The 222620-nt window shown below is 38.3% G+C and overlaps 1 protein-coding gene and 4 pseudogenes across 8 annotated transcripts; 3 read left to right on the top strand and 2 right to left on the bottom strand.

Moving 5' to 3' along the window:
• The first annotated feature begins 8821 nt into the window (after positions 1-8821).
• LOC101413753 (calcium release-activated calcium channel protein 1 pseudogene) lies at positions 8822-16353 on the top strand (annotated as a pseudogene).
• Positions 16354-41774: 25421 nt separating this feature from the next.
• On the bottom strand, positions 41775-186850 carry RIC1 (RIC1 homolog, RAB6A GEF complex partner 1). Of its 8 annotated transcripts, none has more exons than XM_004457386.5 (26): positions 186385-186850; positions 169420-169527; positions 127251-127330; positions 117191-117298; positions 98806-98948; positions 98408-98544; positions 93368-93459; positions 85898-85986; positions 78111-78255; positions 77449-77497; positions 75674-75826; positions 73164-73367; positions 68167-68205; positions 67284-67394; positions 66316-66405; positions 65570-65730; positions 64227-64365; positions 59707-59823; positions 58531-59259; positions 56895-57053; positions 56670-56806; positions 54347-54633; positions 53310-53501; positions 45406-45583; positions 45032-45220; positions 41775-44168 (listed from the first exon to the last, which is right to left on the bottom strand). In XM_004457386.5, the coding sequence occupies exons 1-26, from the start codon at positions 186526-186528 to the stop codon at positions 43880-43882; spliced, it is 4269 nt and encodes a 1422-aa protein (XP_004457443.1). In that variant the 5' UTR covers positions 186529-186850; the 3' UTR covers positions 41775-43879. The 8 variants fall into 8 exon arrangements, with proteins under 8 accessions (XP_004457443.1, XP_004457444.1, XP_004457446.1 ...); XM_004457387.4 differs by having other exon boundaries at positions 98408-98541; positions 186385-186837; XM_004457389.4 differs by having other exon boundaries at positions 53310-53498; positions 186385-186832.
• LOC139439441 (mitogen-activated protein kinase 6 pseudogene) lies at positions 120680-123529 on the top strand (annotated as a pseudogene).
• LOC111763883 (nuclear speckle splicing regulatory protein 1-like) lies at positions 134860-136886 on the top strand (annotated as a pseudogene).
• On the bottom strand, positions 180564-181418 carry LOC101430777 (omega-amidase NIT2 pseudogene; annotated as a pseudogene).
• Positions 186851-222620: the final 35770 nt, after the last annotated feature.

Here is a 222620-nt window from a genome sequence, read left to right as displayed (position 1 = left end):
GGCAATTAGGCAAGAAAAAGAAAAGATATCCAGATTGGAAGGGAAGAATTAAAATGATCTCTAGTAGCAGATGATGTGCCCTTCCTTGTATATAGAAAAATCGTAAGAAATCAGCAAAGAACTATTGTAGCTAATATTGAATTTGGCAGTGTTGCAGGATACAATATCAGTATGCAAAAGCCAATTTTATTTTTATGTATAAGCAATGATTTATTTGAAAATGAAATTAAAATTCCATTTATAATAACATCAAAAAGAATAAAATTCTTAGGAATAAATTCAGTAAAGAAGTGGAAGACTTGTTTGCTGAAAACTATAAACTGTTGAAAAAGTAAAGACCTAAATTAACGCAAAGATATCTGTGTCTGTGAGTTGGATGACCAAATGTTGTTAAGGTGGTAATATTCCTCTTATTGATATACAAATTCAAGGTAATCCCTACCAAAATCTCAGCTGCTTCCCCTCCTTCCCACCCCACATGTGCTAAAATTCACATGTGAGTGCGAGGGACCCAGAATAGCCAAAACAATCTTGAAAAACAAAATTACAGGACTTTCACTTTTCAAAACTTACTACAAAGCAATAGTAATCAAGACCATGTCATACTGGCATAATGTAGACATAAAGAAATAGAATATAACAGAGAGTCCAGAAATAAAACCCATACATCTATAATGAATTGATTTTTGACAGGTGTGTCAAGACAATTCAATGGGTAAAAGAATAGTCTTTTCAACGAATGGTGATGGGACAACCGGATCTACATGCAAAAGAGTGCAGTTGGACACCTACCTCACACCATATACAAAAATTAGGGAAGCAGATTTGGCCCAATGGATAGGGCGTCCGCCTACCACATGGGAGGTCCAAGGTTCAAACCCAGGCCTCCTGACCCGTGTGATGAACTGTCCCATGTGCAGTGCTGATGCACACAAGGAGTGCCATGCCACGCAGAGGTGTCCCCTGCATAGGGCTGCCCCACGTGTAAGGAGTGTGCCCCATAGAGAGCTGCCTAGCACAAAAAAAGCTCAGCCTGCCCAGGAGTGGCGCTTCACAAATGGAGAGCTGACACAGCAAGATGACGCAACAAAAAGACAGATTCTGAATGCCGCTGACAAGAATACAAGCGGGTACAGAAGAACACACAGTGAATGGACACAGAGAACAGACAACTGGGGGGAGGCGCAGGGAAGGGGAGAGAAAAAAAAGGGGAAATTAACTCTAAATGGATCGAAGACCTGAATGTAAGAGCTAAAACTAATACTCTTAGGAGAAAATATAGCTGTAAATCTTCATGACCTTGGATTTAGCAATAGTTTCTTACTTATGATAACCAATAGCTGCATGTTCTTCTTTGTCCGCTTCTGTTGTCAGTGGCATGGGAATCTGTCTCTCTTTTTTTTTTAAAGATTTATTTATTTATTTACCCCCACCCCCACCCCACTCCGGTTGTCTGTTCTCTGTGTCTATTTGCTGCGTCTTCTCAGGAATCTGTTTCTTTCTGTTGCGTTATCTTGTTGTGTCAGCTCTCCGTGTGTGCGGTGCCATTCTTGGGCAGGCTGCACTTTCTTTTGTGCTGGGCGGCTCTCCTTGTGGGGCGCACTCCTTGCACATGGGGCTCCCCTACGTGGGGACACCCCTGCGTGGCACGGCACTCCTTGCATGCATCAGCACTGCCCATGGGCCAGCTGCACACGGGTCAAGGAGGCCATGGATTTGAACCGCTGACCTCCCATGTGGTAGATGGACGCCCTAACCACTGGGTCAAGTCCACTTCCCTCATCAAAATTAAAAACTTTTGTGCTTCAAGAGACACTGTCAGGAACATGAAAGGACAAGCCTACAGTAAGAAAATGTTTGCAGATCATGTATCTGATAAGGGTCTAGTATCAAGAATATATAATGAACTCTTTCTTACAACTCAACATTAAAAAGACAGTACAGTTGAGAAATGGGCTAAGAATCTGAATAGACAATTCTCCAGAGAAAATATGCAAATAACCATTAAGCATATAAAATGATGCATGGTAATGTTAGCCATTGGGGAAAACAAGAAACAGAAACAGCGCTGTACAACCACTTGGGTGACTACAATCAAGAAGACAATATCAAGTGTTAATGAGGATGTGAAGAAATTGGAAGTTTCATACATTGCTGGTGTGGCTGTAAAAATGGTGCAGCTCTTTATTACATGGTTTAGCATTTCCTCACAAAATCAGAATTACCAGATGATCCCACAGTTCCACTCCTAGAAAGAATTGAAAATGAATGTGCACAGCAGCGTTATTCATAATAGTCCAAAAGTGGAAACATCCTACATATCTATCAACTGATAAGTGGATAGACAAAATGTGGTATAGCTATATTCAGGCATAAAAAGAAATACTGATATGTGCTACAATACGGATGACCCTTAAAACATTGTGCTAAGTTGAAGAAGCCTGACATAAAATGTCATATATATTGCATAATTGCAATTTACATGAAATGTCCTGAATAGGCAAACCATAGAGACAAAGATTAGTGGTTGCCAGTGGCTGGGGTGCAGAGGGGAGGAGAAAAAGGGGAAATGGGGAGTGACTGGTAATGACTACATGGTTTCTTTCTGGAAGGTGAAAACGTTCTGGAATTTGGCAGATGGCTGCACAACCTTGTGATTATATAAGCCATTGAAATGTGTACGGTTTAAAAGTATATTTTGTGGTATATGAATTGTATTGCTTAATATATTCTTATTTGGAACAGGCTTTCTATTTTTGCCTAACTTCAAGAAGAGCATTAAAAGGAAAAAGTATTTGAAGCAACTGTGATAGTTGTCTAATGATCATGAGCTAGGGAAACACCACTGGTTTGTCTGGGATGCTCAGGCCCACCACTCTCTAGGATTTGTCCCACGCCCCCCTCCCATTCCATCAACATATCTGTAGTGTAAGTACCTAAATTTTGGAAATATGACCCTGCCTGCTGGCCACAGTTGCTTATACTGGGGTTGGGCACAGACATAAGCTGGCTCAATCAAATCGTTTGCTAGGAATTCTGGAATTGGAGCCAGGGAAAAGAGCCAGTCTCTGTTCTAATAGTAAAACCTGGGAGCTGTTGATAGCCAGGATTTCCACTTTGTGGAACCAAGACACAGAGGAAGCCAATCTGCAGAGAGGAAAGAGAAGAATTAAGCATAGCACAAATGCCCAGTTGTTGGAATTCCTGATCCCAGCCATTCCTGAAACCCGTAATCCTTACCCTTGGTTCTATGAAATATCCTCGGGTTAGACACGTTTTTTTGTGTGTAAATTTGAATTGGTTTCTGCCAAATACAATTAAAAGAGCCTTAAATAATACATTCAGTTTAAAAAATTGGCATAAGCTAGCCACTGAATCTTAGGTGTAAGAGCAGCAGACCTAACTAGACACTGTCCCATCATAAGCAGATTTTTGTACAATCTTAACTGTGTTCAAGAGAAAGAAGCTTGCCTAGTGGGTATTGGAGGCCCTGATGGGTACCAGATCCTTCAGAATAGTGTTTCTCAACTGAGGGCAATTTTGCCTCCACCGCCCCGCCAGGGGACATTTGGCAATTTTTAGAGACATTTCTAATGATCATAACCGGGGCTGGGTGCTGTTGGCATCTAGTGGGTAGTGGCCAGGGGTGCTGCTTCAACATCCTGCAATACCCAGGACAGCCCTCCACAACAGAAAATTGTCTGATCCAAAGTGTCAATAGTACCAACATTAAGAAACCCAGCTTTAGAGACAAGTGTAAAAATGTTTGGGGGAGACTTAAGAACCCAAAGCAAAAATTGAGTTAGAGAAAACAAAACCAATGCTTTTTTTTTTACATTAAAAAAAATTTTTATTGAAGTGTAGCATTCATACATAAACTTACATAAACAATAAGTGTATAGTAATAGTTGTGAACTTACAAAACAAACATATCATACAGGACTCTCATCTCACCCTACCACCAATACCTTGTATTGTTGGTAAACATTTTTTAACTAATGATTAAAGAACATCGTCAAAATATTACTACTAACCAAAGTATTTTTCCCCAACCCACTCTATTATCTTTATATCATTTATATATGAACATACTTAATAAGTACATAGTAAAAAGTTGTGAACTTACAAAGCAAACATGCATAACATCATTCAGGGGACCCATATATCAGCCCTCCACCAACACCTTGCATTGTCGTGAGACATTTGTTACAAATTATGAAAGAATATTGTCAAAATCTTACTACTAACTATAGTCCATATCTTACATTTGGTGTATTTTTCTCCCAACCCACCCTATTATTATTTTTTAAATATATTTTTATGACAGAAGTTGTAAACTTACAATCATGCACATGTGCAGAATTCCCAAACACCACCTCTGTATCAACACACGGGTGCTTTTTTTCAGAGATTTCTTGCCTTTTTTAGGGGTTATCTCCAGAGACCTTCAAAAATCCTCAGATTGCAACAAAATGGATACATTTGTATATACCTCTAGGTTCTGAATGGTATTTCTATTATTAATGAGTATGTTTTCATATTCTAAGATTACATACCATTTCAGCAGGACTGTATGCAGTGTGTAGGTTGTAAAAAAGGCACTGAGTCAAGGGAGTGAGCTAAGGGCTGATCCTTAGCCTAGGCTACTCTTGCTCTGGTGCAGGGCTCCATCTGCCTAGATAGGTTGCCTTTTTCTGATTCTCACAAAGGGACTGTGTAGGATAGCATTTCTGCTTTTACTTGAGATGATGGGCAATATTTGCACTTACTGGCACAATCGCTGAACTGTCCCAACCTGCCCTGTTTTTCTCAATATAGAATATATAATGCCTTACTACATAGATGAGAGCCAACATTGAGTTAAAATGTTCCATTATTTATCCCAAGTGACTGTTTTTCTGGCTAATAATTACCTTTCTGCTTTCATCTCCCACACTAGTTGAACACTTGTTTAATGTTGCTTTATTCACTAGTAAATGGATGTTTTTATCCCTGTGTTGATGTGGATTTCCTTCTGTATGGTGAATGAGTAGATAAATAGGCTGCTCTGAAATGTCAGTGCTGGAAAGTGCTAAACCTGCTCACTAATCCAAATGTTTTCTGAACAACAGCCTCATGGGAGTCCATTTGTGCTCAATTACTGATCACATTACATGTCAGTATCCTTTGGAGGGTTCTCAATAATTTTGGAAACCAAGATAGTTAAATTTACAAATGCTGGAATAATAAAACCTATACTCATAGGGCACTCTTTAAAGTTTATTACTATTTCCATTCATATTATCTTGTGCTTAAGGAGCAGTTCTGTGTAGTGCTTCAGCAGAGCAGCAGATAGCATCCTTATTTTCATAGGCTAGCAAATGGGCTCAAAGAGGCCCAAGTCCAGCTGGTTGTTGGTAGAAACCTAAGTTTCTACCAAGGTGCCTATGCCAAATCTAGTTCTTTCATCACACCATCCTACATCATTATTAAATATAAAATATTTTAGTACTACTTCCATTTGAGATTTCTCTGTAATGCAGCATTAAAGTTTTTTTGCAGTAACATGTATGCAACTCATAATTTCCCATTCACTCACTTTCGAGTGTACTATTCAGTGATATTACATTCACAATATTGTGCTCCTTTCACCAACATCCATTACCCAAACCCTTTATCACCTCTAACAGAAGCTCTGTACCCATTAAACAATAATTTCTCTTTCCTCTTACGCCCCTGTCCCTGGTAACCTGTAGTCTACAATGTGTCTCTGAATTTGCTGATTGTAGGTATTTCATATAAGTAAAATCATACAGTGTTAGTCCTTTTGTGTTTGGTCTGTTTCTTTCAACATAATGTCTTCATGGTTCATCCATGTTGTAGCATGCATCAGAACTTCATTCCTTTTTATGGCTGCGTAATATCCCACTGTGTATATATTCCACTTTTCATTTATCCATTCATCTGTTGATGGACACTTGAGTTGCTTCTATCTTTTGGATTTTGTGAATAATGCTGCTGTGAACATTGATGTGTAGATATCTGAGTCCCTGCTTCTTAGTTTGGGTATATGCCAAGAAGTGAGATTGTTGGGTCATATGGTAATTCTTTGTTCAACTTTTTAAGGAATTGCCAAAATGATTCCCATAGTGGCTGCATCATTTTACAATTCCACTAATAGTGTGTAAGGGTTCCAATTTCTCTGGATCCTTGCCAACATTTAAAAAAAACAATCCTCGTAGGTGTGAAGTGATAATCCACTGTGGTTTGATATGCATTTTTCTGATTGCCAGTGATGCTGAACAACTTTTCATATGCTTATTTGGCCATTTATCTTCAGAGGGATGTCCTTTGCCCAGTTTTAAATTGGGTTATTTGTATATTGTTGAGTTGCAGCAGTTGTTTATATATTCTATTTTTTTAGAGATTTATTTTTCCTCCCTCCCGCCCCCCATCGTCTGCTCTCTTGTGTCCATTCACTGTGTGTTCTTCTGTGTCCACTTGCATTCGTGGCGGAACTGGGAATCTTTGTCTGTCTTTGTTGTGTCATCTTGCTGCATCAGCTCTCCGTGTGTGCAGCACCACTCCTGGGCAGCTGCACTTTTTTTGCGAGTGGCAGCTCTCCTTGCAAGGTGCACTCCTTGCACATGGGGCTCCTCTATGCTGGAGGCACCCCTGTGTGACATGGCACTCCTTGCGTGCAGCAGCACTGCACATGGGCCAGCTCACCACACAGGCCAGGAGGCCTGGGTTTGAACCCTGGACCTCTTACATGGTAGGCGGACATTCTATCATTTGAGCTACATCTGCTTCCTTATATATTCTAGATATTAAACCCTGTGATGGTTCGAAGCAGTTTGTACCCCAGAAAAGTACGTTGTTAAAGTTAATCCATTCCTGTGGGTGTGGACCCATTGTATGTAGGATCTTCAGATGTGACACATCTCATTCAGTGTGAGTCTTCTTACCGGAGTCCTTCATAAAAATGAAATTCAGACAAAGACAAAGCTACAGAAGCAAGAAGCTGAAAGCCGCAAAACCTGGAGAAGGGAAGAGATCATCAGACACCACTTTGTGTGTTGCTGTGTGACAGAGGAGTCCAGGATCGCAGGCAGCTGGTCTTTGAGAACAAAGCATCATCATTTTAATTCCTTGATTTGGACTTTTTCATGGCTGCAAAATTGTGAGTTTATAAGCTAATAAATTGCCATAGTTAAAGCCAACCCATTTTATGGTATCTCCTTTCAGCAGCTCAGCAAAAACAGATTTTGGTACCAGAAGAGTCTGTGCTTCCATTGCAAATACCGAAAATGTGGAAATGGCTATGGAATTGGGTAATGAATAAAGGGGAAGAACTGTGAGGTGCTTGATAGAAAAGGCCTATATTGCTTTGGAGAGACTGTTGGCAGAAATATGGATGCTAATGTTATTTCTGATGAGGCCTTAGAAATGATGAGTGTGTCCTAAGAAAGGCTATCCTTATTTTAAAGTGGCAAAGATCTTAGCAAAATGAGTCCTGATGTCAGACAGAAGGCAGAATTTGCAGTTGACAAGCTTGGATATTTAGCTAAAGAGAGTTCCAAACTAAATGTGGGAAGTGCTGCCTGGTTTCTCCTTGCTTGCAACTTATAGTAAAATGTGAAAAGGAAATGTGAAAGGAAAGATATAAAGTGAGAACCTCTAAGTACCAAGAAACCAGAAATTGATGGTTTGGAAAATTCTGAGCTTCCGGAAAATGAGACCACAGAAAATAGTGCTCTATGTGAGAGTTTAAATGAGCATAGAACTAGTCAGCCATTTCAGTACAATTCAGGATTGGAAATACAGTTATCCAGGAAGGATTTCTGATGGTTGTACTACATATAAAACTGACAGCTTTTTTGCATAATTTGTATGACTAGAACGACTGCTGATAAGGAAAGGAAATCAAGAAAATGATAGGGGGAAGCAGACTTGGCCCAGTGATTAGGACGTCCATCTACCAAATGGGAGGTCTGCCTTCAAACCCTGGGCCTCCTTGACCCGTGTGGAGCTGGCCCATGTGCAGTGCTGATGTGCGCAAGGAGTGCCCTGCCACGTCCCCCGTGTAGGGGAGCCCCATGCTCAAGGAGTGCTCCCTGTAAGGAGAGCCACCCAGCGTGAAAGAAAGTGCAGCCTGCCCAGGAATGGCGCCGCACACACGGAGAGCTGACACAACAAGATGACGCAACAAAAAGAGACACAGATTCCCGTGCCACTGACAACAACAGAAGCAGACAAAGAAGAACATGCAGCAAATAGACACAGAACAGACAACTGGGGTGGGGGTGGGGGGAAGGGGAGAGAAATTAAATAAATCTTTTAAAAAAATGATAGATGAATGCAAAGAATATCAAGAGAGATGGAAGTTATGAAAAGGAACTAAAGAACTGAAGACCACAGTAGCAGAGATTTGTGTATACTACTGAAGTTAACTTGGTGTCAAAGCAAATAAATAAATCTTAAAAAAAAAAGAACCACTGCTAACCAGGAATAAAAGGGACAGAGAGGAGAAAAACTGAAGGAAAAATCACTTTATGGCAGAATCGTGGAAGCTGAGGTCTGAACCGAAGAGAGTGGGCCCAAGCCTGTGTGTGGACAGGGTGAGTCTGCCCTGGCTCTTGGAGAAGGTGCATGTTCCACCTTGTTGTTCAGGAAGAGTGTTGACTCACCAGTGCCCTGAAAGGGTGGAGCCTCTTCTCTGGGGCATGCAGAGCATCATGCTGACAGCCCTATGATTGGAGAAGGTGGAGCCTGGGACCCAGTGCTTGCAGAGTGTCTGGCCACCACCCCAGGGCTCGGAGAGAGCAGAAACTGTGCTTCGATGTCGAGGGAGAGCCTGGCCGCCATCCTGATGCTTGGAGAGGTGGAGCCTTCACCCCAGTGTTTGGGAGAGCATGGCCACTGGGCAAGCACTTGGAAGGGCTGCTACTTGATCTAGCCTGAAGGACAAAACTGTTCCATAGACTGACACAATTTGAAATCTAATGAAATATGTCCTGCTGGGTTTTGGATTTGTTTGGGACCTGTGAACCTTGTTTTCCATACAGTTTATCCCTATGGTGATGGGACTGTTTATCCTATACCTATCCCTCCATTGTAAATCGGAAGCAGATAACTTGTTGTTTAGGTTTCATAGGCCCACAGAAGGTGGGGAATTATATATGACCCAGGACAGACCATACTTATATCCAATTTCTCTTAATATATTTGCCATTTTATTTATTTTTTTTATATCATTGCTACAGGTTACTCAGTTAACCCAAGATAACTACAATAAAAATGAATCTGGTTTAGTCAGTGGTTACACTACTCCCCCCGCCCCCCTTACTTTTGTTCATTCTTCAACCTTGAAGGATTTGGGACAATGCCTGCTCTGCTTCAGACCGAGAAGAGATGTAGGTATTATGGGGCAGAGGAATGGAATTTTCTTGCTTGCCCTTGAAGATACTATTTGCTTTTGGGATTGGGCTAGTCCAGCATCATCGTTTTGCTAGTGTCCAGGGCAGGCCTGAAGAACTGGAGAGTACAAGTTGGCCACATACCCCGGGGTTTCAGGGCACAATTGGCATAGGAACAATCCAAAGGCTTTAAGTTTCTAAGAAATAAACATAATGAGTAAATTGAAAATTATAAGTTCAAATAAAAGGAGTAGAAAATCCATGATTAGGGGAATTATAAATACATATAACTATATTATATTGGGGAAATAGGTTTTCAGATAGAGCCTGCCAAGGGGTTGTTGACTTCATGGGCCGTGTGTCTTGCCTTTGGTGTTAGGACATCCTCAGGGCCCTCAGGAGCTCTTTTGTTTGGGGCTTTGTTTAGTGTGGCAGTTTGTGAAGTTCTGGCTGAGACCTGCTTATGTGTAACCTCTAGAGTGACCTCCTGACTCACTTGGAAATCTTTCAGCCATAAAAATTCTGTTTTATTTAATATTTCCCCCTTTTGATCAAGGACTTTCTCCAAATGCATCACTGATTAACAACTGATCATATTCTCCGGTGCCAGGGAGGCTCATCTCTGGAAGTTGTATTCCACATCGATGGGGGTAGGGGTGGGGGAGGTAGTGAGTCGATTTGCAGAGTTTGTCTTAGAGAAAGGCCACAACTGAGCATCAAGGAGTTTTTCAGTTGATAACTCTTAGGCATTAATTATATTTAGGCTTAGTTTCTTTATTACAGGAAAAAGGTTCATAGGTGCAAGCGTTAAGATCAAGGGCTTTAGCCTCTTACCCTGTTTTCTTTTATTAGACAAGAGTTATATATTCCTGAGCTTTTTGGCTATCTTATCTGAGAAAGAGCAGCGCTTCCCCAGAAGTGGAAGTTTAATATTTTGTTAGCTACTGTGAGGGCCTCTTCTGTCCAGAAAACATCCCTATGGCAAACAAGGACACATTTATATCCCATAGAATATTGTATGTATGTAACGTTCAAGATGGTCAAAAGGTGCTGTCTGTCGAGACACCTCTCCATGTCCCACCTTTACCTTCTCTCCAGGGCTATGTTAGTTGACAGGTGGAATATAATTATATACTTGCCTTGCTTCTCATATAAAGTTCTTTAATTTTTTTTCTGAAGATGAAGCTTTGAATTGCAACTGGCTGCATATACTTTCAGAGAAGCCTCAGTGCAGTAAACCTGACAAGGAAATTTGGTTGTTTCTTTGACATAAAACATTTTTCTATGAATAAAATATTACAATATTTCCATATTGTTAAGTTGACACTTAACATTGGTGTGGTAACTTTGTTACCACTGATGCGAGAATGTTAAAATGTAATGTTAACTAGTTCATATTTTGCTTTAGGTGTATTTTTTCTCCATATACCACCCTATTGTTAGCACCTTGTATTAGTGACCTACTTATGTTATAGATCCTGAAAGAACATTTTTATGTTTGTATTATTAACCACAATCCTTGTCCAACACAGAGTTCCCAGTGTTTTATAAACACATGTTTTATCTTCTAGCTTTTCTTCAAGTGACATGTGACCCAAAACTTCCCCTTTCAATCACGTTCACGTACATACTTCAGAACTATTAAGTACACTCACAATACTGTGCTACCATCATATCTGCCCATTTACAAACCATTGCAATAAAATTTATAAAATCTGGACAAATTAAACATCAGCTCCCTGGTCCCTATGCCCATTCTATCTCCTAGTAACCTACCTTCTAGATTCTACCTCTATGAGTTTGCTTATTATAATTAGGTCATGTTAGTGAAATCATACAATATTTGTCCTTTTGTGTCTGGCTTATTTCACTCAACATAAGATTCTCAAGGTTCATCCATGTTATGGCATACATCAGTACTTCACTCTTTCTTGCAACTGAATAATGTTCAGTCATACATATAATACCACATTTTGTTTACCCATTCATCTGTTGATGGGCACTTGGATTTCCATCTTTTAGCAGTTCTGAATTATGCCGCTGTTAACACTGATGTGTATATATCTGTTTGTGTCCCTGCTTTCTGGATATATCCCTAGTAGCAGGATTGTCAGATCATATGGCAGTTTCCTGAGGACCCAGCAAACTGTCTTCCACAGAAGCTGCACCATTCCACATTCCCACCGGCAGTGAATGGGTGTTCCTATTTTTCACATCCCCTCCAACACTTGTAGTTTTCTGTGTTTTTAAAAGTGGCCTGTTCAGTAGGTATGAAATGATATCTCATTGTGGTTTTGATTTGCATTTCCCTTATAGCTAGTGAGGTTGAACATCTTTTCATGTGCTTTTTAGCCATTTGTATTTCCTCTTTGGAAAAATGTCTATTCAAATCTTTTGCCCATTTTTAAATTGAGTTGTTTGTATCTTATTGCTGAGTTACAGAATTTCTTTACATATGCTGAATATTAGACCCTCATTGGATATATGGTTTTCAAATATTTTCTCCCATTGAGTAGGCTGTTGTTTTTTTCACTTTCTTGACAAACTCTTTTTGAAAATTTTTTTGTTTTTAGAGAAGTTGTAAATTTACAGAAAAATTGCATAGAAAGTACCTACCCACCCACCTGCAAACACAGTTTCCCATATTATTAATATCATATATTAGTTTGGTACATTTGTTACAACTGATAAACCAATATTGAAGCATTACTACTAACCAAAGTCTATAGTTGACATTATGGTTAACATTTTGTGTACCGTTTTATAGGCTTTGACAAACGTATAATGTCAGGTGTACACCATTACAGAATCATACAGAACAGTGTCATTGCCCAAAGAATGCCCTGTGTTCCACTGATTCGTCCCTCCCCCATCCCTCTGAACCCCTGGCAACCTACTTTATATCAGTGTTGCAAGTTACTGCATTAACCACAAGATAAAAAAAAACTACAATAACAATAGATCTGCTTTGGTCCATGGTTACGCTCCCCCCTTATGTTTGTTGAGTCCTCAATTTTGAGCATTTTGGGATTGCGATACCTATTCTGCTTTAGACTGAGAGAGGACTTAGATCTTATGGGGCAGAGGGAAGGAACAGTTTCGCTTGCAACCGTAGATATTCCTTGTTTTTTGGGGATGGGACTTGTCCATCATTATCGTTTTGTTAGTTATCCAGGGAATGCCTGAAGGGCTGGAGAGTAGGAGCTGGCCAGAGCTCTGCTGGGTTTCGGACTCAACTGGCATGTGAACAATCTGAAGATTTAAGTCTATGAGAAATACACTTATCAGGTAAATTGAAAATTATAGATTCAAATAAAGGGAGTAGAAGAATCATGATAAGGGGAATTATAAATGAGTATAACTGTTATATTAAGGAAATAGATTTTCATATATTCCCATAGGATCTACCAAGGGGATGTTGATTTCATGAAACTGTGTGCCTTGCCTATGGTGTCTGGACATCCTTAGATCCCTCTGTAGCACTTTTGTTTGAGGCTTTGTTTACTCTGGCAATTTATGAAATCTTATCTATGACCTGCATAAGTGTAACCTCCAGAATAAAATGCCGATTCACTTTAAATCTCTTAGCTATAAAAACTTGTTTTATTTACTATTTCTACCATTTTATCACAGTCTTTTTCCAAGTACTTCACTGATGAATGCTTGGTAATAATCCTTCAGTGCTAGGGAAACTCATCCTCAGAAGTCATGTCCCACATTTGGGGCAAGGTAGTGAGTTCATTTGCAGAGTTTGGCTTAGAGAGAGGCCACATTTGAGAAACAAGGAGATTTTCAGGAGGAATTTCTTAGGCATTAATTCTAATGTTGTTTAGTTTCATTTTTACAGGAATAAGGTTCATAAGGCAACTGTTAAGATTGAGGGCTGGGCATATTGGCCTGTTTCCTTTTATTAGGCACAGTTTATGTATTCCAGAGATTTTTGTCATCTTTGAGAAAGTAGCAGGACTTCCACAGGATTGAAGTTGAATGTTTTGTTAGCTACTGTGTGGGTCTCTATTGAGAAAACATACCCATGACAACAAGAATACATTTATATGCCACAGAAGTGTGTTTTAGGTACATTTTTCTCCATGTACCACCCTACTATCAGTACCCTATATTAGTGATGTAATTTGTTTATAGATCCTGAAAGAACATTCTTATATATTTGTATTATTAACTACCACAGATTTCACTTTATTACACGGTTTCCCATTTTATGCTCCAGCTTTCCTTCTAGCAACTTGGATGACCTAAAACTTTCCCTTTCAATCACGTTCACACACTTCTGTGCTGTTAATTACTCTCACTTTGCTTGGCCATCACCTCAATTGATTTCAAACCATTACGATCAATCTAATTATAAATTCTGTTCAAATTAAGCATCAGTTCGCCATTCTCTGTCCCTGTTCTATCTCCTGATAACCTATCTTCCAGACTCTTACCTCCATGATCTGCTCACTGTACTTCGTTTAAATTAGTGATGTAATGCAACATTAGTCCTTTTATATCTGGGTTATTTCACTCAGTGTAAGGTTTTCAAGGTTAATCCATGTTGTTGCATGCATCAGTACTTCATTCTTTCTAACAGCTGAATAATATTCCATCATTTGTATTACCACTTTTTGTTTATCTTTTCATCTATTAATGGGCACTTGGGTGTCTCCAACTTTTAGCAGTTCTGAATTATGCTGCTGTTAACATTGGTGTGCATATATCTGTTTGTGTCCCTGCTTTTAGTTCTTCTTGATATATACCTAGTAGCAGGATTGCTGGATCATGTGGCATTTCTATATTTAACTTCTTGAGGAACTGGCAAACTGTCGTCTACGTCCAATTTCTCTACATCGTCTCCAACACTTGTAGTTTTCTGTTTGTTTTTTTAAGTAGAGACTAGTCCAGTAGGTGAGAGATTATATCTCACTGTGGTTTTGATTTGCATTTCCCTAATAACTAGTGATGTTGAGTATCATTTCATTTGGTTTTTTTTTTTTTTTTAGCCATTTGTATTTCTTCTTAAGAAAAGTGTCTGACCAAGCTTTTTGCCCATCTTTTAATTGTGTTTTTTGTCTATTATTAAGTTGTAGGATTTCTTTATATATGCTGGATATTAGAGCCTTTTTGGAGATGTGGTTTCCAAATAATTTCTCCCATTGAGTAGGCTGCCTTTTCACTTTCTTTACAAACTCTTTTGAAACATGAAAGTTTTAAAATTTGAGGTCCCATTTATCTATTTTTTCTTTCATACTTGCTCTTTGAGTGTAAAGTTCATGAAACCATTGCCTACCACAGATCTTGTAGATGCTTCCCTGTATTCTCTTCTGGTGTTTCATGGTCCTGGCTCTTGTATTTAGGTCTTTGAGCCATCTTGAGTTAGTTTTTGTATAGGGTATGAGATAGGTATCCTCTTTCATTCTTTTGGATATGGATATACAGTTCTCCCAGCACCATTTTTGGGAGAATTGTTTTGTCCCATTTGAGTGGACTTGGTGGCTTTGTCAGATATCAGGTGGCCAGAAAATGTGTGGTCTATTTCTAAACTCTCTTCGGTTCCCTTGGTGGATATGTCTATCCTTGTAATAATACCATGCTGTTTTGACCACTGTAGTTTTGTAATGTGCTTTAAAGTCAGGTAGTGTGAGTCCTCCAACATCATTCTTCTTTTATTTTTTTTTAAACAAATCAGTTTTATTGATACATATCAATAAAGCATACAGTTCATCCAAAGTGTCCAACCAGGGCCCTGGCGGGGGGCTGCCGCGTCTCCGGCCGCGCCTCTGCAGCGCGCTCCACGCATCCGGAGCCCGCCCCGCCCCCGCGGCGGCAGCCCCCGCTCGCCCTCAGCGGGGCAGCAGCTCCAGGGGCCGCAGCTCCAGCGGGAGCGCCGGGGCCTCGCCACCCGCGCCCGCCCTCCCCCGACGGGATGGGCCCGAGTTACTCCGCGGTGCTGCGCCTCAGCGAGCGCTCGATGCAGGCGCTGTCCTGGCGCGAGCTCTCCTGGGGCCGCGCCAAGCTGGAAGCCTCGGGCCGGACCTCGGCTCCGCGCCGGCCTCGCGGTGGCAGCGATGGTGGAGGTGCCGCTGGGTGCTGAGCTCCACGGCCCGCCGCGGCGCTCCTCGGTGCTGGCGCCGCGCACCAGTTCGCGCGCATGATCAGCACCCGCGTCCTGCCCAGCAGCGAGGCGGAGAGCAGCGTGCACGGCCTCACCTCGGTCAAGGCGTCGCCCCACGAGCGCAGGCACCGCCACGTCGAGCTGGCCTGGGCTTGCTCCTCCGCCATCGGCTCGCTGCTCTTCCTGGCCGAGGTCGTGCTGCTCTGCTGGGTCGAGGTCCTGCCCCTCAAGAGCGGCCGCGCCAGCCGCGACCCGCCAGCAAGCCCCCCGCTCGCAGCGCAGCCGCCAGCGCAGCAGCAGCGACCTCACCCGGCCCGGCGGCCGCCGCGCTCCGCCACCGCCGCGGTCCCCTTGGCCCGGTCTCATCGTCTTCGCCGACCACTGCTCCCGCTCGCCGGTCAGCCGCAGGACGGACCGACGGTTCCAGGAGCTCAGTGAGCTGGCTGAGTTTGCCCGCTTGCAGGACCAGCTGGACCACAGAGGGGACCCCCCCACACACACACCTGGCAGCCACTAGCCTAAGCGTCCCCAGCTAGGGGCGTTTCAGAGCTTTGGCCTTGACCTCTTCCCCATGACCTTGTCCTGCCCCAGCCTCAAGGACAGCCTGTGCAGGGGCCTGGGCTATCCTCAGGGAGAGAGCAGAGGGAAGAGAGGGGGTTGTTTGGCTGTGGTTGTTTTTAAGAGAAATTGCTGCACTTTGAAATTTTCCTCTAAGACAGTAAGCACTTCCTGTCCTTCCAGACCCAGGTTCACCTCCTATTAGGAGGGAGTGGGGGCCAGAGCAGGGACAAAGGCTTCCTTTGTGCCTCCTCCTTGTGCAGTGCCATCTGCGCACTTCCTGACCTTTCTGTCTCGAGCTCCCTCCCTGTTCAGCGCTGAGTGTGCTGTGCGTGCGTGCGTGCGTGCGTGCGTGTGTGTGTGTGTGTGTGTGAACACAAATATAAGGGACAGCCCTCCCGTGTCTGTGTTTGTTGGGTCTGGGCTCCTTTGTCTTTTTCTTCCCTGGTCCCCGAAGTTTTTTAAAAACTGTTTCCAACATTTTATTTTGAGTAATTTCAAACCTACAGAAAAGTTGCAAGAATATTAAGTGAAATATATATATATATATTCTTTCCTTGAAAAAAAGTGTACAATCAGTGCTTTTGCTATAATCACATAGTTGTATGTTCATCACTTCAATCATTATTAGAGCGTTTTCATGATTTCAATAATAAACAAAATGCAGACTAACAAGAAAATTCCTCACCTCTCAATCTTTCTGTGCTCCCCCACTATACATAGCTGCTGTAGATTTCCACCTATTCTAGCCAAAGTCTATAATCAATGACATTTAGTATAATCATAATGTTGTACGTTGACCATCTAAAAAATTTTAGAACAATTTCATTACTTCAAAAAGAAAGACTACACCCCTTAAGCATTCCTTCTTCAGACCTACATAACCACTAATCTCCTTTCATCTTTATAAATTGATTTATATTTACATTTTATATAAATGGGATCCCACAATATGTAGTACTCTGGTCTGCTTTAATTTTTTTTTTTTTTGGTCTAATAACATTTTGTACTATTAGCTTAAATTTATTCAGCTTCAAAGAAAAATGGTCTTCTATGTGTGCAGTTCTACCCGTGTTCATATTTTATGTAATATATATTTCATATGATATATTTAGTTCATAATAGGGCAATCGTACAGTATTTGTCCTTTCATGTCTGGCATGCTTCACATAATGTCCTTCAGGTTCATCCATGTTGTCATATGTTTCACGACTTCATTTCTTCTTACAGCTGCATAATATACCATCATGTATATATGCCATAATTTGTTTATCATTCATCAGTTGATGGACACCTGGGTTGTTTCCAACTTTTGGTTATTGTGAATAACACTGCTGTGAACATTGGTGTGCAGATATCTGTTTGTGTCACTGCTCTCTACCTATCAATGGTATTTCTGGGTCCCATGGCAAGTCTATACTCAACTTCCTTAAGAACTGCCAAACAGGGAAACGGACTTGGCCCAGTGGTTAGGGCGTCCGTCTACCACATGGGAGGTCTGCGGTTCAAACCCCGGGCCTCCCTGACCCGTGTGGAGCTGGCCCATGCACAGCGCTGATGCGTGCAAGGAGTGCCACGCCATGCACGGGTGTCCCCCGCATAGGGGAGCCCCACGCGCAAGGAGTGCACCCGTAAGAAGAGCCGCCCAGCGCCAAAGAAAGTGCAGCCTGCCCAGGAATGGCGCCGCCCACACTTCCTGTGCCTCTGACGACAGAGGCGGACAAAGAAACAAGACGCAGCAAATAGACACAGAGAACAGACAACTGGGGGAGGGGGGGAATTAAATAAATAAATACATCTTTAAAAAAAAAAGGCTGCCAAACAGCCCTCCACAGTGGCTGTATCATTCTACATTCCCACAAACAGTGAATAAGCATTCCTATCTCTCCACATCCTCTCCAACATTTACAATTTTCTGACTTTTTATTAGTGGCCAGTCTAATAGGTGTGAAATGATACCTCATTGTAGTTTTGATTTGTATTTCCCTAATTGCTAGTGATATTGAAATTATTTTCATGTGTTTGTTCACCATGTGTATTTCTTCTTTGGACAGTAGTCTTTTCAAGTCTTTTGCCTATTTTTTAATCAGGTAGTTTGACTTTTTATTGTTGAGTTGTATGATCTTCTTATGTATCATGGATATTAAACCTTTATCAGATAAATTTTGCCAAATATTCTCTCCTGTTGAGTCACCTGCCTTTTCATTCTTTTGATAAAGTCCTTTGAGGTGCAATAGTGTTGAATTTGAGGAGGTTCCATTTATTTTTTGCTTTTGTTGCTCGTGCTTTGGGCATAAAGTTTAAGTAACTACTGCCTACCACAAGATATTGAAGATATTTTCCTGCATTTTCTTCTAGGAGTTTTAAGGTGGTTGTTTTTATATTTAAGTTCTTGATCCATTTTGAGTTAATTTTTGTATAAGGTATGAGATAGGCATCTTCTTTCTTTCTTTTGGATATGGATATCAGTTCTCCCAACACCATTTGTTGAATAGACTGTTCTGGCTCAGCTGGGTGGGCTTAACAGCCTTGTCAAAAATCGCTTGACTGTAGATATGAGGGTCAATTTCTTAGTTTTCTGTTTGATTCCATTGGTCAAACTGTCTGTCCTTATGCCAGTACTATGCTGTTTTTACCACTATAGCTAAGTCATATGCTTTAAAGTTAGGAAGTGAGAGTTTTCCAAATATGGTCTTCTTTTTTAAGACATTTTTGGCTATTTGGAGCTCCTTACTCTTCCAAATAAATTTCATTACTGGCTTTTTGATTTCTACAAAAAAAGGCTATTGGGATTGCATTGAATCTGTAAAGCAGTTTGGGTAGAATCGACATCTTACTGATATTTAGTCTTCGAGAACATGGAATGTCCTTCCATTTATTTAAGTCTTCTTTAGTTTCCTTTAGCAATGTTTTATAGTTTTATTAATACAGTTCCTTTAGGTCCTTGGTTAAGTTTTTTCCTAAATATTTGATTGTTTTAGTTGCTATTATAAATGGAATTTTTAAAATGATTTCTTCCTCAGATTACAAATCAAAAATATTGATTTTTGCACATCAACCTTATATCCTGCCATTTTGCTGAATTCATTTATTCTAGTAGCTTTGTCGTGGATTTTTCAGGATTTTCTAGATATAGGATCATGTCCTCTGCAAATAGTGAAAGTTTTACTTCTTCCTTTCTAATTTGGATGTCTTTCTTTTTCTAGCCTAACTGCTCTAGCAAGGACTTCTAAAACAGTGTTGAATAAGAGTTGGATAAGGGAAGTGGATTTGGCTCAAGTGATTGGGCTTCAGTCTACCATATGGGAGGATCCAGTTTCAATCTCTGGGGCCTCCTGGTAAAGGTGTGCCTGTGCGGCAAATGCGGCCCACACAGTGAGCCACGCAGCAATATGATGACACAACAAAAGAGACACAAAGGGAAGAGTCAAGTCAAGACACAGCAGAAACCAGGAACTGAGATGGCGCAAGTGATAGGGAACCTCTCTTCACATCAGCGGTCCCCAGGATTGAATCCTGGTGAATCCTAGAGGAGAAAACAAGATGAGAAGACAAAGAGAGAAATAGACAAAGAAGATCACACAGCTAATGGACACAGACAACAAAAACAGCAGGGTCAGGGGGAAGGGAGAGAGAAAAAGAGAGTTGATTAAGAATGGTGACAGTGGGAATCCTTTTCTTGTTCTGGATCTTAGAGAGAAAGCTTTTAGCCTTTCACCATTGAGTATGGTAGCTGTGGGTTTTTCATATATGCCCTTAATTATGTTAAGAAAGTTTCCTTCTATACTTTTCTGGGGGGAGGAGGGGGCTGGAGGTACTGGGGAATGAACCCAGGACCTCATACATGGGGAGCATATGCTCAACCACTTGAGCTACATACACTCCCCCCTATCTTTTTAAATTTTTTTTTTAATCAACAAGGGATGCGGAATGCCTTTTCTTTTTTTAAGATTTTCATTTATTTATTTAACTCCCCTCCCCCCCCCGGTTGTCTGTTCTCTGTGTCTATTTGCTGCGTCTTGTTTCTTTGTCCGCTTCTGTTGTTGTCAGCATCACGGGAAGTGTGGGCAGCGCCATTCCTGGGCAGGCTGCACTTTCTTTCGCGCTGGGCGGCTCTCCTTATGGGGTGCACTCCTTGCACGTGGGGCTCCCCTACGCGGGGGACACCCCTGCATGGGGGGGGGCACTCCTTGCGCGCATCAGCACTGTGCATGGGCCAGCTCCACACGGGTCAAGGAGGCCCGGGGTTTGAACCGCGGACCTCCCATGTGGTAAACGGACGCCCTAACCACTGGGCCAAGTCTGTTTCCCCGGAATGCCTTTTCTACATTGATAGAGGTAATCATTTAGTTTTTCTATCTGATGTGTAGTGTATTACATTACTTGATTTTCTTATGTTGAACCTCTCTTGCATACCTGAGATAAAACGCACTTTATCATAGTGTATAATTCCTTTATCGAGAGGTTGGATTTGATTTGCTAGTATTTTGTTGAGGATTTTTGCATCTAAGTTCGTTAGAAATATTGATGTGTAATTTTCTTTTCTTGTGTCATCTTTATGTGGCTTTGGTACAAGGGTGATAGTGGCTTCATAGAATGAGTTAGGTAATGTTCTTTCCTCTCTTTTTTGGGGGGAAGAGTTTGAGTAGGATTGTTGTTGTTTTTTTTCAAAATACTTGGTAGAATTCACCTTTGAAGCCAGTTGATCCTGGGCTTTTCTTTCTTGGGAGATTTTTAATGACTGATTCAATCTAATTACTTGTTATTCGTCTGTTGAGGTTTTCTAGTTCTTCTAGAAATAGTGTAGGTTTTATGTTTCTGGAAATTCTTCCATTTCATCTAACTTGTCCCTCTTGCTGGCATACTATTTTTAATAGTATTATCTTTTTTTTTTTTTTTAAGATTTATTTTTTATTTAGTTCTCTCCCCTTTCCCTCCCCCCCCATTGTCTGCTCTCTGTGTCCATTCGCTGTGTGTTCTTCTTTGTCCATTTGTATTCCTGTCAGTGGCACCAGGAATCTGTGTCTCTTTTTGTTGCGCCATCTTGCTGTGTTGGCTCTCCAGGTGTATGGCACCATTCCTGGGTTGGCTGTACTTTTTTCACATGGGGCGGCTCTCCTTGCAAGGTGCACTCTTTGCATGTGAGGCTCCCCTATATGGGGGACACCCCTTCTCCTTGTGTGCATCAGCACTGTGTGTGGGCCAGCTCAACACACAGGTCAGGAGGCCCTGAGTTTGAACCCTGGACCTCCTATGTGGTAGGCAGACACTCTATCAGTTGAGCCAAATCTGCTTCCCTATAGTATCCTTTTATGATCCTCTTTATTTCTGTGGTGTTAGTGGTGATGTCCCCTCTCACATTTCTGATTTTATTTATTTGCATTTTATCTCTTTTTTTCTTTGTCAATTTTATTAATCTCAAAGAACCAGCTTTTGGTTTTATTAGTTCTCTTTTTTTTTTCCCCTAAATTCCCAGTTTCATTTAATTTTGCTCTAATCTTTGTTATTTCTTTCCTTCTGCTTGCTTTGGGATTAGTTTGCTGTTATTTTTCTAGTTCCTTCAGATGTACAGTTAGGTCTTTGATTTTAGCTCTTTCTTCCTTTTTAATATAGGTATTTATGGCTATAAAATTCTCTTTCAGCACTACCTTTGCTGAATCACATAAGTTTTGATATGTTGCATTCTCATTTTCTTTCTCCATGAGATATATACTGGTTTTTCTTGTAATTTCTTCTTTGGTCCTTGATTTTTTTTTTTTTTAGATTTTATTTTCCTGACCAAAAGGCCTTATCTGACTTTTGGCAAACCTTCAGTACATTCTAAAACAGTTTCTTCTGTGTCCTAGTAGTCCTTAAGGTTTTGCACATGTCAAATATCAAACACTAACTTTGATATTTTCCCTGCTTTTCCAAGATTATGGAACTTTTCCGATGTTACCAAGCACCTGGGGGATATGCCAGGCTCCTTGGCAGGGCAGGGCAGAGGGGAGTTGGAATAGACAAGCCAGCCCTTAGAGCAGAGAGCAGGTGAGGTATTTACTAGGAACAGGAGGTCGAGATAAGTTTTGGGGTCCTTTAGAGTCTGGAAGGGTGCCATGCAGCCAGGGGGATTGGGGAAATTTCCTGGAAAGTTTGAGCAGCAGATGCAAGTAGAGGAGAGTTTAGCATCAGAAATACAAGGAGAGAGGGAGTCGGTATGCCAACATCAGAGACAGGGACTTGATGAGTTCATTTAGATACAAGGAGGTAAGTTTGACAAGGAAGTGAGAGGGAGGAGTGGAAGATGAGACGGTAGTAATGCTTTGGGACCTTAGCTTAGTGGACCTTGAAGGTCAAAACTTTCTTGCAAATTCACTTTGTAACATGTAAACTTGCCCTCTTACATGTGGCCAGTGAGGATGTCTAGGGAATTGAGTCAGGTTTTCATTCTAATATTTTTCTTTTAAAATTGGGTTTTCTAGAAACTACTGTCATCTTGCCCTTTGGGAGAGTTTTGAGGATTGGCCACTATTGGCCAGAGAATGTTAGAAAATTCTCAGATGAACAGCTTTTTGGTGATGGGGTCACAGAGCAGAGAGAGTTGTCTCTCACCTGAAAGAGAACTTCTCTGAGGGGTTTGCTACCAGCCTTGTATTGGAGGTTGCTTTTGAGGGTGAATCCTCAAGTCAAAATGAGCTGGACAGCAGTTGTGATGGGCTGGGTGACTGCTCCTGGTGGGATTCTATAGGGCCACTGATTTTTAAAGAGTGTGTTGTTTTCCTTTCATTTATTTGTGATTTTTCCAGTTCCTCACCAATTATGGACTTTCAGCCTCATTCCATTGTGGTCAGAGAAAGTACTTTGTATAATTTCAGTTTTTCTAACTTTATTGTGACTAGTTCTGACCTAACATGTGATCTATCCTGGAGAATGATCCATGAGTGCTTGAGAAGACTGTATATCCTTTTGTTTTGGGATACATTGTTCTGTATATGTTTGTTAGGTCTAGCTCCTTTATACTGTTATTCAAGATCTCTGTTTCTTTATTGATCCTGTGTATAGATGTTCTGTCTATTACTGACAATGATGTATTGAAGTTCCTAACTATTATTGTAGAGACATCTGTATCTACCCTCAGTTTTGCCGATGTTTGCCTCATGTATTTTGGGGCACCCTGGTTAGGTGCATAAATATTTATGATCATTCTTTCTTCTTGGTTGATTGTCCTTTTTATTAATATATAGAACTTCTTTTTCTCTTATAATAGTTTTTCATTTAAAGTCTATTTTGTATTATATTATTAATAGTATAGTTACCCCAGCTCTTTTTTATTTTGCATGAAAAATTGTTTTCCAACCTTCCACTTGGAACCTACATTTACCTTGGGTCTTTTGTAGACAGCTTATAGATATATCATATTTTTTTAATCCACTCTACCAATCTCTGTCTCTTAACCAGGGAGTTACAATCATTAACATTGAATGCTATTACTATAAAAGCAGTACTTGTACTTCAATCATTTTATCTGTAGGCTTATAAATGTCACATCTTATTTTTGTTTCTCCTTTTACCCTTTTAGTTACCCTTACAAATAATCTTCCTTTCTACACTCTTCTCCAGACCTCTCTCTCCTGTCTTTTCCTTTCAACCTGCAGAGCTCCCTTTAGTATTTCTTGAAGGTCAGGACTCTTGTTGTTGAATTCTTTCCATTTCTTTTAATCTGTGAATATTTTAATCTCTTCCTCATTTTTTGCTGGATACAGAATTCTTGGCTTGCAGTTTTTCTCTTTCAGCACCTTAACTATGTCATATCACTGCCTTCTCACCTTCATGGTTTAGATGTGAAATCAGCACATAATCTTATCGAGCATTCATTATATATGATGCATGTCTTTTTTCTTGCTGCTTTCAGGATTCTATCTTTGGCATTCGACTGTCTGATTAGAGTGTGTTCTGAAGTAGATCCATTAGGATTTATTCTATTTGGAATGCACTGCACTTCCTTGACATGTACATCCATGTCCCTTGAAAGAGTTGGAAAATTTTCAGCCATTTATTTCTTCAAACATTCCTTCTTCCTCTTTTCCCTTCTCTTCTCCAACTGGTACCTACTGTGTACATTTGTGTGTTTTGTGTTGTCATTCAAGTCTCTGAGTCCCTGTTCAATTTTTTCCGTATTTTTCTCTATCTACTCTTATACCTGTGTGATTTTGAATGTCCTGTCTTCTAATTTGCTAATTCTTTACTCTGCCTTTTCAATTTTTGCTGTTGTGTGATTCTAGGGATTTTAATTTCCTCTTTTACGCATTTTATTACAAGATTTGTTACTTTTTATGTATGCTTTCAATTTCTTTTATATGACCATACAATGTCTTTTTTTAAAAAAAGATTTATTTATTTATTTCTCTCCCCCCTCCCCCACCCCAGTTGTCTGTTCGCTGTGTCTATTTGCTGCGTCTTGTTTCTTTGTCCGCTTCTTTTGTTGTCAGTGGCACGGGAATCTGTGTCTCTTTTCTTGTTGCGTCATCTTGTTGTGTCAGCTCTCCGTGTGGGTGTTGCCATTGTTAGGCAGGCTGCACTTTCTTTTGTGCTGGTCAGCTCTCTTCATGGGGCGCACTCCTTGCACGTGGGACTACCCTACGCGGGGGCCACCCGTGCATGGCAGGGCACTCCTTGCGCACATCAGCACTGCGCATGGGCCAGCTCCACACGGGTCAAGGAGGCCTGGGGTTTGAACCGCGGACCTCCCACGTGGTAGACGGATGCCCTAACCACTGGGTCAAGTCTGTTTCCCACCATACAATGTCTTTTTAATATCCTTTCTCTCTTCCTTTATCTCCTTGAATTTGATTTAGGAGATTTATGTGAACATCTTTGATTAATTGTTCCAAATTTTGCATCTCTTCCAACTTTTAAGTTTGTTTATTTGAGTGGGCCATATCTTCCTGTTTATTACTATGGCTTGAATTTTTTGCTGATATCTGGGCATCTGTTTATCTTAATGTGTTTAGTCTGTTGATTAGTTTCTTTCTGTTGCCTAGGGTTTTACTTTTGTTTGGCTTTGTATTAAGGTTCTACTTTGACACTTGGTTCTACTTACTCTAAATCTGAAAAAAATAATAGGAAAAAAGAGAAAAGAAGAAAAAAGGAAAAGAAACAAAAGACAACAGGAAGGGGGGAAAAGAAGAGAAAAGAAATAAAATAAAATAAAATAAAATAAAATAAAATAAAATAAATAAAATAAAATAAAATAAAATAAAATAAAATAAAATAAAATAAAATAGGCCTCCCCCTCAAGCCACTAGTATATGGCGAGGCTCATCCTTGCGAGCCACCCATGATCGCCTGTTGGCCTGTGGCTCCACCACTCTCAGGGTACCTGGAAGAGGAGAGAAAAAAAGATAAAAAAGAAGGAAATAAAATTGCCTCCTTCTCATGCTTTGGGCATCTGGTTAGGCCCTTCCTCACCAGCTGCCAGTGCCAATTGCTCTGTGGCCCCACCTCTTCCCCAGTACCCATCTGGACTCCCCCTCACCACATAGTTGTTCCAATTACCCCACTGCTTCCCCCAGGGTCTGGCTCAGCACCCCCTCACCAGCCACCTACAGTGATTGTGCTGCGGCCCACCATTCCCCTGGTGCCTGGTTAGGCCTACCTTGCCCTGGCCAACTTCTCTGATGACCCTGTGGTCCTGCAGCTTTCCTTATGCCCAGCAAGCCTGTCTCTCTTCCTGCCACTTCTGGAGGAGAAATTCAGCCTGATGTTCCCTAGTCTACCATCGTGGATCTCAGCATTTAATCTTATTGTGCATCCCTTGTATGTGATGGATTGCTTTTTTCTTGCTGCTTTCAGGATTTTCTTTTTATCTTTGGAATCCAACATTCTAATTAGCAAGTGTCTTGGAGTAGTTCTATTAGGATTTATTCTCTTTGGAGTATACTGTGCTTCCTGGCCATGCATAACAATGTCCCTCATAAGAGTTGCAAAAATTTTGGCCATTATTTCCTCAAACACTTCTTCCACCCCTTCTCCCTTCTCTCTCCTCTCTATGTGAGACACCCATAATGATGCCTGTGTTTATATGCTTGGGCTTCCATTCAATTCCCTAAGACACTGCTCAATATTTTTCCATTATTTCTCTATTTGTTTTTCTCTCTACAATTTCTGATGTCCTGCCTTTTAATTTGCTAATCCTTTCTTCTGCCTTTTCAAATCTGCTGTTTTTGATTCTAGTATATTTTTTAATCTATCAATATACCTTTCATACCTTTCATTAAGTATATTTTTCTTTGTATGTTTTCAAATTCTTTTTTTAAAAAGATTTATTTATTAATTTCTCTCCCCTCACTCCCCCCCCCCCCCCAGTTGTCTGCTCTCTGTGTCCATTCTCTGTGTGTTCTTCTGTAATCACTTCTATCCTTATCAGTGGCACCAGGAATCTGTGTTTCTTTTTGTTGCATCTTCTTGTTGTGTCAGCTCTCCGTGTGTGTGGCGCCATTCTTGGGCAGGCTGCACTTTCTTTTGCTCTGGGCGGCTCTCCTTACGGGGCGCACTCCTTGTGCGTGGGGCTCCCCTACACAGGGGGGACAACCCTGAGAGTCACGGTACTCCTTTCGCCCATCAGCACTGTGCATGGGCCAGTTCCACATGGGTCAAGGAGGCTTGGGGTTTGAACCGCGGACCTCCCATGTGGTAGGTGGACACCCTATCCATTGGGCCAAGTCCACTTCCTATGTTTTCAAATTCTTTATGCTCATCCATTGTCTTCTTAGTATCCTTTATCTCTTCCTTCATCTCCTTGAATTGATTTAGGAGATTTGTGTGGACATCTTTGATTAGTTGTTCAAAATTCTGTCTCCTCTGACTTGTAAAATTTGTTCCGTTGCCTGGGCCATATCTTCCTGTTTCTTAGTATAGCTTGTAATTTTTTTGCTGATGTTTAGGCATCTGATTATTTTGATGAGTTTACTCTGGTGGCCAGATTCTCTCTCACTTAGATTTTTATTGTTAATTGACTTTGTGTTAAGGTTCTTCTTTGGCACTTGGTTCAGCTTATTCTAAATCTTTAGAATTGCCTGTGTTTAACCAAAACTGGACCAGGGACCCATGAAGGGGATGCAGATCAGTTCCAAAGAGCTCTGGGAAGAGGGTCAGGAAAGACTCCAGAAAGCCTTTTTTTCCCCCGGCTTTGGCCCCCTGACAGTGTGCTTTCCTGCCTCGTGGGAGAGGCTCTTCAGCCAGCTGTTTACTCATCCTTTGGGAAGGTAGTATTTGTTTTACTTTCCCATTAACAGGCTCCACCTCTATTGAGGGGGTGTTAAAAACAATGGCAGGGAGGAGCCTTGACCTGGCTGACTGGAACTGCAATTCAGCCAAGATCTAGTGATCCAGACTCTCTGATCAGGAGCCTTACTCTGCCCTCAGCCTTGCCCTCCCCTGTTCCCAGGGAGGAAAGCTTCTCCACCCCTCTCCATCTGTAGTTGCCAGCCAGACTCATTCTGTGCTGAGGCATCTTGTCTCGAGGGTGGGGGATGTGCACCTGGCACTACTGTGGAGCAATTGACTCTCAGGTCCTGTGCAGCGGTCTCTCTTGATCTCCCAGTCCTGCTCCTTCCTGTACCATGGTCCCCTGGCCTCCGGAGTTCACACACCACCGACTTGCTTCCTCTTGCCCCTTCATGCACACAGCGAGGCCTTCCTCACAAGCCACCTGCCACCCATAACTGATTTTGATGTGATTTTTTAAACTAAACATTGTTTTTGAAATAATTTAAGTCTTTTGGGATATTGTGATAGAATGAATATAGTTTGTATATAGAAAGAACATGTCTTTTTGGGGTCCAAAGGGTGGAATGTGGTGGTTTGAAACTAATATATCCCAGAAAAACATGTTCTTAAATCTAATTTAATTAGATTTAATGGGTGTGAACCCATTGTTTAAGCCAACCTATTTCATGTTATTTGCTAGAGCGGCCTAGGAAACTAAAATGTGGTGTATTACTTTGATTGGTTTTCTTTTATTGAACCACCTTTGCATTCCTGGGATAAAACCCATTTCTTATAGTGTATAATCCTTTTAATATGCTGTTGGATTTGGTTTGGTAGTGTTTTGTTGAGGATTTTTGCATCTATATTCATAAGGGAAATCGGTCTGGAGTTTTCTTAGGGTATGTGTATCTGGCTTTGGTAATAGGGTAAGGATGACCTCATAAAATGAGTTAGAAAGAGTCCTATCTTCAATTTTCTGGAAGGGTTTGAGGACTGGTTTTAATTTTTCTTTGAATGTTTAGTAGAAGTCCCCAGTGAAGCCATTTGACTCTGGATTTTTTTTTTTTTTTAAGCCCTGCCCTGGCCCCTGCCACTTTTGTTACTTCCTCTTCACTCCTCTGTGCCTAGACCTCAGCACTCCAGCAGTGCTTGCCTTTCTATTTACTTGCATGGCTCTTTTATTTTGCAGAGCCTTTGAATCAGTTGCTCCTTCTGATTAGAGTCCTATTTTCTTTTTTATTGACCCTGAACTTTTCTTTGTTAGGAGTTTTTTTTGTGTTTTTTTCCCTTCTTTTTTTTTTTATATTGAAATTTTTTAAAATTTTATTTTGTACTTTTAATGATTGAAAATACAAACAATTGAAACTAAAAAGAAGACACATTTGAATAAAAACATACATTTCTCAAATATTCTGGATACCTATAAAAAATAAAAATTATTTTTTTTAATCATACAATATGTTACAAAATATATTTGGTTTATAGTAATGCACTCATAAAATATTTGTCCTTTTGTGTCTGGCTTGCTTCACTCAACATAATGTCCTCCCGGTTCATCCATGTTGTCATATGCTTTACAAATTAATTTCTTCTTACAGCTGCATAATATTCCATCATGTGACTAGACCAGTTTGTTTATCCATTCAACTGTTGATGGACACCTGGGTTGTTTCCACCTTTCAGCAATTGTGAATAATGTTGCTATGAACATCGGTGTGTAGATGTCTGTTTGTGTCACTGCTCCCAGTTCTTCTGGGTATATACCCAGTAGTGGTATTGCAGGGTCACATGGCAACTCTGTATTCAACTTTAGGAACAGTCCTCTACAGTGGCTGTTTCCATTTTGCATATCCACCAACAGTGAATAAGTGTTCCTGTGTCTCCAGATCCTCTCCAACACTTGTAGTTCTCTGTCTTTTTAATAGTGGCCATTCTGATAAGTGTGAAATGATAATCTCATTGTAGTTTTGATTTGCATTTCCCTAATCATTAGTGATATTGAACATTTTTTCATGTGTTTGTTCACCATTTGTATTTGTTCTTTGGACAAATGTCTGTTCAAGTCTTTTGCCATTTTAAAAATCAGGTCGTTTGTCTTTTTATTGCTGAGTTGTAGCATCTCTTTATATATCATGGCTATTAAACTCTTATCAGACGTGTGATTTCCAAATATTTTCCCCCATTGTGTTGACTGCCTTTTTGCCCTCTTGACAAAGTCCTGTGAGGTGCAATACTGTTTAATTTTGAGGAGGTCCCATAAATCTTTTTTGTTGCATGTGCTTTGGGTGTAAGGTCCAAGAAACCACCACCTACTACAAAGGTCTTGAAGATGTTTCCCTACATTTTTTTTCTAGTAGTTTTAAGGTTCTGGCTTTTATATTTAGGTCCTTGATCTATTTTGAGTTAATCCTTGTATAGGGAGTGAGATAGGGATTGTCTTTCAATCTTTTGGTTATAGGTATCCAGTTGTCCCAGCACCATTTGTTGAAGAGACTGTTTTGTCCCATTAACATGGTTTTGGTAGGTTTGTCAAAAATCAGTTGAGGGAAGTGGATGTGGCTCAACAGATAGAGCATCCGCCTACCATATAGTAGGTCCAGGGGTTCGATATCCAGGGCCTCCTGGCTTGTGTGGTGAGCTGGCCCACACTCAGTGCTGATGTGCGCAAGGAGTGCCAGCACATGAGAGGTGCCCCCATGTAAGGGTGCCCCCCGCACAAGGAGTGGCCCCTGTGCAAGGAGAGCCACCCTGTGTGAAACTCTAGCCTGCCCAGGAGTGGTGCCACACACATGGAGAGCTGATGCAGCAAGATGATGCAACAAAAAAAGACACAGATCCCCAGTGACACCTGATGAAAATACAAGCAGGCACAGAAGAACACACAACGAAGGGACACAGAGAGCAGACGGGGGGAGGGAGAGAAAGGGGGGGAGAGAAAGAAATAAAAATAAATAAATCTTAAAAAAAACACAACCAGTTGACTGTATAGGTGAGGGTTTATTTCTGGGTTTTCTAGTTCTATTCCACTGATTGATGTGTCTGTCCTTATGCCAGTACCATGCTGTTTTGACCACTTAGCTTTGTAATATATTTCAAGGTCAGGCAGTGAAATTCTTCCCATGTTGCTCTTCTTTTTTAGAATGCTTTTGGCTATTCAGGTGCATTTCCCCTTCCAAATGAATTTGGTAATTGTGTTTTCTAATTCTTTAAAGTAAGCTGTTGAGATATTGATTAGTATTACATTGAATCTATAAATTTGTTTGGGTAAGATTGACAGCTTCATGATATTTATTCTTCTAATCCATGAACATGGAATGTCTTTTAAAATTTCTTTTAGCATTGTTTTGTAGTTTTCTACTTATAGGTCCTGTACTTCTTTGGTTAAATTAATTCCTAGGTATTTGAGTCTTTTGTTGCTATTGTAAATGGAATTTTCCCCATGATTTCCTCCTCAGATTGTTCAGCACTAGTGTACAAAAACATTACTGATTTTTGCGTGTTGATCTTGTATCCTGCCACTTTGCTAAACTCACTTATTAGTTCAAGTAGCTTTGTTGTGGATACTTCAGGATTTTCTAAGTACGGGATCATGTCATCTGCAAACATTGAGAGTTTTACTTCCTCTTTTCCTATTTGGATGCCTTTAATTTATTTTTCTTGTCTAATTGCCCTAGCTAGAACTTCTAGTAAAATATTGAATAACGATGTGACAGTGGGCATCCTTGTCTGGTTCCCGATCTTAGGGGGAAAGCTTTCAGTCTTTCTCCATGGAGTATGATGTTGGCTGTGGGTTTTTCATATATGCCTTTTATCATGTTGAGGAATTTTTATTCTATTCCTGTCTTTTGAAGTGTTTTTTCAATAAAGGAAACTGGATTTTGTCGAATGCCTTTTCTGTGTTGATTGAGATTATCATGTGTTTTCCTTTTGTTAAAGTGGTGTATTACATTATTTGATTTTCTTATGTTGAACCATCCTTGCCTACAAGGAATAAACCCCACTTAGTTGTGATGCATAAGACTTTTGATATGTTGTTGCATTCAATTTGCAATTATTTTCTTGAGAATTTCTGTATCTATGTTCATTAGAGAGATTGGTCTCTAATTTTCTTTTCTTGTAGTATCTATCTCTCTTTGGCATTAGGGTGATGTTGGATTCCTAATATGTGTTTGGTCATTTCCCTCCTCTTCATTTTTTTGGAAGATTTTAAACAGGATCGGTGTGAATTCTTTTCAAAATGCTTGGCAGAATTCACCTGTGAAGCCATCTGGTCTGCACTTTTCTTTGCTGGGAGATTTTTTTTTTTTTTTAAAGATTTATTTTTTTATTTTTATTTAATTTCCCCCCCTCCCCTGGTTGTCTGTTCTTGGTGTCTATTTGTTGCGTCTTGTTTCTTTGTCCGCTTCTGTTGTCGTCAGCGGCACGGGAAGTGTGGGCGGCGCCATTCCTGGGCAGGCTGCTCTTTCTTTTCACGCTGGGCGGCTTTCCTCATGGGCGCACTCCTTGCGCGTGGGGCTCCCCCACGCGGAGGACACCCTTGCGTGGCACGGCACTCCTTGCGCGCATCAGCGCTGCGCATGGCCAGCTTGCTGGGAGATTTTTGATGACATATTCCATCTCCTTAAATGTGATTGGTTAAGTTCCTTTTTAAAATTTTTAAAAATTAAATTGCCTTTTTTTTTTTTAAAGATACATAGATCACAAAAATATGTAACATTAAAAAGTATAAGAGGTTCCCACATACCCCATACCCCACCCACCCCCACTCCTCCCACATCCACAGCCTCTTTCATCATTGCGGCACATTCATTGCATCTGGTGAATATGTTTTGGAGCACTGCTGCACCACATGGATTATAGTTTACATTGTAGTTTACTTTATACTCTCCCCCAGTACATTATGGCAGGATATATAATGTCAGCATCTGCCCCTGAAATATCATTTACGACAACTCCAAGTCCCGAAAATGCTCCCACATCTCATCTCTTCTTCCTTCTCCCTGCCCTCAGCAGCTTCCATGGCCACTTTTTCCAGATCAGTGCTACAGTGTCTTCCATTACTAGTCACAGTAGTTCTATAGTACAATACCAGTAAGTTCCCTCTAATCCATATTTTATTCCTCCATCCTGTGGACCCTGGGTTGGTGATGTCCACTCCACCTCTGTATTGAGAGGGGGCTTAGATCCCACGTATTTGATGGATTGGTTAAGTTTCTGTATTTCCTGTAGCACCAGTGTAGGTTTTTTGTGCATATGTAGGAATTTGGCCATTTCATCTAAGTTGTCCAGTTTGCTGGCATACAGTTTTTCATAATATCCTCTTGATTCTTTTTATTTTTGTGGGGTCAGTTGTAACTTCCCCCCTTTTATTTCTGATTGTATTTATTTGCATTTTCTCCCTTTTTTCCCTTGTCAGTCTATTTAGGGGTTTGTCAATTTTCTTGATCTTCTCAAAGAACAAGCTTTTGGTTTTGTTGATTTTCTCTATGTTTTTTTTGTTGTTGTTGTTCTCAATTTCATTTATTTCTGCTCTATATTATTTCTTTCCTTCTGCTTGCTTTGGGATTGGTTTACTATTCTTTTCTTGGTTTCTCTGATTGTTCAAGTAAATCTTTGAGTTTAACTCTTTCTTCTTTTTTAATATAGGCATTTAGGGCTATAAACTTCCCTCTCAAGACTGCCTTCACTGTATCCCATAAGTTTTGATAGGTTGTGTTCTCGTTTTCATTTGTCTCAATATATTTACTGATTTCACTTGCTATTTCTTCTTTGACCCATTGATTATTTAGGAGTGTGTCGTTCAGCCTCTACATGTGCAAACTTACTTTTTTCCTATGATTGATTTCCACTTTCATTCCATTGTGATCTGAGAAGGTGCTTGTATAATTTCAATCTTTTTATATTTATTGAGAACTGCATTGTGCCCTAACATGTAGTCTGTCCTGGAGAAAGATCTTGGGCAGTTGAGAAGAATGTATAACCAGCTGCGTTTTGATACAGTGTTCTCTATATATCTGTTAGGTCTAATTCGTTTATCATATTGTTCAAGTTCTCTATTTCCTTGTTGATCTTCTGTTTAGTTCTCTCTAATGATGTGAGTGGGATGTTGAAGTCTCCAACAATTATTATAGAGATGTCTATTTCTCCCTTCAGTTTTTTCAAATTAAAGTTAATAGATCACAAGGAATATTACATTAAAAAACATAAAAAAACAAAAAACCTAAGAGGTTCCCATATAACCCACTCCCTACCCTCCACCACATCATTTTTGTAAATTGTATTTTTTTGAAGATATATACATCACCAAAAAAAAGTTACACTAAAAAATATGAGGTTCCTGTATACCCTCCACCCCCCCCACCCCACTCCTCCCACACCAACAACCTCCCTCATCATTGCGGCATACTCATCGCACTCAGTGAACACATATTGGGGCACTGCTGCACTGCACAGATAATAGTTTACCCTGTAGTTCACAATCTTCCCCAGTACATTCAGTGGGTTATGGCAGGTCTCCCTTCAGTTTTGCCAGAGTTTACCTCATATATTTTAGGGTACCCTGGTTAGATGCATAGATAGTTATATTTTCCTGGTGGGTTGTCACTTTTATTAATATATAATGGCCTTCTGTATCTCATTACTTTTTTGCATTTAAAGTCTGTTTTGTCTGATTTTAGTATAGTTACCCCTGCTCTTTTCTGGTTACTATTCATGTGCAGCATCTTTTTCCAACCTTTCACTTTCAGCTGGTTTGTATCTATGTGTCTAAGGGGAGTTTCTTGTAAGCAGTATATGGATGGCTCATGTTTTTTTATCCATTCTGTCACCCTATATCTTTTGACTGGGGAGTTAATCCATTCACATTCAATGATATTACTGTAAATACACTATTTACTCCCTTCATTTTATTCTTTGGTTTTCATATATCATATTTTATTTTTGCCTGTCTTTTTACTCTTTTGGTTATCCTTTCTGCTATTCTTTCTTCTATACTCTCCTCCAAGTCTGTCTCTCCTGTTTTTTTCTTTCATATTTTTTCTTTAATATTCCTGCAAAGATAGATTCTTTTTAATAAAATCTTTAGTTTCTGTTTGTTGGTGAATATTTTATACTCACCTTCATATCTGAAGGACAATTTTGCTGGATAAAGAATTCTTGGCTGGGAGATTTTTCTCTTTCAGTATTCTAATTGTATCATACCACTGTCTTCTTGCTTCCATGGTTTCTGAAGAGAAGTCTGTGCTAAGTCTTACCGGATGTTCCTTGTACATGATGGTTTGCTTCTCCCTTGCTGCTCTGAGAATTTTCTCTTTGACATTTGACATTCTGAGCAGTGTTTTTCTTGGAGTAGGTCTGTTTGGATTTATTCTGATTGTAGAACGGTGTTCTCCTTGACATGTAAATTCATTTCTTTCATGAGAGTTGCAAAATTTTCATCTATGATTTCCTCAAATACTCTCTTTTCCCTTTTATCTCTTTCTGGAATTCCCATGACATGTATCTTTTTGAGTTTTGTCTTGTCATTCAACTCTCTGAGTCCCTGATCAATTTTTCCATTCTTTTCTCTCTTTAATTTTAGCTGTTCTGTCTTCGGTATCACTTATTCTTTTTTTCTATCATTTTGAGTCTACTGTTGTATGTCTCAAATGTGTTTTTTTTTAAAGATTTATTTATTTCTCTCCCCTCCCCCCCCCACCCCAGTTGTCTGTTCTCTGTGTCTTTTTGTGGTGTCTTCTTTGTCCACTTCTGTTGTCGTCAGTGGCACGGGAATCTTGTTTCTTTTTGTTGTGTCATCTTGTTGTGTCAGCTCTCTGTGTGCAGCACCATTCCTGGGCAGGCTGCACTTCCTTTCCCGCTGGGCGGCTCTCCTTATGGGGCGCACTCCTTGTGCGTGGGGCTCCCTTATGTGGGGGACACCCCTGCATGGCACGGCACTCCTTGCGTGCATCAGCACTGCACATGGGCCAGCTCCACACGGGTCAAGGAGGCCCGGGGTTTGAACCGCGGACCTCCCATGTGGTAGACGGCCGCTCTAACCACTGGGCCAGGTCTGCCACCCTCAAATGTGTTTTTGATCTCACCTATTGTGTCTTTCATTCCCATGAGCTCTGTTACTTTTCTGGTCAGGATTTTAAATTCTTCATGCTTGCTCAGTGTCTTCTTGATGTCATTTATCTCTTTGACCATATTGTCTTTCAGCTCACTAATTTGACTTTTGAAATTTGTGTACATCTTGCTGATTAGTTCCCTCAAATTCTGCATTTCTTCTGGGGCTTTGATATATTTCTTTTCTGGCGCTATGTCTTCTATTTTCTTGGTATAGCTCATAATTTTTTGATGATATCTAGGCATCTGATTAGGATGTAGTTTATTCAGATACTCAACTTCTTTCTCTTTTGTAGGGATTTAGTGGCAGGAGGCTGTGTGTTACCACTGCTTTTTGATTTTTGGCTCTACCTGGATTATTAGGATTGTTCTGCTGGTTGCTCAAAACTGGGCACTGGACCCAGTAATTCATTGTAAAGTCACTTTCAAGAGCCTTGGGGTGGGAGGCTATAGAGGCCAGAGAAAGCCTCTCCTACTTTTTTATTTACTTGCATGCAGTTCCTTGGTCTGCCAGCAGGTGGTGCTCTTTGACATCTCTCAGTTCAGTGCCTGGTTAGAGTGTATTTGTTGAAACGCAGACTGGAGCAATGTGACAGAGCTTCCTGTCTGAAGGTCATGAGCCTTGTAATTCAAACTTTGACACAGTTTCCAGCCTTCTCTGTCAGCCTCCTCCCTTTTCCAGGGTTGTAAATATTTCCACTGCCCTCTGAGTCCTCAAGAATCAGTCCTTGTTAGTAGAAAATAATATTTGGAGGGTTTGTATATCTTTAGTCCCTTGCTGGCTCCATGGCAAACAATGGTGCAGCCCCACCCAGCCTGGAAGGGCTCCTGGGACACAGCAGACCAAATTTGCAAGTCGAAAGCTGAGTCAGCCCTAGGCTGTGTTCCTCTCTCTCCCCTTTCCTGGGGCATCCTCAACAATTAGTGCCAGCTAGAACAGAGGGCATTTGCGAGGGTGGGATTTCTCTAGTCCTTGGGATTGTCTCCAGTCCTTCCCTGGCCTCCAGGGCAAACCATGGAGGGGTCCCTGGCCTGCAAGGGCTTGTGGGACACAGCAGACCAAATTTGTGAATCAGAAGCTGAGTAAGCCTTAGGCTGGGTTCCTCTCTCTCCCTTTCCCTGGAGCCTCCTTTGTCTGTAGTTGCAGGCTCCCGGGCCCAAGAATTCTAAAGTGTCTTTACTGTGCGGGATGGTGCTTGCAGTAGCAGCTGCTGGTTTCAACTCACAGTTCTGTTGTGATTTCTTTCCTTTGTCCTTCTCTCCTCTGGGCAGTGCCTAGCTTTTGCCTGGTATGCTAAACCCTAGAAGATATTTTTCTAGGCTGTTTCAGCCTGTCCTCTAGCTATGTTTTCTCAGTTTTTTTTTTTTTTAAGAGAAGTACAGAAAAATCATGCAGACAATACAGTTCCCATACACCTCTCCTCATGCACATGGTTTTCCCTATTAATACTTTGCATTAGTGTGGTACCTTTGTTTAGCTGATGAAACAATCTTAAATTATACTATTCAGTATAGTCCATGAATTGATTACATTAGGGTTCATTGTGTTATACAGTCCTTTTTTCGTTTTTATTCTAGTAACATACATACAACCTAAAATTTCCCCTTTTAACCACATTTAGATATTTAATTCATTGATGTTAACTCATAATATTGTTAATATTAATTCATAATATTGTGCTACTACTATCATAATCATCATCCATTGCCAAAACTCTCCTATCACTGCAGACAGACACTTTGTACCTATTAAGGATAACTCTCCTTCCCTAACCCTACCCTGGCCCCCTGGTAACCTGTATTCTGGTTTCTGACTTTATAGATATGCTTATTCTAATTATATCAGTCTTTGATTCATTTTGAGTTAATATTTGTATATAATGTGAGGTAGAGTCCCCCTTCTTTCTTTTGCATACATATCCTGTTTTTCCTGCACCATTTATTGAAGAGACTATACTTTCCTCATTGAGCAGACTTGGCATCCTTATTAAAAATCTTTTGGGCATAGATGTGAGTGAAGATTTATTTCCAAACTCTAAATTTGATTCCATTTATATGTCTATTCTTGTCCTAGTTTTGATTATTGTAGCTTTGAAAAGTTTTAAAATTGGAAAGTGAACCTTCCAATTTCATTGTTTTTCTAAATGTTTTTGGCTATTGGGGCCTGTTACCCCTTCCATTGAATTTGATGATTGGCTTTTCCATTTCTGATTAAGACTGTTGGGATGGCATGGAATCTGCTGATTGCTTTGGGTAGAATTAACATCTTAATATTAAAAGTCTTCCAATCCATGAACACAAAATGCCCTTCTATTTATTTAGGTCTTCTTTGAATTCTTTTAGCAATGTGTTGTAGTTTTCTGTGTACAAGTTGGTTAGATTTATTCCAAGATACTCGATTCCTTTTGAGCTATTGTAAATGGAATTTTTTCTTAATTTCATATTTCTATACATTACTAATATATAGAAATATTGCCGACTTTTGCATGTTGATTTTATACCCTGCCCCTCTGTTGGATTTATTAGCTCTAATAATTTTGTTTGGGTTTTTCCAGGATTTTCTGTATGTAGGATTATGTCACTTACAAATAGTGAAAGTTTTATTTCTTCCTTTCCAATTTGTTTTTTTTCTTTCTTTGCTATGGCAAGAATTTCCAGTATAATGTTGAGTAACAGTGGTAACACTTGGCATCCTTGATATTCCTGATTCTAGAGGGGAAAAAACTTTCACCTTGAATATGTTGTTTGCTGGGAGTTTTTCATAAATACCCTTTGAGACACTTTGAGTTTGGTGAATTCCAAAAAGAAACTGTTTCTGAACTAATCCATTGCTGTGGATGTGAGACCCTTTGGTTGCATTAGATTCTGTGACAAAGAGATTGTTTTTTAATTAATCCATTGCTGTGGATGTGAGATTCTTTGGTTGCATTAGGTTCTGTGATGGGACCTTGATTGGATCACCAGATTAGATGGCTTTTGATTGGATTACATCATTGAGGAGTGACTCAGGTTGAGTCTCTGCCCTCTTGCTGAGCTTTACATAAATACAGACAGAGAGAGAGGGGAGGCCGCCATATTGACCCTATCATTGGAGAGAGAGGACTGCAGGTAACAGAGAAGCTCCCAAGAGGCGGAGAACCAGCAGAGCAGAGGCATGGAAAAAGGTTCATGAGGGGGAAATGGACTTGGCCCAGTGGTTAGGGCGTCCGTTTACCACATGGGAGGTCTGCAGTTCAAACCCCGGGCCTCCCTGACCCGTGTGGAGCTGGCCCATGCGCAGTGCTGATGCGCGCAAGGAGTGCCGCACCATGCAGGAGTGTCCCCCGCGTAGGGGAGCCCCACGCGCAAGGAGTGCGCCCCGTAAGAAGAGCCACCCAGCGCGAAAGAAAGTGCAGCCTGCCCAGGAATGGCGCCACCCACACTTCCCCTGCCGTGGACAAAGAAACAAGGCGGACAAAGAAACAAGGCGGACAAAGAAACAAGGCAGACAAAGAAACAAGACGCAGCAAATAGACACAGAGAACAGACAACCAGGGGAGGGGGGAATTAAATAAATAAATCTTAAAAAAAAAAAGGCTCATGAGGGGCTGGGCCCATGGAGCAGCTCAAGGCAGAGGCCTGATCACCATGTGGCAGAACCCCAGGACCACTAGTAGCTGACTTCAGTGAGAAAGCTTCTCTGCTGATGCCTTGATTTGGACATTTTAAGGCCTTGGAACTGTAAGCTTTTCAATTCTCCATTATAAAAGCCAACCCATTTCTGGCATTGTGCATTGGCAGCCCTTTATCATACCAAAGTTTCCCTCTATTCCTAGTTTTCTAAGTGGTTTTATTAAGAAGAGGTGCTGTATTTTGTTAAATGCCTTTTCTGCATCAATTCAGATGATCATGTGGCTTTTTTCATTCCTTCTATTAATGTGTAGTACATAAATGGTTTTCTTATGTTGAATTGCTCTTGCATACCTGGGATAAATCCCATTTGGCTATGGTGTATAATCAATCCTTTTATTATCCTATTGGGTTCTTTTTGTTAGTATTTTGTTGAGGATTTTTGCATCTATACTCAAAGGAGATAATGGTCTGTAGTTTTCTTACCTTTAGGTATCTTTATCTGGTTTTAGTATTAAGGTTGGCCTCATAAAATTAGTTGGGTGTTCCCTCTTCTTCGGTATTTGGAATAGTTTGAATAGGATTGGTGTTAATTCTTGGAATATTTGAAGTTCACCAGTGAAACCATTTTGTCTTGGATTTTTCTTTGTTTGGGGGGGGAGTTGATTATTGATTTAATCTCTTTATTGACCTGTTGAGACCTATTTCTTGAGTCCGTTTGGTTACTTGTTCTAGGAATTTGTCAATTTGTTGGCATTTTATAATCCTTTTACTTCTTACAAGATGAGCAGTAATGTCCCCACTTTCATTTTGATTGTCTTTTGTCAGCCTAGCTAAATATCTGTCAATTTTATTGATCTTTTCAACAAAGCTAGTTTTGGTTTCATTGGTTTTTGCCTTTCTATTCTCTATTTCTGCTCTAATTTTGATTATAATTTTCTGCTTAACATTAAATTTAGTTTGCTCTTCCTTTTCTCTCTTTCCTGTAGATGTAAAAAGTTACATTGATTTGAGATAGTTCTTTTTAAATATAGGCATTTATAGCTATAGATTTCCCTCTGAGCACTGTACCTTTGCTATATCCTGTAAGTTCTGGAATTTTGTGCTTTTGTTTTCACTTGTCTCAGGATATTTCCTAATTTCTCTTGTGGTTTCTTTTTGAGCCCTTGGCTATTTAAGAGTGGGTGCTTAATTTCCACTGAGCACTGGGTCAACTCTGTGATGATACCCTATACCCCACTCCCACCTGCACTGCTTCTCTGCCCTGGCACATTCTGGCTTAGGAGACACGCATCCTGAGTATCTTCCAGAGAGAGCCAGTTGGGGCTGATGTACAAAGATACCCAGTGTTTGTGTTTAGGGGCACCAATAGGCCTCAGGGATGTTGCTTCCCTGAGGTGTGTGCTGCCAAGCCACAGCTGTAGGTCGCACAAACTGAGGGGAGGGGAGTGGCATGGACGAGTAAACTTTTCCAGTGGCTCTTCTAATATTTTAAATTCTTTTCCCCCCTCCAATTCTGCATTCACTGAGTGGTTCTCTAGCATTGTCTTCCTGAGTTTTGGGAAAGTTGATTCTGATGGATTCTGCTAGTTTTTCTGTTTCTAAGAGGGGCTATGCACCAGGGGTGCCTTACTCCACCATCTTGCTGACGTCACCTTTTACTGCGGGTTTGGAAAAGGGGAAGCCCAGACCCTGTTGATGCATGGAAGGCCTATCTTGACTAAAGATAATGTCCTTAATCCTTGTAATTTCCTGGATCACAGTTACTCTCCCTATCCCTGGTGATTTAAGAATCTTTTAGTGCTAAAAAATGTTTTTCTCATTTCCATGGCTACCTCTACTTATATAGTTAAGAAAAGTAAAATATGATGAGAACCCAGGATATAACTAAGTTAACCAGCTATTAGTATTACTGAATATTGTTTTACAAGTTCAGTACATGAAATAAGTATAAATGGGAAAGGAAGAAGCAAAACTACCATTTTCAGATGATAGTTAATACATACTACTCAAAGGAATCAGCTGAAATAGTAAGAGTTCATTAAGGAGACTGGATGGCAGATAAATGTAGAAGCCTACTGTTAATCACCCTATTTCCTCCAACAACCAAAATTACCTTTCAGCAATCCTCTCTTCTTCCTCACTCCAAACCCAAGTGTCCCTGTAATTTGGCTGGGATTTCAGGTTGTGATAATTGATTTGCTCTACTTTTTCAGCTTCATTTGATTGGTTGAGGATGGGCATGTGGCCCATTTGCACGTTATACTTTGTATTTTGGGGAAGTGGTAAACCTGGAGCTCCTGCTGCCTTCTTGCCTCTATGTTTGTTGCACAAAGAAGAACTCAAAATCACTTGTCTAGTCTCTTATAGACAAACTTTTGTTTGCTTGGTGGAGAGATATTGTATATGTAATTTTATGTCATTTTTATTATATTATGAACATTTTCCATGTCAATACTCTGAATATTTTTAAGTTATCTGTTATAATCTTCCATTGTCAGGCATTTGGGATGCTGCTAACTCTTGATCCTATTCTAGATAATTGAGACAAAAATATTTTAAATCTGTCAAGATTTTCAGTTCTTAAGGAAAGTTCTACAAAGTGGAACAGTAAAATGAAAATTTTTTTTGTGGCTTTTGATACACCTACTTTACTATTAACTATGCAATGAATATAAAACTTTTATTGTGTATATGCACATATATATTCACACACCCCAAGTTGAAAAAAAAAACACATGACAAAAGTAGCAGCAACTTTAATTAAAAGCAAAGGTTGAAACTAACCCTAAATGTCTTCTTTTGGTATCAGCAAATAATTTAAATGTATTTAGTAAACTTCAAATAATTAAACCAAGTCTTTAAATCCATTGGTTAAAATTATGGCTTAAACAGTTGATATGTGAACCAAACAACAAGGCAAAATTAAAAATTGAATTTTAAGTTAAAGTATACAATAAATTAATTACCAGAGAGGTATTTTCTGTAAACTTTCCAAATGTTTCTTCTTTGGGCTGCCTTCTCTTAATTGAAAAACAAACTAGAAGAAGAAAAGATTCATTCATGGGCTCATCCATTGGTAATATAATTAACTTCTTGGTGTTCTGCTTTCAAGAATGAGAGATGAACCCAGCAGCATAGTATTTTATTTAGAATATTTGAAAAGATCACAACTGTTTCCAATGGTAAATCATTTTTATTTATTCACACCAAGCACAAAGATAATTCTAGTTCTTCTCCCTAATAGACTAGGACAGGAGAGAAGAAATTTCAGTTTAGTTTCTTGCTGGGCTACTTGTCCTTATTTGGGAAATATTATTTTCCATCTTAAAATTTAGAGAAAGGTAAATCTGAAACAAAGACTTAAAAGTAGCACCAGGAGGACCAGGTATCAGTAACACATATTCCACCCATTCAGGAATTCTGCGAAATTATTTTACTTGTAATGGAGAAAAGTAAAATGATAGCAAATTACCAATTTCAAAAGAAACCTGGCTAGTAAAATGAAATCTAAACATTCACTTTGAAAAGCAAGGACAGGACCAAATTTTGTTTCTAAACTGCAACTGCACTATGAGAAAGAGGCTGTTATACATAGTGGTATGAATTTGGTCCACATCAAATACATTGTTATAAAAATAAGTTTGTTTTTGTAAAAAAAAAACAAAAAACCCACTGCATTCCTTTGTTCAAATTGCACAGTACAAACTATCTAAATTAATACTGTTATAAGGTAATTAGAATTACAGTAGATATATATGTTTAGTCAGAAGCAATTGAGTATGCAGTTATGTTTCCATAATGTATGAAAATTAAGTCATATATCTAGAAATACATAAAATATTTTAAGTTACAATGAATGCATTGTTTACATTTTTAGTAGCCATGATAATACAGGATTCAGCAGTCTATTTACATAAAAGTCCATTTTATTCAATTTACAAAAGCAATAAATAAAAACTTCATTAACCTGCACAAACACGTTTCATTTCATGATCAGTGTGACCATTTCTGTTACTTTATGACCAAGCCAATAAACCTGTCCTTCTTTATAAAGACTATTCAGAAAGAGCCAAGCCCTGCCTTTATTCCAACAGTATATATGATAGCCATGCAGAATCCAGCATAAAATCTTACAAATTATAACATAAGCCCTAAAAATACGAACAGTGCCATTGAATATATTTACACAAGTACTCACATATACATACAGTTCTTTGATACAAAATAGTAGTATCTAACATAACAGCATAATTGTTAAGAACCCCTCAGACCTCTGCCTACACTGATGTAGCAGTAATCAAGTTTCCCCAAACCGGCACATTAACTCACAGGCCTCCATCATATTGGCACAATGTCATAATGTGTAGGGGAGGCATCTATTCAGTGGGGCCAATCACGGAGCAAACAGGGAGCTCAAGTACCTGATGAGCAGAACAAGCACCTTCGCATTTATTTTTAAAAAAGCAGACTGGACACACTCTAAATCAGCAATTGTGTGAGAAGCTGAAGTACTGAAAAAGGAAGCTCATCTGGGACAAAATGATCCCTATGATTTAAGAGCTACTAACCTTTAAGAATAAAACCAGAATATTCCCATGTACATCTGTACAATAGCCTTTATTACTTTATACTGCAATTTTAAAAAATATTTTTAATAAAAGATTTGATATCACATTTTTATCAAGTCAAATTTCTTGGAGCAGAAAGAGTTAAAATCTAGTAATAGTTATGAGTCTTTGAGCTGAGTCCTTTCCCCCTTTTAAATCATCCAACTAGGTCACAGTGTACTCAGCTGAATACCGCTTCTAAAATTAATACTGCCTGTGGTGATGGTACTCTGCTGTTGTTAGGACACAGAACAATCGTAAGTCCCATCTGGAAAAGATTCCTCCTCCTCTGCTCCGGCTGCGTCCTCCTCTTTCCAGCTGACTGCACTGCTACCTCCGATCTCACCCTGGGGGATGCATCCGTGGCCTGAGGAACCCCTGCCCTCCTCTGCCCGGGGGCTAGTCTGTTCAGGAGTCTTACCCACAGTTACAGGCTGGAAGGCTTCAGGCTGGACCTGTTGTTCTGTTATTTCACTGAGCTTCTGCAATTGTGGTTTAATGATGTTTAAAAATGGCTTATATCCAGGGCTAAGTAGAGGAAAAAAGAAATTAGCTCTCATCTATCATAGTTCAAAAGGCTCCAAAACAAAGAGGTAAATACTTGATATGGGGGAAGGAGAGAGGGAGGAAAAGCTTCTTGGGTGCCCTGGCCAGGACAGAGTAGAACTGAGCATAGGCATAGGTCTTAAATTTCTGAGCACTAGGAACAAAGACTTTTTTTTTTTTTTAAAGGAAGTACTGGGGATTGAACCTGGGACCTCATACATCAAAGCAGATGCTCAACCACTGAGCTATACCCACTTCACTAAGACAATTTTTATATTTGACCAGTTTCAAAATTAAAAATCATCTTCAAGGACCAACAGGACTTTAAGGTTGAGGAAAGGACCATCAGAGAGCATCTAACCAAGGAAAACTAGAACAAGTAAGTGAAGAAACTAGCCCCAAATCAAAGTTAATTGGTGAAGATGGGGCTGGTATCCAAAGGTCTTAACCCCCACTATTTTTTATTTGTACTTGCTAGTAACTATCATGAAATGTTAAGTTCACATAGTTCTTGAATGTTTAGGTTATTACTTTCAAATCCTCAAAACTACAAATCTCAAGTTCCTGTCTAATCCAAGATCTTTCGTACGGCATCAATCTGAGGTCAGTGGCATGTTCACATGGAAACCATAAACTGACCAACACTGTAAGTTTACTGACATTATTATCGAACTAAATGTTGGGCATAGAATGGTTGCTCAAGGAAATAGCCTTAAAAAGTGAAAACATTTTATTTCTACCAATCTAAACTCCAAAGTAAATGAACCACAACTAAGCCTTAAAGTGAAAGGACAGGATTCTCCAAAGGACAGTCAAGATATCAAGCCTAAAGGAACAATACTTACCAATCTGTACAGGCCCATCTGTCCACAGCATGTAGCCCTGTCTTTATGTTCTGTAACATCTCTCCATCTACTTCTGTAGATTGTATAATAACCAAAATCTGGTTTATTACTGAGGATTCTCTAAGAATCAGTCCTATGACAATGCACCAGTCCAGACATCCTGCCTCCATGAAGATATGTAGCAAATATCTATATAAAACCAGAAACAAAATGATCTGTACTAAGATATATGTAAGTAAATAAGCAATACTTACATAAAAAACAGAAAATACATGAAGGGCAATGTTTACCAGGAAAGTAGCCTCTGTACCCTGTATGCCCAAATACCCTGAGAATAAGCATTCTGTGCTGTCAACAATAGCTGAGAAACTCACCGAAGCTGGACCTGGGATTTGTGAGGCCCTTTACTCGCCAACTCCATGGAGATGTGCTCTAGCTCTGACTGGGTTAAACTGAGTGTGGAGAAATTTTCATCCACCATTGTCCAGTCCCCATCCACCATGGAACTACTTTCAGTCAAGTCTGTGGCTGAACCAATACTGCATTCATCACCTGATAAGGAATTGCCAAAAGTTATAAACTAGCTCCAAGAGGAAAATATTTTCCTTTATTTTTAAATATTAGCTTTTTCTTGGATGATTTTCCTTCAGGACTATAAAGCCAAATATTATATACACTGCCAAAAACCCATGTTATATGAACAGTAGTATTTTTTTAAAATGAGGGAGATAACCAACATTATATGCCACCTGATGGAAAAACACAAGGTTAAGTAGTCTTGCTCATCTACCAAAAAAATCTAACCTAGAATGTAGTCAGGTCTTTAGATTCAACTACTAATTTATAGGAAACACAGAGGATCCTGTTAAACTAAACCAAAGAAAACTAAGATGATGTGGCAGGAGTAGGATTGGGGACAGATGACTATCCCTTAGCAAGAGAATTAAAAACTCCGGCAATCACAATGGGTGCACCTTATTTGGATCCTAATTCAAACAAATCATTACATTTATGAAAAAACTGGATATTTGAATACTTATAGTGGGTATTTTATAGGATTAAAGAATTAAAGTTAAATTTTTGGAAGGTACTGACTATAATAATTTTTTATAATTATTTTTTAAAAAGGGAGTACTTATCTTTTAGATATACATTTTGAAGTATTTATTGATGAACTATCTCAGATTTGTTTCTAAATAAAGTGTGGGGGGGAGTAGATGGAATAATTTTTGCCCATGAGTTGGTAATTACTGAAGCTAGATGATAAGTACATGGGGAGAGAAGTTCACTATACTATTATGTCTTTTTAGAAGTTTTAAAAAATATTAATGGCAACTGTTTGCCTCCCCACACAGCAGCATCTCAGGTAAGGAGTGATGACAGATGGATAAACAAACATTTGGCAAACTGTGGAATCATAACAATACCTATTTCTTATAATTACATAGTCCTATGCCTACATAAATCACATCAAAACTTCTTCAGTTTGTAATGTATTTACTACTACAGAGCACAGGCTCTGTAAAGGGCCAGAGAATAAATATTTTAGGTTTTGCAGGCCCAGGACAAAAACCAAGGAACTTACAGAACAAGAGAAAAAGCAAATTTCCATTAATTTTTATTGATTAAAATTTTTAAAAGTTAAAATAGTGTATAACTTTTTTTATAATACAGGTATACTTATGAGACGAATGGCACTCATAATATGGAGATAATTTGATTACCTGGGGTCAAAGTTAGTGTTCCCTTATCATCAAAATCTTAAAAAAAAAAAAAATCAATTGCAAGGTTCATCTATTAAGGCTGATCTGTAACAAGACTTTACCTATTTCATCTTTGAAAATGTCCTGTTTTTTTAGATACTGCTAAACACCAGTCCTCAAGGAATATAATTTTAAATACTCATACTCTTCTCTTAGGAGACATTTATAGAATTCTATTAAATTCTTTCTCTTGATACTTTGTGTTTTAGCATACTATTACTTGCAGATTAATCACTTCCAGTCAGCTTTTCTAAGATATGAATGGAAAGGCACAAACTGCCAGATTTTTAAGAAAGACTATAACTTAAAGAATAGAAAAAAGAAACTCAGAAGAAACAGTCTGGGCAGGGAGGAGAAGGTAACATCTGGGGGACCATAATAGTAGCTTCAGAGAGTTAAGAGACAAAGATATTTTCATGGAATATAGGATTCTACAAGTAAAAACATTTAGAGAAAAAAAAATTCTTGAAAACCAAGATGAGAACACATCAATCCAGCAGACGTGAATGGAAATTAAAGTTAAAATAATCACCCAGAAAGTAAGGAAAAATGTAAAAATGTGTGTGTATGAAAGAAATGTCATGAAATACAGAAGTTTCATCAGGGAAGTATAATATCCAAATAATCAGAGCTCTAACAAGAGAAGAGAAAAACTGGAACTATTTTTTAAAAATTTCTAGAATGGCTTAGCACAATGAATACCCACATACCACTGTGTAATTTCTGAAAACACAAGATTAAGAGGGCCTCCTAAAAGGCTCCAGAAAGAAAAAAGATCACATAAAAACAATCAGGGAAAACAGAATTGTACCAGACTTTTAAATAGCAATGCTTGTAAAAATTTACTTCCCATATACTCTTTCTCTGGAAGGTACTAAAATGTGAGAATAAACCAAGAAAAAAGAAGATGTAAGATTCAAGGACTGTGGATCCCACATAGGAAAACCTGGGTTGCAGGCCTAGAAAGCAACCAATCCTGATTGAAATGGAACAAGGACAAGCACAATGAAAAAAGTGGAACTGACTGATTACTGCATGTATTTTAGTGTATTGGGAAGAGAGTCAGGGGTTGAATCAGTGACAGGTATTAAAAACTCAAGCCAAAACAAAGACAAACCTGAGGCAGTCCAAGGAAAAAGAAAAAGTTGTTCAAGAAAAAATGTGGGGAGCGAATACAGATCAAGTGATTCAGCACCTGCTTCCCACGCAGGTGTACTGGGTTCAATCCCCAATACCTCCTAGAAATAAATAAATAAAAATAAAAATTAAGAAAATTTTTAAATAGGAAGAAAGTACAATCATAGTAAGCCCAGGCTCAGCTGTGAGTATATCTATACTTATAAACACTGAATACTGATTCAGCATAAAATTCTTTTGACTTATTAGAAGGACGGAGGAGGGAATCTATGTTGTGACAGGTGATATAAGGGAGCTAAACTTTCATCTTCAACAGCATAAACTGACAGATGATATTTAAAATTAAGAAAGAAAAACAACTTATGGAATGCCAGTGTGAGGAGCCCCTGTGGACCTATTCCCCAAGATGATTAAAATTTAAAAAAATTTAAACCTCTGGAAATTGCCCTAGGCATATAGCAAATGAAAAAAAATTATTTAAGAAAATCTATTAAATCTTGGAAAGAACAATGAATTTGCGACACTTGAGTGATAACCTGCTCCTTCCTCTCACCTCTAGCTCAGGTGGCAGAAACTCTACTCAGATTGTGTGTGGCCAAGAAGATAGAGCTCCCTGCTCCACAGCTCCCCGTCAAGGGATCTCACTGGGAGGGGCAGGCTGCCAGCATTTTTCATCCCTTCCTAGTACTAGGTATAGAAGATAAACTCCAGGTGAGTGTGGCCGAGAGCTTGGGGTCTCCCTTCCACCCAGTCTCCACTGGTAGGGCAGAGGCTCTACTCCAAGCATGATAGGTACTGGGGTCCTGATCACCCTCACCCCAACTCGCTTGTAAGGAAGAGGTTCCATGTCTAGAGAAGTAAGCTAAGAAGACCAGAGGCTTCTGTCTCCTCCTAGCATTCACAGCAGTGACTCAGAGATTTTGCCCAAGGGGAGAGTCGGTCCAGAGAACAGAGAGCTCTGGAAGTAATACCCAAAGAAAGAAGTTCAAGCCTAAGGGTACTCTTGAAAACAATGGAAATTTCGGTGGTAAGCAATTAAGAGGAGGCTGTTAGCTTTAAGAGAACAACACACTAAACCAAGGGCCAGTTAGTCTACCAGAGAAAACCAGGGAAGAGACAGCTATTAAGAGCCCTCTCCAGTCAGAACATCTACCATTCAGATTGTTAAAGGTTGAAGATAAAGAAAGGACTTTGGCGGCAGACTTGGCCCAGTGGTTAGGGCATCCGTCTATCACATGGGAGGTCCATGGTTCAAACCCAGTTTGTTTGTTTGTTTGTTTGTTTATTTATTTCTGTCCCCTTCCCCCCCACCCTGGTTGTCTGTTCTCTGTGTCTATTTGCTACGTCTTCTTTGTCCCCTTCTGTTGTTGTCAGTGGCATGGGAATCTGTGTTTCTTTTTGTTGCGTCATCTTGTGTCAGCTCTCTGTGTGAGCGGCGCCATTCCTGGGCAGGCTGCACTTTCTTTCGTGCTGGGCGGCTCTCCTTACGGGGTACACTCTGCACGTGGGGCTCCTCTACGTGGGGGACACCCCTGTGTGGCAGGGCACTCCTTGCACGCATCAGCACTGCGCATGGGCCAGCTCCACATGGGTCAAGGAGGCCCGGGGTTTGAACTGCAGACCTCCCATGTGGTAGACGGATGCCCTAACCACTGGGCCAAGTCCGCTTCCTAGCCCTGGGCCTCCTTGACCCGTGTGCAGCTGGCCCATGCGCAGCGCTGATGATGCGCAAGGAGTGCCATGCCACGCAGGGATGTCCTCTGCGTAGGGGAGCCCGACACACAAGGAGTGCGCCCCATAAGGAGAACTGCCCAGCGCAAAAGAAAGTGCAGCCTGCCCAGGAATGGCGCCGCACACACGGAGAGATGACGCAGCAAGATGACGCAACAAAAAGAAACACAGATTCCCGTGCCGCTGACAACAACAGAAGCGAACAAAGAAGATGCAGCAAATAGACACAGAGAACAGACAACTGGGGTGGGGGGGAGAAAGGGAGAGAAATAAATAAATTAGAAAAAAAAAAAAGGACTCTGAGAGCAGCAAGAGAAAAGCAATGATTACTTATAAGGGAGCCTCAATAAAGCTAAATGTTGATCTCTCATCAGAAACCATGGAGTCAAGAAGGCAGTGGTACAGTGTATTTAAGGTATAAAGAGAAAAACTACCAGCCAAGAATGCTTTATCCAGCAAAACTATCCTTCAGAAATGAAGGTGAGTTTTAAGTCCTTACAGAAAAACATGTTACCAAGAGATCAAATCTATAGGAGATATTAAGTGTGTGTTACAGTCTGAAAGGAAATGACAAAGGCAAGTGCCCTGGAGAAGAGTACAGAAATGAAGAACATAAGGAAGAGAAACTGAAAAGGTTAAAAGACAGATGACAATAGTTATGACAGCAGAAAGCCAAGGGATAAAATGGACGAAGTAATGCCTTTATTAGTAATACTGAAAGTTAAAGGATCGAACTCCCCAATTAAAAGACACCAGCTGACAGAATGGATAAAAAAATATGAGCCATCTATTTGTTGTATATGAGAGACTCAACATAGATGGAAGGACACAATCAGGCAGAAAGTGAAAGTTTGGAAAAAAGATGTTCCACGTTAATAGCAAAAAAAAAAAAAAAAAAAGACAGGTATTAGATACTGACATGGGATAAAACATTGAAAATGCAAAACTGTTACAAGTAATGAAGAATGTTACTACAGATTTTAAAAAGGTAAAATTCACCTAGAAGAAATCACAATAATAAGTACTTATGCACCTAACATAGGTGCCCCAAAATACATGAGAGACACTGGCAAAACAGAAGGAAGAAATAGATAGCTCTACATTAATATGGTTGGAGACTTCAACACTCCATTCTCAGCATTAGACAGACCATCTGGACAGAGGATAAATAAGGAAACAGAGCTCAAATAATATGATAAATGAACTAGACCTGAAAGACATTTATAGAACATTATGCCCCCAAACTACAGGATATACATTCTTCTCAAGTGTGCATGGATTTTTCTCCAGGATAGACCATATGATGGGTCATAAGTCAGATCTCAAAAAATCTAAAAACAATGAAATTAAACAAAACACTTTTTCTCTGATCATACTGGAATAAAATTGGAAATTAACAATAGGTAGAAAAAAGGCAAATTCGCAAATATATAAATAATACACTCAATTAGTGGGTCAAATCAACTCTATATAGTTAACATACTTGCTTTTTCTTCTCTGAGCTTTGTTAAAAGACATAAATGTATACAAAGTAATAATTATAACAATGTATTCTTGGGTTTGTGACATATACAGATATGTATAACATTAATAGCACAAAAGGGGGGAAGAGGGAATAGAGGGATATAGAAGTAACATTTTCATATTTCACTGGAATTAATAAATCTTAAATTGATTAAAGTGTATATGGTAAACCCTAGAATAACTGCTAAGAAATTAACTTGAAAAATATATAATTAAAGCAGCCAGTAATTCCTCCATCTTATTTGGAAATATAAAGGTAAACAGATATCAGCTGCAAGAGTTGAAAAGCGATTTACACCTCTGTAGGTGAGAATTATGAGTTGAGGGAGGAAAGTGGTGCAACAGGGACTGCTCTTTTTGTTATAAACTGTGTAAAATTACTTGACTTTTAAATTATGTACTGTATATTTGATAAAAATTAAAATTACTATTGATAGATCAAGGGCTTCTATAGTTACTCAAACTGTATAACAATCTCTGTGGCTTTTTTTAAAAACAATAACCCAGAAGAATACAAATAGAATTATACACTGGAGTATTTATTATTGCTAGGATTCCACAAAAAAAATTTATCAGTTTCTCAGCTAAGTAGGGAATTTCTAGGTTGTAACATTTTGACTTGGTGATTCTTCTAGGACTGATGATGATGTCACTAGCCTGGGGGAGGGGTGAAGGTAATGTGAAGTAGTACAGCACAGTGGCTTTGGTGTCACAGATCTGGTTCAAATTTTGTCTTTGCCCCATAACAGCTGTTATTTAACCTCAGTCTCAGTTTCCTCAACTCTAAGATGGGGATAAAGATATCTTCACGGCAAATTTTTTGAAAGAATTAAAAGAGATCTGGTGCATTATAAATATGCCACAGAGGAAGCAGATGTGGCTCAAGCAGTTGAGAACCCACCTCCCATAGGGGAGGTCTCAGTTTAGGTTTCTGGTGCCTCCTGAAAAAAACAAAAACAAACAACAAGCAAAACAAATGAAAAAAATCAACTCAGGGAAGCTGATGTGACTCAGTGGTTGAATGCTACCTTCCCACATACAAGGTCCCGGGTTCAACTCCTAGTCCCAAGTATCTCAAAAAAAAAAAAAAAAAAAAAAAAAAAAAAAAAAGAGCCATAAAGTGGTCTCCATCATCACTATTACCATTATGTATTCTACCTTGAAGAAATCCTTTTCTTCCCTTAGATGTCAGCAAAATTATTCTGTAAAGGGACCGACAGTAAATATTTTAGGCTTTGAGGGCCATACAATGCCTGTTGCAGCTACTCACCTCTGCTGCTTAAATGGGAAAGCAAGCAAAGACTATATATAAACAAAGGGGTACAGCTGTGTTATATATAAAAACAGTCTGTGGGCTGGATTTGGCCACTGGCCATTGTTTGCAAACCCAAATTTGCAGATTTTGCTTTCCTACGCTTCAAGTCCTTAATTTGGACCTCCTGATTGGACCCACTTTGTTGCTGGGAGTCTGAGGCTCCAAGGACACTGATCCTGAGGGTCTCAGTAACCAAACTTTACCAAGTTCCAGGATGACTGTGGGGACTGCTTCCTGATTCCTCTAGCCACTTTTAGGGCTTTGCCGGAACTAGCAGCTACATCTCAATGGGAGTGCAACAGTGCGGTGCTGCCTCTACTCCTGCCACATTCCTTTTCTCTCTGCCACATTCAATCCCAGCCACATGATTTTGGAGAGAATAAGTTTCAACATGCTAATTCAGCATGACTGCTGATCTCTAGCTAAATCAAGGACAAATACTTTCTTATTTGCTTATGAATATTTTCCTTTCCCACTATTGGGATATATGAAATAAAATATCTTTTCCACAGAAAACACCAGAGGAAGCAAGTAGTTAATTAGAAAGGAGGCTCTTTTACTGGAGATTTATCATAGAGTCATGCCTATTTAAAATACATAAGGGAAAAAAAATACATAAGGCAAAGTATAGTCAAGGCCAATTTGCCCTTGTTCTAGGAACTGTTTAGTCTCTACCAGATATTAAAAGCTAATCCTCAAGGACACATCTTGAAAGACAAGAGTGAAGCCCTTCTCTCTGAAGTGCTACTGCACATATGCTTTCTTCCAAAGGAAATGAAGAAGAGCCAGGACTTAAAATGATATTTACCTTTATTAAACAAAGGTGACAGGAAGGCATCTTGTGTTTGTGGTCCATGGGATGAGGCTGAGTCTATCTCATGATGGGTGGAGCCAATGTTGCCGAGCCAGCTCTGACTTTGTTGGACATTAGAGATGCCAGCATCCATATCAAGGTTTAAAAAAGGGTCAGCTGATTGAGACTTTAATAGTTGCTCTCCTACTGCATAGTGGGTTTAAAACAAATAAACAAAAATGGGGAGAGAAATTCAAGATATGCATATTACCATTTCCAAGAGTTCTTTCAGCCTTTCTCTGCAAAATACTGATTGTTTTATGATTTCATCCACCCATAAACTAGAGATGTGACATTTTAACAAACCAGACTGATCACATAATGCTATCTAATAGTCATATACATCATCTTATATCATACTAGAACTAGGCACAACCTTCCTCAATCTTTTAAGTATTTGTCTTGGTTTTTCAGACATGAAGTTTCCAAATACAACAATAAAAGGTTTACATTTAAAATTTCATAAATAGTATTAACTACAGCAGTCTTCTGAAAAAGAACTGAACTAAAAAACTTTATCCTTTAATTTTTTTTTTTCACTGAAATATGCAGTTTCACTCTGTCCTCTGACAGTTTAGAAGATGGCCCAAGCTCACAAAGTTGCATTATTACCATTTTCCTGGAATGATTCCTTTTAGGTAGATCACAATTTAGCTTATTATGAGATCCATGACTGACTACTTTCAAAATCCTTCCGACAATAAGGTAAATATGGTAGCTTTTATATTCAGCCACTTCTCAATTTGTTAATAATCTGTGATAAGAGTGGTTGGACTTATAGACTAGATTTCAAAATCTCAAGACTTAGGGACATAGGTTCTACTTTATTTACATCCTTGGTCAAATGGAGAAGTTCCAACTGATGTATAAAAAGCTGGCTTTTTATCTGATCCTGAGTTTGGAATGCAGATTTCATGACTATCAACTAACAACAAATAGCTGGAATAAAATATACAATTCTTCTTGTACAAATGACAGTAGTTCTACATTACCTGTTCGGTATTTTCCATTCTTAAAAGGAGAATTGAAAGAAGAGGCTGGGATGATGGGAAGTGGCCACAGGAAATCTTTGTGGAGTCTCTTCAGGGCTATCACAAAGTTGTCCACCCGGGCGGCTCGTGTACGTTCCTTGCAGAGCCAACTAATCAGTTCAAAGCCCAGCTGGGCTGCAAAGCAGCCAAGGTCCTTTAGTCGTACTTCCTCTAATAGGCGCCGAGCATGTCTCCAGAGCATCATGTCAATATACATGTTCTCAGCACAGTCACTGTCTTTGCTCCATCTATAAGTGAGAACACAAGAATGCTGTGGAACAATCTTTACTGGAGGACTTCACATACTTTCATGCAGTAGCATTGATAAAGCTGACAAGAAGGTTAGAGATCCAAGATCAAACTGCTGAACAATACCTGGAACAGAGTAGGCTCTCAAAACTATATGTAGAACAAATACATGGGCTAGGAAAAATCAAAAGACAAAAAAAGCCAAATCTAGGGAGATGGCAGTGATTGCTGAAGGAAATAAAAGCGATAAATAAAAGTACTTAAAAAGATCAATGAAAAGAGAAAGATTAGATCAAAGAAACTAAGGACACAGAACCAAAGTGAAATGAAATGAGCTACACAGATGCATGAAACTAAAACTGATTTTTAAAAATTAGTGACTTGACCAATAAAAATCATCCCTTATTCAGATGAGCTGATATGGTGTAATCAGCACACTATGTGCTTTCAGATGAGAGGGAATGCAGTGCAGTGGTAGACTTATTAGTTTCTGGAGCGGGACTGCCTGGATTCAGATCCTGGCTCTGCTACTCATTAGCTGTGGGACCACATGCAAGTTTATTTTTATGGGCCTCTGCTTCTTCACCTGTAAAGTGTGGTTAATAACAGTATCCACCTTCACAGAGTTGTTGCATAGATAAATGATCTAATACATGGAAACGCTGAGAATGGTAGCTAGCACAAAATGAGCACTTAGTAATTATTAGCCAATTCACTTGTTTGCCTGGCAAGTGTTTATAGACCACCGGGGTTGCATTTTACATGATTGTGTGTAGATGTAGTATGTTGGTATGTTAGAGGTCAATGGTCAGTGATAAAGTAGTAAAACATCACAATAAAAAGTACTGAAGAAGACCTTATTATGTGCCAGGGAATACAGTAAGAGTATGAACAGAATATAAAGAAAGGATTAGGAAAGAGAAAAATAAGAGCCAACAATATGTAACAACACGGGCAAAAATAAAATGACCTCACAAAGCAGAGAAAATTCTAACAAATTTATAATATTCTGTTTTAGTTCATGGTCACCCATCTGTGGGTAAGGTACGCTTTAGTCTCCAGGGTATGCTTTTTCTTGGCTCTCCTATGGTCATTAAACTTCTCCAAACAAGAGTCACAGGAGAATCAAATGCATGAATGCTAAATTTTTAGTTTTTGTTGAGAGGTACTGTTGAAAGAAAGGTATATCTATTGCTGACTGAAGAAAGATTCTGCATTATCTGTACATTTATTAATATTTCTCTTTCTATTCCAATCCTGTTATTTTTAATTTTTAAATTTTGTTTTTTTAATATATTTTTTATTTTTAAAAGATAATCAGATTACATAAAATGTTACATAAAAAAATACAAGGGATTCCCACATGCCCCACTCCCCACACCTCCCACCCTTCCCCACATTAACCTCTCTCATTAGTGTGGCACATTCATTACAACTGATGAACACATCTTGGAGCATTGCCACTAATCACGGCTTTATAGCTTACATTGCAGTTTACACTCTCTCCCACTCAATTCCGTAGGTTATGGCTATATATATATAATGATCCATATCTATCTTTGCAATGTCACTCAGAACAATTCCAAGTCTTGAAATTGCCCCCATATTATACCTCTCTGTCCCTTTCCCCGACTTCAGCACCTCTAGTGGCCACTGATTCCACATCAATGATATAATTTCTTTCATGCTAGAACCACAATAAGTCTACAGCAGAACACCAGTTAAGTCCACTCGAGTTCATATTTTATTCCCCAATCCTGAGCCAGTCCTCTCTTATTAGAAGTAAAGTTTGCTGCACTGAGAACAGGTAAGACTTGCCCTAGTACCAAGGGTCAAAAACTGTACAAAGAGTTTTAGCAATGAGTTTTGGGGGAAGAAAAAAATCAAGCTCCTCTGGAGTCTCTATGCCTTTTGGAGATGGAAAAAGGAATTACAATTGGATCAAACAGTTGTTCCCATAAACCTAGTTTTACAGATGCCTTGAAATGCAGTGTCATAGAACATCTGAATAGCAGTAATATTCTTTATTCTTTACCTTTTCCCAGAAGGACCAGATGGCATACTTAGTGTCTTCTGTAAGCTAAATTTACTAGCAGGAACATTCTCAGCTGACTGGGATAAACTGATGCTCCGATTCCTGAAGAACTCAAATCCACCACTTGAACTGGGTTCCTATGATTATAAACAACGTACAGTATGGTTAGACAAGGATACCATGTAGGTGTATGGTCTAGAGAAGCTACATAATTTTGCAACTAACCTGAGCTGTAGGTGTGGATGGAGGCGTTTCAGATTCTCCAGAGCCAATGGCTTTAAGAAATCTAATCATGTGTCGACATAGGTCCCATTTGCCTTGTTCTAGTGCTGTGCTGAACAGAAGGGTGGCATGTTGCCTACTTACTGCTGGGACTTCCATGTTCTATAAAAACAACCAAGGAAAACAGAACTCCTTCTACACTTTGCATGATTTGAGAAGAAATGAGCACTTCTTTATCTCCACAGTTCCCTAAATCCAGGGAAGGAACCAGCAGCTACAACACTATAAGAATTAGTTTAACACTAAGATTAAAAAGAGCTTTAAAAAGTACCATGCAAGGGAAAGTGAGTACTCTGGGCTATAATAAAAGTTTATTGAATTCCTGCCAACTCAAGCACCTTACCTACTTTATTTCATGTCATTCTCCCAGTGCCTGCAAAATAGGCTTATCATCCCTATTTTACAGGTGAGGACACTGAGGTTAACTTGTTGAAGATCAACAGAAAAGCAAGAATATAAATCTAGGTCTGCCCAACTCCAATGTTCTGTCTCCTAGGGAAGACAGTTTTCTGAGGACATGACCAAAAAATCTGCTTTGGGCAATGGGAAGTAGAAATACCATACATTCAGCATCCTCAATAATTTTGTCACAAATCCAATCTTACAACCTACCTTGGCCTTCAAGGAAGGTGTCAAATAGATAAGTTTTAGCTGTACATCTAACAAGTCACAGCAACTCAGGAAATCTCCCAGAGAAAAAGTTTCCAATCCCATTGCTAAGAAAGTCACTGAAGTCTAGAGAGGAACCTAAAATACAACAGCTGCATTTTATTATGTTTTTATAATTTCTGTGGCTTTTTCTTTAGGCCTGCCAAAGTATTACAGAATCACAGGGCCATCTCATCTAGCCTCATGCTTGAATATCTTCTCTGGTTTCAATCAGTTGCCATGAAGCAAATAAGCTGATAGGAAATATACTTCATGTAGAGTTTCAAACTATATGGTTAATCAGGACTATGGTTAGCTTCTTATATCAAAGAAAATAACAATAATTCAAAAGAACCTTCATGTGTAACCTATCAAATCCATATCAGACTGACAGGAACAACAAATGATCAAGCCCTTTTTCCCAACATAATGAAACAAATTTTCATGAGTCTCACAGAACCCATTATTTTGAGGAAAATCATATACCAATGATGGTCATTACTGCTGCAGGCCTGAACTGTCTCAGATGGCTATGGGAAACCTAATGTAAGGAAAGCACTGTGTTATGACCCATTTTCTATTCCAAGCCCTGTCAGTAATTCTTCGCAGTAAGAAAACAAACCTGCTAGTGTGGGGATCTCAGATAAATTCATTATTATGGAAAACAACAGTCTACTCCCACTCTAAACTTATCAATTTATTTTAGTTCTACTGAGGGAGAGACAGGATTAAAAACCCCAACTTTACTTTGTGACATTCAGAGAAATCTGCCATTATTTGACAAAACTGAGTTCTTCAACACATAAACTGAAGACTTGACTATATTAGTTCCTTAAACACCATCACAGTATCAACACACTGTTAAGCTCATTAATTCCGCTCTAAGTTAAGCTCATTAATTCCTGTCCCTTTACAAGAAGAAAATTGTTACCTGTAAGATAATAAGGTAAGAGGCAGCTGTGTCCAAATCCTGAGCCATCAAACATTCTTCAAATAAGTCCTTAGGGTTTCCAACGGCTGCAAAAAGATAATTCCACAGGGCGTATTCAGTCTTTCTGGCACAGTGGACAACTGTCTGCAGGAAGAGGGGGAACTCCGTGATAAATTTTGCCACAGTGGGAAGGAGAGGGTCGGGAATGGGCTCCCGTGAGGTAGCTTCTTCTTCCAGAACTTCATGGAGCATGAGCTCCAACACATGAGGGAAGTAAGGTAACGCAGCACAGGACTGGGCTAAGAGCAAGGCTTGCTCCCCAAGGTTCCTGACCAGAAGCTGGCGTAGAAGGTGGTGGAGGTAGATCTGAGAGGTTCTCTCCACAACACAGAAAGGGAAAAGCACTTCCAGCTGTTCCCTACCACTGTTCCGAGTATACAAAGAATCATAGAGTAAAGTGTCATTGACAGCACCAAGGACTAATGCGTCTTCAAACAGAACAGCCAGGGGGTAAATGTTGATGTGGAAAGGCAGCATGATCCGCTGGGACAAGAAGGAATGGGGTTTGCGGTGATCCCTAGGGAAGAGAGGGAGCCAAACTTTCATCCCTGCACCACCACAGCTCAGCCAGAGGGCCTCCAGGAGGTGACGTTTTTGTTTATTTGCTCGACAGGTAGTCCAGACATTTTCCACAGACTGGGCTAGTACAACAGGAGGACAGAACGGCAGCTGGAGAAGAGGAGACAACAATTAAGGTCTTTTTCCTAATTAGTTTCTAGGTACTAAGTCTTTCAAAATGATAGTGCAACAACTCCTTGGGGAAAGTTGGGGGATCTCTTTAGAATTAGAGGTAATTAAAGTACCCTGCCTTTCAAAGCATTTGCATTTAAATCTTAAAATAAAACAAAAACAAAGCCAGTTTCACAAGTTCATCCTTATTTTCCCATTAGAATTGGCAAATACTTATGCAGTTATATCCAGAGTAGGGAACATTTTATTACAATATCAGGCCCTAATCACCCTTCATACAGTCTCATATCCAGAGGCTTAAGACTAATTTTATATACTTTCTCATCTCCAAATCACACACAAAAACTCTCTCCTCTTAATTACATTTATTTCTTCATCCTAATCGCATATCATCTTAAGGTTCTAAATGATCTGCACTTCACTCACAAGTTTCCTTTGGTTAGAATTACTGTCCTTCTCCCGGATTTGAGGGCCTGATCTGTCCCTCTGCATCATGATGAGCTGTCCTGCAAGATTTAGCATAATACTCTCTGCATCACGAGCCTGAAAGAGAAATAAATTTGATTCATCCTAATTTTTAGATAAGTTTTCATCATCACTCCCCTCTCTGCCCCCAATCCATAAAATATACAGGTTAAATAACCAACAGTTTTGAGGGTGTTCTATGTACAGGCATTCCGTTAGGCTCTGTGGGAATAAAAATGAGCTTTCTGACTAGAGTGGAACAAAGCTTAGCACATAATGCAATTGCTGAACAATAAAAATGAATATAACATTGAGGGCAGTATTGAATTATATGGGAAAAATCAAGAAGACTTCAGAAGTTCATAAAATGAGAGATCCCTGAAGGGTGCATAGCTAAGGAAGGTTTATAGGATGAAATAGGACTTGGAGGATGAGGAAGACGTACATGAGTGGAAGGGAAAAGGGTTGGTGCTATAGTAATTGAAGAATGCAATGTAAATGAAGACATGGAGACCAGACAGACCAATTCTATTGAGTAGATGAGAACAATCCAATTAGACTAGGGAAATTATGAAAACAAAGCTGGATGGTATCAAGACCTTGAAGCAGAGCTTCGAAAACTAAGAAAAAGACCAACAAGAAATAAGTCACGTCATTTTTACCGGACCTGTGGTTGGCGTTTGGGTTGGTGTATACTCAGGAGACCTGAATCTCTGAACTATCCATGTGATGGCCAGGCCCTGGGCCTCAGCAGACTTGTAGCTCCTACCCTCTGGTTTCCTGGACTTACCCTGGCCTGCTGATAGGGAGGGGAAGATGGTCAACCACCATACCAGGGAGCCAAGGGTGCCTACAGCTGCAAGTAGGAGAACTGCATCCATCATCCATGTGGAATCTAAACTCTCTCTTGATGTAGAGGTGGACTGGACATAGCCATCCCAGGTCCACAAGATGGAGGAATAGAGTATGGATTAGAATGGACTTACTGGTGTTCTGCTGGGGAACTATTGTGATTAGTAAGGGAAGAAATTGTAGTAGTGATGTAGAGAGGGTGGCCACGGTGGCTGCTGATGGTCGGGAGAGGGAAGAAGAGATATGGTGTGGGGGCATTTTCAGGACAGGATTTGGAGTTGTCCTAGGTGGTGCTGCAGGGATGGATGCTGGACGTTGTGTGTCCTGTTGTGGCCCACTGGGTGGACTGGGGGAGAGTGTGGACTACAATGTGTACCACTGCCAAGTGCTGCAGCAGTTCTCCAGAATGTATTCACCAGGTGCAGTGGATGTGCCACAATGATAGAAGAGTTTGTTGATGGGGGAGGGGTAGCGTGGGTGGGATGGGAGGTATTTTTTGAATGTAACATTTAAAAGAAAATAAAGAAAAAAAAATAATAAAGGGGAAAAAAAGAAATAAGCCAGTACTTAAGCTTCCTGAATCAGGGAGTTATTAAATAACCTGAGTTACTTAGTATGGATTACTGGGGAGAAGCAGACTTTATGAGTGTTGTAATTCTTCAGGAATAAAGGAAACAGTCTGCCTTTTTGTTACGCAAATTTTCAATCAAACCCCAAAGTAAAGAGTCTAGAATAATTTCCCATTGATCCCTATCACCTAGTTAAACAATTAATTAAAACAATTAAATTTCCACCTGTAAAGAGGAAGAGCATTTTGATAAAAAACAAAAAAACAGAAAAAAAAAAAACTACAATAAAACTTATTGAAATCCTAGATATGAAGGAAAGAAAAAGACTGCTGAATCGAAGTTATATTTCAAAGTATAGAATCTGGGTGAGATGCTAGGGAAAATGAGATTATCACTGTTAGAAGTTAGGAGGAGAAAATAGTTTTGGGAAGGGGAAATGGAGGAGTTTTTTCTTTTTTTCTTTCATGTATTAAATTTGAAAGAATCTTAAGGCTTTCAAGCAAAAATACTGAGAGATGACTCAATCAGAGATAAAAATGCCAGGATCATAAACATAAACGTGAGATTGGTAAACTCAGGAAACATGAGTTTTCTGAGGCAAAGAATACAAGGAGAAATGAGTAGAGGTCCACAGTTGGAGCTTTCAAAGGCTAGACAAGAAATAGGAAAGCACAATGCCACACAAACCAAAGGAGAAAAGAATTTCAGAAAGAAAAGAATTAGTATTTAGAAGAGGTAGGATTGTGTCCCAGCTTTAACACCTGCTTGGCTGGATGTATTTGATTACACTGCAAGTATTATTTAGGATTCAGTCAAGAAAACAGAAGTCACTCTATATATTCCAGTTGAAAAATACTCAGTTGTACAAAATGCTCTTCCTTAGAGCTTTCAGACTTTACAAGGGATTGGGTATAATAAAATGGCAAAAGAGTACAGAATGTTCACAGAATCTGTCATTCATATTTGCTTTAGACCAGGAGTTCGTCACCTTTTTTGTTCCCTGGACCCCTCTGCCAGTCAGTGAAAACCATGGGCCCCTTACTAAGCCCACACTATACTGTATATTATTTAATAACTATATCACACTCGTACCAACACATCCCCACAATAATAATGTTATTTTAAATTTTAATTCAAGCTCATGAACCCTTTCATGGACCCCTTGTTAGGAACCACTGCTTTAGACCATATCCAGATAGGTAATAAGCTTGATATGAACTGTTGTTAATTTAGAGAAGTAGAAATTAACAAAAAATCACAAAACCTCCAAGGAGGTACTTGTCACAAAGTCCAAGAACTTTACTTAGAAAGAAGTCATTAATTCCCCACTTAGCACTAATGATATGACTGAAAATTTGCAATTCTGCCCATAACACATTAGAAACAGCAAAAAACTAGGAGATATGAGAAGGAAGAATGGAACTTGAAAAAAGAGCTAAGAATTTGAATAACAGTAAAATGTAAGTAGGAAGCAAAGGAAAGAGAAAAATTGAAATACAAATCCAAGAATCAAAACAGTATGGCTGTTTGGGGATTGGCATAGGGATAACCTCCTTAAACCCTTCAAAAGACCTTAAGGGCATTTACTGCAATTCTCACATTCCTTCCACATTTATTAGCTAGAATTCTTCTGTAAAGAGAACCTTCCTTTATCAACAAGGATTATCTGGATACCATGAAATGTAATTTGTGGAGGAAATGGGAAGTATATTTTAGAGGATAAAACAACAAATTACAAGTTTATCAAGACAAGGGAAACCAAAAGATTAAGGGGTACAGAATAAATGTCATAAGAAAGATAGCTGACACAGATGGGAATATTTAGTGTATAGAAGAGAAGACACTAGGACTCATAGAAGGAAGTAAAGGGAATGCTGATGAATGACAAGCTGTCTGCAAATATATTAGGAGTCATTATGTAGAAGAGGGAGTAGGTTTATTATTTATTGTTCCAAAAAGCAGAGGACTGGGATAGACTGTTACAAATTAGATTTTAGATCCATATAAATAATAGGCTTGTGACAAGTACAACTGCAGTGGAAAAGGTTCTCTTATAATATACTGAATTCCCTATAAATGAACAGTCTAGTGCACTGTTTTTCTAACTATTTTATGGAACACTGAGGTTCAATTCAAGTGCATCAATAGGATGTAAAAAAGATAGACTGGCAGGTAAGACTGCTTTTTACTAATAAAATCTATTCAGGCTTTTCCTTTGAAAATGGGTTCATGTTGATAAAGTTTGGAAACCACTGGTGTAAGGAAAAGAGTCCTGAAGTAGAACTTATGTGACCTGGGTGGCACCACCATACACCTCATCACTTAAAACAGAAACCAAAAGGTTTTGCTTTCTCCTCATAATCATGTAATCACCAAGTTCTTTATATTCTACACTCATGTGACATTTTTCCATCTCCTTTTCACTACCCAAGTTCAGGCCACCAACACTGTTCACCTTGATCACTACAACAGCCTCCCAGCTAATCACCCTATGTCCAGTTTTGTCCCACTTCAGTTCATTTTCCCTTTATAGGACTTTATAAAACTGCAATCAATTGAGACCCAGTTTAAAACGCCACTCTGAAAATAAAGTCTGAAATTTTCAATATAGTCTACAAGACTCATTTACTCTCTCATACTCCACGTTCTAGCCACTCTAAAATTCTTTCAATTCCCCCAGTGTATCAGGTTTACCTTATCTATGGACCTTTGCTCTATTGTTACTTCTGCCTCTACTAACTCTTCAGGTTTCAATTTAAATGGTACAGCAATTTAAATGATGCAGACGTTCTTCTCTCATTGTCAAAACTATCCAGGTTTTTTTCAATATACTCTCACAATAACCTGTACTACTTTTTGGTACACACATCACAATCATAATAAATTATATGTAATTATTTGTTGAATGTCTGAGCAGAAATTTTGTGTTTTGACACTCCAGCATTTTCATACAACATACATACTAGACACTTAATAAACAAATAAATAGTTCCTGATATCTACTTAAAACACTAAAAACTGAGATGAAAACTCCAAAGAGCTCCAATAATGGAAAGGTACCTGCTGTGGTATTTTTAAGGTGATTCCATTCTCTGTACTCACTGATGTCAGAGTGACCGATACTACCAAGAAAGGATGAGGAATGTAGCGTGACATGGAGACCTCCTGAAGAACTTGAATAGTGGCAGTAAGAAATGGACTGCAAAAAACAAAGGAAACCCACATACTTCAACAATAATGCTAACAAGGTTTTTAAAAAATCTTTTCCACTTGTAATAATGTTACAAAGTTCATGTTTATGGAGGACCCAAATGTCTTCCACCTATTGCCCTCTCTTTCCCAAATATCCTTCAACAGTGATTGAGGGAAACTCTCACAGATAACACCCTTCTGGCTATTAAAAAAAAAATTAATGGCTGTTACAAAAAAAAACCACAACTCGGTAAAATAAAATTCAAGAGGTATAGTCTAAATACTACAAGCCAACTTAATGCCAAGAAGAATATAAGGCGGGGGACTTGGCCCAGTGGTTAGGGCATCTGTCTACCACATGGGAAGTCTGTGGTTCAAACCCTGGGCCTCCTTGACCCGTGTGGAGCTGGCCATGTGCAGTGCTGATGCGCCTAAGGAGTGCCATGCCACGCAGGGGTGTCCCCCACATAGGGGAGCCCCACGCGCAAGGAGTGCGCCCCGTAAGGAGAACCGCCCAGTGCAAAAGAAAGCGCAGCCTGCCTAAGAATGGCGCCACCCAGACGGAGAGCTGACACAACAAGATGACGCAACAAAAAGAAAAGATTCCCATGCCGCTGACAACAACAGAAGCAGACAAAGAAGACGACGCAGCAAATAGACACAGAGAACAGACAACCAGGGTGGGGTGGGGGGGGAAGGGGAGAGAAATAAATAAATAAATCTTTAAAAAAAAAAAAGAATAATATAAGCAACAATGTAGCGCCAACAGGACTGCAGGATTTTTCTACTCCAGACAACAACCATCTATCTCAGTGAAAAGTATAAAGTGTGTTGATGGTATGCTTCCTAAGGATTTAAAGCTGTGAACTCTTTAATATTACCCCAAGTCTTTGGAACAATATGATATTAACCACTTATTTTCAACATTGTAGGAAAAAAATTAGTATCTAAGGATTTATCCCATCCCTAATTAGGTTTTTTTCAAATGAATCCAGGAAGATTAGCTGAAGAGATTAGGTATGCTATTACTATTTTTTTGCAGCTAAAATATGACTACTACTATATAAATATCACTAATTAAAGCTCCTTTTGTTTTTAACTACTGGGAAAAAGGAAGCTGATTATAAACTAGAACAGATTAAAAAAAACCCAAAAACTACAGAGACACATGATAAAGAGCAAAAAAGTGATTTGTCATGTGCTATACTTACCCATCAGATCTTCTTTCAATACTGTATAAGCATATTGAACAGTCTGCTCTAAATACTATTACCATGTCCCGGAAGACACTAAGTAGTAATGTTTCAGCTTGTGCTTTGGTGATGTGAGCAAAGGCATTGTCCAGATTTGATGTTCGCAAGTATACTCTGAGCTAATGGAAACAGAAAGAAAATTATAGAAATAAAATGACTACCATGGATGATCAAATATATGAGACATGCTATTTTTTAATCTTTTTTCAATAAGAGGAGTTGACCTTCCTGAGCTTATGCTACGAATAACCAAAAGATGAAGTGACCAAAACTGTGAATTTGGGAATTGTACTATTATGAGATATTCCTTTTAAATCTGCATATTTAGACACAATGAACGAGGCCAGCAGTTTTTCAAATTATAAACATAAAAATCAGTAAATTAATAAATCTACGTCTAAAGATAGCTATTCTTATTAACTTTTCTGCTTTAAATATGTTTTTCTAGTTTCAAACTTTATAGTAAATGTCTAATAGCTAAAATCCTTAGAAAAACTTATCTTAGAAGTCCTGAGTATCACTTTAAAAAATTAAAAACCAGGAATAATCTGAAATAAAATCCTATTAGCTACAAATAGCCACATTTTTTATTAAAAAAGTAAAATGTTTTGTTCAATTTCCAGATTATTTTCATTTAAAACAAAACATGCTTAATATCTTTAAAATACAAAAATTTGTTATTTCTGAGAAAAAAATGTGTTTACCTCTTCTTGATGGTCATTTATATTATAACATGCAAGGACAATAAAATCATTCCACCAGGCTAAGCCTCCCGTCACAATCATATTTTGTTCCTTAAAAGACAAAAAACAAAACAAAAAAGACCCACATATTTACCTTTAATTATGTTGCCAGAAATTACAAAGAAAGTAATACATTTACAAAGTATTCCCAGGCAGACAATGAAGGCTCACATTATTGTCCCTCTACTCTCTATCCTCCCTACAATTAAATACATATTATTTTAGAGCCTTTATTGATAATAACTCATCTTATTTTAAAAACTAAAATTTTCTATAAGGCAGAAAATACATCTTTGAAAGAACTGAGTACCACACAGCATCATTTTCCCTCCATTCAACTGACCGAGGTTTAAATTTTGGCTTTATCGTTTATCAGCTGGGTGTCTTTGAATCCTACTTTCTCTTTTATAAAATGATGAGTAACACTGCTCTCCCTGGACTGTTACAAGGATTTGTGGGATAACATACATGAAAGCAACTTAAAGTGTCTGGTAGACACTAGGCACCTATTAAACGTTATTTCCTTCTCTTTTCCTTCTATTTGATTCTTCGAAAATCCCACTGCATATATATGTAAACTAATCAAATACAGATATTGCACACACATGCAGGGAATGACCTCAAATTTTGTGGAGATTTATTCTGATCACATCTGATGAACTCAACTTGAAATGTAAGGAGTAAATTCTGAAGTTAAAGAATTATAGGTTTAACCTTAACAAGAATTTAAAACATATAATTTCAGTACAAGATCCTTTATCAAGTATCAAGTACTTTATCAGAATCAACTCAGGACATAATTCAATATCACTTTTTTATATTTGGTTTTATTTATTTTTTAAAAGTAAAACATGAGTTAATTTAATAGCTTTTCATATTGTAGTCCTCTATACTTGGAAAAATTGGTTTTCAATTTCAAAAAGACTAACCTGGGTAATGTTTCCAAAAAGTTTCCATTTTTTGGTGAGTAAAGAGTAATGTGCAAAACCAAACTTGCCAACCACAGCAATATTTTGTCCGAGTTTATCAATAGCTGAAAACTGTTAAAAAAAAACACAAAAACCTCTTACTTTGCAAACCTACATACTTTATAAGGTATAAAAAGCTTAGTAATGTGTCAAGCAAACACAATTAGTAAATGTTTGCTAAGTGACTTACATATAAAATGCCAAATTTTAAAATGTTTATTTATATATATATTTGATAAAATTATAGCTGTTAATACACTAGTGAACAGCGGATCAAGTATTAAAATTTTAGTCTTATCAAACACACCTACTGGGGAAGTGGACTTAGCCCAATGGATAGGATAGGGCATCCGCCCACCACATGGGAAGTCCATGGTTCAAACCCCGGGCCTCCCTGACCCGTGTGCAGCTGGCCCATGCACAGTGCTGATGTGCACAAGGAGTGCTGTGCCACACAGGGATGTCCCCTGTGTAGGGGAGCCCCACGCGCAAGGAGTGTGCCCTGTAAGGACAGCCACCCAGCGCAAAAGAAAGTGCAGCCTGCCCAAGAATGGCGCTGCACACATGGAGAGCTGACACAAGACGATGCAACAAAAAGAAACACAGATTCCCAGTGCTGCTGATAAGGACAGAAGAAGTCACAAAAGAACACACAGTGAATGGACACAGAGAGCAGACAACTGGGGGGGAGGGAGGAAGGGGAGAGAAATCAATCAATCAATCAATCAATCTTAAAAAAAAAAAACAAAAAACAAAACCTACTGAAGGGTTCAATTTCCAGAATTCCTATGACAGCAAACCTTATCCAAGGAAGTTAACACCAACAACAGAAGAAATAACTTACCCGTATAGGCCAATTGCTTTCTAGATAGGTGCTTGAAATCTATAGAAAATAACACATCAGTCTGGTAAGACTACAGAAATGTAAACTTAAAGCATTTAAATAATTAATTTATTATAAGATTCATTTTCCTTCACAATGTTTAAAGTGCCCCCAAGTAATGGGTATTACCAGCAGAGTACTTGGCATTTACCATTTATATGCCATCCAGTATTTCTCATCCCTGTCTTAACCACTTTATTATAAGTTTCTAGACATCAGTTTTCCTCCTCCTTTCTCAAAATTCTTGCTCATTTGTTTTAAATAACAAACATTCAATAAACACAGACTGACAAGACAGTTTTAGACAAGCGCTCACAAGGGCAACCAAAACTTGTGTTGATGAACACAGTATAGGTTTGCTCTGGTGAACCATTCCCAACCACTTTATCTAATGAAATTAGAGCCTCAGCAAGAGTTCTTTTAGTTTTTTTAACAAAAATTTTTATTATTTTTACATTTTTCTGCCTACAAATTGCAATACATGCATATAAAATATAAACAATATAAAAATGCACAAACTACAAAATAAAATGATCTTTTTTTATTATTGCTCAGGGAAAAACACTGGTTAGCATTATTTTTATCTCTACAAACAAAAGTCCATATACATGTACAAGTCCATTTACATGTGCAAGCTATTTTTCAATTGGGTGGCCAACTTATTTATCTGTAAGAACTCTTACTACAGATATTAACTCTTGGTCTATAACGTAAGTAGTAATATTTTCCATATTGTCTGTCTTCTATTTTTACATATGGTATCTTTGTATTACTCTAACAAGAATCCTCTGTGAGATAATGTAGATGAAGTAAATACCAGCTTTATTGAAACTGTGACCTCTTTACTAGCATAATTTTCATGACTGTGGTGGAAGTGAGGCAAGAATTAACTGAACAACAAAACAAAAGGAAAGTCTCTATTCCTGGAATAAGAGAAGATTCAATTTATTCAAATTTATTTTCATTTTACGCAAAGAAAAACAGTTATGTATATTATTAACAAAAGAAAGCAAATTAAAAAGTCAAAAGTGCAATGCAATCTAGTGAGTCTTTGTGTAATGTGAAAATAAAACTTTAAAAGCGATATGCTGAAAACATCTGTATTAACCTTGATAAAATGTATTCATAAAACAATTTTTTAGACTTCATTTATTATCTATGAACTCAACTTAAAATCAAAGTAAGTTAATGGCGTTTAGTATATTAGAAAGCTTTTATTCCTAGTGGTGGTTTGTGGAAGCCTATCTATACAGTTAAAGCTAACAATATCTCTGATACATGCTTGAACGCTTAACTTGAATCTCAAGATATGATGTAACACTCAGACCCATTAATAAAATGCACCAGGACAGGTCAAATTAGTTCAGAATAATGATAAACTTGTGTTAATGACGGAGAGGTGAAATAAAATTCAAAAACAGTTTCCAGGAGAAATTCTGTTTTTGGATAAAATGAAATAAAATAGTCACTTGAAGAAGGATATACCTGCATATAATGGAGCAGCAACATATGACACTCAAAAAAAAAAAAAATTCCCCTCTTCCCCAATCTTTGGTGTTTTGAAAGTATCTATGGAACACACATGGGTGGGTAAAGTGGGAGATGGAATCTCATGGCAAAAGTAGATTCCAACATGAAGAGTTTCTAATCATGGGAACCAAATTGAATCTTATCATATGATCATACTCTGATGAGTATCTACAGAAGAAAAACAATTTATTCTTTAATCTGCACAAGTATATGATGTGCCACAAATGGCAAATGGTTTATTTTTAAAATTCAAAGTTTAAAACAAAGCCTTAATTCCCATCCAGTTTTGTGTATGAAGACGTTATGAGATCTAGACTAAAATAAAAACTATTTTTCCTGTAGATCATCTTTACTGACCTTTATTGGACTCTAAGCTTTATCCCTAACAATGAGAACAGGATATAGTAGAAGTGAGGAAAGAGCCAACTAATAAATAATGAAAAACTCAGGTCATGACTACATAATTCAGGACACAAGTCATGCCATACCACTGGGAAACTGAGTGTTAGGTTATGCAACCTCTACCCTTCTTATGTTAGGATTTTTTCTCTCTTTTAAAGAGTCTGAATCTACCTTTAAAAATTTTTTTTGTTAAAGTCATTCCACTAAAACCCTGTATCTTGCCTAGATTACCTGTCTGTAGCTAGTAAGACTATGAGAGCTATCTTTCTAGCAGATATGACCTGTGCCAAACATCACACCTGTTAACATGTGATATCACCTGTAGGAAAGAGAACAGATCATCTCTAAATGAAATAGCTTTTTCAGGGGGTGGGGGGGACCTCCTATTTTTTAAAAATAAAAATAGCTTTTCAAACCCCCACTGGAAAAGCCTCTAATATAGTGCCTGACACATTATAGGTGCCCATTACTCATACTTGGTAAAGCTGATTTTTTCCATATAGAGACTGGTAACTACAAAACCAACATCTTCAGAACACTGGATAATATTGACTATGTATTTTTAAGAAATAAATGTTCACATCATATAAAATACTCAGTGTTCAAATAAATGGCTGTCCAAAATGGAACGCAGTCAGAAAACCAGAACGGTTTTTTTTTTTGCTTTTAAAATTTCACATTATTTGTGTTCTATTAAGAGATCACTCTCAAATTAAAAAAAAAAAAGTACCCAGAAAAGTCATATTAAAAAAACAAGTGTGCAAAGCACTTTCTTTAGCACCAGCTCTTAACAATCTTATGACAAGTATGTATATGGGTTATTTTAGTAAAATGAAGAAACAACAAAGAATCTTATATATTTGGACAGTATGGAGTGTAAGGAAGAAGACAAATAACCAAACAAAATCTCGTACTCTAAATGAGAAACAGGTAAGAGCAGCAGAATTAGTCAGAACTCATCTAATGAACTCTAAGCTGTGCAAGAAATATAAATTACAAACAAACAAAGTCACTTTGATGGAGGAAGAGTGCATTCATCCCAGACAAGAGGATATGTTGAAGAGGGAACTAAACCAGGCACCGAGGTTTCTTCAGGGAGTCATTATAAATGGTTAAAAGCCTGGAAGATAAATCTTTTAGCATTATATGGACACTCTAAACCACCACAACAAAACACCACCACAGCACTGTATTGAATTATGTGGCTGACATGCCATCAAAGGTATAGGACAACTTCTCAAGTAAAACCATACCCAAATAGGCAAATTCTAGGTCAGTAGTAAATTATATGATTCAACATTTGGTACCTAGGTTTAAAAATAGGTTAGATCTTTACTTTTTAGATTATAATATATTTATATTGTGGTAAGGACAGGTCTGCCACTACTCTGCTGTGAGACCTCACACAAGTCACACAACTTCCCTGTATCTCAGTTTCCTCATGTATAAAATCCAATTGGTCTAGATGATCTCTAAGGTCCTTCCAGCTCTAAAAATTCTATGAATCTATTATAATTTAATTACTTTGGGGAGTACAACTCTGGCATTATTTTTACTAGTTTGAAGGAGACTGAAAAAATTAGATAAAGATAGAGCTAACCAAGATCATTTTTCTAAACATCATTAGCTATCTAAACAATGACAGAGGAATACTGCTAGTACCTAATTTGTCTACAGCCCTAAAATCAGTGTTATATGCTTCTTACTTGGGACATTTCATAGATGGCTAAGAATCACAGAATCACTGAATTTTTGAGCTGGAAGGAAATTCAATTTTTGTTATTGCCTGATGGATTTTTGGGTTCCAGACCTACCTTCTTTGATCCTCTGCTCTACTTGGCTCTCTGGTAACACAGACCTGGCTAGGCAGAACTGGCATTGATGCTAGGTCAGTGTAGAATGAATAGTTCAAAGTATGGGGAAATGAAAATAGCAGAGAAATGGCTATAGGAGAGAAGGGAGCAGTGGAAAATTTTAGTCAAGGAAGCAGCTGATGCAGTTTTATTCAATAACTCTTACTATTTATAAAATGGTATGCACATTGTCTGATTTTATGAGTTTATTAATGTACGTTAAATACACTTTCTTTTAGTGTATACCACATCAACTTAGGAGATATTCCTCCTTCAGTCTTTCCTATAATGACCACTTTCCTGTCTCCTATTACCTCCCCTCAAAGTTAGCTGAAAACAGAATGGGAACTGACACCAACTAGTATAGCAAAAGTATACAGAGTAGAAGTAAGGCAAAGAAACTGGAAATAGAAGCTGAGTAAAAGAAACTAAATCAAGATTAAGTTCCGATGTACCTAAGACATTTTGATATCAAAAGAAAAAGAAAACACACCACTCAGGACTTTGAAACTGTGTATGCAAGTTTTTTTCAAGAAACTTCCATTTATTCATTTCCCCAGTTTTATTTTGTACCAAAATTCAGAATAATTTTCATGTTAAATGCCAATTTATCAGAATTTCTAAAACTAATTTTTCATTATATTTGAAAAATTAGTAAATTATTTGAAACAAGGCTAAGTAGTAATACAATTGTTAACGATAAAATTCTACATTTGGTCACAAGTCTTCACTTTAGGTCCAAAGTCAGGGGATTAACCTCACTGTGGCCCCATTAGGACTACAAATTGCTACCAACAGGATATTAGTCGATACTGTCACTTTCCATTAAATTATCACATCTTTGCCTATATATATAAATCCACATAGCTAAATTTATATAAAAAGAGACTGAAAGTACAATAAACAGTTCTGTTTAATGAAAGGGCAGCATAAAATTTCCAATTCTTGACACTGTACACTACTAATGGACTTAAAGCAGGTGGGCATATACTCTACATTAAGTGGGAAGAAAAGAAGTAGAAGACATAAAAGGACAAGAACACATAAAAGCAGAGAGACACAACAGTCCAAAAGGTAAAAAAGATTGTTGGTTTTCTGAAGCAATACCTAAAATATTTTAAAATCTGCTCCACGATTGACTAAACCAGTAATAATCAGAAATTGAAGACTTACCTGTACAACATGCCAATGCCGATGTCCAAGTAGAGTGCTTAAACCCTGAGACTCTAAACCCCCATTTGCAAATGGGCTTTTTTCCCGAATGGGCTTATGTTTGGAATGTGCTGAAAAACTCCTGGGATTCTGGGCTTGTGAGGCCTCTCCACAGTTCAAGTACAAACGATCCTCCCCCTGAAGTAACACCTGCTCTTGATTACTCTAGGTGAGGGCAAGGGGAAGCAGAGGGACAAAGAAGGAAAGCAAACAACTCAATATTAGGTAGGAAGAAATAAAATACATCTATATACTTTTTTTTACAGGAAATGTATCATATATCTCAACTTCAATTTTTTTCACAGAGGACAAAGACTACACACAATCTCATGTACTGTTTTATTAGAAGAGAACAGACAATATTTTTAATGATTACTTCCCCAGTATAAATGAATCTTTGTTAAAGTTTTATCACATAGATGCCAAAACTATGCCCGGGTTTACAAATGCTATAATAGCACCTTTCATTACTATGTGAAATATCATTCTGATAAGGCAATGCTATGAAAGATTTTTTATATGACAATCTTTATTGTTTATAGTTTAAAAAATACTTTCACATAAAATACCTCATGAAAGGTGGTAAGAAAAGTGTGTGTGTGTGTATGTTTGCCCACATACCAATGTGGTGAAAAGAAGGGATGGATTAAAGATGGGTATAACTGGATGATGGGGCAGGCTGCTAAACGATGGAAAAGGAGGAAGAGTAGCCTTAAGCTTAAGAGTAGGCTGAAGCCTGTAGACCTGGTTCAGAACAATTCAACAATCATTTGGTAAATGCTTTTTTAAAGCCAAGGACTATGAAAGATTGTGAGGATATTTAGACAAATAAAATAGTTTCTGGTCTTGTAATTGAGTCCCACTTTTCAATTAGAAAGCTGGCATTCTCAAGGGTGGATAGTACTCTTCAGTAATTATTCAAATGAGAGAGATTTGCATCCCACCCCTCACCTTTCCATTGTAGTCCAAATGTTGTCTCGATATTAAAAAAAAAAAAAAAAGATTAAGAGAATACCCAAAGGATGATACAAAATTATATGGAAATCATATATTTGAAAAAGGACTATGTACACTTGGTAAACTTTGATTGATTGTACACTTTGGATGGGTTTATGCTTTATTAATATTGATCTGTTAAAAAAAAACCTCAACGGTACCCATTAATTATTATTTGGGATGGGGAGGGAATCAAGGAATACTCTATTGTTTTTTCTGGGCATCACATTCAGATTTGAGATCTGAGATCTAGGCCATTTGCACAGTCTTTCTCAATGTGTTGTAATTTTGGCTGCACCAAATATTTTAAACTCCACTGGTGGGAAATATTAAGATATGCAGTTCTAACGTGTAAAAAAGAATATATATATATATATATATCTGTAACATTAACTATATATATATTTAAAAAATGCATTTTTTAAGGTTGAATTCTTTTTTTAAATTTTTTAAAGATTTATTTTTTATTTATTTCTCTCCCCTTCCCCCCGCCCCTGCATGTTGTCCACTCCTGTGTCCATTCATTGTGCATTCTTCCATGTCCGCCTGCATTTCCTGTCAGTGGCACCAGGAATCTATGTCTCTTTTTTGTTGGGTCATCTTGCTTCATCAGGCCTCCACGTGTGCAGCACCACTCCTGGGCAGGCTGTGTCCTTTTCACGTGGGGCAGCTTTTCCTGAGGGGCACACTGCTTGCACATGGGGCTCCCCCACATGGGGGACACCCCTGCGTGGCATGGCAATCCCCATGCACATTGATACTAGTTGTGGGCCAGCTCACCACATGGGCCAGGAGGCCCTGGGTTTGAACCCTGGACCTCCTATGTGGCAGGCGGATGCTCCATCAGTTAAGCCAAACCCACCTCCCCAGCACATATTATTACAGATTGATAAATGTTAGGAGTCTATGTTATAATTTGGGGCAGTATTTCCCAAAGCAGGTTCCTGAAAATATTTTCTTCAGTGTGTTTCTTAAAATTTCACAGTTAAATAAGCTTGGAAAACACAGCTTTTAATACACAAACTCTTGGATTTTCATAATACACACTGGCATATGAAAGACTCTGGAGCTCTACAACAAATCTCTAGAGTTTTGTTAATCCCTATCTTTCATACTTAGAACCAAGAGAACTCCAACCCTACCCCATCCCCTATAATTACTATTGACATTCTTATTAGTGCCTTGTGGGAACACTTTGGGAAATGTTATTCAGGTAAAGACTAAGTTATTCAAGCTATTCAAGTAAATCTGTAAATGTTACTTTCCTTCCAATTGCTGTGATCCTATTTTAAAACACCATAGATACAAAACCTACTCGGAAATAAAATTTGTGTAAATTTAAGATAAAAAACAAATAAACACAAAAAAAGATAATATGCCAATATTAAGTATATCAATATATCTATGTCACAAAGAGGAGTATGAAATTTCTAAAATGAAAACTAAAAAAAAATCAGAGTTTTAAATATACTTACCATACAAGGGTTTACAGTGAGTACACTCTTGATAAATTGAAAGAGCAGAATACCAGGCTGTTTAACTATACTCCTGAGTTCAGACTCAATTTCAGTATTTTGAGAACCAAATCCGCTGATTACCCATAGGTGATAGCCTTCTGCACCCCAGCTCTTGGGGTAGAGTGGAGGGAAGAAGAGAAAATAACAAAGTAATAAAAAATTTGTTGTCCTTTCCTAGCTTCAAATATTCAAATTCTGAAATAACCAACAGCAGCATTATTAATGACTTCTGTAGTTTGGGGAAACCATGACAAACTTAAAAGCAGAAAAGAATCACCTTTCTACCACACTCACACAGAACTCCAGAGGAAACCATAGTCCATAGTCACTGCTCTCTTCCCTAGAATAGTGAAAATGCTACACACTAACCTTAGTTCAAATTTAAGGATTTCAAACCTAGAAACATCCACTGCTCTTTCTAACCTTCATAAATTAAATTTAACTGCCTCTTACACACAAAGAAATTCCACACAAAGGAAAACCCAGGTTACCTACCTGAAGCTAAACCAAAAAGCATCTAAAACATGTAGTTTACTATAGAACAAAGAACACTGGATTGGAAGCTGTGAGACTCGGGTTCCTATTCTTGCTTGGCTATCATTTTGTTGTATTACATTGGTCAAATAGTTTGGTTTCTCAAGGCATAAATTTCCTCCTCTGTATAATGAGAAGGTTCAAATAAATTTCTCAAAGTTTTAATACTCTGTGACTAGATTATTCTATGACGCTTATTTTCAAGATTAGTGATTCACAACCTGAGAGCCAAAAGAGTGATGGGAGTGGGGGGGGGGGGGAGGGGGAGGCGGGGCATGTGTATCTGTGAATTGTTGCAAAATTTCAAAAGCTTAAAACAAATTTTATGTTTACCCATGATAAAGTTGCATAAAGTTAACTAAAATGCTTCTATACTTAACTTGTGGCTGAAATATGAACTTAGTGAGGCTGATAACTCTGGCTAAATCACCTGCCATTCAGAAGCATCAACTGGTGTTTGGTCAAAAACTTATTTAAAGCATGGGGTGGGGAGAGACATCAAATGGGGCTGGTGGTAGTGAGAGGCTGGGAGCACCTATTCAAGGCAACCATGGTGGTTTTAATTCTTAGAAAAATCCACATTCAGAAAATGCCCCCCCCACCCCCAAGCATAAAGAAATATGCCACTAATTTAAGAATGGTACAAAGAGGGGTTAAATTCAGAAATGTTTTTATGTAGACTGGGTTACCTAGTCATTTTCTACAAAGCTCTGGAAAATAGGTAATAATTTTAAAATATTGTTATAACAGTGACTTATTTTTTTAAACATACATCTATAGAAAGCTTTAAAAATACGCTCCAATATACATATGTGTGTCCTCTGGAAAACTACCCACTGTGCATTTTACTTTATGTTCAAAGAAAGGAGGCTATGAGAAGTAAGTGCTAGTAAAATCACACAAGAAATAGAGGTATGCTTTGGAAAAAGTAAGGCTTGATATGAGCAGTCATTATCTTCACAAAGATGAGAAGGGCATGCTGGGCATACCAAAGCAAAATAAAAACCAAATACTGAAAGTATGAAGCCTCCTGATTAAAAAAAAACCAAAAAACTACTTATATCAAAGTGAGAACTTTATAAGAAAGAATCTGGACAGTCTGAAAAATAGATTTGTGATATTATGAGAACAACATGAGAAAAAAGGAAGAAGAAATCCAAATTTCTCACACAATACCAATTTTTATAGAAACTGCTTACCATAGAATTGATCTTAAGGGGCTCTTTTTTCATACCATCAGACCTATAACTGAAACAGAGTAGAAACTTAATTTAAAATAACCTTCTAATTACACATATTGCACACATTTGGCTTTTTCCTTGTCATTCAAATTCATTGCTCCTTTAAAACAGAAATACATAATCATGCATAAAATATAAGACTGCTGGCTAATTCACCTAAATATATCACTAAGCTACATTCTTCTAGGTCCTATGTGGCTTCTTACAGGTTATGCAGCTTGAGAAGGTGTGTTCATTCTGTTTGGAATGAACATCAGGGTAATAGATGAAGGGAGCAGAATTATCAACCCACTCCTACCCACTAATGAGGCACTGTAACTCTCCATTTCCTACTGGTTATTTAAATACATGGCTTATCTTTTAGTAAATAAGCTACTTGAAGGCAAAACTGTCTGATTCAGCCTTCAATCTAACACGCTGTCATATACATAATAGGAGTTCAATATTATACGCATTTTTGGAGAATCAATACATTCTGAACAAATTAATTCTAAATCTTAGAAATTGTTTTGGGATGAGAATCGAGTAAGGCAAAAAGTGTAGTTGATACAAGGTGTGTGTATGTTTTGACTGGGGGATAATGTAGTTATTTTATCCAAAACTTGTTGTAAATCACTCACGCAAAATCTCCTCCAAGTGTACAAATCAGCTGGGCTCCAAATACACTCCATAAAGAAAGGCCTCCATATTCCCAAGTCACTATTACAACGCTATTGTCAGGAGACCATTTGATCAATTTAACAGCTCCTGTTTTGTTCCAAATGTCTGTTAAGGAATAGTGAGGAATTAAAAATAAATGACTGTTCAGAAATGCATAGTATTTTTTACTCTGTATCTTCAGGTCTAAATGAGAAGTGAGGTATGACTCCAAATAATCAGATGAAACCTGCTCATTTAAGGATATTAAAAATCAATAAGTTAGTCTTTACCTGATCTAAGCAGAACACAAATTCAGTACCCAAGTGATTTATAAAAAGTTAAAGCTACTTCTTTGGCTTTGGCCAGGTCAGTTTCTGTATAGGAGGGTAATAACTACCTCAAATGATCCAATACTTAATGTGAAAGTACTCTGCAAAGTATAAGGTATTTAATGTTTCACCACTATCTTCATTCTGATTGGCAATATCAAAGGGATCCAAGTTAAAATAAATATAATCCAGTTTGAATACTACAGGTAGGTCTTCTTTCAATCATAAATAATTACTAAAGGAGAAAATTTCATTGTGCATTAAAATCCAAGTTGCTTTAATGAAGAGTCAGATTACACATGCCAGCATCTCACATCAAACAAATGTAAAGATTCATAGTACCACATTCTTTAAAATTAATTTTTTTCCATTTGCAGCTGTTAATAAAATTTTGCTATGAGTGTATTTGCTATAAAGGGATGTATATACCAATTAGCCTATAGAAAATAGGCTTGGTTAAAAGAATAAGATTTTTTCCCTCTGTCTATGTCTGAATCCTCATGTTAGAATTTCCCACCATAATTCATGTATATGAATATCCATGTTATCTATGTGGATAAAAAGATAAACAGGAACATAAGAAACATGTTAGTATAATTTACTCTTACCCAGAAGAGGAATTTAAGACGAAAACAAGAAGAAACATACAAAATCAAATTAAGATTTAAAAAATTAGAGCAATTCTGTAAGTTAAAAAAATGAGGTTTAGATGTATATTGTTATGAAAAGATGTTAAGTCATTGAAAAAACTAGGTTATAAACAGTATTCCTAGTGTACTCATAAAAATAAATATACATATGTACAGAATTTATCAATTGTCTAGGCATGTATTAAAATTTTAGTTACAGGGATATGCACTAAAATGTAAATGGTAGTTATCTTTAAGAGGCAGGATTATGGGGAATTTATCTAGCTGGTAATTACAAATGTACATTAGATTACATAATCTGAATATTGAGAAAAACATGTTAAAATATAATTCAAAGACTTTATTACAGAGTTGATATTCCAAGAAAGAAAAGGGAACTCTTCAGGAGCCAAGAGAGAACTGAAAGCTAGACTAGTTAGTGCTTGAGCTAAGGTGGTCCTGGGGAGGAGGGGGATTGGAAATTCAGGGATAGAAAGGTGGGATGAGAGCCAAGATTGGTTGGTTAGGGACTTGGAGCTTCACATGTCCATATCAAGACCGCTCCCCACCCTCCCACCCCCTCCCAAAAAAATAAAAATAAGAGAGAAAGAGAGAGGCCTGAGGCCAGGATAATTCCAGGAATTGGAATGGAGGCTACATCAGGACTCTTGCAGGGCTGCAACCTTAATCTACTAAACAAGTCAGGAAAAAAAAGTTTGTCTCTGTTCATGATGTAAAAGGAATATACAAATCTCTCAAAATCTTAAGCGCATTTATAGACTGAAGTTATAAAACTCAAGAAGTCATAATTCTTCCATAGCCAAGACCTCAAGAGTGAAAGTCAAATGGCAAAAGAGAAAATTAACATTCAAAAACTTGAGGAAAGAGCAAATCTGAAAGACTCAATACAGTACTGTCAAAAAGAACCGATCAACAGAACTTTCTGTGATGATGTACATATTCTATATTTGCTAATAGAAACAAAGCCCTCTGTTCTTGTTGGGTTTGTTTTTTTAAAAATTTATTTATTTCTCTCCCCCTGTCCCCCAAACCCCCCAGTTGTCTGCTCTCTGTTGTCCATTCACTGTGTGTTCTGTGTCTGCTTGTATTCTTGTCAACGGCACCAGAACCTTGTCTCTTTATGTTGCATCATTTTGCTGCGTCAGCTCTCCGTGTGTGTGGCGCCACTCCTGAGCAGGCTGCACTTTTTTCGTGCTGGGTGACTCTCCTTATGGGGTGCACTCCTTGTGCGTGGGACTCCCCTACGTGGGGAACACCCCTGCGTGGCAGGGCACTCCTTGTGCGCATTAGCACCGTGCATGGGCCAGCTCACCACACAGGTCAGGAGGCCCTGGGTTTGAACCCTGGACCTCCCATGTGGTAGGCGGATGCTCTATCCATTGAGCCAAATCTGCTTCCATCTTGTGGGTTTTAGCAAAAACTATGCTTAGAGAAAAATACATGCATGCATTTAAGGCTATACAGTAAGAATGATAAAAATTTAAGAGCAAATTTCTATTTCTGGTAATATAGCAAATCAAACATCTTGAACAACTCTGCAGACTAAAACAAGTAAAATGTTGAATAGAACATCTCAAAACAACCCCAAACAGGGAAGGTAAGCGAGTGTACAAAGTGTTTTTGCGGGAAGCAGACTTGGCCCAGTGGTTAGAGCCTCCGTCTACCACATGGGAGGTCTGTGGTTCAAACCCCGGGCCTCCTTGACCCATGTGCAGCTGGCCCACGCGTGGTGCTGATGCACGCAAGGAGTGCCCTGCCACGCAGGGGTGTCCCCTGCATAGGGGAGCCCCACGCGCAAGGAGTGCGCCCCGTAAGGAGAGCCGCCCGGTGTGAAAGAAAGTGCAGCCTGCCCAGGAATGGCACCACACACATGGAGAGCTGACACAGCAAGAAGACGCAACAAAAAGAAACGCAGATTCCCGTGCTGCTGACAACAACAGAAGCGGACAAAGAAGAACACGCAGCAAATGGACAGAGAGAACGGACAACCTGGGGGGGGGGGAGGGGAGCGAGAAGGGGAGAGAAATAAATAAAATAAATCTTTAAAAACAAAAAAAAAAAAACAAAATGCTTTTGCCCTGAACTTTTCTGCCAAAACCTGGAGACCAATTGTCTCTTTAAAGACCCACAGTATGTAACAGGAAATAAAGCTTAGTGATTGCCCAAGACTGGGAATCGAATAGGAGATATCCATGTAAGACTGGGACTACAGAGGGCATCATCCATGGTATAAGGAAAATGGGAAATAAATCCTGCCATGTAGAACAGAAAGAAATAGCAAGGAACAATTTCATGTTTTATCTGTGGTACTGGATGGAGAACAAAGCTCCCCGGAGAATCCATAACCAAATGTCAGCCTTCCCACTGATTTGTACAACTTACGTAGTTCAAAATATCTCAAACAAAGAATATAATGCAAAGGAGTTCCAAATTAATGTAGCACCCCCAGGTGACCAGCAGAAATAAACAAAAATTCTTTCTGAAAGAACACAAGTTCAATACAGGTCTCAAAGCAGTCACACAAATAAAGTTTCATGGAAAATAATCATCCTGCAGCCAAAAATACCCAAATGTGGGAGCAGATGTGGTTCAAGTTTTGGCCTCAGTATCTCCTAAAAACAAAAAACAAACAACAAGCAAACAAAAAGACCAACTCAGAGGAGCCGATGTGGCTCGGTGGTTGAGCACCAGCTTCCCACATATGAAGTCTGGGGTTCAATCCCTGGCTGTAGCACCTTAAAAAAAACAAACAAAAATGCATTAACAAATGAGTAAGAACCCAAAGAATTAAGAGATAGCAGAAAGAGACTCAAAAAGACTTCAGATATTGGGTGAACAGACACAGGATATAAAATATATAAAATTATAAACTATATCTAAATAAATGAAGACTAAAAATATGAACAAGGAAAACAGATTAGAAAAATAGCTGTAAGCCTTCTAGAACTAATAAAATAATTGAAATAAAAACCTTAATGGACATCTTAAGCAGACATAACTGAAGAGAACAGTGAACTGGAAGACAGATTTGAAGAAATCTTCTAGAATGCTGTCTAGAGAAACAAAGAAATGAAAAAAATTTAAAGCCAGATTAAGAAAAATGGAAGATCAATGTAACATCTATGTAATCTAAAGCTTCTTTAGAAATATAGAAAAAAGAAAAGAAAAAGGAAGAAAGTACAGCATATATTCAAATCAGTGTTCCAGTAAAAGAGATTAGGAAAGAGGCAATATTCAGTGATACTATTCCAGAACTGTTAAGAGATACGTACCCACAGATTCTACAAGTCGAGTGTCAAGCAGATTAAAAAATAAGTGAGCTCCGCCTTTTATATCAGATTGAAACTGCAGAACATCAAAGCCAAAGAGGTCTTAAAAGCAGCTAAAGAGAAAAGAGCACTCTCCTGAAAAGAGAATTCAACTTCACTGATGAATTCCCAATAGCAACAAGGGAAACCCAATGACAGGGGGATAATTTCTTCAATGTATATAAAGAAAAGAATTGTCAATACAATATATCCAGAACTATATATCCAGTTAAAATAAAATTAAATCACAAGGGCAAAAGAAAAAGAATAGAAAAATTCTTACCACAAGAATGTCACAGAAGGGAATTCCAAAGGATATATTTCAGGAAGAAAATGATCTCAGGTGGAAGGTTTGAGTTGTTAAAAGAAATGTTGGGCAAAAATACTGGTATATATGTGCATAACCTCTAAATCGACATTAACAGTTAAAAACATTAAGAGTACCATGTAATTTGTATTTCTATGTCTGAAATATTCACTATTAAAAATGAAAGTAAAGTTCCAAACAATTGTCTGAACTATGACTTTTGTATACTTTAGTAATTTATATTACATTTCACAAATTAGTTAAGCCAATAAAAAAAACACAAAACTATCTTTGTCATTGAAAATGTATTATTTTAACAAACATCATGTCAAATTCTATTTCAGTAAGTCCAACAGGGATATTAATATTCTAATGTTGAACTGACACATTCTGGTAAGAGAAAACTCAGCCTCCTCCAAAAAGCTAAAACCCATATAATTTTTATTATTCAGTTAGATTTTGGTGCGTGTTCTCAATTTTTTTCTAACCTCAAACATCAGAGAAATTTGTATAGTCTTATGGCAATTATTCTCAATAATGGGAGCATATCTAAATGTTGGGAATGGGGGAAGTTTGAAAAAGACTCCCAGTTACGAATACAGATATATGGAAGAGTATATTACTAAACTCATGAGACATATAGCAACAAGATTCAACTGATTGTTAAATGTAATCCTGGCAAGGTAATTGGCCTTGGCTTATGGAAAAAATTAATCTCATTCATCACATTTCTATCATGTGCTTCTCACTAAACTGCACTAGCTTGTTGTAAGGAGATGGCTAAGAAACAGTCCGACATGTAAGACTTACAGTTTAGGAGGGGGGAAAAATATGGATGCTAAAAAGTTTGATAAAGCATTATTGATGCTAAGAAAGATCTATGTGCAGGTATCATGGGGACACAAAGAAAGAATGATATTCTACCTAATTCATAAAAGGCATAATTTGAGTTGTATCTTGAGAGATGAATACATACCCTCCAAAAACAGGACACTCCAGTTAGAGAGAACAGTAGGAGAGTCACAGGTATCAAGCAGCACAGATGCCATCAAGGATGTGCAGGAGTTTGGTAAAGCTAAAGTAAAGCTAAGCCAGCCGCTGTGTGCCAAGGAATTCTACCGTACTACAGGGAATTCACAGAGATGCTGTAAGACAGTTCAAGTTTTCAAAGGAAACAGAGTGATAAAAAGCATCTGCTGAATACCATGTAAATGACTAGCTCCAGGTAGTATACAGTTTCAACATTAGGTTGCACTCCATTCCTTTTAATGTTATCTTTTTGAAGCTGGGGTTTCAGCAGTACTGATAAAAAGCAAGTGCCATATGAAAATGAATGTGGAACAGGAAAGATGGGTAGTGGTGCCCAATATGACTCTAAGGGTTTGAGAAATTGTGTAATGCCCAATAGGTGTATATATCACATTACTGAGAATCTGGTTAAGAATGAAATAAAATTATATATTTTTTCTATTTATGTGTATTTTTAAAAAACTGCTACTATGTTGCTAAGTCATAGATCATATTAAACTGTTTGGACCTAACTACTAAATAAATGGAACTTTTGGCATCTCTTGTGGCATAGGGATACTGTGAAATCTATAGTTACTAAGGTGCAGTGAACCAAGAAATAATGCCAGAAAGATATGGTAGAAGGCTTTATATGCCACATGTGTAGCAGAAACAGCTGGCTGAGTCCAAATATTTTTCATATCCTCCTCCCTTGCCCTCTTCTACTATAATGGCTTGGAAAAGGTAACACTTTCTAAGTTTTTTTTTTTTTTTAAGTCTAAAGTGACACAGTTATGACCAATTACATGTAAGTGGAAGATAGCTAGAAATGGTGAGAGGTGGGCCTGCTTGTGGGAAAGCTTTTGATTTCACTTTCAAAGGAAGCGATATGTCCTGCTTCCTCCTTCTTGACTTAAATGCAAAAGTAATGGTTGGAGCTCAGGAGCTACCTCATGACAATGAATGAAAGGCCAGATAAGTGTCAGTGGAAGATTATTTTTGGATTTTTTGCTATTTGAGAAAATTTAAGCCATGGTATGTTGGGTTTTCTGTTACTTTCAGTCAAAAGCATTTTCAATGACACAAATAGTTTAGATTTAATCTACTGGATAGGAAGATTCACTAAAGGACTCAGAAGTAGATTTCTGTTTTGTTTAGTGCTGAATATCGAACAGTTAGAATAGCATATAGTAGGTACTCAATAAGTATTTGTCAAGTGAATAAATTAAATTGGAAGGGTTAAAATAACATACACAATGAAACCAAACAAGGAATATAATAGGGGCTAAAACTGAGGTAGCACGAGTATGGAGAGGACTACATAAAGGTGTTAGAAGTTGAATTGTATTCCCCAAAATGTGTTAAAGCCCTAATCCCCAGGACCTCAGAATGTGCCCTTATTTGGAAAGAGCATAATTACAGGTGAAATTAGGCAAGTTAAAACGAGGTCATACTGGAGCACTGGGTCCTTAACCCAATGTGACTGGTGCTCTTGTAAGAAAAAAAGAAACAAAGACAGACACTGGGGAGGAACACTATGTAATAACTGAGGCAAAGACTGAAGTCCAAGAATTGCCAGCAAACCACCAGAAGCTAGGAAGAGGCAAGGAAGGATTATCCCCAAGAGATTTTGGATTTCTAGTCTTCCAAACTGAGACAATAAATTTCTGTTTTAAGTCATTACCTTGAGGTTCTTTATTATAGCAGCCCTAGGAAACTAAGACAGAGGGATAAAAGAAGTGTCAGAAGACACTCTCTAGTGAGGGCTATGGTGTGGACCATAGGCCATGGGGTGCAGTGATGCCCAGAGATGTACTTACTAGATGCAATGGATGTGTCATGATGATGGGGGAGAGTGTTACTGTGGGGGGAGTGGTGGGGTGGGGGCGGTGAGGGTGAATGGGGACCTCATATTTTTTGAATGTAATATTTTTTAAAAAAATGAATAAATTGAGTAGAATTTGAAAACACACACACACACACACAAAACAAGACTCTAGTTATGAAGAAATCCTTTGGTCATATAGAATACTGTTATAACAATGTATGTTCTAACAATATTTGATCTATAGTGTATATAATTTAATTTAAAATCAGTATTCACTATGCATAGCATTACCAATATAATAAAAATGTTAAAAACAACAACAAAAGAAAAGGACTCACCAGGATATTGTTTTGCTGTTAGTTCTAATTTATGAGACAGCAGCATGGCTCCAGTGGTGTTATCTATTGTATAAACCTGCACAGAACCACTGTGAAAACAAGCAAATTTTAAGGAAATTTATTTCATGAAAAAAGACAAATACAAATATAAAAGCATTATCATCACACTTCTCTGCTGGTAGAAGTGTTAACTGGAACAAAATGTTCCTCTATTACAATGTGTTAAAAATATAGTGATACATGGAAAAAGTACAACTATTGTAACTTATAGATTACAGTTAATAGTAATATTTTAATATTTTTGTAGCAAAGGCAAAGAAGGTACAATATTAACACTAAAGGTAAAAAAAAGGAATATGGGATTTTGTTTTATGAGATGTGAATATTATCATTTTTTTCATTTTCTTCATTAACAAGGAGACCTTGGTTATGTCAGTTAACCAATCTGTGCTCATTTATTTTTATTTCTGAACACTGGAGAAACAACTGAGTTTGTTTTTAGGATTAAATAAGATATTGCTCCTAAACAGGATTTTTTTAAAAGTAATGCTTCCATAATTTACTATGTGATTTTTTTTTCAAATTAAAATGGGAAAAAAAAAAGCTTTCACAGGGCTCAAATTTTATATAGGGCCAGAATCTAAATCCTAAATTCTCCATAATTACTTCTAAGATACATTTCAAAATCGAACTACAATGACTATAAAAAATAATATATTTGCTTATGGAGCCATTCTCAGCGCAAAACTTCAGCACACATTAAGTATGTGAAAATGAGGCATCTAATTTCAATTTCAATTACATCACTTATGCAATATTATAATGAAAATGAGAATCAAATATTGTTCTTAAAATGTTTTTTAACCCAAGGCTGCCTTTGTACACATTAGGATGGCATTGGCTTATGAATGCCAGAGTGATCTGGCACTTATTTGTGCTCTTCTGTGGTAGGAGAAGTTATTTGGTTTCCCCACAGAGCTTTGATCCATTTTTCATCTAGGTCCTATTTTTCTCAAGGTTTAGGACTGCGACTAAATAGAACTCCTGGAAAACAGTTCTTGAAGGTATCCCACAACTCACTGATTGCTCTCTGTATTTGTTTTAATACTTTTTTGTTTCTTTTTGGATAATTTCTTATGTGTTCTTTAAGTTTACCAACCTTTTCTTCTGCAATGCCTAATTCATCATTAATATCATTCGGTATATTTTTGTCCCAGACCTTGTAATTTTCATCTCTAGAAATTTGATTTCAGATCTTATCTCTTCCATGTCACATTTTAATACTCAGGAGGGTCCCTCTGCAGCTCTCTGGAGTTCTCTGTATCACTTTCTTCTTCTCTGGTACATTGCCCTTCTACCTCTAGCTACCTTGATCTCCCCTGGCTCAGCTCCATGTACTCAATTCAGGGAGTCTGCTAGGTTCTTTCTGCCCTACCCTGCACTGTGCCCTGGAAAATCAAAGTACCGAAAACTGGGCAACTGAAGGGTTCAATTTCTCATCTTTCAGAGATCACTGCCCTCTGTTATCTAATGTCTCATGTCTTAAAAATAGACAACATGATATTATTGCTACATGATGCCATAGGAAGTACACATCATCACCCTTGGCAAAAATATTTAATCAGAATCTAATCAAATCTTTAAGTAGAGAGAAAAGAGTTAGGTTGTTCAAGATTGATCCCCTGCAAATTGGCGTCCCAGAGAGAAAGCTGGCTTCTTAGAGAACTCCAAGATAAGATAGCTACAGCCTGTTGTGCAGGCAATCAATCCTGGTCAGTACTAGCAGACTGAGCAGACTCTAACCCCAATCCCTGATCATGCCAGAGGAAAGGCTGGTGGTCTCCTAACTGATCACAGTTGAGGTGACTGAAAATGTTGAAGGCCAAGATGCTACCTTCCTAATCCTGAGTGAGCTAGTACTCCCCAAGTCATGAAGCATATAAGCCCACAGCCTAGGGCTGGAGCACCTCTCTCAGACGCTAATATATGGCCTTGTTAGACTTCTGGGCATCAGCAGTAGTCTAGTAATGGGTAATGTGGCACTGCACACCTGCTTCTGTCTCTATGAGTTTCTTCCATTAAATGCTGCTTTAAGCCTGATATGTGAGTTATTTAGTCATTTGCTCTTATTTGCTCAACAAAAACCAGCACCAGTTTACAGCCATTATAGGGGTTAGGGAAACTAGTTAAATGCCAGAATGAGGAAACAATGAATCTCAATAAACAGAATTTAGAATATTTTATGAACTGACCTGGACTCTTCAAAAAAAGTCAGTATCATGCAAATAATAATAAAGGGGGAAGCAGACTTGGCCCAATGGATAGGGCGTCCGCCTACCACATGGGAGGTCCGCAGTTCAAACCCCAGGCCTCCCTGACCCGTGTGGAGCTGGCCCATGTGCATTGCTGATGCGCCCCATAAGGAGAGCCACCTAGTGCGAAAGAAAAGTGCAGCCTGCCCAGGAATGGCATCGCAAACACAGAGAGCTGACACAGCAAGATGATGCAACAAAAAGAAACACAGATTCCTGGTGCCACTCATAAGGATAGAAGCGGTCACAAAAGAACACACAGCAAATGGACACAGAGAGCAGACAACTGGGGGGCGGGTGGGGGGAGGGGAGAGAAATAAAAATAAATCTTTAAAAAAAAAAGAAGAAAGGTATAGGGATGATTATAGATAAAAGGTGATTACATAGAAAAAATAACCAAATATAAATCATGAATCTTGAATGGATTGTGGTTGGAATAAATGAGCTATACAAGAAATTTTAGTAACAAAGGGGAAATTTGATTAATAAAATCTCTCATATTAGATCATATGAGAGATTTATTGCTATAATAGAGATATAGGACTTATGTTAAGAAAAGTTCCCTTTTTTTGTGGGGGAAATGTAATCTTAAATATTTAGGAGGGAAGAATTTTAGCAGCTAGCCTCCAAGACAGACCCAAAATTAACGGTCTCCTGGTATTCACACCCTTGGTTATCTTGTTTGCTTCTCTCTAATATATTTGCTCTGGAAGAAGCTAGTACTGTGTTATATGATGCTCTGACAACCAATAATCATATGACTAAGCTTGGAAATGGATTCTTTAGTCCCAGTCAAGCATGGAGATGACTGCAGCCCCTTGGACATCCTGAATGCAACCTCATAAGAGACCCTGAGCTAGAACCACACAGCTAAGCAGCTCTCAATTCCTGAACCTCAGAAACTGAGATAATGTTTGTTGTTTTAAGCTGCTAGGATTTCGGATAATTTTTAGGCAGCAACTGGTAACTTATGAAAGGATGATGTCTGTAACTTACTTTGAAATACCTCAATAATATACACAAACATGTATACATGTGTGCATATAAAGGCAAATATATCTATAGATGGAGCAAATATGGTAAAATGTTTATAACTTGAACCTAGGTAGTGAATATATGGGATTCATCAAACTTCTTGTATTTTTTTATTAGCTAAAATTTTTCATTTAAAAAGTTAAAAAAAAAAACATTAATAGACTTCTTTTTGATAATACTGAGGACTAGTTACTTGGACCATCCTACAGAAAAAAAAAACAACAAACTAGAAACTGGATAAAATTTAATAGCAATTTTATAAAAACATCAATGAGTTGGCAAGATAGTTATCTCCCTGAAATCTAAGTGAAGCAGCAACCAGGAGAGGTAAGTGAAGCACTAAATCTGCTTATGCACCAAGTACATTTGCTGAACAAGGCAAACCTGACTTAGGTTATTCATAGTCTGAGAGAGCCTGGGAGTGGAAAACAGGTTGACATTATCCAAATAAGCATAAAGGTACACATTCTCTACGACACATACCTTAATCATTCCTCACAATAGTTTAAAACCAAGAGGAAAAAAATGCAAATATCCATCGACAACAAAGCAAAAAAAAATATGGCATATTCATACCGTAGAACACTATTTAAAAATTAAAAGAAATGAATACTTTACAGGTACTGGCAAACAACTTGAATCTCACAATGTTGATGAAAAGAAGCAAATCGCAAAACAGAATAATTCTACTCATATAGTTCAAATTCAGATAAAACTAAACTGCATTTAACAGAAGTGCATACATGAGTGGTAAAACTCTAAAGAATTAAAGTAAGTAAATGATTATCACAACAGACAGAACATGGGTATCACTGGGGGAGATATGGATGGGCAGGGAGTTGTGATTAGGAAGTGACATGGGGTAGGTCTGGTAGATTAGCAATATTCTATTTCTTGACCCAGCTGTGAACAGATGGATATTTGTATTATAATTATTTTGGTTTGTTTTTTTTAAAAAGATTTATTTTTATTAATTTCTCTCCCTTTCCCTCCCCACTGTCTGTTTTCTGTGTCCATTCACTGTGTGTTCTTCTGTGTCCACTTGCATTATCAGGCGGCACTGGAAAACTGTGTCTCTTTTTTGTTACATCATCTTGCTGTGTCAATTCTCCATGTGTGTGGCGCCACTCCTGGGTGGGCTGTGCTTTTTTAAGGCGGGGTAGCTCTCCTTGCTGGGGCACACTCCTTGTGCATGGTGCACCCCTACATGGCACGGCACTCCTTGCACACAGCAGCACTGCGTGTGCTGCGGACCCTCCATAAGGACCTTATGGACCCTCCATAAGGTACGCAGATGCTCTATCAGTTGAGCCACATCCACTTTCCTACAATTATTTGTAAAGCTGTGAATATTTGTATTATGCACTTTTCTGTGTGTTTTATTTCACAAAAATTTAAAAAGGATATTATAAACTTTATGTCCAAAAATTGAAAACTTATATGAAACAGATACACCGAGGAAAATACCTTGCCAATAGTGACTTAGAAAGAGAGGAAACTAAATCCTCTTGTACCCATTTTAAAAACTGAGTTGAATCAGTCAAAAAATCCCCATAAAGAAAATCTCAGGCCCTGATAGTTTCACTAGATAATTCTACGTATTCAAAGATAAATAGAGAAGGAAGAGAGGAACCTTCCTCAACTTGGTATTAAAATCTAATATCTTAGTATTAAAATCTAACAGGGAGAATAAGAAAAAGGAAAACTATAGCCAAAATGCACTCATGAACAGCAATTTTTAAAATTCTAAAAAAAAAAAGTTGAACAAACCAAATCCATGAATATAAAAGTAAATATAATGTTTCCTTCCTTTCTTGTGCTCTGTTAAATTTATTTGTAATTCTACATTTAACACCTTGGTGAGTAGCAGTGTATTAAGAATACGTGGAAGGAAGCAGATTTGGCTCAACAGATAGAGCGTCCATCGACCATATAGGAGGTCCAGGGTTCAAACCCAGGGCCTCCTGACCCATGTGCCGAGCTGGTCCACACGCAGTGCTGATGCACGCAAGGAGTGCCGTGCCATGCAGGGGTGTCCCCGCACAGGGGAGCCCCAGGGGCAAGGAGTGTGCCCCTTAAGGAGAGCTGCTCCGTGCAAAAAAAGCGCAGCCTACCCAGGAGTGGTACTGCACACATGGAGAGCTGATGCAGCAAGATGCAACAAAAACAGACAGATTCCCAGTGCCACTGACAAGAATGCAGGCAGACACAGAAGACACATAGCAAATGGACAGAGAGAGCAGACAACTGGGGTGGGGGCGGGGGGAGGAAGGGGAGAGAAATAAATAAAAAATAAATCTTAAAAAAAAAAAAATCAGTGCAAGTCAAGAATGAGGATTCCCCACTTTACAAAGAGATTACTGAGCGTAATAAAGATGGTGACCTATAACGTGTATTACTTCTACTAATTAAAAAAGAAACAACTTTGATTCTTAACTTAGGTGAAGATGATGTTGAAACTCAGCATTAAGAATTAACAAACTAACCACCTTGATGAATGTTAGCCTCTGAAGTAGCTAAAGGCAAATATCTGTAACTTTATAACTCACTGAAACTTGTTTCTCTGCTGTTAATACAACCCTTTATAACTGCATAATCTTTTTTTTTAAAGATTTTATTTATTTCTCCCCCCACACCACCATTCACCCCATTTTCTGCTCTCTGTATCCATTCACTGTGTGTTCTTCTGTGTCTGCTTTTATTCTCAGTAGGCAGCTCTGGGAACCAATCCTGGGACCTTCCGGAATGGGAGAGGAGTGATTACTCTCTTGCACCACCTCAGCTCCCTGTTCTGCTACATCTTCTTATTTTCTCTCCTCTGTGTCTCTTGCTGCCTCAATCTTGCTGCTCCAGCTCTCTGCATTGACCAGCAATCCTGTGCGGGGTGGCTTCGCAGCACGAGATGGCATTCCTATGCGGGGCGGCACTCCTGCATGAGGCCACATTCCTGCGTGGGCCAGCACTCGGCGTGGGCCAGTTCACCACACGGGCCAGCTTGCCCTCATCAGGAGGCCCTGGGTATCAAATCCTGGACCTCCTATATGGTAGATAGGAGCCCAACTGGTTGAGCCACATTCATTCCCCTAACTACATAATCTTAACCATGTAACTAAACAGTCAGGAGTTAACTCATTACTGGACCTGTGTGTATACCCTTTCTTACTGTACAAAGCCCCAGGAGGATTTTATCAATTCTCAATAGCCCTTGTTATTTCATGTTAATTAAGTGATTTACAATCAACTATCTAAGCCTCCTTACTTATGAGGATTGAACTATTTATACAATATGGACTGAACTACTTACAGCTTTATGTATTACCCTAGTCAGATTTTGCCAGTTCCTAATGGATGTTGTTTGACCAATTTATGACCTAGATTGTGATGCTTACCCCATCCAGCTTTTATAAATCCACTAGAGCAGCCTCTGGGACCTGAACTTATATACTTTCAATTAAACAAAACAATCAATATTGTCCAACATTCCAAAAATAAAATAATACATATTATAAATATATAAAAATAATAATATTTGAATATTGAAATATTTGAAATTTCTTCTATTCAGGGAAAAGACCTGAGATTTTTCTCCTGCTCTGCTTCATGCGACTGCAATTAAAACACTTCCTCTCTCTGAAATCCTGGTATCTCAGGATTGGTTTCTGAGTGACTCAGGCAGATTACCCATGTCTGTCTGGCAATGACTGAACCGGAGACAATATAAGATGTATGTTCTATAGACTATTAAATCTAATTTTGGGGGTGTGATAGATTTTTAAATTTAGGCTAAAATAGAAGCTGAAAAAAGTGATACATCTCTGTCCGTTGTTTTCTAATGTATCCCAAGAATTTAGGGCATGGTAAGCACTCAAATATTTGTTGAATAATTTGCATTCACTTTTACTTCTAAAACCTACATAGCATGAATTAAGACAAGAAATTAAGTTTATTTGTGAGCTTTAAATTTGTTCTTTAACTAAAGTACATTTCAGAATTCAAATGCAATGTCAACACTGATATTTTTAAAAGAAAAAAAAATCTTACAGATCCTTAAAAATGAGAGAGAAGCAAAAAACACTATTTTTGACAAAATCTCTTTAAAAACACCAAAGTCCATATCAATTACCTCATGCAACCAAATGCCATTAGTCGATACTTGTTATTTACTGCTACACAAGTTCCATCAACAACATCTTGTGGCCAAACTCCATGAAGCTGCTATAATAAAGAAAAATAGTTAAGGCTGAAATGTGTTCCCCAAACTGTACTATAATCAATAATTCCCCTTCAATAAACATAGTTTCATAAGGCTTTATTTGGTTTTGTCTTGATCAGAAAAGACCCCATTATTACTACCATCTGAATTTTCTCCCTTAAAAATAAAGGTTTTCATTAATTGGTTCAATAAATATTCCCACATGAGTTCAGCTCAGTGCTAGTTAATATATCTATAAGATACTGAAAACTGGATAGTCAATATCCAAACTTAAATTAAATGAAGATGATTTTCCTGTTAGAATGTAAATCTTTTAATAGTAGAGCTGCATCTACCTTGCTCACTATTATTTTCATCACCTAGGACAGTATTTAACTTATCAATCACAGTGGAGAATAGTAAATTTTATTTGGTCCAGCTTTTAGAAACAATTCATGATTTGTCATTGCTTACTAACCTCTAATCTTCCTTTGGTTTACAGTATAAGGGTTAACACTGTGGTCTCTGGTAGCCTGACTTAAAATCTCAGGTCTACCAGTCACCTGATTCAAATGATTATTTGATCTTTTAATCTCTTACCTGTAAATTGGTTACCTCTTAGGCAGTTTTGGTTTGAAGATTAAATGAGAATATACATGGTAAAACCATTTAGTACAAAGCCTAAGCATAAACTGAATGTATATTAAGCATTCAACAAATGAATGGCATTATTAGTAAGCTTATATGCTACTTAATTCTGTATCTAGTCAGCTTAGTTATCTGTACTTATTTGTCAAATCAATGACATCTTAGATTATAAATTCTAAGGAAAAGGTTATGATTGTTACTTTGGTAAATAAAATAACTAGCATACTATAATATAGCACCTTATTTTTGGATGATCCCAATACTAAACATTAAAAGACCCAATATAGTTACATCTTTATCTGAATGATATAGTACTACAGATTTCATTTAATTCCCAAATGAGCGCTATAAGCACTATCTAAATATGGAGTATGTGCTTCTGTTTTAGTAGTAATTTCAGTTATTTTTCAATTTTAAAAAATAAACATTATTTTCTATAACAGAAAATAGTGAAAATAGCATCGAGCAGTACTTCTTAGATCACTGCTTAGATTAAAATTCATTCACTGATTCCTGTAACAAATATTTCCCAGGTACCTAGTATTCACCAGGTAATGCTCTAAGTGCTGAGAATATGGCATGGATCCATAGACACCAAAATCCCTATCTGTATCCCTGTCTTACATTTGGGTTAGGAGAGACAGACAAGTTAAAAATATTAATCCATATGTTGGAGGTGGGCAAATGTTAGAAAGCAAAGAAAAAAAAAGATAATAGGAGGAATAGGAGGTATGAGGGAAAGGTATAATAATAAAAGGTCTTTCTATCAAGGTACCTTTTAAGCAAAGTCCCAAAGGAGACAGAGCAAATGCAAAGGTCCTATGCTATGGCAGCAGCATTCCTGGCAAATTCAAAAACAGCAAAGAGTTCTGGACAGATGAAGTGGATTATAGGAGGAAAAGTAGTAACTGAGGTAAGAAATAATATAGTAGGCCAGATTTTTAGGTCTTTGAAGGCCATTGTAAGGATTTTTTACTCTAAATTGTACAGAGAGTTATTGGAGTGTCAAAAAAATATTTTTTAACCTTTTCTAATAAAAATACACTAAAAAAGTGTAGGTAAAACAAAATTTGTATCTCAATATCATGAAGTGAATACTTGTGAACTATCACCCAGGCCAAGAATTATAAGTACTCAAAAGCCACTCCAGATCACTTTATCCTCCCTCCTACCACAAAAATAACCAATATTCAGACTTGTAATAGTTTACTTAAACATGCATCCATTTAGACTAATTTAAAATCACCTGTGCTTTTTTCCCCTTTAATTTCCTCAAATGAATCAGAGCTTGTATTCTTTTGTGTTGGACTGCTTTCACTCAGTTTGTCTAGTTTGTTCACATTCACTGTAGCCTCAAACACTGGGCTTAACCTCACAGGACCTCTGGTATCTCCTACAGCCTGATAATTTTTCACTATCTTCTTAGCTTTTTCAAAGCCTTCAAATAGGTTTTAAAAATATTTTCTCTCGCTTTTCTACTTCACCTAATTATCTATTCCTACTGAAAGGTTTTGATCAAAGAAGAGGCACACTCTTATACTTTGATACATCTGTTAAATGTATTAAACAATGTCAAAGAGGAGAACTCTGGCAAAGCACTTAAATAATGCTATCTATATGTAGCAGTTGGATATTATTGATGAATTCCAAAAAGAAATATTGGATTATGTTTGTAAACTGATCTTTTCCTCTGGGCATATTAGATTATATTGGATTCAGTAGGGCATCAGTAGGGCACTGAGTTCCCAGTCCTTGGTGGGTGGGGACTCACAGATAAAAGACATGGCAAAGGACAGACTTGGAGGGCTTTTGGTGTTCGAGTTTTGATGTTGGAGTTTGATGCTGAAGCCTTAAGCTGGAGCCCCAGAAAGTAAGCTCATAGAGGAAAGAGAAGACAGGAACCCTGAACCCAGAGAGAAGCAAGACCTAGAAGAGAGGAACCCAGGAAGCCTGAACCCTCGCAGACATCAGGAGCCATCTTGCTCCAACACGTGGAAATAGACTTTGGTGAGAGAAGTAACTTATGCTTTATGGCCCAGTATCTGTAAGCTCCTACCCCAAATAAATATCCTTTATAAAAACCAACCGATTTCTGGTATTTTGCATCAGCACCTCTTTGGCTGACTAATACACTAGTATAACAGTATAGTGCGTATATACCATTTAGTATATTCCCCAATTACCAGTAATTCATATGTGTTGTTTTCTTGTCATTTATATTTGTAACGTATTAAGTAATGCCATCTGGCTTTTCATTGTTTTTTAAATTCTTATCTTACTGGAAAAATTTCTTTAACCAAATACTAATAAATGCTGAGAATTTTTTAATACCAATTCAAAAGTACACAAAAAAGAATCACTTTTTAAGCTCTAATATTTTTGTTTTCAGTTAAAACATTTACATCCCAAAGATAAAAAATTACTTTTACATAAACACCTTTTAGGAAAAATGAGATTTGGAAAGACTTATTTTAATTCTTATGTACATAATGACATAAGTTATCAAAAATGTATTATTTAGTACCTTACTACTTAAATACATTTATTAATGGAAAATATTTACTAGTAATACTAAAGCAGGAAAAAAATGTCCTTAAAAACTTAAAAAATCTTTTCTAGTTAAAGAGAGCAGACTGAATAGGAATATTTAGCTTCTGTGACTACTAAAACCAAACCTCACTAATAGAGAAGATTTTTTATTAAAAGGCATAACCCGGCAAGGACAAGGAATGGGAGAATAAGCAGCATCACAAGCTAGAAAGTGTATGGATGAATAGAATTCTAAACTGTAAAGAAAGCTGAGAAACAACAATTTACATTGTAGGGTACCCAGACTCCGGAATTCAGATGTCGCTAAAAGCCTGGACTAAAAGTAATAAGAATTGTTCAAAGGCTGTTTTAGCAGTTGGGTCTTCCCAGAGAACTTAACCAATGCTGCATAGCCAAGAAATACCCTATCTCTTCTCCAGCACTAAACTAACTGGAGAGTTTTCCTTTGGAAGCAAAACAAAACAGAGTTTTGTTAACAACAACAGAAAAGAATAGTCTCTGGACTACACCCAAAACAGGGATACTAAATTAAAGTTTATATCTGAAATTTGGGTCTTCTTGCCTAGTTCTAACTCAAATCCCAGAATACTGGGGCAGCCAGGTATATATATTTTCTGAAAAGGAGATCACAGGACTCTTTTCCAAGGAACAGAAAAAGACCAAGAGAAAAGATAAAGACATGGGGTCCCCCCAAGAAAATAACTCAGTGAGCTCACCTTATGGAAAAGATCATAGAAAACTCATCCCCGCCCACAAAGCTTTCAATGAATTCAAATATTTATTTTGTATTTGTCACAGCAGCTAAATCCATATATTAATTATCAAAACATCCCACAGAAATGAAAGGGTAAAAGGAACGCTTAGGATTATGATGAAGAGCCCCAAAATACAGCTATGTTAAAGGTATACAGTGAGAACCACTCCCAGTTTAGAGCAGGCAGAGGCTTCAAGAGAAATTTTTAAAAAGGATAAAACAGAACACCTAATGTGTCTGAAAGAACTGAGAGAATATTTAGATGACCGGTAGACAGTCTGGAGTTGAATTAGTGATAAATATATAAAAACTAAGCATATATAAAGAGCAAGAGAATTATTAATCTGTGGGAAATCTGTGCAGAAAGGAAAAATAATCTTAACAGGTTACATGATTTGCTATTATTGGGGTTCATATAGCAATAATCATACAAAAAATGAATGTTAATTTAATAAAAATCATAAAAACTATATTGGGAAGAAGGAAGGAGGTATGGTAAAGGCAGGAAAGAGGGGAGGTAAATGGTCATTTTCCACAGTGAGAAGTCAACAAACATAGCATGAAAACTAAAAACTAAATGAAATACTCAAAGATTTAGAGGTAAATATAAAAATAGCTAGTAAAAGAGTCAAAAGTAGTTGTCTGAAAGAATAGGAACTTGGGAATGAGAAAAGCAGCAACTATCATTTTTCTTTAACATATTTCATAGAATTGTCTTTTTATACTATGTATATATATAGTTTTGAGCCTGCTTGGTAAAATACAGAATTTGAAAACTAAAATCGTGCAGCACCATCAGTATTATGTTCAAGTAATGTATATTATTTTTAACAACCAAAACAAAATTTTACTTGATTTTTATAAATTTATTTTATGATATTATAATTTTTACTATCTATCTAAAAAATTAACAACCCTTAAAATCATAAATGAATTTTAAAAATGGGAGTAGAGATGAAATAACAAAGGGCAAATTAAATGCAAAATAAAGAAAACAAAACATTCAAAGTAAGTCATACCTCTGCAGTAAATCTACTTGATACTGGTGTAATAAATCCAACTCTGCCATCATTAAACACAACAGCAAACCCATCAAGTGTGGCACAGTATTCCATGTCTCTGATATGCACATCTGCAAAGCCCAAGAAAGAACCTGCTGATGAAAAAATAAACACATGAAATATGAATACTCAGAGCAAGTAATTTTCTCATATTTTCACTTGAAAAGATAGCTAAAAGGGCAAAAACAACACCTTAACAGCACCAAACAAACTATCAAACGAACATAAGTATATTATTCCTCCTTTGCAAAATTAAGTCCAAGGAAGAAAATCAATATTCATCCATAGAAAATATCTAACTAGACTCTCTCAAATATTAAACATCTGATTCTACCCCATGCAGAAAGTATAACTACCTCTAGATGACTGTAGATCTACTGAAAAGGGTACAGTGCAAAGATTAATGGCTTTCCTTCCATTTGTCATTCCTTCCCAGTGAATAAGATGAAGAAGTCCATCAGAAGTAGCAACAAGAAGATCTTCCAGAACAGACTTCAAACTGTGGGGGAAGAAAGCAATTTAGAGTCAATTAACTCCTAAGAGAGCATAGTGGGAAAGCAATAAGAATGAATGCAATTCCCTTGGGGAATACTCATGCAAGCCAATCATGAAACCATTTACAAAACATTTCCATTTATCTGGAATTTAGCTATTTAAATAAAGTAGCAACTTTATCCATATACAATTCAAATAGAAGAATAAATTCTGTAAGAAATGAAGGACTATGGATAGCCATAGTTTTAAGTTTGATGAATTGGGTTAAAAACCAGAAATATGAAACTGCAAATTAGAAGATGGAAGGATAACTGATAACTGACAAGAACTAAAAACAGGATGACCTGGCAGCATGGAAAACAGAGGTAACAATCCTCTAGCACTATCCAACAAAACGTTCAACAATGATGGAAATATTCTGGATGTGTACTATCCAATATGTTAGTCACTACCCATTTTTTATTTACTTTTAATTTAAACAGCCTCATGTTACTAGTGGCAAACACATTAGAGAACATAGCTCTATACCAATTGATTTAAAGGATACCATTGAGTTTTAATTGTTCATTCAATGAAGACTTACTGTGCCCATGCTCTATGACAGATGCTGTGTTCTGTGTTGGAGAGTCAAAGGTGAATAAAATAAAGTCCCTCCTTCCAGAAGATCTGCCAGGCAAGTCTTAAAGAGAGTTATGTAGTGTGATCTCAATACTCATCTCTATTTGCAAAGATATTTAACATTTACTTCCCCACGAATGGGGAAATAAATGCCTGATTTCTCACCTCCATATGGGGACTTAATGCCAAATATATAACTAGGACCAAAGCGTTTGTGGGGGAAAGGAAGGGAGAATGGATAGGGGAGAGCAAAGAGGAACCCATAAATGAGACTGCAAAGGTACTGGCAGACAGGGGAAAAGAGAACCAGGGAAGCAGCAGAAACTAGTATGAAGAAAGACAAGAAAATAAGACATACTTATGGAAAAAAATAGTAAATAGTATCAAATGCTATAAAGAATTCAAATACAGGAAAGAATGAAATGTATATAATCTGTACTTAAATAATACCAAATTTTCCTTCATTCATAAGAAGGAAAGAGTGTATTTTAAAAATATTTCATCCATAAAGGCAAAAAATGCTTCTTAATGCTTTAATTCATAAACTAAACCTTCAGTTCTTAGGAAAGCCGATTTTAATGACTCATTTCCCGAGGGTTTCATATGATCAAGAATTTACTGGGAAGCGAATTTGGCCCAACAGATAGGGCATCCACCTACCACATGGGAGGTCCAAGGTTCAAACCCAGGGCCTCCTGACCCATGTGATGAGCTGGCCCACAGGCAGTGCTGATGCGCACAAGGAGTGCTGTGCCAAGCAGGGGTGTCCCCCGCACAGGGGAGCCCCATGCACAAGAAGTGCATCCCTTAAGGAGAGCCGCCCAATGCAAAAAAAGTGCAGCCTGCCCAGGGATGGTGCTGCACACAAGGAGAGTTGACACAGCAATATGACACAACAAAATGAGACACAGATTCCGGGTGCTGCTGACAAGAATACAAAGTGGACACAGAAGAACACATAGCAAATGGACAGAGAGAGCAGACACTGGGGCAGGGAAGGAGAGAGAAATAAATAAATCTTAAAAGAAAAAAAAGAATTTACTATATTTTCTCTCTAACTATAAAAGCACTGAATGGATTAGAACAAGATGCTCCTTTACTTAGCTTCATCTCTTGAAATTCACCGCACTTGGGTCAATTAAAATTCTCAGTTTACAGAAAGTTTTTAGAATATTCACTTGTAAGATTTTATATATTCTTTCATTTGAACTTATGTTTTAGTGATCAAATTTTTAAGTGGTGAGTCTACTAAACCACATGTCTAGAAAGGCAATTTAGTGGGGGGTAGTCATGGATTTACCAGTGATTTTCATTCAGCAGCATCGGCCTAGGCTTTTCAAACTACATTCCCTCTCCACCCCAGGGGAAATCAAAACATGAGAGCTAAGAAAGTTAGGAATGTGAGACACTGAATGGTGGAAGGCAGAGTAATGGTTGAGAACCACTGCCAGGTGTTAAAGAAGTATTATTAAAGTAAAAGTCAACTGATACACTCACTTCTTTTCCCTCTGAAAGATTCCACATAATATTTTGCTCAAAAAAAAAAAAAAAAGAGTAAGACCTCTAAGTCAGTCTTCACAACTCTCAGTATGTAGTTTATGGTTAGAGGAATCCTCTTCCATCTCGGCAGCCCATTTGCTAAAACAATTTGGTTCCTATGATACCACTCCAACATTCAAAACCAAAGCAGGGGATTTTAAAGTTTGAACGATGATTAAAGTAATTTGGAATATTTAAAAAGCATTTTCATAATAAGAGTGAAAATTTGTTTCATTATTTCCCAGGGGATAAGAAGAAAAGGTTAAATTAAAATGCCACAAACTCTAACTCTAAGGATGGGGGCGACCTAGACTTCCATCCAACACCTGAGTACTACATGCTTAGTAAGTATGAGACCTGTTACTAGGTACTAGAGAATTCAAAACAGTGCTTACCCTTGAGAGCTCACAGTCTAGTTGCAAAGGATGATCTAACCAGGAAAAGTGATAACAGCTTTAAGAGAAGAAGAGTCCGAAGGAATGGAAAAAAAATTTCACACAAAAGGTGACACCTGGCATCTAAGATGAATCTTGAAGGGAGAGTGGGAAAATTCCAGGTGAACAAGAGGGAGGGCATTTCAGGAGAAATAAAAGTCTTTACAAAGGCAAGAGATCATTACAGAACATTGAGAGAGACTGGCTGAAGCTCCATGGCTGGAGGATAGAAGGTCAAAAAGGAGAAGGGGCAAGGAAGAAGAGGACTAAAAATGTCCACTGAAATAAAACAGGTAAGAGTTCTACATTCTAGTGATAAAGCAGTAAGCAATTTGACAAGTAGGGGAGCAAAGTGAACAACTTTTTCTTTTAAGGAAGTATTTCTGGCAAAAGTATGGAAAAATAAGGGGTTTGGTAGGATGAGAGGCAGTTAGAAAACTATGCAGTAGGGCAGGCAAGAAGTAAGAAAGCCTGAACTGAAGCAATGGTTGTTTTCACTAGCGGAAATGAGATGAATTTGAGAAAGGGGGAGAAAAGCTTAAAAATGGTTCATCAATTAAATGTGGAAACTGAAAGAGAAGGGAGAATAGATATGACTCCATGGTTTCTAGGTTGGGCTACTGGGCAGGGTGTAACATCAAAAAGCAAGATACTGAACACAGAAAGAGCAGGTTTGGGAGATAATTTTAGGCAAGCTTCAGATACCTATAGGATATCGAAGTATGCTCTAACAGATTTTATCAGTAGAGCAGCTGTATAAAATCTCTGCCATATCCTTGGCTGATAATTCAATTGCACATAATTGGGGTGAGAAACTCAAGAAGCACAGCTGGAAAGCTGAAAGAGCTGAGATTTCAGCCTCTGCCCATTACCAGAGGGGACAGATTTTGGAGAATGAGTCTCACTAAGTTAGAGAGCACTGAAAAACACCTCCAGCTTTCCACTTATTCCCCAGAAGGACCCACACCTTCAGAGTAAAGACTATGTACCAGAACTAATACAGGGGGTAAACGATTTGGTGGGTTGGGGAAAAAATTACACCAAATACAAGATACAGGCTATAGTTGGTAGAAATATTTTGATGATGCACTTTCATAGTTTGTAACAAATGTTCACAATAATGCAAGGTGTTGGTGTGGAGTGCTCTATGGGAGCTCTTTATGCTAATATGCAGATCTGTTTTATAAGTTCATAACATTTACTATATACTTACTGTTTATGAATGTTTGTGTACGAATGGTGTACTTCAAATGAACTCATCCCTCACAAAGACATAGCAACTAAAGAATTAATTCTTGCCATGGCAGGGGGATGTCAGGACCCTGTATCAGTACCAATACTACAATCTTTTCATGTTGTGTACTGGTTTGTAAATATTATGAAGATTACCCCTGTTTAAAAGTATACACAAAAATACATCTAAATATGTCCTCAAAGAATCTTTTGAAATATGAAATATATGGGTTTTATAAGAGCTATATGGTAAACCAGAGGTGGTGGGTTTTTAAAAAATTAGGTTCTTGTCTGAGTTCTAAAGTATTTAATATGGTTAGAAATAGATCTGCTGGATATATCATATCCTACATGCGATAAATACATGGAAGTAGAATAGGGTTTGATTAATCAAGTATTTGTAATAGGGAATTTACAACTCAAACTATAAAGCCTAAAAAATGTAAATACTTTTAATATTTTATTAATATTAAACACTATATACTACATAGTGACTTCCTAAATGCCTGGGAAGAAGAAAGATATGAAATAAAGTATAGCATCTGAAGTTAGAAACAGGACATCCAAGAGTTTTAATTATTAATTACATTAGTACATTTACCTTCAAAACATCCTCTATCCTCTATTAATAACAAACCTTGGATACTTAACATAATCATATTCTTTCTTCAACCAAAAATTAAATGATGATAGTAATCTTGCTCCTATAAGTAACAGCATAATGATTAGTCCTAACTTTATCTGACTTATATTCTAGGTGGTAGGAGGGAAAAATCATTGTTTATCAAGCCTAAGTTTCATTTTTTTTCTCTAAAAATTCAAAATTGTATAGGAAATCTATCAAATTTTCAGCAAGAATATGTTTAAAGCACTAATAATAATGCTCTGAAATGTAAATTTTTAATTGCGCTTTTAAGAGAAAACTTAGAGAATTCCAAACACCTAAATTTAAAGACTAACTCTTGAGAAACAGATGTGGCCCAAGTAATTGGGTTCCCGTCTACCTTACAGGAGGTCCAGGATTTGATTCCCGGGGCCTCCTGGTCAAAGGCATACTGGCCCACATGGTGAGCTGGCCTGAGCAGAGTGCTAATCCACACGGGAGAGCTGGCCCACACAGGAGAGCTGGTACAGAAGATGACGCAACAAAAAGAGACACAGGGAAGCGGCTGTGGCTCAATCAGCTGGGCTCCCATCTACCATATGGGAGGCCCTGGGTTTGCACCCCAGGGCCTCCTTGTGAAGGCAGGCTCACCCACACACTGCAGAGAGCCACCAGCCCACAAGCACTGTGGAGAGCCGACTCAGCAAGGTGACACAACCAAAAATGGATACAAGCAAAAACAAAGAAGAGCACACAGCAAATGGACAGAGAGAGCAGACAATAAGCAAGCCACAAGGGGCAGGGGAATAAATAAAAATAAAAGAACGCACAGCAAATGGACACAGAGAGCAGAAAGCAAGCAAAAAGAAAAAGAAAAAAAAAGCCACAAGGGAGGGGGGGGATAAGAAAAAAGAGAGACACAGAGGAGAGATAATAAGAGACCCAGCAAACCAGGAAGCTGAGGTGGTGTAAAAGACTGAGCTCCTCTCTCCTACTCCAGAAGGTACCAGGATCGGTTCCTGATGCTGCCTAAAAAGAAGACAAGCAGACACAGAAGAACACAGAGAGCAGACAGCAAGTGCAAAACAACATGGGGGGTGGGGAATAAATAAAAATAAATAAATCTTAAAAAAAAAAAACAAAACTCTTGACAGGTTGAACGTGTGCAGGATGGCAAAAATATTTTCAAAGCCTCGTTTTTTTCTATCTCATATCTATACACCATATACAGTTCCTATACCAGGGGGGAGTAAAAAGTCATACTTGAACAGTTCCTCAGTGCCTGCTACCAATAGAAAGTTAAAATTCCTTATGCCTCATGTAACATTCTTCAAAGGGATCTCTAAGCAGAAGTAACATCTGAGATGATGACACACTACCAAAAACCTGAACTTAATCTTTTGTAAAATCATACTTGGGGAAACAACAAAAGTGGCAGTCTTTTGTTAAAACTGTGAATCAGAAGGTTTTTTTTTAAAGGTATACATCCATATACTTCAATAATTCATATATTTCTATTCATATAATTCAATATTTACAAAGAGTACTCAATAAACAATCTTTCTCTCCCACACCTGTCCCCATTCAGTTCTCAATCCTGTTTCTTATGTATTCTTCCAAATTAACATACATGCTAACACCATCATCTATCTCCCTTTTAAAAACAAACAACAGCATTATTATACACAGAGCAGTACACCTTGCTTTCTTCACCCAATGACATACATTGACAGTCTTTCAGTTTTTCTGTTAAGTCCACATTATTTTTACAGCTACATATTATTTCCACTGTGCCAATGTAAGAAACTTTAATGAGCACCCTACTAACAGACATTTGGTTGTTTTCAAACTTTTGCTATTACAGTGTTACTAATACAATACAAAACCTTGTTAAGTGTGTCATTTCCAACATGTATGAATGTATTTGTAGGATAAATTTTTAGAAGTAGAAATGCTGGAACAAATGCCACAATCTTATTTTCGATAGATATTTCTTCATCAATTTCCACAGATGTACCATTCTACACTTCTACCACCAATTTCAAATTTTCCATTTCCCTATCCTTTCACTAAGACACTTATCTAACAAGGTATATGTGTAAAAGTCATTTATTTCATTTTCTAATGGAAATCTATCATGTAATATACTAACTGGTATATAAGAAATTAAGCAAATTGCTTATATTGTTTACTTTTTTTTACTGGGTTGCTGTCTTATTAAAGGAACTCTTTATGTATTATGGAAATTAGCCTTTTGCAATATCCACTTTAAGCACATTTATTTTCTCAGTTTGTATTGTCTTTTGATCTTAAGGTGCTTTTTTCTGCAAGGCAGAGTTTATTTTTTAAAGTTCTATATAACCTAGTTTATTCATGTTTCCATAGATTTCTTTACAGATATTTTGGCAGGAAGCCTTTGATGACTACTGACAAAATGACTTTGGAATTAGAATACTTATCTTACTAATATTTGTTATCAATTTCTCATAGCAACTCTGGGCATTGGAGACAGGAGCTGCTGGCCATCATAATTTCATGATTGTTTACAACTGGGCACAATAATAGCACGTGGTTCTTAGGGCACAACCTTTATTGGTACTGTGACAGTAAGAAGCTGGGTGGAACCGAGAAGATCTCAACCTTAGAGCTAAGCCATTCCTGTATAAGTGGGACCTTTCATTAAACTACTTCAGATAAGGGCCTTTGATTAGATTTAGGGACCCAGGGTGGGTCTTAATCCTCTTAATGAGGTCCTTTACAAAGAGGAAAAAAAAAAAGCAGACAGAGAAAAAGCTGCAGAGGCCAAGAGAAAGAACCCAGGAGCTCAGAGAAGAACTCCTGAGAGAGAAAAGCTACAGAACTAACAACAAGGTCTAGAAAAGAGAGGAGAGATGAGCTGACACCACCATTGTGCCCTACCATGTGCCTGATCACCCACAGCTGCAGCTCAGTGAGAAAGTAAGCAAGCCTGCAGGAAAAAGCTAAGACCTGCAAGAGTCACCACCATGCACCATTAAGCCTTGATATGTGGCAGAAGTCCAGACTGCCAGCAGCTGAGCTTCAGTGAGACAGCATCTCTGATGATGCCTTGATTTGGACATTTTCACAGCCTCAGAGCTGTAAGCTTTAACCTAATAAATTTTACTGTAAAAACCAACCCATTTCTGGTACATATACTTCCCCAAAACTGAGTTCCTTTGTTGCTAAAGCAAATACCATGCAATGAGTTGGATCAAACAATAAGAATTTATTAGCTCAGTTTGAGACTATGAAAAGTCCAGATCAAGGCATCATCAAGGCAATGCTTTCTTCCTGAAGACGTGTTCTGGGGCTGGCTGTTGGTGATCCTTGGTCCTGCGTTCCCTTGTGGTCTCTCCTGTTCTTTCCCTTCTTTTCCTGCTTCCACTGACTTTCATCTTCTGGCTGCTCCCTCTGTGCCTTTGGTGTCTGACTTTCACTCTGCTTATTACAGGTTCCAGTGATCCGGATTAAAGCTCAACACAAAATTCATTCAGGCCACACCTTAATAACTGAAGTAATATTTTGAAGAGATCTTAATTACAATGGGTAACACAGCCAAAGGAATGGATTAAGTTTAAGAACATGTTTTTCTGGGGTACCTAGCTCCAAACCACCACATTCAACTTGTGGAATTTTACTGTTATCTTTTTGAGGAACATGGACTATACCAAATGATATCATCGTTGTTTTTTTGTCAAGGTGAGCTTTCTTTCATTTTTTTTTTTTTTAAGATGGAGACAAAGCAGTGTATAACCCATATAATTCTGACTTTTCTGCATCCTTAATAAAAGCCTGAGGCACTTAAAAAGTGCCTGATTCATTTCCCACAGAGCAAGGAACTTATCTCTTATCCCCCACAAATTTGAAAATCTAGTTCCCCTGTTTAAAATCCTATAATGGCTTCTTACTGCATTCGGAATAAAAATATAAAAACTGATATGACCCAAGTCATTTCTACGATGTTATCCACATTTTTCAGCTCTTTGAATATAAGTTCTTTCTCATCCTAAGTCATCAGAAGGAATGTTGTTTCCTCCATTCTTCAGTGAATTCCTACTCAACAGGAAAAACTCTATAATCTATATCAACAGACATTTCCTCAGAAGGGTCTTCCACAATTCATTTTTAGGTTTCAATATTGAGTGTGAAGTGCCTGTAACACATTTCAAGAAGATATCGCACAAGCAGCAAGCCATGTATGTGCCTACAAAGTATAGGAAGGTGGTATTTCCATATAAGGACATACCGAACTAGCTTTCTCTTCAATGGTTGTACAATATTCTAAACTACCATATTTCAATTTATTGATGAGGCCCCTACTGATGGATGCAATGGTTGCTTCTGTCCACCCACCCCCACTCCAATACAAATCAAACTATCATGAATATGCTGGCATTCTTTTGAATACATATTTGCAAGTAAATTCCTAACTACTATGGGATTCTGGGTCCAAGTGGAAGTACTTTTTTTCCCCAGGGCCTTGGCACTTGAGCCACATCTGTTCCCAGAAATACAGTTTAAATTGTTATAGTATGTTTCAAAACCCTTCAGCAGAAAGCCCACCAGAGTTCAGGGGCCGATTTCTTCACACTCTTGCCAAAACACTTTAATATTTATCAATAAGAAATGTAAAAAACGTTATTCCAATGTTCTGATTTGCTTTTAATAATAAGTTAATAATCTTTCCATGTTTATTGGGCTTTCTTTCTTTTCCTATAAAGTGCATTTTCGTATTATTTGTCCATTTTAAAACTGGGTTGTTCAACTTTTTCTTAATGGTTAGTAAAAGCACTTGGTAAATTAAGACCTCTATCATATAATTTTCTCCAAGTATTTGCTTTTCTCTGGGTTCAAGGTTCCTTTCTTCCTGCAGCTGGCTTCTCTTTCCTCTGTGAGCTTATTTCCCGGGGCTCCAGCTTAAGTTTTCAGCATCACACTCCAACATCAAAACTCCAACATCAGAAACCCTCGGACAATGTTCTTTGCCATGCCTTTTATCTGTGAGTCCCCACCCCTAATTATAACTCAACCATGCCCAGGTATGGATCAGATTAGAAACATAATCCAATATTTCTTTCTGGAATTCATCAATAATATTAAACTGCTAAAGCCAGTTTCAGCTCAATACTCACCTGTCAGGAATTCTGCTGTAGACATTTATCTTAGGAACACTATAATAATTGTATTGTTATTTTGGTTTAATTATTTGGTTCAGATTACATTAAGTTTTCAGAATAATTTAGGGAGACCTGGCATCTTAATAATATTGGGTTTCCCCTTTCAAGAAAAAGATGTTTTAAAAATTTAGTGCAATTTGATTTTTATAACAAAGCTGCAAAAACAGAATGCTGCCAAAACAGTATAAGGAATTCCTTCGTACCTTTCATCCCCATTTTGCAAACATATTATCACAGTGCAATTATCAAAATCAGGAAATTAAGAGTGATACAACAGTATTATTTAATGTATATAATTTATTTATGTTTTGAGAAGTGTCCTGCATACGTCCTTTTTTTGCTCCAGAAGCACACATTGCATTTAGTTGCCATGTCTCCCTAGTCTCTCTTAATTTAGAATGGTTCTTCAGTCTTTGTCTTTCATGACCTAGACACTTGTAATGGGTACTGGCTAATTCTTTTTATTTTGTTGTTGTTTTTTTAAAGATTTATTTTTATTTATTTCTCTGCCCTCCTCTCCCCCAGTTGTCTGCTCTCTGTGTCCATTCGCTGTATATTCTTCTGTGACTGCTTCTATCCTTTTCAGTGGCACTGGGAATCTGTGTTTCTTTTTGTTGCGTCATCTTGTGTCAGCTCTCCATATGTGCGGCACCATTCCTGGGCAGGCTGCACTTTCTTTTGCGCTGCGTGGCTCTCTTTATGGGGCGCACTCCTTGTGCGTGGGGCTCTCCTACGCGGGAGACACCCCTGTGTGGCAGGGCACTCCTTGAGCGCATCAGCACTGCGCGTGGGCCAGCTCCACGTGGGTCAAGGAGGCCCAGTGTTTGAACTGTGGACCTCCCACATGGTGGCGGATGCCCTATCCACTGGGCCAAGTCCACGTCCCCTGGCTAATTCTTTTGTACATTGTCCCTCAATTCAAGAGTGTTATCTCTGAGTTTACTTAATTTTTAATTAATATTTAGGTGGTTCCAGTAGTAGCCTATATGTTTCTCATTAAGTTTATACTTGGGTATTTTATCTTCCAAAATTTTTTCTAAATGCTTATTATTTATGCAAGAAAAGATGGTTTTCGTCTATTTCCCCCACACACACACCCCCGAGATAGCTCCCTCATCTGTCTGCTCGTTGTTTCTGTTTGTTTTTTGCTTTAGGAGGCACCAGGAATCGAACCTGGGAACTCCCATGTGTGAGGTGGGAGCTGAACTGCTTGAGCCACATCTGCTTCCTGCTCATTTGGGTTTTGCTCATTATTTTTTTCTCACTATCTGCTCCTTGCTTGCTTGTTATTTCTTTGTCTCTTTAACCAAGCGCCAGGACCTCCTATGTGGGAGGCAGGCAGGCAACTGCTTGAGCCACATCTACTCCCCTATAATCCATTCATTTTGAAGGTAGCTTTGCTGGACATAGAATTATCATTTATCAGGTATTATTCCCTTCAGCACTTTAAATATGCCATTTCACTGCTTAATAGCCTCTGTTGTTCCTGACGAGAAGTCAGCCATTAATCATATTGTTGTCTCCTAGTGCACGATGAGTCATTTTTCTCTTGTGTTCAAGGTTTTCTCTTTGTCTTTCAGCTCTTTGACTATTATGAGTTTAGGTGTGGCTCTCTTTGTGTTTAATCTACAAAGTCTTTGTTGAACTTCTTGGATGGGTGGATAAATGGTTTTTCACCGTATCTGGGAAGTAATCAGCCATTATATCTTCAAATATTTTTTCTGAACATTTCTTTTTCCTCTCTTCCTGAAATTCCAATTACACATACGGAGGTATATTTAACACTGTCTCACAAGTCACCAAGGCTCTGTTCCTTTTTCTCCCATCTTTTCCTGTTTTTCTACTGGATTATATCTATTGATTTATCTTTAAGTTAACTGCTGTTTTAGCTATCTAACAAATTTTTTGTTTTTGTTATTGTATATTCTAATTCAAGAATTTCCATTTGGTTCTTTTCTATAATTCCTATTTCCCTATTAAGGTTCCCTATTTATAAAATCATTTAATTCTTTGAAAATATTTTATTAGGGAAACGGATTTGGCCCAGTGGTTAGGGCGTCCGTCTACCACATGGGAGGTCCGCGGTTCAAGCCCCGGGCCTCCCTGACCCGTGTGGAGCTGGCCCATGAGCAGTGCTGATGCGCGCAAGGAGTGCCGCGCCACGCAGGGGTGTCCCCCCACGTAGGGGAGCCCTACGCGCAAGGAGTGCACCCCATAAGGAGAGCCGCCCAGCGTGAAGGAGAGTGCAGCCTGCCCAGGAATGGCACCGCCCACACTTCCCATGCCACTGATGACAACAGAAGTGGACAAAGAAACAAGACGCAGCAAATAGACACAGAGAACAGACAACCAGGGGAGGGAGGGAATTAAATAAATAAATCTTTTAAAAAAAAAAAAAAGGAAAATATTTTATTAGATGCTTTGAGATCTTTACTAAAATCCAATATGAGGGCTCCTTTAAAAGCAGTTTCTTTTTTTAAAAGATTTATTTATTTCTCCCCCCTCCCCACCCCGGTTGTCTGTTCTCTGTGTCTCTTTTGCTGCATCTTGTTTCTTTGTCCGCTTCTGTTGTCAGCAGCACAGGAATCTGTGTCTCTTTTTGTTGCGTCATCTTCTTGTTGTTGTGTCAGCTCTCCATGTGTGCGGTGCCATTCTTAGGCAGGCTGCACTTTTGCGCTGGGCAGCTCTCCTTACAGGGCGCACTCCTTGCAAGTGGAACTCCCCTATGCGGGGTCACCCCTGCGTGGCACGGCACTCCTTGTGCGTATCAGGACTGCACATGGGCCAGCTCCACATGGGTCAAGGAGGCCTGGGGTTTGAACCGTGGACCTCCCATGTGGTAGACGGATGCCCTAACCACTGGGCCAAGTCCGCCGCCCTAAAAGCAGTTTCTATTGGCTGATTTTTTAAGTTATCGTTTCTTTTTCAATATTGTTTTAGTTTTTGGCTGTTTCTTTTTGTTTGTTGTTGTTGCTGTTGTTTTTTAGGTAGCAGGGGCCAGAGATTGAACCCAGGACCTTGTTTTTTTGTGTGTTTTTTTAAAGCGTGCCTCTGAGGTTTGCTTTTTTTTTTTAACATTTATTTATTTATTTATTCATTCATTCATTCATTCTCCACCCCCACCCCAGTTGTCTGTTCTCTGTGTCCATTTGCTGCGTCTTCTTTGTCTGTTTCTATTGTTGTCAGTGGCATGGGAATCTGTTTCTTTTTTGCTGTTGTTGCGTCATCTTGTTGTGTCAGCTCTCCATGTGTGTGGCACCATTCCTGGGCAGGCTGCACTTTCTTTTGTGCTGGGCGGCTCTCCTTATGGGGCGCACTCCTTGTGCGTGGGGCTTCCCTATGCGGGGACACCCCTGTGTGGCATGGCACTCCATGCGCGCATCAGCACTGCACATGGGCCAGCGCCACACAGGTCAAGGAGGCCTGGGGTTTGAACCACGGACCTCCCATGTGGTAGATGGACGCCCCAACCACCGGGCCAAGTCCGCTGCCCGAACCCAGGACCTTGTATGTGAGAAGCCAGCACTCAACCACTGAGCCACAGTGGCTCTTTCCCTGAGTTGGCTTTTTCATTTGTTTTCCTTGTTGTTTTTTTCTTCAGGAGGAACCGGAACCAAACTCAGGACCTCCCATGTGGGAGATGGGTGTTCAATTGCCTGAACCACATCTGCTCTGTTGGCTGCTTTGTAACTGAGTATAGATCACACTTTTCTGTTTCTGTCGCATATCTCATAACTGGACATTTTAGATTACATATGATAGCAACCTCTGAATTCTGTTTTATTTTTCTGAAGGTTATTTTGTTCTTCAGTAACTTGCCTGGTTATAAACTTCACAAACTGTCTCTCTCATACTGTATACCTGGGTATTTAGGGCTCTCTGTCTTATTTTTTTTTTAGCCTGGTTTTTAGGAATTGCCCATGTCTGCCTAGCTTAGTAGGTCTCCAGGATCTTGGCTGAGGTTGTGATCAAACACCTTCAGCCCTTACAGACTTCTATCCTCTGCCAACTGATCTTTGTGTTGGGAAACACACTCAAAGTTGTAGCCAGTTCTCAAGTTTAATTTGGTTTTTACTTTTTGGCAATCTCTTTTAGGTGGTCCCTAAGAGGACTTCAGGGCAGTTTCCCAGTCATCAGCCAGTGTCTTAGTTTGCCAAAGAGCTGCCTATGCAAAGTACCAGAAATGGGGTGGCTTTTATAATGGGAATTTTATTTACAGTGTAAGCTACAGTTCAAGGCTGTGAAATATCCAAGTTAAGGCACCATCAGAGATACTTTCTCACCTAAGTCAGCTGTCAATTCTGTCATCCTGCCAAGTGGTGACAAGCATATGACAGGGCTCATCTCCTCAGCCTTGAGTTGCTCCTTGGGTCCAGCCCCTACGAGGTCTCTTTCTGTGCCTCTGTTGAGTCCAGAGTCTGAGACTTCACTCAGCCTTTCTGCAGCTGTAGGTGAACCTGGGGTCCTCTCTCTCACATGGTTGGGTCAAAACGACAGAACTTCCTTTTCCTGTGTGTCTCTCTGTGCCACCACTTACACATGACCCAGAAAGAGGGCGGAGACTGAACCTGAATCACACCTCACTAACATAGTCCAATCAAAAGGCAAAGGGAGGGAAGTGGATATGGCTCAACTGACAAAGTGTCTGCCTACTATATAGGAGGTCCAGGGTTCAGTACCCAGGGCCTTCTGGCCCATGTGGTGAGCTGGCTCACACACAGTGCTGCCGTGCACAAGAGTACCAAGCCATGAAGGGGTGTCCCCTGAGAAGGGGTGCCCCACAAGGAGAACCGTCTGCATGAAAAAAGTGCAGTCTGCCCAGGAGTGGTCCTGCACACATGGAGAGCTGACAAGCAAGATGACACAACAAAAAGAGACACAGATTCCTGGTGCCACCTGACAAGAACGCAAGTGGATGCAGAAGAACACACAGCAAATGGACAGAGAGCAGACAGTGGGGGCATGGGGGATAAATAAATAAATCTTTCAAAAAAAAAAGGGCAATGGGATTGGATTAGTTCAAGAACAAACCTTTTCTTTTTGGGATTCATAAAAGAATTTCAAAGTCACACCCAGGTATAGCTGTAAGGAGCTTATCTCAGCCCTTCTACAGCTTTCTCATCTCCAGGATCTCTCTAGTAATTTTCTGTCTAATCAGTTGCCTGCCCCAACTAGGACCAAAAACTTAACCTAGCAAAACTGCAGTTTTTTCCCCTATCTGTTCCCCACCAAGTTTGCAACTTTTAGCTGTTAAAGCTGAGGATTTTTACTTCCTGCTCTAAATTGAGTCTGTTCTCTTTGGCAACAGAACTATTGGTTCTTGTATCGCATGGTGGTAAAACTAGTTCTTGCCAATGCAGTGGGGACAGAGGTGGGGAAGGTAGCAAGAAAGCCACAGACCCCTGCTATCCTTTCCTGAAGCTCCAGCAGATTTAAAAAAATAAACACTTTTCAGTTTGTTATCTGTATTTGATTGATTTCCCTGAAATGGCCAATTTGTGTATTCTCTCCCTAGTTTTATTCTTACTAATTGTGGAGAAGATCATCAACCTCTTCACACCAAGAGGTCCCTTTACAAGAAGAAGTCCCTCTATATCTATCCATTTTATAATTTATTGCCTAATTCAATTCTCTTAAAGTCTCCATTTCAAACAAACCTTTTTAGATATTTGTTGAGAGAAAAAAGAGACAAGCAATGTTTTACTATTAGATTTTTTTTTAAAGTTCTGAAGTTCACATTAAAAAGCCAATAGTAGATGCTGTTTGCCCAAAATGATCCACTCTTTCCCTCTTTATGTACATCCAAGGGGTTAATCAAACCCCTTGCTGCTGGAGGAGGTGGCTGGAATAATATAATTAAGATCATTAAGTCAACTGCAATAGTCTGTCCTGAGGAATATTTCAGAAGCACTCATGAAACACACATGCCACAATTCAAGTGGGGTAGGAAACCTTTTTGACAGCTTGAGGAAAGGGCACTTATGTATGGACTGTATGCAACAGCTGGAGCCATTTTTATTTCATGAGGAAACCTAGCCTGAGGACAAATCCAAAAGTAAAGAGTAGGTCACTGAGTACATTTATACAATTTACGTAATTTACAAAGATGCCATGTTAAGTGAGCTATTTCGAGCTGAAATCTAGTCCCTGTCCTTTTCCCCTGACCTGGCCAAACCAGCTTCTCCCTTTAATAAAAAAAAAGGGGGAGGCGGTGGAAGGTAGAGGTTTAATACGCAAAGGCTCCATCTGCTCTATAAACCATGAATCCACAGGACTGAACTACAGTGGCTTTTTGTAATAACACAGAGCCACTTGATAGACTAGGCACAGTCTTGTCTATAGACACACAGATATGGAGCTGGAACCATGATTATACCAAGACTGAAAACCTCTAACATTATTACATGATTCAGTAAATTCTCTACATTATTTTTCTTTTATTGTGAAATAAAGATATAGGAAAGTATATAAATATATATACAACTTAACTAGTAATTATGAAGTAAAATCTTGTTTTATTTAACTTTGTTCCCTGTCTTGAAAGGAAAACTTTCAACTTTTAACTACTGGCTATGATGTCTGCTGGATATTTTTTCTTCTCATTTCCTATTTACTAATTTTCTCAGTATTTTCCTACTTTTCTTATCAATGTATTTGAAAGATTTTTTTTCTAATCTTAATGACAATTTGCTTATTAAAAAAAAACTTTAGTTGTGGTAACACACATATATAGGACATAAAATTTGCCATTTAAACTCTTTTTAAGTATGTAATCAGAGGCATTAATTACTTTTATAAAGTGCTTCTATTACTGAAATTTTTTCATCAACCAAAACAGAAACTTACCCATTAAGCAATAAGTCCTCATTCTTCCTCTCCTCAGCCCCTGGTCACCTCTAATCTACTTTCTGTCTCTCTGAATTTGCTTATTCTTGGTATTTTATGTAAGTGGAATCATACAATATTTGTTCTTTTGTGTCTTGCTTATTTCACTTAGCACAGTTCATGATTCATCCATATTGTAGTAGATATCAGAACTTCATTTCTTATTATGGCTGAGCAGTATTCCACTGAATGTATACACCACACTTTGTTTACCATTCTTCTTTCGATAGACATTTGGGTTTTCCTGCCTTTTGGCTACTCTGAATAATGCTGTTATGAACACTGGTGTACAAGTATCTGTTTGAAGCCATTATTTCAATTCTTTGGAGCATACACATAAGAGGAGAATTGCTGGTCACATAGTAATTTTATGTTTAACTTTCTGAGGTACTGCTAAACTGTTTTCCATAGCAACTGCACCACTTTACATTTCTATAAGCAATTCATGAGAGTTCCTATTTCTCCACATCATCAACAATGCCTGCTTTTCCACACTTTTAATAGTCAACCTAGAGGATGTGAAGTGGTATCTCATTGTAGTGTTGATTTACATTTCCTTAATGGCTAATGATAGAGTATCTTTTCATGTGCTTATTGGCCACCCCAAACAACTGAAAGTATCTACAACTGCAAGCAAGACAGTTCTATCAATCTGCCCCTTGGGATCCAAGCCCACTTTCACTACAAAGCAGAGTGGGCATCACCATGCCCAAATCCTCAAGCTTGAGAACTGAACAAACATAAGGGGAAAACACAACTATAAACCAAAGAAAACTTACTATTATTCTAGTAATGGAAGAATTTGTAACACTGATATAAAGACAGTGGTCACCAGAGGTTCTGAGAAGAGGGAGAGGGAAGAATAGGTACACAGGCCCTTTTAGGGACATGGATATTATTCTGCATGATATTGCAATGATGGATACAAGCCATTATACATTTTGTCCAAAACTATAAAAATGTGCAGTGTAGAGGGTAAACTACAGATCATGGTTAGTAGTGATGCTTCAATATGTGTTCATCAATTATAACAAATGTACAACACTAATGAAATATAGGGAATTTCCCCTATATTTTCAATGAATTATTTATGTAATCTAAAGCTTCTTTCAAAAAAATTAAAATTAAATAAATAGCAGGAGTAAATAAAAGAAAAAGAAAATATTAAACGTAATGGATCTGACTTATGATCAGATTGAGAAAAAAAGGAAGAGTTAGAGGTGACTCCATATGGCTTTGGCAGCTAGAGGGAATAAGGAGGTAATCACACAAATATGGTAAAAATAAGGAGCAGTGAGATCCAGAATTTTTGACTGAGAAATGCTGTTTTAAGCTAAATAATGCCTGGCAGCATTCCAAACCAAACAATTCCAGACCTTATTAAAAAAAAAAAAGACATATTTCTAAGTAAAATTACAGTAGGTATGCACAATTTATGGGCTTTATTACAATAATTTAAGTATAATGATGTATCATCAATAACATTTCAAACGTATTATAAGAGTTAATCAATCATTCCTAGGGCTATAAAAGATATTATCTTCAAATGAAAGAAATGAAATCAACTTTCCTGATAGTCAACATATATATAGTGAATGTGTGCTGGAGCTGGAAGGGAAAACATAGTAAGATAATACTGGTAAAGCCACCCTATGACCATTCTATTAATCACTATGATTAACCAATACATTGCACACTGCCATAAAAAATGCTAAATTTAACCAAAGTACTGTACCTCATGATAGGTGCTTGCAAATCCAATATTTTCCTCATCTCTAAATGTAATGCTGGAGCACACTGTTCATCCTTAAAATGGGGTGTCCCCTTCACTTGTGGACTTCCTCTAAAAGAAATAGCAAATACATAGGATTAAAGTGAAAGATCCTGAATTCTCCTCCATTCTATGACTAATATATACTGAATCAAATAAGGTAAGTTTAATCAGACTTGCAAATCAGGTGTTCATCTTTCAGATTCTCAAATGCAAAAGAGGCTTCGAAACATAAATATATTAAAACAGACATACGTATTTATCAATTGAAAGCAAATCAGTTTGACCAATGTGACATGGATGGTGGGGAGGATGATCAGAAAATCTTAGAAATAGACCACTTAAGATAAAAATGAACTCTAAAAAGAACCAGCAGTTCTGTTTTAAAATTACTGATGCCTTTTTTCTAAGTTGGGTAAGTATGGAAAATGTGTATCATTACATATAGTTTATGTCTCAAGGTATCCAAATTCTCACTTAATCTTACCTTCCCCCAGATTTCAACCTTGATTCTTACTTCTTAGATATGTCAGAATTAAAGTCAGATTCAGGAATGCAGTTAGGTGTTTCAGTTTTCACTTGGCAATAAAAAAGCAAAACGGCTAAATTTTAAATATCCCTGGCATTAAATGGCTGTATTAGAGTAGCTGGGTTAAAATGCCAACATAATTAAGCTACCAACCCTCTAAGGACTATAAAGCTGTTTGGACTTTTTTTTTTTTTAATCTCAGTTGTATTTTTATATTCCCCAGTATACTGTGAAAACACTCTTTTCTGATATATATCCAAATAAATTTGAGATTACAGTTATCTCAAAGTACACAGAGATAACCAATATGCTTCTATAAATGAAACATTGATAAAAGAACACTTACTATATCATTATTTAAATACTGCAACATAATAAAATTCTCTTTTTCCAGCTTTAACTACTTTTTCCTATCAAAGTCAATATACATTTGACAGTTGGGTTATATGCTCATATAAAAAGACACATTTGTCAAAGTGAACATAACATAAAATAGCAATATAGTATCTGGATATAATTAAAATTCAAGAGGCTAAGTTGGCCAAATGGGAGCGAATAAGCTTACTTCCTTATGAAATAAACTAAACAAAAATTAAAAATAGTCAACGGTGCTAAAGATTAGTAACATGAATCATCCTTTCCTATCCTTTTAGCATACAAGTGTACACTAAGGGTATATGTGAATTAGAATACCACCAATCAAAACTGCAAACTATTATGATTAGGGGTATGTAATTCAATAAAAGGCCCTGAGGTAAAAAGATGAAGATAGATGAATAGAAGACATTTGTCCATCAAGTGATCTATACAACTTATTGAAGAGATAGAGTAGATTATTTAAAAGTCTCACTGAGCTCAGATATTGAAGGACAGATATTGGCCTTAAAGTGATGTTTTATCTCATTATTTACTAACATCATAATTAAATATATTAGAATGCAAGCTGGGGAGTGAATGCAGCTCAGGTGGTTGACTGCCTGCTTCCCAAGTACAAGGTCCCAGATTCGATCCCCAGTTCCACCTAAAAAAAACCAAAAGAACCACTCTAACTGAGAAGCGGATGTAGCTCAGTGGTCGAGTGCCTGCTTCCCATGTATGAGAACCCTGGTACCTCCTAAAAAAAATGAGAAGTCATTGTATTAGTACCTTAAGGTTAAATGTTAGAAAGAAATGATTGTTACAAAATGTACATAAGAGATTGTATTTTGTGTTTCTACTACTTTGTTTCATTATATTCATAATTAGGACAAAGTAGGAGAATCAACTAGTTTAAGAACATTTAATGTACCCCATAAACTGATTCAAAGATTTTTATTAATTCTTCTGCCAAACAAAACAGTGATTTCCATTTACAATTATATTTTAAGATAACAATGTCAAATGAAAAAAACAGTTGCAGTCCTGAACTATGAAACATTTCAATTTAACACACTGATTGAAAAACCTAGAACATCACTGTAAAGATGTTAATCACTGTTAGACTTCAGCAATGAATGTATGCAGTTTTACTATGACTTCTCCTAAATGCTTTGCAGCACCTAACACACTGCTGGTACACAGTCTTAAAGTGAGAGTTATTCCCATTACAGGGATCTCAACAATAAGTTGTATTTTGTGGATCATAGCTCCCAAGTATTTCAATTTTACTATGCAGATTTTAACATAATTACCTTTTCTATTCCACTCTCTCAGATTGCTCTCATCCATACATAGTATACAATCAAATGTGGCCAAGCCTTCTTTGGTAACCTGCTGGGCAATGTGACTCTTAGGAATATCATGCTTCTTCATGCAATTTTGCCCTCTATAATAAAGAGGGTTTCCCATCTCATATGTAGATGTGTAACTCCAATTATCTGAAATATTTTGATCAGTTACAAGTTTTTTGAAAACTGTTCAGCAATGGATGATCCACAATGTTACAAAGACACACCAAACAGCACTGAGTTGGGCACCTGGTTTGCCATCTTCTCGGGCACAAAGACACCTTTCTGCATTCTTTATCTCTACATGGTATAGGATCAGACTATTATTGTTCTTCAATGTCTATGTTTGAATTTAATAGCCATCTGCCTCTTCTATTACTAACAGCTATCACTTACTCTTGGCAACAATGTGTCTGCCCATATAATTTCAGATAAAACCATTAGGAAAAAAGTATAAACTTTAGACATATCAATGAAAGGCAAAAGATTCTGACTTCAACCAACCAATTCCTGATGAAACAGCTTTAAGTTAAAATAGAAGAAACTGAACACTGTCTAAATATTTGATGTTTAGAAATTATGGTTGAAAGGCACTGCTCCAATGTCTTTTAGACTCTAGTTTGTTACTGAGGAATTTCATTTATGATCTGTTTTTCCCTCTCTGAACGTTCCTAGGATCTTTTCATCCCTAGTGGGTTCCAAAATTTTAATTTTTAAAACCAAAGCAAGCTCTAAATAATCTTTCAGATTCTTTACCTTGAAAACACACACACAGCCACATATTAACAAAAAGAGAAACAGCTGTATATGTGAGGAGAATGCTCATAGAAGCCTGCTGTGTGCATATTTATTCACATTTTGTTAAATGTAAGCCATTTAGTGCAAGTACTTCTGAGTGCACAGTATGTCATTTCATTCCGTTTGAGTTTCTTGAGTATTTTCTTTGAATGTCTGCAGAGCTGCTGACCCTTTCTTGAACTATGAGTACTGCAATCTTTTTAAATTCCCAATCTGAGTAGAGCATTTTGAGCTTTAAATCTAAGGAGAACTCAGTGGCGTGGCTGGCATATGCAATGAACATTAAAAAACCATCTTGCTGAGGAAGCAAAATTATTTTTCGTCTCCCTTTTTGAAAGATCTTTTCGTCTGATGCCAGTTTTCTTCCTTGTTTACACATTCAACAATTCAAAAGAAAGAGGCAATAGTAAGGGTTTCAAAATGGCAGAGAAATTTGAAATTCTCATGAATATTCATGGTTTTGATCTGGGCACTGGGTATATGGACTTTCAAAATTATCAGAAGACTTGACCAGGATAACACTATAAAAGTATTAGAAATTCTTGGTTCCAGTGGAAGCCAGTTAACAGATGACGTGGGCTCTCTTACTGAACTCAACAGTGTTTACATCATTCAAGAATACATGGAGAGGGAAGCGGCTGTGGCCCAATCAGTTGGGCTCCCGTCTACCATATGGGAGGCCCTGGGTTCACGTCCCAGGGCCTCCCTGTGAAGGCAAGCTGGCCTGTTCACCGTGGAGAGCTGACGGCCCGTGTGCTGCAGTGGGCTGGCACAGCAAGATGATGCAACGAAGGGAGATAAGCAGAAAAAGCATAGCAAGAAGAGATAGAGGGTGTGTCATAAATAAATAAATTTTTAAAAAAGATTTATTTATTTATTTCTCTCCCCCCCACCTCCGATTGTCTGCTCTCTGTGTCTATGTGCTGCGTCTTCTCTGTACGCTTCTGTTGTTGTCAGCGGCACGGGAATCTGTTTCTTTTTGTTGCGTCATCTTGTGTCAGCTCTCCATGTGTGCAGCACCATTCCTGGGCAGGCTGCACTTTCTTTTGTGCTGGGCAGCTCTCCTTACGGGGTGCATTCCTTGTGTGTGGGACTCCCCTACACGGGGGACACCCCTGCATGGCATGGCGCTCCTTGCGTGCATCAGCACTGCGCACGGGCCAGCTCCACACAGGTCAAGGAGGCCCGGGGTTTGAACCGCGGACCTCCCATGTGGTAGACGGACGCCCTAACCACTGGGCCAAGTTCATAATAAATTATTAAAAATAAATAAATAATTTTTTAAAAAAAGAATACATGGAGACAGACTTGGCCATAATAAATTATTAAAAAAAAAAAAAAAGAATACACGGAGACAGACTTGGCCAATGTGCTGGAGCAGGACCCTTTACTGGAGAAGCTTGCCAGACTTTTCATTTATCAGCTGCTAGGTGTGCTCAAGTATATTGACTCTGCAAACGTAATGCACAGAGATCTCAAACTAGCTAAGCTTTTCATTAATTCTGAAGAACTGATGCCGAAGATAGGTAACTTTGGTCTTGCACAGATCATGGATCCCCATTATTCCTATACTTCCTATAATTCTGAAGAATTGGTTCCTAATAGTACAGAGCTCCACGTCTTTTACTTTCCCCTAGTAATTATAGTAAAGCCACTAACAGGTGAGCTGCAGGCTGCATCTTTGTTAAAATATTGACTGGTAAAACCCTTATTGCAGGTGTCCATGAACTTGAACAGATTAGCTGATTTTAGAATCTATTTCCACTGTACATGAGGAAAATCATCAGGAGCTTCTCAGCATAATTGCAGATTACATTAGAAATGACATGCCTGAGCCACACAAACCTTTAACTCAGCTGTTTCCAGGAATTAGTTGAGAAACACTGGATTTCCTGGAATAGATTTTGACATTTAGCGCTATGGATCAGTTGACAGCAGAAAAAGCACTCTCCCATCCTTTACATGGGCATATATTCTTTTCCAATGAAGGAGCCAATTTCAAGCCATCCTTTTCAAATTGAAGATGAAGTTGATGATATTTTGTTTATAGGTCAAACTCACAGTCACAATTATAGCTGGGAAAGGTATCATGATTGTCAGTTGTCAGAGCATGATTGGCCTATATAGAACAACTTTGATATTGAGGAAGTTCAGCTTGACCCAAGAGCTCTGTCTGATGTCACTGATGAAGAAATACAAGTTGATCCTTGAAAATATATGGATGGAAATCGTGAAAAGTATCTGGAGGATACCGCTTTTGATACCAATTACTCCACTGAACCTTGTTGGTGGTACCAAGATCATCATATTTAGATAACTAAGTTTGGAGAGAGAGTGAAGTTAATTAATCATCATTATGAACGCAGGCTTATTATAGATCTCTTCATTGAAAAAGAACAAAGGAGCGGATATAGCTCAAGTGGCTGAGTGTCTGCTTCCCATGTACAAGGTCCTGGGTTCAATCCCTGGTATCTCAAAAAAAAAAAAAAACAAAGCAAAGAAAAATCTGACGAGAAAGGCAAGTCAAAATGTGAAAGGAATGGATTTGGTTAAAGCCTAGATAGCTCTAGAGGAAGCATCACATTAACTGGCTGAAAAAGGGAAAAGAATCAGGGATTTGACTTTGATTCCTTTATTTCAGGAATTATTCAACTTAGTTCACAGCATGAGCCTACTGATGCTGTTCATAAATTAAATTACTTGAATAGCTCAGTGTCCCAACTAGAATTGAAAAGCTTGATAACAAAGTCAGTAAGCTGAGAAAAGAAGAAAAAGGTATGACAAATGTGGCTCAATTAGAAGCCAAGTACCAGTCTTCTTGGGATAGCCAATTTGTGAGTGGTGAGGAAGACTGTTTTTTCATGTCTGTTTTGTTGTAAGGAAGGATGAACAAAACTGAAAAGGAAAACGTAACACCAGTTACTTGGACAGGTTCTTTAGCAAGAAAGAAGATGCTGAAATGCTAAAACCTGAGCCAGTAAGAATAGGAAGCTTGGGGAGATAGGAAATGAGGAAGGATTTCTGAACAACAATGGGGAGTTCTTTAACAAGCAGCTTGAATCCAGAGGCATAAAAAGTTTCAGAGTCACCAGCTGAGTCAATAAAGGCCGCATTAACACCTTCTGCTATGAAATCTTCCCCTCAAATCCCTCATAAAACATAAGTAACATTCTGAAACATGTGAACATTCAGCAGACATTTCTGTTTGTATTCTTCATGAAACATGTTTTGTCTTTTTTAATACTAGTGTTTAAGTCATTTTTTACTTGAATCAGATGTTGTCATTTTAGTAAGGATTTCATTAGTTCTTGGTTTTTAAAATCCAGACTTATTTTCTACATGTGAATATTTTTTATTTTAACCAGCAAGTTGTTTGCACACAAAAATTTAAAAGATAGAATGAAATAATGCAATGCAGGTGGAGACAAAAGAAACGTACGAAAACAAGCAAAAACGTAATTTGTTTTACATGAAACAAAAATCTTGCCTTGAAATTTACAGTGACTGTACTTAATTGCATGAAAATATCTATTATTTTTCCTAAAACATTTTTCATTTATAAGTATTTTCATGTTTTTCACTGTACACATAGCTTAAAACACATGATACCAGCAGCAACTGAAAATGAATGCCCAACTTGGTACACGTTATCTACCTCAAAACCAAAGTTTATGGCAAAATATATACCACCATAGTGCTTCACAATATGCACTTCTATTTTGCCAGCGTTTATTATAGCAAACTATTCTTAAGACAGTCTGTAAAGATTCTGATATGTATTTTTTTTTAAGGTACTGGGGGCTAGGGATTGGACCCAGGATCTCCTATGTGGGAAGATGGTCCTCAGCCACTGAGCCACATTGGCTTCCCTGAGTTGGTTTTCTCGTTTGTTTTGCTTGTTGTTTGCTTCCTTTGTTTTTTCAGGAAGCACTGGGAACCAAACCTGGGTACCCAAACCTGGGACCTCCCATGTGGGAGCAGGCACCCAACAGTTTAAGCCACATCCACTCCCCTACAATCTTTATTGTGAAGTGTTAACACATTGCATCTTATTTATTTTAGAAAATCATTATATTTCCTGTATTTAATTATAGAAAGGTAACTTTATTTTTGAAATTTATTAGCATATATACTTTTTCCATTTGGCACTATGGTTTGTTGCCTACCTAGATGAATATATAATGAGCTTCCCACATACTTAATTTATTTAAGTGCTCGTTTTAAGTAAAGCACCCACTGTGTATAGGAATTTGTATTTTGGAGGAGCTTGATCTATCTACAAAAAAAATATTAGGAATTACTTTATTATAAAATGATCCTAGAAGCCTTAGTTGTATTTATTTGAAGAAAAGAAAAACTGTAATGTTAGACTTATGTGCATGAAAGTAATTACGGTACATCATTATTATAGTTTAAAAATTGTACATAAGACATATTTTGTTTTTACTTAATCTATTCCCTGTTCCAAGGCAAGCATGAATAAAATTAGGTTAAATGTTAAAAAACAAAAAAACAAAATTTGTGACTCAAAGGATTTTATCATGAAAATAAAATGATTAAGTATACAATGGGAGAAAATATTTTGAAACCACATATCTGTAAAGGGCTTACTAGTCAGAAGATATAATAGCCATTAGCGAAATGCAAATCTAAACTAAAATAAGATACCATTTCACATTCACTAGAGTGGCTGCTAATAAAAAATGGAAAATTACAAATGTTAGTACGGATATGGAGAAACAGGAACACACATTCATTGCTGGAGGTAACAGAAAATGGTGCAGCTGCTGTGGAAGACAGTTTAGTGGTTCCTCAGAAAGTTAAATATAGAATTACCAGATGACCCAACAATCCCACTTTTTGGTATATATTCAAAAGAATTGAAAGCAAGGACGCGAAACACATATTTGCACACTGATATTCACAGAGGCATTATTCACAACTGCAAATAGATGGAAGCAACCCAAATGTTCATCAACCAATGAAAGGATAAACAAATTGTGGTATAAACACACAATAGATTATTCAGCTGTGAAAAGAAATGAAGTTCTGATATGTGCAACAACATGGATGAACCGTAAAGACATCATCTTGAGTGAAATAAGTGAGAAACAAAAGGGCAAACATTGTTTGATCTCACTGATATGAAAGAATTAGAATAAGCAGACTCAAAGAGCCAGAATACAGAATTACGTTACCAGGGAATGGGATGGGAATAGGGAATAAGAAGTTATGGCTTAAATACAAATACCGAGTTTGTATGCAGGACAATGGAAAAATTTGGTAATGGATGGTGTTAATGGTAGCACAATACTGTAAATGTAATTAACAGCACTAAATTATGTATTTGAATGTGGTTAAAAGGGGAAATATTAGGTTATATATATGGCAAAATAATATATATTTTATTCTATGTACTAAAATAAAACTTTTTAAAAAATCCATTGAATGGTACAACACAGTGAACCCTAAGTTAAACCAAGGACTATAGTTAATAGTACAGTTATAAAAATGTGCTCTCATCAATTCTTAAAAATGTAGCACACCAATGAAAGGTGTTAATAATAGGGTGACATATAGGAATCCTATTTTATGCATGATTGTTCTGTAACCCACAAGTTAAAAAGATTCCCCAAGTTTTTTGCTGACTACTAGGTTAGGATGAAACCCCAAAGGAAGAAACCCCATGAGGCCAGACAATGAACTACCAGTGTTTTAAACTGAACATGTCCCACAGCAAATGCAGGGATTCCAAGTTATGACCAACCAAAATGTAGAGACCTCATTAAAGACCCAATATATACAGGAGAGATCTCAGAATGTCCACACCTTAGCAGTAGGGTTAAAGCTAGCTTATAGGAAAAACTGAATCCACCCTAAAAAAACATATAATCAAGGCTCAAAAGGATCAATGAGATCTCCAAGAAACTTAACTGCCACTGAAAACAAATTTTTACACTCTTTAAAGGAGGAGAACAAAATCTATATACTCAATAATGTAATAAATGTCTAACATCCAGTCTAAAATTAGAGACATCTGATATGACCCATAAGTTCTTACTCCTATACACTTATTTACTCAAGAGACATAAACCCAACTGGAGTGTGAAATAGGACTGGAATCTAAAAAAAGCAGACAAGGTTCAAATTTTTACTTTTTACTTTGTATATATATGTCATTTTTTTTTCTTAAGCATGTATTCATGTATTGCCAGTGTAAAAATTTTTAATTGCTATGAGAGCATACATGAGGAATCAGCTGCTTCTTGGGTATAAGGAGGGAAAGGAGAGTTGAGATTTTATGTAAAGAAGTAATATAAATTACAAAGAACACAAAAAAGTCTCCAATATATGAATAGGCAAAAGAGCAGAAGATACTAGAAGAGAAATCTCATAAGAGAAAATACAATAACTAATAAACACAAGAAAAAGTGTTCAGATTCACTATTAATGCAAACAAAAGAGAATAGTAAATACGAGAATATTTTTTTAAACCTGCACATTTTAATATATGAAAATAACTGTGTGTTTTTAATTGCTCAGTGCTAATGGAGGTATGCCAAAACTTGAATTTCTTCATACTTACTAAGTATGTGTAAAGGCATTGATTACAGCCTGCTAATAATAGATAGAATGCATCTAAATGTGTAATAATAGGAAAATGACTAACAAGTTACCTATAGTACCAAAATGATTCATTAAATGCCTGATAAACATTTATAAACTTGAGAAGATGATAATGACAAGAACCAAGTTACAAAAAATTATGTTTAATATAACCACAACTATGTAAAACGCAATTAAAAATCATCAAATGAAAAAAAACTACAGTACAAATATTTATAGAAATTGCTTCCGAGTGGTAGAACTTTTCCCCTTTCAACTCTTGAGTGCTCCAAAATCTTTGATGTGCATATATTATATTTAATATCATAAAAATTAAGATATTTGAAAAATCTAACATTAAAAAAGTGAAAAACAACAAACTTACTTGGGATACACTGGTTCATAAAGGTACTTGTCACCTCTTGTAGATGTAATGTGAAAAAACAGCATGTAGCCATTTGCCGTCTGAAAGAGATAAATTGAATTAACCATGAATTAAAGAGTGTAGCTGTATCTATACCCCTCAATTTAAATTTTATATATTCTTACTTCAAAAAAAAAGTCACTCTTAAGAACATTTCTTAAAGAACCATGGTCTAGACATACAAATAAAAATGATCTTTGCATTAAAAATAACCCAGCATGACATGAGGGGTTTTATAGATTCAAAAATAATTCATAAGTATTCTGAAATAGTTGTCTTTTTCAGTAACTCATCAGTAATTATTTTGCAAAATTATTAAAACAGCCTTTTTGAACTTTGCCAAAACATGACAAATTATTCCAAAATTTTTAAAGCAACAATGCCACTCAATAGTAGCAGTATGATAAAATACTTGACTCTACTCAAAGTTCATATAGTATCGCTTCAAAGTATATTTCATATTTGACTTAATCAAGCAGCCTAATTTACTAAAGAATATACACAGAGACTCAGAAGAAAAAGAGCAAACTTATTTCCAATATTTGAACATCAGCTAGTTTACTAAGATAAAAAAATGTTTTAAAAATATAAATTGCAATAAAAAACAAACAGGGCCATTCTGTGGTCAAGGAACACAACTACGACTTGTGAAATTAAAACAACCATTTTACATTTAGATAAATATAAAAAATATTTTATCTATTTCTAGCCAAACATATTCAGACAGAGTGAAGTGGCAAATGTTTTGCTCAAACTACTTTAATAATGATACCGAATTCCTATCATTTTAGAGCAGGTGGGCATCTACCCAAAGTACCAAAGCAAACTGAAAAAATTATGCAACATTTCAGATTTCTTTCCAGTGCCGTTTCCTGTTTTTCACTTAAGGAATGTCAGAGGAAGTACTCACTTAACTTCTTCAGCAAGGCCAGTTTTATTTTGTTTTTAACTAAAAAGTTTACTAATGTATAATATATTTAAATACTCTATTTCAGTATATTGGGATACGAAAGAAAAAGTGGTAAGATTCTTCAGATAAAAATCTTTCTAATTCCTCTTGTTATATGGAGAACAAGGAATAAAAAAGAAAATCAAACTATAGCAAAGTTACACAGACATCATCTCCATATGGATAAGTGGCTCTTTAAAATTGTTAAACTCTACTGTTAACTTCATATGGGCTCGAGGAGAAAATAATATGGTCTATTTCTTAGATGAATAACATTAACATACAAAAGCTTGTCACTAAGACCAAAAACTCAACACTTCATCAAATGCTAATTATATATTAAGAATTTTAACTGCTACATTTCCAAATCTCAATGAAGTTTATGACTAACATGTTCCGAACAGTCCTGCCTTTGAATAACTTTGAGTTTTCGTAGTAAAAAGTCTTTCTGTCTCTTTCTTTTGTATATAGTTTAGAATCAGATACGTAAGAATAAAAAACATAAAAGAAGGAAATCACTACTTAAATATAGGATGGAAGAGACCTGTCTATACTTAGAATGAAAAGAACTAGAAACAAGAATGTAAAAGGACATCAATAATGTGACCAAAATTCATTGAGGTAAAAATATTAAAGTCCAATATATGATTTTTTTATTAGTGAATCTAATAATGAAAGATTTGAAAATGATGCACACTGCCTTAGCTAATACCATGTTTTTGTTTTTGTTTTTTAAAAAAAGGACTTCCAGAAAGTTGATAGACTATAAAGATACGGGACTCTCTTCTCTCCCAGAAAAACTTACAGGGGACAGGCTGATACAGCCTGGAAAAAAATCTTCTAGGGTTTAGAACCCCAGCCAAAGGATGGACACCTCCCAGAAGAAAAAGAGACAAAGGAAAAGAATCGCAACTGCAAAACTGTGAGTTAAAAGCCTGAGCTGGGAAATGTATGTGGCTCAAGTAACTGGGCTCCCATCTACCATATGGGAGGCCCCAGGTTCAATTCCTTGCGCTTCCTGGTGAAAGCAAGCTGGCCCGCACCATGGATAGCTGATGGCCTGTGGCACGGAGAGGAGGCACAGCAAGAGGACGCAACAAAAGGAAGATGAATAGAGGGCAGACAGTGGGTTCAAAAACAAGGGGAAAGGGGGGGAGTGGGGGGGGAAATGGCAGGAATAACTGTAAAAAAACCCTATAACAACAACTAATGTGTGGGGAAAATAAAAAAGCCTCAGCTGGTACTGCAGGCACCATCCCCCACATTAAAGTCACTTCTGAATTCTCAGGCCTCTGGGCCTGCTACAACAAAGAAAGCTTCAGGTATCCACCCTTAGGCGGATCCCTACAGCCTAAGGCTAACTCAGCTTTTGACCCACAAATTTGATCTGCTGTGTCCCATGAACCCTTCCACGCCAGGTGGGGACACAAGATGGTTTGCCTTGGAAGACATACTACTCAAAATGTCAAATGAAAAAGATAAAAAGAATATTCTCAGAGCAGCAAGGGAGAAGCAAACCACCACACACAAGGGATGCCGGTTAAGACTTAGTGTGGGTTTCTTATCAGAAACCATGGAGGAAAGAAGACAGTGACAGTGGTATGATACAATTAGGATGCTTAAAGAGAAAAACTGCCAGCCAAGAATTCTTTATCCAGCAAAATGATCCTTCACTTTACAAACAGAAACAGTTTATAAAAAACAAACCACCTTTTCAGAAAGGAAATATTAAAGGAAGCCTTGGAGCATGAAAGAAAGACAGGAGAGGCTTGGAGGAGAATATAGAAGGAGAAAGGAAAACCAAAAGAGTAAAATAACAGGAAAACATGATATGACATATGAAAACCAAAGAATAGTGGAAGTATATAATGCATTGACAGTAATATAATTGAATGCGAATGGATTAAGCTCCCCAAGCAAAAGATATAAGGTGACAGACCAGACAAAAAACATGAATCATCCATATGCTACTAATATCAGACAAAATATAGACTCTAAATGCAAAACAATTACAAGAGATACAGAAGGCCATTCTATATTAATAAAACAGACAATACACCAGGAAGATGTAACAGTCATAAATTTCTGTGCACCTAACCAGGGTGCCACAAAACACACGAGGCAAACTCTGGTAAAACTGAATGGAGAAATAGACATCTCTATCATAATCATTGGAGACTTCGACATACCACTATCATTAGATAGAACAACTAGACAGAATGATGAACAAGGAAAGAGAGAATTTGAACAATATGATAAAAGAGTTAGATCTAATAGACATATACAGTGCACTGCATCCAAACTCTGTGGGTTATACATTCTTCTCAAGCGCCCATGGATCTTTCTCTAGGATAGACCTCATGTCAGGGCACAATGCAGTTCTCAATAAATATAAAAAAGACTGAAATTATACAAAACACCTTCTCATACCATAATGGAATGAAACTAGAAATCAATAATACACAGGAAAGAGGTAAATTAGCAAATGTATGGACGCTAAACAACACACTCCTAAATAATGAGTGGGTCAAAGAAGAAATCTCAAATGAAATCAGGAAATATACTGTGACAAATGAAAACAAGAACACAGCTCTTCAAAACTTATGAGACATAGTGAAGGCAGTCTTGAGAGGGTAATTTACAGCCCTAAACGCCTATATATAAAAATAAGAAAGTACTAAACTCAAAAGATTTAAGTGAACTGGAGAAACTAGAAAATGAAAAGCAAACCAATGCCAAAGAGCAAGGAGAAGGAAAGAAGAAAAGAAATAATAAAGATTAAAGCAGAAATAAATGAAATTGAGAACAACAACAAAATAGAGAAAATCAACAAAAGCAAAAGCTGGTTGTTTTGAGATCAATAAAATTGACCAAGCCCTAACTAGACTAACAAAGATAAAAAGACAGAAGATGAAGAGAAATACAATAAAAAATGAAAAGGGGGAAGTTATGACTGACCTCACAGAAATAAAAATAAGAGGATATTATGAAAAACTGTATGTCAACAAACTAGACACACTAGATGAATGTAAAAATTCTTAGAAAGCACATACAACCTACAATGATACTACAAGAAATACAAGAACTTAACAAACGAATCACATTTAAAGAGACTGAATCAGTCATAAAAAATCTCCCAAAAAACAAAGTTCCAGGACCAGATGGCTTCACAGGTAAATTCTACCAAGTATTTCAAGAAATAGTACCAATCCTGTTTAAACTCTTCCAAAAAACTGAAAAGGAGGGAAAATTACTGAACACATTTTATGATGCCAATATCACCCTAATACCAAAACCAGATAAAGACACCTCAAGAAAACTACACATCAATCTCTCTGAGCATAGATGCAAAAATGTTCAACAAATATTTAATACCTGCAAATAGAATCCAGAAGCACATCAAAATACTTATACATCACAACCAAGTGGAATGTATTCAAGTATGAAAGGCTGGTTCAACATAAGAAAAGCAATCGATGTAATACACCACATATTAACAAAATGAAGGAAATAACTATAAGATCATCTCAATCGATGCAGAAAGGGCATTCGACAAAATTCAGCATCCTTTCTTTATAAAAACACTATGAAAGATAGGAATAGAAGAAAAATTCCTCATTACCATAAGGGTATATATGAAAAACCCAGAGCCAACACTGTAGTCAATAGGGAAAGGCTGGGATCAAGACTGTCACCATTGCTATTTGTAATTGTACTAGAAGTTCTAGTTTGAGGAATTAGACAAAAAATAAGTAACGGCATTCAAATAGGAAAAGAGGAGGTAAAACTCTCACTATTTGTGGATGGCATGCTCATTTAGACAATTTTGAAGTGTTTACTGCAAAGCTACTTGAGCCTATAAATGAGTTCAGCAAAGTATCAGAATATAAGATTAACAAGGAAAATCACTAATGTTTCTGTACACTAGTATTGAAAAATCTGAGAAGGAAATTAGGGAATATTTCCATTTACTATCCCAACAAAACACTCAAATACCTAGGAATCAATTTAACCAAAGTACCTATATTCAGAAAACTACAAAACAATGCTAAAAGAAATCAATGAAGACCTAAACAAATAGAAAGACATTCTGTGTTCATGGACTGGAAGACTGAATATCGTGAAGATGTCAGTCTTATCCAAACTGATTTATAGATTCAATACAATACCAATCAATATTCCAACAGCCTACTTTACAGAAATAGAAAAGGCAATTACCAAATTCATTTGGAAGGGAAAGTGCATCCGAATAGCCAAAAGCATTAAAAAAAATAAGAGAGACATGGGAGGAATTTTGCTGCCTGACCTTGAACATATTATAAAGCTTCAGTGGTCAAAACAGCATGGTACTGGCATAAAGATAGACACATTGATCAGTGAAATAGAATTGAGAGTTCAAAAGTGGACCCTCACCTCTATTGTCAATTGGTTTTCAACAAACCTACCAAGTCCAATTTAATGGGACAAAACAGTCCCTTCAACAAATGGTGCCAGGAGAACTGGATATCTATAACCAAAAGAATCAAAGACGACCCCTATCACACTCCCTATACAAGAATCAACTCAAAATGGATCAAAGACCTAAATATAAAAGCCAGGACCATAAAACTACTAGAAGAAAATGTAGGGAAACATCTTAAAGACATTGTGGTAGGTGACAGTTTCTTGGATCTTACACCCAAAGCACGCACAACAAAAGAAAAAGCAGACAAATGGGACCTTCTCAAAATTAAACACTTTTGCACCTCACAGGACTGTGTCAAAAGGGTGAAAAGGCAGTCAACACAATCAGAGAAAATATCTGGAAATCACATGTTTAATAGCCATGATATAAAGAGATGCTAGAACTCAACAATAAAAAGACAAACAATCTAATTAAACAATGGCAAAAGACTTGAAGACATTCGTTCAAAGAAGAAACACAAATGGCAAAAAAAAAAAAACCTGAAAAAATCTTCAACATCACTAATGATTAAAGAATTGCAAATCAAAACTGCAATGAGATATCATTTCATACCTATCAGAATGGCCACTATTAAAAAGACAGAGAACTTCAAATGTTGGAGAGGAATGTGGAGAGATAGAACACGTACTCACTGCTGGTGGGAATGCAGAGTGTGTACAGTCACTGTGGAGGAATGTTTGGCAATTCCTGAAGAAGTTGAATGTAGACTTGCCACGTGACTCTGCAATACCACTGCTGGGTATATACCCAGAAGAACTGAGGGCAGTGACAAGAATGGATATCTACACACTGATGTTCATAGCAGCGTTATTCTGGATTGTCAAAAGCTGTAAACAACTCAGGTGTCCATCAGCCTATGAATGATAAACTATGGTGTATTCACACAACGGAATATTATGCAGCTGAAAGAAGAAATGAATTTGTGAGGCATATGACAACAAGGATGAACCTGGAGGACATTATGTTGAATGAAGTCAGTCAGACACAAAAGTACAAATACTGAATGACTGCATTACTAGGAACTAAATATATTGTGTAATATATTTTGATTACATTTCTATAAAACATAAATATAAATCAATTTATAAAGATGAAATTTGAGCAGTCATTATGTAGAGAGGGCTAGGGAAGGCATGAAACGGGTGGGGAGTTTTTCTTTTTGGAGTAATGAAATAATTGTAAATTTTTTGTGATGATGAATGAACAATACTGTGATTATACGAAAAGCCATTGATTATACACTTTAGACAGATTGTATGGTATGTGAACATTTCTCAATAAAACTGTTTAATAATTATGCAATAGCCAGAAATAGCAGCTATGTATAGCAGAAACAAAGAAATTGAGAGGTGAATTTTGTCTATTTTTTGTTTATTATTACTGAAATAATGAAAATGTTCTGATAATGACTGAAGTGACGAATGCGTAAATACCATTGATTGTACACTTTGGATGAGTTGAATGCTCTATTAATACATTTCAGTAAAACTGACTGGTTAAAAAAATTTTTTAAATATAAACTCTACCACTGTCACGTGTAGGCAGTTTTAGACATATATAAATGCATGGGTGTGGCTGTGTTCCAAAAAAACTTTATTCATAAAGACATCTATAGAAAACAATTTCCAAAGAATTTTTAAATTATTTAAAAAAAGAGTTTGTGAGGAAGAACAACATTGTGAATGTGACTGAATCCATGAATGTATGCTTGGGGGTGGCTGAGATGAGAAAGTTTATGTTATATATATGATTCCACCATTTTCAAAAAAAAAGAGCAACTAAAGAGACAACAGAAAATTAAATGGAACACATGATCCTGGATGGGAAATAATAATGGAGAAAAGGCTCAAAAGGATATCACTGAAACACAAGAAAAAATTGGAAAAAAGACATATAGAGTACATCAATGCTAAATTTTTTGAACTTTACAACTGTAATCATGGTGCTTACAAAGTGAATTGTTCTTTTAAGGAAGTATACATGGAAATATTGTGTGCTCAAGGAACATTTGAACTCTGAAATGTTTAGAAAGTACTAAGTAGATAGGTAAACAGGTAGGTAGACAGGGAGATAGTCAGACAGACTGATTGGCATCAACGTCAGCTGGCATCGGCCACATTCCAAATTCAGCGGTGATGGCCACGATTCTGGGCAGGCAGTATAGGCTTACTTTGATAAAGAAAACACAGCAGTTGCACCCTGTTTTGAAAAAACCATCAGTGTTTGGGAATGATTCTGATGATGATGATAAGTGTTGGTCAAAGGAGAAATGTTTTACCAGTCTGATCCTTCTTTACCTCTGTGAGTAAAAGCCTTCAGAGGGAAGCTGCTAAGATGCAAGTGATGAAACAGACCAAAAAGGCCCTTTCAGAAAATACCATCATATATGAATATGATAGTACTTATGATGAAATATAGAAAAAAAAGGAGAAAAATTATCCCAAATTACACTCGGGAAAAGACCAAAAGCCCAAATATATTCACAACTTACTAAAAGTAGTTGATATCAGAAAAAAGGATCAGGGAAAAAGAATAGAAAAGAAAATTCAGAGGGTATGATAAATGGAAAAGGGAGAATTTGATGATAGAACCATTTATGACATCTGCTTATAAGAAAATACTGCAAGAAAGAGCTGAAGAGGAGGAAAAAGAAAAGAGGGCTGCTGTACTTTTCAAAGCATGTTTGGATATAACCAAACAGAAAGACCTCAATGGATATTACTAAATCAAGTAGCTGGTAAAGAGGAAGACCCTACATGCAGCTTTCACGAAGCAAGGTGTGGAATAAAGGAGGAGAAATCAAGAGATTACTTGATGAAGTACTTTCAGAGAACAGAATACCACATGAGAAATGCATTCTCCAGATTGGCACCAAGATAGAGGAAAACCCAGACATAGACAGTGATTTTTTTATTTTTTATTTACCCGCCCGCCCCCCGCCTTGCAGCTTGCTTGCTGTCTGCTGTGTCCATTCGCTGTGCATTCTTCTGTGTTTGTATTTATTTTTATATATTTCCTCCTTGCCCCCTTGCAGCTTGTTTGTTGTTTGGTCTCTGTGTCCATTTGCTGGTGCACTCTTCTGTGTTTTTGCTTGTCTCCCTTTTTGTTGTGTCACCTTACTGAGTCAGCTCTCTGAGGCGCTTGCGGGCCAGACAGCACTTCACAGCGTGCAGGCAAGCCTGCCTTCACAAGGAGGCCCCAGGACGTGAACCCAGGGAATCCCATATGGTAGACAAGAGACCAACTGATTGAGCCACAGCCGCTTCCCCAGACAGTGATTTTGATGCTAAGAGTAGCAAGGATGATGAAATGGAGAATAAGAAAGTGAACTGCAAAAAGGAACCTCCCAGAATGACCCCAAGCATCACAGGAATCAAACTCACTCACAGTCACCTAGTGAAGAAAGAGGACAGAGTGCCAAACACCACACAAAAAGTTCCAAGTTAAGAGGACATGAGAAGAGGGAAGATCAGCACCAAAAGAGACAATCCAGGGACCAGGAAAGGTATTACACTAACCATGTTTACCGAAAAGAAAAGGAGAGTTTCCAGAGGCACAACAAGGTCAATCACAGCGATTCTCATTCAAAAATTCATGAGCAAGAAGAGACCAAAGAGAAAGAGAAAGAAATGAGAGTGGAAAAGGGAGAAAGATGGAGAAACATTCCCCTGGAGAACAAGAAAGAGACAGACAATAAAACCATGACCGACACAGAGAGAAAGGAGGAAAGAAGGAAGAGAAAAGCAAAACAAAGCAAAGAAAGAGCATATGAAAGTTAGGAAGGAAAGATACAAGAACAATGATAAATACAAAGATAGGGAAAAATGAAAATAAATATTCAATCTTCAGAAAGAAATCAAGACAGAAAGGAAAGCAGCCAGGTTCTAGAGCAAAGGATAAGTAGTTTGACCAGGAAAAACCCAACAAATTGAGAAACATGGAAAAGGATGATGGAAGAAACCAAGAGAAACCCCCTGGTTCAGAAACATCATTGAGAATAAAACACAGAATCACAGAGAAAAGGTTAGAAAAGTTCAAAGAACAAGACCATTTACCTGAAGCAGTAAGCAAGTTTGTAAAGTGGAACAATGAAGAAACTGTGGTGTCTGCTAGAGACAGGTACTTGGCCAGGTAAATGGCATGGGTTAATGCAAAGACTTATATTGAGAAAGCAGATGATTGATGGCTGCACCAAAAGAAAGATCTATGGAAGCACAGAAATTTATTACTTTTGGAATATGCTATATAAAAGAAAAAAGGAGTCTTTTAAAAATGGTTTGGAGGTATTTTTAAAATGTGTTCAGAATTGATTTTTTGGTTTCGTCAAAATCACAAAACAGTCCTTTTACCTTGAATCTTTGAATTTATATCATCTTACTTACTTATAGTACCACATTGTTGGTTGTATTCAATTAACTGTAAGAGGGTACTAAATGCTGGTAGGTACTTAATGAGGACCACTGGCTTTACCACACCATTAAAAAATTATTTAAACAAGTACCCTAATAATGCTTATTTTGATTCAGGGACTATTCTGTTTTACCTATACTAAATTTCAGGTTATAATATGTGAAATTAGAACCATGAAGTTGAGAGATGATATGGTTGTACTTTATACTCTGAAATTTGTACTACAAGTACAAAATGTGCATCATACATCTTGTCTAAACAACTTTTTAGCCCACAGCTTACTTATTAGGCTTAAGTGAAAAGAGTCATCTGCTTGTTAAAAAAAGAAAAAAGAAGCAACTAAACAGACAGTGGAGAATTAAATGGAACATGTGATCCTGGATGGGAGCTAATAATGGAGGAGAAAAGGCTCAGAAGATATTAGTGAGACATTAGAAAAACCTGAAACAAAGACATATAGACTATAAGCTTTATATCAATGTTAAATTCAAAGTAGTTAAATTGGATATTTGGTGGAAGAGATTTCCAAGCTAAGTGAGGAAGATGCAGCCTGGCTGTTCCTTGCAGCATATAATAAAATGTGAGAGGAGAGGGATAAGCTGAGAACTAAACTCTTAGGCACAAAGAAACCAGAAATTCATGATTTGGAAAATTCTGAGCCTGTCCAGATAGTGAGCTCTGAGAGTAGGGCCAGAAACATCTACGAGGGACCTCCCTGAGCTTTTGGGAAGTAAGTCCTCAGGACTGAACATGGATCCAGTTAGCCATTTCAGTTGAAGTAAGGTCTGGAGGTGCAGTTAACAAGGAAGGATGTGTTGAAAGTTCTGTGTCTGATGGTATGGATTCCTGTGAACTGCATGCAAAGGTGACAGGGTTTTGTGAAATTTGTATGAGTAGAACCACTGCCAATCTGGACTGAAATGGAAGAGAAGGGATGAAATGAAGGAAGAATGACTTCAAGGGCAGAGCCATGGAAGCAAGGTTTGGACTAAAGAGATCTCCTTGGGTCAAGAATGCAGATCCACTCAACTATATGGAAAGGACAGTTTACCCTGCATTTGGAGGAGGCAGGCCTTGAGACCTGTTGTTCAGGGGGAATACTGCTAGTCCAGTGCTTGGAGAGGGTGGGGACTGTGCCCCAGCATTAGTGGAGAGCGGGGCTGCCATACCAATGCTTGAGGAGGACTGAAACTGTGTCTTGGCATTCGCAGAGATAGTGATTGCCATCCTGATGCTTGGAGGGGATAGGGCCTTCACATAGTGCTCAAGGACAGCATGCCACTGTACAAATGCTCCATCAGGCCTGGAGGACAAAATACCAATCCACGGATGACTGCCAGAAACTGAGACTTAATGGAATTTGCACTGTTGGGTTATGGAATTGTTTGGTACCTGTAACCCCTCTGTCTTCCTTCTAATTCCTCCCTTCTGGAATGGGAATGTTTATCCTATATCTGTCCCTCCATTGTATAATGAACAAATAACTTGATTTTTAGGTTTCAGAGGTCCATAGACAGAGTGGAATTGTGCCAGGACAAACCACAACCATAACAGATTAGACTTTTGACTTAGTATACTGAAATGACTTAAGGCTTTTAGGATGTTATGATGGAATAAATGTATTTTGCATGTGGGAAGAACCTGTCCTTTTTGGGGTCAGGAGGACAGACTGTGGTGGTTTGGAGCTATGCATTTCAGAAAAGTATGTTCTTAAACTTAATCCATTCCTGTAAGGATGAACCCTTGAAAATGAGGTTACCTCAGTTTAAGGTATGCTCAACTGAATCAGGATGGGTCTTAATCTTATTATTGAAGACTTTAATAGGGAAAGACCCAGAATGAGAGAAAGCCACAGGGAGCAGCCAGGAGCTGAAAGTCAATGGAACTGAGAAATAAGAGGTTGCCATGGTCACTGCCATATGACAGAAAAAGCCAAGGACCAAGGATCACCAGGAGCCATCCTGAGAATGCCAGTCTTCTGGGAGAATGCATTTCCATTTCCATTCATTCATTCATTCATTCATTCATTCATTCATTCATTTATTCTTTAAAAAATATTACATTCAAAAAATATGAAGTCCCATTCAACCCCACCGCCCCACCCCCTACTCCCCCCACAGCAACACTCTCTCCCATCACCATGACACTTCCATTGCATTTGGTAAGTACATCTCTGGGCATTGCTGCACCTCATGGTCAATGGTCCACATCATAGCCCACACTCTCCCACGTTCCATCCAGTGGGCCCTGGGGGGATCTACAATGTCCCGTAATTGTCTGTGAAGCCCCACCCAGGACAACTCCAAGTCCCGAAAACGCCTCCACTTCTCATCTCTTCCTCCCATTCCCCGCACCCAGCAGCCACCATGGCCACCCTTCCCACACCAATGCCACATTTTCTCTGTGGACATTGGATTGGTTGTGTCCATTGCACATCTATGTCAAGAGGGGGCTTAGATTCCACATGGATACTGGATGCAATCCTCCTGCTTTCAGTTGTAGGCACTCTAGGCTCCATGGTGTGGTGGTTGACATTCTTCAACTCCATGTTAGCTGAGTGGGGTAAGTCCAATAAATCAGAGTTTAGGTGTTGAAGTCTGTTGAGGTTCAGGGCGTAGCTATCATATTGTTAGTCCAGAGATTCAAATCCCCTAGATATATCTTAAACCCCAGCACCAACTACAGTTCCAATAAAGTAGCATGAAAGTCTTGCGAAAAGAGATCCCATCTGAGTCCAGTTCCATCATGCAGAAACACCAGCTCCAAAGAAGGGTCAACTGACATGGCAGTGAACCCCATCTGCCATGACCATAGAACCCGTGGGTCTCTTTAGCCCTCAAAAGGACCAATACCTGGGGTTGTATCTACTTTATCTGTCTCTGAGACTCTGCTCAGGTGTGCATAAGGGCACTCCTTCTGACAACCTCCAGACTCTTTTTTAGAGACTCATAGCCATATAAACTCATTTCTCCTTTCCATTTCCTCCTTACATTAGGTCAAACAGCATTTTAAAGTCCTGTTATTATATGTAGACAGGGATATTCTCGCATTTCCTTGATAACACCTTATTTTGGACTTCTAGATTCAATATCAAACTAACCAAACCCATTGCATGTTGTCTGTTTTAGGAGCCAGGAAACTACAACATTGCATTAGGTCATTTGAAGTTGTCCCACAATTCACTGGTGGTCTTCTTTATTTTGCTCTATTTTACATACTTCATTATGGATAACTTTTATTTCTAAACTTTCATGATCACTAATCTTTTGCAATGCCTGATCTGCTATTAATCCCATCTCTGGTGCTTTTTGCTTTTTTTTCATCTCAGATATTTTTGTTTTCACCGCTAGAGCTTGATTTGGGTCTTTTCAATATATCCCCTTTTTGAAAATAAGGAATACAGTTATACCTGGCTTAATGCTGTTTCGTGCTAATTACAATATCTATTTCAGTTGTGGATTTTTGTTTTTAAAGATTTGTTTTTATTTATTAACGCCCCCCACCACCACTACCGCTTGCTTGCTGTCTGCTCTGTGTCCATTTGCTGCATGTTCCTCTATGTCTGCTTGTCTCCCTCTGTTGCATCATCCTGCTGCACCAGCTCTCTATGGGCATGGGCCGTGAGCTCTCTGCGGGCATGCGCCAGCTTGCCCTCACAAAGAGGTCTGGGAAGCAAACCCAGGGCCTCTCATAAGGTAGACGAGAACCCAATCGGTTGAGCCACATCCACTTCCCTGTGGATCATTTTTGTTTATGCTTATTGTACTGTTCATTCTCTTCTCTTTATACTCTCTTCTCTCTGACACTTTGTCATAAGAATTCTACCTGCCTTGTTTTTCCCTAGAGTCAGCACTGTCCACTCAGGCAGTTTCCCTCAGCTCTCCCTCTCTGTGCTGTAGCCTGGAAGGTCTCTTATTGTTTACAGTAAATGACATTTTACAGTATATATGTTGTCATGCGTGAATCATAAAAATTCTCAAAATAGGGTTCATTTTGGGTAAAACTTTCCAAATGCTAAAACAAAGCAAAATACAAAGAAGCAACAATAATGACAACTACCAATAACTTCTCCAGATTTAAACTCTTTTTTCTTTCCTTTAAATTTATTTTGAAATCATTTCAGAATTACAGGACATTTGCAAAAATACAGAACCCAAACAGAGAATTCCAATAACACAGTCATCATTTCCTTCTTTAAAAAATATATATATATATATATATATATATATATATATATATACACACACACATACATACACACACACACACACATTTTAAAGACATTTAGATTACATAAATGTTACATAAAAATATAGGGGATTCCCATATGCCCCAGTCCCTATGCCTCCCACATTAACAACATCTTTCATTAGCGTGGGACATTTGTTACAATTGATGAAATCACTTTGGAGCGTTGCCACTAAGCACGGATTATAGTTTACATTGTAGTTTACACTCTCTCCCGCACAATTTTGTAGGTTTTGACAAGATACGTAATGGCCTGTGTCTGCCAATGTAATGTCATTCAGGACATTCCCAAGTTCCAAAAATGCCCCATATTTTAACTGTTTTTCCCTCTCCTTGCCCTCAGAACCTCCACATCAATAACACAATTTCTTTCATTGCTAGAATCACAGTAAGTCTATAGTAGAATACCAGTAGTCTACTTTAGTCCAGTTCATTCCACAATCCTGAGAATTCTAGGATGGTGATGCCCACTCCACCTCCAATTGAGAGGTCCCGGGACTTCGATCCCATAGGGCAGATGGATGGCACTCTCTTGCTTGCAGCTGTAGACTCTTTCAGTTCCTTAGGATGGTCACTGTCCATCATCATCTCCTTGTTATTTGTCCTAGGTGAATCCAATGAACTGGAGAGTAGGTGTTGCAACTCCGTTGAGATTCAGGGGCCAGATGGCACATGGACAGCCCAAAGATTTTAGTTATTTTGAAGGTACACCTATCAATCCTAGTATAAATTATACGTTCGAATAGAAGGGTCAGAAGAGCCATGTTTAGGGAAACCACAACTGAGTCCAACTCTGTCACCTGGGGAGCATAAATTCCAAAGTAGGGCCCACTAGCAACGCATCCAACTCCTGAGCTATCTACCCTGACTATAGTGTCTGGATGTTTCCAGAGCCCTCATGACTCCACTATTTACTTTGGCAGTCAGTGAGATCCTGCTGAGATATGTATAAGTGTAACCTCTAGAATGACCTCCAGACTCACTTTGAAGTCTCTTAGCCATATAAACTCATTTGTCTTTAACTTTTCCCCCTTTTGGTCAAAATCTTTTTCCAGTCGCACTGCTACTGCTACTTGGTGCATGGTAGTAATCCCTTGGTGCCCAGGAAGCTCATCCCTGGGAGTCATGTCCCACACTGGGGGAAAAGTAATGTATTTATATGCTGAGTTGAGCTTAGAGAGGGGCCACATTTGAGCAATAAGGAGGCTCTCAGGAGTTAACTCTTAGGCACCCTATAATATCAGGCTAAGTTTCAATTTCAAGAGTAAAGGTTCCTAAGTACAGTCATCAATATTAAGAGCCCATCAATGGACCATCCTCCTTCACTAGTCATTGCCCCTATACTAAGAGGATTCTTGCTGTTCCATTAAAGAATGTGGCAAAGCGGAAGCGGATGTGGCTCAAGTGACTGAGCTCCCGCCTACCACTTGAGAGGTCCCAGGTTCAGTTCCCGGTGCCTCCTGGAGAAGACGAGCAAGAGAGCAAGCTGGTGGTGGGCCTGCATGGCGAGCAGATGCAACAAGAGACAAAAAGAGGAAACACAATGAAACAGACAACAAAGCAGGGAGTGGAGGTGGGTCAAGTGATTGGGCGGCTCTCTACCACACGAGAGGTCCCAGGTTCGGTTCCTAGAGCCTCCTAAAGAGAAGATAAGCAGACATGGAGAGCACACAGCAAATGGACACAGAGGGCAGATAGTAAGTGCAAACAATGAGGGGAGAGGAATAAATAAATCTTAAAAAAAAAAAAAAGAATGTGGCAGAGCTCCCAGGATGCGAATTATTCTTTCAGTTATTGTGTGAATCTCTACCTACCACGACTATGCCCCATGAACAAGTGAACACAATCATTTCCTTCTAAGGTCTCGTCAGAAGTAACTTTAGCATCCATATTTCTACCAATGTTCTATTTATGACACATTATGGATTCTCTAAGATGATACAAACTTTCCCTATAGCTGTCACTCATTTTTGAGCCCTCTCAATTCTTCCATCCTGTACCCATTACCCAATTCCAAAGCTGTTTCCACATTTTTAGGTATCTGCAATAGCAGCACTCCACCAGTCATACCAAAAACTATTTTAATTTTCTGGCTACTAAAGCAAATACCATGCAATGGGTTGGTTGGCTTAAACAACTGCAGTTTATTGGTTTATGCTTAAAGCTAGGAGAAACACAAAATCAAAGTGTCTGTTTTAGTTTCCCAAATGGCTGCTGATGCAAAGTACCAGAAATGTGTTGACTTTTATAATGGAGATTTCGTAAAAGCTTATAGTTCCAAGGCTATGAAATGTTCAATGTAAGGCATCAGCAGGTATGCTTTCTCACCAAAGTCAACTGCCACATGGTGAAGCAAGATGACCACCGATCTCTGTCAAGGTCTCTGCCTTCCCCTCCAGAATTTCTAGTTCCCTGGAGCTCAGCTTAGGGTAACCAGGCATAGGACTTGTCTCTTTCCATCTTTCTGAGTTCAGCTGCAAGCTAACAGGCATATGGCTCATCTCTCCCTGGGCCTCAGCTCTTTGAACCTCTCAGGACTTCTCTCCTTACAACTCAGGTGTGGGCAAAACTGCAGTCTTTTTTCTCACATGGCAGGATCGAATATGGCAGATTCCTTTCCTGTGTCGGTCTCTGCCTCTCTCTGTGTCTCTGTTTATACCAGACCCAGTAAGAGGGTGGAGACCAAAGCTGGCTCACACCTTAATGACATACTCCAATCAAAAGCGTCTCATATCCACTATTCTAGATTAGTTTAAAAACATAATCTTTTTCTTTGTGGGATTCATAAAATAACTTCAACTTGTCACAGTCATTAAGGTGGTGCTTTCTCCCAGGAGACTGTGGCATTCTGGGGCTGGCACCTGGCAATCCTTGGTCCTTTGCTTTTTTGACACATAGCAGCCCCGCTTGGCTTCTTGTTTCCATTGACTTTCAGCTTCTGGCTGCTCCCTGTGGCTTTGTCTCTCTCTCTCTCTGGGGCACTCCGTTTAAAGCCTTTAGCAATAGAATTAAGACTCATCCTGATTCAACTGAGTAACAGCTCATCAAAAAGTCCTATTTACAATGGATTCACACCCACAGGAATAAGTTTAAGAATATGTTTTACTAGGGTACACAGCCCTAAGCCACCATATGTACATATTTTTTTTTAAAGATTTTATTTATTTATTTATTTCCCTCCCCGCCACCAGCCCAGGTTTCTGCTCTCTGTGTCCATTCACTGTGTGTTCTTCTGTGTCTGCATATATTCTTGTCAGCGGCACTGGGAATCTGTGTCTCTTTTTGTTGCTTCTTCTTGCTGCGTCAGCTCTGTGTGTGTGTGGCCCCACTCTTGGGCAGGCTGCACTTTTTCATGAGGGGTGGCTCTCCTTACTGGGCACACTCCTTGTGCATGGGGCTCCCCTATGCAGGGGACTCCCCTGTATGGCCCGGCACTCCTTGCACACATCAGCAATGTGCATGGGCCAGCTTCACCACACGAGTCAGAGGGCCCTGGGTGAACCCTGGACCTCCCATGTGGTAGGTGGATGCTCTATCCATTGAGCCAAATCCACTTCCCCACATGTACATATTAACAGAGTCCCTGAAGAAGAGGACTACAACTAAAAAAAAAAAAATTTGAATTAAAAGCCGATCCTAAAATTCATATGGAATCCCAAGGGACTCCAAAGAACCAAAGCAATACTGAAAAGGAAGAACAAAGTTGGGGATTCACACTTCCTGACATCAAAACTTACTACAAAGCTCCAGTAATCAAAACAGTGTGGCACTGACATAAGAGACAAACTGATCACTGGAATAAAATTGAAATACCCACTTATGTATGGCCAAAAAATTTAGAACAAAGGTGCCAAGACCATGCAATGGGACAGAATAATCACTTCCAAAAAATGGTGCTGAGAGAAGTGAATAACTACATGTGAAAGAATGACATTGGACGCTTACCTCAAAAAACCACAGGAAACAAAAAAAAAACCAGGCAATTTGGATATCAAACTTAAAAACTTTTGTGCACCTAAGGACATTATCTAAAAAGAGAAAAAGCAACCTACAGAATGGGAGAAAATACTTGAAAATCATATAACTGACAAAGTCTCATATCCAGAATATATAATGAATTTAACAACAGAGAGACAAACATTACTTAAAAATGGACAAAGGACTTATATAACATTTCTCTAAAGATGATATACAAATGTCCAATGAAATTGTGCTCATCATTAGTCATTAGGGAAATGCAAATCAAATCTACAATGAGCCACTTCACACCCACTTGGATAGCTACAATTAAAAAAAGCAAGGGTGGAATAAGTGTCAGTGAGGATATGTAGAAATAGAAACCCTCATACATTGCTGGTAGGACTCATACGACGATTCAGCCGCTGTGGAAAACAGTTTGGCGGTTCCTCAAAACAGTAAACACAATAATTACATGACCCAGCAATTCCACTTTTAAGTATGTACCCAAAAGAATGGAAAATTGGAACTCAAACAGATACATGTACACATATGTACAGAGCAGCAATAGTCACAACAGCCAAAAGTAAAAACAGCCCAATTTCTATCAACAGATAAATGTGTAAAGAAATTGTGGCATAAACATAAAATGGATTATTTTTCAGCCAAAAAAGGAATAAAGTACTGATACATGCTATGATTAAATGAACCTCAGCAACATTATGCTGGGTGAAAAAAGTCAGATACAAAAAGTTGGCATATTGTGTGATTCCATTCACATGAAATATCCAGAATAGGTAAATGCACAGACACAGAACACAAATTAGTGGTTGCCAAGGGTTAGGGTAGTTAAGAGTGACTTCTTAGTAGGTCAGCGATTTCCTTTTGGGATATGAAAATGTTTTGGAACTAGATAGGTCATTGCACAACACTGTGAATGTACTAAATGTCACTGAATTTTTCACTTTACAATGGTTAAAATTTTATATCATGTGAATTTTATTTCAATAAAATAAAGCAATTTTATTTTTAAAATCCAACAAGTAGATACCATTCTAAGGAAAAAAAGAAAATGTATCTTAGGATGATTTTTTACTTTCTCTATAGAGAAACAAATCACTCATTATATCTAGAGGCAAGAACTTTCTATGGAAAAATACTAGCTGATTTATAAAGTAGGTATTACTCATTATTCCAAGATTTTGCTTAAAATTACTCTAAGCATAAGTGAGAATTAGTTTAAATAAATTATATCACTATTAATATCATCTTTTCTTATTAAGATTTATTTTTTTAATTTATTTCTCTCCTCCTCCCCACCCCCCCCAGAGTTGTCTGCTCTCTGTATCCACTCGCTGTACTTCTTCTGTGACTGTTTCTATCCTTATCAGCAGCACCGGGAATCTGTGTTTCTTTTTGTTGCATCATCTTGCTGTGTCAGCTGTCCATGTGTGCGGCGCCATTCTTGGGCAGGCTGCACTTTCTTTCACGCTGGGCATCTCTCCTCACGGGGCGCACTCTTTGGGCATGGGGCTCCCCTATGCAGGGATACCCCTGCGTGGCAGGGCACTCCTTGCAAGCTTCAGCACTGCCCATGGGCCAGCTCCACACGGGTCAAGGAGGCCCGGGGTTTGAACCACGGACCTCCCATGTGGTAGGCGGATGCCCTATCCATTGGGCCAAGTCCGCTTTCCTTAATATCATCTTAATCGCCAATATTTATGGAGCACCTTACTATGTGCCATGGGACTATGTTCAGAGCATTAAATCCTTTGCCTCATTCAAATTCTATTACAATCCTGAAGTACAACTGAAAAAACTGATACTTAAAAGAGATTTGCAACTTGACCAAGATCACCTGGCTATTAAGTAGTAGAGTCAGGATTAATAGTGGTGATACCACACTTATTTATTTAACACCAAAGCCAACATTCTCTACCTTTGCAAACATCATGATGCTATATATATCTGTGACCAATTCTATACCAATACTGTCAGAATTAATTTCATTTTCACTATGTATGTGCATGTGCTACAAACCTGGCACCAAAGTTTACACTGAGGATGTGATAATTTCTGAGTCACGTTATTGTAAGCAGACTTAAAAGCAACTTTTAAAAATGTATCTCAATTTTAAGATCTTTATTATACAGTCAAAAATACATGCCATACTGTAGACTATTTTCACTCTGATTAAATTATCAGTTCTCAAAAATATTATGTTGAAGGAAATAATCTTTGGGTATCTTCCAAACTATAAGAGCTCAATACAGACCATACCACTAGTCATTAATGTTTACAAAGACCTTGTACTATAGAAAGAGATGGGATCAGCAGGATCCCTTGATCCTCTATCTCCAAGAGAGAGGAACAGTTTCTCTTCAATACATATCCTTAGATTCCTTCATTTCGATATGCAGACATTAATTTTATCCTCAGTTTGACGTGAAACCTATAGTTCTGCTATTTGGCATTACAGAATAGTTACACTCTAGGTCCTGACTAAGTATTTTAATACCAAGCTAGGATATGGAAAAGAGTATTTATAGAAAATAGTGTGAAAACTATGCAGTATGTCCATTACTAAGGTACTCTAAAAAACCCTACTCCTGGACTACTTCAATCTAAGAGAGTTATTACATTGACCCTTAATTACATTATATTGGACTTATTGCATTGGCCCATATGAAAATACGTTTGCTGTATTTTTCTGTGGAATGCTTGCCATCTCCAAGACTGTCTCCAAGAACGCCTACCACCTGGCATTCTTGTCTTTGTGTAGTTCTTCCCACAACAGAGCTGACTTCTATAACAAGATACTGTGGAAATGATGGTGTATGACTTTTGGGGATAGGTCAAAAAATAAATTAAAGCTTCTGTCTTGCTCTCTTGATCTCTCTGTTTGGGAAAAGCCAGCTGCCATGTCCTATAAACAACCAGTCCTACAAAGCAGCCCATGTGATGTGGAACTAAGGTCTCCTGTCAATAGCTAGTAAGGAACTAAGGCCTCCTGTCAATAGTTAACTAGGAGGTAAAACCTCTACCAACAGCCATGAGAATTAGCCATCTTCAAAGATTCTACAGACCTGGCCAGTCCTTCAGATGACTACAGCCCAAGTCAACATCTGGACTGAAACCTCATGAAAGACTATGAGCCAAAACCACCCAGCTAAGCTGCCCTAAATTCCTGACCAGAAGAAACTGTGAGATAATAAATGTTTGTCATTTTAAGCCATTAAGTTTTAGAAAAATATCTTGTCCAACAATAGACAGCATGTCATTATGCCTGACATTGAGCAAGCATTAAATCTTTGATGAACATAAATGACTAAATAAATGAAAGATGGTTGTAGACTTTTCATTACTACAATTCACAATGCATGTTTCTTTTTTGTCCTACTATAAAAAAATAGTTTTGCTTTTATTCATACAGACAGTAAGCCAAAAACCAAGTTTGTGAACAGCATTGTCAAGTACACAGGATTCTGGAGTATACATTTTTATAGTACTTAATTTCCTAGCTCCATTTAAATCCCTAACCCAGTGGTTTCCTTCTGCCTCATGTCTAAAAGAAAAGTGCTGTGCTACATTTTATAAATCCTTGTAAGATACTTAAATCCTTCTAAGAATTAGGTAGAAAATAAAATATACAAACAAAAAGGAAACTTAAAAAATCCTTTAAACAATTAACTTTAAAGATAAAATGATGACTCAAAAACAGATGGACAAACATCTATTTTTATTTGTGAAAAGGAACTAGGAATCCAAAATTCTCATCTGTATTTGCCAAAAGTATGCACTAAAATAAACCAAGCTGGTATGTTAATGCAATTATTTCTCAAGGCTTGTATTTATAGTAACACAATATAAAGAACAGCTAATACTTTAGGTTATAAAATCATTCATTAAATTTAGATTGATTTTTAAAAGGAATTTTGGGTATGTACTGAAGTGATTTAACAACTACAATATTTATTTTATGTCAAATTACGTGAGTATTCAAAGATTAATGAGAAAATAGCCCTGTCTTTAAGGGAGTTCACAGTTAAAGAAGTTCAAGAATCCAGTTTTCTCAAAGTAAATATATTACTTTTGTAAAAATAACCTACGTTTTATCATACATTTGAATTTATGTTACCTCAGCAACTACTATTTGGGCACTTTTTTCACAATTATTGGAAAATCAATATATGCTCATGTATTCTACATATATTGTATTCTACACAATTTTCAAGTAGAAAAATTGGGAAGTAAAGAAAAACAAAGGAAATAAGTCTCTTAATATTATCACTAAATAACCACTATTAACATTTTGATAGATTCCTTTCTCATCTTTTACTCTGTATTCAGATTCGATTACTCAGCAATATTTACTAAGTTTATTATGTGTCAGAAATTTATCTAGATGCCTGCAGTAGAGCATTGAAAAAAGAGAAACAAAAGAATCCTTGCTGTCACAGAACTTACTTTTGAGAAACAAAAGGCAAATAAACAATATAATTTCAAATAATGAAAAGAGTTATGAAAAAAATAAAGCATGGTGAAATGGTAAAGTGTGATTGGGTGGGAAGAATATTTTAGATTTTTTAGAAAGGGTGGTAAGTGTGAGACTCTATGCAGATGATATTTGAGCACAGACCCAAATTTGAGAAGGCAGCCATGCCAAGATGTGGGAAAAGATCGGGTGAAGCAGAAGAAACAAAGCACAAAGATTCTGAAGTAGGAATAAAATTGGCATACTAAAAAGGATGTAAGGTACAGGGGGAGAGAGAGTTATATAGAGAAAATGGACTGTAGGAGCACAAGAAGAAAAGCAGGGAGACTATTGAAGTAATTCACGTAATGGGTGAGGTAGCCTGAATTAGATTGGTAGCTGCAAATGCAGAGAAAAATGGTCAGATTTGGGATATATTTTGTAGGTACAGCCAAGAGACCTTGATGATGGACTGGAATGGGTGGGAGAGAAACAGGTTGAGAGAAAAGGAATTAAGCTTACTCCCACATATAGAAACATTTTATGTAAGTATTTAATTCAAATAATATACACTGTTTTGTATCCTAACATGTTCTTCAATGGTGAACATTCTTCTGCTATTAAAAGTTGTTCAAATATATAATAGGTATTAGATACCCACTGAAGTGTTAGACATCCTAACAACACAATAAATTTAGATCTGTTTAGTTTTTTCTTAACAGTGGCATAACATTGTAAAATTTATCTATTTACCTATTAATAATCAATTGGGTGCTGCAATCAAAATCCTTACACATATTCCTATACTTACACTGGTGCTAATATTTGTCAGATAAGACCCTAGAAATGAGACAGTGCTTAAAATGCATTTTAATGCTCCTTGTGTCTGGATATCTATTAAATGGCTAGCACTGAGGAAAACTTCAGGGATGATTATGGACTGGTATGATTTCTACAGAAGTGCTATTCTACTTCTGATAATCAGAGTAAATACTTTCTCACTCTCAAACACTATAGACCAATTCCTAAAGTGGTGAAAGATTTTCTTTCTTCACACCCCATTAAAAAACAGTGCCAGTGAGATTTCCTTTTAAGGTACAAGTCGATATGAAAGTGGCTGTGGTTCTGTCAACAATACAAAAATAGAATTTTGGATATTACTGACATGTCAGAGCACACAATAGAGAATACTTGAGGGTGGGAGGTCAGTGAGATAATTACAGGGCAGTGGCAGCTTTGGCTTTGACTTAATAATTTGTAGAAAGAGCCATGCAGGTACATATACTCTTGCCTCCACATTCTATCAATTACTTTTTCTAAAAGCAAATTTGAAAGTATGTCCTAGATTTAGCTTTATATGTCTCACAATAGGTGGCAGAATTAACCAACCATGCTAATACTGAAAGACAGTATAAAGGAACTATTAAGACTTGTAACCCTAGAACCAGGTTTCTGAGGTTAGAACTCCATTATTAGCCATGTGATCTTAGGCACATAATAGCCATGTAATCCTGAGCAGGTTACTTAGTCTCTCTGTACCTTAATGTGCTCAACTATTTATTGGGGACAACAAAAGTACCTACTTTAGAGAGTTGTTATGAAAAATAAATTTATTTTAATACATATAAAGCACTTAAAATAATGCCTGGTACATAGGAGACATGCAAAATAATTTACTACTATAATTATAACCCTGAAACTTCAAGCAAATAGTTAATTTATGTCCAATATATTTTATCCAAGAGTCTAAAAAAAATGTACAATACATTTAAGGAAAAGAACCACAGAAATCAGAGCGCTTAAAAGCCTATTAAGGAGAGTGGATGTAGCTTAGTGGTTGAGTTCCTGGTACAAAGGCCTGGGTCTTTGATTCAATCCCTGGTAGCTCCTTAAAAATTTAAAAATTACACACCAAACAAAAGCCCATTAAACTCTGAGTACTAGAAAGTTCACTTATCCAACACCCATTTCATTACAATATACAACTCGTTATTATTATTATTTTGTCATACCACTGCCTTCTGATCTCTTTAAGTTTCTGATGAAAAACTGGCACTTAACCTTACTGAGGATCCATGTACATGATGATGTTTTTCTCTCACTGTTTTTAGGATTCTTTGTCTCTGTCATTCAACAATTTGATTCAGTATTAGGTTACTCCAGAGAAAAAGAGCCAACAGGACATCTATACACACACATACACACATACTCACACAAAGAGATCTGTTAGACAGAATTGACTCACACAACCAAAATGGCTGGCAAGATGGAATTCCATACAACAGGCCACAAGCTAGAAACTCTGATAACGGTGATTCTGAAGTTGGCAAGTCCATATTCCCTAGGGGAAGCTAGCTGGTTGAAGGTGAAGAAGAAATTGTTCTTTCCGACTTCTGAAAATTCAGTTCGGGCTTTTAAGACCTCCAACTTATTGGATGAGTTTCCCCACATTGCTGAGGGCAACCTCCTTTGTTATTTGTAGATGCAATGAACTGATCACAGATGCAAATAAAATCCACCTACAAAGTACTCTCAGAGTAACAATAAGGCCCATGCTTGCCTAAACAACTGGACACCAAAACCTAGCTAAATTGACACATAAAAGCAACTATGATAGATTATAATGTGTCTAGTGTGCATCTCTGAGCTTATCTTATTTGGAGTTCATCAAATTTGAGACTTTTCAGTTATTATCTCTTCAGATATTCTTTCTGGGACTCCTGTAATGTGTATGTTGGTATGCTTGATGGTGCCCCATAGGTTCCTTAGACTCTGCTCAATTTCTTCATTCTTTTTCATTCTGTTCCCCTCAGACTGGATAAATCCAATTATCCTATCTTCAAGTTTGTTAATTCTTTCATCTGTCCAAATCTGCTGCTGAATCCCTTTAGTAAGCTTTTTATTTCAGTTATTGTAGTTTTCACCTCCAGAAGTTCGGATGGTTCTTTTTAAAAACATTTCTGTTTATTGAAATTTTCCTTTTGCTCATTTATCATTTTCCTGATTTCTTTTATTTAGCTTTAGCTCACTGAGCATATTTAGGTCAACTGACATAAAGTCTTTGACTAATAATTCCAATGTCTAGGCTTCTTGCTTTATTTTGTCCCTATGAATGGGCCATGCTTTTGTGCTGTTGAAATTTGCACATTTGAAAATTATAATGTGTTAATGATGGTGACCAAATTCTCCTCATCATATGTAATTACTGAAGTCTCTTTTTCTTTAGCCTGTATTTGGCTTGTATGTTGACAGAGATTTCCTTACATGTCAGGAGCTCAAAAAAATAAATAAAAGCAAAAGACCTCTCCCAGTCTTTGCAGCTTGGCTCTGTGCTGGGGCTTTCCATCAATGCTTGCCCAGCTTGCCCTAAAACTACAGATCAGCCCAAAATGAATGATTAGGGTCTCCTCAAGTCTTTTTCAGAGAATGCATCTTGCCCTGGGAATGGGCATGGCTTTCACAATTCTCCACTAAAGAGAATAATCCTGGATGTTCCAATTTCTCAAGGAAACTCTCTTTGCAGCATGTCTTCCCAGGCCCCACATGCTCTTCTTTATATGTTTCAACTACAATCTTTCACCCCAGTTAGCTGTGGTTTGTTTGTTCCCATTCCAAATGAGTTCCAGTTTAGGTAAAACAGAGAAGAATGTTTTGGATTAGTCCCTAAAGTTGTCACCAGATCAGTTGGAAAAAAATATACATGCATACTAAATTTGTTCATAAGGTGTACTCTTCTTCTACAGCCAGAGTCCAGGGATCCAGAAATGTGGGCCACCATCCCAGAGATGGCAGTTCCAGCTGGGGAAAGGATGGGATGATGACAAGTAAAAGCACCACATAGCTTCCCTACCATTTCTTTCTTTTTTTTTTTTTATTGATTTTGTAAAAATATTACATTAAAAAAATATATGAGGTCCCATTCAACCCCACTCCTACCATTTCTTAACTTGCCTTTTTCTTGATTCATTGTTTGCTTAGGTGCTAAAAACCTTTTGACTGTTTTCTTTAGTTCAGAGAAAACTGATTCTGGCAATTTCTGCTTATTATTTGACGTTTCTACTGGGCAGAAGAGCAGGCATTTGGAGCTTCCTACTCTGTCATCTTGCTGATGTCCCATTATTATTACTTTTAAATGCATCTTGATAGATTATCATTTAGAAAAGAGTGACTGACTTACTGAACAAACACAAAAATATCAGTGACCTTTCTAAACTATTACTATATAACTAATGGTTCTCCATCTATATTATTCTATATCATAATGTATAAAATGAAAATAAAAAATAACTTCTGCAAGTAGGGGCAAATAAAAAGCTAAACAACAGGCAGAAATGATATACTCTAAAGTTAACTTCTGGATTCTGGAAAGATGAAAGGCCTGAGCCCACATGCATAAATATTTTTCTTCCTCCTCTCAGGAGTACAACAACATACTAAAGAAGTTCAGTAACTCAATGATGGAAGACCAAACTATTATAAAAAGGTAAAATATGTGGCTTCTACAGATGATCGACATGGATGAGACAGAAGAATGTAAGTGAATTAAGGGAAAAAGTATTAAGAATTTCCAAGTTCCTAGTAGAATAATTCAACAGATGAACTGATAAAGAGTAATTCTTTGAGAGGTGAAACTTTTGTCCCAGAAAATCAAATGGAAATAATATCATGCTAAAAAGCATAGAGAGATAAAGTCTGAAAAGATAAAGAGATGTGGAAGCAAATTCTAGAAGCTTGCAAATAATGAGTTACAGAATTTTTAAAAATGAACACAGAACAAATATTCATGTAGAAAATAATAAAAGAAAAAATCCCTTGGTTGCAAAAGGACTTGAGTTTTCAGGTTGAAAAGGCAGAATCTCAGACGGGCTTAATGGAGGTAGGGGGGACCTGAGACAGTTTAATGAAAAATGATACCAATCTAGAGATCATACGCAGAAATAACTGAATTTCAATTATAAAAAGAAAAAGCAATCAGAGAAAATGAATAGCTTGCCTGGAAAGAAAAGAGATTGAGATTAGCATAAGACTCCTCACCAATAACACTGGAAACCACAGGACATTAGGATATACGATGGTTGAGAAATGTAATTTCCACCTAAAAATCCTATATCTAGACAGGATATCCTTTACCAGGGTTAATGAATGATATATTCAGATATCCATTATTTTGTTTAATATGTAAATGCTTACCATGTGACAGAAAAAGGTTTTGGTATCAGAGGTATTATGAATAGGACAAGCAAACTGACATGAAATTAATATTCCAGGTTTTGGGAGACAGACAAAAAAACAATGAAAACAAGGAAGTGGATTTGGCTTAATTGACTGAGCATCCGCCTAATATAATGGAGGTTCAGGGTTCAAACCCAGGGCCTCCTGATCCTGTGCGGTGAGGAGCCCACACACAATACTGATGCGCAAGAAGTGTCGTGCCACTGAGGGGTGTCCCCCACGTAGGGAGCCCCACGTGCAAGGAGTGTGCCCTGCAAGGAGAGCCGCCCCACACAAAAAAAAGTCCAGACTGCCCAGGAGTGGCGCCACACACAGGGAGAGCTGACGCAGCAAGATGACACAACAAAAAAGACACAAGAGTCCTGGTGCCACTGACAAGAATGCAAGTGGACAAAGAACACACAGAGAGCAGACAATGGTGGGGGGAGGGGAGAGAAATTTTTTTTTAAATCTTAAAAAAACAAAAAAACAATGAAACAAGACAAGTTTAGAACACAAAGCAGTGTGAAAATCAAGTCATCTATGTGAGGTGTTTGCAATTCTTATGGACAAACAAGTACCATAATTAATATTCATTAATAATTATTAATAAAGGCCTCCTACAAAAGAATGCTATTTAAAAATGGAAAAAACAGGCAACTTGCAGAAGATGTACACAGAGCAAACAAACATGAAAGGATGCTGATCCAATAGCAACGATACAAATGGAAATTAAAATGATAAGCCATTTTTCACCAATCTAATGCATCCAATCTTAACAGGAATCCTAAGAACAAGAAACAGGAACAGGGAAACAGAAATCCTAAGCACATTTATAGATATACTGGGAATTGATATAATTTTTAGAAAAACAATTTGGCAATATTTATTAAAATGAATACACATACACCCCTTGAGCTAGCAGTCCTACTTACATAATTGTACCACTCTTCCGGGGACATCATCTAGAGGCATTCACAATGGTCCAGCATTTGACATACCATCGTAGGCTATCCTACCATACTGCATCTAACAAAACTAGGCTATCCCAGATCCCTGGTAATAGAATTGTTTACCTTTATACCAAGAAGGTTGGGAAAGCACCAAAATCTGCATGTGGTGTGTGCTCAGGTCGACATCAAGGGGTTATTAGTGCTGTGAGACCTAAAGTTCTTATGAAGTTATCTAAAACAAAAAAACATGTCAGCAAAGCCTATGGTGGTTCCATGTATACTAAATGTGTCTGTGACAGGATCAAGCGTGCTTTCCTAATTGAGGAGCAGAAAATTGTTGTGGAAGTGTTGAAAGCACAAACACAAAGTCAGAAAGCTAAATAAAAAAATATGTTTTGAGAAATAAAAAAAAAGAAATAATTGTACCAACACATAAGGATGTATTTATAAAAATGTTTACTGCAGCAATGTTTGTAGTTGTCAAATGCCCATCAAGAAAAAAATGGTAAGTAAGAAACTTTCATACTATAGAATATCATCAAATACTACAAATATGAGCTAGAAGTGTATCTATTAATCTGGAAAGATAATCATAATATACTAAGTAAAAAAAAAATCTAATTGCAAACTGCCAGCATACCTCGTTTTACTGTATTTCACTTAATTGTGCTTCACAGATATTGCAATTTTTTACAAATTGAAGAATTGTTGCAACCCTGCATTGAGCAAATTTATGAGCTCCATTTTTCCAACAGTATGTACTCACTCCATAGCTGTATCACATTTTAATTAAAATATTACATATTTTAGACATAATGTTATTGCACACTTAAAAGATCATAGTATAGTATAAACATAACTTTTATATGCACTGGGAAACCAAAAAATTTGTGTGACTCACTTTACTGTGATATTTGCTTTATTGCAGTTGTGAGGAACCAAACCCACGATACCTCCAAGGTATGCCTAGAAAATGTAAATTAAAACCTCAGTTTTGTGTGAAAACGACCAAAAGCCCTGTTTGTATTTAAGTCTGTATATGGTAATGTGATCATGGAGCAAGAGTAGATGAAAATACTCAAAGATGGTAAAACTGGTTATTTTATACTTTAGTGGGTGGTGTTGGAAAGCAGTGGAGAAGGGATGAAGCAGATCATTAAATATATCTTTATATTGTTTCACTTACTAAAATGAGCATGCATTTATTTTAGAAATTTTATCTAAAAAAATTTAAGTTAGCATTCTAAAACAAAACATGTAAAGTTTATATTTATACACACTTCTATTAAATGCTTTAGAAGAATAGAAGTTGATACTAAGAGTGTATTCTAGTTTAGATTTTGGTAAAACATTACCTTTACTGTATTCACAACGAAATAAAACTACACACAAACTAGAAGGCTCAATTTTGTCTAACTAAAAATTTATTCAATACATCACAGAAATACTAGTGTAGTTAGATGTCTTTTAAAAAAAGCACTTGTTCAAAGAACCATTTAATCACAAGTCAACAGGAAATCAGTTGGGCTCCCATCTACCATATGGGAGGCCCTGGGTTCGCATCCCTGGGCCTCCTTCTGGAGGTAAACTCGCCCACAGGCTGCGGAGAGCTGCCGGCTGGGCACTGCAGAGTGTCACCCAGCCCACGAGTGCTGTGGAGAGCTGATTCAGCAAGGTGACACAACAAAAAAAGGGAGGCAAGCAAAAACCCAGAAGAGCACACAGCAAATGGACACAGAGACCAGGCAACAAGTTAAAAGGTGGGAGGGGAGGAAATTTTAAAAAAAACAACAAAAAAAACAGACACAGAAGAATGCACACCGAATGGACACAGAGAGCAGACAGCAAGCAAAAAAAAAAAAAAGGCCACAAGGAGGGGATAAAAAAAATGCAAAAAAAAAAAGTCAACAGGGAAGCGGATGTGGCTCAAGCAACTGAGCTCCCACCTACAACATGGGAAGTCCCTGGTTTGGTTCCCAGTGCCTCCTAAAAAAGACAGCGAGATGGTGTGGTGGGCAGATGCAGCAAGCTGACACAACAAGCTGACGCAACAAGAGACAAAAAAGCAGGGTGCAGAGGTTCCTGGTACCTCCTAAAGAAGACAAACAAGTAAGCAAGCTGACACAACAAGATGATGCAACAAGAGAGACACAAGAAAGAAAACAGTAATGAGAGACACAAAAGAGCAGGGAACAGAAGTGGCTCAAGCAATTAGGCACCTCCCTCCCATGTCTGAGGCCCTGGGTTCGGTTCCCAAAGAAACAAGGAAGATGAGCAGACATAGCAAGTAGAAACAACAGAGCGTGTGGGGGGGGGGGGGGGGGATAAATAAATAAATAAATCGTAAAAAAAAAAGTCAACAGAAAATCTACAAAGATTATCTAGGGATGTGTGTATGTGTATACACATCTATAAATATCAGTTTAGAAATCCATTTGTCTGGAAGTTAGAATCTTATGCAGCCATTCAAAATCGAATTACAGAAGAATGCTGAAGTAAGTCAATGTTCATGATATTAATAATCATACCTCAAAAAAGGAGGTTACAAAGATTTTTTTCTATATACAGAAAAAAGGTATAATTTTGATAATCCTCTATTTAAGAAACTCACAAATTTATCGACTCTGCTCCCCATAAACAGGTGACGTTAGAAGTCAATTATAGTAATATTACTTTAGATTTGAAAAACAAATATGAATTCTAATTCATATTTTCAAAGTCAATGAGCTATGAAGTATAATAAGAGTTTCTGCAAATATCCATGAAAGAGATGCAAGGAATTAAATAAACTAATAATCTCTGACTAGTAGAATTATTGGTGATTTTTTTCTTCGTACTTTCTGTGCTTCCTAGGCTTTCTTCACTGAACATATATCATTCAAACTTGAAAATTAAAACTATTTTTAAAACCTATTTATAATCCTATATGTGTATTAATATTCATGAAAGTTAAAACATTAATTCATGTTTTAAATAATTGGAGCAGGAATGAATTAATGTAAATCACTTGAACCACCAGATCAGCATTTACTCAGTGTATCTAATACAAACCAGACTACAATAACTAAAGTTACATTTATCATGGCAACTCTAGGAACTTATAGAAATAGAAAATAAGCAATAACTAAGCAAAACAAAAACTGAATTTAATAGCCAAAAATCTTAAAATCGTTTTGCTAACCACTCTTACATATTCATTTTATCGCCCCAAACTAAGAGCAGGGATCATTTCTTCTAATTCCTTTAAATAAATAACTAATTAATTATTACAGTTATAAAATAGTGGCTTGAGAAACTAATGTGAAATTACTTCTGCTAAAAATAAAGAACCACACTGTTCCCCCTTTATTGTCTACTAGGAAGGTAAGGTAAAAGCATTTTGTACTCTTGTAAATGGTCTACAAATAAGATGGGGGAATCAGATGTAAAAACTAATATACTAATTTCTTAAACTTTTGCCAAGTTCTTCTTTCTTATAAATCTAAGAAGGGGAGTTTTAATCATATACTGACTAGAGAAAACATTCTGTTCATAATTTGCACATCTGCAGCCAATCATAAATTACTGATCTTAAACTCCACGTACAGAGATTAAACATTTTTTTACTATAAAATATTTTTAATGGTTATATCTAGACTCACTTCTCCTATATATAAGACCTAAAATTTTGTACATGAATATTAAATTGGGGTTGCCAGGATTGTGGGAAGATGGTGGAATGGAAAGCTCCAGGAATCAGTCCCTCCACCAAAACAACTATTGAACCAGCAGGAATTATTTGAATCAACCACTTTGAAACTCCCAAGTCTAGGGAACACTGTGCAGCTTCCAGGGAAGAGTGAGAGGAAGAGGATGGTAATTTGCCACTTTATGTGAATTTCAGCCTCCCTGCAGTGCTACCATCCCCTTCTCCCCAGCCTCATAGCCAGCAACATGAGGACTAGAGCTCAGACTCCAGATTGTTTGTTGGTGCCAGACTGGAACACAAAGAACTAGTCCTTCAAATTCTGATGTGTGGTCTCATCCCACATCTCTACCTTTGACTACTATTTCACATCATTAGGAGCTGGCTCTGAGGGCAGTCATTGTTCTAAGCCCTTTGGAGCAAAGGCAGCAGAGGAATCTTAAGACAGTAACCTTCCTTAAAACTACAGAAAACAGTTAATGGGCTGCCATTAACGAGGCAAGTGCTGAATTAAGAAAACCAGCTTCAAAAGCCAAAGTAAAAGTTCCTGGCACCTTGCTGGCCGCTCCCCCCACATCCTCCATACCATAAGGTGAGGCCAGATTGGGCTCCCATTATGGGTCTTTGAGTCCAGAGGGAGCAGAGTGGCCCCACTGAGCACAATGGGATACATGTACATCTGTGCCAATCATCTGGTGGAAGTCTGAGAGACTGAGACAGGGAACATTGTCTTGGCTTGCCCTCCCAGAGTTTGTCTTGAGGACACAGAAACGACCAGCAGACAGGTGGAACAGTGTGAAAAACAATGAAGTTGATATGACCTGGGGCAAAGAACTACCTGCATTAAGTCACTCAAAATAGCACTGGGGGTGGGGGGACAAAGAGTTCTGTTCCAAAAGGAATAGGGGCATTCATTCAAACTCCTATAAACTGTAAATAGGGAATTACAGGAGCCTCTAGCAAATATATGCCCAAGAGTAGAAGCAAGCTCTCCAACTCCAACTCCTCGCAGGCTGAGATAAGACAGAAAGGACCTTGGACTTCCCATTTGTCTAGGGTTATCTGACTGATAAGAGGGCAGTACTGAAGGAGACCACCAGCCAAAGCAAAGCCAATTTGCAAAGAGAGTGAAAAGTGCTTTTTTGCCTTGGTGTGTTTATTGTGATTAACTCCTGGCATTCAAGAAAATCTCTGTCATATGACTAGCTGGATACAAACTTAGGAACAAGAAAAAAATCCAGAATCCATCATCAAAGAGAACTAGACTTTGGAATTACTGGACAGAGACTTCAATGATACTCAGTATGCTCAAGGAGATGAAAGGAAAATACAGTGAAAGAACTAAAGGATTTGAGGAAAGCAGTGAATGAACAATATGTCAATCTCTCCAGAGGAATACTGGAGTTGAAGAACACAATCAATGAAATGAAAAATTCCCTAGATGGGGTCAACAGCAGACTGGATGTGGCAGAAGAAAGAATCAGTGAACCAGAAGACAAGAAAACCAAAAAGATTCTGGCTAGGAACAAAAAGATAAAAGAATAAAAGGAAATGAACAAACTCTTAGATGGTATTCCTTGTGGAATATCATCAAGCACACCAGTTATATGCATATAGGAGTCTCAAAAGGAGAAGAAAGAGAGAAATGGGGCAGAAGGAATGTTCAAAGAAACAAAAGCAGAAAATTACAAAACTGCACAAACCACAAATGGATAAATTAAGAGAGAAACACACCCAGGCATACAGTAATCAGCGTGTCCAATGCAGTTCAAACAAGGAAAGAGTTCTGAAAGCTGCAAGAGAAAAGCAAAAGATTACATAAAAGAATACCCCAAAAAGATTAAGTGCCTACTTCTCATGAGACTCCATGGTGGTAAGGAGGCAGTGGTTTGAAATATTGCTGGAAGAAAGCAAATGTAAACCACAGCAAGACTTTCATTCAAAAAATGCAGGAGAGATCAAGACATCCGCAGATAAAAGCTAAGGGGAAAGTGGATGTAGTTCAAGTGATAACACTTCTGCCTACCATATGGAAAGGACCCAGCTTCAATTCCTGGGGCCTCCTGGTGAAAAAAAAAAGAAAGCATGCCTGCATGGTGAGCCAGTGCCCACGTGGTGAGCCGAGTACCTGCACAGTGAGCCAAGTGCCCGCACGGTGAGCCAGTGCCTACACAAGTCAGTCACGCAGCAAGATGATAACGCAACAAAAGAGAGATGAAGGGGAGAATCAAGGTGAAGCGCAGCAGAAACTAGGGACTGAGGTGGTGCAGCTGACAGGGAACCTCTCTCCACATCAGAGGTCACCAGGATCAAATTACAATGAATCCTAAAGGAGAAAAAGTGAGAAGAGAAAAGAAGAACAAAAAGAGAAATAGATATAGAAGATCACACAGCGAACGGATACAGACAGCAAAAACAGCAGAGCTGGGGGAGGGGGAATATAAGTAAATAAATCTTAAAAAAAAAAAAAAAAGCTAAGGGCATCTGTCACCACTAGTCCTGCCCTACAAGCAATGTTAAAGCAAGTTCTTCAGACTGAAAAGAAAGGACATTAGAAGTGGATCAAAGCAGCATAAAGAAATAAAGACCTCCATATGGGTAATTATAAATACCATTACAATTATACTGTATTGTTAGTTATACAACTCCACTTCTTTTCATATAGATGCTAAAGTACAAATGCATAAAAAGTATGATAGGGAAGCGGATTTGGCTCAGCTGATAAGAGTGTCCGCCTACCACACTGGAGGTCCAGAGTTCAAACCCAGGGCCTCCTGGCCCATGCATAGTGCTGATGCGTGCAAGGAGTGCCCAGCCACGCAGGGGTGTCCCCTGTGTAGGGGAGTCACACACGCAAGGAGTGAGCCCCGCAAGGATTGCCGCCCCATGCGAAAAACACGCAGTCTGCCTAGGAGTGGCGCTGCACACATGGAGAGCTGACGCAGCAAGATGATGCAACAAAGAGAGACACAGATTCTGGGTGCCGCTGACAAGAATGCAAGCGGACACAGAAGAACACACAGTGAATGGACAAAGAGCAGACAGCGGGGGGGGGGGGGCGGGGGACAGGGAGAGAAATAAAAAATAAATTTTTTAAAAGTATGATAAACTGATGGTTTTGGCCATACAATGTACAAAGATATAATTTGTAACAGGTAAAAAAAAACAGTTGGGGTGGTGAAGAAGTATAGGAACAATGTATGGGTAATGTTACTGAAGGTAAGTTTTGATCACAGCAAATAAAACTGTTAAAGATTTAGGATGTTAAATTTTAACCCCACGGTAACTGCAAAGAAAATATATGAAAAATACATTTAGAAAGAAATTAGAAGGGGCTCAAAATGGTACCAATACAAAAAGCCAAATAAATATGGAAGTAGGCATTACTGGAAAAATTGAGGGTCAAAAATGTATTATACTTAGAAATACAAAATAGTGAAATAGCAAAAGAAAGTCCTGCATTATCAGTAGTAACTTGAATGTAAATGGATTAAACTCTCCAATCAAAAAAGATATTGGCAGAATAGATTAAAAAGCATGATCCTACTCTATGCTATTTATAAGATATCCACCTAAAATTAAAAGACACAAGGGGAACGGATGCAGGTGAAGTGGTTTAGTGCCTGCTTCCCATGTACAAGGTCCTGGGTTCTATTCCCAGTATCTCCTAAAAACAAAAACCAACAAACAAGCAAGCAAATGAAAACACCAACTTGGGGGAGCCTGTGTAGCTCAGCGGTGGAGCACGAGTTTGCCACATACGAGGTCCAGGGTTCAATCCCTGAGCCTGATACCTCAAAAAAAAAAAAAAAAGACATAAGTAAGTTGACAGTAAAAGGATGAAAAAAATACACCATTCAAGTATTAATAGTAACCAAGAGAGCTGGGGTAGTTACATGAATATCAGATAAAATAGACAAAGTCAAAAATTATTACAAAGGACAAAGAACACCACTACACATTTATAAAGGGTTAATTCAATCAAAAGATGTAACAATCATAAATACATACAGGCCTAACAACAGAGTTACAAAACGTATAAAGCAAATACTGACAGATTTGAAAGAAAAAATTGATGGTTCTACATTAATTGTAGGAAATTTCAATATACAACTTTTAATAATGGATAGACCATCTAGACAGAAGACCAATACAAAATACAAGCCTGAAACGATCCTCTAAACCAGGTAGACCTAATAAACAGACATAGAACACCTGTAACAGGAGTAGAATAATTATTCTTCCCTAGCGCAAACGGATCATTCTCCAGGCTAGTCCACATGGCAGGTCACAAAACAAGTCTCAATAAATAAATGTATGAGATGCCACAAACACAGGGTTGAGAGGTAAATGCATAGCTCCAAGATGTGCACATTAAAAAAAAATAATAATAAGAAAGAAAGTTCTCAAATCAGAGACCTTACCTTAAAACTAGAGTATCGAGAAAAGAAGGACAAACTAACCCAACATGAACAGAAGGAAGAAAATAACAAATAATTGAGGGGAGATAAATGAGACAGAAAATAAAAAACAGAATCAACAAAACAAAAAGTTGCTTCTTTTGGAAGGATCAATAAAATAGACAAAACTTTAGCTAGACTGACAAAGGAAAAAAAGAAATGACACAAATAACTAACATCAGAATTGAAAAGGGGAACATTCCACAGACTCCACAGAGATAAAAAGGACTCCAAGAGGATCTAAGGACAGCAGTATACCAACAGACTGGATAACCTAGATGAAAGAGAACAAATTCCTAAAACACACAGATTACCTAACACTGATTCAAGAAAAAAATAGAAGATCTCAACAAACCAATACCTTGTAAAGAGACTGAATCAGTAATCAAAACCTCTCAACAATGAAAAGTCAGGAACAGATGGCTTCACAAGTAAATTTTACCAAACATTCCAAAAAGTAGCACCTATCCTGCTCAAAGTCTTCCAAAAAATTAAAGAGGAGTGAACTACCCTAACTCATTCTATGAGGACATATTACTCTGATACAAAAATAAAAGACACCACAAGAAAACTACAAGCTTTACAAGCTTGTAAATTTACAAACTTTGTAAATGTGACATATCCCTTATGAATATAGATGCTAATATCCTCTTCAAAATACTAGCAAACTGAATCCAACAGCACATCAAAAGAATGATACATCATGATTAAGTGGGATTCATTCCAGGTATTCAAGGGTGGTTCAACATAAGAAAATCAATAATATAATACACTATACAAACAAATCAAAGAGGAAAGACCACATGATCATCTCAATCTGTGCAGAAAAGACATCTGACAAAATCCAGCACCTCTTCTTGATTCTGCCGCCCAGAAATTAAGGAATCATTTGATTTCAAGTCGTATTACTTAAGAACTACATTTTGTATTTCTTAGAAAGTATTTCCTATCAAATATCTGGGCTAAGTCAACTGAAAACCTTCTGGAAAGGAGTCACCATTCTAGAGGCGAATAAGACCATTCATGATTATGGGAAAAGGCAAAATATCAACATTAACAGCAGTTTGGAAGACACTGATACCAACCCTCGTGGATGATTTTGAGGGGTTCACGACTTCACTGAACAAAATAACTCTGGTGAAAATAGTGTGACTGTAGATGTGGTAGAACTAAGTAAGAGAACCAGAAATAGAAATAGAGCATGAAGATGTGACTGAATTGCTGCACTCTCATGGTAAATCTTCAAGAAATGCACTCATCGTATGGATGAGCAAAGAAAATGGTTTTTTGAGATGGAATGCACTTCTAGTGAAGATGCTGTGAATATTGTTGAAATGACAACAACGGATTTAGAATATTATATAAACTTAGTTGATAAATCAGTGGCAGGGTTTGAGAGGACTGACTCCAATTTTGAAAGAAGTTCTACTGTGGATAAAATATTATCAAACAGCATCACATGCTGCAGAGAAATCTTCCATGAAAGGTGGAGTCTGTCAATACAGCATTATTCTTTTGTTGTCTTATTTTACGGTTGATAAGCCACCCCAGCCTTCTGCAACCACCACTCTAATCAGTCAGCAGTCATCAACATCAAGGCAAGACACTCCACCAGCAAAAATATTACAAGTTGCTGAAAGCTCAGATGATGGTTAGCATCTTTAAAGCAATAAAGTATTTTTTAAATTAAGGTATGTATAATTAAATTAAGGTATGTGTGTATATATATATATAGTAGACCACGCTATTGGACACTTAATAAGAGACGACAGAATAGTGTAAATATACCTTTTATGGAAAACCAAAACATTTGTGTGACTCACTTTATTGTGGTGTTCTGAAACCGAACCCACAAAATCTCTAAGGTATGCCTATATTCATTGCCTGGAAAGCATTTATAGAATTCTGTGAGATCCTTCTCTGGATATTTGCTCTTTAGATATCATTACACTGCAGTCTAATCACTTTCACTAAAGGTTCAGTGGAAGCACCTCAAATGCACAAATAAAAGGATTTTGAAATAGGGAAATTCTCATTTGCACTTGCTATCAAGGTTGGAAAAATGCTATTGGAACCATAGTTTGAGCTCAAAATATATCCAATGTTAATTTTGTGTAGGAATCAAGACCTTACTTTTTGTTGTAACTTTTAACCACACTAGAAATATAAAGAGTAGCTTCACATTACTTTGATTCAAACAACAGTTGTTTCTGAAGTAACGTGACTACACATAAGTTTGTATTACTGCTGTTTTGCCTTGTAGTTTTAGGTTGAATTCATTAAGAAACATTTCAAATCTAGAGCAAAAGCTAATTTCCAAAGCCAAATTTCAGTATTTGATGTGTGGTTTAAGGTAGTTTTTGTCTAGAAAAATGTCAATCTCCGCCTTGGCCTCAAAAAACTCACAGTAAAACTTTACCACTGCTAAGCCAATGAACTGCACAGTAGGGCAAGCAGTGATATTCAGCTTTGATTTCTGATAAAAATTCACAAAACTTAAGATTCAAGAAAGTGAATGACATTAACCATTGGGACTACTGGTTCACTAAGACATAAAAGATTCAAATATTTCTTACAAGTTATCTGCTGATAAATAAGGCAATGAATAGCCACAGGTTTTTAAAGCCTTCTATTTTCACAAGCTTTGTGAATTTGTCCAACCCAAGCATTTTTCAGCTCCATATATATTTTCACCACAGTGCACTGAAACACACCTTAGCAGATTCTACTTTAGATTCTACTGAATTATTCTTTTCTCAACTTCTTTGAAAATATTCTCACCTAAAATCATTCTACAAGGACTATCCAAAGAGAATAATTCTCTTGTCAAGTCAAACTTAGCACTGACTACTCAAACAACAAATGAGGAGTACGGTAACATTTGTCAGCTCAACAAGAGCCAAGCCAAAATTCACTTTGGTTTTACCTTTATTTTTATTTTATTTTTTTTAAAGATTTTTCTTTCTCTCCACCCCCCCCACCACTGTTGTCTGCTCTCTTGTGTCCATTCGCTGTGTGTTCTTCTGTGTCCCCTTGCATGCTTGGCGACACCAGGAATCTGTGTCTCTCTGTTGTGTCATCTTGCTGCGTCAGCTCTCCGTGTGTGTAGCTCACTCCTGCCCTTTTTTCACATGGGGCAGCTCTCCTTGCGGGGAGCACTCCTTGCACGTGGGGCTGCCCTATACGGGGGACACCCCTGCATGGCATGGCACACCTTGTGCATAGTAGCACTGCACATGGGCAATCTCACCACATGGGCCAGGAGACCCTGGGTTTGAACCCTGAATCTCCTATATGGTAGACAGACACTCTATCAGTTGAGCCACATCCACTTCCCAGTTGTACCTTTATTTTGATTTTTATTTTTGTGAAGAAATCCTGGTGTGATATTATTATAATTTAAATTTTCTAATTTTTATGAGGATTACTTTACTGTGAGTTGAGGATATTGTAATGAGTGTTTAGCCTGGAAATGTCAACTTACATTGTTCTCTTTTGGCATATCTATAGTATCATTGCAAAATAAGTACAATATTCTGCCATCTAATCAATAACAACACGATCCACACACTAATGTGCCTTAGAAGTATGACATTCAAAGTCTATTTTTCCCTTCTTTTTTTCTTTTGACGAGTATGCACTAATAAAAATAAAATAAAATGTTGTGGTGCAGCAATATGTATGACACTTTAAATGCTATCAAGTTAAACTGAGTCAGTATAATTTACAGCACTAAACAGCAGAGTAAAATGATGAGAGTGCCAGATATGATCTCTGTCACAACTACTCAGCCCTACTATTGTAGCTTCAAAGCAGTCATAGAAAATATGTCAATTGGGAAGTGGACTTAGCCCAGTGGTTAGGGTGTCCGTCTACCACATGGGAGGTCCGAGGTTCAAAAATCGGGCCTCCTTGACCGGTGTGGAGCTGGCCCATGCGCAGTGCTGATGCATGCAAGGAGTACTGTGCCATGCAGGGGTGTCCCCGCGTAGGGGGGCGCCACGTGTAAGGAGTGCGCCCCATAAAGAGAGCTGCCCAGCGCGAAAGAAAGTTCAGCCTGCTCAGAATGGTGCCGCACACAGAGAGCTGACACAACAAGATGATGCAACAATAAAAGAAACACAGATTCCCATGCTGCTGACAACAACAGAAGTGGACAAAGAAGAACACCCAGCAAAAGGGACACAGAGAACAGACAACTGGGGCGGGGTGGAGGGGAAGGGGAGAGAAATTAAATAAATAAATAAATAAATAAAACATGTCAATGAATAAGCATTTCTATGTTCCAATAAAACTTTATTTATGGACACTAAAATTTGAATTTTATATCATTTTCAAGTATCATTCTTTTGATTATTTTTCCAATCATTTGAAAATGTAAAAACTATTCTTATTTCATGACCCACACAAAAATAGGCAAAGCCAGATTTGGCATGTGGTCAGTAGTCCATCAACCCCTGCTGTAGAAAGTATGAAACACTCAATCTTTTTGAGCATATGTAACATTTTCAGATGATTAAACCAGTCACTATCATATAGTATAGATTAGAAAAAAACTGAAAACAGAGAGACAAATAAGCATAAGAGTAAAGAGTGCAGTAACTGAAATCTAACAACTTTAAATGCTATCTTTCCAATATACACTATCTGTATACTTTGGATGAGGCAATTTTTCAGAGTCTCAGTTTATTCATCTTTTATGAATATCTATTTCAAAGGGCTGCTCTAAAGATTGAGTTAATACACATAAACTGATTACAATAGCACCACACAAGGATGTGCTAAATAAATGTTAGCCATATTTATTATTACTATTGCAAATTAGTAATAGAGATGACAGTAATAAAATATAAATTGAGAAGGTAAAATTAACTAACTCTAAGCATTTTAATGGACCAAAGAAGAAATGCAGAAATAAAGCTCAGTAGATTTTAAAATTTTAATATGAGATAAACATGTAAAATCTAATACTTTTGTGGAAAATCTTTGGGAATGAAGAACAGGACTAAAAACATAAATTTGGGAGTACATGTTAAAATAGATGAAATCTTTAAAAAACTAGATTAAACTTCAAAGAAAAAACAGGAAGGTGAAGAACAAACAGATAAGGATATGGGCACTACATTTAAGGATGGGAGGAAGTACTAGACTCAATGAAGATGATATAGTAACCTGAATAGAAGAATCAGCACAATGATGAGTATCACAGGAAGATAAATGCTTATGGGTAAGGAAGAATGAAAGGAAGTCATCAAAGAGAACCAAATTTAAATATCATTTCATATGAAACAACTATCAAAGTAATAAAGTCTACTTACTGACACGGCTATCATGGTACTATCTGGCCTCCATTCAGCTTGCTTGTAGGATCCAAACTGAGCAGATGATTTTGTAGGTTCCTTGTAGGTTACAATTAACACACTAGGCTGGAAGGAAATAGTTGCATTTTTATTAAATCTCATAAAAGTACATAAAAACAAAATTTAAGATACTTATTGAGTATTTTAAAGCACATTAAAATCACTATAGTACAATGAAGGGCAACATAACCGAATATCAAATAATCAGCTTTAAATAATCCAAGCATATCAACCAAAAATAACCAAAAGGAACTGGACAAATATCTATCACATGATAAGGAGGTACTGTTATACCTACCACATGGTTAAAGAGTTACTATTTAATATACCAGAAATCAAAATTTTCTCTGATCTTATAATTGTAGATCATTATAATTATATATTATACTTTTTATAATTTACTTGGGAAAACAAAACATATGCAAGTAAAAATTCAGAGAAACCAGGCAGTGTGTAACCAAATTCTAAAAGATGTGGTAATATTTTATATCTGTTCAACAATTACATCTGTAGAGAACTTTCATATTCATTGCCACATCTGATAAAAACTATAAATGTTTTAAGTGTGGAAACAATGGAAAACACTGCCAGGAAAGAATTTTGTGAATAATTTAGATAAGTAAAGAGAGAACAGTTCAGTCAAAAGGAGCAACATATGCAAAAGTATAACTGAGCTTCTGACTAAGAAATTGTGTTGACTCCTCTAAAGGGCTTGCTGTAGGGTAATAGAAAGAAAAAGACCACATATGGTAAAGCTAACTATTGGAAAAGCTCAAATGCTAGGCAGAGAATTTAACCTCAAAGTCTTAAATAATAAAATGTGGTTTTCAAACAATTACCAGATACACATAATTCACAGAACCTTGACCAAAGAATAAGCTGTATCATATCTATAAGGTAAAAGAGTAATAACTCTAAATAAAACTTGTATTTTACAAATAATCCATGTTATATAAAAAGGGAAAGAGAGTGTAGAAAAAGAACCTCAATAATTATATTCAACAAAGTATCTTCAAACAAAGTAACTTGGTCAGAATAACCCTCCTACAGGTAACAATTACAAAATCTAGAAAATAAGGGGAGCAGGTGTAACTCAATGGCTGAGTGCCTGCTTTCCATGTCTTTGCATGTGCAAGGTCCCGGGTTCAATTCCCAGCACCTTAAAAAAAAAAAAAAAAAAAAAACAACCTAGAAAATAAAACTGAAAATATTTTAAGGTATAGCAGAGTAACCAAAAACAGGCAGAAAGTGGAGAGCAGTTTGCTCTTATAAGATAGGACATGTCACCGGTAAGAGTTCTAAGTCTGCTCCTTTGGCCAAATCTGCACATGGCTCAGGGTGGCAGAAAGTCATAGCTTTATTGACTTGAGGCACCTAAGAACAGAGATTGGGACTGACAGCATCACTGGGAAGTTATGGGGGCAATGTTAGGAACAGAAAGTAAAGAGATTATATAAAAACAGTCTTAGAGACAAGAGGTACTTTATCATACAAATTATAGGTATAATTGGAGCCAAAATGGTGAAAAGAGAGAATGGGACAGAAAGAGATATGCTAAAAAATAATATCTTAAAACTTTCCAAATTTAGTGAAAAATGTATGACTATAAAAGCTCAACAAATCTCATGCAGGATAAATAACAAGAAAATCACATTACATTAAACTGCTAAAAACCAAAGATAGAGTGGAATTCTTGAAAGCAGCCCAAGAACACACACACACTAGTGGGGAATGATGCCTGACTTCTCAGCAGAAAACAGAGGAAGTTAAAATATAATAAAATGTCTTTAATGTGCTCAAAGAGAATAACGATCAACTCAGGCTTCTATATCCAGAGGAAAAAATCTTGCAAAAATAAAGGTGAAAGAGAGATGTTTTCAATAAACAAAAATTACAGAATTCAGCCAGCAGACGTGGACTATAAAAAATCTAATGGAGTATTTCAGGCTAAAGGAAAATGATATCTAATGGTTTTTTAAATCCTCAAAAAGAAAAAACAGCACCAAAAACAGGAAATGTGGATAAAAAGAAAAGACTATATATAATTTCTCTTATTTTCTCTTACTTTCTTTAGGATTATGACTGTTTAGGGAAAGAACTGTAACAGTTTATCATTGGATTGATAGCACATAGGCATAAAATATATAACAAAGGATGGGCAGAGGTAAATGGAACAATACTGTTGCAAGATTCTTATATTTCATATTAATTCTTATATTTTAAGTTAATTTTATATTAACTCTCAATATAGTGTGATAAGTCAAAGAAATATACTGTGATCTCTAAAGCAACCACCTAAAAATAAATAAAAAGTGGTATAGCTTAAAAAGCCACTAGAGATTTTTAAAAATTTTAATTCTATCATATATACAACCTAACATTTCCCCTTTTAATCATATTCAGATATACATACTTCAAATGTAACAAATGTTCCACACCAATGTAAGGTGTTTGTGGTGGGGTGGTATATGGGAATCCTTTATTATATGTGTGATTTTTCGGTAAACTCACAGCTTCTCTAATAAAGAAGAAAAACGTTAAATTTTTTTAAAAAAACCACTAGAGGGAAGCAGATTTGGCTCAATGGATAGGGCATCCGTCTACCATATGGGAGGTCCAGGGTTCAAACCCAGGGCCACCCGACCCATGTGGTGAGCTGACCCACATGCAGTTCTGATGCACTCAAGGAGTACTGTGCCATGCAGGGGTGTCCCAACCCCACACACAAGGAATGTGCTCTGCAAGGAGAACCACCCCATGCAAAAAAAGTGCAGCCTGCCCAGGAGTGGTACCGCACAGAGAGAGCTGATGCAGCAAGATGACGCAACAAAAAAAGAGACACAGATTCCCAGTGCCACTGACAAGAATACAAGCGGACACAGAGAGCAGACAACCGGGGGGTGCAGGGGAGAAAGGAAGAGAAATGAAAAACAAAAAATAAAATCTTTTTAAAAAAAAAAGCACTAGAGATAGTATTATTGAACTTTTAGACTATGACTCCTCTCTCTTTCCTATATGATTTTAAAGGTTAATTCATAAAGTAATAATTCTAAATCTACATGAATGGGCACATAATATACAAAGAGGTTATGTGCAACTCTAACAATAAAAAAAAGGAGAGGCAGAGTTTTTGTAAACTATTAAACTCAGCTGGTATTATTCAAAATAGGTTGTTATAAATTAAAGATTTCAACTGTAATCCAAAAGGTAATCACTCAAATACAAATAAAAATGAAATAGAAAAGGAAAAATAGTTCACTAGAGAAAAATCAACTAAATGCAAAAAAGATGCAGTATGAAGGAATTAAGGACCAAAAAATAAGACATACAGAAAACAAATATCTACTTAGCAGAAGTCAGTCCTTCCTTACCAGTAATTACTTTAAATATCAATGGATTAAAGTCTCTAACTAAAAGGCAGAGATTAGCAAGAACAAAGAAAACATGACCCATCTATAACCTGTCTATAAGAGACTCACATTAGATAAAAAATTAAAAAAAAAAAAAGACTTTCAAAGTAAAAGGACAGGGAGCAGATGTGGCTCAAGTGGTTGACCACCTACTTCCCACATGGGAGGTCCCAGGTTTGGTTTCCAGTGCCTTCTAAAAACAATAACAATGACAAAAAAAAAAAACAAGCAAAAAAACCAGCTCAGGGGATGAGCTTCCCACATGTGGTCCCAGGTTCAATCCCCAGTCCCAGAACCTCAGGAAAAAAAAAAAAGTGAAAGGACAGAAGAAGATACTTCATGCAAATCATAAGCAAAATAGATCTGGAGTTGTAATATAATTATTGGAGAAAATAGATTTTAAATCAAAAGTGGTTTCAAGAGACAAGGAAAGACATTAGTTATTGATAAAAGGTTCAACTCATAAAGAAAAATTATAAACCTATATACATATCTGAGAGTCCCAAAATATATGAAGCAAACATTGACAGAATAGAACAGAGAATCAGTTGTACAATGATAGCTGAACACTTCAAAACTCCACTTGCAATAATGGGTAAAACAACCATTCATGAAAAACACTATAAGTCAATTAGACCCAACAGACATATACAGGACATTCTACCCAAAAGAAGCAGAATACACACTCCTCCCAGGTGCACATGGAATATTTTTCTAGATTAAACCATGTCAGGTCACAAAATAAGTCTTAACATATTTTAAATGACTGAAATCATAAGAAGTATCTTTACCAACGACAATGACATGAAACGAGATAGCAGTAAGACAAGGAAAACTGGACAACTCATAAAAATGTGGGAAAAACTAATGGGATCACAGAGAAAATAAGAAAATATTTTGAGACTATGAAGCCTCAATTTCTAAAATCATAAATGAAAAAGGGGATATTAATATCAATTCTGCATAAAAATAAAAAATTAAAATTAAAAAAAAACAAAAAATTTTAAAAAATCAATTCTGCAGAAATTAAAAGAATTAAGAACATGAGCAATTATAGACTAACAAATTGAATAATCTAGATGAAATGAACAAATTCCTAGAAATATGCAAAGTACCAAAACTGACTGTGACAGTCTGAAACTTTTGTGGACCCCAGAAAAACACATCCTTAGGGTTAATCCATTCCTATGTGTGTAAACCTATGCTAGGTGGGACCTTTTGACTAAAGCACTTCAGTTAAGGGCCTCTGATTAGACTGCATAACCCAGGGTGAGTCACAGTCTTCTAACAGGAGTACTTTATAAAGGGAGGAATAAAAAGCCACAGATACAGGGATATATAAGAGGAAAGCAGGGGAGCAGATGTAGCTCATGGTTGGGCACCTACTTCTCATGTACAAGGTCCTGGGTTTGATTCCCAGTACCTTCTAAAAATAAAAAAAAAGTGATACTGGTGGTGGTGGATCTGGTTTTAACGTGACATAATGATGATGGTGATAGTTGTAGAACAAATGATACATAAAAATTATTGAATAGGGAAGACTGTTGGAAGATGGTGGAGTAGGGAGCTCCAGGACTCAGTCCTTCTATCAAAACAATAATGGTCTGAAACAACTGTTTTGAAACTCCAGAGGCCAGAAGAACACTGTGTACAGCATCTAGGGAAGAACAGCAGGAAGTGGCTGATAAATTACAGTAAAGAACAGTAAAGTGCTCTCTCCACGTGGTAGCTACCAGTGCACATGCCCCACACTCATCAAAGGCTGCTGCGAGGTCCAGCCCCTGGCTAGCTCACTGGTAAAAGAAAGGGACATAAAAATCCCCTTCCCCAAGACCCAGGGGTGAGCATGGCCAATCACTGATCATAGCTTTTGGTAACTTCAGATCACAGATGCCCAGCTCTGAGGGCAACTATTGTTTCAACCCATCCAGCACAAAGGCAGCAGCAGCCCTGGTTTCAACCCTCCCCAGACAGGGGCTGCAGGGATGAAGACACTGCGCTTCCTCAGGGCTGCAGGAGACAGTGAGTTGAAGGGCTCCATTTGCTGGTCAGGCAGGAGAGCTCAACTTTGGGGAGCTGTTGGAGAAACTCTTGGCACCCTTCCCAATCCTCTCCTAGGGGCACTGTGTAGCTAGGCTGTGCCCCCTTCATGGGTCCCTGGCCCTGTTTTGGCTGGAAAAGACCGACTTGGGAAAGTCCTCTCCAATATGCTCACCCCACCCCCCCCGATCTGCCCTCTAGACAAAAGCAGCTTGAGACTATAAAGACTAGAGTAAAAACTATAGAGGCGAACCCAGCAACTTGTGCTCCAGTTAGTATTAATGTGTAAACACCATTTTTGTAGCTGTTAACTGTGCATTCAGATTGGATGGAAGGATTTGGGGAGACCATTTAAATTAATTTTACTGCTAGTTTTAAAATGTCTTTGTAAGAGTAGGGTTGGTATAGAGGCAGCAGTATGGTAGACTTGGAGATGGGACCACATTTATTTGTGTTCTTATGTAAACTACTTGGTTACTTATTATATATGGATTTTTATTCACTTTCAAACATACTTCTAAAAGATGCCCCGCAGCTGCTCAGCAAGCATTTGTAGCTTGCATAATGGTAGAATGGACCAAGACCTTAAAAAAAGGGATCTTGAAATTTAAAAAAAATTAACAACAAAAAACTATAAAGGCAGGCAGTCTGGGGCAAAGACCTGCCAGCTTCAAACATCCAAGTCTATCTCCTGGGAAACAAAGGGGACAACCAAACTCCAATAACCTGGGGGACTTCAAAACAAGGACGTACCAAAAGGCAAAAATCCACACCTGGCTGATTTGTTGATAAAAATACACCCAATTAGGAAGCAAACAGGGAAATCCTATAGTGCTATATATACCCTCAGATTGTAGACCTACTTCGAGCAAAGTAGGTCTAGCCAGAGACTAGCCAGAAATGTATCCTGGAAATAAGAGAACCAGAGAGGGAACAGATAAGTTCTCCACACAGCCTTGACTCATTAAAAGGCAGTACATATGAACTGGAAAAAGCCTAAGGAAAAATCCCTGGCTAAGAGGGAGGCTACGTGCACAGATAAGACAAATAAAAGGTCAAGCTCTTCACATATCACTGGTCCAGTGGAAGGCTGCAAGCAAGGAAGTACCAGAAGAGCCCAGCAATAAGTAAAAGCTGGAACGGAAATAGAAACTTCCAAAACCATGGATGTGCTCTTTAACCTACGTATAAAAGCAATAGAGGATAGAGGCCCTGTTGGCTAAATAGTTTGAATAGAATCTTTGAGCAATTATTGGCTGGCCACTAATCTATGCACATGTAAAGGTGACAACTCCTAGGAAGGCAAGATAAAAAAAAAAATAAAGGAAATGTATACAGAGAAATTAGTGGCTGCACAGTGCACAGGAGATAAATTTTATAGATTAAATCCAGGCAGTTACTAAAAGTAAAAACAAAAATAAAAAATCAACAACAGTGACCCTCAGGAAACAAAAAAACAGAATCCAGAGTTGCTACTCTATGTTACTTAAAATATCCAGTCATTAATCAAAAAAATAGGAGACATACAAAGAAAGAGGAAAGTATGACCCATACTTAAGAAGAAAGAAACTGTCTCTGAGTGAGATCAAAAGAGCTCAAAGAATTCAAAGTAGCTTTTATAAATATGTTCAAGGAAATAAAGGAAAGCATATGCGTAAAGACTCAAATATGATAATGTCTCAATATGCAGAAAATCTTCAGATAAGTAAATAGAAGCTCTTAATCAATTCTAGAAATTCTCGAGATTAAAAGTACAACTTAAATAGAAATTTTCATTAGATGGGTTCAATAGCATATTTGAGATAGTAGAAGAAAGAATCAGGGAGCATGAAAAAAAAAATAGTTCAGCAATTTAATAGTTCACATGCTGAACAGAAAATCGTTCAATAGTTGATGTGGGAAATCAACTGAGCCACCATATGTAAGATAACAGCCCCAGAAAGAGAGGGGACAATGTGAAAGAAAACATATCTTAAGAAATAATGGCCAAAAACGTCTCAAATTTGATTTTTTAAAAAATTAAGCCCTAGATCTAGGAAGCTCAGCAAACCCCAAGTTGATAAACATCTACATACATATATAGATCCTCACCTACACAACATCATAAGCAAAGTGTTAAAAGCAAAAAAGTGCAAAAAACAAAAGCAAAATGATCTGGAGGCCGAAAGGCAGCGGAATGGCATATTCAAAATGTTAAAAGAGAAAAACTGAATTTTATATCCAGCAAAACTATCCTTCAAGAAATGAAGAAAAAACAAAGACATTCTCAGATAAACAAAGGCTAAGTTATTTGTTGTTAATAAAACCTTGCAAGAAATATTTGAAATCCTTCAGGCAAAAAAGAAAATGACATCAGATGGTATAATGGATTGCAGAGCATCTCCCCAAAAATTCATGTCCAATGGAACCTCAGAATGTGACCTTATTTGGAAATAGGGTCTTTGCAGGTATAATAAACTAAGTTAAGGTGAAGTCATACTGGATTAGGATGGGCCCCAAATTCAATCACTGGTGTCCTTTTAAGTAGAGACAAGCACAAGTGACACAGATACACAAAGAGGAGAATACCATGTGAAGACAGGGATGAAGAAATGAGTGATGCCTCTATAAACACCAAAGCTGCCGGCAACCACCAAGGTAAGGTCAAAGGCATGGAGCATATTCTCTCTCAGGGCTTCTAGAAGGAACCAATTCTGCCAACACCTTGAGAATAAATTTCCATGAAAATAAAATTGTTGTTTCAAGCCATACACTTTGTGATATTTTGTTATAGCAGTCCTAGGAAACCAACATACTGTGATATGCAGTAAATAGTTAACATGGCAGGTGTGAGCCTGCTATCCTGAAAGAGTCCTACTTGAAAATTTGGTGCTTGGTTGGCATTTAGGAACTTGGATATGGGGATGGTTTCACCATTCCTTAACTGATAAGGCTGGCGCATTGTGCCTCAATTGTACCAACCATATGGTTTTGCTGAACAACTGCATTAGACACTGAGTCTCTGATGAGTTTCTCTGGTAGAATTCTTCACATGTGCTGTGTGTGACAATTTGATGCTGGAGGAATTTAACACATCCCAACTCTTGGAAGTTTGTACCTGGTTTCCTCAAGATTTCACATCATGAGTCTTTTCCCTTTGCCAATATTTTTTTTTTGTTTCTAGTAGCTTTATTTTTAATAGCCAAAAACTCGAAACAACCCAAATATTCATTAACAAGTGAATGGATAAACAAATTGTGGTATATCCATACAATGGAATACTACTAAGCAATGAGAATAATAAATTACTGATGCACACAACATGGATGAATCTCCAAATAATTATCCTCAGTGAAAGAAGACAAAAAATATACTCTATACTCTATTTATACATAATTCTAGAAACTTCAAACTAAATGACAAAGCAGATCAGTGGTTGTCTGGGGAAAAGAAGAGCAGCCAGACGAATTATAAAAGAACAAAAGAAAACTTTTTGGGAGAGTCATATTATATTGATATTGATTGCAGTTGTTTCATGGGTGTATACAGATGTCAAATTTTATCATATTATACACTTAATTAAAATAAAAGTCATTGCCTTTTTCACTTTCCTTCTCTGAGTACACAGTGCTATTTTCCAGAGGTTAAATGATTCATGGTGATGTCATCACTCTTAAAACTTATGGAATGTATGCCCATGTTTTTTGTTTTAAAATTTTGTTTTACTTTCAAATATGGTAAATATTTATATATATAACCAGAGGTATGCTAGATCAGGCCTGTACCAGTTTACAAGAGCTGATTGCGCACATCTGTTCCCAACTCTATGTTTAGAGATGTCATGGTGATAGCTTGAGCTTGATCATAGTACAAAAATTTATAACACAGAAATTGGCAAACGGGTAACATTGTGTCCTGCTAAACCTGGAGAAAGATTCATCATCCCAAAAGAAGAAAGAGGGGAAGGCCCTCTGGGAAGACCCCATGGGACTGCCGCAAACCATCCTAAAATAGGACCAGTTGAGATTCTGAAGAATGAGGCACTAAATGCCAGGGTGATTAGCCCAAAAGCATTTATTAGGAGAACTTATGTACAGAGAGACAGCAAGAAGTTCACCTGAGTGTATCTGTACCTATGGCAACTGCTTCTACAGGTTATATATGGCTGAAGAACGAAGGTGGCTAAGTCCCAGGGACTTGCAAACAAGTATTAGGAAAACATCTCAGTATGTGCTCTTTTCTCAAAACAAGAAGTGCTTGGGGCAGGCTGCACTCAAGTTTCTAGCAGCCAAAGCTCAGCATGCTTCCATGGTGTTATGAGAAGGTATGTCTGAAAAGGGCAGGGGCAAGGTCAATCCTTGGTCAGACAGGAGATGCTATAGGTTTCACACATGCTACTACAAATCAGGGCTTTTTTTTTCTTTCTTCCAGACAGCTGTTAAGCATTTACCAGCTTACCACTAGCTATAATCTATGTAAACTAAAACTCATTGGAATCCTTCATTTTTAGTATCTACAAGGATCCTGAGACCAAAAAATCTAAGGATGACTAAAGTACAGGATTGACAATGAAAGGGAAGACTAACCTTTATCTAGGGAACTAGAAAGTATTACAGAGAGAAAAGCAGAAAGAAAATAAGATTTTCAGACACCCCTATCAAGAAAATCTTTTGTATGGATTCATACTTTAGCTGCCTTCACCAACTGCTGTGACCACCATTCTGCTATAGGGCTTATTGTTGACACAGCTTTTCCCCCAAGACCAAGAGATCCTGGGGTTGAATGGTTAGTTCCTTCTTGAATTTGCAAAGCCCAAAGAGCTACTATGAGGGATAGGGTTGTCACCTCCTCTGGCATACACCACGGATATCTATCATTTTATTTCCCCCACAGCTACTTATGGATGCAAAAAAAGCTAACTTTTAAGGCACTGCTTGGAAAAGAGCAGCTCCAGACAATGTTTTCTGGAAAATGAGTCCTAACAGCCACAAGTGGGGTAAAAATATGTTTGTATTAGGTTGAGTCAACCACCAAGATACCAAGATCTGATACTTTTACCATCAACTTTCAGGCAACTAGTATGGAAGAACCCTTAGAGCCAGCGCCCTTTCCTTCCATATCTTCAATGCCAAGTTGAGTCTATGTAAGTGACTGTACACTTCTGACTATTAATATATGTATGGGGCATAACTGTGCAAAGGCTCCAACATCTCAATTGAGAGCTTTCAGGAAGGGAAATAGCTTAGGGCCTTTTCTTTTTTAAAAGATTTATTTTTTATTTATTTCTCTCCCCTCACTGCCCCCCCCCCCAGTTGTCTGCTCTCTGTGTCCATTCACTGTGTGTTCTTCTGTGACCGCTTCTATCCTTATCGGCGGCACCGGGAATCTGTGTTACTTTTTGTAGTGTCATCTTGTTGTGTCAGCTCTCCGTGTGTGCGGCACCGTTCTTGGGCAGGCTCACTTTCTTTCGCACTGGGTGGCTCTCCTTACGGGGCACATTGCGCATGGAGCTCCCCTACATGGGGCACCCCTGTGTGGCACAGCACTCCTTGCGCGCATCAGCGCTGCACAAGGGCCAGCTCCACATTGGCCAAGGAGGCCCAGGGTTTGAACCGCGGACCTCCCATGTGGTAGACGGACGCCCTATCCACTGGGCCAAGCCTGCTTCCTGGCTTAGGGCCTTTTCATCTCCACTCTATAGAGGTCTGATCACTTCTAGCTAAAAATAAGAATGTGCTAGCATATTTCAGTTAGCTTCTTCAGGTCTATTTCTGAATATACATTTTTTCTTCAGTGCCAGCTTTGGCTAGAACATCATCCCAGGGGTTCACAATGGTGCTGTGTCCCCAGGTGACACAGGAAGCTTGGTCATCCCAGGCTGGAGATGTCATTGCTACATACACCTGATTATCAACGGCCTGGCACTGCTAAAGCAACTCCCAGTGGGCTGGTCTAGTGGGTCAAATTAAAAGCTCCAGGATACCCCAACAGCTGGCAGCCTCTCTGTACAAAGATTTGTGCAAGCTCTGCAAAGTGGATGTTGTAGCAGATGTCCAGGCCCACTCTGCAGTAAGGATTATCAAATGTGGAGAAACTTTCACCAGGACTCAATGTTTGAGATTCTTGAAATTAAATTTCCCCAGGAACATCAATGTTAAACAGATGAATCTTTCTGTACTTTACTGGTAAAGTTCCATCAGACCCAAACACAGCACAGGTGTTATATAATTTCCCAGCATCCTCTTTAGGAATGGACCCTCCAATGAGATTTATGCTACACTCCTTTGCTATGTCAGAAAGCTTCTGTGTGGACTCACCAGGAATTTTTAATGCGTTCTCAGGAAAATATTTCATGCCATATGGAGAATTAAAGCAATCTGGCTGAAAAACTATTTTGGCTCCCTGAGTAGTGGCCTCACAAATGAGGCTGCCACAAGCTTGAGTGAGGTTATCTGATTTGATGAAAGAAACTTGAAGCTAAATGAGGGCCAAGCGGAAAGTGGTCATGGCTCTCCTGGGAAGCACCATCAGCGGCCAACACTGAGCAGAACTCTCGAGGGCGAAACCACAGTGCCGTGAGGGGGGAGGCCAATTTTGCTTTATACCCTGAGTTCTGTGACACCTAGCAAGTCACCAAATCTGGAGGTGGTCTCAAGTTACAGAATGTAACTCAAATCCAAGAGAAGAAATGAGCAGAAGAAATGGTAAATATATGGATATAGAGAAAAAGAGTCAATAAACCTATTTTTCTCATTTCCTCTCAATTTCTCAAAAAGATATAACTACATAAGGCAATAAAAATATAATCCACTGTGTTGTTGGGTTTATGACATATAGATACATGATAAATGACAACAATATCTCAAAGAAGGGGACTGGTAAAGTTGCTGTATTTTACTGGAATTAAGTCAGTATTAATCTGAAGCATAATAAGTTAAGATTCATATTGTAATTCCTAGAGCAAACCTTAAGAAAACAGCACAAAAAAGATACAAGAGATAAAGAAAATAGCAAAAGAGCAGATGTAAACCTAACCATATCAATAATTGCATTAAATGTAAATGAATTACAAACACTCTAACCAAAAGGCAGAGACTGGGGGAGCAGATGTGGTTTAAGCAGCAGGGTGCCTGCCTCCCACATGGGAGGTCCTGGGTTTGGTTTCTGTTGCTTCCTAAAGAAAATGAGCTGATGCAGCAAGCAGGTAGCAGATGTGGCTCAAATAGCTGGGCACCCACTTCCCACACAGGAGGTCCTAGGTTCAGTTCCCAGTGCCTCATAAAGAAGTTGAGCACACAGCAAACAGATGGCAAGCAGAGACAGTGAGCAGTCAGACAAGGGTGCCATCTCAGGAGGGTTTGGGCGGGGGTAAAGCAGAGACTGCCAGACTAGGATTTTGGGGGGTTTGTTTTCTTTTTAAGCAATACCAGGCATTGAACCCAGGACCTCATACATGGGAAGCAGACACTCAACCACTGAACTACATCTGTTCCTCAGTGAAAGTTGGCTTTATCATTTATCTGTTTTTAGGAGGTACTGGGGATCGAACCCAGGACCTCACACATGGGAAGAAGGCACTCAACCAGTTGAGCTACATTCATGTCCCCACAACAGGTTTTAAAAAGCAAGATCCAACTATATGCTATCTATTAGAGACCCACTCCAAATTCCAAGACACAAATAGTTTGAAAGTAATAGAATGGAAAAGGAGAGGTCATCCATGTGGTAACCTTAAGAGAACTGTAGTGGCTACATTAATATTAGACAAAACACATATTACCAAAAGAGAGGTATTTCATAATGCTAAGGAACAAAACAGACAAGATACAAAAGTTATGAATGCATGCAAAGCTAACAATGCAGTCCTAGAACACATGAAGCAAAAATGAATACAGAAGACTTGAACAACCCTGTCAACCATTTTAACCTAATATTTAGAGAACACTCCACCCAATAATAGCAAAATACACATTCTTTAGAAGTGCACATGGAACATTCTCCTAGATAGAACGTAAGCTAAGCCATAAAGATGTATCAATGAGGTTTAAAAAGATCAAACCATTCAAGGTATGTACCCCAACAATGGAAGTAAGCTAGAAATCAGTAACAGAAAGAAATTTGGGAACATTTCAAATATTTAGAGTTATTAAATATCACATTTCTAAATAACGCATGATTCAAAGAAGAAATGACAAAATAAATTTTAAAATATTTTGAACAGAATGAAAACAAAGTTGCAGCATATCAAATATTATGGGCTACAACTAAACAGTGCTTAGGGAGAAATTTATATCTACATGCCCATATTTAAAAAGTAGAAATGTTCAGTGGGAGGTCCCAGGTTCAGTTCCTGGTGCCACCTAAACACGACGAGTAAAGACAGGGAGCTGATGCAACCAGTAGGTGCAGCAAGCTGACAACAACAATATGATGCAACAGGAGACACAAAGAAAAGCACAACAAAGCAGGGAGTGGAGGTAGCTCAGGCAATCAAGCGATCAGGTGCCTCCCTCCCACATCAGAGGTCCCAGGTTCAGTTCTGGGTGCCTCCTGAAAAGAAGATCAGCACACAACAGACAAAGCAAATGCAAACAACAAGGGGGTGGGGAGAAATAAATAAATCTAAAAAAAAAAATCAAAGTGGCTACCTACAGAAACTTGTGTTCATAAATTATGTCTAGAACAGCACTATACTATATTTCTCACAATTTGGGTCAGCAAAGAATTGTGAAAAGATGATTCTATAACAGAGGGATTCCAAATAGCACTTGTGGTGTACAACAAACAGTAGCTAGTAAAGGTACATAAAAGTTGATTAAAAGACCCATAAAATGTACTCAAATTATTCTTAGACTTTTTTTAAATGTTTTCATAGTTGCAAAAGTAAGCAACATTTTACATATAGCAGTTCTTTTTGGGCATTACAACAACCAACTTACATTTTTAAATGCACTCTCACAGGGCTAGTCTTTCCCATTTTAAAAACACACCTCTCCATATTTTAAAATTAGGAAAAAAAATAGGTTATTCTCTACAAATGGTCTGTATGTAAGTTTGCATGTAAATTGGTTGCCTGAAACTCAATAACACTAACTGTTAAAAATGGTAGTACACAATAGGCTGTAGTAGCACCATGGGCCAAGTACAAAGTGGCCATATGACACACAATGGTTTCTTGTTAAAAAAAAATTTCAAGCAAGCAAATCTTGCTAAATCCTTTCATCTCTTTGAACATGTCTCTCCGTGCGTCCAAGTGCCCTCAAGCAGCATTATGATTTCAACTACATAAAACTCTTCTTTAGATCTTTAAAATACACTTTATTCTACAAAATTACTTGCATCTACAACCTCCCTAAAATCAAAGCTGAAAGCTTTGAAATGTTCTCAGTACAAACATTTTGAATCAATTCACTCTATATTGTGTGGGAATAACATAGGTATTTTCACTTTTAAAACAAGTTAATCTAAATTTACCTTAGGTAGTTAAAAAATTTTTTACTCTAAATCAAAGCTGCCATACAGAATAAGGAAGAGGGAGACTGAAGCTAGAGTCTGGCACTTGTTCCCCACTCACCCCAGTTACATAACCATAGACCTTAGAATCATTTGATTTTTTAAAAATGATTAAGTTGAGGCCCAGAGATGAAGGTTCACGTTCATATCGACCTGTAGTATGCAGGTAGCCTCCCTTAAGTTATTCCTCAGTTTCATTTCATTCCATACTCCCAACGCACAGATTCCCAAAAATCTAACTTTTTTCATACTGAATCTTAATAGTAGTAGCCTCAGAATTTCTGTGAAAAGGAGGAGCTGTGCATAGGGTGGGACTCTGAAGTAATTTTGAAGGTAAGGAGCATAAGTAAATTTAAACTCCAGGACTACTTTGGATTTATAAAGTATCTAAATCCAAACTGAACAACAGATAGTAAGAACAGCCACAATAATCCTAACAAAGTTGAGACACAATTTTATGTTCCTTTTACAGGGGAATAAAATGACCTACAAGTTTCTAGTCTAGTCATCCCTCATATTAAATTTAGTTTTGTCTAAACTCAAGTAAGGCTTGCCTATTTTAGAGGTAAGGAAAAGTTAAAGTCTAGGCATTACAAATAAAATTTATAATATTAGAGTGAAATTATGTCCTAGTTCAGAAAAATTAAAAATCAGGTTCTAATTATTTTTCTGCAAGTGCTTAAAAGATAATAGTTTCATGTACCTGAATTAAAAATATTCAATGGGCAATTGGCAAATACAATGTAAATTAGTAACTCATTTAAGAACCAAAAGATATACCATATACATATTCAAAACTGCAATCATGCACCAGACAATAATAATCACTTTGCTGGCAATTATAATTTTATAACAGTTTTATTCTGACATATATATGGAAATTAGACTAAATAGTAGAATTAACTAAATCTCATCACCAGCTTTATCAGGGCAGTGTGTGAAGACAGTCAAGAGCATTATATGCATTCCAATGGCAATATACAGAAATTTAGGGATTTAACTAAAGTTCACATAGTTCTAATGAGGCCAAGGTCACAACGTATCTCAACATGGTTAAGCTAGCTTTGACGAGACAAAAACTTCACTCTGACATCAATTGGTATTGCGTTCTTTAAAAAAGAAAAAGAACATTTTTAGACTCTGAATTCTGTAGCCTTTTATAGATGGACCCATAGCAGCATCTGCGGAAAGTAAAGAGTATCCCATCCATCCACACTTATTTTTCAAATTATTTCTCCTATCTACTCGGTAATTAAATTCTAGATACAATTAAGAAAAAGACAAACAGGGATCACAGAAAGAAAAAACAATTTCGTCTCATCCCCAAGCGTTATTATTTCCAGGTGTTAATACCTGAGAATAGCACGGCCAGATTTGAGTTTTACTTCTCCCTACACTTCCCCTCACCCCCTACAATTCCCTGAAGAGCATAAGAGCAGCAGAGAAAAGGACCAGCCTGAAAGACGGAAAAGGACATGGGCGAGAAGTTGGGTAGCCAGATCTTCAGTGAATAATGAACTCTGGATGTAATTTCTAAAACTAAGTTATTACGAACCTATCAAGCCTGGCACCGGGAAAACCCAATAGGTTTTCTCTAGCTCCAAAACTAAAGCAAGAAAGGGTTGGGACCACCACAGCGGCCAGATTTCTAATTGGGGAAAGTTAATACAAATTCATTCTTCGAGGAATGGGGGAAGGGTGGTGAGGGCAAGTCTGGGCTCGGTCGATCGAGCGAGCGGGGTCTGCCTGCACAGTGCGCCGCTGCGGGTTCAACGCAGTGAGTCGCAGGGATTTTCGGCAGCAGAGACTTCGTCCACCCCAGCGGGTACGTACAGCCCAGGAAGGAACGGAGACGCGGACGGGGAAGGCAAGATGTCTCGCGCGAAGGGGCAGGAGTCAGGGGCCCTCTGTGGAAGTTGGGGGCGGGACAGTGCCGGGGCGCAGAGGGGGAGCGGCGAGAGGCGGCGGCGGCTCTACTTACTCGGTTATACCAGATGCTGAGGCGGGCCGGGGCCAGAACGGCAAAGAAAGCCCTCTGCGGGTCGGACTGGACGTGGAAAGGTGCCTCGGCCGGGTTCCCCAGAGGGCAGAGCAGCCTCTTGGGCCACCCGCTCAGGAAATACATGGTCCGCACCGACCCGCCGACGCCGCGGCGCTCGGCGGCCCCCGGCCCCGTCCGTCGCACTCAGCGGCCCGGGGCCGGATACCCGCCTTCCACACCGCCACCGGCCGAGTCGGCGGCAGCGGAGGCAGCAGCTCGGGACATCTGCCCGCTGGCCGGGCCGGGCCGGGCCGACGCGACGTTACGCGACGACAGCACCCCGGCGCTGACGGGGCTGACTGGGGGGGGGGGGGGAAAGGAAGGGGAGGAAGAGTCGAGACAGCGAAGGGGCGGGAGGAGTGCGGAGGCCCGCCCCGGCCGCGGCCCCGCCCCTTCCTCGGGCCGCGCGGGCGTCACCACGGCGCGCCGCGTGGGTCGGACCCGGGAGGGCGGGCGCGCGCGCGCGCCATGAAAACTCGTCCTGTCCGCGCTGAGATCTGTGCAGATTTCTGAAGCACCGCCCTGAGCTTCCCAGGGGGCCATCGATTGCGTCACACGCACGCGCTTTTATTGTCTTGCTCCTCTGCCCCGCCCACTTGCTATCCTGAGAGTGTTGTCAGAACCTGGAGGGTGGGACGGCCGCCAGTCATTCCGAGGCAAACGGGTTGAGCGTGGTGATGCGCAGCCTGGTGTAAAGCACCTTTGCTTGGCCTTGCCAAGTTTGACTTCAGTCGCGGATTGGTTGGGCCTCCGGTAGGGGTGTGCCTGGCGTTACAACGTCTGTGGGAGGGGGCTTGGAGGGTGCGCGAATCACGTGACATCCCTTGTTAGCGTGCCGGCTCAGCACTCAGGCCTGTGGCCTCTGTGTGGGACAGTCGGGACCTTAAGCACAGCAGGACACTATTGTGAGCTAGGCCCTGCAGGGAGAGCTGGCGATGAAGCCCCCTGCCGTCATACAGCTTACATCCTAGTAGGGACCTTTATTCAATCAATCAATAAGCCACCTACCCTGAAGGCCTGAGTCCCGTCTTTTTGTCCCCCAAGAAGCTCTACATCAGTGTATATTTTTGAACTCAGTTTGAAGGCATCTGCCCGTTATCCTCTACTAATCGTAATGTTAGAGAAGACTGTCTACGTTTTTTTGCACCCTCGGAGGAGCAGGTGCTGCAAAAGATGCGGAATTAATTTTAGAGTTGGAAGTGGACCTTTGAGAGCCTGTAGTTAAGCATTTAACTTTGGACGCCAGGACTCACCTTTACAATAACTTTCTTTTAAAGCGTGGGTTCTTAATCAAGGGTCCACGAATTTCAGGGGGTTCGCGAGCTTGAATTGGTTTTCATCTGACTGGCAGAGGGGTCCATGGAGCAAAAACGGTTAAGAATCCCTGTTTTAATGTATTAACCCAGTGATAACCTCTGACTGGAAGGATAGGGGAGGAGCAGTCAGGAATAGAAGTAAAATTTGTTCTCATTGCATGTCTTTGTTGTACAGTTTTAATTTCTTTATATTTGTATTTTTAAATTAAAAAATAATAACTCAGGTCTTAATGTTAACCCACAAAAAAAACTAGAAACAAACGGCAAAATGTTTTTTTTCAAAAATATTTTATTGTCTTTTTTTAAAGATACATGGATCAGTCCAAATGTTACATTAAAAAATATAAGGTTCTAGTTATACCCTACTCCCCACCCTTCCCCCCACTCTTCCCGCATCAACAACCTCTTTTCATCAGTGTGGCACATTCATTGCATTTGACAAAATTGTTTTTGTTAGTTAAAAAAGTCACATAATTCGTTTCAGATGTAGCATTGTGGCTAAGAAAATATATGGATTTCAGGTTATAGAAGAACCCTGGATTCCACAAACCAAAGTTGAAACTGCCTCATTACTCACCAGCCTCTTGTGGTCAGGCTGTATCTCCTTCCTAGTCCCACTACATCCCCTAACCCCCACCCCTACCCTCACACCCAGCACAGCAGCCTGGAACTTGGTTATCTGTGAAAATATGTCAGATGAAACAGTTGAAGAAACCACAATCCAGCTGTACTACACCAGTAGATAAGGAGGCAAGAAAGGTTTCTTGACCTGCCAATGTAAAAGTGTAGAATAAAAATTATAAAGATGCATTATACTTTCATTAAACTTATTCCGATTAGGTTATGTTCTTGGCAGAAAGAGAAGAAATGAAAATTTGTGCATCAATACTACTGGCAATTTTACTGAGGGTGTATTTGTCCCAGCTTTCCCTGAGAGGGTCTTTGTTCTCCAGTGCTTCATAAATGTGAGCATCTTACCGCACTTCTGGGCAATTTAAAGAACTCTGTAATTTTTATTGCACTCAGTTTTCACCATAATTTGCTGACTTTAGAATCTAATTCCCTGCCACATTCCTTTGTAGCATTTAAGTTTTACAATGTGTTTTCAAATGCATGACAACTTAATTCTACAGTAAATTTATAAGGAAGGTAATATTGGCATGATGTTATTTTCACATTCTTAATATGGAAACCGGACTGGAGAGGTTTAGATCTTGCCTAAATTAAGACCTGGTCTTCCTTCTACAGATCCAGTGCTCTTCAGACTGTTTGGATTGGATTGAATTGTGGTATCTGTTCTGGACAGTTAAAGGGGAAGGGGAGGCTTATCCTGTGGACCTTTCTTCCTAAAATAAAAAAAGTAAAATATCTGATTCTCCAAAACCCCTTACTAAGACTTAAGATTTCCCCCCATTACAAAACCTTATGGACGGAAATTCCCAAATTTCAAATATCCAATTTTCAAATATTAGATTCTAACTTTATTTTGTAAAATATACTAACAATTTCCATGCCTGGACCATTCCCTTCCTGCTCTACCCACCCTACCAACCTTTCTAGTCAAACTTACTGGACTCCAAACTAAAACTAAGCTGACAAAAATTAACAGGTATATATCATCAAAATGACAGACTTTTTTTTTATTACAAGAAATAATGTTGATGAGAATCAGGGAAACAGAAGTACATTTACACACCATTGGTTGGAATATCTTTTGGTGCAAATTTCCTAGAGGACAGTTAGCATTGAATATTTTTTTTTTAAAAAAGAGGTCTTAAAAAATATGCCTATCCTTGGACCCAACACTTTCCCAGAATTAGTGCCAAAGGAAATAGATATGGATGGGCATAGAGTTTTAGCTTTAAAAATGTGCCTCACAAAGGTGTATCTAGTAATAAGTTGGAAATCATTTAAATCCCCCCAAAAAACATTATAGTCCTTCCTTACAATGAACTATCTTGCAAAAATAAAAAGTTATGTTGGAGAAGAATATTTAATTATATAGAATTAGGTTCACTATATAGAATGTACAGTATGTACATTATGTACAAAACATGTACTATATGATCTCATGTTTATAAAAAATGTTTATACATGCCCAAGAAAAAAAATTGAAGGAAGTACCTCCAAATACTGGTGTTTACCCCTGATTATGGGTGCTTTTTATGTTCTTCTTTGGCCTTTTTTGTATTTTCCAAATTGTATGTAATGAAATCACATTCTTTTGTAATGAGGGAAAATGTTATTTAAAACAGACTTAAGTTGTTAATGATTGATAATGTCCCACTTGCCCTGCTTTCAATAGGGCCTGCAATGCTGGCAAGTCAAAGTGAGTAGAGGAGTAATATGGAGTTTCAGGCACAGTCCCAAAGCTGGCAAGAGAAAAATGTGGAAGAAAGGCATCCTGAGTCACTGAGCTAAAAGTAGACTCTGTGTACTTTTACATATATGCACAGGCTTCTGATGAACAGACCAGAGTTGGTCAGATTTTGGTTCTGTACACACCGTTTGTAATGTTTAGGGATCTTTGTGAGAGCCTACAATAATGTTCACTGAAGTTGGTACTGCTTTAGAGTATGACTCTTTAACATTCTTTTAACATTCAACCTTACTACACTTTAATTATATGCAACTGATGTCTTTGCTTATAGGCTTGTCTCTTAGCATTTGTCCCCTACTGAAAAGTGGTAGTGATCATCTCAGCTGAAATAATAATGATGTCTGGGCTTTGCTTCACAATAATCTGGGGGTAAAGGTATATATGAAACAGGATTGGCCCTGCGTTGGTGATCTTTGAAGCAGAATGATTAAATTCATTGTGCTTGTCTATCCGTTTAGTATATATATATGCTTGACATTTTCAATAAAACAAAGTATAAAAATTTAAATTAAAAAGAGCATCTCAGTAGTTCTAGTCATATGTGACAAACCAGTCCACCTTGTCCACAATCCTCACAGTTCACGGTGTTAAATATTACTTGGGATAATTTAATTAACCCTAAAGCCAGGAAGGCTAATTATCAAGAAGCCTTCACAAATGCAGACGGGACTCTCTGGGTTAAAGAATGAACATAAACTAGAAAATAAAGTGAAGAAACCTATTGTTCCTAACAAAGGAAGAGTTACCATTTTTTCCCTTCACTTTGGTCTTTTTTTCAAATGACAAACTGGTTGGAGACAGACTTAATTCCACTTGAATTAGACAATAATAACAATTGTTCTATTTGACAAAGTCTCAACCAGCTTTCCAGTATTAAAAAAATGCTCTACCTGGATTTTCTGTGTATTATTTCTCTTATTAAAATAACCAGAGGCGTTAAGAAGAAGTTTTTTAACGCTATAGACAGTAGAGAGTTCACTGAATTCTAATCAGATCTTTCTCTCTCCCCTCCTCCCTCACACACACTTTATATCTCTGTCTGGACATACCTTTATCATTTTGACCAAAAATCATATTCATTGTTAGCCTTTTATCTCCTATGTTTATCCATGAGTTTAGAGTCAGATTTAGTGCCCACTTAAAACAAACCGGAAGTATATAAGAATTGTGACCTCCATCCTATTATCTATTATTATGTTTTCCACTATGTTTATTCTGACAATTTCAAAAATCATAAATCCCAAGTGGATGTAATTCTAGATATTCACAGGTTCCATGCAAACCAAAACCTTAATATTAACTATTAATATATAACTATTGGATTCTATAGCAGTCCAAAATACTTAAAAAATGACAAAACTGTTCTTTATCATTACTTTTTTTCTTTTTTCACTTTTGCGCATTTTATTTTATTTCATTTTCATTGTGGTAAAATAAACACAACATAATGTTTCCCATAGCCATCTTCAAGTATACAATTTAGTGGTGTTAATTACATTCACAATGTTGTGCCACCATCACCACTATGCATTACTAAAACTTTTCCATCATCCCAAGCAGAAATACCCTACCAATTAAGAGTTAACTGCCCACTCCCTGCCAAAACCCCTGCTTCTGGCAACCTCCTTCTGCCATCTATTTTCTGTATCTCTGAATTTGTGTATCCTAATTATCTCACATTAGTGAGATAATACAATATTTGCCTTTTTGTGTCGCACTTGTTTCGGTCAACATGATGTCTTTTTCATTGTTTATCCATGTTGTAGCATGTATCAGAATTTCATTCTTTTTACAGCTGAATAACATTCTATGGTATGTCTATATTCCATTTTGTTTATCTATCCATCCACTGATAGACACTTGGTTGCTTCCACCTATTGGCTATTGTGAATAATGCTGCTATGAACATTGGTATACAGATGTCTGAGTCCCTACTTTCAATTCTTTTAGGTATTTACCTTGAAGTAGAATTGCCATACCGTATGGTAGTTCCATACCTAACTTTGATGAACCACCAAGCTGTTTTCTACAGTCCCTGCACCATTTTATATTTCTATCAACAATACATTAGGGTTCCTATATCTTCACATGCCTCACCAACACTTATTTTGCATTTTAAATAATAGCCATCGTGGTGGGTATGAAGCAGTATCTCCTGATTTTGATTTGCATTCCCTAATGGCTAATGCTGTTGAGCCCCTTTTTGATGTGCTTATTGGCCATTGCATCGGTACAATAATGAGTTGCTATATGGTACATGATGGGAACACAGGCTCGGGCCAAAAAGAGACTCCCAGGAAATCACTGCTTTACTGCCTGCACAGAACAAAGGGTCCAAAAAAAGAGATGTAAAGATCCCACCTTGGCCAGTCCCTCAAGAATGCCAAATGTTAGGTAAAGGTCAGTGGATGGTATTCGACACACCTCTCTTTGTGTCAGAGATGAGAGACCAACTGTGGCTCTTCCCCAGGGAGGCCAAACTTCATGGCAACTCCACATTCCTATCTTCATGTCAGAGATGAAGGACACCTGCACTGCCCAAGTGCTGAGCTTTTATACACTCTAGGCCCAGGGGAGAGTGCTCTGCCAATAAGCAACCTTTGCGCCCCAGCAAGCTGCTGGGACTGGTTAAGATTTAACATCTCCCCCAGCTGCCTGCAATCTTTTGCGAAATAGAAACATACCAAACAAGCACAATGGAAACATAACAAGCACCTGCACATGAACAAGCTAGTGTGGAAAAGGAGGGGGCATAGGCAAGGCTGGGAGATGGCCTCTGAGTGTGTCCTTGACTTCCCCAACAATAGCTTCTTTGGAGAAATGTCAAGATGGCTCTCTGAATTATCACTAATGGGGGTCGCCATTGCCCCAGCTGAGTGGGGTTCTAGGGGGCCCAGAACAGTGGATAGACCTTCCCAGAAAGAAGTAGGTTCTAAGACAGGCCCTCCTGGTGGTCCTACTTACCCTCTCCGCACTGTTTTTCTACCCAGCCATTCACACAGCCTTTAATTTTTTTTATTGTTTATGCAAAAAAGTAAGGGAGGAAAGAACTAGTATTTATCCTTTTCCATAACAACTTTTAAGACAAAAACATGACTGTCCTTTCAATAAGAATTCCTTAGTTCAAATGAAATTACATGGTTCTCATGCTCAAGGCATTTTTTCCAAATGTTTTTCTCTCCTCACTCAGGGAAGATCAGACTTTGGGAAAACGCAAGCTTTCATTAAAGCCCAGCCATACAGGATAAAAAAGCTGGGTGGGTCGTGCTTAGACTTTACTCTCTTGTAAAATATCTCTAATTGAAAGCAAGAATGAATTTTGGGAAGAAAGGGAGGGGGGGATGGAGAGCCCAGTGAGACCACATAAACACAGCAACAAAGAAAAACTTGAGAAGAAAGTTATATATTTTTTAAAAAACAGAAAACACTGATTTTTCAATTGAGATGATATCTGAAAAAATATATTAAATTGATTCTAAAACCATCACCAATTTTGACTATTATAATAGAAATTCTTAAGGATTTGAAGTGTTTAGCCATTAAATTTTACAGACTCCTATTTTTAAAATGTTGCCTTCCTTAATAAAAATAAACACATATCTTCCAAAAGTGACACTAGAAGTAGAATCTCCACATGGGAGGAATAGCTGGATCTCAAAGTCCCCTTAGATTCATCTTCCCCTTGGCCTGAGGTACAGGACACTGCCCTCCATCTCCTGTCCCCCTTAATATTGGCCTAAACCAGGAGAATAGATAGGTTTGCTTCCAAGAGCACTCCCTAATAAACTTCCTGTGTCCCAATTTCTATCTCAGAGCCTGCTCCCCCGAGATCTAATTTCTGGCAGGTACCCATAGACAAGGTGTACAACCCTAAAAACTTTAACTCCTTGTCTTAGTTTGCCACAGGCTGCCAATGCAAAATACCAGAAATGGTTTGGATTTTACAATGGGAATTTATTAGGTAAAAAGCTTACAGTTCTGAGATTGTGAAATGACCAAATCAAGGCATCATCAGAAATGTTGTCTCACCAAAGGTCAGCTGCTGGAGATCCTGGACATCTGCCACATGGCAAGGCACAATGGCAGCTCATCTCTGCCGAGTTCTCTACCTTCCCCTCTACGCTCACTTTCTTCCAGCTCAGCTTTGGGCAATCAGGCACACACTTGCCTCTCCCCTCTCCTCCAGGCTTAGCTTCAGCTTTGGGCTCCACTGCTGATTCTAGCATCCCGCCTCTAGCTTAGCCTCTCTGGCTTTCTCTGTCTTTCTGCGGAGGCAGGCGATTCTGGAATCCTCTCTAGCGTGGCAGGGTGAAATGGTGGTGGCTCTCTTTCTCTTTGTGTCTCTGCATGTTTCTCTTGTTTATAAAGGACTCCAGCAAGAGGACCGAGACACACCCTGGGTCACACCTCACTGAAGTACTCCAGTCAAAGGCCCCCAACTGAATTCAATCCAATCAAAGAGGCCCCACATCCATTGAAAGAAAAGTTTCAAACTAGTGCACTCATCAAATCTATATCTGAAATAGAAAGCCAAAGCAGTCTATTGTCTGTGAGTGGAACACACACACACTTGCTCAGTTGATTGGTGGTGTTAATGATCACTCTTGCAAGAGGAAATTTGCCTATTTCTCTTCTGAGGTCTCTACATAAGCATATCAGAATATAACCCAATAAGTGCAATATTTGTAAAATTGTGGTTTGCAGGGCCATTCCGTTATAAACTATTTTAGAAATAGAGTCAGAGTAAGTTAGTAAAAAAGAAAAGGTTGAGTGATTCAATAAGCTTAAGTAGAATTGAAACAAGTAATGCTATACCTCTTTGTACAAAGACGCCGTTATGGGTTGAATTGTGTCCCTCAAAAGATATGTTGAATTCCTACCCCCGTGTACCTCAGAATGTGACCTTATTTGAAAATAGGGTCATTGCAGATGGAATGGTTCAGATGAGGTCATGGAGAAGGTTGAGCCCTAATCCATATGGCTGGTGCCGTTCTAAGAGGGGGAAAGAAAGGAGAGTAAAAGGCCATTTATCAATGGAGGTAGAGATTGAAGTGCTGCAGCTACAAGCCAAAAACTCTACAGATTGCTGAGAAGCCACCTGAAACTAAGAAAAGGCAGGGAAGGTTTCAGAAGGAGCATGCCCTGCTGATATTTTGATTTTGGTCTTCTAGTCTCCAGAAATGTGAGAGAATAAATTTCTGTCATCCCATTTGTGGCAATTATTAGAGCAGTCCTAGGAAAATAATAGGCACATTCCTGAAAAATTTGACTATGAATAATATTTTTATAAATTAAGTTATATTTTAAAGTCAGTAGTGGAACTAACCATTTGAAGATTTTTATGACAAGTAGTCTTGCAGAGAAAAAATTGTGAACCTAAATCACTACCTTCCAATTTGTTATTTAATAAAATTAGGTTTTCATTCTCTAAAATCATTTAAAATAAACTCTTCATTGTGGAACATCTAAAAAGCCGCAGCAAAACAACAATTACAAAATTGCATTCAACTCTAACGAATTACCCTTGGACCAATGTTTTTAGGTACAGAGAGAGAAAAAATCATTTCAAGTTATATATTGCTATAAATGTTCTTGATGAGATTAGCTAAATTCTTTCCAAGTGTTGGACCTTTGTATGTTTTACTATTGTTTGAATAAATGCATTGACAAAGGCTTATCATTCTCTCCCTATAAAAATTCTAGTATTTTAAACCTTCATCCTACTTAGTGTATAACTTTCATCCAATATGAGTGACCAAGAATAGAAAAAAGAAGTTGAGGAATTTACTTGTTTTCTTCAGCCAAACAGCATCATTTCCCCCCCCAAATTAGCAGTCACAGGGTAACCATGGACAATGTGATATCATGTTCAGAGAGAGGATTGAGAACTTGGCTTTATCTCAAAGCCAACAATTCACATTTAAATAACATGAACATTTGGATGCAGAGCTCAAGTTCAGATAAAATTATATAATCATGATTCAGGGAAAATCAGACCTAAAATTGCGTCTATCTGAAGTGGGATGAGGAATTTCCTTTTTAGATTAAGAATATAGGGAAAACTGTTTTGCAAAAACTTACCTAAGCTTTCTTATGTGATGTCATTAGAGGCCACAGGCATAAATATATGGGTCAGGAATGTCACTTAGAAAGGAAGCATGATTTGTAACCAGATCTAAAATACTGAACAAGCACTCTCCTGAGAAGAATTTCAGATGCATAAAAATAGGTTTCTAGGTTATGTCACTTCATTTCTCTAGACCTATTAAAATTCTCATCCGAAAATGGGTAATTTAGACCAGATTGTTTATATGATCCCTCCCAGTTCTAACACTTCCTTAATTTATGATTTTAAAGAAATCTGTCAAATGCCAGACTTCAGATGCAAATGGAAACCCATTGACTAAAGAAGGGTTTGAAACATCTGGGAATGAAAGGCCAAATTCTAACTGTCATGGAGTTAATTGGAGAACTCATCAGAGCAAAGACTATGAAAAGCCTTATAAAATTCCAGTTCTTATATAGTTTGGTGTAGGCAAGGTCAAATTGGCTCCATTATAATGTAAGTAGGCAAAACCTTAGCTGGAGAGGAGCAAGTAACACACCCCCATTGTCCTTATAACCAATTAATTTTAAGAGATGGGCTTGTGTGAATGTTTGTGTGTATACATGTGTGCTTGTTTTCTGTTATAATTTCTCGTAGGGAAAGTATATTTGCAATTAATCTGAATTCCAAATTATTGTATTTTTACAATCCAATGAAAGTTTAATTTTAGTCTCTTTTAAATTAAAATAAAAACAAAGGATCTTTTTAGGGGTCTCATGGCATTTTAAATTAAGCAGCTTGAGGAATGATAGTAATAACAATTAGCCCACCTGTGATGACATATTAATAATTAATTGTAGCATTTATGTGAGTAGTTTGAAAGCCTTAGTAGATTTTAAAGTGGACAATATTTTATGGAAGAAACTAAAGCAATTTTTGAAAGATTAAAATTACTCTTCCTGGGTCATCAAGAAAATCACCTACAGACTTCTTTACAGAAGCACAACTTCTAGAAAGTTCTTCCCACTACACATCAACTAAATCCTGGGTAAACATACTTTATATGCACTGCTGGTCTTGAAAAAAAAAAAGGGCATTTCCCAAGGTAACAAAACAAAACAACAAACCAACTCCTGATCTGAAGCTGGTGATATGAACAAGAAGTAAAAACAAAAGGTGGTTTCTCTAAGGTCAAATGCCGATATAATTGCTGTAACAGAAAATTAAACTATTTGCTGAAAATAAGATTCAGGAGTTGAATTAAAAACTTCTCTATTAAGCCTGGGACATTGAGAGAAGGTTGAAGTGCTTCCTGGCAGAAACAAATAGTAATAATTCTTGGGAAAAAAGCATTCTCTGGCTATATCACTAGTATTTCCACAAATTTTTATCAACTAAATATAAGCTTGCAATCAAGATCCCCAAACACACTTGAAAATAAAATTGCTATTAATGAGGATTAGCAGATACAACAAATATTTACTTTAGACATTGGAATTATCAGATAAAAATGATAAAATAACTATGTATGAAATGTTTAAGAGAGTAACAAAATCACAGAAGTGAGCAAGCAAAAGGAGAGATTTGAAAAAGAACTACATGTAGCTTCAAGCAATGAAAAATGTAATTATTGATTTGAAGGTCAATATATAGCTTAAACAGCAGATTAAATGCAATGGAAGAAAGAATCAGAAAACTAGAAGAAAGAGATGAAGAAATTACCCAGAATGCAGCAGTAAAAGAAAAGACAATATAAAATATGAGCAGTTGAGAGGTAAGAAGAAAGAATGAGAAGGTCCAATGTACCCTAATGGTAGCCTTGGAACAGATGATTATACACACACACACACACACATACCACATTTTGTTTATCTATTTGTTTGTTGATGGATGCTTGTTTCCACCTTCTGGCTATTGGTAACAATGCTGCTATGAACTTTGGTATACAAGTATCTCTTTGAGTACCCATTTTCAATTCTTTTGGGCATATACTTAGGAATAAAATTAATGGGTCATTAGTAGTTATATGTCTACCTGTTTGAGGAACTACCACACTGTTTTTCATAGTAGCTGCACAATTTTACATTCTCACCAGCAATGCATGAAGATTCCAATTTTTCTACATCCTTACCAATAGACAATAATAATAGACAATCTCATTGAAGTGGTATCTCATTGTGGTTTTGATCTGCATTTCCCTAATGGCTAATGACGTTGAGCATCTTTGCATGTTCTTATTGGCTATTTGTGCATCTTCTTTGAAGAAATGTCTATTCAAGTTATTACCTCATTTTTAAATTGGATTTAGTCATTTTGTTGTTGAGTTGTGGGCACTTTTAATATAATCTGGATATTAAACCTTTATCAGAGATATGATAAGATATATCCAGGTCATGAAGATTTATCCCTGTTTTCTCTGATTTATATGACTTTAGATGTTATATTTAGGTTGTTGGTCCATTTAGAATTAATTTTTGTATGTGGTGTCAAGTAAGGATCAAACTACATTCTTTTGTATGTGGAAATCCAGTTGTCCCAAAACCATTTACAAACAATTTAAAACATTTCTTAAAATTATGAAAACTTTCTTATTAATAAGTCATAAAGCAAGTCTCAACAAATTATAATAAATTACTATATAGTCCTCATTCTCTGTCCAGAATATAATTGCTAGAAGGCAATAACAAAAGATAAATTTGTAAAAGTCCTCATATATCTTTGAATGTTGGGGTGGATTGTGGAAAGATGGTGGAGTAGAAGGATCCAGGAATCAGTCCCTCCACCAAAACAACTATTGAACTCACAGGAACTGTCTGAATCAACTATTTTGAAACTTCAGAATCTGGTGGAACACTATGCAGCATCCAAGGAAGAGGCTGATAAATTTCTGTAAATCCAGTGAATTTCACACTCCCTGCAGTGGCCACCATCCCCCTGCTTTATGGCAGGGAGCAGTGGGGACTGAAGCCTGGGCTCCTGGTACATCTTGCTGGTTCCAGGGTGGGCTACAAGGACCTAGTCCTCCAAACTCTGGGGATGTGTGGTGTGGTCTCTGATCCCTGCTTCTGATCAACTAATTCGGATCTCTGGGGACTGGCTCTGAAGGTGACTATTGTTCCAAATCTCTCAGGTAAAAGTGGCAAAGGGCTCTTAAAATCAATACCCATAATCAAAACTATGGAAAACAGTTAAAGGGCTGTAGTAACAGGGTGAGAAGGTGAATCAAGAAAACAGCAGCTTCAAAAGCCATAGAAGAAGCTCCTGGTGCCAGTGCTGGACTCCTTTACCTCCTCCCCAGTATGGAGTGGAACCAGCCTGTGGTCCTACTGTGGGGCCCTGGTCCTGTTTCAGAGGGAGTAGGGTAACCCCTATGCACGTACTGGGATACTTGTATATCAGTGCCAATCCATTGGTGGATGTCTGAAAGACTGAGCTCAGAAACTTGTCTCAGGCCACCCTCCCAGAATTTCTCCCCTGGGGTCAAAGAAGTAGCTTGCAGATGACAGAAGCAGTGTGGAAAACAGTTGGGTCACACAGGCCTGGGGAAAGGGACTGCCTGCATTGAGTCATGCAGTGGAACTCCCGCAAGGGGGTGAAGATCTATTTCGGGGGAATTAGACAGGGAATTTGAACTCCTTGAACTGTGGACAGGGAAATTCATAGGGCTACAAGCAACCTCAAGCCCAGGAAGGGCAACAGGCGCCACACAAACCCAGATAAGACAGGTAGGACCTTGCACTCACATTCACCCTGAGCTAATCTTGATAGGAGGGCTAAGAGAACAACAGCAAAGGAGAGCTAATTTGCAAGGCGAAAGGGGCTTTTACACTTTGGTTTGTATGTTTTTGTTAGCTCCCGATACTCAGAAAAATCTCTGTCCTATCACTAGATGGATACATATTAAGGCACAGAGAACTCAGGGATTTAATCCCAGAGTTAACACTTTAAAATGTGCAGTGATGGGAGTAGATGTGACTCAGGTTGTTGAGCGCCCACCTCGCACATGTGAGGTCCCAGGTTCGTTTCCCAGTGCCTCCTGAAAAACACAAAACAAACAACAAGCAAAACAAACTTAAAAACTAACTCAGGGAAGCCAATGCGGTTCAGTGGTTGAGGGCCAGCTTCCCACATATGTGGTCCCAGGTTCAATCCCCGGCCCCCAGTACCTAAAAAAAAAAAAAGTACAATGAGCAACAAAAGATTACAAGACAAAGAAGCAGGAAATGATAGCCCTTCTATTTTTGTTTGCCAAAGGGCTGCCAATGCAAAATACTAGAAATGGTTTGGCTTTTATAAAGGGGATTTATTTGAGGTAAATGTTTACAGTTCCAAGGCTGTGAAAAATCCAACATAAGGCACCATAAGAGGAGCTTTCTTGTTAAAGTCAGCGCCATATTTTGAAGCAAGATGGCAGGCAATCTTTACCTAGGTCTCTGCCTTCCCTTCTCAACTATACTCCCAGGGCTCAGCTGTGAGCAACCAGGCATAGAGCTTGTCTCTTACCAGCCTACTCTCACAGGCTTGGCTACTCTGCTTTCTTCCCAAGTTCAACTGCAAGCTATCAGGAATATGGCTTATCTCTCCCTGGGCCTCATCTCTTTGAGCTCCTCCTTCCTTTTACATGGCAGGATCAAATATGGGGAAGTTTTCTTTTCCTGTGTGTCCCATTTATATCAGACCCAACAAGAGGACAGAGACTCAACCTGAGTCACGCCTCACTGAAATAGTCCAATTGAAAGGGACTTATACCTGCAGAAATGGATTTAGTCCACAAACATAATCTTTTTTCTTTGGGGGATTCCTAAAATAATTTCAAACTACCACACCCTCCAAAGAAATTAGATGAAGACCCAGAAATCATCAACGAAGAGCAGACAATAAATATACTGCACAAAGACTGTAAAAATGATCATCAGTATGTTCAGGGAGATAAAGGAAAACTTGGAGAAAGAAGTAAAAGATATGAGGAAAACAAATGAACAATATGAGATTCTCAAAAGGAATCAAAAAACAATACTAGTGGGAAGCGGACTTGGCCCAGTGGTTAGGGCATCCATCTACCACATGGGAGGTCCAAGGTTCAAACCCCGGGCCTCCTTGACCCATGTGGAGCTGGCCCATGCGCAGTGCTGATGAGCGCAAGGAGTGCCGTGCCATGCAGGGGTGTCCCCCGCGTAGGGGAGCCTCACACGCAAGGAGTGCGCCCCATAAGGAGAGCCGCCCAGCGTGAAAGAAAGTGCAGCCTGCCTAAGAATGGTGCCACCCACAAAGAGAGCTGACACAACAAGATGATGCAACAAAAAGAAACACAGATTCCCATGCTGCTGACAACAACAGAAGCGGACAAAGAAGAAGACACAGCAAAAAGACACAGAGAACAGACAACTGGGGTGGGGGGGAAGGGGAGAGAAAGAAAGAAAATAAATAAAATCTTAAAAAAAAAAAAAAGCAATACTAGAGTTGAAGACTACAATTATAAAACAAAGAATTTCCTAGAGTGTTTCAACAGCAGTTTGTAGATGACAGAAGAAGGAATTACAGATCTCAAAACAAGACAATTGAAATGAATCAGGTTAAGGAGCAGAAAGAAAAAAGAAGAAAAAGTATGAATATAGTCTAAGAAACTTGTGGAGCAGTATTAAGCATACCAATATATGCATTATGGCAGTCCCAGAAGGAGAAGAAAGATAGAAAGGGGCAGAAAGAATAAAAAGACATAATGGCAGAAAGCTTTCCAAATTTAACAAATCACATGAATATACACATTCAAGAAGGCCATAGAATGGATGCTGATTTAGAGCATATACAATTTTCTGGAGAATGTTGTTCCAGATGTGCAAGGTATTGCCACCCAATTGGCACAATAATTGAGTCTTCCAAAAACCATTCTGTCAACCCGTCTGCTTTAGGATGATGGGAAATATGGTAAGACCAATGAATTCCATGAGCATGCGCCCATTCCTTTATTTCCTTTGCTATAAAGTGAGTTCCTTGATCAGAAGCAATACTATGTGGAATACCATGATTATGGATAAGGCATTTTGTAAGTCCACAGATGGTAGTTTTGCCAGAAGTATTGTGTGCAAGAAAGGCAAACCCATATCTGGAGTACGTGTCTATTGAAGTTAGAACAAAATGGTGCCCCTTCCATGGTGGAAATAGTCCAATATAGTCAACCTGCCACCAGGTATGAGGCCGATCACCTTGGGGAATGGTATCATATTGGGGCCTGAGTGTTGGTTTCTGCTGCTGGAAGACTGGGCACTCAGCAATTGGCTATAGCCATTTCAGCCTTGGTGAGTGGAAGTCACGTTGCTGAGCCTATGCTTAACTTCTGACTCTACCACCATAGCCACTTTGTTCATGTGCCCATTGGGTAAATAACTGGGGAAAGAAGCCAAGTGGTAGCCACAGAATGAGTCATCTTTTCCACTTGATTTTTAAAATCTTCCTCTGCTGAAGTCACCCTCTAGTAAGTATTCACGTGGAAGACAAATATCTTCATGTTTTTTGCCCATTCAGAAACACCTATCCACATACCCCACCCCAGACCTCTTTTTTTTTATTATACATTTTTTTAATTAAAGTTAATAGATCACAAAGAACTTTACATTAAAAAACAAAGAGGGAAACGACTTGGCCCAGTGATTAGGGCATCCGTCTACCACATGGGAGGTACGCGGTTCAAACCCCGGGCCTCCTTAACCTGTGGTGAGCTGGCCCATGCGCAGTGCTGATGCGCGCAAGGAGTGCCACGCCACGGCCACGCAGGGCCGTAGGGGAGCCCCACGCGCAAGGAGCGCACCCGCAAGGAGTGCGCCCGCATGGAGTGCTCCGGTAAGGAGAGCCGCCCAGCGCGAAAGAAAGTGCAGCTTGCCCAGGAATGGCGCCGCCCACACTTCCCGTGCCGCTGACGACAACAGAATCGGACAAAGAAACAAGGACGCAGCAAACAGACACAGAGAACAGACAACCCGGGGAAGGGGGGAATTAAATAAAAATAAATAAATCTTTAAAACAAAAACAAACAAACAAACAAACAAAAAAAACAAAGAGGTTCCCATATAACCCACTCCCCACCTGCCACCCCCATCCTTTTTATAAATAGTATTTTTTGAAGATATATACGTCCCCCAGACCTCTTTATCAGCAATTTTCAGTCATGTTCTTTCCAAGTCCCTGACCATCCAGCCAAACCATGAATAAGTGTGCAAGCACACCTCCAGCAATTTCTCTTTCCAAGCTTGAAGTTCTGCCCACCGAAAGGATTTACTTTTCACCTCTATCCTTCAGGAATGTCTCAGAAAGGGGCTATAGTACTGCAGCTGTCCACTTTCAGGTGGTACCAGTATATTATGCATAACTGTTTGTAATCCAGGCCTGAGTTTTCTCTTTCTTAGGCAACTGATTGTAAGGAAATCCCCGGGAGGCCATAGATGGGGAGTAGGGGCCATGGGCATTTGGGCCACTTCCTCATGTAACTTATTTATGTATTCAGGACCTGCTCAAACTCTAACTTGTATATACCACTTCCATTTTATGATGGAGTGCTGCTTCTGTGCACACCCAACTTTATGGCTTGGTGGGTCAGACATCACCCAATTCATGATGGGCAACTCAGATTCCATGGTAACTTGGTGGCCTATGGTTAAGTGTTCAGTCTCTACTGAGGCCCAGAAGCAGGTCCAAAGCTGTTTCTCAAAAGAGAGTAGTTATCTGCAGAGAATGGCAGGGCTTTGCTCCAAAATCCTAATAGTTGGCACTGTGACTCTCCTATAAGGGTCTGACAGAAGTCCCAGGCAGCATCATTGGATCTGCTGGATCATATGGCCCAAGAGACAGTACAGCTTGCACTGCAGCCTGGATCTGTTGAAGATCCTCCTTTTGTTCTGATCCCCATTCAAAACTAATAGCCTTTTGCATCACTCAGTAAATGGGCCAGAGCAGCATATCCAAATGAGGAATATGTTGTCTCCAAAATCCAAAGAGGCCAAATAGGCATTGTGCCTCTTTTTTAGTTGTATACAAGACCAGATGCAACAGTTTATCCTTCACCTTAGAAGAGATATCTTGACGTCTAGAAATTGCACCGAGGTGGAAGGCCCCTGAATTTTTGTTGGGTTTATCTCCCACACTCTGACGCGCAAATGCCTTACCAATAAGTTTACAGTAGTTATTACTTCTTGCTCACTAGGTCCATTCAACATGATACCATCAGTTTAATGGACTAGTGTGATGCCTCATCAGATGGAGAGACAATCAAGGTCCCTGTGGGCTAGGTTATGACATTGGGACAGGAGAGTTGATATACCCCTGAGGTAGGATGCTGTAGGTATATTGCTGGCCTTGCCAGCTGAAAGAAAACTGTTTCTGGTGGTCTCTAAACTAACAGAAATTAAGAGAAAAAGCACCTATGAGGGGATGTCTTGATAAGTTAAAGCAGCAATACCACAACTGGAACAGCAACTGCAATTAAAGTCTCCACTTTCTTAAGTTCATGATAATCCATTGTCATTCTCCAAGATCCATCAGTTTTCTGCACAGGCCAAATAGGAGAGTTGAATGGGGATGTGGTGGGAATCACCACCCTTGCATCCTTCATCAATTCCTCGATGGTAGCATTAATCTCTGCAATCCCTCCAGTAATGTACTGCTTTTAATTTACTCTTTTGCTAGGTAGAGGTAGTTCTAGTGGCTTCCAGTTGGCCTTCCCTACAATAATAGCCCTCAATTCACATGTCAGGGAATCACTAAGGGGATTCTACCAATTACTGAGTATGTCTATTCCAATTTTGCATTTTGGAACTGGGGAAATAACCACAGAATGGGTCTGGGGATCCATGGGACTCACTGTAAGATGAACCTGAGATAAAACTCCTTTGATCACCTGACCTCCATAAGCCCCTACTCAGATTGCTGGACCAGAGTGACATTTTGGTCTCCTAGAAGCAATGTCACTTTAGCGCTAGTGTCTAATAATCCCCAATATCTGATCATTTCCTTTTTCCTAGGATACAGTCACCCTGGTAAAGGCCATAGGTCTGGAGAAGGCTGAGGAAGATTAATAGTGTAAACATTTGGCAATGTATTAGGGTCCTTCCCCATGGGGACCTGGCCTTCCCTTCATTCAATAGGCTCGGGGTCTATAAACTATCTCAAGTGAGGGTAGTGATTAAGGGCCTGTGACTCTGTTTCTGTAATTGAAGTTAGACTTTTGTTCACTTGACCTAGAACACTTCTGCTTATACAGATCAAATAGGAATTTAGTAGACTGCCCATCTATTTCACTGCTAGGTACACCATGATCTATTTACCAACGCATCACACATAAGTCTGTGTCAGTCAGACTACTTTGATTATTGCTTTTAGTCTACTGTTATTATGGTAGCTACGCCCACCCTGCCTTTATCTATTAAGTATTGCCACTTGACTTCTGCCAACCTGGGATCCAATCATCCCCATTTTGTGTAAGCATCCAAGTTCAGTGATAGCAGTTTCCAAAGTAATATCTGACCTACAGAGAAGAATAACCATAGATCTCTTCAGGGATGATGGAGTTAGTTTCATAAATTTATTCCTCACAGTTCTGGTGATAGGTGTATCCTCTGGACATTCCTAGGATGGATGAGCAGGTCTTACACGACAAATCCATTCTAACATTCCAATCTCTGTAAGCCTTTGGGACACCTCTTTTACAGTATACCAGAGAAGTCAGGGAAGTTCTGGCATTTTGACTTCAAGCAGTATAGCCCACCTTTTGATCCATGCTTTAGTCAACCACCTGAACAAACTGTTAGAGCCCTTTCTAACCCCTCAGGCTTCAACACTGAATCCATAATCTCTGCTTAGTGGCCCGTATCAATAAATCCAACCTGATTCAACTTTATATTCCTTCCAGTATTATCCTGTACAGTTAATATCCATTCCCACACACATTCCTCTGATTTCTGTCTATAGAAATTGGAAAACTCCTGGGTTCTTTTGGACTAGAGTGTACTTCTTCATGGGTCACACATTATTCCTCACCTTTTCAGGCCTGTTGGGATTTATAGATTATAGGTCTGGAAGAAAAGAGAGATGGTGGGGGTAGACCATGTGAAGGATTAGAAGTGTCTTACAAACCAACTACCTCAGGACTTTCCATTGCAGTTTCATCTGGTGAAACAGGATTATTCCCTTCAGACAGAGGTGTAAGGGCTGTTTCCTCAAGGGAGGTGGTTATAGGTTTATTAGGCACAGCAGGGTTAATCTCTTCAGGAGGAGGTTGAATAGCTGACTCCTCAGGACAGATTGGAGATTGGGTGGTTAATTCCTCAGGGCAGACCATTACCGTTTTATCTGGCAAAGACTAAGCAGAATCTAGGGTTTCAATATCCCCACCTTTATTATTATCAAACCGTATGTCCCCATCCCAGTTCTCAGGATCCCATTCCTTTCCAGTCAATGCCCTCACTTTAACAGCAGACACCCTGTGAGTTTGGGAATTCTGTTTGCATTATAATTCAACCACTCTCACAGTGAGATTGTAGAACAAGTTTTTAGAAATCCCAAGTCTTCAGCTATACAAAATAAGATTTTCTTTCAAGGCAAACACAGAAACTTTCATGTCCTTCATATGGTGCTTAAGTTGGGAATTTGAAGGCTTAAGTGCTTTCCCTTTTATTTATTTTTTTACAATTGTAGGAACAACCAGCCAACATCATCATACTTTTTTTTTAACTACACAAAACTTGGGTAAGGTGTCAAAAACACTGTCAGCCAGAGCTTTGCTTCTTATAAGAATTTAAATAGTTGTATCCAATGGTGGTATTTTATGTATCTCTATTGCCAACTCACCATGGACTATCAGTGCTATCTCAATTGTTGGAAAGAGTCATTAGTGCCTTTGAATCTAATCAGGTTAGAGAACCGATTCCCAAACCCCCAGAACCAACTCAGAAATTTCATCCTTAAAATTCTGTTTCTCAAAACCACTCCCAATACCAAAATCTGTATTAGCCAGGTTTTTGTAGGGAAACAGAACTGACAGGATATATACATATGAATGGGCAAGTATAAATTCCATAAAGCAGGCCACAGGCCACAAGCTGGGAACTCCAATGAAAGTTTTCAATGAATTCCCCAGGAGAAGATGGCTGGCTGAAGTAGAGATGGAAATTCTCCTTCTGATTGTTGGAATCATTGCTTCTCCTTTAAAAGGCCTTTAAATCCTTCAACTGATTGGATGAGGCTGCTCTCGTGGCTGAAGGCAATCTCCTCAGTTGATTGTTGATGTAATCAGCCATAGAGAAACCAACTTCCTGATGATTGAAGTCCATGAGATATTCTCACAGTTACTGTGAGATATCTGAACACCAATGTTTATAGTGCCCTTATTCACAATTTGCAAAAGGTAGAAGCAACCCAAGTGTCCATCAACTGATGAATAACAAAATGTGGTATATACGTACAATGGAATATTATTCAACCATAAGAAGGAATGAAGTCCTGATACATGTGACAAGATGGATGAACCTTGAAGACATCGTGGTGAGTGAAATAAGCCAGGCACAAAAGGACAAATACTGATTATCTCACTTATGTGAAATAAGCAGTATAGGCAAATTCATAAAGTCAGAAACTAGAATACAGGTTACCAGGGGCCAAGTAAGGGACAACAATGCGGAATTAATGTTTAATTGGTACAGAGTTTCTGTTTGGGGTGATGGAAAAGTTTTGGCAATGGATGATGGTGATGAAGGTATAGCTTCATGGCTATAATTAGCATCATTTAATTGTATATTTTAAAGTAATAAAAGGAAATTTGTTTAATATAAATTAGTGCACATACACATAAAACTATAGACCCGTTCAACATAGTGAACCCTAATGTAAACAGTTGGCTAAAATTAATAGTGTAATTATAATTATGTTGTTTCATCAATTGTAACAAAAGTACCACATAAGTGCAAAATATTAATAATAGGAAAAACTGTGTGTATGAAGGGAACTCTGTACTTTCTGCATGATTTTTCTGTAAACCAACAACTGCTTTAAAAAATGCATCCAGCCCCTGAAAAAGAAATGATAGTGGAGATTTAAAAATACTAAAAACTGGGGAAGCGGATTTGACTCAACTGATAGAGCATCTGCCTACCACATAGGAGTTCCAGGGTTAAAACCCAGGGCCTCCTGACCCGTGTGGAGCTGGCCCACATGCAGTGCTGATGCGAGCAAGGAGTGCCGTGCCGTGCAGGGGTGTCCCCCGCGTAGGGGAGTCCCATGAGCTAGGAGTGTGCCCCATAAGGAGAGCCGCCCCGCACAAAAAAGTGCAGCCTGCCCAGTAGTGGTGCAACATACGCGGAGAGCTGACGCAGCAAGATAACGCAATTAAAAGAGACACAGATTCCCAGTGCCACTGACAGGAATCCAAGAGGACACAAGAACACACACAGTGAATGGACACAGAGAGCAGACAACAGGGCAAGGGGGTGGGGGTGGGGGGTGAAGAAGGGAAAATAAATAAAAAATAAATCTTAAAAAAAATAAACTGAATGATGAAAAAAAAAGAATGATAATGAAACTACTACCTACAATGTTCTGTAGGATATAGTTAAAATTGTTCATTAAAGTAAATATTGATCTAAATGCTTAGGAAATTAGGAAAATAACAATAGAAAATATTCCCTTCAAATAAAGAAAGTAGATAATGAAGATAAAAACAGAAATTAATGAAAAAGAAAACAAAGATATAAAAGATAATCCACAAAAGACTATAGATGAAAAGATGATAAAATAGTTAAATTTCTGCTAATATTAAGAAAATTAAAAAGAGAAACCACAAATAAATAATACTAGGAGAAGAAGGGGACATAATCAAAGATAGGGCAAAGATTTTTAAAAATGAGCTACTTTGAATCAATTAGAAAACTTAGGTGAAATGGACAAATTCCTAGAAAAATTATAATTTACCCAAATCTACAAAAAATAGAGAACCTAAATTGTCTGATAACCACTTAAAAATTAATATTTTAAAATATTTCTATAAAGAAAGTACTAAATTCAGATTTTTTTACAGATGAGTTATACAAGGCTTTCAAAGAAGAGATCATTCCAATCATTAACATTGTCTCAGAGAACAAGAGGGACTTACATCCACAACTTAATCTATGAGACCAGTATAACCTTGATATCAAAACCAAAGATGCACACACACACACACACACAAAGACAGCACAATAAAGAAATATTATAGGTCAATGTCAATCATGAACATGGCTGCAGTATTCAAATAAAATGCTAATAAAACAAATGGAGGAGTTTATTTGAAAAGGATAATACATCATAAACAAGTTGAATTTATCCAGAAATTCAAGGGCTATTAAACATTAGCAACTATACATAAGTATAATTTACTATGTTAACAGATCAAAAGGAGAAAAACATATAATCATCTCAAAAGATTAAGCAAACAGTAACCCCTGGTGGTGAAAAATTAGGAGCACAACCTTTAAAACAGGGAACAAGGTAAAGAAACTCGCACTTACTACTTCTGTTCAACATTGTACTGGATTCCTAACAAATGCAGTAAGACAAGAAAAAATTATTTTCAAAGTATAAAGATTGGAAAAAGAAGTAAATGGTAGAAGTCTTAGAATAGCCATTATTCATAAAGATATAATTGTCTACGTAGAGCATCCCAAAGAATATCCAGACAAATTATTGTTAATAATAAGATAACTTACCAATATGGCAGAATAGAAAAACAATGCATACAATAGAATATATTTCTATGTATCAGAAATAAAGAGAAAATATAATTTTGAAAAAAAGTGTGGTTTACAATAACAACAAAGAGTATAAGTTTCATTTAATGAAAGTTGTACAAAACCTATATATCTATTGTAAAGTTGCGAATTCTCCCCAATTTGATCTATAGAGTCAATGCAATTTTTTTTCTTTCCCCTTCCCCACTCTCTCCCCCCTGTTATCTGCTTCCTGTGTCCATTCGCTGCATTCTTCTGTGTGCACTTATATTCTTGTCAGTGGCACCGGGAATCTCTGTCTCTTTTTTTGTTGCATCATCTTGCTGCATGTGTGTAATGCCACTCCTGGGCAGGTTGTACTTTTTTTGCGCTGGGCGGCGCTCCTTACGGGGAGCACTCCTTGCACGTAGGGCTCCCCTATGTGGGGAACACCCCTGTGTGGCATGGCACTCCTTATGCTCATCAGCACTACAAGTGGGCCAGCTCATCACATGGGTCAGGAGGCCCTGGGTTTGAACCCTAAACCTCCCATGTGGTAGGCGGACGCTATCCATTGAGCCAAATCTGCTTCCCCCAATGCAATTTAATTCTAAATCCTGATGAGTTTTTTCCAAGAAACTGACAGGTGGATTCTAAAATTTATTTACATTACCAAAGGCCAAAAAATAACAAAGACTCTCTTGGAAAAGAATAAGATGAGGGTAGAAGGTGAAACAATCAGATTTGGAGACTTTCATTATAAAGTTAAAATAATGAAGGTAGTGTGGTACAGATGCTCTAATGGACAAGTGAAGTAATGGAGGACTATAGAAATTCCAGAAACATACCCTAACATATATGGACATGATATATTGCAGGTGCTTTTTAGATACTGTGGAAAAGAAGAATTTGTCAATAAGGGGTGCTGGGACAATTTAATATCCATATGGGAAAACTGATATTGGACTCCTACCTCACACAGTATATCAAAGTCAAATGTAGACGTTATTAAAGACTTTGATGTGAAGGCCAATATTTTCAAATTTCTAAAAGAAATTTATGGCTTGGAGTAGAGAAGAATTTCTTAAACAAGACACACAAAAAAGCATTAACAAAACTGAAAAAATTGACAAATTTAACTATTAAAATTAAATATTTGTGGTTTTCAAAAAAAATCCCAAACAAATTTATAGACAAGCCATAAACCAACAGTAGATATTTGCAACACATATAACCAGTGGTGTGCTGGGAAATGTTTAAACATTAGCTGGGTTGGGGACTGCAGATCATGAATTGTAGGGCTTGATGATTTCATTGGCCTATTTCAAGCTACCAACATAATATTATTAAACACTGAATAAGACACAATCATTCTCATGAGCTGGCTTCCACACATCACTACATATAACCCGAAAGTGTTTCTTTCCAGAATATATAAAGAATTCCCTCTGTATATCAGTAATTAAGCAACACATGATGCCATAGAGAAATGGGCAAAAGGCAGGAGTAGTCTTTTTGTAGAAGAGGAAATGTGCATGGAGAATAAAAATATGAAAAAATTCTCTACCTAATTAGTAATTGCACAAATATAAATTACAGTAGCAATGATAAACCATATTATACCTTATAGTGGGCTAAAATTAAGAAGGATTACTATTAAATATTCTCGAAGATGTAGATCCAGGGGAACTCTTAAACAAAGCTGATGGTAGTATAAACTGATACAACCACTTTGGAATACAACACCTTCAGGCACAGAATGTTTCTTGTGGTTCGTACTACCATGGAAGTCTGCAGAAACGGGAATCTGGGAAGTGTAGTTCCATCTAAGCTAAGCTGACCCTATACAAATCCACCACAATCCACCTGTTTAGATCCAACCTGGCATCTATATACACCTCTTTTAACCATACTTAAATTCCACAAAAAGACAATGGCAAAACCAGACTTTTGCCTAACATAATGCAATTATTCTTCATCAAACAAAAGCATACCAACCTCCCTCCCAAAAGAAGGTCTAAGTTTTCTTTATCCAGTTTTGGGATATTCATTCCTCTTTTACTTGAGTAATATTCACCATCTGGTATTCTGTAATTGAAATACTGAGATATAAGGTTAATACATCTTATTTTAGATAGTTGCGAAATGGAAGAGGGGAAGGAAAAATTAGTTAATATATACACAAATATAGTAATATAAAATAGTCTCATAAATATAGCCCTCATTTCTGTAACTGAGCATGTGTTCTTAGCTGACATGTATGGTTATCTTCTTCTACCACCCTTTCCATATTCCTTTACCCTTAGAAAGTACCTCACCTGGTCATGGATCCTTGCCTGGTAGTATGACTCTTTGATGTTCATTCCTGAAGGATCTAGGCCAGTACCAGTCCTGCCAATGTTGGGTTGTTGTTATTTTCTATTGATATAAATTACAGGACATGGGAGTACTAACCGGCACATCAAAGGATCACCTGCATTCCAGACATACTTCTCTTTTGCCCACTGTGTAGAAGCAACCCAATTTCCCCTTGAGAGGTTCAATCACAACAGGCAGTACAATCTCCTCATTCTTGTCTATTGATTCACTAATATTAGGAGCATAAAGTAGCCAGGTGGCAGTTTCTACTTTCAGCTCAATGAAGTCATTACTCTGTGCCCATAACACCAGTGAATTCCATGAGCACAATCCTAATGACACACTTCATTTGCTGTACAATGAGTTTCTTGCTGGGAGCAATATAGTTCTTGCACACATGCACCAAAAGACATATACAAGAATGTACACAGTAACACTCTTTATAATAGCAAATAAATGGAAATAATCCAAATATTCATCAACAGGAGAACTCTCTCGTGCACCACCTCAGCTCCCCTGTTCTGCCACATCTTATTTTCTCTCCTCTGTGTCTCTTGTTGTGTCATCTTGCTGCTCCAGCTCTCTACGTCAGCCAGCAGTCCTGCATGGGGCAGCTTTCCCGCACGGGGCAACATTCCCATGCAGGTGACATTCCCACGCAGGGCGGCATTCCCATGCAGGGTGGCAATGCTGCATGGGCCAGCACTCTGTGTGGGCCAGCTCGCTGCGTGGGTCAGCTTGCCCTCACCAGGAGGCCCTGGAGATCAAACCCTGGACCTGCTATATGGTAGATGGGAGCCCAATTGGTTGAAACACATCCATTTCCCCATCAACAGGAGATCTGATAAATAAATTGTGGTGTAGTTATATAATGGAGTATTAAATAGTAGTGAAATGAGTGTACTGTGTGTGTGATATACGATATACACACATCAATACTGATATATCATACAAACAAAATTTGAGTAAAAAAAGACAAATACAGGTTCCATTTATATATGGTTAGAAAAGCACAGGGCAGATGTGAGGTACATAATTCAGCCCCTGTTCTATTTGCCAAATAATGACCCCTAGTGCAGGGTTGCATTCAACCCAAGGTAGGGGACCCTTTTCCTAGTTTGCACCAAGGCTATATGATGTGGATGTTAAGGTATTGGTAATGTTTTAATCCTTATATTTGGTGATGGGTTCATGGTTTTTATTTTATCACTTTGCCACCCTCGTCTAATTACCCAAATTTGCTTTCCTAGAATCAGGCTCTGTTAACACTTGCTTGCATGTCCTTCCAGAGATATTCAATGCATTGTGGCATAGATATATACATACTTATTCCTTTGTTTAAAAAAAAAAAACATAAATGGGAGCATCCTATAATGGTGATTTGGATCTTTTACTCACTTAACAGTATATTTTAGAATTGTTCTATATCCACATGTATAAATATACCTCATATTGTGTGTTTTTTTGGTTGTATCTCATCTTTCGCTATTATAAACAGTATTTTGATGAGTATTCTTGAATATTCTTTTATAGACATTTTTACCATGTATATTATTATGTGTTGTTTTAGTTTGCCAAAGAACTGTCAATGCAAAGACCAGAAATGTGTTGGCTTTTTCTTTTTTGAAGTACCAGGGGCCAGGGATTGAACCTGGGATCTTGCATGGGGGAAGCCGGAGCCCAACCACTGAGCCACATCGGCTTCCCTGACATGGTATTTTTGTTTGTTTTGCTTGTTGTTTGTTTTTTTCAGGAGGCATCAGGAACTGAACCTGGGGCCTCCCATGTGGGAGGTGGGAATTCAACCGCTTGAGCCATATCTGCACCCTGTTGGCTTTTATAAAGGGTATTTATTTGGGGTAAAAGTTTACAGTTCTAAGACCATAAAAAGTCCAAGTCAAGGCACCATAAGAGGTGCTTTCTCACCAAAGTCAGCTGCCGTGTGTTGATGCAAGATGGTCGCCAATCTCTGTGGGGGTCTCTGCCTTCCCCTCCAGAATCTACTCTCTCTTGATGCTCAGCTTTGAGGCATAGGGTTTGCCTTCTATATGTCTTCTATATGTCAAGGCCTTCTATATGTCTCGCTGTCCTGCTGACTTCCCAAGTTCAGCTGTAAGCAATCAGGCATATAGCAGGGCTGGTCTCCTCTTGAGCTGCTCCATGGGCCCAGCCTTTTCGTGCTTAAGCAATCCTCTCCCTCACATGGCAGAATCAAATATGTTGGCTCCCTTTTCCCTCTTTCTGTCCATGTGAGTCCATTTATATCAGACTCAGCAAAGGGTTGAGGACTCAACATAAATCATGCCCTATTGATGTAATCGATCAAATGGGTCTCACAACCACAGGATTGGATAAGTTTAAAACATAGTATTTCTCTTTTTGGGATTCATAAAATAATTTCAAGCTGCTACATGTGCATAGGATAAATTCCTAGATGTGGAATCTCTGAGTCAGACAGAATGTGTTTTGACGCCTATTGCCAGATTGTTCTTAAAAACCAATATACCAATTTACATTCTCATCATACAGGGAATGCTCATTTTCTCATAGAAATACTAGATTTTTTTTTCTTTATTATAGGAATTGTAGGCTTACAGAACAATCATGTATAAAATACAGGATCCCCAATCCTACCCTATTATTAACACCATGGATTGGAATGGAACATTTTTTTACAATTGATGACAGCATACTTTTATAATTATACTATTAACTATAGTTCATGGTTTAACTTGGTGTTTACTGTTTGTGTAGGGCAGTTCCAAAGATTTTTTTAAAAAATGTTATTCTTTTACCCTACATACAACCTAGCACTTCCCTTTTAAACATGTTCAGATATTTATATTTCAGTACTGTTAATTACGTTCACAGTGTTGTGCTGCCATCACCACTACCCATTATCAAAACATACCCATCATTCCAAATAGGAATCCTGTATATTTTAAGCCTTAGCTTCCCATTCCCTATCCCCACTCTGTCCCCTGGTAACCTATATTCTGGATTCTGAGTCTATGAGTTTGCTTATTCTAATTCCTTCAACTTAATGACAAAAAGACAAACAACCCTATTTAAAAATGGGCAAAAGACTGGAACAGACATCTCTCCAAAGAAGATATACGAATGGCTAGGAAGGACATGAAAAGATATTCAACATCATTAGCCATCGGGGAAATACGAATCAAAACCACAGTGAGATAGCATTTCATACCCATTAGAATGCTATTAAAGAAATGAAAAATTACAAGTGCTGGAGAGGAAGTGGAGAAATAGGAACACTCATTCATTGCTGGTGGTAATGTAAATGGTATAGCTATGGAAGACAGTTTGATGGAGCCTCAGAAATTAAGTGTAGAATTACCACATGACCCACAATCCCACTATTAGGTATATATCCAAAAGAATTGAAAGCAGGGACTTGAACAAATATTTGCACACTGATATTCATAATGGCATTATTCACAATTGTCAAAAGATGGAAGCGACCTAAGTGTCCATCAACTGATGAATAGGTAAACAAAATGTGCTATATACGTACGATGGAATATTGCTCAGGAATGAACTTTTTTTTTTAAAGATTTATTTATTTATTTCTCTCCCTTTCCCCCCCACCCCGGTTGTCTGTTCTCTGTGTCTATTTGCTGTGTGTTCTTTGTCCACTTCTGTTGCTGTCAGTGGCACGGGAATCTGTGTTTCTTTTTGTTGTGTCATCTTGTTGTGTCAGCTCTCCGTGTGTGTGGCACCATTCCTGGGCAGGCTGCACTTTCTTTTGCGCTGGGCGGCTCTCCTTATGGGACGCACTCCTTGCGTGTGGGGCTCCCCTACGTGGGGGACACCCCTGCGTGGCAGGGCACTCCTTGCGCGCATCAGCACTGCGCATGGGCCAGCTCCACACGGGTCAAGGAGGCCCGAGGTTTAAACTGTGGACCTCCCATGTGGTAGGCGGACGCCCTAACCACTGGGCCAAGTCCACCACCAGGAATGAACTTTTGATACATGCAACAACATCAATGAAACTTGAAGTCAGAGATACTAGATTTTTTGAGTGCTGTCAATTGGGTAAAGTAAAAAAAAAGTTACTATATCATAGTTGTATTAATTTTCTATTAAGAAAAGAAATATAAAAGTCTTTTTTTTAAATCTGCAGAGATTCAAAAGAGGAAGAAACACCTGCTTGGGAATAGGGGGCATTGGAATTTTCGGAAATGGTAGTCCTGAATCTGGGCCTAAAATAATAGGTGGAACTATGGCCGTCGAGATAGAGGCAGGGGGAAAGCATTCTAGACAGAGAGTTTCACATGAGCAAGGGCACAGAGGGTGAAAAGTATTTTACAAATAACCAAGTTTGTCTAAAGCAGAAGGGAAGCACATTATAAGTAGTAAGAGAAGGATGTCCTGTAGGCAGCAAGGAATCATGAAAGTAAGGGCTCTCAACCCTGGCTGCCTATTACAATCACTGGGAAGCTTTAAAAAAATACTGATGCCCGAGGCCCTCCCCAGACCAATTAAATTAGGATCTCCAAGAGGAGGTTTATAAAACTCCCCAGGAAATATTATTTTGCAGCCAGGATTGAGAACGACTGCATTAAGGATGTACAAGCAGGGGCATGACAAACTCAAAAGTTGGCTTTCTTAAGATATACAGGCCTAGACCACATGCTGTTTACTGCTAAATTTGACAGTTTGAAATATGGAAAAAAGATCATAATTTCAAATTTTAATTTAGAACTACATTATGGTTAGTTGTTGCTGTTTAATAAAAAGCAATTGATATTCTATGTCCTCAAATAATTATTTTCTACTTTTAGGGGACAGGATCATCCACCAAGTGGGCACAGTGAAAATTGCTCCCGCCTCCCTGATGGAAGCCCGATTGCCTAGAACTCCCCTAGAATGAGACTGTGCTCAGAACTTGATGAGGCATGGCCTGGACACTAGGTGGAGCCATGGATTGATTGTCAGTGGGTGAAAAACTTGCCCTAAAAGAAATTAGGTAGAATTTGAGAGGGGAAGAGATTTAGAAACCAGATATTCTAATCGCTGGTGGTATGTTTTATTTCTCAATTTCCTTTTTACATGTGCAAAATTATTTACCTTTTTTAAAGATTTGTAAAAATCCTCCCCCGCCCCCCCCCCCCCCAGTTGTCTGCTCTCTGTGTCCATTTGCTGTGTGTTCTTCTGTGACCGCTTCTACCCTTTTCAGCAGCACCGGGAACCTGTGTTTCTTTTTGTTGCCTCATCTTGTGTCAGCTCTCCACGTGTGCGGCTCCATTCCTGGGCAGGCTGCACTTTCTTTCGTGCTGGGCAGCTCTCCTTATGGGGCGCACTCCTTGCGCTTGGGGTTTACCTATGCGGGGGACACCCCTGCGTGGCATGGCACTCCTTGCGCGCATCAGCACTGCGCATGGGCCAGCTCCACACGGGTCAAGAAGGCCGGGGGTTTAAACTGTAGACCTCCCATGTGGTAGGGGGACGCCCTATCCATTGGGCCAAGTCTGCTTCCCTTATTTACTTTTTTTTTTTTTTTTAAAGATTTATTTTTTATTTATTTAATTCCCCTCCCCTCCCCTGGTTGTCTGTCTTCTGTGTCTTTTTGCTGCGTCTTGTTTCTTTGTCCGTTTCTGTTGTCGTTAGCGGCACGGGAAGTGTGGGCGGCACCACTCCTGGGCAGGCTGCACTTTCTTTCATGCTGGGTGGCTCTCCTTACGGGGCGCACTCCTTGTGCGTGGGGCTCCCCTACGCGGGGGACACCTCTGTGTGGCATGGCACTCCTTGCGCGCATCAGCACTGCGCATGGGCCAGCTCCACACGGGTCAAGGAGGCCCGGGGCTTGAACCGCGGACCTCCCATGTGGTAGACGGACGCCCTAACCACTGGGCCAAAGTCTGTTTCCCCCCTTATTTACTTTTAAAGTCAATTATATATACCTTTAGTTCTATGTTTACAAGGTAAAAAAGGCTGTATTGTCGCTGCAGTGGATGTTCCTCCAGATCCACTTTCCTCCCTTCCTTGGGCCAGGAGAGGCTCAACTCTAAGGATTCACTACAGTCTCCTCTGCCCTCTGGCTTCCGGTAGGGTTTGGCCATTGGACGGTGTTAGCAAGAGATCGTAGGGCAGGAGGAGAATGGGGTCTGGGTATTCATTTTCCCAACTTCTTTCCTTGATGAGCTGAGGGTCAACAGTGGCTGGCTTCATCTACAGAAGCGCCAGCTTCTGTCCAGGGGCCTCTTGTATAGCTATAGCTCTGAGTTCAGGTAACCACTTACTCCCCTTGTTCCTTAGTGTTAGGGGTGGTGATGGTTTCCCTCTGGAGCCCATCCAAGGGTGCATTGCCACATCCTGTTGGGTTCCTTAGCCTGTCCACATCTTGGTAAATGATTATTTCTTTAAACCCTTCTCCATTATACCTTTTGAGAGTGCCATGTGTTTTCCTGCTGTGTTTTCCCCTTCACTCCCTGTTCTTCACCTCTGGAAACAACCAATTCTATAGGGTTTCTGTATTCATGCACACACAAGCATAAAGGAATAGAAATATTCCTTTCACCCTTCTTTACTCATATTGGAACATATTACATCCCCAGTTGTGCAGCATGCTTTTTTCCCGTAACAATATATCCTGGAGATTGCTTTATAGCAGTATATAGAGACCTTCTTCATTCCCTTTTATGGCTGCATTATATTCCACTCTATGGTGTACAGTCATTTTTAAGCCATTCTCCTATCAATGGGCCTTTAGGTTGTTTCCAGTCATTTGCTCTTACAAATGTTGACATAATAAATAACCTTGTACATAGGCCATTTCTCCTTATTCTATGTATGAGGAAAATGAAACTGAAAGAGATAAAATAACTTACGTAAGGTTAATTCTTGGCAGAGGCAGCATCAGAGCCCATGTCATTAGAGTCATCAGTCAGTAGGATGAGACAGGATTGATTGTGTATATTGTCAGTCCCCTGCATGGTGGAAGCTGAATCTTGCTGAAGGGGCCCCCACAAAATATACTGCACATTTCTTCTCTTCCTAAATTCCTGTCTTATTCATTCATTCCCAAAATAGTGGTCATGAGGCATTCCTACTCCATTACTTATTAACTATGTGACCTTGGGCAAGTCGCTTAGCCTCTCAGTGCTCAGTTTCCTCTTCTAGAAAATGATTCTTACCTCATGGTGTTGCTGAGAGCAGTAGGTGCTTGGAAGCATGCCAGGCATTTATTAAGAGCCATATGTAGTGTTATTATCATTCCTTTGGCTTGCAGCTTGTTCCCCATATTCAGGCAAACAACATGAGAGAGCTCACTCGTGGTGTCTCATCAATAGTTCACCTTTAATACAAGTGAGATTGACAGATCACTTCTTGAGAGCTGATGTGGATGAAAAGAGATGGACAGGAAATTAGAGGCCTGGGTATACCTAAAAATAGGACCTAAAAGAGAAGGGAGTTTCTGAAGATAACTATACCCTCTTCACAATTTTATTTTGGTTTTTCTGTTCATGTGTACTTAAAACCGTGAAATCTATTTGCTTGCCAGACATCCTCCCAGGATGTCTTAGTTCCCAAACTGGACTACAAGCCCTGCACAATCTTCTCCCCTTTCTGATGAAACTAACCCCATCTTCCTCTCCCATTACCACATCATTTTCAGGTGGACCGATGAAAAAGTTCTCAGAATCATCCTTGACTCTCTCTCATACCCTTCATTATCAAATTATCAATTCCTGCAAATTATTTTTCCTTAAAAGTTTTCAACTCCATCCCCATCCTGGTCTCTCCATCTCCTCTGGCCCCATCATAAATCTTATTATTTCTGTTGGGCCACTGCAGAACTCTGGTTAGTCTTTTTTCCTCCCTCATCTGCTCCCTTCCCTCTACAAATATGCATTGAATAACTATTATTTACCAGACCTTGTGCTGGGCATAGAGGATGCAAAAGTGAATCTGACAGAAGGAACTTAATTCTAACTCTAACCCTAACCCTTACTGTAACCTAATCCTAATCCCGAATTCATTAAATTTATAATCTGGAGGGAGAGTTACACAAATGATTCGTTTAGGATAACCAGAACTTTGTTTTCTGCTGTAGGCTCCCTTGAAAGAAAAAAGGTGACTAAGAAAAGACCCAGGCTCTGTGTCCTGGAGGTCAGGGCTTCCTAGCTTCAGGCATGCAGTTACAACCTTTGTTTTAGAAAGTCTCCAGGAGGGTGAGAACTGGATTTTTAGAGGGAAAGAGGAAAGGAAGTGGCCTTACTCTGAGGAGAGGGAGAATGCCTGAGACTGGCACAGGTAGGGAATTGGGGGGAATAGATTTGCAGTAGGTTCAGTAAGAGTTGGGGATTGGATCATACTCTTGTACAGTACTCCAAAAAGTATGAGACCTCTGTTGGGGGGAGGAGTGGTAGGAATGGGACATGGACACCTGGGCTGGCCTGAGCATGTTAGCCCAAAAAGCAATGTCAAGAATTCCTTGTGGCACATCTGTGATCAAAAGAGAGGATGTTTGTGGGAGCATCTCTGTAGCCTGCCCAAGGGCAACAGCATCCAACAAATGCCAGAGGACTGGCCTGTGATGAATACAGACCAAAGATCAGGCCCTCTTCCATTTTCATGGTACTATGTAAACCCTAGACCCTGGAATGAGTCACTGGGGGATATTTTTGTAAGGCAGGAAAAAATGTCAAGTTTCATGTATTAATTCCATGAGTCATTTCCAGAAGGCACACAGACTAGTTAATTTCTATTCTATTCTTTTTTTTTTCTATGAAAATAAGACAAAAAGGAAATATTATTTTTTAAAAAGTAAACAAATCAGTTGTGCTATCATGAGCATGTCACATCCCCTCAGGGTCTCAGTTGCCTGATCTCTAAAATGTGGCGGATAATGCTGAATTACCTTTCCAACTCTGCTATCCCAAAGTTTTATGTTGTCTCTTCCAAAGAACAGAATTAATACAATGACTTGAGGGTTTCTTTCTTTGCTTACATCATGGTTGTCACACTCGCAGCTGAGACATGAAAGCGGATGATGTCTATCTGCATCACCAAGTAGCAGAGTTTTTATAGTTTCCTTAAACTCCTCTTGAAGATGAAACATGCAGCTAGCAGTAATGCTGAGGCAAGAAGCTGCTCTATTGGGAGCATATGACCTATCTAGGCAGATCATGTGCAACAGACATACAGAAGACCTTCTCACCCATAGCTGGAGACAGTGGAAAATCTCTCCTCCTAAGAGATTCTTCATGAAGAATGAACAGGAAAATTCCCCTCCTTCCTTCTAATAACACAGACAGATTGTTAGGCTCTATCATGCCCCTTCAGATGAGGAGTGAACAAACAGTATGTATCTCCCATGGGCCGTAGGAAAGGGAGTTATTAGAGGATGCAGTGTTACTGAATTTGGCATTTGTTACTCAAGAGTGTATATTGGGGGAGGTGGGTAGGTAGAAGGAATCAATGAAATTCTTTAACTGGGAAAATAAACTTACAGATGAGACAAGCAAGTATAGTGGCTAAAAGCATGGACTCCTGGAGACAGACTGCCAAATTCCTGTCATGGCTTTGTCACTACTAATGTGACTTGGGGTGAATTACTCTCTGGGCTTCATGTGTCAAATGGGGGTGATAATAGTATCTAGCTCATAGGGGGATTATGCTATGAAGTGTCATGAGTTAAATTTATAAAGTACATAGAAAGTACCCGATACATGCCAAGAACTTTGTGTTAGTCATTGTTATTTTTACACACACCAAGCCACACATTTGTGTGTGCTTAAGTCAAACTTCAGAACTCAGCTTCAGAGCAACCCATATTACATGATAAGAAATTCAGCAGCCTACAAAGGGCCTATTCTGTGTCATCAAGAAGAGTTAGATCACTTCAGATTTCTTCTGAGAACCAGCTAAAGTATCTATAAAGTGAAGCTACATAGGACGGAAATATGTTATAGACAGGAAGAAGAAATGCCTTATGTCTTACTACTGACATCGTAAGAAATCATTTTTCCACAATCTTTTGCAAAAGGATTAATCCAAATAGCTTGACAAATAAAGTTCTAGAGTTTCTCTAACTTGCCCAAGAGAAGTTGGGTGTTTGCCAAGCAGTAACTGAGGAGGTGCTTTCAGCATTCCGTGAAAACAAGTGCATCAAAAAACTTTTCAATCTGTTTGGAAAAATAAGAATGTGGCAGATTATGAAATGTGAACTCTCAACCATCGAAAGAAATTATTGATATTCATGCATTTTCTTAAATTGTGAAATGTAAGATTTTCAGATTATTTATTACACCATTCCACTTGTCCTCAGAGTATAAGAGTGTTGCCTGTATTTGTTTCACTTACTAAATATAGAAACACAGCTTTTT

This window comes from Dasypus novemcinctus, chromosome 8, assembly GCF_030445035.2.
Source record: "Dasypus novemcinctus isolate mDasNov1 chromosome 8, mDasNov1.1.hap2, whole genome shotgun sequence".
Lineage (NCBI taxonomy): Eukaryota > Metazoa > Chordata > Mammalia > Cingulata > Dasypodidae > Dasypus > Dasypus novemcinctus.
The sequence above is the reverse complement of the archived record's forward strand: the minus strand, read 5'-3'. Positions and strand labels throughout refer to the sequence as shown.

Bases quoted from the DNA above. Each gene is read 5' to 3' on its own strand.
- RIC1 (XM_004457386.5), bottom strand. From the start codon at position 186,528: ATGTATTTCCTGAGCGGGTGGCCCAAGAGGCTGCTCTGCCCTCTGGGG. The intron at 169,528-186,384 runs GTAAGTAGAGCC...ATTTCCTTCCAG, and splicing joins TCAGCATCTGGTATAACCGA to CCTAGTGTGTTAATTGTAAC. The intron at 56,807-56,894 runs GTTAGTTGCAAA...TTATAATCATAG, and splicing joins CATCCACACCTACAGCTCAG to GAACCCAGTTCAAGTGGTGG.